Raw genomic sequence first — 288,358 nt, forward strand, 5'->3', positions numbered from 1 at the left:
GAGAAAATAGTTTCCAAACTATTGCTATTAAAAAAAAAATAGGCCTAATAAGTAGGGAATCTTTTCTACTTCAAACGTCTTTGTGTTATTTGCCATTTAAACATGAATGAGAAATAATCTTCTTTTTTTTTTTTTGGAATTTGCAAAAGACTTCATTGTTGATATGGTTGGTGTCAGACCATTTATTGGCTTATAGATGAGTAGAATGTTTGGAAAAACTGTACGTATCTATTTCATCTTTTTTAACCTGAGAAAGTTATAGCACTAAATAAATCACTCTTGATTATTCCTATTAGGAAGAAACTGGTAAAACAGCTTATCTAGGGGCAGTTGTTATGCAGTGAGCTAAGCCTCTATTTGGGACGCCTGCAACATCCCATTCTACCAGTACCTACCTGGGAACAAGAGTCATCTCCATCTCTACTTCCAGTCCAGTTCCCTAGATCCTCTGGTTTCATTTGTTCACCTGCTAGATCTAGGAAACAGCAGATGATGGCTCCCAGTCATGGCTCCTTTGTGGTCCCTGCCTTTGGCCTGACCTAGCCAAGGTGGTTGTGGTCACTGGTGGAATTAGGATGGAAGGTCTCTCTCTCGCTTTCACAATCTGCATTTCTCCCTCTCTGTGTCACTCTGCCTTTCAAATAAGTAAAAAAAAAAAATTTAAAGAAAACAGCTTGCATAAGGACACACAGCTAGAAGGGACATTCCAATATACAAACATGTTCAGTTGCGTTATTTCCAAAAAGGAGAGCTATTCCTCCCCCGCAAGTTATCATTCACTTTGTTCCAAAACTAGGGTTCTGAAAAATACTTTCACATATCTTAGGACATTTAAACCATATCCCAGAAGCAAAGGTTAAACGCTTCCAGGACTGAAGCGCTCTGGAGTCATCTAACCCAAGGCATTTCTTGTAACCTGAATATTCTTCCATTTACATCATTTGATCACTTACTGATCAACTCGGGTGACTGGGGACTCAGCTATTACCTCCACTGTAGGCTTGGCTACAGCTCTCCTTGTAAGCATAGTTTACTTATTTTGGGGTAAATTATTGATCTGACTTTTGAGTTATGGTGTTCAGAGTCATGGTATGTTTAGTTTGTCAGAAACATTCTCTCACCTGCTCTTTGGAGCATAGGATCAGAACACAATACCATAAAAACCTCACTCTACAGTATCTTGTGGGTTCAACACATTCTAATATTTACAATGCAAATGAATCAAACAATTTGAATATTTTAAATGCAGGTGGGATACTGTCAAGTAGATTAAATAACTATGTTAAGCCTGGAGTTCAAAGGTCTGTCCTGGATTCAAACCCACCCTGATCCCTGCTGTGCTTTGGTGCCACCTGCTGGTGGTTTCTGTGAAATGACCAATGTAGTTTAAAGTGCAGCAAACATTAAAACACTGACACACTACATATAATCAATCCACTGTAATATTTCTGAAAAAAACTAGAAGCAGTAAAAAAGAGAGAACAGGAGAAAACACTTCTTTGAGAATGGGACATGAGGGACCACCTCTTAAAGAAAACGTCATTGAAGACCTAGAGGATTCTAGAAGTTAGGCCAACTGTAGGTAAAAGGAGAGGGAAAGAGCAGGCAGGTGCAGAGTCCCCTGGAGCACAGAAATGCCGTGGTCAGGCGCTGCAAGGTGCTCTCCGAGCATGGGGAGTGTGGGAGGAAAGTGAGATGGGAGATTTTAAGGGCCTTGAAAAGATCTGAGATTCTCAGACCCATGGGAAGCCATTAAGACAGGAATTGTGTTATTGGAGAAACAGTAAAAGCAAATTAAGAGAATGATTTAGTTGAGTGGTGCTTTTGGTAACAAACACAGTGGCTGGCTAATTCAGAGGAATTTATCTTGTTCTTCATTGATCTTCATTCTTTCTTTCCCTCTTTTACAAATTCACCTCACTTATTTTAAAGGGCAAAGTTACACACACACAGAGAGAGAGAGAGAGAGAGAGAGAGAGAGAGAAAGAGAGAGAGGCAGAGAGGTCATCTGCTCACTGGTTCACTCCCCCACATGGCTACAGCGGCTAGGGCTGGGCCAAGCTGGAGCCAGGAGCCAAGAGCTTCTTCCACATCTACTACGCAGCTGTAGGGGCAAGTCCTTAGACCATCTTCCACTGTTTTCCCAGGCACACAAACAGGGAGCTGATTCACAGTGGAGCCACCAGGGACTTGAACTGGCACCCATATAGAATGGCAGTGCTGCAGGCAGTATCGTAAACCACAATACCACAATGCCAGCCCCTTCATTTTCTCTTTTTATTCCTATGTGATTATCACACATGCTCTGATGTTATCAGAGAAAAAGATGAAAGAATCACCACAGGGGCTTGGGAATTAGGCATGGCAGTTAGGCACTTGCTTGTGATAGCTGCATCCCACATTGGGGTGTCTGGGTTCAACTCTGCTCCATTCATCTTTGCAGCTTTGTACTGAGATGTACTCCGGAAGGACACAGGTGACAGCACAAGCTATAGAGTCCCTCCCAAACACGTGGGAGACATGGGTCGTGTTGTGGGCTCCTGGCTTCAGCTCAGCCCAGCCTTAACTGCTGACAGTCTTTAGGGGGAGTGAACCAATGGATAGTTCTCTCTGTCTCTGATTTATTCTCTCTCATTCTCTCTTTGTCTTTCAAAAATAGGTTAACAGTTTTAAAAATACATCATAGCTTGAACCAAAACATTTTAAAAAATAACTTATATATTTTTTAAGCAGTCTGAGATAGCTGAGAATTCCAGAACTCCTCGTGCTGTCCTAGCAAACGACAGGAAACACTTTAAGGCTTGTAGCATTAGGACGGCCATCTGACCTCCATGCAGATGGCAAAGAAATTGGAAAAAAAGGCAAAAGAAAGAAATCCTTTTTTTTCCCTCCACTCTCTCAGCATGTTTATCTCAACTTCTGATGTGAACAGGAAAAGACTACACAGAAACAGTTTAGTTTAATGGTTTTGACACAAAAGTGCCTGATACTCATCCCAGCTTTATCACTGATTTGGATAAGTTATATAATCTTTTTGTATCCCTATTATACAGCTCTAAGGAAGACAAAAATAGCACCCATTGCATAGAGTTGTTGAAATGATGAACTGAATTAGCATATGTAGGTGTTTAGAAAAGTGGTGTACAGACAATGTTAAAAAATATCATTTAAGTTTGTAAAAGATCAGTATGTCGATGTCAGTTAAATGCCTTGATCATGAAATGCCACAGAAAGAATGCTACAGGAAAAAAGAGAATGCTACAGGATGGAAATAAAAGTACAGCCTTTCCACATTTCCTATCAGCTACCTGGAGATGAGTCATGTACTGGAAATACTTTCTCTAACTTGAACAACCAAAAACTCAAGCTCAGCAAAAATGATAAAATGAAAAACAGGGAAAAGTAAATGAACTAGGAATTCTTTTCCGCCAGGACTTTTAGGAGAGGCTCTTGGTGAATGGTATTTCTCCAAGATAAAGAGCCATTAGAAGGACCTTTCATAAGGGCATTGTGATGCCTCTCATCTTGTAAGTATGGAAGAAAATAAACAAAGACAGCGCTCTCAGGACAGGCTGTGCGTTCTGCAGTCACTCGCCTCACATGCAAAGAGATATATGCTCTCCACTGTGCTTTCCCCTACCGAATTTTATGCACTATGTTAAAAAATAGTCTTGTCAGGAAATCTGAATTGGATTATAAACAACAGTCTGCAAGAGTAATTTTTTCCCAAGATGGCACTCTGATTTAAGGAAAAAAAAAAAAAAAAACTAGGCAGACTGCTTTGGCAATAGCCAAAACATTCAGGAACAACTGCTAACGACTTAACCAGATGTGTCTTAGAAAATCAAGTGTCTGGCCAAACCACCAAACCCCACAAGAAAAAAAAAATAAAAAAGGTGAACTCAGCAGGTAGAAAAAATTCCATCAAGTATGACGTGTGCCGGGAATAAGAGTGTGAGACAATTAATAGCATGGGCTTTATTTCCAATTGGGTTTTAAAACTCTAACTGAAGCCAGTCCTCATGCAAGACAACAAACGTACCTTTCCTTAGTCATATCGTCATTTTCTGAAGTATTCATGTGTGCCCAACAGTGCCCAATTCATTCAGAGGCATCCTGTACTCAGTAGGTGATTCTGGCTTATTATTATAGAAAAGCTGTCTGCATCCATCATTAAAATATATTAATACCTGGTGAGCCATTTTCCTATGGCTTATTTATTAACAAGTAATTTTCAAAAAATACGTGCTATGTGAAGATGTTACTTTCAAGATAAACAAGCATATGCAGATATTAATGATGACCATTTCTCTCTCACTTGTCTCCATCTACTGAACCTCATTCCATTCCAGGGTCTCCAAGGATGATTTTCTTGATTTCTCTCATTCCCCCCAGGGGAGGAGGAAGCGTCATCTGATTAGAAAGTTTGGAAGCTCTTTCCACCCTTCTCTCTTCCCATCCTTTCCTCTTTCTTGTCTGTCTCCTGCATGCTCGCTCGTTCTCTCTTTCATCCCCCTTTCTCTCTTCTTGCCTCTCTTCACCCCCATCTCTTTCTCTCCCTGCTAGCTCTCCCTGTAACTACTGACAGGAACAGGAATTCTCAGCTGCTCCTTACTCCACAAGAGTTTTTCCCACTTATGGATGTTTTGCAATCCAGTGTGATTTCTGTCACACAATGACCTATCAGTTTAGGTAGTCAGATGACCTATCAGTGTAGGTGGCCCGATGAGACTGGGAAAGAAGAGTGAGTGGTCTGGAGGTCTCTGAGTTCAACTGAGAGGCACGTGAAGAAACCCACCTCAACAGGCGGCCTGCAAACATGTAATCCTATTAGCTTCGTGTACAATAAAGAAAGCTCTGCCTCAGTTGTTCAGATGCTGGAACAAGGAGGAAGTGGTTTTTGTTGTTGTTGTTTACACTAACCCCTTCAATTGCCATACCATGGTATTAGAAAACAAAACTCAAAACATTTTTGACAGAAATGACTATGAACATGTTGAAAATTTACATTTCAGGCTTTCCATGGAGGGAAAAGGTTCTCTTATAAACTTTTTATATATTTTTAATTTTATCTGAAAGCTAGAGAGACACAGAGACAAGGAAAGAGAGTGAAAGCAAAAGCACACGATAGAGAAGCAACGTCATTTTGAAGTTCACTTTCAAAACGCTCATAATATGCAAGATTGGGCTAGGTGAAAGCCAGGATCTTGGATCTCAATCCAGGTCTCCGACACAGCTGGCAGGGAACCAACTACTTGAGCCATCACTGTTGCTTCCCAGGGTGCTGGGACAGGAAGTGGAACCAGGAACTGTATCCATGCCCTCTGATGTGGGCTGCCGGCACCCCATGTAGCATTTAACTACCATCACAAACACCTGCCATAGGAAAAAAGATTCTGCAGAAGCCATGTCAAAGGTTGTCTCTTGGTAGCAGAATTCCATAGAAAAAGAACAGATAAAAGTTTCTAAAAAAAGAGTCTGGCTCATGATCATTAGACTCTTGAATGACAGTCTTTTTTAGAGAGAGCTGCTGACTTAATCTTTAAATCTCATCCAAGATCATTGTAACTTTGCTTAGACATTTTATGAGAAATTATCTTAAAGGAAGAGAATGTGAATTGCTCACTGTGTGTCCCAGATATAAATGCCAAGAATTTTTCCTTTATCACTTCCTATGTTAAAAATAACAATGATTAGATTTTCATATGAACCCTTCAACATTGCATATATGCCCATATCAAAGTATACTTCAAGTACAATATAACATCATAGATAAGAAGTAATCATAAAGATTTATTATGTACCATATATATTTATGAGTACTCGATATTTTTCAACTTACATAAGTCTTGCAACTATGATATCTGTGAATTAAAGCAGAAAGTTCTGGGGTCCAACTTGAGATATTACCAACATAGCACGTGTAAGTTGGATGCCTTCCAGGTTTAGCATATGTGCTTCTTTTCCTGGAACTTATTCAGGATGCTTGAGACTGTTCTGCCTGCGTGCACTGAAGTGTCAAAGAATTAAGACTTCCTACAGGGCTTTCAAACAAGTACTGATGGGATTTGATCTATAAATACCCCAGCCCCTTCAAACCATGGGTGGGATACCTCAGAGGCCATGAAGTTTACACTGGGTTTCAGCAGAAGTAAGCCCCAGTTAGTTACAGTGGCAACTTGTTTAATAACACACCCATTATCGGTTACTTTTACTTCTTTTTCTCACTTCCATAACTTTACTTTCTGCATCATCTCCAAAATCAACCACTTAAACTTGCATCCTTATCTTAGAATTGGTTTCTACAGGAACCCAAGGTACAATAATTGGTGCCAGAAGTAGTCCTAAGACACAGGCTCTTGGAATTGGATTCTGCAGTTGGATTCTAAACTGGCCAGATGGCAATAAATACCTAGTTGCTGATGGAGTGGGACAGGACTCTTGACATCCTGAGGAATGCAAGCATGAGATCCATATACAGGATGATATTGGATTGAGTCACAGATGCTGGCGATGAATTGCTGCTGCAGTGCCTCTAGCATAGCATTTCAGTAAGACAGAGCAAGGATGATCCTAAACGTCACAAAGTTGGTAAGGAATTGTTGTGCCCTTTATGCATCAATTCAGATGAATTAACCATCAACCCAGATAAATCTGTGTAAGCCAGAAGGCTTCCATGATAACATTCAAAGATTGCCTTATCCCCTGCTATCATGTGGCAGGACTATTTTAAAGTTCAGGCTTAGGATCTGATTTTGACAGAGGTATATAAATATATATATATATGCATGCATATTTTGCCGAGCTTTCATCCATGACGACTCTTCAAGGCCAATGTCAGGGACACTTTAATGGAAAAGTAAAATTCTGAGATGAAGGATCTGATACGTCTTTGAGTGCTAAACTCCCAGACTTACCCTGAACCTTCCAAGCCTGCAGGAGTATCTCCCTCCTATTAATAAAGCAGAATATCTCCTTACTTGGAGACCATCAAACAGGCTCAGACTAGGTATACACCTTTAAAAATGCTAATTTCCCTCATTGACTGCCCCCAACTAATGATATTCAGTTTCCTCATGTTCTGCTCAGAAAAGAATTCTTCTTTCGGTAAAATGGATTATTCATCAAAAGCATTTCAGAACTTGGCTCATGTGTACTGGCGGGGACCAACAGAGCATGCTAAGAATGGATGAAACATCATCCTGTGATTTAAGATTTAATGTTGTAGCATTGACACCTACAGTCATTACTAATTGGCTGTTAACATAATTCCTTCAAGTTGGAAAAAATGATGGCTGGGCAAACTGGAACATATGAATGGGTATTGAAGAAAGGGTCAAACAACTACTCAGTTAAAAATGAATTTTTTAAATACATGACACCAAAGAATAACAGACTGTTTTCCTGAAGTCCTAGAGGAAATTATCCTACAGTGTGGCTAAAGGGAAGTGCTAATTAAGGAAAAGCAACATGGTTAAGCAGCTCATTTTCTTTAGGGATAGGTGGGAATAAGACAAAGTTTCATAGAATTGAAACAGGATTCCAACAAGTTAAAGCCAGATGGAAGCACTGAAGTATCAGATTCAAAATGGATGTGATTGCTATAATTCATAGCCTGGTCAGAGATAGGCAGAAAACCCTGACCCACCAGAACTGATGGTAATCACTTCCAGCCAACAATGATCCCAGGGTTAAAGTAGATAGGAAGATTAACTATCGTACTGTATCATACCTGTAATGAAACGAACCAGGGTGCAAAATTCAAAGGCTTTGTTAGCCACAAAAAAGAAAGTCATGTTCCACTGCCCAAATTCCAGACCTAAAACTGTTCTCAAATCTGAAACTACTACATTTAGGAAATAACAAGTCCCCTGAAAGAAGGACCCTGAGATGGCCATAAAGTATTTGTAACGTTGATTCTCCCAGTCTTTCCATGAAGGAACTTTTGATTACTTCCTCAGACAGTGGAGAAAAGGGAATCTTCACATCTCGAGGGCAGTTTATAAGCTGACTCCAAGGAGAGTAGAAACCTCATTATCATGGATTTCATCCAAAATTCAGAGACTGGTGAAAAGTGGTGTCTTGGCTCAAAAGCTGTGAGACAAATAGGTCAAGTCCCTGGTTCCTGGGCACGCAATGAGGATGACTACACTTAGTAGCTAGCAGTACCCATACATTGGTTCACTGGCATGTGCTGTAAGAGACAGAAGGGGAAGAAAGGCCAAGTGAGAGCCACGAACTAGCTTGTCTGGCCAATATAATAAGTCAAAAGCAATATATCATCCTGCGCAAAACAGCCAGATTTAGTGCCATCCTTAAAAATGTAAAAGGATTCTACTTCTCATTCTCTCCCCAATTAACTTACTACTTTGGTCACTGTGAAAAAAAATGAGATGAATTTTGGCAAATTATATGAACCCATTTGTTGAATAACATGGAAGGCTGCCACCTCTGAGTTTATTTTCCTGATCTACCTGGTCCATCACAGGATTCAGCATGGTTAATACTTCTCTGAAACAGCTTTGAGAAATACATATTTTCATGGGCTTTGTATGACCCCCCCTTCATTTAAAGATGTATTTATTTTGCCTACTATCAAAAGGCAGTTTGGTATATATGACAGAGAGATAAAAATAAAGAGAACAAAAAATGAGTAAAAAATATATTCTGTGATCACAGGGAGAGGAACCAATGATATCAGAGAGTATAGAATTAAAACTGAACTACTAAAGCATACATAACTAAATGGTTTGTGAAAAAGATGTCAAGCAATTTAACGAAAAAAAAAGATCACCTTTTTCACAAGTGGTGCAGACACAGTTGGGAGCTGACATAAAGTGAGTGAAAGTAGAGACACAGAAATGCATTCAGAAGAACAGAGAAAGCAGTAAGGGAAGACAACGGAGAAAGAAGAGAAAAAAAAACAAGACAAAAAGAAACTTTATTCCTTTCCTTGCCCAGATATAACACAAATCAATGACCTAAATGAAAGTGAACACATAAGCCCTCTCAAAGAAAAAAGGAAAAAGTTGTAGGGACTCGGATTCAGCAAATATTTCCTAAGTAACTTGGCTACACTTTCGTGAAGTGTGAATTATAAAAAAGAAATAAATTAGATGGACTTCTTCAAGATTGAAAATCCTTACTCTTCAGAACCACAACACAAAAACAATTAAGCAAGCCAAAAATCAGGAGAAAATTTTATGTATACATACATTTTGAATATAGAGACTCTCTTTGCCCAATAAAGAAATCCATTAGAATATGCACAAAACATTTAACCTCATTTGCCATAAAAAAGATATATCAGAAGATAAAAATTCACAAAAAAATACTTAACAACATAGCAATTTTGCAAATACAAATTACAACTTCATCTACTTACCACTTTATGGTTAATCCTACAACACTGACTGTATCTTTATTAACAAGGATGTAGAAAGTAAAGCCCTCACATGCCCCTGATGGTGTGCTCTGGGCATACAACATAGTATTCCCTCGGTAGTATGTGAGAATTATATTGCTTCATGTACCAAGAGTACGTAGTAAAACCCTACATGCTCCTAGTACATGAAATGGTATATTTTTGAAAACTGTTTGAAACTTTTAAAAGTTAAATGTAAATTCATCATGTAACCCAACCATTCTAATTTCTTACTCAAAAGAAGCAGAAGCCCAATTCCCACACAAAGACTTCCACACGGATGTATAAGACAGCATTATACATAATGACAAAAACCCAGAAACATATATGTCCATCAAGCCAAAAGGAAAAAAAAGTGTGGCAAACTAATATAGAATATTATTCAGCGATAAAAGAATGACCTACTGAAATATACACCAGTATGTAGGCCTCAGAATAATCATGAGCGAAAGTGGCCAGACAAAAGTGACTAACATTTAAATGTTTGAATTATATGAAATTCTGGAACATGAAAGCACAACAGAGCCTAAGGATGAGTGTGTCATAGGAAAAGACCTATGACAACAGGACACCAGAAAATTTTTGGAGAGATAGATGGATTTATAATCATGACTTAGGAATGGTTTCATGGTATATACTTATGTGTAACCTTTTCAAACATTCACTGTTTATTTATGTCAGCTAAAATCCAACAAAATTGTCAAATATCAAGCTATACCTCACTATAGTTGATCAGAATGAGCTAAATAACAGGAAAGCTACCCTATTCAAAAAGGAAAACAAACCTGGTACAATGGCTCAATTGGCTAATCCTCTACTTCCAATTGCTGGGATCCTAAATGGGTGTCAGGTCATGCCCCAGCTGCTCTACTTTCTATTCAGCTCTCTGAGGCCTGGGGAAGCAGCAGAGGAAGTCCCAAAGCCTTAGGACCCTGTGCCCATGCAGGAGACCTGGAAGAAGCTCCTGGCTCCTAGCTCCTGGCTTCGAATTGGCTCAGCTTCAGCCATTGTGACCATTTGGGGAGTGACCAGCAAATGGAAGATCTTTCTGTCTTTCCTTCTCTCCATAAATCAGTCTTTCCAATAAAAATAAATAAATCTTCTTTTTTAAAAGAAAGAAAACAAACATATGAAAATGAAGTATGTAGTAACTCAAAGACAACACAACACATGGATAACCTGCCTATCTCTTTCATTTGCATATACAAAGTTGCCCAGAGAGGATCTGGGTTTACAATACAGACTGTAAGTGAGGCAGGGGAAGAGAACATGAATTGCTGAAAGGCCGATTCAAAGTGATTTGTCTGCACACTTAGAAGCTTCTGAAACTCCTATATGCAAAATTTCCCATAGACTATGATCAAACTGCAGTAAACACAAAGCTCATGGCTTATATATCTGCACTGTTAACTTATCAGCTCTCTAACAACACAAGCATGAAGGGAACCTCTGCTTGGGAGACAGCAACCCATTCCTCCCTCTCTGCCCTCTGTCAAACAGTCCAGGTCAGAACACCAAGGCTGCCTAGAGTGCTGCCTCAGACCCCGAGAGGAGCAAGGTCATGATGGACTCTTGTGCTCATCTCAGCTAAGTTCCAGAACCGCTCTCCTGGTCAAATGCACACATCATTAAACTCTGAGTGAGCCTGATCCTGCTTTTATGGAATTGTGCTTTCTAGAATGAACTTCAGTTCAACTTCCCTTTGCCGGTAGACCATTGGCGAAGCGTAACAATACAGAAAAGCATGTGAAATTCGGCTCCAGTATCTCCATGATGAGAAAAGAGAATGACAATTAAGTTAGTTTCTGTATATTGGACACAGTTAATATTAAAGTGGATGTAATTAGCCTTACAGAAAACAAAGGAAAGGAAGAGGAGGGGATAAGGAGTCCTCAGGTGCCACAGGAAGGAAGGAAAGTAATTACAACCTGGGAGTCTGTGTGTGGTGCTGTTCTAACGTAAGCTGCCCACTGCAGCGCACAGTAGAATGTAATTTTTGTTTCCCAAATTTAGTCTGCTTTTCTTACTCTGATAGCCTTTTCTTTCCTCAATTTGTGGAACCTAACTGGTCTATTTTTTTGGATTCAGTGTCCAATGATTTCTTTTTAAATTTTTAAAAATGTTTTCCATGATATATTTTTGTAAATATGGAGATTTCCCCCTCTGCACTTGCCTTTCTCTCCATTTTCTCTTCCCCCCATATTATTACTGCAGTATAGTCCTTTAGTAACAGTTACAAGTTTAACATTCTGTTATTTAAGTGCATCGCGGCATTGCAGGGATAGACAATGACAGAAGTCAAGCATGATATTGTCAAGGTATATTTAACTGTTTCACTGGGAGTCCTATTATTAGGGGGTAGAGATGCCTATTGTGATGTATCTTCACTTTCTGATATACTAGTCTTTATTATCAGAATATATGTGCATGTTTTTGTTCGCCTAGGTTGTCTTATATCAGAGAGAACATATGATGTTTGTCCTTTTGGGACTGGCTTATTTCGCTGAACATAATGGTCTCTGGTTGTGACCATTTTGGTACAAATGGCAAGATTTAATTCTTTTTAATGGCTGTGTAATATTCCATGGAACAGTTGTGCCGCAGTTTCTTTATCTATTCCTCTTTCAGTGGGTATCCTGGTTGCTTCTCTGTCTTTGCTACTGTAGATAGTGCTGCCATAAATGCAGGGCTGCTTTCTCATTTGCAGACATCACCTCATTTATATATATTCCCAGGAGTGAGATAAATGAGTCATGAAGTAGTGTGTAATAGATCAATTATAGAAACCATGTAATTCCCAACCATGATTTGGATTAATGCAAACAGAACACAAACATTTAAAAAAAATTTACTTAGAAACATTTACTACTGTAAGATACATCCAAGGGAAAGATACATGTCATATGACTTCTTGCACTTTTTTCATCTTTCTGCCCATTTTTCCTATGCTTTGACATACAAGCAAGTAGGTTCTGTCCACCACAAGCGACCTTCTTTCAGTCTTGTTTCCTGCGTCGGCATAATTCACTTCGCTCTCATTTTCATCCTAGCCATTGCTGTGCAAAGCATGTTGCATCTCAGTGTGTGTTTTACCCAGTTTTTCACCACCCACTGCTCCTTCTCATTAACTGAAGGAGAAAATAGAAGCTCACAGGAACCAACGTTGATGTGGCAAACCAAGTTAATGAAGTGAAGGCAATATGAAGATTCAAGCGGCGAAGGAAGATTCACCTCAAGGATTACAGAAATAATCAGCCTGAATTGAACAATTTTCCAATATTCTTATATGCATGTCCTTAAAACATGCAGGGCTGTGAGTAAAGCCAAAAAGGAATGGGAAGCTGGAAAAAGTAATGGATTCCACAGAAAGAACAGAATCAGAAGTATGAAAATATTTGTAATGATACTGTGAATATTAGAAAAGTATTCAGTTGTAAAGCAAAATAAATCTAATCTCAAAAAGCAACTATTACTATAGAAGATCGATAACATTGTATAACTAGCAGACATCCATCTGCGGAGAGCCATAAACCTATACAAGCTATCTATGCTGCTTTTAAAGTTTGTATGTTTATTTTCTTAGCAGCTAGCACAATTAAAGAGTATAGGGAACAGAAGTTCAATCAATAGAGTATCTTCATAAATTTATTTAGAAGAACAGAAGCACCTCAGGTCTGTTCACACACTCATATTCAAAAGGGGAAGCAACTATGAAAAAAATAAAATGTGGTAGGAGGGAATTGCAGGGATGATAAGTGTGGCTCTAAGGGTCTAGAGAATGGTTAGCTAGACTAAACAAAGTGTGTAATAAAACCCACATACAACTAATGAGAATTTAACAAAATATAAGTTTGATTTCCTTCATATCATCTATAAAACTTCCAGCAAGTTCTTAATTGCTCCCTAATGCTTCTTGTAAGCATATTTTTTTGATGGGAAATTTAAAGTATCATGTAAAGCAATGTAACTTATAAAGAAATGCCTTGCCCAAATCAAACCTTACAACCTCTTCCCACCCTACCATGGAAATTCAGGAAAACTCGATAAACATTCCTTTCATTTAGAAATGGATATAAACCACCTAGTCCTATCTATTGTGTTACTTTAAAAAAATCATCCAGCCAGGAATTATTGACTTTCTACCTTTTGTGAAGTCGTTAGGCACAACAAAATAATTAGAGTTAGGAAAAAGGGAGAGAAGAGAGCAGTATAAGCAAGCACTGAAGTATTTTAATGGACAGTAAGTATAATGGATGTTAAGTGTAAGCACAAACATAGATTACTCTAAAGAGAAAATTGAGGACACAGGAGGACAGATCCTTGAATGGCCTTGGCCAAGCTCTTTCCACCTCCTGTTTCTAGTTATTGGAACAACGGTAGAATGTGCCAAGAACGCAGCAACCTCTTGAGATAAGGAGGAACTGTCTGGAATGGTCCAAACTTTGTCTCTATCCCCCTTTGAAGCAAGAGATCCTACAATCACATAATTCAGGGTCAGTCACAGTTGTCCCTCCAATATTAAACACAGAGTCAAAAGCTCTTAGGATCCTTTACCTGTGCTGTGTCATAGATTCACCCCAATGAGGCACCAGCCATCCCAGGTAGTTTTCATGAGTCTTGGTGGAATGGCTTTCAATGAACCCTAGGCTTCTATTGCCTATCTGTGGCAGATAAAGTTGCTTCACGTTATTCATGCAAGAGATGGAGTAACTGATGGATGATGAGCCCACTTCACAGAAGAAAAAAACTCATAAAGAAAACCGTTTTAAAGACAGGTGAAATGTGGTGAAATAGAGACTGAAATCCACATGATAAACAAGGGGAAGATGGATACTCCTGACTAACAGTGTGATGAAGGGAAGTGAGAACACTTGCACGAGATGGGAGATCCAGATCCCGGTGGCATCTGAAAATGTTTGGATAGCATGCAAAGCCAGACAGATTCTTACCCTACTGTGAAGAATTACTTAGGATCTGAGGACTTCTGGAAATTATGCAGACTGGCTGAAGAGCAATGGCTTCCCCGAAATTGGAATGTTGGGATGAGGCTCAAGTAAAACAAAAGTAAAGCTCTCAAACCGACGAACTTTATAGATGAACCCCCCATCATCAGGGATGTCTTTTCTCTCTATGATGAGCTGGTCCAGCTTTGCTTTAAGATCTAATAACAACCTCTTTCAAGTAACTATGTACGATGGATTTTAAAAGTACTAGATGAAAGAGGAAGTTTCTTGAATCATATTTCATCTCCTAGTTTTCTCTTTATAACTTAGTAAGATTTTGCAACTCTTTGGAATGCAAGCTGTCTTCTCTGGGGTCTTCACACTTGTTACTTGGTGTATCAGTTTCTTATTGTTGGTCTAAGAAATCACTGGGGACTGAGTGTTTAAAAATGATTGAACAGGGCCCGGAGCCATGGCCTAGCGGCTAAAGTCCTCACCTTGAACAAGCCAGGATCCCATATGGGCGCCGGTTCTAATCTTGACAGCTCCACTTCCCATCCAGCTCCCTGCTGGTGGCCCGGGAAAGCAGTTGAGGATGGCCCAAAGCCTTGGGATCCTGCACTCGTGTGGGAGACCTGGAGGAAGTTCCTGGCTCCTGGCTTTGGATCGGCGCAGTGCCGGCCATTGCGCTCACTTGGGGAGTGAACCATCAGACAGAAGATCTTCCTCTCTGTTTCTCCTCCTCTCTGTATATCTGACTTTGTAATAAAAATAAATAAATCTTTACAAAAATAAAATAAAAATGATTGAACAAGTTCTAAAACCATCAGTGAGTCTGCATGCCTTCTCTGGCTTCAAGTGAGAATCTGCTGCCTTGCCTTTACTAGCTTCTAGAGGCCCCCCTGCACTCCTTGACTCATGGTCCCGTTCCTTACCTTTAAACCCAGCACGATAACATCTTCTACTGCCTCTCACCTGTAAATATCCCTAAGATTATGGTGAGCTCAGCCAGATAAGTGAGGATATTTCACACAATGTTAAGTACAATAGAGATTTATCTTCAAAGTCCAATCTCTCATGTAAGGTAATGCATATTCATGGAAATTGGTTGTGGATAAATCTTTGGGGAAAAACCATTATCCAGCCAACCATGCCTGGAAAATGCAGGGATTTGATGTTTGTTGTGACTCTAGAGTTAACACAAATTGGAAAGAAGGAGTGCATAGTATTAGTATCCTACTAGCACTATCTGGCTCTGAGTAGCTATATCAATAACAGTGATGGAGCGAAGGCAGCGTTTTCCCATTATTAGGAATGATAGCAGTAGTTTTCTGAATTTTGGATTATACTGTCAGGGCATTATTGTTAATTCAAACACTGAGTGATACAGCTAAACCTCTAATTCATCCAATGGATTTCAAAGAACCCGAATCCCGTTAGTAACTCTTACTGTTGGAAATATCTAGGTGAGGTTCTGCTTTGTCCCTTAATAAATAAACCTACATAGGGCACTTTAAAAAGTGCCTGAAAATGCATATTATGAGAAATTATGCATGGATTTCAAGAATTTTGCACAAATTAAATTTAGCTTTTAATTGTATTTCCCATGAAGATTTTTCATGGACTCTATATGACACTGCAGTAGCTAAAAGTTTTTCTGATGTATTCAAATTTGAAATACTGGCTTTAACATTTAATGGATACATGTCTTGGGTACGTTATTTATTTTTACTGTGCTTCAGTTCTCTGGCCTATAAATGGGGGTTGTACCAAACTGCTTCCCTTCAAGAATTTGCTTTCTTAATGAATTATGAATGTGTTTAAAGTTTTCAGAAGATATATGAAACATACTGCTACATAAAACACCATGCCCCAATATACAGTAAATTGAATTTTAAGTATTTTGTGCTTATATTGTAAAATAAAGGATTTATATTTTGAAACAGATAATTTATGTATTTTTATCTAGTTAACTAAAAAGGTTTAAAAAGGAATACTAAGGTATAACAGGAATGTCAACTGCACAAAGCAGCTGTGGCTCCTAGCTTGGCAAAACACACAGATTTTAAAACTTACAAGCTTGAAAGAGAGGCTCCAAGGAGCCAAATCCCATGACTGCACAAGTCAGAATTTATCTGCTGTTAGGGTCTTTGGGGAAAGCACAAGGCTACTGTTAAGTATTGGGAAAATATAAAACTGATTCAAACACTGCTTCAGAAAACTACCACAGAATCTTTTGTGGGAGATACTTATTAAAAGCTTTGATAAGGTCAAGAAAATATGGGGCCAACAGGTAGGAATAAGTCTCCCTTCCCTCTCATAGCCTCCAATCTTGGTCTATAGGGTCTGAAATAAGCGAAATCAATATGGAATCAACATAGATCACTGAAGTGATCTGTAGACTCAGTGACAAACTCTCAAGAGGGGAAGATGGGTTTGAAAGAGAAGAGCCTAACTAGTAAAGCCTCCTCTGAGTACCCAGCATTTATACAGATTCACAAAACCACGAGATCCCTCATCGCCACTCAAAGGCAGCCATTCTTGATACAAATGAAGGAAGATACTCTTGTCCTCAAAACGAGAAGGGGTGTTGAAGGTGTGAGGAAGACGTGTAGTGTAACCTATCAGGAACATGACAGGTAACCTATAGACAATAAACTCAAAACAGAATTAGACAATAGTAAAAACACAAAGTCACACAGGGGGAGTCAAGGGAGATCCTAGCAACCTATTAACAGGCGGTCACTTGCACAGAGCAGGGGAGGCACCCAGAGTGGAGCAGGTGAACAGCAGGAGGCTTGTGTCCCAACCCTGGAGACTCCCGGACCCCCACCAAGGACTGACGTAGGGCACCAAGGAATGCATCCCAACTGCCAAAGAGACCACGGGGAACTGGAATGCCTTCGGAGGCCGAGAACTCAGAGAACATCCCCACTCCTCACCTACCATACGGGATGGAAGAAGCCCGACCCCTTCATCGTGGGACGGAGGGCCATCGGAACAACCCTAAGCGGTCCTCAGAACCAGAACAGTAAACCTCCTTCGGAATTGGGGAGAGGAGCTTTCTCTGGCCCTTGCTTGGTTCCAACTTTGGGTCCTCACCCTCTCTGCAATGACCATTGGGGTTGCTCCAGAGCTCCCCTCCAAACACACACACACGTTAGAATAGACAGGCAGAGAACAAAAAGGAAAGCCTGATCAGCATAAACTCATACACACTTCACTAGGGAGGACACGAAGATTAAGCACTCCTCAGCAAGGTATTGAGAATTTCTCTGCACACCCCTCCTAAACTGTTTCGCACCTCAATTATTGAAATGTCATCGAAGTAGTCACAGGATGTGGTTAAGAACTGGCTTACTCGACACTATGTCAGTTAGTTCCACAAAATTGTATATTGTTGCTGATGTTATGTTTGGGCTTGTAACTGACAGGGATTTTACTTTGTTGGCTCTAACTTTGGACCAGAGAGGGTCTCCCCAAGAAGCTGTTGAACTTATCTGGACGATGAGATGCTGGACTCTATGCTAGGTATATGCTCACAGGGAAGGAATATCAACCGAACTTGAACTGTGGACATGCAACAAGGTGGAGGAATCCACCATCAGGGGAGGATTGGGGGAGGAGAGGGGGGAGTTCCAGTACCTAAAAAGCTGTATCACATAATGCAACGTAATAAACTTTTATAAAAAAAAAGAACAAGAAGGGATGGTTCATCAGCCATTGCATTCATCTCTGAGGTCAGTCACACTATTACTCTGCCATGCTAACCACTTTTGAAATTCTGCCATGGCTCTAACCAATTTTTTGTTTGACTTAAAAAATCTCAGAAATTTTTACTATAACACATTAAAGTTAAGGACAAGATTCTTCAGTTGTTCCATCTCATCCCACTTGTCACAAAACAGTCATATGCTTAGGGCACTTTTAATTTAACAAGCAAAGTACACCACACTGACACACTTTCCTGGACTTACTCATTGAGTAAAACTGTTTTATGTTTAATCCATTCTTTGTTTTTTCAAATATACTTCTTACATATGCTTAATTTGATTTTTTTTAAATTAAAAATGGGTTCCAACTCAGTCTATTTTATCTAATATTTTCTACACTATAAAGAAGCCGTTACAATGCTGAAAACTACAGATGATTACCTGAGTGCCTCATGTATTCTTGAAATATACGCACTTTCCTTTCTTCCTATTTTCATGTGGTTAGGCTTGCATTACAATCTTCAGTGTTTTTCTCATCTAACTGTAAGCCTGCCTGACATCAACATACATTTAATTGGATGTTGATATTGATCCTCAAAATGCATGTGTGGACTTTTCTCTGCTTGTAAATAAATGAAACACTGACTCCTAATGTAAAAGTGAATAACATTTTGAAATGCATTGGTATGTTTTAACTTTTTTAAAAAAACTTTTTGTGTGACTCTTTCTACATTATTCTACAGGAATTATTTTTTCTCAGGATGCATTCTGTTTGTTACAGGAAAGATGCCAAAAGGAAGAAAAGGTCAACATTTAGTATGGATGGATATTCAGAATGGAATTTTTGAGCTAATAACAGAAAACAGGCTTTAAAACTTGGGGCTTTTTTGAGAAGAGAATGGCATGAACATATATTGGGCCAGGACTTATTGACCAGATCATGGAATTGCATCATAAATCAGAAATAAAATAAAATTTTGTTTTGAATAATGCATGGGTAGTCTGTGCTCCAGAGAAAGCAGAAGGAGACCGAGTCTGTCCTATTAACCTTGTAGAGCTGGAAGGAGAGGGCAAGAACAAGCATCGAAGTCAGATGTTTATGTCCTAACTTCTTTCTCTGGGCAAGTGATGTGTGTTTGACATGTGGAAATGAAAGTGGAAAACAGTAGCTCTTCCCTTGATCTCTATTTGGAGCCCCAGGCAATCCTGGACAAGGCTGATCCCTTGCCAGCTTGAGGTAGGTAAAGCATTGATGGAGAAATGAGTAAATAGAACTATGGTAACTTTACTGGCTGCCCTTGGCAAAGGCTGATTAAAGTACCACAGGGCTGGGGAAACTGTTGTTCTATGCCTTAAAAACTACAAAATCCCGACTATGCGCTTAACCAGAAAAGGAATAAAGTTAAAGGATAAAAGATTCCTCTAGAGTTTACCTTTGTGTAGCAGAGACACAACGTATAAAAAGCTGTTGTGTATAAAAAAACATAATGAGTGAGTGATTATCCCAGAGCTAAAGATGCCAGGTCCCACAGTCCAATATCTGGGTTCAGTTTCTGGCTCTGGTTCCTGGCGCCAGCTTGTTGTTCATACAGCCTCTGGGAGGCAGAGGTGGTAGCACAAGTAACTGGATTCCAGCCACGTGAATGGGAGGCTCTGGGTCCTGACTTCATCTTGTTCAGCCCAGGCTGCTGTGGGCATTTGGAGAGAGAGGCAGCAGTCGGGAGTCCTCTGTCTTTGTCTCCATTTCTGTGTATGTCTCCTTCACCCCCACCTTACCAAAAAAAAAAAAAGATAATGCTCTATTGTTCCAAGTTCCCTCTAATCCCAGGGCCTGTCTCTCTTCACAGGAGTTTAGAAGAGCTGTACAAAACAAGGATGCTTTCATTCTGTGAACATCTGTGTAGTGTGCATGTTGGAATTTAATACCGTGATAATTATCTAGTGATTTTAAAAAGCGTGGTGATAGTGGCTGTATGCACATAATTATATATAATCTAAGTTTGGCATTTTTTGAGACAGACTTCTAAATAGCAGAAAAATATAGGGATTGTGCTATTTAAGTATCCCCTTAAATTATTTGGTTATGCTGATATTACATAGTAAGACATGATTAGTTACAATAATATTCAACTGAAGTTCACTCATTTATTTTATTCACACACATTTATTGTAAAATCGTGCAATTTGCAGTTTTTATGTAATTTGTTATCTTTCCATTCCAAAGGATACTTACTGTGATTCATTTTAGAGAAAAAAAAATAACAGAAATTACCTTACGATTTATCAAGAGCTGATATTTATAGAATAGGGTGGTATATTTACAATTAGCAAAGAAAAACTATCATTCAATGATTTGATGATCAGTTCTGATGCCTACATTGCATTGTGTTTATTCCAGCTAATATTCTTTCATTTTGAATTAAGTCTAGCAATCGAGTTGCCATATTTAAAATGAAGCAAGAAATTTTAATACAAATTATCTTTTGATATAATAATTGCCCCCCATGTAATTTATTTTCCTGTTTTATTAAAGATAATTTGATTTTAATGTGTTATCATTTTCACACACTAATTAAAAGCCCTAGACTGGAACCACATTCCATTAAATATTTGTTACACCATGTCTGCAGAAAGGGCTGCCCAATGTGTATAAAATTCTCAGAAAACTGGAAACTTAATATTGAAGCTTTATATAATTCTGTTACCACAATACTAAGAAAAATTTAAGGAAAATTTATGAGTAAGCACTGAAATAGTTAACAAAAACACTGCTAATTTAGAATATCTGTCGGTTTGATGCTATGCATAGAGTTTTTGTTCCACTTTTAGAATCAAAGATTCCATTTAAAAAGTAAAATAAATAACATGTCTGGGCCACTGGCTGGCACTTTTGATTCATAGATTTTGTCCTGCTTGTGTCATCAACTAAAAGAATTTATGCCTTTACTTTTTTATGTTGCTATTTTTCACTAAGAATGTCATCACCTTTCTTTGAGCTCTGTTTAATGTCTGTGTCCTTTATTTTCTCTATGTTCCTACTTTTTTACATTTATCATCTTTGCTTACAAACTTTAAAACAAATTTCTACTACTGCTTAGTTCTTTTAGATGTATATGTGTGCATATGATTTGGTGCTATAATAATAATTTTTATGTATTGACCATTTACCATGAGCCAGACTTTGTACAATCACACAAATACTTCACAATCACGGTTTGATTATGCGTCTCAGTAAAGAAGGCTGGTAGTGGCAGCAAACCTTTTAGCAGGCAGAGCCAAGTCACAAAATCTTAACTTGTCCACGATCACACAGCCAGCAAATGAAAGAGCTGGGATTTGATTATATGTGGCCCAGCTTTAAAATACACTTAATGGTGTCTGAGTGAAAGTTCCCTTACTTGTGAAGTCACAGCAGAACTGGAGGAGAGAAGCTGGCAGGCCTCAAAACAAACCAAAGTCCCGGAGGGGGATTCTGGTTGCCTTGATCACTTTGTGCTATAAGCCTTTGTTGAAATATTTGTTGTGGCCCATAAAGTGTCTAGTATTATAGATTTTTAAGCACCTATATGTTTATTTGAATGATAGAACAGCAGATAGAGAGGAAGAAAGAAAGACAGATTTTCCATCTGCTGGTTCACTTCCTAAATGACCACCACAGTCAGGTCTGAACCAGGCCGAAGCCTGGGCAAAGAACTCTCTCCTGGTCTCCCACAAAGCTGCCAAGATCCAAACACTTAATCCAACATTTGCTGCCTCCCCGACACATCGGCAGGAAAGCTGGATTTGAAGCAGAGCAGCTGGGAGTTGAGCCAGCACTCCAATGTGGCATGTGAGTGATACAAACTTAACCAACTGCCTCACAATGGCAGACCCAATTTACAAACCCTGGGTTAATAAAAAAATGTCATCAACTCCCTCACATAACTTATGGATTTTAGGAACAAGTCTTGTCCCGGCGGCTTTACTCTATTCATTGTTCACTCTCTCCGCCTCCACACAACTAAAATGATGCCCCCCGTACACCTCTAGACTTCCTTAAGTCACTACAGCCAGAGACTATGCAGAAGTAATAGCACCTTTCCTAATATCTCCCAGGACCAGGGAAGTGTTGGAGTAATACTCCTAAAGTTCAGTAACAATCGCAGCATGATAAAGCTGTGTGCAATAACCAGCCCCTCTACACCACAAAAACAGAGCAGGATTGCTACAGGAGAGAGATCAGGTAATTCCCCAAAACAAGCAGAAGACAAAATAAAAAGACCATTAAAAATCCATTAATACCCACTGACATTACACCTTTGCCAATTGTTAAACTTATTTGAGAAACAAAAACACCATATAAAAGTTACAAAAACAGCATGAGGTGAATTTTATTTTCATTTTTTTTCAGCTAACAGAAGCAACTCACCCAAGCTTACATTATGTGGAAGTCATCAGACATCCTAAAGAGAAATTGTAAATCCCACTACATTACCGTTAGACAAATGATGTGAAAACAATTTACATGCAACATGGCATCAAATCTAAGTGTCAAGTTTTTTAAGGATTAAAGCTATTTAAACTCATGAAATTAGATGTTAATTTAATTTAGTAATTAAGTGTATGGTAATAATTAATCTTTTAAAAATAATCTAACATTCCATGCATCTTAACTCTTACTTGCAGTCTCTCGTGACTATAAAATCAGAGTGCAAAATCTCTGTAGCATTAATGTTCATCTGGAGTCACATTTTTCTAGTTGAATGAATGTGATTCCTAAGAACTGTGTTTAATGAAATGAATTGAGAAGTAACAAGAACTTGAAGCCAGAGCAAACACTTCTCTGACATTCTATGTAAAAAGGGAATGTCATTGGGAAAATGAACTTTTTAAAACAACATGGATCTTTTCTTCCACAACAAAGAGGGGGTTAGTATAGTATAGATCTTGATTTGTAAGGTCAATATATACATTATGTCACATTTATTTACTTATGCTTTTTGAAATATTTGTTTACTTATGTGAAAGTCACAGTTACAGACACGGAGGGACACACCGAGAGAAAGATCTTCCATCCATTGATTCACTCTCTAGATGGTTGCAATGGCCATGGCTGGTCAGGCAGAAGCCAGGAGCCAAGAGCAAGGAAACACTGAACATAAACTATTATCTCAAAAGATCAGTCTTGTTAATGGGCAGGTAAGATTCCTGAAAGCTAAGATTCCTGTGTCCTATATCAGAGGACCTGATTTTGGGAACTAGCACCAGCTCCTGACTAGCTTCCTACAAACGCAGACCAAGGGAGAAAACGGTGCTAGATCAGTTAATTGGGCTCCTGTTCCTGTCATGAGTATGAGAGATGTGGATTGTCTTACAGTTTGTGGGTCAGCCTGGGCAATGTGAACATTCAGGAAGTGAACCAGGTTATAAGTTTCATTCTCTCCTTCTCTCCTGCTCTCGCTTTCTCTCTTTCCATGTGTATGTTCAAACGTATTAAAAATAAATTATCCTGTGACATATATATATATATATACATATATATGTAAGCAAGATCTACAGCTTGAGTCATTCCTAATTTCATTAACATTACCTCTAAATAATACAACTAAAAATAAGAAAATCTCACTTCCAGCCATTTTGACATACAGTCGATAAAATAAATCTCAGATCCACTGAGTTGGAGAGAATATCCATGATGGATGCCAGACTGCTCCTGAGACAGTAGCTAGCTAAAGGGATGACAAGATACTATTAGGAAAAACAACAGAATAAATAAAATAGCCAGGGAATAAATAAAAACAGGTCAGGCATAACTATCTTCAAATAGAAAATAAAATCAAGCCAATTTGTTCTGCACCCTGAGACTGAGGGGATTCCAAATGTTGAAACTCAATGTTTATCCTCATTTAACTTAGAGAACACTAGTCTATGTTACGTTGGTCCTTGGAGGAACTTGGGGGCCATCTGGAAATGTATGATTAGTATTTCATAATAAAAGAATGTCTTCAGCTACTCTTAACAATGTAACGAAATGCACCAAAAAGGTTTACATGGTAAAGGGATACCAAATGTGTAACTCAGTAACCTGAGGCATGTAAGATGGGACTCCATGAGGACTGTGCTAAAGAAAAGCATGTTCAAAGCCAGGGGGCTTGGTCCTAGCAATTGTGGTATGGGGATAAAGCCACCACCTAGGATGCCAACATGCCATATGCACATCAGTTCAAGACCTGATTGTGCCATTTTGCATCCAACTCCCCTGCTAACAGCCTGGGAAAGCAGCAGAAGATGGCCTAGATGCTTGGGTTTCTGTACCCATGTGGAAGACTTGTAAGAATCTCTGCGTACCTGGCTTCAGTCTAGCACAGCCCTAGCCATTGAGGAGTGAACCAGTGGATGAAAGATCTCTCTCCCTCTAACTGACTGAGAAGAGAAGAGAAGAGAAGAGAAGAGAAGAGAAGAGAAGAGAAGAGAAGAGAAGAGAAGAGAAGAGAAGAGAAGAGAAGAGAAGAGAAGAGAAGAGAAGAGAAGAGAAGAGAAGAGAAGAGAAGAGAAGAGAAGAGAAGAGAAGAGAAGAGAAGAGGGAAAAAATAAATCCAAAAACAAGGAAAAGCAGACAACTCTGTTGAAACTTCTGCAATGGGTTTCCATCTGTCTCCAGGTGAAAGCCTTCCTCTAGCCACCAGGTTGCTGCTTCCAGGTGTGGCCCTTGTCTTGCTAACCTCCTCTCTTGTATTCCCTTTACTCACATCCTTACATCATTGCTGCTCTTGGCACATACACCTGTTCCTTGCTGCCTCCACAGATCACTGAATTTTGCTTCCTGAACTCCTTCCAGTGTTTGATCTTACACCATTCCTCTGAACAAAGACCTCTCCTGACCACCATATCTAAAATGTTTCCTCATCTGTGAATCCTAACCCCTTTCCTATATGTTTTTCTAATTACCTCAGCATCTTTTATGTACTATCCCTTGGAATGACGTGTTTCGTTTTGCCTGCTACTACTAAATGGTTGTGTAAGCTCCTCAAGACAAGGGAAAGGCAATTTAGTACTTAGAAGATAAACACAAAGGAACTGCTGAGTAATTCTTCCTTGAGTGATTTGAATAGGGGACTAAATGATCAGCCAAAGAGTAAATATCCTCTCAGGCAGACCACACCAAGTGATTAACTCTTTCTAAATAAATTTCTATGCACTTGCTTATATATATATATATATAAGAAAAACTTGTCAGGCACGTTTTGTGTTTTCCTTATGCTAGAAATGGCCTTGTTTAAGTCACTTATTCCTTAACCTTGATGTTAGTAGTATTATTCCAGTAGAAGCTAAATCCTGAAAGCCAGGAGCTTTTTAGAATTCACCATCCATCTTCTGCTTGATGCAAGAGTTTGACAGGTTATGTCGAAGGCCAGATATCCACACCTCTGAATAAATTATTTAAGTTATCTTTGTTCAACAGTCCTCAAATTTTAGTGGCCTAAAATATACAGGGGTGTATATGCAAGATTACGCTTAAGTTACTCGATGGAAAGACAAGCAATTTTCACAGATTATTTTTACTTAACCTATTTTGAGCTTGTTTTCTAATCTGATGTCTCACAAAAACTCCAATTAATAGTCCTCTTGTGAGTTCAGGTTGCCTTGCTTCAGCATGGCCTTTAGAATACAGCTCCAACTGCCATATTTTCCTTGAACATTCTATTAAAGAGCCCTGATCCTTCATCATTCTCCTTAAAATTCAGGCTTCTTCATACCCACTCACAGAAAACTGCAGCAGCGAACATCCGCTCAGTGCTACTCCTCACTGCATCGTTGACAGTGGTGCAATCCCCAAACAAACAACAACAACAGAACAAAACTAAAAAACCAAAGTGCTAAAATATAGGCAACATTATCTCTTATTCCAAATTTTTGTTGCTTCTTGTCTGAGTGCAGTATTTTGATTATGAGGGCATTTTTTTTAGATGTTATAAGTAGAACTGAATTTTTCTATTTCTCTTTTAAGAATCTGACTCAGTTTAATTTTGCAATGTCCTGATATTATAAGGTGAGCTGTTAAAAAATTGTTACTATTTATAATCACTTATCTGCTGGAAACCAGATTTTATTTTTGAAATAGTACAACAAAAATATCCATAAGAATAAATCATAAGCTGAATCTCCCATGAGATGGCAATTGTCATCTATAATGCCCAATGTCAAACCCGGTGTCCTACCTTTGGTTGATGGTATTCAGCAGAGTGGCTGCATTGTTTCTGATTGAATTTCTGGAGAAAAAAAAACATTAAATTATAAATTAACTTGAAATAGACAGTGAGAAATTTAAAACTGTTTTCTACCTGATTTTTTCTTTTTTTTTTTTTTAAGTTCTGTTACTGAAAATAATTTGGAAATCACTGCTATGTTCTATTGGCAGGTGGTTTTTCTGAAAGAACAAAATGTTAAGTATTTGGAGCTTCATAGACTGTCAAAGCACACTTGCATCTATAATGTAGATACACGTGTAGTATCAAAAATATGTCATTTCAAAAACATAAAATCATTTTCAAATGATATAAAATCATTTTAATTCACAGCCTATACAAAACAGGTCCTAGTCCAAATGGGCCTTTGGGGCTAGGACTGATCAACCTCTGCTCTAGCCCAGAGTTTCTGTATTTACATGGAAGTAATTCTTTCAGGGTCCTGGATGCTGAAATAAAAGCACATACTAGGGCCAACACAATGACTCAACTGGCTAACCACCACCTGTATGTGCAGGTATCCCATTGGCCTCCGGTTCATGTTCCAACTGCTTCACTTTTGACCCAGCTCCCTGTTTATGTCCTGGAAAGTAGCAGAAGATGGCCCAAAGCACCCACATGCGGGACCTGTAAGCTTCTGGCTCCTGGCTTTGCTCAGCTCTGACTATTGTAACCATTTGGGGAGTGAGTTAGTGGTTGGAAGATCTTTCTCTCTTTATCTCTCCTTCTTTCTGTAGATTTGTCTTTCCAATAAAATTTTTAAAATAAATTTAAAAAGAACAGAGGCTGTAGTATAGGATTCTTGGTGTCTAACATCCCTGGATCATTACCGAACAGACAGCAAAAGATGCCAGACCAGAGCTGAAGCCAAAACCCCAGAGAAAGCTCACTGTGTAACAGAAGCATGTGTGTCAGAGTTTTTTCCCTTATCCCAGTGTAACCTTTCTGAACTCTTTGGATGCAAAGCAAGTTGTCCTATAATTCATAAATAACTCATCTATAATACCTCAAAAATTCCAGACGGATGGAGACTGTGTATACACACAGTTCTAACATACATACCTCTCCAATTCATTATCTTGCCTTTCTAGCCTATTTGTTTTCAGATTTTGGAAATTTGATTAAATACAACTTGATAAATGAAATTATAAAAAAAAGACTGATTTTTCTTTTCAAATTTGTAACTTTTAAACCCAATATAGAAGCTACTATATTAGTTAGCTAATTAGCTATTACGCAGCACAAAAATAAGTTTGCTTTTGGAAAGAAGGACTTAATCACTTTTGGATTATTTCAAATTCTTTTTCTCAGGAAAGACTTCTAAGGACCATCAATAATGCTGCAATATCTTTCAAATTTTCTAGATCACCTAAAATTAAGGATAAAAGGATGGAACCCTCTATTTTATTTTTATGCAGACTGTACTACAAAAGAACACAATGACAAATTTCCTTCCATTGAAATATTCCAATTAGTAAAGAAAATACAATGGCAGAGTTACAACATTGCCAACTGTAATTTCTGTGGAACTAATGAATCTAAGAGTTTACTAACAACAGCTGCTTGTGCTGGAAACAGACAAATATGTGTGTTACCACCTATGAGGATACTTCTGTTCAAAATGCAAAGTTGAATATTCATTGCCAATTCTCTAGATTTCGTTTCTAACTCACAGAAAACACTGAACATAGAGAAATGTATTCCGTGACACCAGGGGTTGGTGAAAATTGCATAGGGAAAATTATCTAATTACTTGAATGACAGAATGACAGAATTATACAGAGATTCCCTTTTCCCTACTTCCTGTCTCCCACTCCCCACACCCAGGGGGAAACAAAACATTTTACATTCAATGCTTTGTTCTCCAAATAACTGCAGGAGTCAGGCCTGAGCCAGCACGAAGCCAGGAGTCAAGAATATCACCATTTTGTCCCACATGGGCTCGTCCATTGATTCCGCAGGCACAGTAGCAGGAAGCTGGATGGGAACTGGAGCAGCCAGGATTCAAAACGAAACCTTAAATGAGGTGCCAGTGTTATAGGCTGCCACTCAATCTGATGAGTGACAACAATTCGCCACTGATAGCTTTTTTTTATAAATATAATATGCACAAAATAAGAGATGGGGCAGAACTTACTTAAAAATTTCAAAAGACAAATAACATAATTCTGCTAAGGAATCATTGAAGCTAGTGGACATTTGACTATTTGATAATATTAATAAATCATTATTGAATTTTATAAGCAAATAATATTTACTTTTATTGTCTTTATCTTTCTGAATTATACACTGAGTTGTTTATGGGTAAATGATCCTGTGTTTGTAACTATTGTAATCGATATCAGTTAAGTGGGTGATGATACAGATAAAATAAGATTGACCAGATGCTGAGACGTGTTGAAGCTCTATGAGGAGTGCAAGAATTCTTGTCCATTTATTTTGTATATCTTTGCAATTTTGCACAGCAAAATGTTTTTATTAAGTAGCCAAAAGGAATATTCCAGACCAAAACAGGGTAAGATGGCCATAGTGGTCAGGTTAACTACTGAGAATTCTAGTATTTTAAAAATTGGTGGCAAAAGGAAAATATTAACAGCCCCAATATCTCCATAAAGAATGTTGCTTATAGAAGATACATTTTTCAAGTGAATCTGAATCTTCAAAGAACCTGAATTTGCAAGACACACACTGGAGAACATGACTTGGTATGTTAAGGGCTACTTACTCACATGGTTTCTATCTATAGTAGCACAAAAATCCCGAAATTTTGGCTATGAGAGTAAACACTACTTTCATTTGTGGGTTAGAACAGAGGCTGACAGAGTCCCACCCATATCTTTTGCTCTATCCATTTCTAGCCCTTGCCAGAGGTCTACCTTTCAACCACTGCCCCTTTTTAACTGTTTCCTGACAGCTGGGGTGCTCTTGCTCTGTATGAGGCGAAGGCTAAAGGTGTTACCGAGTGAATGCTTCCTGGACGCAGCCCTTAATCAATGACTTACAGAAATTTGTGTGTAAGTAACCCAACCATTTTTCATCTCCACTGGCGTAATCTAAAGGAAATGTCTCCACTTCCCAGTTGGAATTAGTCTTCAGATGTCTATAATAGTAACTGGTTCCAGAATCCACCCTTCTTTGGTTAGTATACTATATTGTTTTGAGCTGGATTATCTTGAATTTTAGCAAAGTATCCATGTTTTTTAAAACAGGTAGATGTCAGAAGAATATAACCATTTTACTTTTTATGTTAGTTTTTGCTTAATTTTGAGTGTACCATTAAGACTTCTAATATTTCAGTTATCAAGGGAGATTTAAATAACATTTCACAATCTTTAGCATGCTTGATAGTCATTTGGAAGTTGTTTTCTCAATGTGGATTCCTAGTCCCTACTCTCAGGGATTCTTACTAGAAATTCAATTAGCATGAATAGTCATGCCACAATAAAGCGTTAGAGATACTAAACATTTAGAAATAATGTAGACATTTTGAGGATCCCACATTGAGAAACACTGTCCCACTACCAACATTTTAATTACTTGTAGGCTACCACAGCCAGTTGGGTATGCTATGCGTACAAGAAGGTTTGAGCTGACTCTGATGATTATTCCATGTCCTAGATTTTCCAATTTTCTGCTGTTAGTACTAGAACCTAAATTTAATTTTAATTTGATTCAGATGGCACTGTTACTATTCCTGTCTGCTTTTCTATAAAGGTAGACATAGGAAGTACAGCCTGGAAAAAAAAAAAAGTGTGGTGTAGAATGGGAGGGTGTGGTGAGGAGAGAACTCTAGCAGAAAGATGAGGAATGTGGCGCTCCACCCCGCACTTTTTTCTTGAGTGTGTTCCTTTTGACTTCCCTCTGCCCAGCAGGGAGATCAAAGCAGAATGCACTGCTGAAAAATCACTTTGAAGTTAACATTCCCTCTTATTCCTTGTTTGAAGGGATTTTCCCCTGCTGTCTTTCTACCCAATGAAGAGTCAGATGTAAGGCCACCAAGGCACAAACCCAGTATCATCAGTACAGGTGCCATATGTTTGCACCCTGCACAGTTTCATGAAGCAGTTTTCAAACGATATCATTTGTCCATTCTTTGGAATACCATTTATCAAAGCCAATTTATCTTTTTATTGAGCTCAAAACTTGCACTTGATTTCACATCCTAGAGCATTGCTAAGAACTCAAACTGGCATTAAAAGACAAACATGTATTCCTTCAAATTTATTGGGATAGCGATGTCATCTTTCCTCACAACATTTTATGTCTCTCCAACTTCAGAATTAAGCCACAGAAGCATTTCTTTTTTTCCCTTAACAGAATCATACAAGATGTGTTGAAGAAAAATTACCATTTTAGAATCACGTATTGTCCTATGGTTTACTTTTTTAGAAATAGGAAATATATCCCTATATTTATTAAAGCCATTTATGCTACTCTGCTGCTGAGGCAGCTTCCAGCTAATACTCCTGGGAAGGCAGTACAAGCTGGCCCAAATACTTGGATCTCTGCTATCCATGTGGAAGAACCAGATGGAGTTGTTGATTTCCTGGCTTAGGCCTGGTCCAGCCATGGATGTTGCCATCATTTGAGGTCTGTCTGTCTCTGTGCCTTCTGTTACCAGAAATGCCCAGTGGGTTCTTTCCTCAGCTTGGTATAGAAAAAAAAAAAAAAGCCGGGAATCTGTTGCAGACAGAAACGTTTATTTGTGAAGGGACCAGGTGAAGGGAAAGCACCTCCGGAGAGAAAGACGGGAGGTGAGGCACCTCTGAGGGAGAGAGAGAGACACCAAAGATGTGGGGTAGGGTCTTGGGATTTTAAGCATTCGCTGACCCCTCCTTGTTGGGTGGAGAACCTACAGGCAAGATGTTCCCCATTGGTGGTCTCTTAATCATTAAGAAATGGGTGGGCAATGCTGGTGCCACCCACCTGAAGGTGTGGCCAAGACCTCAGCTGGCCTGGATGGTGTCACCTTCCAAATAAGTAAATAAATGAATTTTTTTAGTGTGTGAAAAATAATTTCTTACTGTATACAAATTAGGCTTCTAAAAATCTTGGATGATCTGCACCATATTTGTTCCAGAATATAAATTCTTATTACTGTTTGCTCTATATGCAAGCAAAAAATTAAGCTACTGGATTTCTAGAATGCATCTAAAGACAACAGATACTTGTGGACTTAAAGAACAGTTCAGGACTTAAAAAAAAGTAATTTACTCTGAAGTCCTGCCAGACCACAAGAGTAATATGTCATCAACAGCAAGAATTTATCGTGGTAATTAAGGGAGAAGAAAAAGACAAATAAAGCAACTTCCTTAGACTTTGTTATCTCAAAGCTTGTTGTTAAGACATCTTTATGTCATTAAAAAGCAATGAAGCACTCAAATATTTATCATATGAGAAAGTATAACTGAAAGACTAAATATTAATTTACTAACTCATACAAAACTACATGTCATACATAAAAATAAAATATTTTTGAAAATAAATATCTTTTCCAAAGCCAAAAGAATCTGTTTATCAAGAATAGCAGGAGAAATATCTCTTGGCTGTCCATATGCTAGCATTGTTGATAGCCGTAAAGTCTGACCACCAAGATGACTGAAGGACTTGTGTCATTATTTCACTTTGGACTTCAATAAAATTCCACTACTCCTTGCAGCAGCCACAAAATAAATTATAAACTATGTCTGCCTCACTCACTCGCTGACAGAATCTTTATTTATCAAGCCTAAACCATAACAATGAGAGGTGGTATTTAACCTCTACTACATTCTAGCAAAATATCCTGAAATTTGGTAAGAATAGCCATTATAGAAAATGAAGAATCTCTTCTATTTACTTTGTTCTGATAGTGTGGCTCTGAAGAATTACACATGCACCAACATGACAAATACACACACCTGCATTATATTTGTATGCATGAGTGATCAGACTATACTGACGCTTCAGAAAGCAGCAAAATAAATGTTCTGAAGTCCAATCGTCTGTTATTTAAAAGTGTGCTTTGAGGCTTAATATTAGACTGGATATTCAAAACAATTGTTAATATAACAAATAGAACAAAATACATATACGTATAAATATATACAACAAATATAAAACAAAATATAGTGTGGAGAGTAGTTCTACCTCTGTTTCAAAGAGTGTTCTACAAAAGCATAAGTTACACACATGAATAACTTATTTCCACTCAACAGCACTGATCTTTAAGACAGGAAAGAACAAGAATTAAAAATGAAGGAAACTGCAGAAAGATGTTATAGGGATTTAAGTTTTCTAATGAAATATCAAATTGGAGTTTATCAATATTGTAAGAAAGTGGTGAAAGGAGAAGATTGAAATAAAATCTTATCTAGAGGAAATTCATTCAGATGATTGGGAGCACTGGAGGTTTCGTAAGCCATGACCTAATCACACGCAATGACTTTCTTAAAAGAGAGAAAAGGTTCTCAGATTGTAAACAGTACGTCTTTCTTTGTAAAGGCTTGATCGGGCAGTTTGCTTGTGTCTGAAATTATCACAGGGAAGAGGAGGGGCCAGGAGAAGTGAGAATATTCTGATATGGTTACCACTGACCTTTTCTTACAGAACAGCAAGAGTCCCATTCTCTGCTTGTCGTATCAGCTTCTTCTTGTGGATTGTTTGGGCAACTGGGCCACTTTTGGTCAGATAAATCTACAAAAAATGAGCATTGAATGTACGTGTATCTCATACCAACTGTTTTGTTAAAAATATTTTATTATAGAGAATTATAAATTTGCCTAAAGGTATTCATTCACCCAAGAGCGATCAATAAGTGGTCAATCAGGCTCTACCTACGCCAACATACACGCAGCATCTCACATTATTTAAATTCCAGACATTTAATCACCATATCTACATTTTCCTGTCTATGTCAGAAAATAAGGATACTTTTAGAAAACAGCCACAATAATACTATTTTCTCTAAAATAATTAACAATTAAAAATCTCTTTTTGGCATCAAACATGCAGCCAGTGTAAATTAAAAAAACCTAAATGCAACATTTTTATAATGATTACTTAAACGACTCTTACAGTGTTTCATAATCTGCTCTAAATATTCACCTTTTGTTTTTTCAGTATATAAACCTTGATCATTCCTTTGCAGTGATTTCTGAGGAAATAAAAACATTATCAAATGGTTATCTTACATTGTTTAGACTATAATATTATTTGATGATACCAAAAATATTTTAAGATGTAAGTTATTCCTTAGAACAACCTGAATTACCATTATGATTCTTAACCACTAGATGCCATAGTTGCTTCACACAAATGAAATCAACTCAGCATTGATCTGTCAAGGAAAACACAATATTCAAAACAACTCGGTAAAATCCTATCGGAAGTGTGCTCAGCAATCTAAACTTGATTACATCCTGAATAGGAGCACCTGCTTTGAAAAACTATTTAACTAGGTTAGCCTTCAGAAATGAACAAACTGTGCATACCCCTTTAAACTTACTGGTATATTTTACTGTGATTTTAAGATACTACACTTTCCAGTTGTTTCTACTACATAGAGCAGTATACTACATACAGCAGTGTCCTCAGAGCAGTAGGTAATTATGGGCAAGCTTGAACTGTTAAAGCTTTTAGGGAGGATAAGGAATCAGCTTTAAAATTTTCTCTATAAAAAAGTGCTTTTAGGATTTGAGTTTTACATTTCTCAAAATCTTCTGTCAAGGTGTTTCACAGAATCTTTTATAAGGTTGTTCACAGGTATATTTATCAACATGTTTTCTATGATAAGAGCAGCTGCAATAACGAGGTATTGGAATACTGACATGTGTGTAGCCTCTTAGGATATAGTATAGGTCTTGCTGTATGCCAATAAGCAAAACACTCATCTTTAATAATAATAAACTTATGCGAATATTTGTTCTTCCACACCCCTCTTACCCAGATGATTTTTCTTTAACTCTTCTTAGAAGATATGTCTTTTTAAATGTAAAACTTCATCCTTGGGTTTGTGGGGCGGGGCAGGGGGAGGGGCAAAGGCAATCTTTATCTTGGATAAGAGATTTCCCAGAAAACTCTATTTTAAAAAGTGATGTATCTTCAAAATTAAAATGAATATGAGAAAATTACTTCACCGACTTTGGGAAATACTAAATAAGTAACTACCAAAATCTGAATAAGCATAAAATTAATTTGTATAAAAATTTTTACCAAAGCTTTTTCTTACCACAAATGAGGAATGGGTGTAGACACTGTGGAATTAAAAAAAAAAAAAAAAAAGTGTTTTTTTTTTTTATTCCAAGGTGGTGAAGGTCAGTTAAGCAGTGATTTAAATGCTTTCCCTATTTCTACCTTTATGACCCTTTAGTTTTTTTCTAATGGGAGCTACAGTGGTCCATGTAAAAATGCAACTAAAAACTGTATGACCCCTCCAGGTAATACCATTACTGTCATTTGGTGCAAAAGCCAACATTCTTACAGATGCAATGCTCCAAACATACACTGTCCGTTGTGGTGGCACCATTCACATGTGTCCACTGAGTATCTGAAATGTTGCTAGTCTGAACTGAGACTGCACATTGTTTTGGGGGAAAAAAATAGCACCAATTGAAAGAATGTAAAATATCTCACTACAATTTTAAATTGATAATTTAAAGTGATATCAAGTAAAAAGTGTTATAAAAATTAATTTTACCTGCTAGTTTCTAAAGTGTGGCTGCTAAAAAAAAGTTAAGTCATATATTTTGCATTTGTATAACTCTATGAAACTATAATATCCCGAATCTTGAGCAATTCAGCAGTTCCCTCCCAGTTGCAAACTACCTCAGCATCTAACATCACTCAGCACGCCATATTGGTCTCAGAGACTGTTTTGCCTGTGCCTTCTTCTGGGGAAGGAGAAGTCTTGTCTATCAGATTTTCAGATATCCTTATGATTAGTTCACGTATATTTTTCTGTTCCCAGCTAAAATAAAAAACTTCTCTGACAAACCCACTATACATGGCTTGACTTAAAACATTAATACTTCCAGTAGACATTTTTCAAAACACTTGCTACCCAACATGCTTAAAGGAAGTGCATTACAGACACACACACATGCATACATATGTGTACATGGGTAATCTCCTTGTAGTGGAATATGAGTCTAAGTCAGGTGCTTTATTTGTTTTATTTTCTGCTCTTTAAATATTTGTTAAATAAGTGAAAGTAAGAAAGATAAAAATAAGATGATACCTAATAGATTTTATTGTGAAAGACTGGAAAATAAGAGCAGTTCTCAAATGTCATAGAGAACTAGAGACTATGGATAAAATATCAACAAACCCTTACTGAAGGTATTTATAGATGGAGTATCTGAAGTTTGGGGAATTGATATAACTTGTCCAAGGTCGATTAGCTGGTTGGTATTGAACATTACTTCACTACTGTTCACTGTAAGTCAATGTCCCTGCTACCTTTTCTAACTCCCAGCTTAAATTATGTGCTTGGTAAACACTCAGATGTTTCTGCCTCTTTGCATCACGCATCACCAATGTGCCCATCTTGTAGTGTGGCGCTTACAGTCATACACTACACTGCAAGCTTCATGATGGAAAACCTTATCTACAATTTAATCCCTAATACATATTTGCCAATAAATGGGGTTGACTGGCTCCTCAAGTAGTCTAAATAGTTATTTGTAGCCAATGAGATTTAGTAGTTTCGCAGGCCAATTGCATGAAGGGAACCTAAAGAATTAAAACTCAGCCGAAGCCTGCAGGGAGACTGAGTATGTGGGTGCGTATCTGGACAATTTATCCTTCACTGCGGACCATACCATAGCGTGCAGCTTCCAGAAAAAATTCTGCCCAACATGTTTGTTTCTTGGTACAAAATAACTAAAATAACGTTGGAATGCATTTTGTCAGTAACACTGCCCATGTCTCAGGCGATCCATCATTACATGTGGTTAATGGCTGCCTTCTAAGAGCACAGACAATGAGTATTTCCATTATGGGGAAAGTTCTGTTGAATAGCACCACTATAAAAATGTCAAGCTGTCTTTGGAAAGATGTAATTTTTTTTTTTAAGTCAGAAGGGGTTGCCTGGTAGGATGAGCTTTGTATTCGAAAATTCAGCTTTGAGAAAGACTCCAGTCAACTTTATTCCCAAGTGCCTGTGGGCAAGACCCAGATGGGGGAAAAAGGAGCGTCACTGCCTGCAGATGAATGTCCGGTGAGACGTGTCTCTGCTGGCTAGCGCCCGGTGTGGAAAGAGCCACTCCTCCGACGGCTCCGGGCAGGCCGACTGTTCCGGCCACGCTGCCAGCCCTTGCTGGACGGAGCCCTGCTGTCTAGCCATTCCATAGCGTCCCTTGGAGTTTGATGGGTAAACCAGAAGACCGAAATCGAAAAGACATGGGCCCGGGTTGCCAAGTGGACCGGACTGCGGGCGGATGCACAACCTTTGGAGAGGCATTTTACAATGCGGCCTTCCTCCAGAGCTCACACACCTTCGGGCAACCGCATCCGCTGGGACCAATATCATACACCTGTTACTGAAAAGGAACCCACCTCATGGGGTTGGGAGGTGGGGGTACAGTCTCTTGCTGTGGCCAGAGACAAGCCTTAAAAGGCACGAGTAAACAACCTATCTTCTATTTCATTTTCACAAGAAGTTGGAGTTGACTGCTTTCTGGTGGCTAAGCCTTTCCTCAGTTCGGATTTTCCGGGTCATGGCGCCTTCGCTTTAGCTACCCAGAATGAAGCCCCCTCCTGGCGACTCTCCTCAGGAGACGAGGCCGCCGCCCCGAGGACGGCTGAGGGGACCAGTCCCGGCCAGCCCGGGTTTCCTCCACTCCACAGGTGGAGGACGCGAGGTTCCCAGCTTCCCGGGGGGCCGGACACCCACTCACCCGCCAACTCCCGCAGCCTGTCAGGACAGGGGGTTCCGATCCCTCTGAGAGACAGCAGGTGCCGGCGGGACTCGGGGCGACCGAGCGGGGAGAGCGCGGAAGGAGCGGGGCGGGCCCGTCGGCCGCCCGAGCCGCGCGCGGGACGGGGCGTGGGGCGGGGAGGCGCGCAGCTCCCGCGAGCGCAGGCTGAGGAGAACGCGCGTCCAGCGAGGGGCGGGGTGAGAGGTCACGCCGGGCCGCCACGGGCAGGGTCTCGGGCCGCCGCCCTGAGGGACGGGAAGCGGCGGCGCGTGGAGGGTCAGCGGAGCCCAGGGACGCGGTGCGTGAGGCCGGCGGAGGGCAGGACGACAGGGCCGGGCGATGGGGCCGGAGAGCCGAGCCCGGGGGAGGCGAGCCAAGGGGGGCGTCGGCGCTGGAAGCCGGAGGCGGCCCGACATAGGATCGTTTCCTTCCGGAGAGGAGGCCGGCGCTGCACCGAGGCGTTAGCGAGGGGCGCGCGAGGGCGGAGACAGGCGGGAGGGGAAAGCACCGCTGCCCGAGCTTCCCGGCGGGCGGCACCGGTGCTCGCCACCCCTCCTCCGGGCGGGTCCTGAGGCGGCGGCGGCGGCGTGGAGCAGCGGGAGGCGGGGAGCGAGGGCGGGCGCTCGCGGAGGAGGGAGGGCCCAGGCGCGCCAGTGACAGGGTGGCAGCCGAGGAGCGGACGCGTTGCCACCGCCGCCGCTCCTCCTCCTGCAGCTCCGCTCGCCGCCGCCGCCGCCGCCGGGAGAAGTTTGACTCCCGATCCTATAGCGCCGAGCCCAGCCCGGCAGCGACAGCCCGGGGCGGCCGAGGCGCCTGAGCGTGCGACCCCCGAGCCCACGGCGGCGTCAGGGCGGTGGGCTGCGGCCGGGGCTTGGAGGGGGGGCTCGAAGGCGGAGGAGGGGCGGCTGTGAGTCGGGGGGTTACCCCCGCGCTGCGCCCGGGGCCGTTCGCGATGGCCGTACGCTCCCGCCGCCCGTGGATGAGCGTGGCGCTGGGGCTCGTTCTGGGTTTCACCGCCGCGTCCTGGCTCATCGCTCCCAGGGTGGCCGAGCTGAGCGAGAGGAAGAGACGAGGCTCCAACCTCTGCTCCTACTACGGCCGCTTGGCCGCCGGCCTCGGCGCGCAGCAGCCGCTCCCCCAGCCCCAGTCGTGGCCGCGGCAGGAGCCGTCGCCGCCCCCCGCGCGCCGGGAGCTCCAGGGCCCGCAGCTGCCCCAGGCAGCGCCCGGAGTGACCAGTTTTCGAAGCAGCCCCTGGCTTCGGCCACCTCCGCTGCAGCAGCAGAAGCAGCAGCAGCAGCAGCAGCAGCAGCAGCGGCGACGGCGGCGGGGACGCGATCCCCAGGGCGCGACCCGGCTTCCCGGAGCCCCAGCGGCCGAGGGGGAGCCGGAGGAGGAGGAGGAAAGGGGCGCGGCTGGGCAGCGGGGACGCAGCCACAACGGCAGCGGGGACGGGGGTGCCACCGCCCCGAGCGCACGACCCCGGGACTTCCTGTACGTGGGGGTGATGACCGCGCAGAAGTACCTGGGCAGCCGCGCGCTGGCGGCGCAGCGGACCTGGGCGCGCTTCATCCCCGGCCGCGTGGAGTTCTTCTCCAGCCAGCAGCCCCCCAACGCCGGCCTCGGGCAGCCCCCGCCACCCCTACCTGTCATCGCACTGCCGGGGGTGGACGACTCCTACCCTCCTCAGAAAAAGTCCTTCATGATGATCAAGTATATGCACGACCACTACCTGGACAAGTACGAGTGGTTCATGCGCGCCGACGACGATGTCTACATCAAAGGTGACCTCCCAGCGCCGCCGTCCCGCTTGCTCTCCCCTGGACCGTTCTCTGCGCCCGTGCTGCCCCTGCCCAGCCTGGGCACTGCTTCTCTGCCCGGGTGGGCTGCGGGCTCCCGCTGCGCCCGGCCCGCCGCACCCCTCGCAGACGCCCCTCTCACCCTCCCGGCTTTATCTGCCTACCTCCTCCGCACTGTTCTTTCTGCCCAGCGCTTGCCCCCTGCTCCTTATTGTGTGCGAGAGAGGTGAGGAACCCGGGAGTTGGACCCAGCCCGCCCTTCTCGGACAGCACCCGGTGGCCAGAGTTTGCAAAGCCGTCCGGAGGGGCGTGTCCGCAAACAGTGGCGGAAGGGAAGTCTGAGGATGCTGGTGGGGCGAGTGTGTGGCTCCGGCGCTCTAGATTTCTGCTCCCACTCTTTCTTTCAAACCGGCCCTGGCGCTGGCTCGGCACAGCGGAGTTGGGAAGATGGTCTGGGCGGTCTGGGACACTGCCGCGTGCGCATCCTTCCCTAGATCGCCACTCGCTGCACGTGTGGGGACCTGGAGCAGAGCGGCCGGGGTGCAGCGGCAGTCCCGCACCCCGACCCTGATCCCTCAGGGCTGGGTTCATTACCAGGCATGGGTGTTGGGGCGGAAGGGAGAGGCGCGCGGGAGCTGCAAGCCGTGGGAGCTGCAAGCCGTGGGAGCAGGACTGTGAGCTCGGGTCCCGGTAGGAGCCTGTGGGTGGCTGCAGCGGCGATAAGAGGAGGCTCGAGGTCCTGCCCCGAACCGCAGGCAGCCACAGCACAAGAAACTTTCTTGTCAGTTTTGGAAGAAAGGCGGTCCTTTCCCTGTGTGTGGGCGGCCCTGGCCAGAGAATTTCTAAACTCAGCACATCGGGAGTTGCTTCCAGCCCGCCCGGGAGTCAATCTTTCCGGTCCAGTCAGCTGCTGGGACTTAGGAGGGACTCCAGGCAGGCACCAAGGTTGCACAGGGAGAAGCTTTCTGTTCCTCTTCCTGGGCTGGGAGCGCAGCCCTGCCTTCTTTGAATTGTGGCTCCAGTCCTCCTTTCCCCTGATCCAGGTGGCATCTTTTGTGCACTAAATGGCAGATGAACGCCCCTTCTGCCCCGCCCCCCAACTGCCCTGTTTTGGCACAGGGGACCCTGTTGGTCTGTAGCTGGAGATTCTGAATGGGATGAGGGAGACTGCTGGAGGGCTGGTCCATATAGGCCACACTGATCACAAGGGACAAATCGGAAATGCTAATAATTGAATAAAACAAAAATAAGCTTGCCTGCAGTTTGCCTTGCTGAAACACCCTGTTTAGAACTGGCTGCAAGATCTTCCACTGTCTCCCACGAGTCTCCCATGACTCATGGAAAAACGCAGGGGTTTCCTGGCGGAAGTTGGCCACACTTTGCAGAGAACTTGTAGACTCCCTTCCAGTGGGTTCGTGTCCTTCAGAACCTTGGATGCCATTTCCATTTCTGTTAAGAGCGGAATGCGTTTTTGTGTTCAGAATTCAATAGCAGCTAGCCGAGGCCCGCTGGGGCCCAGGGGTTGGGACTGCTGTCCTGTTCACCACAAATGACAGTGAACAGGGCGGGTGATCGGAGATATGGCGAAGGTAACCCGACCTGCTCTCGAGGATCGCCTTCTGGGGTGCCCGTGCATTCCAAGTGTTTTTAATTGTTTTTCCTGATGAATTTTCAAACTATAAGCAAGATCAAGTGCATTATTGAATTCTTAACAAATGTTCCTCCCCCCTCCCCCCCGTTTTTTCCTCTAAAACAATGCTTTTCCCAATTAAGTGTCAACACAGTTTGATTCAGATCCTCTCCCCTACTGTATGGCTTACTTGTGATACTAGTTAAAAGCAAAACATTGAACTAAATAAATTATCAGGAAAAAATAGTGTGTCAAAATGTTGTTAAATGTAAATGTTTGATGTTCCAAGAACGTTTTGCTACTTAAAATGTATGAAGAGCCCTATCATTATTCTCCATGGTTAGTTCACATTTCCCCAAAACATGATTACTGTTAGGCTTAAGGTTTTGCAGTACCTTTGATAAAGAGAACATTTAATTATGATGTAATTAGCAACTATCCCATGATGTTTTAAAATGCTAGACTACTGCAAGTTCTCTTCTTTTCACTTGCATAAGACTTAAGGGTGCCTTAGCACAGCACTGTAAGGTGCGTGCGTTTACCTTGTGTGTTATGAATGACTGTGGAATAAGCACAAGTGGTCACTGTATCCCTCTCTTTGTAGGTGATAAGTTAGAAGAGTTTCTTAGATCTCTGAACAGCAGCAAACCTCTCTACTTGGGACAGACCGGCCTGGGCAGCATCGCAGAGCTTGGCAAGCTGGGCCTGGAGCCAGGGGAGAACTTCTGCATGGGCGGCCCGGGCATGATCTTCAGCCGCGAAGTGCTCCGGAGGATGGTGCCGCACATTGGCCAGTGCCTCAGGGAGATGTACACGACGCACGAGGACGTGGAAGTCGGGAGGTGCGTTCGCCGCTTCGGTGGAACTCAGTGTGTCTGGTCTTACGAGGTAAGCCTGGAGCGGTGATGGCAGTGTTCACTTGCTACAGGTGCACTCCATCTCGCGATCTGGGGACATTATTTATTTCTAGAATGTATAATTTTTATATCTTTGTGTTTGTTTGAAAATGCAAATAGTAGCTGTTTATGGAGGTAAGAGTGATTGTGGCAGATTCTTAAGTCTTAGGCCTAACTACACAGTAGCCTGTTTGCTGTCGCTCTTTAGAAAGTACTATTTCTCATTGGATATTTTGTTTTTAGTGTACGGAAAGTGGATCCCTTTCCTATCTCTAACGGGACCAATTTTATGACCTTCAGCTATGGTCTTTAGCATTTGGAGTTATGTATTCTTTTCTTTTTACAATAGATATGCAATGACATCTCTTTATGTAATCAAAATATCAAGTTTTTTTTTAAGATTTTCAAGTGAAAGTGTAGTTTTAAAAATCATAAAAAGTTAGCTAATAGTATGTTACTTATGACAGATGTATTCACAAAGTTTTAACAACTTTGATAATTTCTTAGACCTCTAAAATGAATGATTTATCTGGGAAAGTACAGGTGTTCTGCAGGTGTTAAGTCACTGGTTAATATTTTGACTCATCCCCTAGAGTTTTTTTGTGTATGTCCTTAGGTCTTTTTCTTCTTAAATCTGACTTGTGAACTGTTGCTTTATTTTAGTTATTAGTTTTATGAAATACTCTGGGTTTTTTTTTCCTTTAAAAATTGGTTTTAAAATGAAATAGAACTCAAGTTAAAATAGGTTTCCATAGTAAAATTTGATTAACATTTCAGTAGTGTATTACAGTTTATAGTGTAATTTAGTTTTTAAGTGGTTGAAGTTAAAAATTATTTTAGTTACCCAGTTGTACTCCTTTGTAAATTGTGCCTTAAATCACTTAGCTTTCCACATTTTCATGCTACTTAATATGGAAGAAAGATCTTATGAGAATGTATTTCCTGTGAAGTCATTTTACTTCAGAATTAGCAATCCCATTTATTTTCTTTTAGAAATATTATTTCACTTTCATTATTTCAATTTTTGAAACTTTGTGGTGCTTATACTTTAAGACAATATTTTGTATACTTTTTCCAGAAAGTGAAAATTACCATAAGTCGTTATTTAGAGTATGGATAAAGTACTATAAATTAGATTTGTAATGTAAATTTAAATGACATAACTAATTTATTTTGAGACTAATACAGTATTTTAGAATAAGACTAGGCTGCAATAACCTTTTAGAATAAAAAAGATAATCAAAATATTATGGTACAAAGCTTGACAGTTTATGGATAAACTAAACAGAAAAAGAGTTCTTATTTAGTATAAAACTAACAAAGACAAAAGTAAGCATTAAATACAGAACAATTTTATTAACTTGAAAGTATTATACACACGATAATTGTGAATGGGTGAGTTGCAAAGAAACTCTGCTGTGATTAAGAATAAAGAGTAAAAAAAGAATAAAGAAAAGTTATTATTTCGTATCTTCTGGCCTTACCATCCCACAAAATGTTTGAAGCAGGCTATGGTTCAGTGTCTTTTCTATCAAGTTTTCGTTAAATATATTGGGAAAGTATATACTTTACCAAGAAGTCCACCCATTCCTGGTCCGTGAGTTTAAAATATGTTCCAGCGACGTACAAACTTGAGAATTGGTTTAATGTTTTATTTATAATCTATGCATTTGGTTACAATATTATTGTAGTTGCATGCTCTTAGAATAAGTGGAATCTTAGAGCCTTTTCTTAATGACATAAGAGAAATGTGAGATTCTTACATGTTGCCGGTTGTAACGTGGTGAGCATGTCTTCAGTTCTTCACACACATTTTGATTGAGACTGATACTTATGACCACCAACTTCAGAATCTTTATAAGCAAATCATTTCAGTGTTGTTTTCTGGAGGCTTTCCAGGCTTTGGAATTTCAGTCTCTGCGGAGCTATTTCAATATTCAGTTTTTGGAAGGAACCATTGATCACTCCTGTTAAAGATTCTCAGAGTTTTATTTAAAGCAATGATCACAGATTTGAACCAGGGTGTAACATCCACAAATCCCAGACATCACTTCCTAGTTTGGGTTTTATGTTTAGGAATGGTGTCTGTTTGTGATGCTGTTTATGTTATGTAGAAAGGTCGATCTGTTCTTCTCTTGGTCGTCACGCTCAGTGGAGGTGTCATTTCATATCTACTCATAGAAAAAGCTTCGAAGTTGATAATTACATTAGCTTTTATATTTCTCCTAGAACAACTCTCTGGGGCATTTTTTTCTTAATATTTTAAATTTTCTTTATGCCTTTCCAGGTTTTAGAAGTTCACTTCAATTTCTTTCTTGTGAAGGTTCTTGAGAGTTGAGAGCACCATTATGGAGGCATGTTTTTGATTTTTGAGTGTGAATAGATGATATGTCTGGGATGGAATCTGGACTTTAAAAGTGGTGATCAGGTTTGCACTGTAATAGGAGAACTAGACAAATTGTGAAATAGATTGGATGGTTTTCCTTAAAAATGAGTTGTATTTTTTACAGATCATAGAATTTCTCTAGTGTTCTTTGTTGCCAGGTTGAAGTTTGCTTTTTCTTTTATGTATGAAATTAAAATTATATTATGAAACATGAGGGAAGCATAGTGAGGAGCAGGGTTAATGAGAAGACTGATGGGGTTAAACCAGCTCCCCGCCATTTATTGATTTCATTTTCTTTGGCATGTTGCTTGCTTCTTTAAGTCGGGCTCAGTTCACTGAAAATGGAGATTGTAGCTGTAACTCATTAATCTATGGGGAAGGTTAAGCAGAATACTAGGAAAATGACCCCTACAAAGCCTTTGATGTACTGTTTAGCACGTGACAAATATATCAGTAAATAAAATAATAGATATGATTATCCTGATTCTGCAGAGATAATGTCTTTTGTTAAACTTGTATAACATGGATTCATACATTTCACTTAATTATTAGTAGTGGTTCATCTATTTTTTTTTCTTTTTTTATTTTTTAAAGATTTATTATTTATTGGAAAGTCAGAATTACAGAGAGGAGGAGAGATAGAGAGGAAGATCTTCCGTCCGATGATTCACTCTCCAAGTGAGTGCAATGGCCGATGCTATGCTGATCTGAAGCCAGGAGGCAGGAACCTCTTCCGGGTCTCCCACATAGGTGCAGGGTCCCAAAGCTTTGGGCGATCCTCGACTGCTTTCCCAGGCCACATGCAGGGAGCTGGATGGGAAGTGGAGCTGCCGGGATTAGAAGTGGTGCCCATATGGGATCCCGGCATGTTCAAGGCGAGGACTTTAGCCACTAGGCCACACCGCCAGGCCCCAGTAGTGGTTCATCTATATCAAAAGGTTCACACTAAACCTTTTCATTTAGAAGAGCCAAGTTTATTATTTTTAGGAAAGGAATAAGGAGACAGTGTGTTGTAGCATTTTAAAAAGAGGAAGGGCCTGGTGTGATAGCCTAGCAGCAGCAGTTCTCACCTTGTGCACTCTGGGTTCCCAAATGGGCACCAGTTATGATCCTGGCAGCCCCGCTTCCCATCCAGCTCCCTGTTTGTGGCCTGGGAAAGCAGTGGAGGACAGCCCAGTGCTTTGGGGCCCTGTACTTAGTTGGGAGACCTGGAAGAGGCTCCAGGCTCCTGGCTTTGGATTGGCTCAGCTCTGGCTGTTGTGGTCACTTGGGGAGTGAACCAATGTAGTGAAGCTCTTCCTCTCTGTCGCTCTTCCTCTCTGTATATCTGACTCTAAAAGTACAAAACAAACAACAAAACAAAAACAAAAACAGGCAGGACCCAATATTAGTAAATGTCACTGTGGGACATGGCGTCAGAGTGTGCCCTTTGTAGGAAATGGCTGATCTTAAGGAGATCCTGTGGGAAATGCTATTTCAGAAGTCTTCTGTTTATATACAGATTTCAAGAAACAGATTGGGCTCTATGTACATAAAGTAAAAATACTGCAGATATGGCTGTGTTGGTTGCCAGACAATGAGCCCTTTTCCTGGGTTTTACTGGAGTTTGCACTAAGGAAGGAAGTCCGTAGTGTCCCAGCCTGTGGTCACCCAGGGGCTTGTCCTCACGGCCCTGGAACTTCGTCCCCGGTGCCTCAGGCCTTGGGGTGATAGCCTGTAGATTCAGTCCTCCATGACAGTGAAGACAGTGAAGCCCTGGTGGTCTGGGAATGGAGGACTTGCCTTTTCTGGCTCTCGCATGCGGATTTTCTTTGTCTCTCTCTCTTGCTCCGTGGACTGTTTGTTTTGTCCATTCTGCCTTGAATGGTAATGAAGTGTTTTGGTATGCCCTGCTAGCACCTCTCCAGGTTCTCAGTAAATCCCTGTGCTCTTGACTGAGAACCCTGATGGCTGAACCAGGAGATGGCCAGATGTGAGTTTACATCATGGCAAGGGCTAGGGGTGCCCTGACCTCTCCTGGATAGAGACCTTAGCCTGGTGGATCTCCAGACTGACTGGTTCTCCCTGTCTCGATTCAGAGGTTCCCTTGCCCACCTGGGGTGGCATATGGCAGGTGGCAGTGCTCAGCCAGCTCAGGGTTGCTGCTGTTGTGCTCATTTACACATCATATTTTGTAATTAAAGATTACTAACTAGTGCCTGTTTTGTTCGCGTCACCGTGAATGCTAAGATTTATTTGGCATCCCTTGTGGGCTAAGATTGTATTTTTGGTTGAGCTCTATCTTGGCTACTGTTTTTCTAGAGCTACAATCTGGCAGTTTGGAAGGCTGCATATGGCCCTTAAATATTGTTTGGCACATGAGGGTATGTTAGTTTCTTCTTTTTTTTTTCTTTCTTTTTCTTTCTCTCTCTCTCTCTCCCTCCCTCCTCTCTTCCTTCCTTTTTTCCTTCCTTTTAGCAGAGACAGGCAATCTTCAGTTGCCTTAAGGTTCTACTATACCCCAGACCTACTTGCTTAGTTAACTGCCTGGGCCAGTGGATGTAAAGATTTTGATCTCTTGAACCAGATAAATCCACTTGTTGCTCTCTTCATGAAACAAAGTCATTTCCCCAGTGGTTATGTGATATATATTTTAGATACCATGATTACTAGAAAATTCATCTTTTTATTATTTGTCAGTTAAAATAACATGACATGACAATGTTTTAGAGTTTTGCTATATCACAAAAACATTCTTATAGTTAAAATTCATGTATATATTCCGTCCTATTGTGCATCATCAGACTTGGGAGTTTTTATTTTGAACAAGATCATTGACACACAGGTTGTGCAATAATTTGAATTCCATTGCTTTTTCTCACTCCGATGGATTCTTTTAGTTCATCTAAGAGTCATTTTAAGAACGGTTTATATTGAACTTTAATGTTTTCAATAAAATGGTGCCAATTAATATATATCGTTATTTCTATAATTGTTGTTTCAAAATAAACAGAATTCCATTTTAGTGAAAATGGTTCTCTATAAATTAAAAAATATTTCATCTAAGTAGAGTTTTACTAGACACTTTAAGTAGTAACTTTATACTAGATTGTTCTATGTTAAATCTTGGCCCATTAAAGACTTAAAAAATTTCATCATTTCACAAGAAGATATGTCCTGGAAGTGTTTTGAAATCCTCAGTTGCTACACCCTAAGAAATTGAACTCTACAGAATCTTCCTAGCATGTTCCTTGGAGTTAAGTACCTGTGCTATTTTTACAGGGGTTTTGAACCTCTCTCAGTGTCTTCCTGTTCTTTATCACTTCGCTCTTTTCTTACATTAGTTTTGCAGTATCATAAATGTGATTTTTGACCTGCAAGTCCATTCATTTATATTTGGAAAAGTGAAAGACTGAGATTATGATCTAAAATTCAGTCTGTCAAAAATCTTTTCTAGGCTTGATTTAGTCACAATTTGGGTTTGTTTTTTTTAACTTTACTAAAAGCAGTGAGCTTCTCACACCTATGCTTCCCACTGCATTCTGCTTGTCAGATGAAACCATCATGCATGAATTTTATAAAATTTCTTTGCTTCCATGGTGTTTTCTTTCTTGTATAAAATAAAATTGCATTTTCAAATGCTGGAGAAGAGAGGCTTTTTGCCTATTTTGTAGCCAGAGCTAGTTCACTGTCATTGCTCATGTCTTATCACCTGAATTGTGACCATTTGTGCTTTCCAAAGTGATGATTTCCAGCAATCGTGAATAATGTTACATTTGGCAGATGCTTTCAGGAAATTGGAAATAAGTTCTATGACAACATAGCTACTCGCTGTTGTTTAAAACCTGAAAAGTCTTCCTCTCTAACCGATCACACATGTGCTAAATTCCTGAAGAAACTGTATTTAGAGTCAGCACATTTATAGTACCATGTTAAAAAGCTTCTGGATTATTTGGATCAAAATAATATTTAAAGCGCTCTTGAAAGTAGCAGATGAATGAAATGAATTTATCAATTTTCTGAGATTTTGAAATATTTACTCTTATTTATAGTGGGGGGGTGTCTTTCAGTGGTATCTAAATTTTCATTATCCCTGTCATTTTTATTTATTTTAAACAGTTTTTTTTCTAATATTACTGCATCTCAATAAGAGGTATTCCAAAGTAATATTCTGATAAAAATCATACATTGATACAATCAAAATTTAAAGAAAACAGAAAATGTACAGAAATTATGATGAAACCATAGAACACACGTCTGCCTCATGTTCTGACATTAAGAAAGTGGGGCCTAAGAAGAATCTCCCTACAAATGGGAGGATGCATGGGTTGGTTTCTTTCTCCTTTGGCAGAGGCAGGGATCCTCAGCTCCCTTCCTGCTCTATTGTATCCCAGTAGAGTACAAAGTACAAAGTCAATATCTTTACAGTGATAACAGAGTCCATCTTTCAAGAAGAAAATACAGCAGAACCCCTTCCAATCCCATGAGGGAAAGTTGAAAATACCCAAACCTGGTAAATACTAACAGGAAAAAACACGTATATGGGGCTTATTATGAAACAGACATTATACTATCTATTTCTAATACACTGAATTTTTTATTCCCAAGGTGAAAATGGCATGGAAGAGCTGGTGAGGAGAGGGAAATGAGAGACCCCATAGTAAGAGATGTAGAGGGAGTGGAGGGAAATTTTAATAGAAGTCTGAGGTTTTGGCTTGGATGTTAATCCTACAGATAAAGGACTGAGAGGAGGAGTAAGTTTGGATACTTTGAAGCAGTGATGAGGATGAGGAGTGCTGAGTTCTGCTTTGGGTTCATGGGGTTCATTGGGTGACAGTTTATTTAACAGATGCGTGCAGAGTTTCTGATATGCCAGGGCTGTTCTCCAAGTGCCGGAGCTACGGCAGCCCAGATAGACAGAGCCCCTGCTATCGCTGCTCAGTGGAAAAGACAGTAAATCAGCAGGGAAGGGAGGGACTTCAGACTGGACGGTGTGCAGTGGATGGCTGGACCTCCCCGAGAATGTAGTAGTGGAGCCCTGCAGGTTCCTGAGGCAGAAACTTTCCAAACTATGTCAGAGGGTGAACTTGTCTGTAGGGAAGTTCACTTGGCAAGTTAGCAACTATGCAGAAAGCAAAGGAAATGAGAGTTGAATGAGGAGTGACTGAGAGAGCAGCGCAGTGTGAGAACGGAGAGACATAGTGATGGCAGATGGAGACAGAACCAGGAATGGCTTTCCAGCTTTTTGTAACAGCTTTTCAGTAGCAACGTCGGGTGGGAATCACTTTCTCACAAAGCGGATCATTTTCTCTGCTGAGGTAGCAGGCATACGAGTGCACTCTGTTAGTATTCCACACCTAAGTATTGTTTTAAGTAAAGTTCATTCATAGGTAAAACTAGGAAAAATGCAATCTGTCATAAGCCTAAAACCAAAAGTTTAATCACTAAATTTTGTTTTAAACTTTTTTGAAGTTTAAGTGATTCAAACCAATAACATAAAATGTCTCAAAAACTAAATGCATGATAATGTGTGTAGTAAAGTCTTCCAGTTTCTGTCTTCCATGTGTGTAGAGGGCTCACTTCCACTCCTCACTAACTCAGCGCTCTTATATTTCTATTTTTTTCCAAATGTCAGTTTAACTTTTGGATTTACACTCTCCCTTACTCCAGTATTTATCACAAGAGGTGCCAGATTATACATGCAGTTTTGAGTGCTGATTTTGCAAATAAGATTATTTTTGGAGGTATTCTTACATCAGCATTTGTTTTATTCAAATCATTGTCTAGCATTTCAAAAACAGGGAGGTGATGATGTTGAATGAAGTGCATCCATTTATGGCAGAGATGAAAAAGAAAATGGTGTGCACAACAAGTTGTCCAGACTCACCTGATACCTGCTTTGCTGGTAATAGTTCAGGCGAGTTCTTTGTCCTTGTGGAATTTATAGCCTCACGGCGCGAGATAAGGAAACAAGTGAGAAAATTCGTGGGCACCAACTTGATAAGAAGCAAGCAGGATAATGCTGGAGGCCACCACTTTAGCTAACTTCACCAGGAGAGCTTCTACACCGGGTGCAGAGCATAAGGATGAACCTGGAAGGAACCTGGGAGGAATTGGTTTTCCATACAAAGAGCGAGCCGGTCCAAGGGTGTGTATTCTACTGGAAGGCAGCCATTGGGCGTGGAGTATAAACAAAAACGGAAACAGTGGTAGCAGAATGAGGTTCTGCACAGGCAGGAGCCAGATGGTGGAAGACATGTTTAATTAGAGAAATGGAAATTCTTGAAAGAATTTGAAACGCAGGATGGTAGGCCTCTTTTATAACTTTAAATTTTTCTTAAAAAGAAAACATAATTTTTGTATTGACAATTAGCATAAATGTATTTATGATATATAGGATTAGGGCATACAATATGGCATGGCAAATTAATACGCATCACCTCACACACATAAGAGTATGTACTGTGGTGACAATACTTAAAATTTACAATTTTGAAAATTCTTTTAGCAAATGAAATATTGTTATTAAGTATAGATCATCATGATGATCACAGTATGAGGGTACTCTAAAAAGTTTATGGAAAAATGAAATTTAGAAATATATTTTGGTGCACAACATTTTGAAATCCAGATATAGGGCTTTTTTTTTCATAATATGTATTTTACTTGGTCTTATTTGAACAGCAAAGAGACAAAGACAGACATTTCCCATCCCCTGGTTCACTCCCCAGATTCTTGTAGCGGTCAAAGCTGCAACCAGGAGCCAGAATCTCAGTCTGACCTCTCACAGGGGAGGAACCATGTCCAAGTTCCTTGAGCTTCCCAGGGTGTGCATTAGCTGGGCGCTGGAATCAGGACTGAAGGCAGAATTGAAATGCAAGCACTCTGATAGGGGATGTGGCTGTGCCAAGTGGTACTCTGACCACTACAAAAGATCCTGCCCCTTCTGCAAACGTTCTGAAACACCTAAGACACTAGAATCTGATATCCGTCAGTGTTTCTGCCATCCTCTTACTCTGACACTTGTGCTAACTGCTGCTCTACTCTGCTTCTGTGAATTCAACTTAGGTTTAGACACATAAAATTTGATTGAAAAGGTATCTTTGTAAAAAGTGTGGTATAAAAAAACTCTTGAGTATTTACACTCATACACCTGAGGTATAAAATGTTAATCAATGTATGAGCTTATGAGAGAAGATATAATAGTGAGTCACAGAGGAACTTTGTTAGTATATGGCCAGTAAGAGGTTATGGGCTTGAAGCATTACAGCTGTACAGTCATAAATTCAGTTGCGTGTGTATTTTAGGTAATGTATCAAAGTTTGAATGCCCTATATTCTGTCAATGCAATATGTTCTGAATTAGGCTCACAAGAAAAGTTCTAGATAGTTAAAGCATGTAATGAAGAACTTTTATTTGTTCATGAAGCAAAGTGCTTTGAAAATATAGTTGGTATTTTTAGATAGGCAATGTATCAAATATTTAAATATTATTTGTTAAACCTTTATATATATAATCCCCAGAATCATTTTCTGAAATTTCTATCTAAAACACATCTGGTTTAGTGTTCCAACATTCTTAACATGCAAGCGTTCTCTTTTGAAAGTGGAATTTTTACTTTATAATCAGATAATGCTTTTTGTGGCATAATTGTTTTTAAGGTGTTTCTCATAATAATTACTTGAATCAGTAACCTGTATTTCCTACTAATGTAATTGTTTATATTATGTCTCTTAAGATTCCCTCATTCTGATTAAAAGTTTGCATTTCTCATATTTGATTGTCCTGATTTTGTATTTTATTAAATAACTGTAAAACTGTGTGAAGTTGTGGTAAATCACATCTCAGCAAGAATACCTTCTGCTTTAGAAAGTCAAAGAGCCACCATAATCAAATAATCTTTGCTTCCAGCAGCATATTTTATAATAGTGCTTTTTCAGAAAAATTGTTTATTTACTGGTAAGGCAGATTTACAGAGAGAAGGAGACAGAGAACAATCCTCCATTTATTGCTTCATTCCCCAAATGGCTGCAACAACCAGAGCTGAGCCAGTCTGAAGCCAGCAGCCAGGGGCATCTTTCTGACCTCCTACGTGGGTTCAGGGTCCAAAGGCTTTGAGTCATCCTCTACTACTTCCCCAGGCTGTAAGCAGGGAGCTGGAAGGGAAGTGGGGTAGTCAGGACATGATTTGGCACCTATTTGGGATTCTGGCACTTTGTAAGAGGAGGATTAACCAATGGAGCCACTGTGCTGGACCCCAGAAAATTTTCTTGATACAAAGCCTACAAATGTAGAAGCTTTCATGATTTTCTATAATGCCTTGATTTAAATGCTTTTAAAAAGATTCTCCCTTTTTATTACTGGAACTAAGTTCTGATTTCCTGCCATTTATGCCCCTGGTAATTGTTTCCTACTGTTCATAGTATTCAGTGCTTCTTATTTTGCTTTTATCAGTTTTTTGAAATGAGGCATCAGCTGTTAGAAATAGCTGTGTTGCCCTGATGCTCTGGATGCATTACAAATTTTTATTATACTTTTCTAGACTTTTAACCATTTTAACAATTGGTCACACTAGGTTTTGCATTCATGATACTAGTTTCACCAGTTCAAAAATTAGCCTACTATAAACTATAGAAAGAGTGTAAAATTTCAATCTCATTGGTGTACACTGAAGGTCATATTATCTGTCATTTGCAGAATTGCTTGACATAGTTGATAGTGAGAATGATTGTATCAGCCTGTTTTTCATGTTATAAATAAACACCTGAGGCAAATAACTTTATAAACAGAAAAGGTTTATGTAGCTCATAGTTTTGGAGGTTCTAGTCCAACTTAGAACACTACTATTGGCTTCTAATGAGAGTAGTGAATGGCAATGTGAGAGCTCTTGCAAGAGCAGAAATTAAATGGTGATTATATCACCAGCCAGGAAACATGGAGGGAGAGGCTGGCCCAAGCTCAAGTTTTTACAAACCACCACATGAAAACTATGTTCTCATTGACATGACTGCAGTGACCCAAGGACTCCTTACCAGGCCACATCTTCCAAACACCATAATTGGATTAATTTTCCACCCGTTTAGTACCATTATCATAGGTCTTTTCTGTTTAAACATCTGCTTCAGTTCCAGGGCCAAATCATATTCAAAGCTTAGTACTGATTTTATCAAATTTGGCAGACAGTTGTTGAAATGTCTCTGAGAATAATTGAAAGAAGATGCATTTCACTGCTTTCCAAGCTGCAGTGTTTAACAGCAATTACCAGCTTTCTGTATAAATTTGTAATTTGTGTTTTTTTAAACCTCTGTTTTTAATCATTTCCTCAAAGAATATTTATGACTGAATAAAAAATAAATTTTGAGACTTAGAACAGTTACTTCTTGGTCTTTAAGAAAGGAGGGATAGACAAAGATTTTATATCTTATGGTTCATTCCCCAGTTGGCTGTACTGGCCACAGCTGGACCAGGGCAAAGCCAGAAGCCAGCAGCCTTATCTGGGTCACCCGCATGGGTGGTCAGGGTCCAGAAGTTTGGGCCACCTTGCACTGCTTTTTCCAGACCATTTGAAGGGAATTAAGTCTGAAATGGAGCAGTTGGTACTTGAACCAGCACCTGTATTTGATGCTGGTCGTGGTGGCAGCTTTACCTGCCACACCATAGTACCAGCCCCTTAATATTTTATTTTTTCATACTAGTATTAAATGCTAGCTTACATACATGAATTTATGAAATATCTTAATATACCAGTCAGCTCCTGCAGTTCCTAGCCAAATAAATCATGAATAATATTAATAACATCCTGTTGACTAGTTTATGTAAGTTATTAGTCACAGATTTTAGAATGTTTGAAAATTATGTAATTTTTATTTGCATATAATTTTGATAAAACAAAATGAATGTGAATTGGACAAGACACTCTTGATCTAGATATATTCTAATGGATTTTCTTTTATTTTGAACATTATTGAGTACTTCAGCATCTTTTGATGAACTGATAACAATTAGCTGTGCTTAGAATGCTGTAATTACTATTGAAATAAATGTTGAAGAGTTTCTGCATGATTTTAGCACTTGAGGTATTATGTAACTTGTGAAGGAAATGGAAGCCAGAACAATGACTAATTATAGCACAAAAATCAGTATAGACAACATGAGAAAATGCTGATCTGTAGCTCAGATGGTTATATTAATTTTCTCTTCTCTTTTATAAATTGCTTATGCTAGAAAATGTGTGATATCTTATGCTATGATGAACAATAACCTAACCTTTTGCATATTTCTGATTATGGAAAATAATAGTAGGCAGAACTATAAAATTGATTTTTTCTAACATATAGCTGTAAGAGTAAACTAGCCATTAGTTGCATGCTTTTATGTGCCGTGAGGGAAATTGAAATGACATTTCCTTTGCTTTTCACTATAAATGAGCAAACTGGCTCAGGCAAGTGTAATAACTTGCCCAAGGTTGCACAGCTAGAGTTGTTCAGCTTTTACTTCGATCTCTGGCTTATTGATTCCAAAAACTGTATTCTTCCCTCAACAGTAAATTGACATTCTGCCTAGGAACCCAAGAAATGATGTGCCTTTATTTATTTTTAAACTGTGGAGTTAGTTTGTAATAGACACATTCAAGACTATCAACTATAAGACTGGAAGTCAAAGAAGCTGGTGACAAAGATGAGACAGTGAAGACCAGAATGGAGAACTTTTGCTATAGGTTTTAGCGTTCTGTCCACTAGGCATCTTTAGCTGGTAGCAGCCGAGTCTTTACTTTCCCAAGAAGGATCTGTGGGGAGCTGAATAAGATAGTTCAAAATTGCTACAGTGCTTCTAATACTTAGCCTATTTACAGGAAAATACATAAGACTGAAGATTTTATTTTCAGTAGAAATAGAACATTAAATCTTTTACTGTGTTTTAGGGTAAAAATAAAAATATAGGCTGTCATTTTTATCTAAAGCAACTGTTATTTTCTCACCTGTGTTGTTGAGCAAATTGCACGTGAGCATGCCTCATCACACCAGAATTTGACTTACTGGGATACATTCCGAGAACTGCTTTATTTGGAGATTATTCCTTGATCTTGTAATTAGATTAGATTGAAAGATTTGTTTATTGCTCAGAGGTACATATGTCTAAAAGAAATTTCTTAGTAATAGTAGTATTCAAAAAGCTGCGGTTTTGTAGAAATCCTTATTTTATCAGGTATTTCTAATGTAAGTCTATCATAATTATTTCTATGAGTGACTTTTACATCGATTTCTACTATTAATAAATCCTGATGAATGTGTTCCTTTGTAAACTCCTGCAAATGGATGTTTTTAAAATATTTATTAAAATAATCATAGTAACTGGAGTTATATTGTGTGTCAGATACATGCTCACCTGTTTCTGAAGTTTAAACAAAATGTAGGCATACAGAAATGCTGGAACATCAGACATTATCTGAATGAGTGTATGGGTTGCAATTACCAAAGATACAAACCCTTGCCTTTTTCTAAACTCATAGCCTCCTTCCTGGACGAGTACAAAAAGAAGAAAAAGATAGCCAGATAATAGAATAACATAAATGTGAATAACATAATAGATAATATGAATAACATAGAGGCAAGCCTAAATTCATAAGAGCTATCATTGGAGCTATGGAATTTGCTAGGGAGGCTTCAAGGAGAAATTGATCTTAACTTAGAATAGTAGGTTGCTTGAGGTCCCAGTATTGAGAAGGAGTGAAACAAAAGAGACTACACAGCTCACCCAAGACAGTGCTGTGGGTCACAGCACTGAAGATCCCAGCCACATGAGATTGTTTCAGGGACTTACCTAAGCTCCTTCCTTGGCAGAAAGCAGTGAAAAGACTCCAGTGGAGATGACAGCCACAATAGGACTGTGGCGAGTATGAATGATAATCCTTCTGCCACTGTGATGGAGCGTCTCTTACAGCTTCCCAGCCAAGGAAGGTCTGAGAATTCTGATTAATTTGTATGGGAGACAGATTCATTCATATTCTCATCCAGCTTACATTAGCCATTACAATCCACCTGCTTTTAAGTTGGCTGTATTTCAGTCTCCCTGATTTTATTGTAACTTGTCTATGTTAGTGTTTGTAGGCTCATCTGTCATGCCTATGTGGAAGATTTTCATTTTGAATAATCTGTTGAAAGCATCTCAAATAGTGTGGCATCATCCATAATTCCAGACATGTGTATTTGTAGACGTCTGGTGTACAATGCGCCTCTATTCTGACTTGTTTGTGTTCTGCGAGTGTTGTATCTATGGACAGACCCGTTTCCTCATTGTGCCTTGTGAGCCTCATCTGATTGTGGGAGACCGATTTCTTCCATAGTTCTCCATGAAAACCTTTCAACAGAAGCCAACAACTAATGGTTGTTCTGTCTTTTAATTAAGGAAGTTACATCTGGAGGTCTAAAAATATTCTTTTCTCTTTTTCTTATTTATATAAAGTGAGCAAATTTTACATATTTCACAGTTCAGATTTAGAACATAATGTTGCTTCCCATCTTACCCTCACTGCTGTCCAGGGTTCCTGTCTACTCTTCTTCCTTCTTTATTCTTTTTTTTTTTTTACAATGGCATACTTATATTTCACTTCACAATCAGGCTTAATACTCCAATAGGTAAATATTTCAACACATAACAAATAGAAAAAAGAATCTGCTATTCAAGAGTTTGTTTATAAAGGCTGTGACTTCTGTAAGGAAAGAAATATTTTCTGACTGACATGTAGAAATTGTATCTGAGATATTTGAATAGATGTGTATAAAGTCATTTCATAAGTTATGTCATTTCAGAATTGGTTTGACTAAATAAACCAGAAAATGTGACCAGAGAGTTTTGTTTTTCACTTTTCCAGATATGTAGATAAATAGCCATGCTGGATGATATGAGGCTACATGATGCTGCCATCATGTCACACTTCTGTTGCTTTACCTCTGCCTTTGCTTTGCATGCTAACTTTAGCCTTAATGATTGTGGATTTCAGACACTCAAATATCTGATCCTGGGGCCTGGAACAATTACTTAACCTTGCTAGTCCTCCTGTAATGCGCCAGGATCCTATATGGGTTCCTGGTTCATGTTTCAGCTGCCTCATTTCCCATCCAGCTCCCTGCTTATGACCTGGAAAAGCAGCAGAGGATGGTTGAAAATCTTGGGACCCTGCACCTGTGTGGGAGACCCGGAAGAACCTCCTGGCTTCAGATTGGCTCAGCTCTGGCAGCTGCAGCCATTTGGGGAATGAATCAATGGACGAAAGATATTTCTGTCTCTCCTTCTCTTTGTAAATTTGCCTTTCCAATAAAAAGAAATACATCTTTTAAAATGTATATATATGTATAATTCTGGTTCCAGGTAGGAAGAAAAAGACTTTATACTTCTGTAGGTTAAGCTTCTTTTTCATGGGAAATTTATCTCCACAGACTTCTATCTGCATATCGTGAGATATGAGATATGAGCTATACAAAATAGCCACCCATAATTGCTAAAGAAAAAGGAAAATTAGACTTACATTCTTTCATCCATTGCAGAAGGATAAGCTTTGCAATAGGTGTTAAATGTGCAAAACTACTTGTTTGTCTACTTCAGAGAAACAAATTGGATATGATGCAAAATGTAAATATAAAATGTAAAAATGAACACATAGTCCCCCTTCATATATACATCTCTCTCACACATATCTGTGTGTGTGCGTGTGAGAGAGAGAGACAGTGTGTGAATGGAGGTGTTGAAAAGGAGAGACTTTTTTTAAAGATTTATTTTATTTTTATTGGAAAGGCGGATATACAGAGAGGAGAGACAGAGAGGAAGATCTTCTGTCCGATGATTCACTCCCCAAGTGGCCGCAATGGCTGGAGCTGAGCCAATCCGAAGCCAGGAGCTAGGAGCTCTTCCGGGTCTCCCACGCGGGTGCAGGGTCCCAAAGCCTTGGGCTGTCCTCCACTGCCTTCCCAGGCCACAAGCAGGGAGCTGTATGGGAAGCAGGGCTGCCAGGATTAGAACTGGTGCCCATATGGGATCCTGGGCGTGCAAGGCGAGGACCTTAACCACTGTGCCATCGCGCCGGGCACAACCTTTTGTTTTTGTTTTAAGGAGTTTAAATTTGTTCACGCCATTGTGGGGCTGTGAAGTTTGAAATCAGCAGAGAAGAGTGACAGACTATAAATTCTAGCATGATTAATGTGACTTAAGTCATGGAAGCAGAACTGCTTTGTTGTAACTGAGAGGGTTGGGTCCAACCACATAAATGGAAGCTAATATACTTTATTGGAAATCTGATGATTTTATAGTTAATCACTTCTAAAAGCAAATACCTTCCCAAGAAATTCTGGACTAGTATGTAACTAGACTGTACACCATGACTTAGGCAAACTGACACAGAACATAAGCTAGCACACTTAGTCTACCAGGGGTAGTTAACAGGCTTTGATTTAGAACTTCAGGTTGCTAAAGTCTGTCTCACCTTCTTTGAGTTGATGTCTTTCTTTTTCATGTAGTAATTTATATATTTTAAATAGACATTTCTGTGCATCTCAAAAATATGAATTTTGTGATACTGGCTTGTATCTATTTAAAAAGAGAACTTTCTACAGGCATATTTAGATTTCTTAGGATTATACTTAGTTCTAAGTTGGAAATTATTTAAAACATTTTGACTAATAAAATTAATTCTATCCAAATGGTTTAGAAAATGTTGGGGTGAATGGATAGTAGGATGTGAACTAGTTTGGTAATGAAGACACCAGAGCTTTTTTGTTATTGCTGTCAAGAGCTAGTTCATCAACTCAATTTTTTGAACATAGAATTTATAATAAATTTTCTACATTTCCAGTCAGAATGTGGCAGTTATATGAAACAGTAGGTGTAGAAATGTTTTTTTAAAGCACATTTATTTTTAAAAAGCACTACAATATAAAAGTCCTGATGACTTCTGTGTTATTGTGGGATGCCATGAATGAACTGTCAAATGCAGGTTAGGGTTGAATGCAGACTCGGAAATGATATGATCCAAACTGATAACCCAAATGGCCTCAAGGAACATCCATCATCCTTTCTATAGAATCATGACTCTGTGGAAAGAAGGGCCTTTTCCTGGCAGAATGAGGAAAAATGTTGAAATTAGGATCAGGCTCTCAAGTTTGGTCAGTTTAACAGCAGTTCCAACCCATGTTTTAACCCCTTCCTTTGGATAACACAGGCAGCCTTTGGATAACACAGGCAGCCATTTGTCTAATAGCAGTATAAATCCAATTTGAAACAGTATTTCATGTTAAGAACAAAAGTTTGAAGCTGAAATATTTTTAAGCTACCAAGTAAAGTGGAAAGTAGTAGGAATGTTTACTTTGTATATTTTTAAGAGCATCCTTTCAACAGTTGAAAGTGAGAGGTTAAGCTTCTATGTAGAATAATAGGCACAAGAAATCTTTGATAATTTTATAATTGTCAGCCATAATTTTAAACATGTTTAAACCAGAAAATCTTCCAAAAGTACTTATGAAATAACATATATGTAACCCAAAATACATTTGATATTATTTTAATTGCTTGAATTGATTCCTGTAATAATCGGCATCTTAGGACAGTTATTTAGAAGCTATTCTTGGCAGTTTAATTTCTATTAATGCTTCTTTTTTTTTTCTTTAAAGATTTATTTGTTGTTTTATTTGAAATGTAGAGCAACAGCAGAGAGAAGTAGAAACAGTGAGAGGATCTTTTGTCTGCTGGTTCACTTCCCAAATGGCTGAAATGATTGGCGCTGAACCCATCTGAAGCCATTAGCCAGGAGCTTCCTCTTTGTCTCCCACATGGGCACAGGGGCTCAAGGACTCTCTTCCAAGGCTCCAACAGGGCGTCAGGTTCATAGTGGTGTAGCCAGGACTAGAACTGGTACTCATATGGGATGCCAGTACTGGGAGGTAGATGATTAGCCTCTTCCACCGCTGTGCCAGGCCCAGTACTTCCTCTTGCCGTTTTTGTGAAGTAGACACTACCTTTCAATATTGGTTTCAAGTTTTCAGTTTGTTTTATTTATAATCTATCCTGTGATCTAGCATTTTCACTGCTCATCATTTATCCCAAGGAGACTAAGATCACTATAGATTTGTGTGTAATGTTGTTTATTGTCGGAGACAACCTAAATTATAGAGGGAAATGCTTAAACTACTGTATGTAGCTCTGTATGCAGGCTTGCAGACAAGCACTACAAATGATTTCCCAGTTTTTGATATGAAATAGAAAAATGTGTATGACAGTGTTATTTGAAAAATAGTATAGAATGTACATCACCATCTGAGAGTGTTACAGGCAGCTCTTTGCCATGTTTTCCTGTTAATTATATGTAAATATTTATAATATGTGGGTACTCTGTTTATTCAAATTTGAAATATTTTTCTTAATGTTAGAAAATTTAAAAAAAATAATGACAGGCAAACAGTAAGTAGAGGACTTACTTGAAGTCAGTCCAGTAGACCCTGCTATCAGCCTTGTAGGAAGATAACTAAAGCAGCAGTGAGTAGAAAACTCTGGAGAAGTCACTCGGAATTCAAAAAGTTGAGCAGGAAGCTTTGTTGTGTCTGACAGTGTGTGTTGTTCATTGATACAGGGATGAGAGGTACAAACCTGATGTTAACCTTCAACAGGACTGATAATTAAAAGCAAATGCTTTAGGAGCACTCACGCTGATGTTGGCATGTCAGAATGCAGGAAGTTCCCACTCATAATCACAGTTGAATCCACATGTTCAGTGACTCATACTGAGAGCTGTGCTATACAAAGAAACTACTAGAAAGTGGCCTTTTAGTTTGCTAAGAATTGGGTTTGTTTTTTTTTTTTGTGAAAGTGGTTTTCCTTAATTAAAGCATGTTTTGTTCTTCATGCAGTTACATTATTTTATTGTTGTGAGAAAATTTTATTTTGGTATTCAGATTTGTATTTCTGAGTCGAATCTCCTAAAATACTAGTTTTGAGAAAGTAGCCCCGTTAATGTTTGGTGATCTTCTGGTTACAGCCATGAAGATTACGTCGTTATATACTGCCCTTCCTTTGGCTGGTCATGTTTAGTCATATATGAATTATGACAAAGATTAAAGGAGTATTTGATTTGGCAGCCCATATTTTATTTTGTGTTCCTAAATTGGACACATTACACAACTGTACCTCAGAACACTAATTTTCTTGTGTCATTTAAGGAAAGTCAGACCTCACTCTTGTGGCTACTACATTAGTCATTGAATTGAAAGGTTGGTTCTTGACAGCATGTTATTGAGACAAGACATCCATTTTGCACAGCTTGTGTTTTGAGAATTCATTCATGAACAACAAGGATAACATTACGTGAGGGAATTATTTGTAAATGAAATTGCTTCAATACAAAGAATGAATGGGTGGAAAAGTAGACGCTTAGAAATGTTACAGTAAAACTTTTAAAATATTTATTTTTTGGTTTTCTTGCAATACAGAGTTAGAGATGCGGGGGAGACAGAGAGAGAGAAAGATCATCCATCTGCTGGCTCACTCCACAAACAGGCATAACGCCTAGGACAGGGCCAGATTTAAACAAGGAGCCAGGTTCTCAAGGCTCTTCCAGATCTCCTATGAGTGCAGTGGCCAAGAACATGGGCCATGTTCAACTGTTTTCCCAGGCACGTTAACAGGGAGTTGGGTTGGATGTAGAGCAGCCACGAGTTGAACTGGCAACCATATGGGATACTGATATCATGGGCAGCAGCTCAACCCAATCCACTGGCCCTGATGTCTATACTTCTGATGTTTACATTCTTTATGTGTTTATCATATGCCTTACTGAATAAGTCACATGGAAACCTTAACTACCTCTTGTAAATGTCTACAAAAGAGGATTTATTGGAAGATCTTAGGCAGTCACTCGAGTCCTAGAATGGCCTAAAAACCTGACTGAGTCTAGCTTTCCAGGAATAGGACCTCAAATGATGCCCCTGACCCTGTCTTGAGCCGTGCCAGATGCTCTGCTGAGTATCCTCCTGGGTCACCAGACATTAAACCAGGAAAATTGTCCCACCACTGACAGAAATGAGAAGTCACCTCAGGCCACCCATCTAGCAGGAAAGCTGTGTGCACTGTGTTGGTTTCTCTGTCAAAGCTTCCTATTCAGGTGTTTTAGATAGTGGGATCCCTGGTTGGTTTTCTGCACTCTACCCATAAGAAATCTGCTGGATGACTGTGTTCCACATTTTTCTTGTTTGACAGTCACAACAGGGTGATTTTTCAAACATGATGGAATATCGATGATGAGAGTTCAGACAGAAATGAAAAATGTATACAGCATCCATTGTCTTAAACTGTCATCACCACAGCTTATTCTGTTCCATCTGGATGTTGCCCATATACCCTCTGTTGTAACCATATGCTCTTCATCATTTCTACAGTATCCTTCATGCTTTTCGGCTGCTGTGGTTTTGCTCACATTGTTCCGCTGGCCTACGATTGTCTTCTTTTATGTGGCGTATGCTTCAAGAGCCACCTCAAAATGCCAGCCTCACTTTTATCCTCAGAAGAAATTAATCTTCATTTGAGTTCCCTGTATCCCTCCTTCTCCTGTTTGGTTCCCTCTTACTTCCACTTGATTCTGATCTCATAAAGATGGCATCGTGTGTCTAACATTGTACAGTGCTGCCAGTCAAACTGTCCGCTAGGCTGTACTCACTGGTGTGTCCTCTTGTCCAAGGAGTTTTTTAACCTTGAGTCTTGAAGAAGAATCTAGCTCTGTAATATTTGAATGGGCATTTATCCTTCTGTTTATTTCTTCTAAGCAAGACCTTACATGCAGCCTTAGGTACTAACTCTGTACATGTAATTTCCCAAATGAAAAAAGTAAAACAATAAACTTTCCTGTCCAAATAATAAAATATAATTATTAATACATGTTGTTATGAAGTAAAAACTAAGCATACTGCTTACCTGTCTGAATGTACATTTAATTCTTTATGTTCAGTTATAATACAAGTAATTTTCCAGATTAAAAGACAAAACTCAAATGAAGATTCTGGCTAAATGAAGATTTAAAATATAGAAAGGTTTTATCCTAATAGTAATGTGAACATATGTTATTTAGTAAATTTTATTTCAGAATAATCTGAATTTGCATTTGGGACGAATATTCAATGGAATTGAAGTTGATGGGCTGAAAATAAAATTGCTCATAGATTTTTATGCAGAGTCTAATTTCAATTAACTTGGGAAATCTTTTTATATGTACTGCCTCAAGATAAGATGGTAATTTAAAGCCTTAGAATATGAAGACATAAAGATCAAATACATCTGAAAGTATGGTTATTATACTTTGTATCAGAATGGAAGACATTCCTGTTCACTAGGGACTATTACATTTTATCTGAGTTAGGGAACTATTAGAGGGGATAGCAAGACAGTATGGTAGGTTGTCATTAGTCATTATGATAATCAAATTATGTAGTCATTAGAAGAGTTCTTTAGAGATTTGACATTATATAGATGTTCTAAATCCTTTTTTCCAGTTTGGATTATCTTTGGGAACATGGGAGGATATATTCCCTTTGCATTTTAGCAGGGTCTATTCTCTTTGCTTATTGTGTACCACACAGTGTCAAAAAGATTTAAAATTGTTTTCTAGATCTGAGTGCATTTGTGTAGATTCATGGCCAACGTTAAGCAGACACAATTCTTTTACTACAAATGTTAGATGAATTTCTGATCAGTGAATTATTTAAGATTTGATGAATCCTGTTTTCTCTCTTGCTGACTTGAATAAAGGTTTTAAGAAGTAATTGCCTAAAATGTAGCATATTTTAGTTCAAGTATCATTTTTAGGAATATAATCTTTAGTCATTATGTTAACCTTTTAAAATATGATGAGAACAAATCCATATATTAATAATTCAGTGTTGATTTCAAAATATGTGATAGTATACACTTTTGGGAAAATGATATACAATTGACATTCTTCTTTGTCCAAACTCTGTGTTTAAAATTTCACTATGCTAAAAATACTGCAATATGTATCTTTGTGTGCATATATATATATTACATATATATGTTAATATTTTGTTTATTAGTATATGTCAGTGTGCAGATCTGTGTGACACTGTATATATTTATGTTGCATATATCATGTATAAATTTCCACACATCTACTTTTATATATGCGTATACATTTGCCTAAATGATAATTTAATTGTGTGTGTGTGTGTGTGTATATATATATATATATATATATATATATAGTCTTGGAGATATATCTATATATATGTATTTATTATTTGTTTTTATTTGAAAGACATAGTTACACATACACAGAGGATGGTTGAGAGAGAGAGTGTGTGCTTTCATCTGCTGGTTCACCCCTAGTAAATGTGACCATCTGGGTGTGGGCCAGGCTGAAGCCAGGAACCTGGACCACCACCTGGTTCTCCCTCATGTGTGACAGAGGCTCAGGTACTTTGGTCATCTTCTCCTGCTTGCTCAGTTTCATTAATATGGAACTAGATTGGACCTGAAGTAGCCAGGACTTGAACTGATGGTCATTGAGATACTAGTGTTTGAGGTGGTAGCTTAAGATGCTATGCTATACCACCAGCTCCCATATGCAATATTTATGTAAATAAGTATCTTGATATCTATTCCACTGACATAAAAATGAGCATATTGAAATCTATATACAAGTTACTTTTCTGGCAGGTAGATTTATAATACCCTTATTAATGATTTATGTCATGTTTATTGGCATAAGCAACAATTTTACAAAACTGAGATACATTTAGGAAAAGCCCGCTTGAATTGTCCTGATAGAAATAGCTGCTCAGGGCCTGGCGTGATAGTGGCTAAGGTCCTCACCTTGAGCACGCCGGGATCCCATATGGGCGCCGGTTCTAGCCCAGCAGCCCTGCTTTCCATCCAGCTCCCTGCTTGTGGCCTGGGAAAGCAGTCAAGGACGGCCCAAAGCTTTGGGACCCTGCACCCGCGTGAGAGACCTGGAAGAGCTCCTGGCTCCTGGCTTCGGATTGGCTCAGCTCCAGCCATTGCGGCCACTTGGGGAGTGAATCATCGGATGGAAGATCTGTGTATCTGCCTTTCCAATAAAAATAAATAAATCTTAAAAAAAAAAAAGAAATAGCTGCTCATGAAATCCATCTATCTCGTGAAGATCACCAGTGAGTGGTAATCACTGACACAGATTGTTGCTAATCTATTCTTTGTTGAGCCCATTATTTATTTACAGATGTCATTTCCTAAATTTCCATTATATATTTGCAAAATTACATTTTTCAACTAATGGTAACTTTCACAAAATTATATAAATGTATTTTATAATGTTAAATGTAGATTTTATTCAAGTATAACAATTACTTCTAAAATTTTATTACAAAGATGATTCTGTTTAAATGATGGAGATCACTTCTCTTCTGCTGGTTATGATGTATAACATTATCTGTGGTTTTTTTTTTTTTTTTCCAAAGCGACACTCCATCTGTTTTATTCATTTTATAGGTAAAAAAATGGTGCCCAGGGTGGGTTCAATAATCTTGCCAAACTCTGAGTTCAAATTCTGTGATCTTTTTTCCTTTGCCATACCAGGTTAGGGAAGCAGTCTACACTTTGCATTGAGTGCTTAACTCCCTCCTTTATTTGATCATGGATTGGGATGTTAACTTATATTTAATGTTTTCTTCTTGTATGACATTTTAGCTGGAGTACTTAGAGTTTAATGAGACTAGCTTCAGTTGATCCTACTATTTCTTCAGTTTCCAGTGGAAAGTCTCCAGTAGAGTGTTTTCTTGATCTTGAAGGAGTTGGTACTTGCGTTCCTAGGGTTCTGACATTTTCCTGTGTTTTTATCTTGGTGATAATTAGATGGGACACTTGAGTATTGATGCCTGAATAGATTCTGAGTTATGTGGATGATTCCATTGTAACTGTCTTTCCATGAGAAGTTGGTATCCCCATTTATGCCCATTTTACTTTCCAAGGAGGCCAATTATAACTTTTCATTTTCATGAGCTCCAGGGTGGCTGAAGAGACCCAAATAGAAAGAATGTAACTTGTTATCACTTAACAAACACTACAGTATTGCTGCATAATATGCATATAGTTTTACAGTAGCTAATATAGAGAAAACTGTTGGATGAATTGCTTCATCAAAGGGAGATGACAAATAAATTGTCAGTAAATCAAAAAGAACTTGTGGCATTGTAGCCAGTACTATAAACAAATTGCACAATCAGATTAATAATAAAATTAATGCTAACTCAAACTTTAAGGGTTTATCATGTTGGGATTCAATCTGCAATTTAAAAATATAAAACTATTAATAGGCATGATATAACTACAAATTTTATACCTGCAGATAGATTTAAATACATTTAGATACTGTAATAATGAACAAATCAACAAGATATTTGAAATTTTTTCCCTTTTTTTCACAAGTGGTTTGTTTGCTTTAAAGTCAGGAAGAGACAGACAGATCTATATACTGGCTCCCTCTGCTGCGGTCTGAAGGACCTGGGACTGTGCCAGGGAGCATCCAGGAGCATGACACTTCATTCTGGGTCCCTGTGAACAGCAGGGACCTTGGGTACTTGGTCCATTACCTGCTGCTTGCCAAGTTGAACACTAGCAGGACTCTGCATCAGGAGTGGAGCTAGGACTGAAGCCCCAGACACTTTGTGGTGTGCAGGTATCCCACACAGTGTATCTCTGAGCAAGAGGCCTTCTTTCTTGGACTAAGTAACTCATCTGAGTACCCATTAGCATTTCCTAGTGCGGGAGGACAGGAGGGAGAACACTAGTTGTTCTTCACTACTGTGTCAACACAGAACTCATTCTTCATTTGCTAAAACAGAATTATAAGCTGTGTGTGAAGATGGTCTTATACTTTGCTTATGGTAAAAGGCCTTCAAGTCATTCATTTATGTCAATGAAATTGTTTCAGTACTTTGAACTGTTGACTACAGCATTCTCTATTTGATCTAATTTTTAGAGATTCTTTTCTTTTAAAAATTATTTATTTTATGATTTTATGATACAGTTCCATAGTCTCTGGGATTTCCCTTACCCTCTCCCCAAATTCTGCCTCCCAACACACACTGATTTTCCCCATGTCATTACAATAGTGTAGGCCTTCATAATCATCTATAAGTCCATCATTCTGCTATTTAGATGTATCCTGAGATTGTAGGCATGGACAAGGGTGGAGTTCCGCATTGTATTGCCAAGATATATTTAGTAGTTTCATTGGGAGTCCATCTTTGATTTGGAAGTAGAGATGCACATTGCATTGTATCTTCACAACTGGATGTGATAGTCTCTACTACACAGTTACTATACATCCCTTTAAATGAAAAGCCATAAAACAAAATCAGCAACACAGAGAAAAATAGAACATTTACAACCAAATGAAGTTAAATAACATGCTACTGAATCACCAATGTGTCACTAAAGAAATGAAAATGAAAACCTAGTAACTTCCTGAAGCAAATGCTATTATGTGGCCTGAGTCAGTGGGGAAATTAATAAGGAATAAACACTTTTTTGAATGAATGAAGCAAAAATATCAACCCCCTGAGATGTAGCAAAAACAGTCTTGAAAGGGCTATTATCTTGCATTTTGCATGAAGGTTGCCTTATATCAGAGAGAACATATGTGTTACCATGCAAATTGGGTGCTTACAAGATGAAAATTCTACATTTTTCAGTATGTTTACATTTTTCTTAAAATTACGAAAGTGATGCATGCTTGTTACAGACAGATATGGGGTGCAAAGTAAAATCTGAAGCATCTCTGTCCCCTTCATGCTGTGTGCGTGCTGTAACTGAGTTTGAAGATTGAACCCTTTTTGTCTTACTAAAAGCAGATGTTGCTGTTAAGTATTTGGATTCTCCAATCTTGAAAGTCTAGGGGAATTTTCTGAATCCTTCTGTTAACCTTTTTCCTGATGTTGTGTGTAGGTAAAGGTGGGCATTGAGAAAGTGGAATAGGGTGCGTGGTTCTCCTTGGAAGAAACAAAAACAAATTGCTCATCTTTGCTGTTCAGATTGCCTGGCACCTCAAGGAAAACCAAAATGAACATGGCCCAACTTCCTCCACTATCGTCTTTGCTTGAAGTTCAGAGAGGAAAATTACAAAGAAATAAATAAGGTTGTGTTAGTGAAGAAAATTAAATGTCAAGTTTTAGGAGTTTTTAATCTTATTCTTAATACTTTGCAGATGGGTAGGGCAAGGCATGGGGATGGTGGGTTTTTTTCTTCAATTCAGTTTCCCTTGTTATTAAGGAAGAACCCTGCTGTGTGGAATACCAGCTCCCAAACTGTGCCACTAAGTTTTTTTTTTGTTGTTGTTGTTGTTGGTTTTTTTTACTTTCCAAATGTCTGATGCTTTCTTATTTCTTAAATACTGTAGCTGTGAGTTCTGACTCTCAGAGAAAAAAAAGAGCAAGACTTTGGGAGAAGTGAACCTATAAAAATATTATTCTAGCCACAAATTTTACTTTTAGCAGTCTTCCCACACTGCGTAGTGATTTTAATAGCTGCACGGCTTGGTGAGGTGGAGCACAATGAGGGTGGTTAGTTCCATGCTTCACCTCTATGAATATTCCTGTTGTGCTCACTGGCTGCCTCTTTTGTCTCTAGGAGTGTGGGCTGATGTTCAGTAGCATGGTTGAAGGCATTTTTTTTTTCTTTTCAGAAGTGAGACATTTGTTGTAATTTTAATTTTTTGTTTCATAAAAAATAATTCTGAGATCAGATTGTTGGATATTGTAATGAAGCACATTTTAAAAATATTTCTCCTCTCCATAAATAAGATTATAATCCAAAGTTAGGTTAGGTCTAATTAGGTTACTTCAGAAGTATATGTTTTTAGCATAATAATGTAAATGTAATTTCACATTTCAGAGGGCTTTTTGTTCCATTTGAAATTGTGTCATTCATTCTTTGTGCTTTTTAAGAACTACTGTCACCATGCTGTTTGTTAGGTGTCTGGAATTTATAACCCAGAGCTTGTACCCTGTGACCAGAATCTCTCCTTTCCCCACTGGTATAACCTTGGTTATTACCCTTCTGCTTGTTTCTGTGAGTTTTATTCTTTTGGATTCCGTATGTAAATGAGATCATGAAACATTTGTACTTTTTTTTTTTTTTGCCTGACTCCATTTCTCTTAGCATAATATCCTTCAAGTCTATTCATGCTGTAAGTGGCAGAATTATTATTTTTTTTAAGATTTATTTTTATTATGTTTTATTGGAAAGGCAGATATACAGAGAGGAGAGACAGAGGGGAAGATCTTCCGTCCGATGATTCACTCCCCAAGTGAGCGCAACGGCCTATGCTATGCTGATCCGAAGCCAGGAGCCTCTTCTGGGTCTCCCACATGGGTGCAGGGTCCCAAAGCTTTGGGCCGTCCTCGACTGCTTTCCCGGGCCACAGGCAGGGAGCTGGAAGGGAAGCGGGGCTGCTGGGATAGAACCGGCGCCCATATGGGATCCCGGGCGTGCAAGGCGAGGACCTTAACCACTTGCGCCACCGCGCCAGGCCCCAGAATTATTTTTAAGACTAAATAAAATTTTGTAACTAGCACATGCCACATTTTCCTTATGCATCCATCCCTTGATATCTAGTTCATTTCCATTTCTATCATGACTAGTACTAAAGTGAACATGATGGAGTTGGCATCTCTAGAGCTTTTGTTTCTTCTGGATATATACCTAGACGTGGGGTTACTGAATTATATGGTACCTCTGTGTTTTATGGTGGACTTTCTTTCACCCCCCTCCCCTTTTAAAATTATTTTTACCTGAAAAACAAGGAGAGATACAAAGGAAAAATCTTCCACTGGCTTACTATCCAAATGCCCATAACAGCCAACACGTAAAATCTACACCATGGGTGGCAGTCCCAAATGGTTGAGCTTTTGTTTCGTGCTTCCAGTGGCATACTTGCTTGGAGAGGTGGAATTAGAAATGGAGCTGAGACTCAAACCCAGGTGGTTCCGTATGGAATACAGGCATCCCAAGGGTATCTTACCGCCGTGACCCATTCCCAACTAATAATTCCCTTCTAATATTTGTTATATTTTGACTATTTAGTCACAACATCCTTAGCAGGTATGATGTAAGATTTCATTATTCTTTTTAGTTGCATTTCCCTAATTCACACATTGAACACATTTTCATATACCTGTTAGCTGTTTATGTATCCTTTTTTGGGAAACATACATATTCAGTTTTAATGCTTGTATTTAGATAAGATTGTTTGCTTTTCTGTGTTATGTATTATCTATCTCCTTAGGTATTTTTGGATACTAACTTCTTTAGGAAATTGCAAGAATTTCTTTCATTCTATAGATTGCCTTTTCTTTGTTTTGATTGCTTCCTCTGCTGTGCACAATGATATCCATGGCCATTTCTGCCTATCAGCAGAGCATGGACATATTCTCTCCAAATGCATGCAGAACATTCTGCATAAATCATGTGTTATACTAAAAAAACAATTCCCAAGAAATCTAAACAGATTAGAATTATATCATTCCTATTTTGGGGATACAGAGATATGAAACTAGAACTCAGTTAACATGCAAAAATGGAAAATTTCACAAATTTGGAAATTTCAAAAATTATAACCCTTAGGTCAAAGAAGAAGCCAAATGGGGAGTTTAAAAATCTGAAAACAAATGAAAAGGAAACTGCTACTACTTACAGATGTTGCAAAAGCAGCTTTAAAGGAAAAGTTTATGACTGTTAGCAGCTATATTAAGAAAAAGGACATCAACTGAACAGGCTAGCTTTATACCTCAGAAAAATATAAAAAGAAAAAACTAACCCCAAAGTTAGTAGAAAGAAGGAAGTAGCAAAGACTAGAGCAAAACTAAATGAAAAAGACAAGAAAAATGTTTTAAAAAATCATGATAGCTAAGAGTTTTTCTAAGTGATAAACATATGGAAAATCCTTTGGACAAAAGGAGGGAAGAAAGACTTAAATATAATAAGAAAATATGAAGTGACACAATTGAAATACAAATTGGATAGTCAAGAACAGATGGATAAAGCTAATAGAAACATACCACTACAATCTGAATTGTGAAGAAGAAAATTTTTACAGATAATAATGAGTATAGAGATTGATTCCATAGTAAACGATTTCCTAAGAATGAAGAGCCCAAAACCCAAATCATTATTTCACTGATAAGTTCTATCTGTTATTTAAATGAGAAGTAATGTGAATCCTTCTCAGTTTCTTCCAAAATATTGAAGAAGAGGAAATTTTCTTAAACTAATTTTCCCAGGCTAACAAATGACAAAGTGTCTTACCAAAAGTAAGACAAGGACACTACAGGAAAAGAAAATTGCATCTTTGATGAAAATACATGCAAAAATCCTCATGGAAACATCAGCAAACCAAGCTCTGCAGCTATGCATTAGCAGGTTTATTCACCATTTTCAAGTATGATATGTCCCTGGGTTGCAAGCTTGCATGCAGTTCAACATATGCAAGTCAGTAAATAAGACATACTATGTTAACTGAGTGAAGGAAGAAGAATAAAAATATCAAATGAATGTATTTGCAATTGAAAAAATTAACCTTCTCTTCATTATGCATATTTTAAACAATTAGGAATAGAGGGATTATACTTCCAGACAATTAAGAGCACATATACAAGCCTTCATCTAATCTAAAATACCCTGTGATTAAATAGAGAAAGCTATTTTTTCTGAACTTAGAGATGAGAAAGTAATGCCTACTCTCAGCACCTGCAAATGGTGTATCTTAGAAAAAGGTTTACATAAATTGTTAACGCTAATAAGTGAGATCAATAAAATGACAGGATATAAAATCAGTGTGTAAAACCCAGTTGTATTTCTAAATACTAGTCATGAACTACCTGGAAAATAAGTTAAGAAAAAAACATCTGTGCCTCGTGCAGTAGCCTAGTGGCTGAAGTCCTCACCTTGCATGCCCTAGGATCCCCTAGCGGCACTGGTTTCTATCTCCACTTCCCTTCCAAGCTCCCTGATTGTGACCTGGGAGAGTGGTCGAGGATGGCTCAAAGCCTTGGGACCCTGCACCAGCGTGGGAGACCTGGAGGAAGCTCCTTGTTCCTGGCTTTAGATTGACTGAACTCTGGCTGTGGCAGCCACTTGGGGAGTAAACCAGTGGAGGGAGGATCTTTATGCCTCTCCTTTTCTCTGTGAATCTGACTTTCCAATGATAATAATAGTAATAAACAACTCACATTCTGTACTATTACAGAAATAGTTATGGGGCAGCTGGGACGCAGCTTGAGACAGCACGTTTGATCTTGCAGCACTGACTGGCTCCAGCTTCCTGCTGATACAGAGCCACGGAAGCATTTGTGATGGCCCGGGTGCTTAGGTTCCTGTAACCCTTTTGGGATGCCTGGACGGAATTACCATCTCCCAGCTTTGACTCATGATTCTGTCCAGGGCCTTATAGACATGGGCAGAGTGAACTAGCAAACAGGAATTCTGTCTCCCTTTTTCTGTCTATTGGATTCTTGGATTCTCTTTTTCATAAATTAAAAAAAAAGCGCGTAAGAATAAATTTAACCAGACAGTTGAATTTCTGTACACTAGAAAACCACTCAGAGTCATTGATGAAGTGCATTAAAGATGTAAATGGAGATGCATACTGTATTTCTAGATTGAAGGAACTGCCGTGTGAAAACATCCACAGAACCCAAGGAAATGCACAGATTGAATGCAATCCGTTGATTGTGGTTCCAATGGAAATTTTCAAATATGTGAAAAATTTTAATCTCAAAATGTATGGGGAACTGCAGAAGACCCCCAAATAACAGATATGACTCTGAGAAAAGTTGGGGACATAACTCTTCTGAATTCCATAAAAATATTCTGACGTTTTAGCAGTCAGAACACTGTAGACAGTCATAAGAACAGGTGCCAAGAATAATGTGGCCGAGTAGAAAGCCCAGGAATATAACCAGGCATCGCAGCCCATTAATCTTTGACAAAGGCACCCAGTGCACACTATGGAGAAAACAATCTCTTCAATACATATTCTTGAGAAAACTGAGAATCCATCTTCAAGAAAATGAAATTGGATCCTTGCACCGCACACAGGCATTAGCTGAAAATGGAGTAAAGATCTTAAGTGGACAAATGCTAGAAGAAAACATAATGCAAAAGTACCTTCACAGTGGTCTTGATTTTTTATATATGACACCAGAATCATGGGCAATCAAAGCATTAAATGGACAAGTAATTCTATATCAAACTACAACATTTCTGCAGTCTTAATTTAAAAAGTGTATTTATAAATATGAAAATTTCCATTTGACATTTTACAAGGCTATACTAAATATCAACACAGCTTATATAATAAATTGCCTTATGCTTTAATAATGAGTAACAATACAAGCAGTTACGTTTAAGCCACATGGGTCTACATAAATCAGTATGGTTAGGTACAAAAGGTACTATGAAAGTAAATATGGTGTATTTATTTTTGCTTTTTCTGTAATGTCTTCTCAGTATTTTAAGAATTCCAAATATTTCTCCAGTGTTTGTCAGATTTCTTATAAACTGATATGTCCAGCTTAATACATGAAATAATGTATATTTTCTCTAGTGCTAGCATTTTAAAAATAAATCTGAAAGGAGATAGGCAAAAATCAGAGAAAACTTAGACATTTTAATAAATATTCAGCTTTGTTAGAGTACCATGAAAACTTTATGTCTGATTTTTAGAATATGTCTTCATGAAAGAATGGTTGAGTTAGTACATAATACACTTATAAACATATCCTAAGAATATTCTTTTAATCTTTATGTTTTAAAAGCCACATTGTCTTATGGTTTTTGACTGAAGATATACAGTAAGCAGTAAGCCGTTCTTTTTAAAGCACAGTAGCCTAGGAGGGACCCTCACCTTGTGTGATGGACTGAGCTCTCCAGCATCTTTCCACAGGAGGACCGTGTGCTTCGGACACAATTAGACTATCCTCCTGAGTCATCTACACATGTGCTTGGTTTTCTAATTTGAGTTTTCTTCAAATATGACATATAAAGATACATTGAAAGGAAGCCCCCCTGAGTGGTAAATTTTGTTTTTAAATTGGTGTTTTTTAAAATAAAAGTGTAATTATTATTTATAGATTAGCTTTTGGCTTGTCACTGATGTGTTTGGCTTTCCATTACTAGCACACACATCTGTTTAACATCCACTAAGTGCTTGGTACACTGGAGGGAATAACCCTGCCATTTTGTACAGGATATAGAGAGGACAATAGCAGAATAAGCTTCAAACTAAGTACTTCATGTGGGTAATAATAACTTAAGCATTTGAGGAGAGGACAAAGGACAGAAAGCTGAGGCAACTGGGCAGGTTTAAAAGAACCTAGTTGAAAAAAAGAACTTGATTGATGTTGCAGGCCTAGTGGAGTCTGGGATAATTTCACTAAGCCAAAGTGGGGAAATATGCATGGAGCTCTTGGAACAATACTCAGAACCCTTATTCTGCTAGAGGGGTGGGTTTGATAGAGATAGAGCAAGATATTGAAATCCTATATAACACAAATACCGTTGATCTTTGAAGAACCCTTGAAAATGTTTTCAGATTTGATCAGGTCTGAAGATGCATGCTTTCTTTTTTGCAGTTTGATTTATTTTTATTGGAAAGGCAAATTAGATTTACAGAGAGAAGACGAGACAGGGAGAAAGATTTTCCATCCACTGATTCATTCCCCAAGTGGCTACAACAGCCAGAACTGAGCCCAACCGTAGTAGGAGCCAGGAGTTTCTTCTGGATCTTCTTCTGAGTCCCAAGGCTTTGAGCCATCCTCTATGGCTCTTCTAGATCATGAACAAGGAGTTGAATGAAGGGACATAGACTGGGGCCCATATGGGATATCAGCTCTTGCAAGGTGAGGATTTAGCCACTGAGCCATTGTACCAGATCCAGAGGCATACATTAGCATATTAATGTAAGTAATGCTGTTTTAAAAGCAAATGGTATTAATTTTGCTTCAAACTATTTTACCTGAACATGTAACTTAGGGTATTTGTGTTGGTGGCGTGCTCCTAATTACTCTTCTTCTATTTGGCAAATTCCGATCTTGTATGTATGTTCTAGATTTTTGTTTCCCCTTTCTTGAATGCTGTTAGAATCACTGTCACTTTCTAACTTGCCTTGCTGCTTGCTCTTTTCCCCCTTACATGTTAGCATCTTTCTGTGAACACATATGATGAAGTGTTTTCAATACCTGATGCCTATAAAGAAAATGCCCACTGTGTCCTTTAAATTCTGCACTTTCTTCTTTATAGGATTTGCCTTGTTTGTTTCCCGAGAGAGCATTTTATTTCCACTTTTGTTCTGATTGTGAGATATCTTTCACGTCCTTTGGGAAAGCAGTTTGGCATGTTGTGCCAGTTGCCTTGGAAACACAAATAAAGGTAGCACAAGTACTGAGACAGGAAGGAAGAAAAAGTAGCTCTTAATGTTTACTATATGTCAGGCCCTGTGTGTATATATACATTTTGTTTCATTAATAAACAAAACCCTGCAAGGTTAATATTAATGACATTTGACTACTGTGGACATGAGGCTTACTGACATTAAACTACTTGTATGTTGCAAAAGAGCTGGAAGGCAGAAATCACACTAGTGTCTCAAAAATCAAAAGCTTAGTTATTTTTCAACTACAAAGCAATGACAATTATTGTGTATTTCAGGAATTGTGCTCAGAAGTATTTTTAAAAGTTGTTTTGGTATTCATTTTTTTCTTTTTATTCTTTGATTTGTTTGGCATGTTACTATTAGATGTAACAGCCCATCATGGTGCCATTACCTTGTATGTAAAATTAAAATTATGAAGGATAATAAAAATGAAACAATTCTCCGGGGCAAATTATATAGAATATTGAATAGGATGTTGGTATGCATAGTATTAAACTATGCATTGGAGAATATAGACTTGCGAGAAATTAAGAAATTGAGATCTTCATTTTTATTTTAATTAGTGTTTATAATTGAAAGTTTCATCAACAGTCATTCAGTTTCCTGATGAATGTATTCCTCCTGTTAATTCGCAGTTATGTTGGGCTTTTCTGAGCTTCTCGACTTTGCAGTTTTTCTGTTTAATTCTCACATTTTTCTGGTTTAGATTCACAAAAATTTTTCATACTTAGGGATTTTAGTGAATGAACAAATAAGAGGGATTGAATTTTTATGATATTCTTTCATCTTAAATGTTTTAAAATACTAAGGTTTGGAATTGCAATTTTTCTTTTTAGAATTTTAATTTTCTTTTTTGTTGGAGACAAAGTGAGAGAGAGCCCTTCTGTCTATTCATTGACTGTGCAAATACTGGCAACAGTCAGAGCTGGGCCAGGCAAGAGCCAAGTGATTTGAACTCAGTCTGTCATACCACCTGGGTGGCAGGGACTTAAGTACTGGAGTACTTGGCTGCTGCATGTGCATTAGCAGGGAGCTGAAGTTGGGAGTGGAACCAAGACTCAAACTCGCTCTGATTGTCAGCTGTAGGCGTCTCAACTGGCATCTGAGGTCTGTCTGTTGCCTTCCCTGGGAGCTGTAATTTACACACAGTTTAGGCAGAGTTTAACTAAATGATATCAACGTCGATCCCATTTTGTTTGGACACCTGTTTATTGAGCCTCCACCTTTTAGTTGTATCGGGATCTGTTGCCCTCTGAGCTGGCTTTTCATTCTTCCTGGATAATCTGATCTTTATTTTACTTGAATTTCATTTCCTTTAACTTTTTTTTTTTAAATCTCCCTGTGTTTCTCCCTTTGTCTTTGCCTCATTAAACTTAAAAAAATTTGAAAGTAAGAGATCAATCTTCCATCTGCTGGTCCACTCCCTGGGGACCACAATGGCTAGCTCTAGGTTGGAGCCACGTCCAGGTCTCTCACAGGAGTGGCAGGGGTCCAAGGACTTGGGTCATTGTTTGCTGCATTCCTAGAGCATCAACAGAGAGCTGGATTGGAAGTGGAGCAGTCAGGACACAAACTGACACCCATATAGGATTCTGGAGGTATCTTTACCTATTTCAGTACAATATTGGTCCCCACGTGCAAATATTTGATGTGAAAGGAATGCTGCAGATATACTGCAACTATGTAAATAGCTTCATTCTTTCTGCATTCAATTCATATTTTACCATAGAATTCTAGATTCAAAATCAATGTTGTAAATTGTTGTTGATGTTATATTGGGGCTTTTAATTGATTGGGATGATATTTTGCTGGCTTTACCTTCGGACCAGAGATGGTCTCACCAAGAAATCATTGAACTCACTGGGATAATAAGATGCTGGACTTTATGCTTGGTGAATACTTCCAATGAAAGAACCTCAACTGAATTTGAACTGTGGTAATGCAACAAGGTGGAGAAATGCACCATGGGGAGAGGGTTCGAGGGGGGGGGGATTTCCAGTGCCTATGACACTGTGCCACATAATGCAATGCAATTAATTTAAAAAAAAGAAACAAAAACAAAGTAGGTTAATTACAATAAAAAAAGACTTTCAGCTAAAATGAATAAAAAAAGTATTTATTTTTACTTGAAAGTCAAGAGTTACAGAGGCGGAGAAAGGGACAGAGAGTTTTCCATCTCCTGGTTTGCTCCCTAAATGGTAGCATCCACCAGACTTGAGCAGACCTGAAGCCAGTAGAGTCAAGAACTGCTGGGTTTCTTACAAGACTATAGGGGCTGAAGGTATTGGGCTCTTACTCACTGCTTTCCTGGGCCACAGTCAGGGAGCTGAATTGGAAGTGGAGCAGCCAAGACTAGAACCATTGCCTATATTGGATTCCAGAACCACAATCAGAGGATTAGTGTACTATGCCACTACACTGCCCCAGTTCAAAATATTTCTTTCTTCAAAATTCGAAGATTTGTTTACCTGTTTTGTTATCTACCATTGACGATAATCTGATTATCTGAAAATCATTAATTCCCTGCTGCTTACCCAGAGGGCATTCTGTTTATGCTGAGTGCTCTAAAATTTCAAGGTTTCAGCAGCAGCATTCGACCTAGCAGTCCAGTGCACTTGGGATGCGTGTTTTTCATATACTAGTGTCTGAGTTCAAAACCCAGCTCCCATTCCAGTTCCAACTGCCTGCTAATGTGCTCCTAGGGAGGGTGCAGGTAATGGTGCAAGCATTGTCCTCCTGCTACCCATATGGGAGATGTGGGTAGGACTCTTGGCGCATCCTCGGCTGGTGCAGGTGTTTGAAGGGTGATCAGACAGACGGGGGGAGCCCTCTCCTTCTCTCTCTGTCTCTGTCTCTCTCCTTCTCTCTCATTTACCCTTCCTTCCTCTCTCTCCTTTTTCCCTCCCTCTCTACTTTGCTCCTCTCCCTCTGTTTCTCTTTCTCCCTGGTTTTATTTTTCTTGCTCATCAGCACCCCTCTTTTTTTCTGGCTCTCAAATTTTAAAGTAAATGAAGATTCATAGAATTTCATGATTCATATTTGTGTGCTTTGGGTTTGTAAACATTTATGCCCTTTAGATTCGGGATTTTATTCCTGTTATTTCCTTCATAAGTTCTTCCCCTCCATAATTTTTTTTTCTTTTTTTACCTTTTCTTCTTTGAAATAAATACCCATTGGTCAGATCTTTTTGCTTCTGTATGGATTCTCTCCTTTTCATCTGTCATTATTTTAATTTTTTCCCTTTAATTTTTTCTTCCTTCTCTGGTTTATGCCCTAACTGATGTTTTCAAATTTGTGTGCATGCCTTCTACAATATATTTACTTTTGGAGCATTTCTGATGTTCTCTGATGACTTCTTCTCTGACCATCCAGTGACTGGATGCGTGTGATACTCTTCCTGCACATCAGAGTGTGATCAGTTTCTGTTTGAACTGTCTTCCTTGCCAGTTCTTGATGCTCACGTGTCCTTGGAACTCTGGTGATCCTTAGCCATCTGCTCCTATCTGAGCCAAAGCTGTGGTTGATGACTCTGTACTCAATGTAGACTTCTTCTCGTGGCACAGAACTCTCCTGGCTTCCTCCCAGGCCTTTCTCTGGAGAAAAACATGTGGGATGAAAATGAGCAAACTGAAAAAATACTGGTTAGAGTACGCTGGACAGAAAGCCTCTGTCAAGCTACCCACCTCGACTCTGCCAGGGGAAAGCTGTTCACCAGAGCAGATTAAAGTTCTCACAACTTGTAGACTTTTGTTGAATTAATTTTCCATCCATTAAATGTCATGTTTGCTGGTTCTTTTGTGAAACTCCACTTGTTGACAAGAGATGCTTCTTTTCAATCTATAAAGCCAGGATCGACCACTGTGATTCCCAAGTACTGGTGTTAAACACCTTAGTGTGTAAGTGTGAACTTCATTTTTTATCCTCTGTATCAGAATTTGTTGATTCTTCAGTTACCCTGTTGATTTCTTATTTCTTTACCTATGGTGAATAGCTGGGGAAATGGAAAAGAGGTATATTTAAGAGTAGGTGATCTATAGGAAATCAGAAGGAAATGGAACCACAACAATGAGAATGGCAGTCTCATTATCTCCAACTTTAGCAGTTCCCTGCCATGTCTTTTTTTTTTTTTAAATTAAGACGGAAAAGCAGTTTCTTCAGAGAGATTATTCAGAATGCCAAAAAGTTTATGAAAATTAATCCAGACAGAATAAAAAGCGAGACTTGGGATTTTCCTACCAGCTTAAACAACTTGCTACACTGGCGTTTTAACTCAACTGAAGAGAGTCCTACTCCATTGTTCAAGTTTCAGCTCCAGTCTTGCCCTTCATGAGGAAGTGTTCTTGGAGAAACTGCAACTGAATAAGCTTTTCCTAGTGCATCTGCATACTCATATTTCTTTTGTATTAGTTACCATATTATCCTCCATATACTAATTTGTGCTGATGTTGTGGTTATTGGTAGATGTTAATCTACTTGTGTACTGCATGTTAAATTTTGTTTATTTTTAATTTCTAAAATACTTTTGTATGGTAGTTGTGGAAATAATATTGGTCAAATGACTAAAATGATACTGATTTCATCATCTTATTTTGGTATTAATAATTTGTTACTTGTTTTCTGATCACACAGTCTTATATATCCAGCACCTTGTTGTCTTTCAATGTTTCATTTCCATATTTCTTAAAGGTACCACTGGGATTACAATTTGTATTTCAGTTTGTAGCTTACAACTTAAAGTTTGATGCCATTAACAAAAATGTTTCACACAGGTTCTTCTATTTTGTATATTCATTTATGTGATAGCTCAGAACAAAGAAAATTTTCATTTTTGTGTGAAAGTGTAAGATATGTCGATTTCAATACTTGTTTGAAAGATTATTTTTTGTTGCAAAGGCAGACTTACAGAGAGGAAAGATAGGGAGAAAGGTCTTGCAACTGGTAGTTCACTCACTAATTGGCTGCAACAGCTGGAGCTGAGCTTCGTCCGCTGCTTCCCAGCCCAAAAACAGGGAGCTGAATGGGAAGTTGAACAGCCAGGACATGAACCAGCACCCATAAGGTATGTTGGTGCTTGAAGGTGAAGGATTAGCTGGCCCCAATTTTGATATTTTCAAATCAAGAAGAATAACAATGAAATACATTTATGTGCTGAAATAGTTTCATTGTTATTCAATTTGAATATGCAGCTAGACTGTAATATTATACATGTAAGTGGTTTCTGTGGATAGTGTTTTCAGATTTGTTTGCATTAATATCTCTATGTCACCAGAAAATGGGAACGATCCTGAGAACTGTAATAAATTTGAAATAATTCTTTAGTGTCAGTTTTTACTTTAAAGGTATATTTTGCTGTATTATATGGTGTTGGGTTTTTTTTGCTGTTACAGTTGATGTACATATTTCTTAAACTTTGTATTAGCAGTTTAATTTCTCTGACACTGTATTTGATTATTGTATTACCACAGTGTTACATGGCATTGAATTTAAGCATTACTGCTGCTAAATGTACTGTTCTAGCAAACCTTATAAAATCTCTAATCCTGAAAACTCTGAAGAGACAGTTTTATGACAGTAGATGACCTTTTAATAAAGTTGGCAATGACTTCTTGAAAACCAACATTGGTATAATTTTCTCACCCACCAATTAGAGATAGTGCCTCTGTGTGTTTGAAAATCATGTCACACATCTTCCCGACATTGCTTTATTTGTTGGTTCCATAGACTCTTCCTCAATTTTGCTTTATCCACAGAAAGATGCCTAGGATTTAGAACATAGTGAATATTTACTAAAAACTATTACAATGAGTGAATGAAGTTTGATCTTTTCAACTTCAGAGAGACTTTGAAGGCATTTGGTTAGAAGTAGTATGCTGGAAACAATGATACTCTTTAAAATGGTCATTGATGGTGGGATTTGGTAGTTTTTTTAATGAATTTTTAAAAATTCACAAATTGATGTGAATTTCTTATGTTTTATTATGAAAAGTTTCAGCTCATCTATTTGTATAATCATTTATAAAAATACAAACGTATCGCTTCTTGATCTTTTGGCTAAAATCAAGTGTAGTAAAAATACAACTGTAGTTAAATATCCAAGGATTTGGATATGCTAGTTGAGTATATGAGAATTTGCAAAGTTTAAAAGAAGTAATTTAAACTCCAACTCTGGTTTTGATTAGGCTTATTTGTTTTAAAGATTTGCAGTCCTCAAGGTAATAATGCCTAAACATTGAAAATCAAGGAACTTCATATCTGCACTGTTTTAGTATGGTAATAATAGTAACAGCTGCTGTCATTTTACTGTTTAAGAGAGTCAACATTTCCTGCAAACTATTTAAAATACTTTTGTGTAGCACTTTTATAGTCACCCTACTGTAAACCTTAATGTAAGCAGGAATTAATATTATAAAGGAGTTTCCTTGTAATGATTTGACTTGGTGGCCTAGTCTTGTGAGTTATTGTAATTCGTTTTTTAAACTGCTTTGAATGCTGCGTCCACCAGTGGGTATGACCAAAGCAGCAGAACATTTCCGCAGTGTGTTCTGAGCTGAAATTCTTCCCAGAGTGACTTGATTTGGAATGTTTGGTTGATTGTGGCAAGTCTGACTGGCTTTTCACCATAAATGGTGCAGACATGAGTTTTCAGAAAATGGGCAATGGAAATTACAGCTAATGCATGGAATACACCAGAAGGGGAAATTGCTTCTTTTTCTTCTCCCTTTAGTATTTCTAGCATTGCTAAAGTTGCCTGGAATGCTTGCATATAGTCAGTAAAAACAGAGGAGGTATGTAATTGTGATAAAAGAGTTGAACAAGGCTATTTGTTCACACTGGACTATCATCTCTTGAAATAGTTCTCGAGGAGCATGGCAATATAGAGAAAATTATTTTGTAAGAATTTTATTTGAACCCCTTCACTTGAGAATGTAATTTCTGGTCAGTCACTGCCCGTTTTTAGGAGTGGCATTCGAATCAACAGTCACAGCTCCCTCAACTTTTCCTTTTCTCAAATCAACTATAGCAGGCCTTTCTCACCCTGAAGTGTTCCCATTTTAAATACTACCTTGGCTCACCATTCTTCTGATATAAATTCTTTCCTTTAGCATAAGAAAACATTTCTGCTTTTGTTCTGCACCTAAGTATAATACAAAGACTTGGATCACTTCCTCCAGGTGGGAAACCTGGAAGAGACTCCTGGTTCCTTGCTTTGGATTGGCGCAGCTCCGGCTGTTGCAGCTGCTTGGGAAGTGAATCATTGGATAGAAGATCTTCTTCTCTGCCTCTCCTCCTCTCTGTATATCTGCCTTTCCAATAAAAATACATAAATCTTAAAAAACATTATTTTTATATAGACACAAGTCGATATAAACTTGTACAACTACTATACTTCTTTCTTCTTGTCGGTATAGACATAAAAGTTTTAATGTCCTTTAAAACTTTTTAATAACTTTTGATAAAACTTATAATAACTTTTCATACTTTTTCTATTCTCCTACAATATTTTTCAACCTTTTCCCTATGAAACACACTGTTACCATATAAAATAAAATTGAAATTGAAATTGAAATCCTGTTTTGAAAATTCTTACCATCACTCAATCCTACCCAGAAAGCTTTCTGTATCTGCATCCTGCCTTGAAACCTTTCCCTGAAAATGCATTAAGGCAGATCCCTTTCCTATTATATTATTTTAACTTTCTAAAAATAGATACTATTATGTATTCTTATAGTGTATAACATTGTGTTTTGAAGTAAATACACATTATGGTATTGTAAGTTGTAGGTATTTCCTCACATAGTTTTTTCCTCACATAGTTAACTTTTTTGTGGTAAAACCACTTAGCATCCGCTCTTTACACTTTTGGAGTATATCATCTTTAACAGCAGTCACCTTGCTGTAAAATAGATGTCTTAAAATGTGCTCCTCCTGTCTGACATCAATTAGGTATCCTTTGGTCTTCCCAAAGTCTCTCTCGCACTTGACGATGTCACCTGTTGGAAACCACTATTCTTTCTACTGCTTCGAGATTAATAGTTTCAAATTCCACATAGGAGTTAGATCATGTAATATTTGTGTTTCTGTTCCTGTCTTGCTTCACTTTACATGAAGTCCCCTAATTCTATCCTTTTAGTCACAAAGGGAAGGACTTCATCCTTTTTTTGAGTGCAGGGTATCCCAATGTACAGATATGTCATATGTTCTTTATCCATTTATCCATTGGTGGACATTTAGGTTGGTTCCATATAATGGTTGTGCATATTGTTATGGTCAGAGTACTAGCACTGGTCCTTTATAGCAATCTCTACTACTGAATTTGATTTCCTATATCTCCAACCCTATGCATTATTCTGTCTTCCATGCCAAATATGTTTCTTAAATGAATCAGACTAGAAGTCAATACTATCATGATTAAGTGCATTAACTTCAAGAACCACTTTGCCCCAATAATCTCAGCAAATGACACTAGCACAAATTTCACTGGAAATTTGAACTCATGACACATCTTCAACTCTCACATACCGAATGCAACTTTTTTCCAAATGTTAGTACCTTTTCATAAATGTCTCTAGTAAATCCACTTGTTTTTTGTTTTGTCTTCTTTTGTTTTTATCCCCTCTAAACACCCCAATGCAGGTTATCATCGTAAGAAAGGAGAGAGAATTCAAAAGCTTCCTCATCTACCGAGACTATTCTCTGACTTGCACTGTGTTTATTTTTTTCTGAATGTAAATATGATCTATCATTTTCTTACTTAAAATTTTTTAGTTGGATAAAGTCCAAGTTCATTGCTGCAGCTTGTGAGATCCTATACAGTCTGACTCCTGTGTATTTCTTCCTCTCTTCAGTTTGGCTCCAATTCTGCAGCTACACCAGCCTTTCCTCTTTAGACACGTGAAGAAACTCTGCTTTGCCTCAGATAATGATATCAAGTGTCCGAGCTCTGGCTCTTTTGTACATAGGAACCTGATGACAGAATTCTGGCTTGAAAGATTGCATTTCAATAATAATTACAATAGAGTGAGAGAAATGATCTAGAATAGTTAAATGATTCTTTTAAGAGGTTGAGAGCACATGATCTGGGATGCACCTGTCTTGGGTGTTGGTATTCTGTTCTGAGGCAGCTACTTTCAGGATGGGAGTGGGTTTGTGTTGTGTGCTGTGTTGCCAGAGTTCTGCTAATTTCAGGATTATTGCCAGAAATCTCAACATGGCTTCTGGATTTCATCCCTAGTGGTGAGGATAGAATGGTAGAATTGGCCACTACTTAAAATCAGTCTAGCAAAATCATGGTCTGATGAAGAGAGCAAAGCCATCTATGATGAGCTGGGGGCTGATTCCTATTATCTGTTAAAATAAATAAGTTCCTCTCACCCCAGGCTATGGAAGTGAGTAATAGCTATTAAAAACAAAACGAAATTTAAAAACCCCTTCTATCTTCTTAGTCCATTAATGCTGTGAAGCTGTCTTAGTCTGTGTCCTTGGTTGGTAGTGCATTTAGTTCAGAAGGCAAGCATAACAACAGTTTTTAGTTTTTTGAATAAATGAAAAGTTATTACTTGGCCATAATGTTTGATTAACAAAGCCAGAATGAGCATTCCCATGTCCTCATTTCTTTTCTGTCCTTCTTGGGGTTGGTGTAATATTTACCACTGCCAGGTTACAATGTGGCTGTTAACACATGAGTGCAATGGGGCGGAGTGGCAAAAACTAGCAGATGACACTGGCAAGTCAGTCTTCAGGTGCTGTTCACAGTATGCCCTCTATTCTTCAGTTCAGTTGACCTTATCTAGTTATATTTGGGGAAAAGTCCAGTGCAGGGTTGTCTGGTGTCTATAGCCTTCTCTTGGGTATTATTTGCCCTGATTCATTGTTTGTGAGTGTTTTGATGTTATCTGACTCAGAGCATACAGATTTTCATTTTGTTCCACAATACTGATTCAGCTGATCCTTTGTCCTATATAATACCTAATGTTTTTTTCTGTTGTTGGTTTGAAAAAAAAATCCTTATGTTCTGTAATTTACTTGTGATAAAAATTTCTGACAAATGGCTATATTCACTGTCTCCGTTTCTGTCTTTTAGAAGTATGTGTGCTGGCAGTAGGTGACACCTTCTTAAAGCCCACTTCATGAACTTCGAATGCAGTCTGTGCTGAGTGGAAACAGGATATCGGTTCATTTTCTTTCTCAGGAATCAGGCTTTCTGGGTGGGCTGGACACATTACAGAGAAGGAACTCTTCAGGGCCTGCTGGTCTGTCATCTTAAAGTATCTGGCTACACATGTTTGTTGACCTTGAAATGCACATTTGTCATAGGGGTGCAGATGTTCCTGTTGATAACATGGGTAGCATGTACTTGCTGTACCATTCCTTCCACTACACCTTCTGTTCAAGTAATTGTGGTCTGGGAAGGTAGGAGAGGGTGATTTTTATCCAGAAAAAGCAAAGATGGAAGTCTAACTTTTCCTGGAGCTAAAGGCCAAGAATGCATTCAGGCATAGGACTGTGGTAGCCCCGGATTCATCCCAGCCAGAAATATGTATCTTCCTTCTGTGTAGGCTTCCCACCTGGAAACAGTCAAAGTCACATGTTTCCTCATGTGAACAGCCAGCCACTGTTTAACAGTCTAGAATTGAATTATTCAGACTGATGTGTTTCCCATGTGAATAGCAAATGGTATGTACAGAAACTTAATCATTTTAGAAATAATCTTTAATTACTGACAAAGGAAAGGTTATTAGTAGTCCTGATGCCTCTAAAACTCAAATTAGCATAGTATAATATGGCTCTGTGGAGCTGCTCACACATTAAATCATTGTTTTCCCCCTTCAAATAGTGTATGTCTTTTTCTTCCTTCATTTCTTTTCTGTCATTCAAACATAAATTTCACTGAAATTTGGTTAAGAGCCTCATGTGCCTGCTGTGTTGATGTGTGTGGCATTACCTGTCTCAGCCCCATGAGCTGTTCTGTCTCCATCTTCACGGGCTTGGTCAGTCAGTACTTGCGGAGGTTTGTTATGTTTTTGTTTTTTAGCTGTGATATTTAAGATAGTTGCCCCTGCTGGTGGTTACAGGGTGGCCAGAGGAGTTAAGAATATGTGAGAGCATGAATGCATATGAAAATGTGCATGTGCGACTGCGTGTATGAGTGCATACAAATGTATCAGGGGCATGGAAGATGGCTTGTGGATTGTAGAAATGGTAAGATTGCAGCTGTGCACCTGTTAAGGCCTAGCCTTACTGATATGTATTTTCATTGCCACTGTGTTTTTTACTTAAAAGTAACAGCTCCTGTGTGTACTGCCCCTTCCCCGCCTGGCCCTTCTCCCATTCTCATTCATCTTGCCCCCTCCATCCCCTGCCCTTGCAGCCTCCTCCTGCCCCTTTTCTCTTCTCTCTCCCTCCCTCTGCCTCCACTCCTGTCCCTACCCTGCTGGAATAAAGGACATTCTAGGTTAAAAAAAAAGTAAAAGCTCTCATTTTGCTGAAGATATAAGTGACTGGGATTGTGACTATTCTTGAAACATCTTCATGGAATGTAAACTCATGATTGGAAAGAATTTTCTAAAATCATCTTGTTTATAGCTGTGTATACTGCACCTGTATTTATGTGTCTCTCATTTCTAACAGGTGCACAAATAACTTTTGAATAAACAAATGAGGAAGTGACTTAAGTACTTTGAGGGAGAGAGGAATACCCAGGAATGAATTTCTCTGCACCCACAGCACTAATGGATGTATTATTTTTCTCTACAATTTAATTTCAGTGTGATGTTTTCATGTATGTATTAAGATCATGAACAGCAGCTTTGTATGTTATAGTGATTTGTTCGATATGTGCCATTTTAAGCCAAAATATTATGTAACTTGGATCATAGATATTCCGAGATTAACAATACCAGATCTCAGCTTGTATGAGTTTACATTTCAAGATTTTTTTTGTTTATTTTTTGATTCAGAAGTCAGATTTACAGAGAGAAGGAAAGACAGAGAGAAAGATCTTCTGTCTACTTATTCACTCCCCAAGTGGCCTCAGACTGACCCAGTCTGAAGCCAGGAGCCAGGAGCTTCTTCCAGGTGTTTGGGCCATCCTTGACTGTGGTCCCGGGCCATAAGCAGGGAACTGGATGGGAAGTGGGATAGCCAGGATACGAACCAGTGCACATAAAGGTCCCACTGTGTGCCAGGTGAGAACTTCAGCCACTAGGCTATCATGTTGGGGCCAGTTTACATTTTGATTGCAGAAGACTTGGCAACAGACCAACAAATGCATTATTCCCAGCATCTGCTACAAGGAGAAGGCAAGAACATCCTCTCTGGGGTGGCATATAAGCAAGGATCAGAAGGAAATACACTAATGATCTTTGCAACAGTTGAAGAATGTTTAATGCAGGAGAGTAGAAAGCCTTTGGATAGCAAGAGGCTTAGTGTAGTCAGAGTTTCACAAGAGGTTCAGTGAGGCTCACATGCACTCAGCAAGACCAAGGAAGTAGTATGGGATACAGATCTATTGAGATGAGGTAGGTCATCATTGACTTGGAATCCACTGTGAGGATGTTGCCCTTTCCTAATGAGCTAAGAAGCCATTGGAGGCTTTTGGAATGAGTTGGTGCTGAAGTCATCAAGAGTAAGCAGGGCCCTCTTGGTAACCTCTTGGGTTTGAGGCTAGTGAATCAGTTCTGTCCTTGTTCCCATTGTAGGCATGTGTAATGTGTTATAGTTGCCAGAATAATACACTTCCAATGAGAGCAGCTCAGCAGAGACATAGCTAAGGCAGACGGTACTGAACACGTGGCTTTTCTGAACATTCCCTTTCAATGTTTAATTATTCCAAACTATGGAATCAATTGCACTTTTCTTTGAATGTGTGTCAGCAAGGTTTGGCATTTTCCTTCCAGGAATAAGAATCAAATATTGGTTAGTGGTACATGAACTCTGAGACAGATGTCAGAAATATTTTTTTCAGGTAAACACTACTGTATGACCTTGGGCAAAATGCTTTACAACTAAAAGTGGCAGAATTTGTCTTTATGAATTCTAAAGACTTTGCTGTCTTTAATATTGACACATGACCATGTGTTGTTTCATTTTAATGCAGAATTTTCAAATTACACTGATAAGTTACACAGCTTTAGGAGATGGATCTGGTGAGGGTTTTGCTTTAGCTGTCAGTAGTGGCAGTTCTGGGAATATTGCAGGTGGTTTGCATTGTGAACTCTTGGCTTTAGGAGTCAGATGCTGTTGTGCTGTAGTGCAGCTCGAGAGTACTGTATTTAGATACACTAGTCTAAATTAATACAGTGCTTCTGTGAGTCATTGAAGAACAGTTTTCATTACAGAGTTTTCATTGTGGTGAGGTAATCGACAGGTTTCAAAAAGAAACCAGAATAGTGGGGAGGTTAGTGATTCAGTTGCATTGAGATATTTGCCAAACATTTTCTTATTCAGTGATTATCCCTTGTGGCATCAAGGAAAGATATTTTAGGTATGTCTTATTGTGGGTCATCAGTGATTTATTTTTATATTATAAAACTATCAGTTCATTCATATGCCTTTAGATATATTTACCAATAGAGAAAACTTTCCAGTCTGCGAGAGCAGAGTTTTCAATTTGCATTTTAAAGATTTGTTTTTTGTTTTTTATTAGAGAAGCAGATTCACAGAGAGAAGGAGAAAGAATGATCTTCCATCCATTGGCTCACTCCACAAATGGCTACAACGGCCAGAGCTGAGCCCATCCAAAACTAAGAACCTCTTTTGGGTTTCCCACGTGGGTGCAGGGTCCAAGCCTTTGAGCCATCACCATTGCTTTTCCAGGCCCAGGCAGAGAGCTGCTTTGGAAGTGGAGCAGCTGAGATGTGGACCATGCTAAAAATGGGAAGCCAGTGCTTGCAGGTGCAGGGTTAGCCAACTGAGCCATTACACTGGCCCCAGAGTTTTCAATTCTTTTTGTAAAAATCCCTTAGGTGAGCAATAGTTGACTGAACAACTCTTTCCATATTCTGTGTGTTCTGGATTCTGTCCCACAGAAATATATTCTGAGGAGAGATTCATACGCTGCTGCAAGATGGAAAGATTTCCTCCTAACATTTCTGGCAATATGATTTGGTCTGGATGATACTTTGTATTTGTGTGCTAGTCTGCATAGAAAAAAAACATTGAATTATTGGAAATACCAAATGACTGAAGAATAGCAGCTGCTAAAATGTCAAGGAATGTTTATGTGGTGGAAGTAGAAGTGTGGAATATTTAATCTGCAAGTCCAAATGAATATATCTTTGAAAACAGTCCAATGCCTTGTGCACAACAGGAACTCGGTCAATGATTAGAGAATGAAAATAGTCTGTATCACATTTCTCAGTGTACGATTCCACAGGTCAGCAATTCCTGCTGTGGAAGTTGCCGCGCTGCACATGTGTGCATCCTGGCTCAGCAGTGTGCTTATCTCTCTTGACTTCCCTGTGCTCAGCTGGAATTGGAGCACTGGAAGACCCATGTCATATTGCCACTATTAGCATTAAGTTGGTTAATAATTTTGTAAGAAAAGTTCTATAAGAATAATAATTTCATTGTTGGCTTACCTGCCATAGAGTATGAAAATTACAGTTCCCAGAATACATCCATCACATCCCAGTGTGTAGCCTTTAGAGCTGGTGCTTTCAGCAGGAATTCTTGACTAAACATTTCCAGTTGCTACCCAGCAAGTACTTGAGAGGATTCTATAGCATACTACAGAGGAACATCACAAAAGTTCCTGGAAAGAAGAAATCAAATGATAAGTATCTTTCAGTGTAAAAACTTTAAAATCCATGCATAAATTTTCCATGAACTTTTTGCAAAGCCCTCATACTAAGATGAGTTTCTTGATTGAGTTTTCTCTGGCATTGAAAGAAAATAAGAGCCACCTGCAATACCAGCATCCCATACTGGCAGCTGTTCAAATCCAGGCTGCTCCACTTTGATCCAGTGCCTTGCTGATGTGACTGAGAAAGCAGAAACAGAGGGCCTTGCCCCTAGTTTGGGAAACAGAATTATAGACTGTGGCTTCTGCTTGGCACAGCCTTTCTGCTTGAGGCCACTGGGTGGAAGATCTCCTTGTTTCTCCAATTCTCCCACACAAATCAATAAATAAACCTTAAGAATAAAAAGAAAAAAGTTAGTTGAAAAAGACACCAGGAGGTAACAATAAGAAAGGAGTTAGTCTCTAACTTCATTTTTGTTTCTCTGTGACTGAGTTGCCACTGTTGCCCTGGGGTACTGTAAGTAACTTTATAAAGTCAAAGAGCTCCTTGTGTAGGGTCTCAACATGTCCACTGTTAGTTTTTTTTTTTTTCTGCAGCAATTTAAGAAGGCAATAAATGAGTGATTCTGACCATCTTCTATTTATGTAACCAGTTAAGAGTGACAGGGTTGTAGGTACTAGAAACACTCCTCTCAATCAAAGGTCCTTGTGTCTAAAGTCTGACTTCACTCCTCAGCCAACCTTGGTATATTCAACTGTGAAGTGAAACAATTACTTATCTCATGGACTCTGGGCTCATATATACATGCCACATTTTCACAGGGAGAGAAGGAGTTTGAATGGAATGAGACAGAGTCCAATCATGGTGATTGTTTTTATATCAGACTGAAGTTTTAACATTTAATCCAGGAGGAATTAGGTAATGTGAATGAATATTCTTTTGAAAATCATTTACATGCTATATAGATACATACATATATCTGTGTGGCTTGTTTATTTTAAAATATCCTGTGAATATATTAAAGAGGATAGAATAAATTTATTTCTTTTTAAATGGGAAAGTCACTTCTGTTCTTTTTGTGGCTAAATATGATATTTATTTAAAATCTAACATTTAGCAGTCAGTGTTACTGTTTGGTTCCATAACAACCCTCCTAATTATCTGAGAAAGCCAAATGTGATCTGGGTTCTCCTGGCAAAAAGGATATTGACTTTCATTAAGACTGAATTGCAGTACAGAACTTTAAGCCTTTCTGTGCAACTCATTAATTGGCATGTGGTTTGGGAGAGTGGCTATTAATTATACAGAAGACGGTGAGAGAATAGAGAGGATCATTCAAAGGGGAGCCCGTGCTTAAACCTGACTACGTCCTCAAGCATTATGCACTTCATCTGGTAGCCGTCAATTTGCCTGAGTGTTTGGAATCAGCCATAGAAAGAGTTTCTAAAAGGAACAATGGAAGTAACGCTAATGTCCAGCTTTTTTTCAATTTATTTCATTTACTGCTAAGTCATTCTTATTAAGCTTGCATGATTGCTCAGAAGTGGCAAGAAAGGAGCATGTATCATGTAACAGATACAAATCCTGAGAAAGTGCAGATCTGAAGTTCTGAATCGTTTTCCTCTCCCACTGCAAACTCTGATTACATTATATGTTACGAACTACAAGTTAAAACATTTCCTTGCTATAAAGGTAGCAGAGGAGAAGGCAATCCTTACCTATTGCTAACATGTCAACAGACGGAGTGCCTCTTGGTAAACACGCTGTAGGGGAATCAACAGTCTATTTTCCCAAAACATTTTGATAAATCCATTCATAAGTAAAGAACAAAGTGACTATGCAGCAAATTCTGAGAAAACTCTATGTTTTCAGGTTTATCTGTTGTGGCAAATGTCTTTGAAATTTGGTCATGTATTTTTGAAAGTCAAATGCTTGCATCTAAATGTGTCTTTTAATGCAATTTGGCAACCTTGGATTCAATATAAAGTAAAAAAAAAATGTGTTGTACTACATTAGAACCTTTAGATGGGGAAGTTGAAACATAGTTCTCCAACATTCACTATGGAAGAAACTGGGTAAAGAATTTTTGACTCCACTTTTGGGGTGAACAATTTTGAGTCATCTGACATGACTGGTTTCTCAGTGGTTTCGTATGAGCTGTAGTCTGGCTGTGTCTGCAAAGGACAGATGTTTCTCATACTGTGATACATTAGAAGCAAAGTTTTGAATGCCAGTTTTGAATGTAGGCTTTTATAAAATAAGCATTTGGTGATGAGATATCCAAAAGCACAGGATGGTGTATATTTAAAACACTGTCAAGATTTTCCAGGTCCTAAATAGTAAAGTTTCCTGAAATCCAGCCCACCAATAATCCACCTGCATCTGAAAGGTAAGCAATATTTGCTAATGCAGAATTCATTTAGAAAAAATATTTATCTGCTAAGAAAAAAAATTTTTTTTTAATCTGCTGTTTCACTGTGCAAATGCCTTCAAAAGCAGCTTGAGTTGGGAGCTCAGGCCTTGTGGTGGATCTGCCACATGGATGGTAGGAACCCCAAATACTTGAGCCATCATGTGTGATGCCTCCCTGGGTGAGATGGAATTGGAGGTGAAGTGGGGAATCCAACAGCAGGCATGCTGGTCCAAGTGTCCCAGCCGCATGTTAACTACTGTGTCACATGCTCTGCTGCAGACGTAACTGGATCAGAATCAGCAGAGGGAAGTGAGGAAATCTGCATAGAGTCGGCGTTTGGAGGTGATTTTCAGTCAGTGATGTGAATTCTCATTCTGGCATTTTAGGCAGAGTAATTTCTTTCTATAAAAAATATACCTTAATAGTTAAATTTTTGCTGCATGTATTAATCATGTATTTTATGGCATTAGTGCAAGTTTCAAAAAGGTAACTGTGGAAGTAAACTCTAGATGTAAAAGGAAATATTTTCTTTTTAAAAATGTACTTTTCTCACACACATGGAGAAGTAGCTAAGCCAGGATTAAATAAGTTGGTGTATGCTTGGGGCCATATTTCTGGGACCATTATAAATACCACTGTTTAAATAGCTTATACCACTTCCTCCTGAATATAATGATTTACTGATTCATGTTTAATGATTAAACATTACCTAATGTAATTAAATGGATCATATCTTATAATGTGTACTTTCTCCAGCTAAGCATTAGCTGATTGTCTCTAAATATACTGATTGCATGCTAAAAATATTTTCTTGATCTTACAAACATTCAATGGTAAATACTATATCAATATTAGTTATATTTCTCTGCATCTGACTGACCTTAAGCCTAAAAGGAGTGTAGAATTTGCTTTTATACAAAGGGTACACAAAAGCACAATGTAAATGGTTTTGCAAGATTCTTTGAAGAAATGGATACAAACTGTGCTCTCCTCCCCCATCTTAAATTTTTTTTTTTTAAATCTGCTCTTCAGCAATGGGATGGTTTTGGTAAGGTACCCATCAGTTCTATTTCTACCGTAGCTGAAGGTCAGCCAGAAATACAAGCTTGTAAAATGTTCCACTTTAATTAATTAATGCATCAGGGCTGTTTCTCTCTATTAAAATTGGAAGGAAAAAGGAACTTTTTAAGGTAGAGCAGGGTGAGATGTTGCATACCCACCTGTTGAGTTAATAAATAGATAAGTAAGTACTTTTTGGTTTCTCCAACACTCAAGCCGTGTGTTGCTCGCGAGTTCTTGCCACATACTCTGTCTGTCAGAGGACCCCTAAGTGTACACAACTAGCTTTCTTCTCATTCTTGAGGTTTCCATTTGAAAGAGGTCCTCTCAAGTCAGTCTTGCCTCACTACTCTGTTTAATGTATGACTCTACTTAGAACTTATGATTGCCTCGTTCTTAAGACTTACTGTAACTTGTGTTTAATTTGAGTTATTTGTTTATTTTCTGCCTTTCCCACTAGACTGTAAGCAACTTGAGATCACATATTTGTTTTGCAAACATTTGTGTCACCAGAGCCTGATGAAATTCCTGGCACACAGTAGGCACCCAATGTATATATTTATTTGACTTCAAGGATAAGTAGACAGATAAGATAGACATATATAAAAAATGCTGCCTGGTTGAAAATGATCACGAGTAAGAAGGATCTAAAATAGCATGCCAGCGTGAAATAAGGCTTTCATTTGATTAGTGGAGAGGGATGGTTGAATCCTCAGAGTAATTTTCTATTTATCTAAAGCATTTGGGTTGAATTAGACTAATCAGACTGAGAATCTTGTGGTTTGCATTGTTTTTCTGAGATGTTGTATTATACTTCAACTATTGTATGTGATTTGGTTGATACTGGAGAGGTTATTTTTAAAAACTGTGGGTATACTTTTTCTCCTTTTTTCTGAAAAAGATGTAATTTGTGGTATACTCTGATTAACAATGCCAACAAGTACTGTTAGGGCATAAAAGCATGCCAGAATCCATTCTGATTTGAAACTGGTAAATGTGCAAAATGATTAATATATAGGGGGAAGGAGAGATCTTGTGTGAATATCTAACATTATATTTAGGCTATAGTTAAATATCAGTGCAAATGTCTGGACTTAGCTATGTAAATGTAAGGTCATAGCAGCTCTTTGTCATAAAGTTAGCAAATGAATTTTTATTGAAGAATGCACCAATCCATGTATGCTTAGCATATTCTGTGATGTTTTACTTAAAAATACATGAGACATTAATAAGAAAATGGGATGTAAAGTGCGTGTTAACTAGATCAAGAAGATTGAGAGTGAGAAGTTTTTCAGGATCATTCTTTTCTGTAATTTATAAAAAGATGGAAGTAACTGCATGCATTTTTATTTTCATAATAATGTAGAGTGTACATTTTACATTTACTATAATTGATAGTAAGAGACAGTAGATATTCAACCCTTCAATTAGTCAAAATACAGTGAATTATTTAATGACATGTTGTTTTACAGATATGAAATATAGTAATTTTAAAAGTATAAGGTCAATTCCTGATTTTATTTTCACATACTACTCCTTTAGCTTTCTAATTATTAACATGGTAGGTAATTATTTTAAATTGATTAAGCTATTTTCTAGGAACCATATTGTATAAAATATAGAATTTGATGTTCAAAGTAGATAAATTTGACTAGGAGTTTTAGCAATATGGTTTTAGATGCACTTAAAAAAGTGGATCTAGAGTGCCAAGACACTGAAATACCAACAAAAACTAATATATATTAATAAATGTTCTATATACTGTGTGATGAATTGTTCACTATTTTACAAGGTCATAAACTGGATAGTTTTTTTAATATACTTATTTTCATAGCAACTCTGCAGTTCAGTGTTATTATTACTTCTGTTTTAGAAGTGAGAAAAGTGTGACTTAAGGAGATGACTAGCCTACAGCTGTATTATTCCAAAGTGGCTGAGTCAAGTTGATCTGTTTACAAACCTCAGATTCTTCATGCTACATCATGCTGCTTCTAGAAAATAGCTCCAGTGATTTAAAATATTCAGAAATATTTTTAGTGTAAGTTATAGCTTCCATTTAATTAATCAACATGCATGTACCAGGAGTGACCAAGCACCAAAAGGAGAAGTAGCAATAGTACAACGTTAGCCTTTAGAATTGCTGCCCAGGAACTTACTGTAAATCACAATGGTTACTGCTAAGTCTCTGCACATGCTCAGGATTCCGCTGGGTACTCAGTTTTGATGCTTCACACATTTCATTGTGTAGCTAATCCAGAAACCTGAAAACACTGCTTCTGGAGAGTATTGTCTAGTGAAAGAAACCCTCAATCATTCTGGCAGGAGACAAATTTCCCTTGTAAAACAGAAAGGTTTTTGGCAGAATTAAAATGGGTGATTTGCATCAAAAATAGTAAAATTATTTGATGGCATAAAAATATGTCAAGTTAAGTTTCCCAGTTTAAAAACATCCCATATTATCTCTATATTTGCTGCTCTCAACCCTTTAAATCCCCAGAAGATGTGTCTGTCTCTACATTTACCCTAGTGGTTCCTGGCAATACCTGTTGCTGCAGGATTCTCTCTGTTTAGAGTGTTTTTGCTGCTTTGGCAAGCGTTGCTTGTATTTCATGCCTGACTCGAGTCACCTTCCCTGGCACAGGCATCCTCACCTCTTACCATCTCTGTTAATCATCCCTCCCTAGAACTCTTCAGGTCCATCTTATTTCACAAAGCTTTGTTCCCTGACCCTTTGTGTCGCTATCCCGCAGCGTGGACTTGGTGCACGGAGCTGATAATAACACATGTGGACTCTGATGGTCAAAAGCAGAAGTTTATTAGTGACATCAGACTTTATACACCAAGGGTCATATGGGGATAAGGGAGGAGGTATTGAGCTTATCAATAAAACCCATCAACTGTTTCTCTACTTTTGTTTGGAACTCCTTTTGTTTTGTATATTCTACCAAGTGTTCTCCATCACATGCGGTCCACTCAACTGTTCTCATACAAATGATATCCAGTCAGTTATACAAAAGGTATCCATCCATTGGGCTGTTATCATACAAATATTATCCAATCAACTGTAATCCTGTGCTCACTGACCTTCTAGGGTCACAATGTCGTCCTACACTTTGTGCTCATTCAGCTCTATCCTCAACATGTGATTCTGTTTTAAAATGGTTTATAAGCATCTAATGTTCAGTGATTCTATCATGTATTCAGTTTATTCTTGTAACACGTAGCTGAAGGTATAAATAAAATTAACATCAAATTCCTATATGTTCAATTATTACCCAAGTGAGAGCTTATAATTTCTAGAAACCATTAGCTGAAGTTACTTGTTTAACTTCTTTCAAGTTAAGGCCTCATTATACTAAAACTCAGTCTTTGGCATTGAGTATTTCAATAAGGAGAGTTTTGCCTATGAGAATAATGAAGAAATTCTGGGCAGACATTTCTGTTTGCTGCCATTGTGAGTCATATAAGGCCGAGGGCCAAGGGTACAAAGAATTGAGTTGAACAGCTCAACAGTGATACAATTTGCAATTATATTTGGTTTGATACTTTAATTTTGAAAAATCCATAAAAGTTTAATTGATTCCATTTAAAAGGAATCCTCATGTTGAAATCCATTAAAAGCTTAATTGAACATAAAATGTGCATACAACATCATCGCTACAAACATGTGAACTGTCATCCTACTTCATTTAGCCCAATCATCTTTCTGAGAGCGTCATCATGGTATGTTTTTTGTTGTTGTTATTTTGCCTTTCACTAGACAATAAAGCTTAAATGTGCCTAAATTTTCTTAATAAATCGCCATCAGGATGCTGTCTGTAAATGTGTATAAATATGCTTTCATCTTTTTGCAGCCTTTTTAGTTTCTGATACACAAAATCCACATACAGTGTTCATACAAAGTAGTAGCTCTTCCCTTTATGTAACTCAAAACTTACCTTCATGGATTTCCCTTAAAACTAGGGGAAGGGGGATCGGTGACCCATTTCTGCATATCTGAGGTAGTCTACTACTCTAACGATGACCTCACCTGGCACTAGAGGAAGCCTTTAACCACCCAGTACAGTGCAACACACTGAAACTCTTCTAACAGAACTTTTCCCTGTATTTACTTCAGAAAAGCAATGTTTCTCACTTAAGAATTTGGTAAAAACCCTAGCCAGACTAATATCAAAATATTCCAGAAAATCCCAGTCTCTAAACAGATTTCAGGATCCCATATCTATTAAAAGATGAAAGGCCTTAGAGGAAAAAGGGGGACAGTTGAAGACACTTAACCTCTGCTTCTGGGACGTTTCCCATCCTACCTGCTATTTGCAATATTCTGAGATGTGATGAAACATGCCCAGTTTAGTCTTCTCAGAGTGCATATGTAGAGAGAGGCAACCTGATATTTTTTGTGTAATTTAAAATTCCTGATGGTAGCAGGACCTTCTTATTAAGTAAAACTAACTCTTTTTAAAAAGATTTAATTTTAAATTTATATTTATTAGAAAAATTTACAGAGAGAAGGAGAAACAGAGAGAAAGATCATCCATCCTCTGGTTCACTGCCCAAGTGGCCACAACGGCCAAGGGCTGAGCTGATCTGATGCCAGGATCAGCTTCTTTTTGGTCTCCCACGTGGGTTCAGGGCCCCAAGGCTTTGGGCTGTCCTCTACTGCTTTCCAGGCCATAAGCAGGGAGCTGGCTAGGAAGTGAAGCAGCCAGGATACAAACTGGCACCCATATGGTATCCCGGTGCGTGCAAGGTGAGGACTTCAGCCACTAGCTGGGCTCAGTAAAACTACTCTTAAAGTTCATTTGAGGAGTTCCCAACTGAGAAATCTGAGTCATGAAAGGAGCTAACGCCTCAGTTCTGTTCTCTCTCTCTCTCTCTCTCTCTCTCTCTCTCTCTCTCTGTCTCTCTCCTGCAATCTCAAAGAAATCTCCCAGAAAGTTACACACCTAAAATATCCTCAGAAAACAGACCTGTGATAGACAGCTAAGGGAAAAACCACTGTCCTTTCTGTTCCTTCCCAAATGGTCAGTTACTGTGCACTGCCTTCCAGAAGGCTGCCTGCTCTTAGCTGCCCGGGTTTTCATCCTACACCTGGCGTCCTCTCATGCCTGGCATCTCTGCTTTCTAGGCCTACCTTGCCTGCTCTGCCCTTTTCTCCCATGTTCTTTTCCATTGCTTCTAGCTTTCTCATCTCATGAAGAAGCTCATGCCTTCAGTTGTGGTCACGCTGTGGCTGCAGCTCTCACATGGTACTCCTTGTTCTACTGTGCCCTCAAATGGGCTGTCCCCTCCACACTTTTCTCAGAAGTCATCATTCAGCTGTGGTGTTTATGTAGAGTTTATGTCATTGATCTTGTCTACATTCGTCAAGTATTATCAGGAATATTTAGTCTGATGAACAGTGATTGTTCATTTGCATTCCATTTTCAATGAAAGATCATATGCTTGCCAAAAAAGAACTCCTTCCTGTTTTGTATCTTCTCTTTTAATTACAGATTTGGTGAAATGTTTTTAGAAACTCCAGAGTTCCATGTATAATGCCAGCTTAGTTATCTCTAACCACATGTCCAAGTGAACTGAGGAAATTGTGCTTGTCTTTATGTTTTCAAATTATGTTCCATTATTGCTGAATAATTTCTGCACATGAAACTCTTGCTGTTGTTCTAATGAATATAACATGTTTCTGAATTGTTACCAAATTTTCCAAATAATCCTAAATTCTCTTTAGTTTCTTCAATATTTCAAAAGCATTATATGTATTCTTTTTTTCTGTCTCTGAGTCCCAGTACTATTTAGTGTGATTTCCATTAACAATTTCCAGTATTCTATATTGCCATTTTGTGAAATGCTCTTTCCTCAATTTTTACAGGCAGTGCATTGATTAAAAGCCTCATTACCTCTCCTGGAGGAACGATGAGCCGAATCCTCATGCCTGTCCAAGTGATTGCTTTCACAGTCATATTTTTAAAACATGTCATTCTGAATGAGGCGCTTTTATGTTTACAGTCCTTCAGTGACTTGACAAAAACCAGACTGTGTAGCAAGATGTTCCCCTGCTTACTTGCTCAATAAAAATTACTGTACTGTAGAAGACACAAAGTACTTACATTTTTTTCCCCAAGAATGACATGCTCTTCCACAGCACCATGACTTTTAGGTCACTGGATCTTTGGTCCAGAATGATATTATTTTTGTGTTTGGCAAAATTCTCCATGTTTTTAATAGGCTGACAGCCCCCAAAACCATCCATAATAGTAAAAACATTAATTAACTCAGATAACTGAAGGTGAGAGCTAGAATTTCATCACATGTATTTTGGGAGCAAATAGGACTTTCTGAGACATTATATCCTTAAATAGCCTCTACTTGGAAGTTGCTTTTGAACCGTTTAGGTCCTTTACACTCTACCTGGCCCTCATTGTGAATCCAGTACTGGGATTGGAATCCTCTGATCTGACTTGGTGGATTATCATCATAGAAAGGAGTGTGAACTGGCCCTCACATGGATTGACAGTGCCCTCATGATGCTCTGACCTTTCATGAGCTGGATTGGTCAGGAAATAGTAATTCTGTTTGAAATGTTTAAAATATGCTTTAGCACACCCTTCTCCAAATCCTTGATATAACTGTAGTTGCCAATGTTTGAACCAGGATGTAATACTCCAGAATTTCTCAAATTTTGTCTGCAGAAGTAGAAGTATTGTGGTTGAAATAGGAACCATAGGCACCTATATACTTACGGCTTCTCAGTGCTATTAGATGTTCTTGGGTATTGGTGTACTGCACAAGGTGGGAAAAAATGCATTGTGAATCCTCAGAGTGTGTGGAGAACTGGAGTGTGTGGGGAGTAGAGAGCTGAGCATAGACTTCTGTCGCTGGGAGTCAGGGTAGCAGCACCACAGGCAGGAGAGAGTCATGGACACTGTGATAGATTTCAGGGAGTCCTCTGCAGTTTCTGTAGGAAAAAATGGGTATTTCTTCCTGAAAAATTATCATTGATAATTCATACTGTAGCATATATTATAGGCATAACTGATGAGTATAGTGTAGGGAAATAATGTTAGGTATGATATTTAAAATCTGATATGATTTTGTTTCATTATTTTTGAATATAGTTCCTTGTACTCAGAACATTAGTTTTCAAACTTCCTAAATTGTAAGTTTTTTTTTTTAAAAAAAGATGGATTGATTCATTTATATATTTCAAAATCATAGCAACAGAGAAAGAGGAAAGACAGAGATCTTCTATCTGGTAGCCAACTCCCCAAGTGCATACAGTAGTCAGGTCTGAGCCAGGGATTCCATTGTGAGTCTTCACAATGAGGGCAAATATGACAGTGGTCCAAATATGTGAGCCATCTCCAGCTGCCTCTCCAGGCACACCAGAAGCACATTGGATTGGAAACGGAGTGGCCAGGACTCTATAACTAGCCCTCTCATTTGGGGTGCTTGTCTTGCAAGTGGAAACTAAACCTGTTGTACCTCTAATTACCTTTAAATAGCTACTCCATAATTTGTGATGGCAAAATGGCTTTTCTTTGACACTTACCTTTTAAATGAAGTAGCAGGTTTTGAAAAATACAAACCATTGATTGTAAAATGATTGTTGAGGTATTTAATTAATGTACTTTGATATAGTAGTAAGTGATTAATAACATGTGTATCTACATTATTTCATTTAAAATTTAACTATGATTATCAAATATAAGACATAAGTATTTTGCCTAATTTTATTTTTTCATGTTATGAGCCATTTTGGCAATCAGTAGAATAGTTGGATAATATTCTCCCTTGAAGTGTTTGAGGTATCCTGCATATCTTTACTATGGGCTTCCTGTCTAGTGACAATGATAATGACAGTGATAACACTGAGGGTGGGATAGTTCTGTATGAAATTTGACATGATGTTGTGGGCAAATCAGTTTTCTAAATATTTTTGAAAGAATTGTTTTACAGATTAAACTAGGTATCTTATGAGGTTGGTGTCTTTTTCTTTTTTTATCTTTATGTGTGCATTGAGCTTGATGCACGTGTAGTTGAAGGAACATGCCCAAATTAGTGGTTGTGTTCAGAGTTGCACCTTGCCTAATCTGACTATACATTCTTGCTTCTTAACTTTAATTTTTTTAAAAAAAAAGGAAAGAAAAAATTATCTAACCAGTCTTTTTCGAGAAGATTGGCTGTTTCACTTGCAGTCTTGTTTGTGCAGTAATGGATTTGACAGTGGTCCCATCTGTTCGTTCAATTGTTGGAAATGAATAGTGGAGGGCTCACAAAGAAAGCAAGATATGGTCCCATGTATAAGAACTACAGTCATTCTTTTATGAACTAGAAATGACATGAATAGAAATATCTTGAGGAGGAAGCCCTGAACCTGACCACACAGGGTGTCCCTGGTTATTTAAACAGGTGGATGTACCCTTTTTCCTTTACAGTCAAAAAATCTGATACCAAGGCATGATTCCATGATTTAGAGTCAGTTTATAATTCATGGTCACCTGCGTGTTGTAGCCGCATCATAGCCAGTGAACGTTGCAGATTCTTACTATGTTTGGGTGCAAAAACACTGTTTTAGCATACCTATGATCTGTAGGTTCAAAAGCTGTCACAATCAGCCTCCTTACTTGCCACAACAACTTGTTTCAAGAAATCATGGCTTTTGGGTCTGTATTTGCAACACTCGATCAATGCATTCAGATACTTTTATGTGACAGAATGCCCACATAAAAATAAAGTGAATTGTTTGGGATACTAGAATCAAATGTTATAAAAGGAGATGTATGAAGAAAGGTTATCTGGCTACCCCTCCTCATTTAGAAGTTATATTCCTTTAGCTGTGTTTAATAAAGTTCTTTCCTGAACAGAAGACTTATGGATACCTGAAAAATTCTTCAAATATGAGATAGACAGTTCCTTAAATGATAGAATGTCAGGCAGTGTATATAATGGCTGATGGAGAGAAGATGGTAACAGCTGATTTTTTTTTAATAACTTGTTGCTCTGGCATGTGTACATATGAGGAATACTTAGGATGACTTGAAAAGGATTGTTAAGAGAGTTAAATGCAACACACTTTCCGAAGGGAGTCTCTTCCTGGGTGTGGTCCCCTGAAACAGTTTTTAAGAGCATTTCTAATAATTCAGTCTTTCATTTTTTAGTGAAAGCAACCTTTTTAGGTGTTTATATAGACAACAATTGGCAACTTAGTAAGATTTTCTTGTTTATTTTAGTTTTCTTTTTTTATTTCAAATCTTAGTCTAAAATTTTCATTTAATTGCTGTCATTTCACTTCCTTCAGTGTTTCTTGTGTAAGGCTTGTGATTCCACCTAGCGAGGCCTTCCAGATAGGTTTTATATAACACCTCTGATCTTCAATTGAACTACAAACAGTAAAATTATTTATTACGCCTATTTTAAGAAAGCTATAGTTCAGATAATTTCACACAAATCAGTGCATTCTAAAGATCATGCAGTAAGCGACACCTTGGTCTTCCAATTCCAGGCTTATTTGCCCAAACAGCCACGTGCTCTTAGTCTTGCCATACTGACCTCCTTGGAAAAATGAATTCAAAATATCCCAAGGATAGGTTATGTTTTCAGTTACTGATAAGCAGCAAGATGATAAAGTTTAAGCAATCTTTGAAGGACAGTGCTTATTTAGACACAAATTAAGTGAGACTAGCAATAATCTCATGAGTCCTTACGGCTCACCAGTTATTGCTCGAACCAGAGCAGGGCTTTGTCTGCGTGGAAATGTCTTCATTGAGTATATTGAATGTACACGTGTCTGATGTCACACAAAGCTGCTTTCAGTGATCTGTGTGGCAATTTTAACAGAAAGTACATAACAATATGTGACACATTAAAGTAGTTTAAAACGGATACAATAATATTAGCCTTTAACCAGAAGCTCACATTTCAGTAGTGATTCTTTTCCCTAAAGTAAATTAGGTGTTCTCTTATTATGATGGAAAATAACATTGAAAAAATAAATTTATACCATGATCATAGAACAGTCAGAAGTCTAATAGTGAGATTATCCATACTATTGTTTTAAAATGAAACATACAATTTTAACAGACATATGAAAATATTCTGGTTTGCTAAATATGCTCAGTAGAAGTATGGTTCAGTAGATTTTAAGAAAATGACTTCAGTATAGACTAGCGGTATGGGAGCTCTGTGTTTCTTGATCTCTATAACTGTAACTCTGACTTTTAAGTAAAATAAATAAACCTTTAAAAAAGAAAAAGAAGAAGAAAATGACCCAGAAGAGCCCACTTGGAAATAGCTGCTTCATTTCTGATCTAGCTCCCTGCTTATGACAAAATCAGTGGAGTAGGCCTCAAGTTCTTAGGCCCCTGCAGCAAAGTAAGGGAGACCCAGAAAGACTCCAGGCTCCTGGCTTTGGATCAGCTCAGCTCGGGCTGGTGCAGCCTTTTGGAAAGCAAACCAGCAGACAATCTCTGTCTCTCCTTCTCTCTAAAAATCTGTCTTTCAAATTAAAAACAAATAAATATTTTACAAAAATGAAGTTTATTATCTGGTAGAATAAAAAAAATTAAAAATAGAATAAAAAAATAAAAATAGCTACTTCTTAGAGTGAGTTTTGACAGGTAAGTGTGCTAAGATAGATTTAAAAAGTTTAACTTGGTCCATGGTTAGGCCTTCAGTATTAAGTTGTAATTCTCTTAATTTTTTTTAAACAAAATCTGTTTTAAAAAATTTATATAAAGTAAGTTGATTTATTTGTGCAATACAGACTAAGAACTAAGCATTCTCTTAAATTTATGCTCACAAAAACAGTAAGTTATTTTGTCTTTCACTTAGTAACTACCTTTGTCCATATTATAAAAGCAAACACTATAATATATTACTTCATTTATAGAAACTTAAGTGTGTTAGTTTTTCCACTGTATACACTTAGGTTAGGCTCAAATATTTTTTGATGTCTGAGAAGTGAGGAAAGTTGGCTACCATGTTACATTCTTCTGTGACATGAAGTATGAATGATTCAGTTCAACACGTAGTTATTGAATTCTTAACTATGTAGGGTGGATGCTAACCACGAAACTATGAGAACCGCCTCTCAGATCCCCAGAAAAATCTTTTCAGTATGTTCAAAACTCCCATTTCAATTTATTTTTGTTAAAGTTGAGACTAACACATGCTTAAAAATGAAAGGAAAATAAAGTTTCAAAGGAACAGCTCTCAGCTTGCAGGAGGTGAACTCTGCCCAGATAACTCTTCCGTGGTAGACACGTGATCACATTTGTGTCTCAGTTATCACCAACTCCCAATCGTCAGTGAAGATTCAGTTATGCTTGTGATAATTTCCTGGATATTACAGAAAACATCCTGATACATTTTAGTAAAGAAATTTAAGCAAAGTCCATAAGGAACATTCTCTACTTGACCATTAATAAGAAGATATATTAACTGGAAGCCTCATTTCTTTTACATTTTTTAAAATTTATTTTTTATTGGGAAGTCAGATATATACAGAGTAGGAGAGACAGAGAGGAAAATCCACATTATGATGGTTCTCTCCCCAAGTGGCCGCAGTGGCTGGAACTGAGCCGATCCAAAGCCAGGAACTAGGAGCTTCTTCTTGGTCTCCCACACGGGTTCAGGGTCCCAAGGCTTTGGGCCATGCTCGACTGCTTTCTCAGGTCACAAGCAGGGAGCTGGAAGGAAAGTGGGGCAGCTGGGCTTAGAACCAGCACCCAGAAGGGATCCTGGTACATGCAAGGCGAGGACTTTAACTTCTAGGTTACTGCGCTGGGCCCGAAACCTCATTTCTTAAATATTAATCAAGGATTCACACTTTGAGAAAACTTTGTGATTTTTAATGTATTATTGATTTTGTAAAAATATCAGCATAAAATTATGGAAATAGTTTTGATCTATGATTATTTAAATTCCTAATAATTTGTTTTTTTAAATTGTATTTTCCCCAAGTTTACTGACAATTTTAGAATTTTATATTAAACCAAATGGAACTGTTAGAATGAGAGGATAAACACCCAGATTTCATCATTATCCTAGAATCTAGTTTAATGATGGAAAGAATTATACCAATTAGCCTGTTTAAAAAAAAAAAAAAAAAACACTCTCTGAATCATTTTTGGGAGGTTCACCTTGTGAACAGGTAAAGTTTGTAAAAATGAAAGAGGAACTTTAATATGCAGCTGTTATTAAGTACTTGTCCCTGTTAATGTGCTAGACAGTGTCAAGTGTCCTCATCGTATGGACTGAGTGCATGTTGTTTTTATTACAACAGATTCTTAAGGAAGTTAATTCGATCTTAGGATAGGATATGTATGTGAATATGGGAAGATGTTTCTTAAGTCATTATATCAACTTTCTTTTTACCCTACTTTTGAGGTTATCTCATACTTATAATCTGTTGGAGTGCTTGCATAGATGCAGATTACTCCTATGTTTGAAAGAATGACTCCTCAAAGGTAACAAGAATTCCTTCGAAGGTATTAAAGATGCGATGGTGATCTCCAGCTTGGCTTCATTCACTTCCTTTTAAAGTAAACCTGTTGTAGTGACTTTTATTCCCATCTTCGCCATATGTAGCATGGCCTAATTGTGTTATTTGTCATTTGACTATGAATTGTTTTTAAATAATAGTTAGCTGGTAGAAAAATAAAACTGCCAAATCTAGAATGAATGAGTGTCCATTTGAACCATGTATCTTTTTGTTTCTTTTTTGCTGGGGACGGGGGGGGGGATGGGGGGTGGAATAAATATGTTACATGAGTCTGTAACTCTTCTAGCTGCACTTGGGGCTCTTAAGTAGTTTCCCTTGATTTAACATGAACTGAAGATGTTGTGACTGCTTATTTCATATCATTTCAGATTTTCCTTTCATACCTGTATTAATCTGTGATATTTATAAGCAGTAAAAATTTTAGTGGCTAGAATAATCTATACATGTGTTTGGTTAGTGAACCAAAAAGTGGCAATAAAATAAATTTATAGAGCACTTACCAACAAAAAAAAATGACATTTGTTTCAAAATAAGCTTTAGATTCAGGGTTAAAAACAGGCTGAGACCCGTTCCCATAGAATTTACTTTTATTTTACTTGTACTTTATATTATATTTACATGTATATGCTTATATTATACATTATATCATCCTGCCCTAATTTTGAATGAGTGTAAGTATCAGGGCTGCTTTGCATGTAAGTAAATCAAGACCTTTCTTAAAAACTTTTAATTTTATTGATTCCTTTGGCAGTGAGTACACAGGATGAAAATGTCATTGATGAAAGAGTTGCTTTAATCGTTCTCCCAGAATTGTATTGTCATTCTCTTCCCACCTTCCTCACTATGTGCCGTCCAGCAGCAGACCTGTTTATGAACACTGGAAGAATCAGATCGTGGTTAGGCCTGCCTTGAAAACTCACTGACTTCTCTGTTTGGGGATGTTCCAAATAGGCCTTTGGCATGCCTAGCACTTAAGTCTATGTATATTTTAAGATAGTGAGGACTGTTGTAGATTCTTTTTCCTGTGTCACTGTGTGTTGTATTTTCCCTACTGTGTCTCAGAGTATGTATGAAAGCTTGCCAGATGGATCATAAGCTAGTAATGACTCCACTTTCATGGAATTGTGCAAAAATTACCTCATCTTTTCCTTTGTTCCCCCAAGTTATAACTCCCATCTGAAAGAGTACTTTCCTGACAAGAGGGAAAAAATTAAATATTAGCATTTTCAGAACATATGTAAAACTACTAAGGAAACATTTATCAAGAGAGAGCAAATAAAACCAGAATGAATAGTAGAACTATTTGAAGAAATTTTCCAACATATCAGCCTGAGTAATAAGACTCTACTGTATTTTTTGGGTGTTTTTTTTTTTTAAGAGAAAATACATAATTGTTTTAATTTTTATTTTTCTTCAGACTATAGTAGACCTCTAGAGTATAGAGTCTAGAATAGAACCTAGCACATCATAACTGCTAAATAAGTATTTATGAAAGAGTAAATACATGGCATGCTAATACTCTGCTATTAGCATGAGTATTAGCTCATACTTGCTATTTGTATGAGTTAGTCAACTTGCTCATCCTGTCAAAGATGTGGCCATATCAGGCCACTGCCTTTTCAAGAGAAAATTGTGATCTTTTGTGGTTATTATTTTAGTTCCTGCTCAAGAGTTTTGGAAACATGATTCTGTCAAAAGAGTTGATATATACATTCTTGCTTCCGGATTAAAATCTGGAAAGGACTTAAAAACCTGTGCATCTGTGCTGGCATATTCAGAGGCTCTTATTGGCCTTCCCTAAAGGGCAGCTTAGGACATGTCCCTGCTAGTGTACACATGGCACACTTCTTCACATAGCTGCATGCCAGCAAAGGACACTTCTAGAATGAAAGGAGACTCACAGTTAGACATTTTGAAAGGTGTTCTTTGCTTAGATGCTGTTGTAGTCTGTGTGCATTCATGTAATGGAACAGCACAGACTGCGCAATTTGTATAAACAGGAATTTATAGGTGCACAGTTTGGAAGCTGGGAAAGTTCAAGATCAAGAGGCAGGCACCTGTCAAGAGCCTCCTTGCTGTTTTCTAACATCACAGGAGAGCAAGAGCAAGTGAGAGAGCAAGACTGGGCAGGACTCGTACTTTTATAAGGAAGCTACTTCAGCAACAATGGCATTAATCCATTCGTGAGAGAGGCATCTGCATAAGCCAAACACCTGCCATTAGATCCAACCTCCTAACACTGCCACATTGAAGATCAAGTTTCCAGCACTTGAACTTTGGAGCACAGACTCAAGTTATAGTAGTTCCTTTCTCCTAAATTAGCTTAATGGATGCTGATCCAGGATGCAGCTTGCAATCACAGTGCCTTTGTCCCAGCTCTGCCATTTGCTGTCTTTGTGATATGGGACAAATTACTCAACTTCTTGGTTTCACAGTATATCATCCATGAAATGAGGATAATTATATTTCAATAAGTTACTTTTGTGATTTAATGATAATATTTTATAAATTTGTCTATAAATAGAATGATTTGTTTCAAGTCAAGTAAATGGGAAGCATCATGAATAAGGATGGTGATGATTGTGTGCATGGCTATGTTCCTGCTGCTTTCCATTTTGTGGTCCTTGCATTGCATTATAAAGATTCTGTAAGTGTGACTAAATTCAGAAACTGAATTGGCCATATAGGAATTGACTGTGAAGTAGTACACATACCTGCAAATGGCTAGTCAATGTAATAGTGAATTACAATTTTGAGTTTATAGAACCCAGTTTCACTGGTTATATGTAAGTTAATATTAGAAAAATACCATACATTCAAGGTTGGATTAATACAATCAAATTCTGCTTGTTTTTGCAGGGGTGATTTTTACTTAGGTTCATGTATTTTATTATTATTATTATTATTATTTGCTGATTCACCCATGAATGTGCCATTTAATTACCTTCTCTGGGTTAGGTTCTGAGCGGGAAAATAAAAAGAAAGGAAAGGAAAGCTTGGACTCAGTACTCAAGAAGACCAATAGGCAAGCAGTAAATTGATAACATTGTGGTTGACAAAATACCATAGAAGGAGACTTAGGAGGTTGTGAGTATAAAAAACATATAACCCAGCCTTCCCAAAGAGGAAATATTCAAGGTAAGTTTTAGTGGATAAGTTGTGGGCGTGTTTAAGAATGCCAGGAAGGGCATTTCAGACAGAACACCACAGGGAGGATTCACATGGGTATGATTAGGAAAATGAAAGGGGCCGGAGAGATAGAAGAGATGATGACTAAAGAATGAAAGCTGAGGAACAATGTGGGTGATTTGCTCTTGAAGAAGAATAATTGCATGGTGGGATAGGAAGAAGAATTAGAAGAAAATGTTGGGATTCAGTGACCCTAGTGGGGGAACATGGGAAACTCCCCTGGTGGATCATAGCTCCCACTGATGAGCACGTGGTCCAGGTCTGGGTGTTGGGAAGGCTGGGCAGGGTAGCTCCATTCATCAGCAAGTGTATGAATTGGTTTTGGGAGGGTGTGACTGGGCAGAGCCGAGCAAACCATAGCCCACTGGCAAGTGCAGAAACCAGGATAGAATGCAGGTCATGCCAAGCTAGGCTGCCATACCTAATGGTTTGCATGAGCCAGGGTGAGAGCAAACTGAGCAGGGCCAGGTTGCCTCTCCTGCTAGTGAGAGTTAGGACTGGGGGCTGGCATAGAAGAAAGAGGTGGAGAGAGCTGACTCAGCAATTGCAACTAACTGCACGTAGGGCAATTTGGACAATGGATTGTGCTGGACCCTGTATTGGTATACATACAGAAGAACCAGGTCTGGGATCACCTCAGATGAAGTTTCTTTGGGAATCCCTCCAACTGAACTGCTGGACTCAGAATTCCAATCATGGAGAAAATGGCAGGTTCCATGGTCTGACCATGAAATGCATGTATCAGAGCGGGGCTTCCTCAGTGGCTTAGATAGAGCGGTGGACAGCATATCCAGATGCACATGGGGGATATTGCAATACACTGGAGCCTGCATAAGACACCTGGTACCATAACAGAGGACAGAACAAATCAATCAATTACTCTAGCCAAGTGTTGGCAGTGAATACCTCTCCCTCCATCCTTTTCTATCATCTCAAACAGAAGAAGTAATGCCTTCCTAAGGATTATTAGAGTTGAAGTTACTTGTTACAACTCTAGGCTGCAGCATTCTTGCAGGGACCCTCTCTCTGTTTAGGGTACACGGATGGACCCTCATTTAGTATAGGCTACTGTGCTTCTTCACTCAGTTCTGTCCAAAGAACACTGGAAACAACCAAAGATGGAGAAAGATTCTTTGCATTAGTCTAAGTGGTCTTGCAGCTTTTCTTTCGAAAAAAAAATTTTTGGAGGGGGAACTCCTCAGCATGTATACCAGCCACTTGCCTGTGGAAATCAGCTTGCCATGTGTCACTATTAGTAAGGTACTTACTCTCTTTGTGTCCTGATCACAGCAGCATGAAAAGCAAATTAAAATCTAACTGGAGTTCAGTGGTGCATTACTTCAGCATCTCCACTGAGTATTTCCTTGGTTAAACCAACATTGTTTTCAGAAGGAGGGAGAGTAATTCCCCTGCTTTATTTATTTTCTGAAAACATTTTATTTCACATAAATTTTCTAGTTAGAAATCCTAATACATTAAGTTATTGCTCTTATAATTACTAAAAAATGCTGATGCAAACCATAACTACAGGAGAATCTAAAGAATGAAATGAAATGACATTCTTTAATGCCTGCATATTTTTAAGACCTTGAACATCTTCCACGGTCTTCAGTATTTGCAACAGGGTATAATATTTTTATATCACCCTGATAAAGCTGGAAAGAAATATTGATGTGTGTTGCTGGCAGCATTGTAAAAGAGAAATATCTTTGCCAGCAGATCTACTCAGTCCGTATCATCCATGTTTTATGGCTAGAAATACTTTTTGTAATTTTGGCTGTTTAACCTATGATCTTCCTAGAGATTTGTTCCAAAGACCCTTTCTACTTGCAGTAAGTTCATTTCTTTGAAGGCAGTTGCATAGTAAATTCACAGTGATGTCATGTTTTATCAATTGGTTTTCTTTATGATGGTTCTTATAAATTCTCACATGTTGCTATTGTCTTCACAGCTAACTGAGTAACAAAGTTTGGTTCAGTGCTTTGTGTGTTTGAGTGTTTTCAGTTCAGTGTTCAGAATGCCAAGCTTTTCTTTTGTGGTTTGGCACTAAAACCACTACTATAAATTCTTTACAAACTTATTGCTTAGCTTTTGTTCTAACTCTAGTACACGGGTACAATTCAGATGCTATTCCAGATGAGAAAATTGAGTTCTGTAAGCACTAGTGTCTTGGTCAAGTTTGTATGGCAAATTAACACATGTTAGATAATTCTAGTTGTGGTATTTCATTCTGACTCCAGCAACTATGGATAATCTACCATAATCTATAAAGGATGATATGTTTCCAAAACATCTATATATTTTTTATTAAAATCAGAATATATGTAAAGCCTCTTACTTCTCTCCTTTCATTTCCTTCCTCCACTCTCTCCTTCTGCCCCTTTGTGTTCTCTATCTGTCTTTTTTCTGCCCCCATCTCTCTTTCAAATTTTAGATATAGATCATAAAGCTTCAGAGCTTTAGTCTGTCGTTCACCACCCACCCTATTTTGAGAAAGTTTGGTGAACCTCACCAAGACTGTTTTCTATTCTAAATAAGGAATAATGACACCCTTGTCAGAGTGATTTTTGTTTAGGTTGCTTTGTTTCTGAGAAGTGCCTAACCATAATAGCTGTTGTTATTCTGATGATTACATTTGGTTGTTAATTACATATTATTACTTTAGGTCACCTGGGAGAATCTCTTTCAGTGCTGCTCTCATTGATATATCCTGCTGATAAAATTTAGTTGAATACTTTGTCATGCACCTGATGGAATAGCTAGCAGACAAGATCATTGGAAATCCTGTAAGAGACTTAACACAATGCACAGGGCACCCAGTGGATCCTATGGCCATTGTTCTCTGGGAACCTAGAGTTCTTTGAACATGTGGATTTGTTTGTTTTAATATCTTGCTACAATGTTTTTATTAGAAAGACAGATTCATAGAGAAAAGAGAGACAAAGATCTTCCATCTGCTGGTTCACTCCCAAGTGGCCATAACAGCCAGAGATGAGCCAATCTGAAGCCTGAAGCCAGGAGTTTCCTCTAGGTCTGCACACAGGTGCAGGGATCCAAGGCTTTGGGCCATCGTCTACTGCTTTCCTAAGCCACAAGCAGGGAGCTGGATGGGAAGTGGAGCCGCCAGGACACAAATATGGATAAGCCCATATGGGATCCCAGTGCAGGCAAGGCAAGGAATTGAGCCACTAGACTACCTCGCCAGGCCTGGAGAGTCTTTTTCAAGACTTGTCTGAACAATTGCAAAAGTGGTGTGAAAGTTGTACATTTTTGTGTTTAACGTGCTTAATTAAAAAAAAAAATTTTATTTTCTGTGTATGAAATTTATTCAAGAGATTCGTGGTGATTATCTTTTTTTTTTTTTTTTTTTTTTGGAAAGGCGGATATACAGAGAGGAGAGATAGAGAGGAAGATCTTTAGTCTGATGATTCACTCCCCAGGCGGCTGCAACGGCTGGAGCTGAGCCAATCCGAAGCCAGGAGCCTCTTCCAGGTCTCCTGGGCCACAGGCAGGGAGCTGGATGGGAAGCGGGGCTGCCGGCATTAGAACCGGTGCCCATATGGGATTCCGGGCTTGCAAGGCGAGGACCTTAACCACTGCGCCACCAAGTGGCGATTATCTTAATTAAAAAGAAAACACCTCTGAGACAGGAACTGGAACCCACTTGGGATGCCGGCACTTATAACGTGAGAATTTAGCCTCTGAGCCATTGCACTGGGCCCTGTAATATTTTGTAAGTGTCACAGAGCTTACTGCCTAAAACAATGCTGTCTCCCAACAAACCTGCTGGATATCTCTTGATTTTTTTTTTGTTAGAATTTACTGGATTTCCTGATTTTTTTTTTTTGTTAGAATAATTCACAACTATACAGCAAAGTACTATCTTGGTGAGTGTCACATAAATTTCATGTGGTCCATTTTTCGAGAAGGAAACCTTCTAAACTAGGCTGAATACTTTGTAGAATTTCTTACTATATTAATGACAAACATAGCCATGTTGATGTTTGCCGGCTCTAATACATAGATTCATTCTCTCTTTCCTTTTTCCTTCCTTTCCACTCTCTCCCTGCCTTCCTTCCTCCTTTCCTTTCTCTCTCCCTGTCTCTCTTCACACACAAACATATCTTTGCCATTATTTTATTTTATTTCTCTCATTTGTTATATCTGTACAGCCTATTTGTACACTTGTTTTTTATGTCTCCTTCCATCATACTCAACATCCAATAAAATCAGAGTTGTTGTCTAACATGATTGAAATAACACAATATCTGGATTCCTAAAGGTTTTTTTGTTTATTTGTTTGTGTTATCTAATGAAGGAACCATTTAAAGTGCCAATGTTAGACTAATCGCTATAACTTCTATAAGTGTATGTTAGTTTTTTTCTTGGATCATCTTTGTAGCAACTTTTGTGATTTTATACAAACAGTGGGCACATATCTTTATTGATGCAAAGCAGGTTTAAAAACAAACAAACAAACAACACACACACACACACAAATATTCTACAGCTCTCCTGTTTCATTTTCAGGATGGCTTTATCAAACAGATTGAAGAAAGAGCAGTTAATTGTATGTACCTACCTTCTCAAAACCAATATATGACAACATATATCATCTCTTATGAGTAGCCTTTTAGAAAGGTCATAAAAATTAATATTGTGGAAAAAACTATACTTGAATTTCTTTTTTTTTTGAAGATTTATTTATTTTTATTGGAAAGTCAGATATACAGAGAAGCAGAGACAGAGAGGAAGATCTTCTGTCCAATAATTCACTTCCCAAGTGACCACAAAGACCCATGTTGTGCCGATCCGAAGCCAGGAGCCAGGAACCTCCTCCAGGTCTCCCACGCGGGTGCAGGATCCCAAGGTTTTGGGCTGTCCTCCACTGCTTTCCCAGGCCACAAGCAGGCAGCTGGATGGAAAGTGGAGCTGCCAGGATTAGAACCAGTGCCGATATGGGATCCCAGCGTATTCAAGACAAGGACTTTAGCAGCTAGGCCACGTGCTTGAATTTCAAAAGTCTTTTGCTTTCAAATAAACTGGATTTAATTCCATTTTCTGTGAACTTCTATCAGTACCTGTATGACTAATATATAACCCCAACCTCGTTTTACCTCAAGTGGTGAAGTTACAGCAGCAGTATTCTCCAGAGTTAAAGTCTGATTCTTTTTCGTTTGGCTTTCTAATTGAAAAATTAGCTATGCATCTAATTTTTGGAACTCAAACCAAAACAATGTGTGCAATACATGCAAGTGACCTGGAGGCAGCAAGCGAGGGCTCTTGCTCATCTCTGGACATTGTAGCCATTTGGGGAGTGCACTAGAGAATGGAAGAGCTGTCTCTGTCACTCCTCCTCTTAGTAAATCTGCCTTTCAAATAAAAGTTTATATATTATATATACCAAAGATTTGTGCCTTCTACATGAAATCTCCACACCTGTTAAGGCCTGGCCATTCACAGCTCAGGCCAGGTACAAAGAGCCACTGCTGGGCCTGGGGTACAAGTCAAAATAAGCAGAATGTCACCAAAATGGACTCCTTTTTGAGTCATGACCTCAGTTCTAGAAGATGAAATTCTGTTACCTGTATGTGAACATTGTGCCTCCTGGGCTCCTTCTGTGCCTCCTATATATTGTCCTTGGAATCTATACCTTTAAAGAATTGGGCTATTGGGGAAAACAGACATAACCAAGGATCAGCACGAGAGGAGAGGGTTGGAGTGACCCTGACCCTCCCGTTATGCAGAGCACGGGATGCAGGGACATTACATGAGCTCATCTGTGCCAAGCAGCTTGCATTGAGGATGCCAGCTACTTGAAAGACTTTTCAGGAAATTCCAACTTTTCAGCACTTCTAGATTTTGTAACCTATGGGTTATTGCAGTCACTTCTGTAGTACGTGAGTGTGAGCCTCAGGAATCAGCTTAGCAGGACTTTCCTGCCAGGGGACAGAGGAGACCACATCCTTGCTAGTTTATTGTCCAGGCCATGAAATCTCACCAGAGTCCTTTTTCATGAACCATTCAGGGCAAATTGGATTCCACAGAGTCTCAGAATCAAAATATATATAGAAAACATTCCTAATGCTTAGATTAAAAGCATTAAGTTTTTGTAGGGGTTCAGGGAAATAGGGAGCTTACTGCTTTAAATCACATGGCTGTACTTCCAAACCAGTTCTCATGCTCCCAAATAGCTTTATAAATGTTTTCATTTCTTATGAGATTTCTACTTCTGTTTTTCTTAAGGAAGCTGCCTGTGTCCAGCCCCAGTCCATTTCCTTGGCTTGCTTTGACATCAGTGTTATCAGAACTTCTCAGGTGACTTTCCTGCTCAAACTGATTTCTTCTAAGCTGTCCTTTAACAGCTGCAGATCAGATATACTCACTGTTAGAAAGGTTGTTCCGTTTTTGATGTTGCTGATGGAGTTGTTGTTAGATTGTCAGCGATCTTGATGACATTCCGGTTCTTGTCATCCAAGACGTATTGTGGTCTGGTGATGAATTTTTCAGGTGGTTCAGTGTTGTGCCGCATGGAATTTGTTGGTATATAGAATGGATACTTAGTGTTTTCGCTTTTGTTAAGAAGGTTTCAAATGAGAGACAGTGTGAGTTCTTTGTGAGAGTGCCCTGGAGGCAGAGCAGACAGGGGTAATTAAACTGGATATGATAAAAACAGTGAGAAGAGTATCTGTTAGAGTTGTTCAAACTGTTCTGTAGTACACAGATTTTTATTCAGATAGGTTTGGTGGGATAGCCATTTTTTTTTTTTGTCTTTATTTTTCCTTGAAAATGTACTTTTTGAAAATCACATCTGGAATATGTTTTGAAGCCTTCAAAGCCACCAATGAACTGAATGCTTTTCGGGATTTATGCAACTTTTAAGCTTTGCTTTAATAGGTTCATACTGTAGTTCTTGAAATGTATTCCAAGTGTAACTCTTAAAAATCGAAAGAATAAGATTGTCTTTAGGTTCTTCATATAATTTCCACTTAACCCACTTTTTAAAATTAAACCACATTTTTTTCTTAACCATACGACATGACATTAACTACTAATGTTACATAATATATATTTTATTTCAGTAAGCATGGTTTTATTTTTATGTGTGCATGTGGCATAGTTCAATAGGCTTTAGGGCTTCCCTTCCACCTCCATGCCCCATTGTTCCCCGCTCCAGTCTTGCACTGGGTGTCTTCCGAGTGCCCTCAGGAGTCCATCATACTGCCATTGAGGTGTCTCCCAAAATGTAGGGGCTTATCTGCTGTTTCACTTGTATTGTAAGTATAGGGATATACTTCTCTGTGCTTCTGCTTATGGACATAATTATTCCCACTGTACTTCCATTACACCTCCCCTTAGGTACAGTCCACCTCAGGCTGAAAGGGAAAAAAGAAGGAGAAAAAAAATTAAGTAAAATGAAATAGTGAGCCTTCATCTCCATGGTGTTGTCGAACTTGTAGCAGGGGGATCCATGTGATGGTAGAGTGGCACAAAAGAGTGTCCAATATCTCCCTTTAGAAATTAATGCTAGCATATGACCTGTGTGGTTCAACTGGGAGTACAGTATGGACTAGATCATTACCCCTGGGTAGTAGTACTAACATGATAAGAGGGATATTAACAATCTCAGGTGATCATAAGCATGTTTGTATTTCATAGTATTCAGTATTTCTGTGCATTTGATTATCATTGGTGTAGTTCTGTTAAGTATGAATTTTTAAACCTCCTGGAGTAGAATGTAACATGGTCTTTATAGATTATAACTTAAAGAAGTAAAGTAAGCCCATAATAGCTACAGTTACTCATATATGTGCCTAAGTGTTCCATTTTTATTATTTATTAAATCTACTAAAGTAAGGAAAGGGAGAAGATGAGGCCAGCATGTGATATTTGAGTAGGTCTAGTTACTTTAAATTTAGTTGTGTTTATACATGTGTTCTTTTATATTCCTTACCTAATATCCTCATTATAATCTATTTTATTTTGCATGTGACTTTTTAAATTCTGTATAAGTACTTACACCACTACACAAATCTAAATGATTAATTCAGTGGATATATTATTCAAGCATTAGCAAACATAATGGTTTTTATGTATGTTTGTGTATGATTTTGGGATTCTATTTCAATATCACAAGTTTAAATTCTCCATATTATAAGTTTTGAGATATTATAAAGTCTACTTTGGCAAAACATTCTATTGATTTTAACTTACACTTAATTCAGTGCCAGTGATATTGTGAAGTTTTAGAGATTTCAGAAGTCACTTCTTCATTTTTGTTTTTATACAACTAAGTAATTCCAATAAGATTTCACATAGACAAAATTGAAAAAGATCATTATACTGTGTGTTCAGATCTACAGAAAACAGTAAACTTAAGATTTACTTTACTAAGCAACCATAATATGCTCAGTTGCAAATTTTAAATATGGTGAACTCTAAAATATGCAATTGAAAGCAAGTGACACTGGGCCGGGTGGCATGGCCTAATGGCTAAAGTCCTTGCCTTGAACACACCGGAATCCCATATGATCGCCAGTTCTAATCCCAGCAGCTCCACTTCCCATCCAGCTCCCTGCTTGTGGCCTGGGAAGGCAGTCGAGGACGGCCCAAAGCACCCGAGTGGGATACCTGGAGGAGGTTCCTGGTTCCCGGCCATTGCATTCACTTGGGGAGTAAATCATAGAATGGAAGATCTTCCTGTCTTATCTCTCCTCCTCTCTATATATCTGACTTTGTAATAAAAATAAATAAATCTTAAAAAAAAAGAAAGCGGGTGACATTAACACGTAATCCCCAAATACCTAATTTCTGTTTGAATATAGAACACATCCATTCATGTCTTTGTTCACTTTATCTTGACTGTGATTTCAACAACAAATACTTAATTCTTTGATAATCTAGATAAAACATTGCTGTTGATAATGGGAATTAGAGGTAGAAGACACTGAATTTATGGTAATGACAAATTGTATATGAAAAGATTAACAAGCCATAGAAACATAATCTAATGTGTGTCAAATGTGTCACACATTTAAGATGTGGGAAGGCATTTGGGTCATTTGAGGCTGAGGATAGTTAGTGAACTTGCTGGTATACAAACTTGTTTCAACAGAAACAAGGAAGAACATTTTCAGAAATTTGGGTAAAGTTGTGGAGCTAGGAATATGCCTGGAATTCTTAGAATGTCACTGGAATGTTAGGACAGAGTTAAGAGGCCAGCCTGGTATGGAAGCAGATGGTCATGTAATATGACAGTGGGAAATTCAGATGAAGTGTTTGCACTAGTGGTTCCTGAAAGTCCTGCAGCTGAGGGTGACAAACTGTGAGCTCAGTAAGGACCTAGTGTGGGTAAGATGTTTAAATTTATTCTCAAACTAACAGTTGAAGCTACATATTTTCATTGCTAGAACTCATAATATTTAAACTGTGAATGCAATTTTCTAATTTCTAAATGTTGTATTGGGTTGCCCAACAGGCAGACAGGAAAGAGGTATAGCACACCAGGCAATGTAAGTATTGTTCAACAAAATCTTGTGGAAGAATTTGTTCTTTTTAAGAAAGGCATTGAAGTAACCAATAAAGGAAAAAGAACTTTGGTAATTTTCAAACTTAACGCTTTTATTTTCAATTGTAAAAAATGAAAAATGGATGTTTTCATTCCTTGGAGCTTAGTAAGAATTTCTCTAATGCTATATAGTGTGTAAGGTCAGTGTCCCTAGCCTACACTGTGCCTGATGACCAAGAAAACCAGTGAACTCCTGGGAGAGTGATGATATCAGATCAGTAATGCCACTGTGGCTGAGTATTTTAAGTGCATATTCTGGGACCAGTTGGTTTGGAGTTGAACCAGATATTTTGCATTTCTAATAAACTCTCATGTGTTACCAGTACACGTTGAGGAATATAATGCAGTTAGCAGCAAATTGGCCTCTTACTGTTCAAGTACAGCTTATACAGTGTTTTTTATGTTGGTTTCCATTTAAAATCTTGTCCTAAACTTGTGTCCAACATCTTGAAATGTTAGGAATGGTTCAACATCGTCTCAGCCTTTTCATGATGATGTTATTGTCCTGACTGTAAGGGATAGATAATTGTAGAAGATACTACCTTTGCCCTCAAGAAATTTTCATTTGAAAGGATGAATGATACGTACAATTAGAATGCATTGCTTTGCTGAAATTGTATGATCATGTCCAAAGCGATCTAATAAAGCCTTGTGGCACAGTTAATGCTCATATTTGGTCACTAATTTAGAATATGTAAAGTCTGAAGTGTAGAAATCATATTTACTGTCAAGTAGAATGAGACTGAAGTAACACACTAGGCTGAGAGTTTCAACTTGGATTTCCTTGAAGAAGGAATGAGCACCATCCTAGCGTGGAAGGGTAACCCTTTTTTTCTGCCAAGGGTTGTTTGGATCTTTATCATCTTATTTGCAGAACATAGAAGATTAGCCACTTAAAAATTAACCAGCCATGGATTCATTCAGCTTTGATTCTGCCTATGGTTGGTTGCCCTGTCAGATCCAGAGCAAAGGATTTGGGGGAGCCTGCGAGTCAGACACCGTCATCCCAGCAAGACTTCTGAGATGCTAGCAGGCTTAGGGAGGAGGTGCTAGTGGAAAGACAGAGATCAAGAACTGCACTAGGAAGATGGATTCCACATGAGGCAGCTGTAGGTGACGCTACTGAGAGTTTGCAGAGAGCAGAGGCTTTGAAGAGACTCCTACAATCATCCAGCCGGTACAGAAGGGCTAGGAAGAAGTTAACAACCAAGAGATGGAAAGACATTGATAGAACCTAGATTTATGAACTTTTAAAAAATTTCTTTGAAGTCTTGAGGAAAGAGATAGTGTTGGCAGTTCTTCATTTTTCTACTGTTTTCAGTAGAAAACATTCATGCCATGCAGATGTAGAGGTACAGATACTAAGGTTGGTGTTTAAGGCACTACCTATTTCTAGATATTCTATAGCTTAGGACTGCTTTTCTTTTCTCAGGATTTCTGCTTTTCCCTTCTCTGAATGTGAGATCCGCTTACAAGCAGTCTCTCCAGTGCCCGTGGCTCTATCAAGGCATTAAGTTTCCCACTGCCTCTCTTGTAGGTCTTTAACAACCTGCAGGCCTCAGGAAGGGAAACTTTATAATCTGGATGGTAGCAGAAAACCATGAAATTATGGAACTGAAATTGCCATCCATTTCCCTCTCTCCCATGAGCTCTGGAGTCTGGGAACTTGCACTGGGAACTGTCAGAGCAGGCATGAGATCCCGCACGGGTTTTGTGTTTCAGTCTGAAGGGCGGTGTGGAGGTAGGAGGGCAAGGCTTCAGGCTAGTGTGGAGTGTCAGGGGGGATGGGGGAGCAAATACCTGAGGTCTCATGCACACACTTATGTCCCAGGCAGTGGAGGGGTAAGGTCCCAGACATGCACATGTGCCAGAGGACCAGGTCTAGGAACCTGCCTATGCTCTTGGGTCTCTGATGGGCAGGCAGAGCTCCAGGACAGCATGCCACCCCACAGGAAGACTAAGCTTGGGAAGACTGGCCTGGGGAATCCATATACTAATAGGCACAGGATGGGTGACATTAGGCTGGGCCATGACACTCACCAACATATGAAAGAATTAGGTCTGGGGACAGATTATATAAGGGATATGCGGGTCCAACTCTGTGGAACTACAATTTCTGCTGGTTTGCTTAAGAGATGGGGCTGAGTTAGACATGACCATGGAACCCTCTGATAGTCATGGGTAGTGAGGTTGAGAACAGGCTGGATTGGTCCAGGTTGCAGCACCCATAAGTGTATCCAAGAATACAGATGGAGTACAACATCCGCCAGGTCATACAAATGCTGGATGGAGGTGGCAGACTATGCTAGGTAAAGGCCTAATTCCCCTGGCACATGTGAGATATGGGTCTGAGAGTGGGCCGGGTGGAAAACTTGGGAAACTCCCCTGGTTGGTCATAACTCCTGCTGTGAGTATATGATTAGGCCTGGATGTTGGTCAGGCCATGAAAGGTAGCTGCACCCATTGGCAAGTGTGTGGGTTCTGGAGGTGGATGGACCGGGCAGGGCTGGGCCAACCTCAGCTCACTGGCATGTTCAGGAGCCAGGCTGGTGTGTGGGTTATATGGGATTAGGCTATTATACCTACTGGTTTGCATGAGCCAGGGGTGAGAACAGACTGGACAGGGCTAGGCTGCAGCACCTGCCAGCAAGAGTTAGGACTGGGGGCAGGCAGGGTTAGACTGGGCTAAGCTAGACTAGGCTGTAGCACCCACCAGTATGAGCTGAAACTGGGGGCAGACTGGGCTGGACCAGGCTACAGCACTTGCTGGCAAATGTCAGAGTGAGGCAGGCCATGCCAGACTGGGTCACAGCACCCACCAGCACACATGAGATCTAGTGTGTGTGTGGGAGTGCAAGTCTGATGAGGCGAGGTGCAGGGCCTCCTGCTGTGCAACTGCTCCCACTGGCAAGCTTAAGAACTGGGACTGGGGGCAGACCAGGTCGGGCAGTGCTATAACATCTCTTGGGCTGCCTGTGAGCTAAGTTAAGAAACAATGGTCTCACCCACTTCCCCCTAACCCTCAACCTTTCCCATGCTAATCAGCTATGTAAACACCATCACAATTTTTTAAAAAATGAAACACATGAAATAAACATGATGTCCTTGCTTTCCTGTTTTCTCCAGTTAGAGGACCTGACAGACTTTAAAAAGTTAAGAGCTCTGTTAGGTGCCAGTGTTTGGCTCAGCAGTTAACACAGCCTGCAATACCTGCACGCCATATCAACACCTGGCTTCTAGTCCCCACTTTGTTTCTGATTGCAGCATCTGTTAATATGCATTGCAGGAGGCAGCTGCTGAGGGCTGAAATAGAGCATTGTCACTCATGTGGATCTGGATTATGTTCCTGGCTTCTGGTTTTGGCCTGGTCTAGCCAGCCCTGCTTATTGCAGGCATCTGGAGAAGGAACTCGTAACTCACGGGTGTAAGATTCTCTCTCTCGCTGTCTCTCTCTCTGTTCTGTCTTTCACATAATAAGTCAGTTAGTATAATTTTAAAATATTTCCTTTTGAGGAAATCTCACTTGATATTCTTCCTCTTGAATAATGATTACATTTACATTTTTATTCCTTTAGGTAAGTTGAACGGTTTACGTGCCATCAAAATTTAAAAAAAAAAAAATTCTAGTGTATAAACCCCACAAAAACATAACATTTAAACATACAAATGTAGCATGATGAGCAGTGATGTTACATCGCTTTCACACAGGAACTCCAGAAAGTAACAAAAGCAGCTTTGTTTTTACCCCCCTTTATGATAATATGCGGAGATGAGAAAGCCAGCATGGCCCTCCTGAAGCACAGAGGCCTGCTCTTGGGTAAATGAGGCTAATCTGAGAGGTGTATTTCTTTGTTGTGGCTGCTGTGTTTGCTCTGCTCTGCCCTTGGTCTCTGATGGTTGCGCACTGCCTGGCAGAGTTCAGTGGCAGTTGTCACTGAAGAGAGAGTACTGCAGAGTACACCTTCAAGTCTTAGTTTTGTGATAGACAAGCTTCTCCATTCTCAGCTATTTTAGTTTTCTCTTTAAAGTTTTCTCTTTAAATAAGAAGTTTATTTGGCTTAATATTTCTATTTGCATAAAAAAGGTATATTTAAGTCTTCATGCCAAGTAGGTCACAGTCTCTTGCCCATGTAGACATCAACTGCTATCTTAGCCAGTGTCCAGAACTATTATTGTATATAAAAAAAAAACTCATACATCATAAAAAGTAAATAGGATTGATGACAGTGAATACTTTTGTGGCCTTTGATTGTATTTCAGTCTTGCTTTGTGGCTCTTAACATTGACTGCTAATGCAGATAGGTTTCTTGGAATCTTTATTAAGTGGTTTGATATCTTAAACATTGACCAAGCTTGATATTTTATGATTCCATCTCAGGACATTGTGTAGAATTTTGTTTTCAAATATATTATAGTCACATTTTAATAACTTCTAATGTTTGTTAAAAAACAATTACTTTCATAGCATGGCAACATCATTATACATTGGCCATATTTTTTACAACCGATTTTTCATTGTATTTTCTCTTTTCCAGTATATCTTTTAAAAAGCATATCTTTATTTTGTTTTTATTTGACAGTATGTTCTTAAGTCACAGCATTGACTGGGCTGTTAAGTCCCTGTTGATGTTTTAATTATGTCAATGCATAATTAATATGATAATACATAAAATTATGTTTCATATTTCTTCATTTGTTATTTGTGTTTTGTTTGAAATTAAGGGAGAGAGACATCTATCTTTTATCCTCTAGTTTACACCCCGGTGTCCATAATAACCCATGAACCAGGAGGTTACTTCAGGTTTCCCATGTAGGTGACAGGCAACCAAGCCTTTATGGTTTCCTTCCAGATTTGCATATTTGTGGGAACCTGGACTTGGAACTGGAGCCAGGACTTCAATCCAATTGTTTTGATATGGGGTGTGAGTTTCCTGAATGGTGACTTCTTTGCCAAACTCCCATCCCTGTGTATTCTTTCATTATTGAGCATATTTCCTAACCCATGTTTCAGTTCCATATTGATCTGATTGGTCTACCTTATCAGTGTCTCAGTGTCATCACTGCCTCTCCACCTCTGACTCCATACTTGGTTCCCCTGTTCCCTAGTTCAGTTCCTTTTTCCTCACTGCCTCAATCATTACACTTCCCATGTAAATAGTTTACAGTATCCAGCCTGGCTGGCTGGCTGTCTCTCAGGGTTACCCCACAAAATAACAACCTTGTTCATTTTTCTCTTGGAGAGTATTTCGTGGTTTTTACAACTAAAACATAATAGGCCTTTTTTTCACTTGATATTTATACTGGAAATCTTATAAAATTTTTATATAATGTAATTGCAGCAGCTTGGGCATCAGTTAAATGTCTTTGTGTCTCTGATCCCACCGGCATTGCAAGAGGTCCTGTTGCTGTGCAATTATATTGTTAAATCAGGAAATGACAGTGAGAAAAATATTAGAATACCTTAGCTTTGTGGAATATTGGAACTAAACATTGATTACATATATTTACTTCACACTGTTGTCTTACAGATTTTATTAAAATACAGACATCATCCTCTTACTATTCAAATTGATTTTTTTCTGCCTTTCCTCATCCTTTTGATTCAAGTTCAAACTCCACATCACATCACATTTCACATTGAACTTTATGTTGTCTTTTTCTATCTACCACTGTAAGAATCCGCATCACCCGAGAGGCATATTAAAATGAAAATCTCCAGACTTTCTCTCAAACAGAGCATTCCAGGGTAAAACCTGAAAATATGTATCCCTCACCACAACTCATGAACAATCTGGTGACCCTTATGCTAAGTAGTGGTGAGTCTTTAACTACTCAAGTGGTTTTGTCATTCCTTCGGGAAACATATTTCCTCTTCCCTGCCAGAAATCTTCAATTCTGTGTTCATACAAGTGGCCATCTTTTTCTAACCTCACTCCATACCAAAGTAAAGATGAATACTATGCAAATCCCCATATATGGTAAAAATTTAGAAAAGGGAGCAAATGTATTATATTTTCTGAATATACAACTCCTGTCAAGGTTGTGATTTTCACTTTTCAAATTTCTAGGTTTTCAATAAAATTAGAAAATAGTTAGGCTTTACTCTTACTGCTTATCCTTCCAGTATAGAATAATTGGGTACTACCTATTGAAAAGATTCAGATATGCAGAACAAAAGAGCAATTAACTGACCACATTATTACTTGTTTGTGTAAATGAATTAGAGCATTTCCTGAGAAAGTAGATTACATTTTTTTTCTGTCCATTGAAAGGATGACTTTCCTTTTAAGAATATTCCCTGGGCACAGTTGGATGAATTTGACAATTTGATTTATAGTTTTAATGCAGGAAATAATTTGCTCTACACCCATGAGGTTAGTGAAAATGTGTTTCCACCTTTGCAAGCTTGTTATTTTCAGTAATTGGGATTTAGTATGGCCATTATTTAACTTTGATTTTCATGTGAACCACACAAAAGTTCTTCAGAATTTCTGAGAATTTAAAAAATATCTTCTGGCATATCCAAGGTTGTTTTATTGGTGCTCTGTTAGGAAAGATAATGATTGTACCTCTAAATGGAGTTAGGGATCTTTTCTCAAAGTATCTTCAAATTAGGCTATAGTTTTTAATCTCTGCTTTTAAATGTTTATTTTCTTCCACTGTTTGCAAAAAGGGGGCGGGGGTGGGCGGGGCTTCATTTGCCATAGATACTGGTAAGCTGAATGCTAAAGAATTTAATAAATAATAAGTTTTGTGTGAGTGTGTATACAGTTTTGTACAAAAATTATCCAAGAAAGAGATTAGCTTTGTGTGCTAGTATCCCATTTTGGCCCCAGTTTTTGTCCTGGCTGATCCAGTTTTATGTTCCTGTGCTGAGGAAAGAATGGAAGTTGACCTGATTGCTTGGCTTTCTGAAACCCATGTTGGTGACCCAGATGGAGCTGCTGGCTTCAGACTGGCCCATTTCTAGCCATTTTGACAATTCGGGGAATGATCCTGTAATTCCAAGACCTGTTTCTTTCTCCTTCTGTGTATCTCTGTCTTTCAAATGCATAGATAAATCCTAGGAGAAAAAGAAAGAGAGAAATTAACCAGGTAAGAAGAGCAAGTTAAGATCTAGGTAAAGGTAACCATTGGGTCTTCAGATTGATAGAACCAGGGGACTACCGGTATGCAGTGAATAAATGATCCTGGAATTTAAAATAGTTGTGACAGGGTGTTAAAGATTGGTTGAGAGCACCCTAATTTACATGTAGCTCTCTCATTCATTTTCTTTCTTTAGTCTCATGCAAACACATCTAACAGTTTAGCCTCACATAAGAGAAAACCTAACTCTGTAAGCATAACAGTACAAAATCCTTCTTTCTTCCCAAAATAGTTCCTTTAAAAGAAGAGCAAATTTTCTCAAATGAAATGTTAAATATTTTTTTTTCCCTGAGATCAGGTATGACTAACATCTTTTCAAGGTTTGAACAGTTTACTTAAAATATACAACCAATATAGGCATTCTTCTCAATGCTTGGTCAAGCATCTTGGTTTATGATCCACTACTGTCCTCAAGCTTTCTGTGAGAGGTGGCCAAAAGGCATCTAGCACCTGTCTTGCTCTGGGTAGGATTTTTTTTCCTTGCCTATTTTCAATCCTCCACCAACCAAGGGGCACTAAATTTTTCTTTATTAGCAATAAAATATCTTCAAGTTTTTCTCCAAGCTTTCCCAGTATGGATAGACTCTAAATGAATTGATGAGCTTTCAGCATGGCACTAACACTTGTATATGTTTAGTGTGCAATCTCATTCTGCATTTCAAAGCCCTCTCCTCTGTTAATATTAAGAAAATTTCTTGTGTGTTTTGAATTTGCCAACCTTAATTGGGATAGGTTTATTTATTTGTTAGGGAAAAAAATAATATGCAGACTCTGAAACAGGTGCTTTGCATTGGGAAGCATTCTGATGTAATTCCTGTTTTAAGCCTTCTTAGGGATACATGATCTTCATCAAATTGGGTTTTTCAAAATGTTCTTTTGCTTATTTCTTCTTTTTGACAATGTGAGACTCAGTTTTCTTCTGCCTGCTTGAACAGTGAGAAATTAATTCTTGGGAACCATGGATAGCATGGGAAGAAAATTAGACAAAACATTGTGACAGTGTTCATGGAGAATCTGTAATTTGAGCCAGGCACATTCTGACTGGTGCCTAACATTGCTTTGTAATTGTATTAACTGTATATAAACCCAAGTTGGCAATAGGACATTCAAAAAGAACAGTTAATGTTATTGGACCCAGAGCTGCCATTTCCAGTCTGAGTTATAAATCCTCACTACCACATAAAATGTAGGAGACCTAAGTGGGAATTAACTGAATAGGTAAATGATGTTGACAAATGTTTGAAAGTGCTTTAGAATTAAGATAGCTTTTCTCATTTAAAATCTCATTTAATCTTTTTGGGAAAAAATTAAAGAGGCTAGGCAGCTATTATTTTCATTTCACTTCTACAAACAAGTTACCTGGGTTTCAGGGGATCAAAACTAGGAGTGGCAACACTGGGATTGGGTTTGGTTTCATTACTCTGTTTTCATCGACTCAGCAAATGTTTGACGAATGATTAATTGATTACCTAGCGCAGGTTATACAGGAGGAAATAATACAGAGATTTAATCCCTTGAGAAGAATTTTGACAAATGGATTTTTTTTCCACCATAAGCAGTCATTTCCAGTATCATATTTAGGGTACCTTATGAATTTAGAGTTTTAAACATCTTTATAGCTGTTCATGAGTTAAAATATAAAATGGTCCTAATTTAAATTTGGTGTAAGGATCAGTGACAAGGTCTCAAGGGAAGTAGCCTTTAAGTTGATACCTATTAAAGTCAGCCTGATAGAGAATTCAACAAAGGGTGCTGGTTAAAATCAAGAGGAAGAAAAATGTGTGAAAGGCAGAGTGCTAGGGGCCAGCTTAAGAAGGATGCCTAATGTGGCCAGAGAGAAGGGAACAAGGAAAAGCTGGACCCAGAAGTAGATCAGGTAGACAGAACCTTGTTTGGTCCAAAAAAAAGATCGCCATTTAATAAAATGCCAAAGAAGCAAAAGAAGAAAAGTGATGTTTTTGGTTTGTTTTGCTAGTGTAATGAAGTACCATAAACAGTGACTTTTAAGCAACACAAATTTATTCCTCACTGTTCTGGGAACTGGGTATCTAAGACCAAGTTGCCAGCATAGTCTGTGTCTGCTTGTTACAGGACAAGCAGTTGGAGTTGGTTCTTTGTCTTATGATGAAGAATTAATTATAACATAGGCAATAAAGGAGGGTGAGCAAAGGAGGCAAAAGTAGGATTTATTGAGAACTCCTACTTGCTAGGAAGGGCCCCCACAGAAGGCTCATCAGGATCTGGGTATTGGAAGCTTACATAAGGAGTGCTATCAGTTGATCAGTTCTTCCACATAGTTGTTTTTCCCCCATATCTGTTGTGTTGTAATCATGGTTCCTCACCAGTTAACAACGCCATAATGATGATCACTTGGGAGATGTGACAATTTGGAAGTATTGTTGACCTGACCAATTAAGGAGTGTTCTGCCTCCTTGTTCGGTCTGTTCAGTTTCTAAGTCCTTGAGACATGCTGCTTTGTGGTGTGCTCTGGCGTGATACAAGAGTGTAGTTTCATTACCAATGGCTGTGGGACTCATGTTGTTCTCTATTAATCTTTTCGTTTTCTTGGGGAAATACTTTATTCTATAAGCAGATGTCAGATTTCATATAGATACCTGTAGGAGGACATTGTGAATCTTTTGCCATGCAAAACCAGAGCTAGCAGCAATTCCTCCCGAAGGCACCAAGAGCAGTTGATGAATGAAACCAGTTCACAGGTTTAGATAAAGTACCTGCTATTGGGAGACTGTCCCTTGCTGTTGAAATGTAAATGGCTCAAGGCCCTCCTCCCTGGATGTCTACTTGACAACCTTCTCTTAAAAGTCTGATGCTATTAATAAACCTTTGCTATTGACCATCAGTTAATGGTCCACACATGTCATTATCGTCTCCCTGTGCCAAGTCATTTGCTGCAGGACAGTGAACAGATACCTTGTTCCTTATTCCTACACATATATGCCTCTCCTATGTTCTATTAATCCTTTTGACTGCTCACTAGGAGAGGCCTTAATCTTCCTTTGTTAGCAACCATCTTTGGGCCATGTCTTTATGAAGCAAAACAGAATCTCTTGGGTCTTTTTTGTAAGGGTACTAATTGTACTCTTGACACAGAATCCTGTCATTTGATCTCTCCTAAAGACCCTGCCTCCAAATAATGTAACTGACAGAATATTAGGATTTGATCTTTGTATTTGGGGAAGTTGTAAACATTCTGTCTGTGGCAGATTCATCAGGGTTACTCAGGTCATGCTGAGAATGAGTTGAGAAACCAATAGGAATTAAGGAGACTGGTTTCACTGTGGCAGCATCTGGATGCCATCTACATAAGCAGTGTTGGCCACAATGAAGACCTGGACAGTGAAGAAGGGAAGTGACCGGGTGTGAGAGAACTCTCACAGGGCTTTGTTGCGTTAGACCAAGGATGGTTATTAATTCATCTTTTTTCCTGTCCTTACCGACCTGTGCAGTTCAGTCATGCTTTGTTGGAATTCCTGTATGACCATTAATCCCTTCACAAATAGAAATCAATGTTTGTCCACAGCCTCTTTATTATCAAGCTGGCCTTTTAAAAAGATTTAATTTTATTTATCATGTTTAATAATCATAGCCGAACCAATTATCTGAAAGTGCCATTTTGCTGCCCTTGAAATTATATAGAGGGATTTTTCTTTTTGGCATTTCATATTAGGGTGTATTTTTAAAATTAATTTGTTTTAAACAAATTACAACAATGTTTGCATTCTTTCTGACAATTAGGTGGGTTAATCTATTTAAACCTTAATTAAATAATAACATGTAGTAAATTAAAATGTATATACTGTTTTATTCTATTAACATGTTTTTTAAAATCCTGGCTAGTTCTTTTTTGGTAATTTGAGGTAATAAGACATTGTTTTGCCAAGGTCTGTGTATGTGTGTATATCTATATACAGTGTATATATGTGAGTATGTCATACATGTATATGTAACATACATATTACATATATATATATATTTAGTTTTATAGGGAATGGAATGGCAGTTGATCTGCTTTTCTGTGTTTTTGGCCCTCATAACTGGAGTACTATTGCTTCACATGATATTCCCTAGCAGCACCTCAAGAAATAGTAGAAAAATGTGTTCCCCAAGCTCAGTGCAAAATGCAGCCTATCAAGTTGTCTAACACCTTGCAACATCCTGAGAGATAAAGAGGGACTTTATGCTATCATTAGGAAGCTCTGCTTTAGTGTTGAACTTAGTAAGTCTTGTAACCTGATTTAGCAAATCCAACAGCAAATAAAAGATCTACTCTTGATATCTAATAACAATTTCTAGTCCCTGGGTTAGTATTTCTTTAAATAATTTACTTATTGTTATTTGAAAGGTACAGTTGCACAGAGAAGATTTAGAGAGAGAAGGAGAGCTTTTATCTGCTGGTTTACTCCCCAGATAGCCACAGCAGCCGGAATTGAGTCGATCCAAAGCCAGGAGATAGGGGCTTCTTTCCAGGTCTCCTACAAGGATGCAGGGGCCCAAGGAATTGAACCATCATCTGATGCTTTTCCAGGTCATAAGCAGAGAGCTGGATCAGAAACAGAGTAACCAGAGCACAAACCAGCTCCCATATGGGATCCAGCATTGTAGGTGGAAGATTTAGTCTGGTAGGCCTTTGCACCAATCCCCAAACTCCAGACAGCTTTGTAAATGGACACTGTAGAGAGGAGAAAGAAGATCCATGGCGGTGCTGTCAATTAGCTGGTCATTAAAATGAATAGGATCCTAGAGAAGTGTCTCCACTTCCCTAATTGGTTATTAACTGTAAAATAAATGGGATACTGGTCCATCGCAGGGCTGAATTACACAAGGCTTGCAACAGAATGCAAGAGGCATAGTGCTTTTCAATAATTAGGAACTATTACTCTTTTAGTTAGCCTTTGTCACTATAACAAAATACCTGAGGCAGGCTCATTTTGTAAAGAAGAGACTTATTTTGGCTCTCTTTCCTGGGATCCAAGTTCTAGGAGCCTTACGTGGCCTTCGTGCTGGAAGAATTCCAAAACAGTATAGAGCATAACATGGCAAGAGAAAGAGAACATGTTTGTCTGCTACAGAAGCTAACTCTATCTCTCCCAACCCCTCACCTTAAAAATCCACAGTGCTTCAATCATGGAGACTCCCTTCATTTTTTTTTAAGGTTTATTAGTTTTTTTTTTTTTTATTGGAAAGGCAAATTTACAGCGAGAAAGAGAGTCAGAAAGATCTTCCATCTGTGCTGGTTCACTCCCCAAGTGGCTGCAACAGCCAGAGCTGAGCTGATCCAAAGCCAGGGGCCAGGAGATTCTTCAGGGTCTCCCAGATGGGTGCTGGGTCCCAAGGCTTTGGGCCAACTTCCACTGTTTTCCCAGGCCCACAAGCAGAGAGCGGGAAGGGACGTGGAGCAACCAAGGCATGATCAGGCATCCATATGAGAGTCTGGTGCTTGCAAGGTGAGGGTTTAGCCATTGCATCATCACAGGAGGCCATGGAGATGACTCTCTAATCATTTTTAAAGCCCCTGTTTCTGGACTGTGCTTGGATTAAACTACCAAAACCCTGCTGGAGTTCAGCTGTTAAGTCATTTTCAAATCATAGAAACTGTTATTGTTGTTGTGATTAGACATCCAATGCATTTCCTAGTATTTGATAGGTGTTTTATTGAAAATTTGTTATGTCATGTGACTGGGACATACATGAATGGTCTTAGCTCATGACTCATCTACAGAGGGTGCTGGAAAAATCAAAGTAATCTACTTTGATTACTTTCTAGTTTTGTCTACCATTTGCTTTGATTTTTTTTGTCTCTCTTTTTGTCTCTGTAATTTTGTCAGTCTTTAAAACATTTTTCCTATTTTTTATATCTTTGTCTCTGTCTCTCTTTACCAATTTGTTTCCTCTCTCTTTCATCCTCCTTCCCTCTCCTTCTACCTTATCACTATGTCTCTCCCATCTTGTCCTTCTCTGGTTTTGTTCCTATGTGTTTATTTCTTCCTCTCTTGTTCCTATTTGCTTTTGTGATCATTCTCAACCCTCTATGACATCAGTTCTATTAACCCCATGAGATTATTCCATAGCAAAAACTCCCCAGCAAATTATTGATTATTGCCATTCTTGCACAAGCAGGCAGATTTGCCCAGGTGTGGAGATTAGAAATTTGAGTCCAAATCTTTTGGACTCAAAGTGGATTTTTACACTCCTATGGAATCTTTTTACCATCATTGAGTAATAAGAATTATATTATCCTTTGTCAACAAATGAGAAAATTGAGGTTAGAAAAAATTAAGTGCATTTTCTTAGATTGTTATTTCATATGAGGATCTGAGCTGGCATTAGGATACAGGCTGTCTTACCCAAGCCCAGTTCAGTCTGGTTTAATTTGAAAGATGGACACATACAGACAGTATTGTAGGGAGGAGAGAGCATCCATCTACTGTTACACTCTTCTAATGGCATGCAGTAGATTAGAATTGGGAACATAAAACTCAGTCCTCATCTGATCTGTGGGTGGCAGGAAGCCAAGTAGGTGAGCCCTTATCTGATAACACCCTTGGTGTTCAGTAGGAAAACAGAATGGGAAGTAGAACTGGAATGTGAACTCAGGCACTTGGATACATGATGTGAGTATCCTAAGCAGTCTCTTAACCTCTGCATCTATTATCTGTACCAGCCCAGTGCTCTTATTTGCAATGCATACCACTACCTCAGAAGGAGCTTAAATTCTCAGGATCTTCATCTGTCAAATAAGATGAATGATTTAGGCATCTCTAGTGTTTAGTCATTAATCATATTAATTTTGCCATTGATCTGCAATATTTAATAAGCATATTTAAATTCCCCACTCCTTTTTCAACAGCTCTCAGCTGTCTCGAGTGTATTTCTTATATAAGACTATGTGGGGTCTTCACTATGTTGTTACATATCTTTAGTGTTTGGGTGCTTAGCCATTGGTTAGTCAACCTCTGTTGGGCACTGCAAGCACAGATGCAGCACTGCCCCTTATAGTCAACAACCAGCCAGTCTCCTTCCTTCAAAAATGGGAGTTGAAATCCGTAGACTTTTTATAGGTAAGAACATGCCAAATTTCATCATAATAATATTGAATAGCTGAACCATAAAAAGTGGTGGATTATTCTTATTTCCTTGGGTTGTTACAAATGAAAGTTACTATATGCAGAGATAATGGCATTTATTGAACATCTAATTTTTTCTTAAGTAAGCTTCTTAGTTTCTTTTCATTTTTCTATTTGCTCTCAAGATATTCTCTCATTTATCTTATGGGTTTGTTTATTACTTTGTGTATCTTAGCTGTAAGTTGAATTTCCTAACCTAATCATATCATCTCTAACTTGTTGTTCTAATGAAGTGTAAGAGGAAACCCATGTTTCTGGGGGATGGATGTGCAGGGTAGATTGCTCCTGACCCAGGGTTGTCTTGGACCACAACTGTTGGAGCTTCAGCGTTATTCCCTGTAGCTCTTGTCTCAGAGCACTTATGAGCCTAGTCTCTTGCTCTTCATTTACCTCTGAAGGCTTGAAGAGGGCCTGGAGGTTAGCTTCTTTAGCGGGTTAGCTCTTTCAGGGGCTTTTGCATAATTATATGGCCATACTAAAACAAAACAAGAAATAATTTTTAATTTCTTAGCTTTCTTAGTATGACCATGTCAGGCTTATTTTGGGTACACAGGACTGATTGGGCTGTGTAAGACAACTGACGGCCTATCCATCCATCCTCTCCACTCCACTCCTCATCCTCCCCTCAAGCTGTGCTACACTCCAGATTTGAACCAATTCTCTGTGAATCAACAAATAAAAAGAATAAAAACCTATTTATTCAAAAGGCAGAAAGACAGAAGGAGACAGAATTTCCATCAGCTGGCGGACTCCCTGTATGCTGACAACAGTCAGGGTTGGGTTTGAAGCTGAGCCAGAGCTGACTCTGGGATCTGGAAATTAAACCCACACCTCCCTTATCTTTGGCAGGAAACAAAGTACGTGAGCCATTACTGCTACCTCCCAGGGTCTACACTGGTGGGAAAATGGATTCAAGAGTCAAAGCTGGGAATCAAATCTGTGTACTCAGTGTGGGTGATTATGCCTTGATCACCGTACCAAAGGCCCGCATCTCAGTAATTGTTTTGAATGCAACTTGTATGAGATGATTTGACAAAGATCTCTACATTTTTAATACATCCTCTACTTAGAATTTGCACCATGTAGGTAGGACCCACTATATCTGTGGCAGTGTTATAAATATAGATTTTTATTTTCATACTGTGGTACTTTATGATATATGGGGATATAGTTTCTTAATATATCAGTTAATAACAGTATAAAATTTTCCCTGGCAAGCTGAGATTCTCATTAATTTAGAAACAAGTCTTGGGGATCAATTGGAAAACATCTAAACTCCTCAGCTCTTTTGTACTGATGAGACATTAGAACAGGCATGGGTGTTTCTTCACCTATTAGATGAACTGTCCTGAGTATTTAGTGAATCAAATGATGCCTTTCAGGGCACAAAAGGTGAAGACACAGATACTACAGAGGTGTACAGTCAACATTTTATAACAATGAATCCCATGCCTAGGGATTCAACCAAGTACAGATCAAAAATATTTGGGGAAAAATTTCATCTGAACTGACCACATAAGACCCTCTTTGTCCTTACCAACATTCCATAAATAAAATCAATGTGACAAATATTACCCAATATTTAGGAGTTTACTTGCTCTAAAGTAATCTAGAGATGATTTACAGCATAAACGAAGATATGAATAGCTTCTGTGTGCACACTGTGCCATATTTTAAAAAAGGAACTTGAATATCCATAAAGTTTTTTTTTTTTTTTCCCAAGGGGAAACTAGGATCCATCTCCTGGGGATGATGTGGGACAGCTGTGTGTCCCACATTTGTTTATGTATGTTCTGTGCATCCCAAAGTAGGATTTGAGTAGGAAAGTGGGAGCATAGCAGCAGCCACAGCCACCAGAAGCATTGTAGTGCAAAAGGACTCAATTTTTCAGGCAGAGTGCCTTTGAGGCCTGGGCCCTCTGGACAAGATGATATGTTCAGTGTCTGAGACCCTGTAGGGCAAAGGCTGTGGTGCCTTCATCCCTCTGGCTGCAGAGCTGTCATTGTGGCAACTGGTCACCAACACCAAGGACCAATCTGGCAGAAAGATTTGGATGGTGGGCAAAAACGGTCGCCATTTCTCTTTCTGTTTTCGCCATCGGTTTAGAGTTGCCTAGAGTTAGCTTTGTCCATGTTGGAAGCAGAGAACTGAAAAGTTGGTGTGACATGCCTTGAAGACCTCACACTGTCATTTCTTTCCTTTGTATGTCCTGACTTCTTTGAGTTGGATGCAATTCTTTGACCCAGAAAATATCTGATGGCATAGGGTTTGACACTTAAACAGCTCTCTGACTCGGCTGGTTAAACAAAGTTCAGCTTCATCAGAAATGAAAGTTTTAGGAGAAACTGGGTAATTCATCTGATGGCTCACTTTTTGCTTTCATTTAGAATGTGCCGTCTTTTTGTTAAAATGATACTGGTGCATTTGTCTGTTTTCTTTTGTTTAAAAAGCTTTGATAGAGTTCTGTTACAGCACTCTGGACGGCTAAATGTAACAGATTTATAAGAAAGGAAATCTAAAATGAACGAGAGATGAGTCTTCACTGAGCTTAGAAAAGCAAAAGATAAATGAAAATTTGAATTTTACAATTGTTCTTTTTATCTGAAGCTTGTTTCCACTTAAAAAAAAAAAAACCACTAGATCTACATACCTGCCACATAATCCTAATAAATATAAGCTTTGTTTATAGCATGTAGTGCCTGGTATAGTGTAGCTTAGCAAATTGAATAATAGGTAAAATCCTGGGTTAGCCATTAGTAACTGCATTGTCTTAGGCAAGATTTTAACCACATTTTGACTCAGTGTCTTTATATGGAGAGAGGGGATAAAACCATCTGCTCTGTATAAGTTATTATTCAGAAAGCACATGAAAGGATGCCTACTATAGGGAAGTGCTATATATGTGATCCTTTTGTCTAATCATTATTTTCTTTGAAAGAAACTACTTGAAATGATGAGAAAGCTGAAGTTGTTGGTCTATGTAAAATACAAATATTTCTAAAGCTGTTTCTGAAAGTATCTTATGATTCTGACATGGTAGAAAGTTATTATCACTATGTGTTTTCCCTAATCATTACTGACAGCAGCACCTGTTCTTACAGTTACAGGTGTTGTTTTCTGAAATGAATCTTTTTTTTTTTTCCCTTCGGATGGGTCAGTATAAAATGTATAGCAAACAAGACGTTGTACGTTTAGATGGAAAATGTCATCAGTGATCCTGTAATATTAATGCTTGTTATTAATAACAGAGCTCATTATGTCATGGTTGTTTACAGTTTTTTTTTCTTTCAGTTTAGAGCTAGTAATAAAAATGCACTCAGCATTTTAATTCGTTGAATTAAAAACTGATCATGGAACTGTCTGTCCTCTTCAGCAACTTTCTTGAAAAAATTCAGGCTATGACATTTAACCAACTCCTCAAATTCAACTTAACTCCACATTTAGGACTTCATCATTCTTTCTTTCTTCTCTAAATGCCTATTTCCTCCTCCTTCTGTTAATCCTCCTTATGGTGCCCAGATCATCATTCAGAAACACATAGTGCCTCTGGTCAACTTCTTGTTTCCTAATCACTCAATCCAAAGGATTTAGTTGTACTTGATTGAGCATTCCCCTCCAGTGCTTTCAGCAGACACCTAAATTGTCATGAGTCTTCCTTTTGTTTATATATCTTCTTTTTAGCACTATCATGAGTGAAGATAAAGCCTTCTATTTCTAATTTCCTTCTTCGGTTATCATCACTGTATTTAGCCACTTTATTTACTGGCCAACTTAACTTTTTATTAGTAATTCTAAATGTAAACTACTTGTTGCTTTCAATATGTTACATTTAGTAATTTATCCTTTGTAGATGCAAATGAATATGGAATAGTAAACATTACAGCATAATAGAAAATAAGTTTGGATTTTGATCAACTAAAAGTAATTATATGTGATGAGGTAGATTTTTTTTTTTTACAGTTGTATTGGTTTCCTGTGGCTGTGGTAATGCATTACCACAGACTGGCTGCTTTAGAACAACGAAGACTTGTTCTGGAGGCCAGATGTCTGGAAGGAAGGTGTCAGCAGGACTGCACACTCCAGGGAACTCTCAGGCTGCCAGCTTCCTTCTCTTGGGAACACATCTTTCTGTTGGATCTTGTCTTTTCTGTCTCTGGCAAGATATTGTCTTTGGATTTATGGCCCATTGAGGTGAATTTTAGTGTACTACTCAGTTGTTTAGTCAAACACTGGCCTAGGTGTTTTAGTGAGATTACTTTATAGGTGTGATTTAATATTTATCATAAAACAGACTGCACTGCCCTCCCCCCCAACAAAAACAAAATGCAAAAAACACTATGAGCCTCATGAAATCACCTGGAGAGCACCGTGAGCAAAAGCTGACATTTCCTGGAAAAGAAAGCATAGCCTTGAGGCTATTAAGGGAAAAAAAAGAAAATCTGCCCAAGTTTCCAGACCTCTACACTACCTACAAATTTCACACTTCAGATTGCAACATACAATTAAACCCAAATTTCCAGCCTACCCGTCTGCCCTATGATCTCCCTCTCCCTCTCTCTGTCTCACCGCCTGTTTCCATCCCTCAGGCCCACCATCCCACCCTCCCTGCCTCCAGTGACGCTAGAGAATTCTAATCCAGAACAGATGGAATTTATGAGAGAAGAATATCTTAAGGTATACTACAAATAGAATAATTAATTGTAACTGAAATCCTTTCATGCATCAGTAATTGTTAAATGTAACTTGGAGTCTGAACCACACTTTTAAAAGATGAAATGAAATAAAAGCAATCTGGAAGAAATCCTTCCACAAACTGAACATTTACTTAGGTCTAGAGGTTAACACATATTATATTTGCTGTATTGAGTTTGAGGGGCTTTTACCAACTAACAATCCGTTCGAACCCTTTATGTGTCAGACTGAAAATGTGATTATATTTTCCTAATATGTAGTAACTTTCTGGGTGTTCACTTTTTAAAATCATGTCAAGAAGATACAGAATCTGGGCCTGGCGCGATAGCTTCGTAGTTAAAGTCCTCACCTTGAACTCACCGGGATCCCATATGGGCACTGGTTCTAGAACCAGCCATGAGTCCGGAGCTTCATACGAGTCTGCCACTTAAGTGCAGGGGCCCAAACACTTAGACTGCCTTCTGCTGCCTTTCCAAGGCCATTCACCGGGAACTGAAGGGAAAGTAAAGTAGTGGGACTCAAACTGATGCCCTTACAGGATGCCAGTCTCTCAGACAGCAGCTTCACTCACTGTGCCACAAGGCCAGTCCCTGTCTAACACTTGAGCTAAAGACAATATGATATTTGAAAGCATTTTCATCATTAACCCATAGAATGAGATATTTTCTTACTTAATAATTTTATAAAGGATTCTTTTAAGCAGAAATCCTACATCAGAAACATGGCAGGTGTTTTACATAATATATTCTTTTCTGTTCCTCAGGACAGTAGGATAGACCCATGCCAGGATAGTTCCATAGAGAAATTCAGCCTTGGAGAGGGTTAGGGAATTTTTACAGAATTATGTACCAGTTAATGCAGGACTAGGGACTAGGGTCTGTTTATAGCTACAGTTCTTCATTGACCATTGATTTTGTGTTTGGGATAGGAAAGGTGGTTTTAAAGTGATTTTTACATGCTCCAGGCAAGTTTCACAAGCAAACTTGCTTCTGTGGCACATGTTAAGAATTCAGAGAACTGCTCAAATAATTCCACTTAATTTAGGAAGCAGATGAAATTCTTGTCTGCCGTTCATTGACTTCACATTTTGCATAATGAATGTAGGATGTTTAAATCTGCATATACTTGAATCTAAAGCCAAATCTGAGACAGTTCCCAAGGGCAAGGGTTATTTCCAGTGTTCTTCCAAGTATTACACAGGCTCTATGAAGTCCAGACAAACTCACTCACTATGAGGAAGGAGAAAAGCCAGATAGGTTACCACATGATCAGATGAATTCCCATTTCCCCTTCTTCTGGTGCTGCCTCCCTTTAAAATTTAAGGAATTACCTCTTTGAATAGCTGCCCGGGGGAATATTTTTCCTGGGAGCAGTTGAGGATCCATGTATAGTTTCTACTTTGCATGCATCAGTTTGCTGGAGCAGCTTCTTCATTTTACCCGGTGCACAGTGATTTCCTGCGTATGCTGTGAATAGAACTCGCTTTCTGTAACTTCAGCTGGAAAAAGTCCATGATTTAATTACTACTGAGTCAACTGATGCAAATGCCTCAGAACAATTGATTGTATTTAAAAATCTGTTGCTTTTTGTGGTGGTTGTTTAGATTTTGCCTTTCAAATGTGAACTCAATAATAAATAAATAAATCTTTAATATTTATTTTCAAAGAGAATTCACTTAAAGCAAAAACATTTTTGCTGACTAATAGCAACTTTGACATTTAAAAGTAGCTTGGAGAAGTCCTGTTTTCATAATATTTGAATATTCATTAGTAGTTGTCCTCAGCCTTTACATAGTGTATGTCAAAAAAATAAATAAATAAACCCAAAACATGAACAGTAAAGGGAACAGGTCAAGCCACCACTACCCCTCGGGATGTCCATATCCGTTATTGTGATGCCTACGTCCTGCATCAGAGTGCCGTGGGTCCCAGCTTCTTCCCTTCCAAGGCAATATTCTGCTAAAGTACCAAGGAATGCAGCAGATAATTATCCAAGTGCTTGGGTGCCTTTTACCCAGTGGGAGAATCAGTGGAGTTGCTAGCCTCTGGCTCCAGCCTGGCTCAGGGCTTGCTGCTGTGAGCGTTTTATTTCTCTCTTGCGCCCCCTTTCAATACACTATTTAACAATTTAAGCAAGGGCCAGCGCTATGGCTTAGAAAGAGGATAAGCCCACCAACGCACACTCCAGCATCCCATAATGGTATCAGTTCCAGTCCTAACCGCTCTCTGCTAATGTACATGGGAGAGCAGAGGAGGGCTCAACTGCTTCGGCACAGAACCCATGAGGGATACCTGAAAGAAGCTCCTGGCTCCAAATCAGCCAGCTCTGACCATTCTAGCCATTTGGGGAGTAAACTGATGGATAGATGATTCTGTCTCTCTCTCTCTTTCTGTGTCACTCTGCCTTTGAAGTAAATACGTGCATCTTAAAAAAGAATAACAAAGCAAAATGAAAGAAAAATTCTGCAAATCAATGGCCTTTGTTCCTTTCCTTAGAAAATTCTGAAGCTTTAAGACTTCATGTAAAGTGAGGATTCTGAAGGTTGTTGTGTAGAATCCACTAAGGTCTATCCTTCATGTGACTGTGTCCCCAGGAACAGCTGCATGATCTTGGTTCCATTTGAGAGATTAGTGAGGGATCTCCCAAAGGATATCTCAGAATCAAAGATGTATTTCTGGCTTCTTATTTATTGCACTTTGTTCTTAACTGCACTGTGTAGCCTCATTGTCGAGTCCTAGCTATTCACTGCCTTTTCCAGCATGGTGAGATTCCAGTATATCCCCCTGAAAGTATCTGTTTCAATCTCCTCCTAGTCACTTTCATGGAGGACTCAACATTTTCTAATTCTGAACAATGGCCCTAGTCAATGCTGCTTTTATTTTGTGAAGGAAATTTGTGACAATTTCTCATTGCTCTTGATTTCACAGGTAGTAATGATGTTGATTAGCCCATAATCCCCAGAGCATGTTTTTTATTGCAACCAAAATGGTTGAGCAGACAGAACCAGAAAAGTTGCCTAGTCAACCACTCTAATTTGAAAACTCATAGAAGAGGCAGCATAAAAAGTTAAGCAACTTGTTCCAAGGCCTGCAATTGATTAGTAACAGAGATAAGATTTGAATTAGGACCTCTTACTGTAACTCTGATGGTATTTTTAGACTGTGTCATTCTGAAAATAAAATGAAACTGGCGTGTTTAGTGTGACAATACTTCATTCCTCCAAAAGTGAGGAAAAATTGAAGTATAGCATCTTAATTATACCAAATTGTCTTGTCAGTAAAGCTTTACTTCATTCTCCTTTTTTCTTATTATTTGCTTTTATTTTACATAGCGCTTTGGCATGAGGTAGTTTTCAATGTATAATCTACCTTTTTATGAAGAATATGGGAAATCACAGTCTGTGAGTAATCAGACTTACCCTCAGTCCAAGAACAAAGCTAAAATGTAAAACTAGCCAGCAAACTCGGGAGCAACCCTCACTGTTTAGCCTCTGGGGTCTGTGAGGAGCATATGAGACGTACCAAATACACTAAGGGTATTGTTTTATTTGAGAGTGCTAGACTCATGTTCAGTGTCCTGATATTAATGTGTTATGTAACAGTGCTTTTGAATTTTGTGAATTCACACCTCAGTGTCTCTCCCTGCCACATTTCATTTTGCATATTTCTCAAATATACATCAGATAAGTTGAGATGACTTTAGATGAGAAATGGTTCTTTAGTGAAGTTTTCACATCATGGTGTGCTGAAGCTCATAGGTAGGATTTTATAGGGATAACCAAATAACCCTCTTCCTGACTGGGTGTGAAAGTTCATGTAAAGGAATTAAAGCTCTTTGTATCATGCTGCCAGGAGGCAATGGGAAACAAACCCATGTCTTTGAATCTAGTGATGGAATAATTTTGATATACTGATGCACAATTTGAAATGATGTATGTTCTTTAGATTTGATCTCCTCCTCAATCTTGTTATTTTCCAAGACAAATGCTGTCACATTGCTCATAAGACTAAATGTATTTCTGCAAAGTGCCATTTTGCTGTTGGTCATAAAATTAGTAGTGTGCCATCTGCCATTCCATGATGAGTGTAGAAACTCATGGAGATTTTTTCTCATACGCATTGTGATTTCAAAATAAGAATGCATCACAGAGAAAGGTGAGCAGGCTGGCTATTCAGGAACCTATTCAAGTCACCCTACTGTGGGTAACCATGTTAGTTAGTTGATATGAATATTCAGTTAGTCCACCAATGGAGAATAGTTTCTTGAACCAAATAAATTAACTTGGGCTAATGCCAAAATGTCAGTTCATTAATTATATGTCATATGTACAGTGTCAAGCCCAATATATTTACATAAATGTTCAATACTTATAATTTTTTTGCCTATGAGCTAATGCCTGGGATGCTGAGATATAACAATAATGATTTACTAAATAATAAATAAAAACAACATTTAATAGAAGGGTGCTGACATTTATTTAACTAGTCCTTTCTGTATCAGAATGGAAAGCTTTTTGGGAATCCAGCTTTTATAAACTTTTATGCAGAATGTCTAATAGGAGGGTAAAAAACTGTAATTGAAATATATACAGCCATCAACATCTGCCTGTGAAAACCTGCCCTTTCTTTATATGTTTTAAGGCCAAATCTATCAGAAAGAGTCTTACAGGGGCATGATAGGACATTTTTTTCTTCCTTGAGTTGTTTTTGTTTTACTTTTTCCAAGGCTGCTTACCTCATGTTTGATTCTTTTGGCTTTATTTTCCATTTAAATGGAACTTCCCACATTGCTGTCGGCTTTTCTGTAAACAGTTTATTGGACCATGTTTTCTACATGTTGATCCTGTAAACAGCCGGCCTGAGGGAATGAGCCTTGTGCCTGAGTGCAGGAAGAGCATTACAAAGGGAAGACTCAAAGCAAAGCTCCTGGATTGCTCTAATAAAGTTAGTGCAGCCAGGCCAGGAGTAAGAAACACAGTAGGAAGTGCTGAGGTATTGGAAACAGATTAGAGTGAAGTTAAGGAGGAAGTAGGGGATTTCCATCTGCTATTTCATGATAGAGATGATGATGACTTAGATCCTGTGGTCACAATACAATTGGTGTTGATTCAATGTTGGATATATTTAAGTACAGCAAGTATAATTTGCTGCTGGGTTGGATGTGGAGTGTGAGAGAAGGAAAGGAGTCTGAAGTGACTCCGTATATTTTGTCATGACCAACTTAAAAGGGTTACCCCTTAGATGAAAAGGGGGATTGCAGAAATCATGCTTTATTTTATTTTGCCTGTGTAGTAAGAGTAAATAGAATTCACAGATACATATAATGATATAATGACCCAAGAGAACTAAAGTGGTTGAGGACAGATTCAAGAGAAAGATTAGAGCATCAGACCATGAATTTTAAGTAAGAAATGAAAATATGAGTAAAGTATTGATTAGATCAATTGTTGTTAGTTCTTTCAGGCCTGAATGTCTGTGGAGCTCCTAAAAGAGTGCATTGAAATGACAGCAGATAATGTCATACAAAGAAACACTGGGGACCGGGGTTATGGTTGGGTTGTATATTTAAGGGTTGTGAGCAAGAGAGAATGCTTGCAGGAACTGAGATGTAGTCCCTCATTTTACATCATGATAGGCAAACAGCATAGGGATGTAAAAGTCCAAATGTTGATAAAGTGGTGGCTTTGAATGTTTGATATTTAAATAAATTATGACAACCTTGAAGACACTTAGAGGAATGTAGAGTCTGAATTTTTACAAACTGGGAGAGAGTGATCCAGGGTTGCCGCCTTTTGATTGTGAGAAGGAGGGATATTAGGCATCATCTGAGGATAAGAAATTGAAAATATACTGTATTATGGAAGAGGGCAAGGAAGTATCTGTAAATATCAATGAAGATGCTTGTACCTATTTGACTTCTGTACTCTAGGAGATGCTTTGCTAGGAGATAGACACTCCTAGAGGAGGTTCCAAGGAAATCAGTGCCCTCAGCAAATGTGGCTGGAGCCAGAAGGTGAAGCCTGAAGGAACGAGATGGGAGGAAGGTTCAAGGGAGACTGGGAGTAATGCTGGCTGTTTGCATATCTGCCTTTCAAAATCCCAGTTGCAACTTATTCATCTTTGGGTTGCCATAGTTTCAGCCATAGTTTTTCCATGTAAGTTTAAAGATTATCAGTCTATAAAAAAAGTGTTCTGATAAATAACAGTTCTATCCAAGAAATCATTATTCATATCAAAAATCATAAAGCTTTCCCCCATTTTGTTTTCCTCTAGAATTTTATTTCTTATATTTAAGTCTCCATTTTGATGTGTTTTTTTTTCTGAATAGTGTGAATTAATGGTCCAATTTAATGTTTATGCCTATGGATATACAGTTTTCTTGATACCATTTTATGAAGATACTGTCATTTTCCCAGTGAATGCTCTTGATAACTTTTTCGACCATCGATGTGTAGATTTATTTGTGGCTGTCCAGAAATAACTATATCTTGTTGATTTGTATGTGTTTGTATGCCAATATCATGTTGTCTCAACTGTAATAAATTACATATGTTTGTGTGTGTGTATAGATAAATATATATATACATATATATAATTTATTTGCATTTGAAATTCAGAGTGATAAAGGCAGTGATAGAAAGAGGCAGAGATCTTTCTTGCATGAATTCACTCCTGAAGTTCCTACAACAATCAGGTTTGGGCCAGAACTGTCTAGGATTCCGGCATGAGTATTGGTAATGACCCAAGTATTTGAAATCCCTTCTGCCACCTGCTTTCCCAGCTGCACGTCAGCAGGAAACTGGAACTGGAAGCAAAGCAGGAACTCTAGTGTGGGCTACAGACACCCCAAGCAAGAGCTTACCTGCTGTGCCAAGTGCTTAGCTCTGCACTATATTTTGTGACCCGGGAGTGAGCTGCCTCTAGCTTTTTTTTTTTTTTTTCAGTATTGCTTTGACTACAAGATTTGTTTTGTAGTTTACCATGAATTTTCAGAGTTTTTTTTTTCTATTTCAGTGAAAAGAATCTGTAATTTTCGATAGGGATTCCATTGAATATGTAGATAACATAAGTACTATATATATATATTTTTTACAATATTCATTCTTTAAATCAACAAACATGAACTTTATGCAACCCGAAAGATATTTTTGATAGCATTGTTGGAATTGGATGATAATAACTTGAGTGAAAATAAGGTAGGCACAAAATGACAGATATATTTTATTTATGTGTGGGATCTAAAAAGTTCATCTCCTAAAATCAAGGTAAAGGGGTGATTACCAATCCCTTTGCTTGGGAAGGGAAAAGACAGGGACAGGCAGGCACTGACAATATGTTAGAAAGTCTCAGGTAATGCTAGAGCAGAATGCTTACCTGTCTGTTGCTCTAACTTGTGACCACAGTTAGTACATATTTCAGGATAAATCAAAGAGTTGACTTTTAATGTTTCACCACAAAATTCTAATTAACCTGATTGACTCTACAATGTATCATTGATGAAAATATGAATTTTTACTCCATTAATATACATAAAATTTGTCAATTAAAAATAATTTTTAGAAAGTAAAATATCCACCATTGACAGGACTTAATTGGAACCAGCTCTGATAATGTTCTCCTAAATTTCCATTTCAGAGAAAGTATTTTATGTAGTTTGCAAAGCGTTTTCACGGCTGTTTTTTTTTTTTAATCTTTTTTCTGATGTCAGTAATGAGTGAAGTAGAAACCATCGCCCTGTGCCGCTTGGCTTCCAAGGGCAGAGAAGTAAGATACAGAGTTTACATAATCAGAGACAATTCCAAGCTGACAGAACAATGAAGGAAAGAGCAGTATTCCTCCAAATAATAAGCAGACTTTTTTTTTACTTCAACTGATTTTTTTTGTTTTCATTTTTTTTGTTCCCCAGAAAAATTATATCAGATTTGCCAATGTAGCAGTTTTCTTTCAGCTACACTTAAGGTATCCATAATGTCAGGTTTAGCACTGTTCTTTAATAGCATACTGCCTCCTGAAGATGTAGTAAATCCTCTTAAAAGACAGGATAACACAATATGAGAAAACTGTCATAGCAAAAGGACTTAGCTCTCTTAATATCTACGAACTGCTGAAAACAAATCTTTACATGAAATGCTATTTCTACACAGTTTAAACAATATTTATATATAAAGTGTATTTCCATCATCCTATACATGATTAAATACTCTTCTTAATGGGTTCTGAGAATAGGTAACAGATTTCTCTAATGAACGGTATTGGGAGAAAAACTACTTTATTGTAGTTCATCCCTTTTTATATTAATCTAGTATCATTAAAATGCTCAATATTTCCACACATAGATGTTGTTACTGTATTTAAGATTCACTATTTACTGACTGCAGTGGGAAGACTTCCATTTATATGAAATACAGGAAAATTACATTTCTCAAGATGAATAGCTGGTATTAAACAAATGCATCATGATCATTATTATAAGGAGGTTTTTGTTTTTTTTTGTTGTTGTTTTTTTAATAGCTGTGTGACTTAGGCAAGTTACCACTGAACTTTCAAAACAATTTGTGTTATTTTTTATTAGGCAGTCAGATTTACAGAGAGAAGCAGGGAAGAGAGAAAGGTCTTTTGTCCACTGATTCACTCCCCAAGTGACCACAATGGCCAGAAATGAGCCATGCAGAAGCCAGTAGCCTCTTCCAGGTCTCTCATGCAGGTGCAGGGTCCCAAGGCTTTGGGCCATCCTAGACTGCTTTCCCAGGTCACAAGCAGAGAGCTGGGAGGGAAGTGGGGCAGCCAGGACAGGAGCTGGCACCCATATGGGATCCCAGTGCATGCAAGGTGAGGATTTAGCCTCTGGGCTACTGTACCAGGCCTACTACTGAACTTTAGTTTAGTCATTTATAAATAAGATAAGAATTTTTTTTTACTGTAATGTTTTCAGGATTAAATGGAGTAAAGAGCTTGGAGACTACATAGTCTCATATTTAGGGTACTGTGTCATCTGCTTTATAGCTACTGTTCCTTTGTACAGAAAAAAAAGATTGCTGTGAGACACCTACTTCTAATGTGAAGAAAATATTTCCAGATTAGTGATATTTCCAAGTCATTATTTTCTCCTTCCTCTATAGGAAAATATAAATCACTTTCCTTTTTATGATATTAGACTAAATTTTTAAGAAAAGAAAGACATCTTGACATATTGCTTTTTAGAATATTATGCTGTTCAGAATGTATTTAAACTGCTGAAATATAGATAATATTATGGATCAATGTGAAATTGAAAATATTGATATATTATTATGTTATATACTTTAATAACTTCAGCTAGTGCAGTATATTCACTCTACCTAAAATAGACCCATTTAAAAATTAAATCAGTATGTGGAGGAGACATCTGCAACCCCATATTCTTTGCAGTTCTTTCAACAACAGCCAAGAAATGAAAGCAGCCTAAGTGTCCAACAGCTGATGAATGGATGAAGCAAGTATGCTATAATACAACATGAAATACTCTCCATTCATTAGTTAAATAGAATTTTTGTATTTGCAAAAAAAAAAAAAAAGATCAAACCTGGGATGGAGTTAAATGTTACTGTGTTTGTTGAACCAAGACAGGCACATAAGACACACCTAATGATGTCACTCACATATGAAATATAAAAATGTTGATGTCATTGAAGTTGAAAAATAGAGTGATAGTTACCGGAGCTGGGGAGGAGAGAAAGCATAAGTGATAAGGAAAAGTTGCTTAACGATTACAGAGTTATAGTTAGGAAAGATTAAGGCAACTTGTAGGTACCGGAAATATGTATTTTTTTAAAGAATAAAAATTCCAGTACTTTTTTACAAATCAGTGAAGTGTTTGAGATGAGTATGTTTTCCTGATTTGGACATTTCACGGTGACCATATGTATCAAATATCACATGGCACCTCATAAATAGGGTACAATTTTATGCTAGTTAAAAACACATTAAAAGAGTTCTATGTCATTTTTGGAATACTGCCCCAACTCAGTAAGATGATCACTGCAGAGCTAAAGGGGAGTTCATTAGAAGACAGCTGTTGCTGGTGCAGTGTATGCATAAAGTAGTGAAGGGTAAAGTGGTGTCTCCTGGCACATCACCCAGCCCCGGCTCTTGGACCCAGATGTTCTCTAATCACCCATCCCTCTGTGCTCACCTGTCCAATATGCTGTCATCATCAAAGCAGAGCATGAAGTGCTGAGATGTCTTCTCCAGAGGTTATTACGAGGATAGATGAGATTACATTTGTGAAAGATCTCAACAAACTTCAAACGAAAGGCGCTGTGTGCCTGTCGAGAGCTGCTTTGTTTGAAGCCCATCATTGTTGGATGGTGTTTTCTCTCACCTGCCTCAGAGACCAGGGACCACATCCATCCTTCTTTTTCCCAGCCTGCCTATAGATCCTAAAGAGGACAAATCTCAAAGCATAGGTCAGAGCTGCTTTCCTAAGATGTGTGAGTCTGAATCGTATCTCTATCACCTCTTCCAAGAACAACTTTTTTTTTCAAATAGATTTAATACACACATAGAGTATATCCATGGAATTTTCTTTTTTCCAAAGAATTGAAGCCAAGTCTTACAAGGAAAACATTTCATTTGCTATGATATCATTGTTTATTTTCATTCTGCTTTGAAAAGGAAGGTGGATTGAGGGGCAGGAGGATAAAGACAGACAGACAAACACACACACACACACACACACACACACACACACACACACACACGATCTCTCTTGTGTGTTACAGGAACTGTAGTACTTGAGCCATCACCTGCTGCCTCCCAGGATCCACATTTGCAGGAAGCTGGAATCTGGACTGTAACTAAGGGCCTTATTCTAATATGGGTTGTGAGTGTCCCACTTTGTGTCTGAACTGCTGTGACATGTCCATACTGACTGCAAGGCTGGTTTGTGACTGAGGGCTGATGGCTGAGTTTTCAGATGAAGCCCCATGGAACCTCTTTCTTCTCACAATCTATTTCTGCATAATATTTTGTGAGAAGATTTTTTTTCCTAATTTATAATTCATTGCCCTGTTCTTTGTATACTAAGCTTGAAACTGTAAACAAAAATTTTAGCAGTTATTCAATCTGATCCTTGGAAAGCAGTCAAGACTATAAGTCAGGGTGTGCTCAGCTGAACACATTGGCTCCTGCTTTAAGATCATCTATAGTCTTTCACTAGTTTCATACCTAAAAAACTGGATAACATTTATGAAGAAAAGAGTGGAGTAGGACCAACATGCTTCCCTTAATTTTGTGACTTGTTTTGTCTTTCACACTCTGCTAGTCTCTGTTTCTGAGCTGAAAATTATATCCCGTGAATATGGTGTAGTGGTTAAATTAGGCATATATTCTAATACCTCAAAGCAGCACCTGATGCCCACAAATATTTTTAAAACATTTTACAGATTCATTTATCTGTAAGGAAGAGTGACAGGGGGTGAGATGGAAGATCTTCCATCGTTTAGATGACTCAACAAATGACCTCAACAAGAGGAATGGGGCCAGGCCAAAAGCAGGAACCTGGTACTCAGTCTGGAACTCCCCCAAAGTGGCAGGGATCCAAGGATGTGCGGCATCTTCTGTTGCTTCTCCAGGGTGCATTAGCAGGCAGCTGAATTAGAAGTGCCATAGCTAAGACTTGAACCTGCGCTTTTATGGGATGCTGATGTTGCGGGTAGTAACTTAATCATTGCGCTACAATGCCAATCTTTCCTCTCTTTTTAAGTATTTGTTGAGAAGAATTACCACAGGAATTAAGGAATATTTTCCCATGTTATTGCTTACTCTGAGTTTTTCTCATGTGTCTTAAATCTCGAATACTTTCAGCATGGAACATAATCTTTCTCCTAGGAATACCCTCGGACTGGTGATTGGAGAATGCAGTGGAAAACCATATTTCCCACCTTAGTTCAGAATGCCCAGATCTCAAATATGAACATTTGTCATTTTTCATTGGCAGTTCATACAATTTTATTTCCGTGCTCTTTAATATAAAAGCTCAGTGTCACTGACAGATTGCTGAGTTTTTGTTAAGTAAAAAAGAGATTGTATTTAAAAGAGCAACAAATTATTGACAATTGCAGTGTGATTAATAATATTTTCAAACATGAATTCTCTGTGCAAAAATTAGTACAAAGGAATCTGGATATGAAAAAATCTAGAAACAGCTACTAGGGTGTTATGTTCAAAGGTAAGACATGCAGATCACAATGTAATTATGTCAAGTGAAATGTTTAATCCAATTAAACGTTGTCTCTTCCTGACTTAATGTTTTCTCTTCAGTGATGAATGCTCTCCTGTTGTTATGAGAACTTGTCTGAATAAATCTCATTATTTGTAATCCCTGCATTGAAGAATCTGGCAAACTCCTTGTCTAGTGACTTTCTGAAACTTTTATTCTCTTGATTTGGAAGACATAATGGCAGAAACAGACAAAGAGAAATCTCCCATGTTCTTGTTCACATACCAGTTGTCCAGACAGCCGGTTACAACACAGATGAAACCAGGGACCAGAAGCTCCAGTTAGACCTCCCACACAGGGAGAAGTACTTGAGCTGTCTGCTGGCTTCCCAGGTGCAGTATCGCAGTAATAGGGGGCTGGATTGGGAGCAGAGTAGCTCGGACTAGAACCAGTAGTCCAATAGGCCTGTTGAAATGTACTTAACAGTGCTTGTAAAAATATTTTTAACAATACATCATAAACACTAGTTTGCCAAATACAAAAAGGGAGTGCATTTAATTATTCACACATGTTTTAGGTGGCAGAAGCTCTTATAAAATGCTGCGTACCCCTCTTAATGGAACTATGTTAGCAATAGACACATAGGTGACAGGTATAAATAGCTTCAATTATTTTCAATGCTGTTAGCTCCCATTGAAGGCAGTATAAAGAAAATTACCTTCCCTAAGACCTGAAGGTTTGTCTCCTTGGTTTTTCACTTGACGAGTGACTGCTGTGAATAAAAACACTCTTTGGTGTCCTTTCAGTAATATTAGTGTACATGTTCAGGTTTTATTTTTGGTCATTAGCAAAACAATTCATTTCTTAATTCATTATTCTAGATTCGTATGTGTGAAGGAGCAAATTCTGAATTGGTAATGATTCTTCATTCATCAGTTTTCTTCTGTTATTTCTCAAAAATATCTCTGTGTTAGAATTTCATGATAGTGTGTGCATAAAATTCTTCCCATCTTTATTTCCTCTTGAAATTTATTTCTGCTGCCCTACAGCTAAAAATTCCATGTTACAAACAGGTTTCATTACTTAGTCATAAATAAGACAAGAAAAATGTTAAAACCAATTGGAATCTTCATCATGACAACATATAGTTTATCTGAGATTATTAAGGAAATAGATGTTAAATATAAATGAATGATGTTATAAAAAGTTTAATTTCTTACTGCTTTTTTTTTCCCATTTTCATGACTTTACCCCAAAGAATCTTCCAAAGTGCATTCATATTGTGATGAATTCTTGAAATATACCATTCTAAATACCAGCATGCATTTCCATAATGACTCAAGGATCATTATCATAAATAAGTTCTATTTTATGGCTTTTGGTCTTTTTTTCTATATTGAAATATCTCTGAAGCCTTGAGAAGTATACGTTTTTGACCTTTTTATAAATAGATTTATGCTGGTCTTTCAGTTTTGTTTTTTACATTAGAGATTTTATGCCAATATTTTTTCCTTGAAAATATTAATATGTGCATTTTATCAATCACATAAGCACTACTTCCTACCACTCACAGTTCTCTGCCTTGCAATCTAACCAAATAACTAATCATGTCAAAACAATTAAGTCACAACTAAAGTTTCCTGAAGTCTGAGGAATTTTTGTTGCCTCTTTAGGGTAAAATATGTTAGCTCCATCTACTTTTGGGTTTTCTGTTTTCAGATATCTGAAACTGCTGAAAATACACTGTCTCCAATAAATGGAGCATTTATTTGATATTTTATATTTGAGTTGATAATATGCTAATTAAACTGCTTGAATCATTACACTGTGCACAAATGTACTGAAAACCATTACATCGGACACCATAATGTGCATAGTTATTATTTGTCAATTAAAAACAAAATAAGGAGCAAGCATTTGTCATTATCACATCCCCAAATTCCTGGGTTAGAATTGCAGTTCTACTCCCAAGAACAGCTTCCTGCTGAGGCACATCCTGGGAAACGACAATGATGCAATGATGTCTCAAATAGTTGAGTCCCTCTGCCCCCCAACTCTCCCATGGGTGGCCAGATTGAATTCCAGGCTCCTGGTTGGGGTTTGGTAGCCCTAGCCAGTCTGGCCATTTGGAAAGTAAACCGGCAGATGCAACACTCCTTCTTAGCTTCTGTCTCTCTCTACCATCCCCTCCTGCTCTTCTCCATCCTTGAAGTTGAAAAATAATAAAACTTATTTGTTGGATCATATGGTGATATGTGATATGAAAAAGCTGCTTTCAAAATATCATGAACAGATTAAAATGAGTCAGCTTAATGTCAGGAAAAAACTAGTCTGTAATTATGATGACTTAAATGAGACTATTTTCTATCTTGGTTGACATGAAGTTATTTTATTTGGCTTCAAAATCTCATTTTTAGTAGGCTCATCAAGCGTCAACTGGCAAAAATAAGAAATGCTGCCTTCACATAGGTATTAAATTTTTGCTTATCAGTAGTTTCAATTTGTCACTTGTATAAAATACATTAATTTGCATGCCCTGAACTTGACATTTTCAACATTTGATCTGTTTGTGGTAGTGGAGACACCAGTGTGAGTTGAAAACATAAATAGTCACTGAACTTGGGGAAATGGGCATTGCATGAATTAACTTTGGATATTTTCTTACATATTTGCAAGGATGGGTTTCTTGTATTTATTTCTCTGTGTGTCATTGTGTGTGTTTCTCTCTGTGGATACAGATAGGCAGGTTGGCAGGGCAAATGCAGAGCTCTGTAAATTGGGATCCATGATGTCGCAAGGCAAAGGGAAGTGTATTGCTATCAGCATGGATCCAGATGACAGCCACAGCTTGTTCATCCAGTATTTACATTTAAATTTGAAAATGCAATTGCAGCTGATTTCATGAACTTGCTGAGCATTGTAGGGGGCACGTATCTCAGTTCCTCTTCTTCTGGCTAAAATCTCACGGTCTTTTCCTTCATGGCAGGTGCTAATGTCGACACTTCAATCTTACAGAATCCATCCTCCTGTCTTCCCCACTGCAGCTTGCCTTGGGTTCTTTACCATTTGGTTTTACGTTCCACTCACTTGACTGTCTCTGATTTGAAGAGTTGGGAAAGGAGACATAAAGAGGCAGGAAAAGATCTGGGATGGGGCTGGTACTGTGGGAGAGGCCTCAGAGTGCAAATTCAGATTCTGTTCCTGGTGAGGTTCGCTATGACTGTTAGCAGAGACAACCACCAGGTTCTTCTAATTTGCTGGTTTGCCAAAGCACTTCCCAGAAAACTCCTACAAGTAACTATGGTGCCAGATGCCAGCTCACTCCAGGGTCGCTTCTGCATCCACTGGCTCTTCCTGGATAGAATCACATTCCAGAGAACAAGGATGGCTTCTGAACTCGAGTCCCCTGCTGGCCTTGAGTCTCTGTTCTGTCACCATGCTTGTTCTCCACTCATCGTGTAGCCAGATGGACTCCTGAGCATGTAAATATTGTCAGTTCCGAACAGATACCTCTCCTACTCTCCCCAAACACTGTACTCTTGTCCCATCTTAGTATTCACATACTCCTCTCCCCAGTGGCTAAAGTTGGGACCATAGATTTTATTAAATTTTAGTTTTATTTATTTATGATATACGCAAATAGCATACAGTTGTTTCTGTATAAGAGTGCTGTGCTCATTCTGTGTGACGGCACCATTGAAAGAGATGATGATTAAATACCCCCTCTTTTCAGATTAATGTCTTTCAACATGGAAACGTTGTAAATCTTTTCTTATATTAGAACAAAAGTCACAGTCACTTTGCTTTTGGGTTTGAAACAGGTAAATTAAGTAATTTATTGTTTATTGCTACCTGACACATGCATGCTTTCGTCCATTTCTGCTTCTTTCTTTCTTTAATTTGGTGTGTTCTGTTGTGAAGTTTTTTACAGTTTTTGTCTATCACAAATGAATTTGAACTACCGCCAAAAACACCAGGTTTGTGCTTTCTGACTGAACTTTAAAAGAAAAAAAAAAAAGAAATCTTTGCTTTTGCTCTTCTAATTATGTGAGCTTTTGCTTTCTTCTTATCAGAACTGTGATTCAGTCCTTTTAATGTATAATTATCCCAAGTGTCCTCACATTATAAAAGTGAGGATCTCTGTATTTTTCTCAGGAAACAGAAATGTTATTCAGCTTTGGAAATCTTTTGCAGTATTTTGTCTTCAGTGAGCCTTTGTGGTCCTGATTGTAAAAACATGCATTTGAATTCCTGTTTGGTAAAGAAAATTCCTATTAAAATCCATTCACAGCAACAGAAAGTAGAGGGACATGGACAGCATCCATTGCCTTATCTGCAGAGCAGCTGGGCATGCTCAGTGTGGATGGCTGCACTAAGACAGTTACCTTTGAGCAAGAACCCATGGGTCTGAAAATGTGATGAAGGACAAACTCAGCGACTGCTCAAAAAAAAAAAAGGTGAATTCTTTCCTTTCCAGATTCTTTATCTGTAGGATTAAGGTAATTACAATTCACACAGTTCACAGGAGCATTATACGATATAGTAGTGCCTGAAAAACAGGCTGTATAACACAGATGTTCCAACAGTAGTCTCAGCAAAGTTGCATTTTGGGCACTACTCTTTAAGAAAGACACCAGTTATTGCCATTAGAGTTTGACCTCCATTTCTGGTCCTGTTCACCCCTCCTTGGCCAGCCTGGTGGTCCCTGCTCCTGCTATGTTACTGTATCATTTTAATGAGCTTAGTGCAGACACTTGATCAGGATAGGGCACAAAAGTGCAGAAGTCCTGGGCACATATGATCATCAAACCTCCTGAGTAGCTGTAAGGTATGCTGTATGTAGCACTCCTAGTGAAAACGCAAACTGTTACAACCATTATGGAAAATATTATGGAGTTTCCTAACAAAACTAAAAGTAAATCTACCATGTAACCCAGCTGTGCCACTCCTGTGAATATATCCAAGGCAATGAAATGAGCCTGCGTCAGCGTTACTTGAATTCCCATGTTAATAGGAGCTCAGTTCATAAGAGCTGTGACGTACAGTCAACCTGGACATTCATCAGTTGATGATTGGGTAAAGAACATATTGTATACATACATAATGTAATGTTATAAAAAAGAATGTAATCCTGTTATTTGCAACAAAGTGGATGGCAACTTTAATATTGGAAGTGAAAAAAGCCAAACTGAGGTAGACAAACATCACACGATTTCTCGTCTGTAGTATTTAATATATACAATATAACAACGTGGCAGGTGTCATATTATTTGATATGTAGTTCTAACTATTAGTTCACTGAATCATACCTTTGTAAATTACAATGCATTATTATCTCCCATGCCCAAAAAAAAGAGCCACGGGGAGGGAAGAAAGGAGAATAAATGAAGGGGTTGAGGGAGGGAAGATCAAAATGGAGAGGCAGGAAAGAGTGAGGATTCAGAATACTTGGTTTAATGTATGTGTTGAATATAAGTGTGAACAGAGGAACAACATTTTATTCAGCATTGTTCTTACGTGTATTTCTTAGTATGTATAGTGCATTTGATTAAATCTTTTTTTAAAAGACACCATCAGCAAATTGTTGCTATTTTCCAGTGTTATTCACTTCCTTATGGAGTTAAATGTCATGAATATTTCTGAGTATTCCATGCTTCATAAGATGAGCTACACCAGTGTTTAAAAGGAGATCTCCTTATAGTGAAGGTCCCTCCTATATTGGCTCCTGGTCAGCTTAATCACCAGCAGGTGTACTGAGGGGCCATCTCACTTTTCCATAGGACAAATCCAACTGGTGACTCCTTGGCATTTGTGTCTTCCCTTCTCCTCCTGGTATTTTGAAGCAGGTCACTACTGAGCCTCATTATGTCCATTCTGTTACTGAGTGACCATGATGTCCTGCAGTAGATGCCCCAGAGAAGCAGGGCGAGGGTACTCGAGGAGGCTACAATTTTCAACAGCCTTAACATGTGGAACTGCCTCTTAATTCCTGATATGTGCTATGGGAGACTGCTTTTCTTCTACCACATTTTATCACACTGCAGAGAACAGGTTAATTTAAGGGAAGAATCAGAGCTGAATCCCAGGGTGTACAATAGCAGAAAGTGGAGACAGGAATCAAACCTAGACACTCCAGTAGGGGATGTGATATCCCACAATCAGCATCTTAACTTCTATGTCAAACCCTTCCCCCTTAGCATGGAAATCAGAAATTCATCTATACTGGGGGTGAACAAATAGTTAACATATAACAGATAAACAGAGCCAGGATTATCACACAAGAGGAAGGCTAGAATGAGGCCAGTGGTCCTAGATTAAAGACAAGTATCAATTCAGATGCATCAAAATGTGTATGTGTGTGTGAATAAATAGATACATTTATACATGTATGAGATAATACGTATACCCATACAGAGGAATCTTTAGAACGTTAATGGAAAACTTGTATGGTGAAAAGCATGTGTGCTTTTGAAACTGTGTTGCCCCAAATTAGAATATAAACTTATATTCTAATTCAGCTTTTCCATGAACTCTGAAAGAGCTTCATATTTCTTAGTTCTTTGCTTTTTTTCTGAGAATTTTAGAAGCAATGATTTCCCAGAAGCAATAAGCACCTTTAGTGTTTATGTCTTACTTTCTAAATATCATTTTGCAATTAAGGAACTAGGATTCCTTGGAGAACTGTTTTGATTCTAAGAAATTACTAGTTGAGTTTAGAGCATCTTACAATAACAGAAAGTGCTAAAATAATAATACCAACGTTGCTCAAAGTAAGGGAACAAGGGATGTATGTAGTAAAGGGACCACCTGAGAGCTGGAACAACAGAATTCTATTCTGAAAAACAGAATAGATATGAATGAGCCAGTGTGGTTTAAATAATGAGGTGAAAGAACATCTCTTTGTTGTAGAAGAATTTTTATTATAATGTACAGGGAAAGACTACATTAGAAGAAAAAAATTATAAGTTAAGAAATCGCTGTTAGAATAGTGCAGGAGTCATTGCAGGAAGGCATGATACACCAGTCACTACTAAAATGAGTGGGCAAAAGCATAAGCAAAACCAGGATTTTTCTGTCATCTCAAAGTTTCTCCTTCAAAAATATTTAATAATTAAAACTGGAGATATAATAACTTAGCAATAGTCTTGGCAGAGACCATCTCACAGCTAATGATACCATGTACATGTAGCTGTTACAAGCTCTGGGTACCACACACTGAAAAAGATGCACCATCTTTGTGTTAATGCCCCAGATAATGCATACTCTCCATATAATCACAAGAAAACACTGGACAAAGTAGAATTGAGGAAGAGTCTACAAAAAAACAAAAACTGACCAGTAGTATTCCTAGTTCTCCAGGTCATCAAAACCATGGAAAGTTGGGGGGCTGTTACAAAATTAGAGTGACTAATGGACAGGACAACTAAATGCCCAGTGGGAACTTGGAACAGAGAAGCTACAATCCTGGAGACTCTGAAATCTACTCCATATTTTAATGAATCTTTTATCAGAGCTGTTTAGTTTTGTTTCATCTACACTGCCATCTGTAGTGCCAGCATACCTTTTGGGCGCAGGTTCAAGTTCTGATCCAGTTCCCTGCCACTGCACCTGGGAAAGCAGCAGGCAACGGCTCAAGTGCTAGGGTCCGTGGACTCCCAGGGGAGACCCAGATGAAGTCCCTGACTGCTGACTTCAGCCTGGCCAGCCTTATCCATTGAAGCCATTTGGAGAGTGAACCAATAGGTGAAAGACCTCTGTCAGTGTAGTTCTGCCTTTCAAATAAAGTAAAATCTTAAAAATAACCTACACTTCTCGAACATAGTGATGTGAAGAGTATGTAAGGATTCTCTGTGTTATTTCGGCAACTCTTCTGTAAGTCTAAGACCATGTGCAAAGGAAGAAGTTTTTTAAGAGTTTACATTAACCTGTTTCTCTACCAAGTAATGTTTCCTTAACATGATTTAATTTTTTTGCCAATTGTTGGAGTATTGTTAAATGCTACCTGCAAGGTGACAGTAACTATGCCATTTTTCATTTACAGCAAAATTCAGGTTATCCATCCCAAATGTAGAGCTGGATACTGCCAAATGGTTTTTTTTTTTAAGATTTATTTTTATTATTTTTTTTTATTGGAAAGGTGGATATACAGAGAGGAGAGACAGAGAGGAAGATCTTCCATCTGATGATTCACTCCCCAAGTGAGCGCAATGGCCGATGCTATGCCGATCTGAAGCCAGGAGCCTCTTCCAGGTCTCCCACATGGGCGCAGGGTCCCAAAGCTTTGGGCCGTCCTCAACTGCTTTTCCAGGCCACAGGCAGGGAGCTGGATGGGAAGCGGGGCTGCTGGGATTAGAACCGGCGCCCATATGGGATCCCGGGGGTGCAAGGCGAGGACCTTAACCACTGCACCACTGCGCCAGGCCCTGCCAAATGGTTTTAAAGGGGAGAAATCTCTGACGAAAGTGCTATGACTAGGATGCTGAGCTTCCCACAAATTAAAATATTCATATTTTCTTCCTTACTGTTTATTGCTGTTTCTCTCATTTCTTATCAGTGATGTAGAAATACTTTGATATTTACATACAGTGTTTTAGTTGTCATGTACTGCTTTCAAGGGCTCAGTCTGACTTCTCGTGCCCCATTTAGGTAAACACACATGCAAATGCAGAAAGTAGAGAAAACTTCCTCAGTAACATTTGGCTTAGGTATAAATTTGCTAAGAGATTTGAAGTTATTGATGATGCGAACTTCAGGATGATATGTGAGTTACAGTAAAATAGAAGATGAGTGCTTGGAGCAGGCTCTTTAGAGCCCCTAAGCCACCCAGGATGTCATTCATTTTCTGAATGACACTTCTTATCCTCAACATCAACTATATTAGATTGGCCTAATATTAGGTTGGAAGGAGCAGCCAAGCGACCAATTCGTCCAGACAAACTTGGAGAAAGACTCTTCTCTCTTTCTGTAAGCAGCCCCATAGGAAGAGCCCAACACTGCCTGCTCATGCTTGCTTTTGTCCTGCCAATGTGGCACTGAGAAAGCTCTGGGAGAGATTTTCCTGCCATCCATGAAAATGACTCCATTGGGAAAGTGTACCCTCAGCACTCCTTGACCTATTCCTGGCTGCCTTCTGGCTGTTCTTGGGATGGAGCGTATGTCCAGTCCCTGCGGGATACTTCCTCATGTTGCCTTCCCACCCCTCTCTAATCTCTGGAAACTGCTAGTCTTTCTCCTAATGTTACATGCTTTGTTTATTTGTTTATTGGAAGGCATAATGACAAGGAGTGAAGGTAGGAGGAACAAGGTGAGAAAGAAAATGAATGAGAGATATCTTCCATCCTCTCACCAAATGCCTGAAACTGTAGTTCTGAGCCAGATGCAGTCCAGGAGCCACAAACTCCATCTACCTTGTGCATGAGAGGAAGAGACCAGCCGTTCAGACCATCATCCACTGCTTCCCAGACACGATAGCCTGAGAAGCACTAGGAAGGAGATGCTGGCGCTTGAACAGGCACTCCAATAAGGAATGCTAGTCAGGGATGCCAGCATTTCACATGGTCTCATTTGTACTAGTTAGGAGACTGAGACTAATTCGTCCTTTTCCCAATGAAAGGCAGTCCTTTATGACTGAGAAGGCAAATGCCAACATGTCTTCTAACTGTTTCTGGAGCTTCACCTGTCCAGGTGAGTGTCTGCGGCGGGGCACTCCAGCGTATTGGTACATCCGCAGCCGCACCTCCGTGCTGCCCTGGATCTGGTCCTCACCGTCTCTGTGTTGTATTGGAACAGAAAGAAGACTTCTGCAAAACAAGGTTCCTTATCACCAATAAAACATGTAAGGAAGCTCACGGTGTTGATTTCATACTGCTTGAGGAAGAAAGAGGTGAAGTGATGTAATTGCCCTGTGTGGCAGCTGGCACACATGAGAAAACTTCAGAAATTTAATTGAAAATGAAATGCTAAGTTTATTTTGGTGTAAAAAAATTGAAACTGGTTAATGCTAGAAATATTAAAAAACTTAATGGAAACTTTATTTTGAAAAAACTATGTATTTTTTATGTTTTCTTGCACCAAAATAAAATCATCTTTTTTTTTTTAAGATTTATTTATTTATTAGAAAGTCAGATATACAGAGGTATGGAGAGACAGAGAGGAAGATCTTCCATCTGATGATTCACTCCCCAAGTGAGCACAACGGCCGATGCTATGCCGATCCAAAGCCAGGAGCCTATTCCGGGTCTCCCACACGCGGGTGCAGGGTCCCAAAGCTTTGGGCCGTCCTCGACTGCTTTCCCGGGCCGCAGGCAGAGAACTGGATGGGAAGTGGAGCTGCCGGGATTAGAACCAGTGCCCATATGGGATCCCGGGCTTTTAAGGTGAGGACTTTAGCCGCTAGGCCACGCTGTCGGGCCCTATAAAATTATCTTTTAATCTTTTTTTTTTTTTTAACATTCTAAAGTAATGTGGTGTTAATTCTTCTAAAGCTATAACCTGATGGTAGCAGGTCTGACAAAGTTCAGAGTGTGAGGAAAACACACAGCTAGTATCAGAAGTCCCAATTTATAGCTTTACTTTTCTCAAGAAAAATCTCAAGCAAGTTTTAGAGTGTGATGAAAAAGTAGCTACTCCCAGAAGTCCCAAATTAATAGCTCCTTTTTTTCTCAAGAAAAATCAGATTTGTTCAAGGTTGTACACCAAATGGAATCATTAGGAGTTATTAAGATAGTCAGACAATATCCATGGTCTGTGCTTTAACTTCGATTCACGGTGAGTTGTGGCATGTGTTTATCATTATTACTACTTTTAAAAAATTATTTAACTGCATTGATATTTTCTCCTCCAAAGTACCTTTATTTTTACTGTGTATGGCTGTCTTACAGCAATACCTGGACAGATATAAATTCTTTCTCTACTAAATGTGCAGATCCCAGGAGCAGTTGGGCAGAGCAGTGTCTGCAGTTGTTGTAACATATTGTTAAATCAACACATTTATTTTTCCCCTGGTGAGTCATGCAGCTGTATACATCTAAAATAAACAGTAATTCTGCCTCCCACCACCTGGTCTGAGGACTATCTGCTAATGCATGTTTGGAGGCTGATAAAAATGGAATAATTATATTTTCTTTTTCTTTCTTCTGACATTTGGAGTGCCACTTTCCACTCAAGTCTTTGATAGAATTTATAGAAGGTGAGGCTTTCTGTCTCTCCCATACACCAGTGAGCATGCCAGAGACAAGTAAATGTGTTCCTGGTTAGTAACATTTCCGATTACCAGAGAGACACCATATTTGAGCAGATATTGACATTATGGCTTTGTGGAGCCATTCTTAAAAATCACATGGTTTAGCAATGACAATGAAACACAAACTTCCCCTGATTTTTTAAGTGAATTAGCACATTTTTGGTTATTGCGTGCTTATCTGAGAATGATTCTATTTGAATGCCACCTACTTATTTACATATAAACCATTGCCTTTAAAATTTACGTTGCAAATTCGGTCTGCTCATGTCTGTTAAAAGACAGACATCTGTTATCTTTGCATTTGTGAATCTAGATTTGTGCAGCGGCCCGTTATGGGACACTTCCATGGGGTCTTCTCTCCCCAAGTTTTCGGGCTAAAATCATGAAGACAGCACAACACATAAGATCTTGTCAATCCCCTGACACCATTCCATGCCAGACTTTCAACCAGTAAGTGGAGCAGAATCTCTGGCACAGTTGGTTCTAAACCACTTTCAATCTTAATACAGAGCCCACAGTAATGAGTGTATCTTACTCTGGTAGGTGCTTTTGGCACCTGCCATATATTCTGCACATTGTTTAAATTGTGGTGATACCAAGAAGTTTAGAAAATACTGTAGGGAGAAACTTAGAAAATTTATGCTGTATTTGGGAAAGCACCAAGGACGGAGGAGAGAAGTTTTTATGAGCACAAGGCTAAGACGTGGAGATATTCCTGGAAGGAAAAACATTACAAAAGAAACCTTTCAGTATACTCCATTTAAAGATTTAAACTTGTGATGCATTTATGTGTTTAATTCTTATCAAAATATCTAACAGTTGACATTGAATTTTCTCTAGATTTGACCTACCTTTTCAATTTAAAGTTAAGTTTAGTTCTTTTGGCTACAATAGTTAAACAATGCAACTACCTCTAGTTGAGTGTTTATGGCAAACTAAAGTTTAGTTTACTGTAAACTAAAGTTACACTTTAAATATTACTGTAAAGGTGTATTACTGTAAAATATTACAGAAATTAGCTGACTTACCTAACTTACAAATACTCTGCAAATGTATTCATTGTGAATTTGTGATTACTATCTCTTATATCCCTTAAACACAACAACAACAGCAAAACACAGTTTGCTGACAATTTAAAAAATGTATTTAATGACATCTCAATGTTTTACTTATCTGGTCTGACTTTTTCTACTCGGGCTGCCTGAGAAGTATCTCCTGTCTGTTCGATATTCACACACACACACACACACACACACCCCTAACATGCTATTCAGTTGAAAACGCAAATTGATGATTGTCCCACAGCTGGGGACCTCCACACAGCTTTCTGCTGCAAAGTCTCCCTCGGTGCATACATGATACACTTGCGGCTTGGCTTTCAATTTAACATCCAGGAAGAGCAGTTGCCTTCAGATTAGTGACTAAGCAAATGTTGTCCCAGCAATGTCACTACTAGATATACATCCAAATGAAATCAGTATTATCAAAGATGTAATTGTACTACCATACTCACTGCAGTCTTATCTACAGTAGATGAAACATGGATACAAATACTCTATTAATGAATGGATGGGTAAAGAGAACAGTGTTGTATGTTCCCATTTCTTGCCTATAACATGAAGGAAATTTTATCATTTGTGATAGGATTTAGAGGATATTATGTCAAATAAAATAAACCAGGCATGTAAAAACAAATACCACATAAGCTCATTGAAAGGCAGAATAAGAAAAGTTCAACTTCATGTAGCCAGAGGAAAATCATAGTTACCAGAGATTAATGGGGGTATGCATGTGAAAATAGGAAACTGTTTGCTAAAGATCACAAAATTCATTCAGGAGGAATATATTCAAGACATATACTTGATGGTGACTATTGTTACATATGTATATATTTATAGAGGAATCTTCATACTGTTTTCCCTAATGACTTACACTACTTTATATTCCTGCTAATAGAATACAAGACTCTTTCTTTTGTCTTGTTGATATTCATTGCCGTAGGTAGGAAGTGATAGCTCAAAAGTTTTTATTGGTCTTGCCGTTTCCATATATCTGTAGAATCTTTTCATGTCTTATTTGGAAAAATGTGCGTCCAGCTCCTTTCCCGTTTTTTTAAAGAGTGTTTTTTGCTTAGTATTGGATTGTTTAAATATTTTGGATGTTAACTGCTTATTGGATTCATGGTTCATAAGTATGTTCCCCGATTCTTTATGTGGTCCTTTCACTCTGATGATGGTTTCCTTTGCTGCAAAGATTCGCCATATTTCAATGCAGCATTGTTTGGCTATTTCTGCTTCTTTTTCCTGTGCTTTTGGTGTCATGTCCTAAATATCATTACCCAGACCAAAATGATGGAGCTTTGCCTGATATTTTCTATCATTTCTATTAGGACTTCAGGTCTTGTTTCAAAGGTTATAATCCATTTTGATTTGCTTTTATTGTTTTATTTATTAGGTGAGAGGGTGAGTGGGAGAAAGGTAAAGAGAGAGCGGCGTGGTTTTTGTGGGGAGTGTGTGTATGAGAGGGAAAGAGAGAGAGAATCTTTCCACTAGTGCAGTGCCCAAATGTCTGCAACTGCCGGACCTGTGCCAGACTGGAGACAAGACCCAGCAATGCATCCAGTTCCCCACCAGGGTGGCAGGAGGCCAAACACTTAGGCTGTCATCTGCTGCCTTTCAGGTGCAGTCACAGGAAACTGAATCAGCAGCGCAGACATCCAGGAATCTAACAAAGCACTCCAACACAGGATGCAGGTGTTCCACCCATCAACCTCCTCTTTGGTTTGGTTTTTATATATAGTATGAAATACAGATCCATTTTCATTAGAGCTTGCCTAATGCCCGTTAGTGAAGAGACTATGCTTTCCTGGTCTGTGTTCTCAGCATCTTTGTCAAAATTCAATTGATCATAAAGGTATAAATTCTTTTCGGAACTCTTTACTCTGTTCCATTGGTCTTTGTGCCTGTTTCATTTCGTTTCGTTTCGTTTCGTTTCATTTTTTCCTCAAGATTGTTTTGGATTTTAAGGATTTTTTTTTCTGGATATACAAATTTTACACTCCTTTTTATTCTTCTTTTTAAAATTTTATTAAAATTTTTGTAGACAATTCATTGGATCCCTTTAGATTACTATAGGCAGAATAGCTATTTTGAACATATTATTTCTTCCCTTCTGTGACTACAGGATTTTTTTTTTTAATTTATTTGTATCATCTTACATTTCTCTTTGAATTTTTTGTATATTAAGCATACAGCTTTTTCATTTCCTTGGTTATAGTTATTTCTGTGTTTATGATTTTTGTAGCTACTGTGAATGAAACAATTTTTTTTTGCTGCCTTGCTACTAGTGCATAAAACATTACTATACCAACAGCTAAATATTCTTTTTTTTTTTTTTAAAGATTTATTTTTATTATTTTTTCATTGGAAAGGCGGATATACAGAGAGGAGAGACAGAGAGGAAGATCTTCCATCCGATGATTCACTCCCCAAGTGAGCGCAACGGGCCGATACTGTGCCGATCCGAAGCCAGGAGCCTCCTCTGGGTCTCCCACGCGGGTGCAGGGTCCCAAAGCCTTGGGCCGTCCTCGACTGCTTTCCCAGGCCACAGGCAGGGAGCTGGAAGGGAAGCGGGGCTGCCGGGATTAGAACCGGCGCCCATATGGGATCCCGGGCGTGCAAGGCGAGGACCTTTAACCACTTGCGCCACCGCGCCGGGCCCCTAAATATTCTTAAATGAGATACTGGATCTGTGCTGTAGTAAGCAGTCATGTGGAAATCCACATATGCATAGATGTTTATGTCATGATATCATGAAAATGAATTTTGAAATCATTTAAGTGCAGTGGCCTAAAGTACTTTGATTTAGAAAGTATTTAAAAATTTTAAATGGTTAAGAGCAAAGGTGTAATCTTGCATCCTAAATTTTTTCAAAATTCTTCCTTTGACATAATGAAGTAGACTGTTTCCAAGCATAGTTTTACTTTTTAGCTCACAGGAGGTGTTGAGGCTATTGTGCATGAACTGCCTTGTTTCCACTAAGTTACTTCTTTCTGGAAGATTTTAGTTACGGTTTTTCTACAAGAATTAAACTATATATTATCACAAATTTAAATCTCAATGCATTGAACTTGTATATTTACTTACTATCATGTTTAAAATTTTTCAAAATCCAAGTAAAAAGTCCACATTCTGTTAGTAAGATATTGGAATAGTTATTAAACTCTATCAAAAGGATTCATGTAGCCATAAAACAAACAAGACATCCTGAGGGTAGACTTTTAATTGCTTTATGAATTGTCATTCTTAAGAGATACGTTAGATAGATTCTTGGTGATGACAGTGAATGAGATTAGGATGATAGTTCTCTTACCGGATGGTGTGAGAGAAGGATTGATGGATACCACTAAGTCTAGTAAGGAAAACATTTCCCCAGAGTCCCTGCTGGCATCTTGATTTAACAATTCTAATTTCCAGAAATGTGACAGAAGAAATTATTTTAAGTTGTCTAGTTTGTAGCACTTTGTTTCAGAAGCCTGAAGAAATTCATATACCGTAGCAAATAGTAATTGCTCAGTAACTAATGGAAGAATGATAACTCTTGTGTAAGAAAAGTGAATTTAATGTCATAATTCTAGCTAAGTACCTGACATGGAAGAGTCCTTGGTGAATGTCGTTTAGGTTTTGTTTCACAACCCCAATGATTCGAAGTCTCTGAACGGCAAGGACTTAATCCTCTTCCTCTTGATGTCTCTTCTCATTACCTGGTACAGAGCAATAGAAAACACTGGGGCTGCCCAACCAACCATGTATTCCTTTACTTTGTACTTCCTGGGCATTTAGAGTTAGGGTTGTATACAGGTACTGGTCAGCATGGTAGGGATAACACTAATTTAGCCAAATGAGTCTACCAGGGCAGCTTTGGATGCCCTAAAACAAAAACTGAGTAGCCATAGATGGAGGATGCTGACCCAAACTGCCATAGCATTCTACATGGGTGAGCACTAAACTTTTACTCTGTTAGCCAGTAAGCCTTGGAAGGTTATTTATGGCTGCAGGAGAACAGATCCTCTCTTGAGTAGGATAGAAAGCAATATGGACACATGGGAGTTGCTGAAAAATGTCTGTTGATTGTTAATTAGATCAACACAACAGCAGCAAGAACAACAAATTGTCATTCTGTAGTCATAATATTGAATGACAAATTCAACATAAAAATGTTTATTGTTGCACATGTTGGTACAGTTTGTAAACTTTACTAGGTTTTAACTATTGAGAAAGATACTCTTTTGAGTTTGTGACCACTGAATTCCAACCAAAAGTAAAAAAATAAATAACTTGTTGAGCAATGGAACCTTTAGTTATTTCTTGTATTAGTAACTGTCTTTGCATTTTTGTGTAAAGCAGGATCAAACCAAGAGTTTGTTTCAGATGGGACTGGTGACTTTTCCTCTGTCTCAGCACATATGTGGCAATTCATGTGCTGGATACAAGAGCATGTTGGACAGAATTAGAAATGTTCATAATAATAGGTAATCCTTGAACCCAAACCCAAGCCACAAATTTCTAACATGGTTTAGGAAGAACTTAAGTTCCTATGTGTTAATGTAATGGTGGAAAAGAATGTGGGGTTGGGATAACAAGCATCTTCTTGCCTAAGATATTTTACAACTTTCTTCTGCTGCTTTATAGCTTTTTTCATACATGCTTTCCTATCTTATTTGCTGAGTAAGGACTAAATAATGAATCTATCCAAGTGTCCCATTTAAAGGAGAAAGTGTTTACCAAGGAAATCTCAAAGGACAACAGAAGGGTCATTTATTTGCCTAACAATAACAAAATGAATCACAGACCCTGATAGAAAAATCGGACCTCCTCTCCTTTTTTCTAGAGGCCTTGGAGCTCGCTGAGATCCAGCTATGGATTCAGTCAGACGAACATATGGTGGAGACTAATTAAAAGACTCCTACTGGGAATAAGCTGTGTGCTTTTGAAAACCATTTCTAGAATGTAGGAATTGTCTAGCAACAACATACTCTGTAGTCTTGCTTGGTTATCCTTCTGACCAAATTTGCGAGTCATGTGCTGTAGAAGCTTGGCTTACACAGTCCAGGAGTGAAATAATTTGTGAAATTCTAGAATTAATATACTATTAAACTCGTATTAGAGTTACTCCAATTAAATGTTTTGTTGTTTACTTTTCTGGCATTGTACCACACTGAGAGCACAGAGTAAGATAGGTAGATGAGTGCTAAGTGTGACTGTTATTTTTTTTTTAAAGATTTATTTATTTTTATTTGAAAGGAAGAGTTATAGAAAGAAGAGAGATGTTCCATCCACTGAGTCACTCCCCAGATGGCTGCAACAGCTGTAACTGGCTCTATTTGAATTCAGGAGCCTGAAGCTTCTTCCAGGAGTCTGGAGCTTCTTACCATGGAGGTGGCTCAGAAGTAGAATAGCCAGGACTCGAACCAGTGACCATGTGGGATGCCAGTGCTGCAGAACCAGTCTGAGACTTCATATTTAAGCATTCCTTTTTCATAAAGAGCTAATAGTGTCCTCTGCTATTTTGGCTGCTAAACCTGAAAGCTTTTTTTTTGGGGGGGAGGAGGTGTTGGTTACTCTGAGTGTATGGTTTTGTTTTGTTTTTAAGTAGATTTTTGCTTTTCTAATTCTTCCCTCTTGTTGTTTATATCAACATCTATATGTTCACCAGAAATCTTGATAGTCAGATTATCACATTAGAAAAAAAATGCTTCTATGATATTTTCCAGTGGATTACAATTGAGCTGTTTAAACATGTTTCAGCCTATCCTTGTTTCTGTGTTTCCACATGGGACTCCATTCTCACTGAAGAGCTTTCTCACTCATACACGTGTGGCTTCAGGAAGGAATTAACATTGTGGATTCAAACAGAGTAAATCTGTTATCCTGTACTTCCTTCCATCATTGTAACATACGTTTGTCATTGACACATAAGGAGACTTGGAAACAAACAATGGAAAGTCAAAGGTCTGGGGACAGAGATCACCTCTTTTATAAAGGAGAGAATTCACACCAGAAGCTTAAAGATCCCGAGCTCCTGGCCTCATAGTATGAGACATCTCATAAGCAGAGGCAAAGAAGGGCTTTACATGCAAAAGTGGTGCCATAAGCGAAGGTGTGGGGACTTTGTTTTCAAAACATTGTGATAGGTGCTCCTGGGAGAGGCATTGGGTGAGTGCCTGCTGTGAGGGACCCGGTGGATAGACAGGGAAGTTTGAATCTGAATCATCACCACAAGGAAACCATTCTGGACATTCGGGCAGTCCTGAGGGGTGCTGATGAATTAGAGATAAAACAGGACTCTGATACTAAGAAAGCCAAAATGGGAGATCTCTTGGCAGTAATGCCCTGTTCATATTCTTCCCTTGGGACTCATATTTTCCCGTTTCTCTTATTCCTAGGAAGGAATTTGAACCCGAGGTTTTTAGAATTCAAGGTACTGTTTCATATATGTATTTGTTTCAGATTATTTCATTTGAAATAATTTCAAATATGGAATATCGTTTCAAACATGTAACATTTAGAGAAACAGTTCAGTCTCACTAACTGGAGAGGCTAACTGGGACAGCAATGGCTTCTGGATAAGCAGAGCTTGTTTTTTCATTTAACACTTTACATGGACATTTGCTCTCTGACATGGTTTATAATTCTGAGTCAATCCGGATCCAACTGGCAGACTTGGAAACTTATGACTCACTGCAGGAAGGTCCCGCATGAGGTAACACACTGTGAGAATGCAATGGCATGGAGTTTAGCATGACTCTTCATCATGTACACTGTTTCATTCTGAAAATAGTATGTGGTTATGCTGCTATATTACATATATTTCTGTACAGAATCCACTAACCAGATTCTTCAAGCCTGTGTTTATAGCAATTTGACTAGTTGTAATTCTTGCTGAATTGACTATAGTAGCATTCTTAATCTTTACTTTTTCAGTTACATTAGCTCCATTGTCATGAGCTTTGGATGGTTTCTACAGTATTTAGTGGAAAGTTCAAATGTAGAAAATAGTTACCAAATTAGATGTGAACATCAAATTACTCTTGAAAGAGTGGCAGGTAATAAGTTAGATATTCTGTTCTCAGTGTCCCAATAATTGACCTACACATTCCCAGCGACATTTGTGTCAAGACTATTTTGCTCTGACATTCTCCAGAGAACCAGGATGCTGTGTTTTCCCTAGTAAACAGGGCTTTAAAAAGATTTTTTTCTGATGTATCTCATTGTGAATATGTGGTTATATTTCACTCGGATTGGGGTTCATGTTCACTTTCTCAAAGCAAAGAAGCCCCAGTGGATTTACATTTGAAAATACATGCTTCAGGCTCCTTTCCGAAAATAACTGCCAATTATATCATTTTACAACACCACATGGTGCATCTAATCAGCTATATAAATTGCAGGAGAACTTTATTTTGTTAGTGGTATGCCAATGCTTAGCTCAGCAGTGGCTTAAGTCAGTGGATTATACTCTGTCTTGTACACTTAGGCATTTTTGTTAATTCATGTAACTTCACTGCTGCTGAACAGTACAAATAGTCAACCTTATATCCAAATCCTTTCATCCATGTTTGGTAACCTCTCACCTCCAGCAGTATAGAGGCAGCGTCTACCTTGCACAAGCAAGAACTTAAAACACTTGGTTTCATGTGTCCGGCATTGTTTAAACTGTTTAAAGCACCAAGGATATAGTAGAGACTAAGATGGATAAGTCCCTGTCTTCAAGCACCTTTTATTCTACTAATGGGTTATACCTGGCAAGACCATAGACAGATATGCTTATTTCAGATGGAGATAAAGTTTTATGAAGAAAAATAACGTGAAGTAGAAGTGAGAAGGCATCAATGGCAGGAAGGTATTAAACATAATTTAATCTGTCCTTGATGTGTCTTAGCAACACCTATTGTTAAAATCATATTTTCCTGACTCACTGCCATAGTTAAGTTTGCTTGCCTCTAAATATAGATTTACAATTTCAGCTGTCACTACTGTGGGAGTCACGACATCTACCTCTCACTGCATCACTTACAATATTTATTTATTACTTGTATGGCAAGAAAACCTGGAAATTAACCTGGCTAGAATTTACATCACCAGTCAACCCAGTTGCTTGTGATTGGGCCTAGTTTTAGAGGGTTTTGTGTGTTATGCACTCCACAATCTCAGTGACCTCTTTTGTTTATAGTTTGAATCTGAGACCCACAACATTTAGTATTTGTCACTTTCTTCCTATAAAGATCCATTTCTTTCATTGTTCCTAATTCATTTAAAGATTTTAGGTTGTTTATAAAAATGAAGGTAACTACGTTTATTAATATGATAAATTTACATTATAATGATTATTTTGATTCAATATCTAATAATTTTCATGCTCTTTGAAACAAATAATGTGCATTATTTGAATTAGAGCCTTGATTCTTTATACTTCATCTGTAAAAATAAAGAGAACTGATCTGAATTATGTTTTGCCATCCAAGCATTATGTAAAGGTACATTATCCTGACCTTCTTCACAATGTTACTACAGCTAATGTTAATAATAGTAATGTAGAGTTCCCACTAGCTCAGCAAAATGAATAACATTTATATAGATTTAAAAGTGAAGGTGACTTGCTCTGAGTCCCTTCACTGAATAATTAAGCATTCTTTAGAGTGCTGCCACATATTCATACAAAGGAAATGATAGTGATATTAAAATAAATTCAAAACAAATTGGTTTTCACACACAACCTTAGCCAAAAGGCCAAGAAGTGATAATGTATTGATGTTTTACTCTTATATATATAGTATGTGTGTATTTTTATTATATAGAAAATAATGCATTTATCATATACATGTGTGTATGTGCAATGTATATATTGCTGATGTGTTGTGCACTTCCATAGCCTTAACTTCACTGTTTTTGGTATCTCATACTTTTTGCCAAAATTCATTTTGCCAACATATACTATAGACTCTGGCAGGATTCAAAGACTGTACTGATATGGATACAGTGTGGGATGTAGTGATATTTGCTCATTTCAGTCATTTCCTTTTGATAATTAGGACTAATCATTGGTACTAAGCTGCAAAGCAACTTCCGTCTTCTCCACTGCTTCCCACAATTGCACAAAGTAATTGATTGCTTAACTTGCTTCTCTCCCAACTGACTTTCCTCCGCCAGGAACAGAATGCCCAAGAGTTGTATTTATTTCAGTGTTTAGCACACTCTCCCATAAGGCTGATAGAATCCTCCAGAACATTACAAGGAGAAATGTTTCTCTAATCAAAACAATTCATCATCTGACTAGAAGTCTCAGACAATCTGACAATTTTATAATTACCATTTATAAAGGACTTTCAGATACATTGCTCCCAATAGTCTTGTAGGGTTAGGCGGGCCCAGAATTAATAGTCTAGCCTAATTTTACAATCTATGAAGCCTAGTTGATGCCATCTTGTTTTTAAAATGCCTGCAAAATAATTTACATATGAACATACAAACTTTTATATAAATGCATTAGTGCCATGTTTGAAATCATCGGTAAACATTGTGGTTATATTAGAATCTTTATTCATAATTCTGGAGAGCCCTTTTGGAAATGTACCCTCACATGTGGCTTTACGTAATAGGAAATTTTATATGTGCTATATTTTTATGACAGTTCAAGAATCAATTTAAGTTAGACTAATTCTAGAAAATAATTTTCCTTTAGCTGTTTATTTTAAGAGGTAATTTCTTATTTACTTAATATTGTATTATTTTAAGGATGCTACACATAGTATTTCATGGGATGATAAAACTAATAATCTGGTTATAATGTATTATTCAAATTATATTGTCAAGAAAATATAAATATATGCAGCTGTGATATGTTAAAGGAAGACTTCATTAAAAATGGGATAAAATTTATTTATCTTGTTTTGTAAATGTGATTAACCTTTTTAAAAATGGCTGTCTTTTCATTGTCATTTGCCATCTTATCATCTTAAATGGATCCTCAAAGACAATAATTATTCATCTTTTATCCATAATATCTTTTTAGGTTCATTAATAGAATAACATATTGAACACATAGAACAGTGCTGATCTATAGCATCTGAGAAATATAAGGAAAATGAGAAAGCTAATATTTTGTGGTCTGTTTCTTAGACAAACGGGCCTGAAGAATCATCACCTGATGATGCATTTGTCCTCAGGCTTCTCGAGTAGGAAGATGAAAAATCCACTTCAGTTAGAGTCTGTAATTTACACATCATTCTTTGAAAACAACATGAGAGACATTTGTGTGTAAATTAGGTATAAGAAACCTTAAAAGTATTCATGTTTTATTCACTACATGAGGACTCACTATAACTCAGCATTATGCAATACTTACAAATTGCCCTTTTAGTCACTGCTTAAGGGAATGATCATAATTTTAAGAATCATAGATTTCCTTTCAATTTTCATTAGGGGAAACACAGAAATACCAAAATATTTACTGCATTTCCACTAGGGGGTGATCTCCTATTGAAAGTGGTTAAGTAGAGATTTGAAGCATTCTGTGCCCTATAAATGTAAAATGGAAATTTTGGGCAGGTTGAACATCTCAACGCTCCCAACTAAAATGTTTTAGGTAAACTAGGAGAGAGTTAAATTAATATCTTTGAAGCTGTCTCCTGTAAGGAGAACTCCAAAACATTTTTCCACAAGTATGAAATAAACAATTGTAATAGTTAAAGATACAGGTCACATTATTTTTCCTACATTTCCATATTTCTGCAGTTCAAGATATCTTCTCATTCATATGTACCCAAAGAGTATATTTGTGAACAAGAATTTCACTTTTACTTTAAGGAAGTTTTCTACTCTGCAGAGAGTAGTTTTCAAAAAATACATATATTAATACTGCGTTAAACTGCAAATAGCTAAACATTGGAAGATAGGAAGTGAGGACTTAAGAAGATGTGGAATTTGACAATCAAGAGCCTGTTAAAACCCACTTAGAGATAGACATTGTCCTAAGTAGAGTGCATGCATCTCCTTTATTCTTCACAATGCTCTTTAAACCATGAGTGACTCATAAACTCTACAGACTTCAGAAACAGAGGAAAGTTGGTGGTTGGGTGTCAAGCAGTGGAAATACAGAAGATCAAGAATCGGTGATTCCAAATTGCTTGGGAAACTCCCACTACTAATTTACTAAAGGGAAGTTCTCATAACAACTGAAATGGGAGAATCCAAACCAATTTTGACTGGGTTGATTAAAAAAAAAATGAATGGTAAAGCCTCACGTATCAATAGCAGCATTGTGTGCTCTTGAAATGTTTGCTGTTTGTCTAAAAAATATGCTGTAGAGCCTTCTATGGATTCAGAAATGGACTTTGCCCCCAGTGAACTCAAGGTTAATATGATCACCAGTGTTGCGGATTTAATTTAATTTTCTGGAAAAATTTTGACTTAAGTTGCCTTTAGTCAAAACTGGATTATATAAAGATCTGTTTTCAATCCAGTGGATATATAACTGGTTTAGGCAAAATATATGCTCCCACATGATTTTATTCAATTTGCCCTTATGTATATGGCAGAGAGAGAGAGAGAGACACTATTGAGAACTGTAGCTTTTTAGTACTTTAATTCCTATGAAATATGCAATAACATTTCTTGAGGGAGAATCCACATAAACCACAATCTAACCTTCTGGGCGACTTGCACTCGCCCAGAAGGTTAGATACTGATGAGACTTGAAGCCCCTACCTCCTAAGATGAGCCCTGAGACTCAGGGAAGTCTCAGAGGGCATGGACATCTCCATGCAGTTTGTTCCAACTTTGATCAAAGCAGCTTCTCATTTGCTTTATATTTCATGTAAGAAGCACATAGAATACTAAGGATGGTGTAAAAGCGTGTTTCTTTACATTTTGCTACCTTGGAATTTTATAAAATCAAAACAAAATATAGGAGTGAAATTTGAACATGTCCTTGATTTCTTCTAAAGAAATACTGGTAAAATCTTTCGAGATTTCCAAGTTTGAGAAATTAAAAATGTTTGGATCATCTTTTCCTTTTGGTTGGAATTAAATTTTGCCGTCAAGTCTTTATTACTATGCTTTTAACATTCACTGATGCAGTATTTTTACTGTGTTTGCCATTTTTCACCTACAAATCAACCGTGATTGTTAACCTTTGAAATGTGCTTTGTGGCAGTATGAAAGCCTGCTGCCTGTTGGGCAGACTCAGCATCACAGTGGCTCAATTCCAGTTCACCACCCTCAGTGTGAATTCAATTCTGTGTTTTAGGGAGGTGCAAATCCCACAGCCAGGAAGTTGTAGGATGAAAAGTGATAACATTACATTCCCAACGCCAAGCATCTGGTTAACAGTCTTGCTTGGATTGATGTATCACCTCCTTCATTAGCCAATTTTTGAAATTTCTGAACACACTGACAGTATATTGAATGAAAGTGTACGTGATTTATTTGATCCTAAGTCCTCCACTGTGCTAGATTCAACTGTTACTATGTTTATAATCCTGCCATGCAATCAGACTGTTTTTTATTTCCCAGGCAGCTCTGATATTCTTCTAGGATTATAACCCAGTGGATTAAAGTGACTTTTTCCGCAGCCATCTGGAAATAAAATGCAGGCAGATACACATGGATGTAGTGAGATGTCTGTGAGTAGATACAATGTACCATTGATTTCACATGTTTAAATTTGACAAACACATTTTACAGGACTCACTGGATGGCAAGCAAAGTTTGACTCATTTAACACTAAGCAATTTTAGGAGATTGGCCCTAACTCTTCCTTTTTTACAGATTAACTGAAGTAAGGCAATCCTTCTTACCCATTCACACTGCTAAGGGGCTAAGCCTCACATCAGAATCTGTTCAAATCCATCGGTTCTCAAAGTGTGATCTCTGAGTCTCCTGCTCCTGGCTGCTCTAAAACCATCCCTTACTAGTCACTAAGCAAAGACATTTGTAAACACTAGAATTAGAGATACCAAACAACTTATATGACTGCCTGAGAAACAGAATATTACAAGGTCATGGCTATCAGCACACCTGGCAGCCTCTGGATAGTTCCTGAGGTCTACCTGGGTAGAATACTCAAGAAAGATGTGTTTATAAGGACTTCACAAATGAACTTTGGCTTCTAACGGATTTTAACAAGTTCTCAGCTGGGAAACCGTTGGAATTTCAAATCTCAGATCTGCTTCATTCCTAGTGTGTGGTCTTGAATTGGCATTTTTAAGGTTCAAGGCTATCTCTGTGTAGATGCTGCTCGTCTGGTAGCCACTATACTGCCTTGCTCAGCTGCCCAATCAGTGTTGCTCAAGAGTCTAGCTTTATCCCATACCCCATACATAGCATAGTCAGGCACATACATTACCATTGAGTTATTGATTAGACACCGAGGCCAGGAGTTTAAACCCAAAAATTGATGAAAATGAAATAATACTGTGAATATAAAATATTCCCCATCACTGTTCATCTGTTCATTTGACCACAATCCAACTCAAGCCCCTTTAAAGTCTTTGGTTTTTTGTTGGTTGGTTGGTTGTTGTTTAGGCAGCCTTACTATCTTGTTCTGGTTTTGTTTGTGTGAATTTTGGTTTTATTTTGTCTTTGCTAATTAGATGTATAGTGTCATGGAATCATTTGTGGTTGATATGTAGAGGCATCTGAAATCATATTTTAGGCAATAGTATTAGTCATTTGTGTTGCTGTGTTGGGATGAGAAAAATATTTGGAGTTTTGTTATCATGAATCATGCTATAGAGGTGATACAATAAATGATACAGTAGGAATATATATGTGTACGTATGTGTATATCTGTGAGATTCTGATGTGGAATATTAGTTAATGTTCATGACAGGGGAAATAAATGTTTATGTAAATTAAGCATTACATCCGTATATATGTGTGTGTGTATATATATACATATGTATATATGTTTATCAGTACTTGGTTCTGTATAGCTTATGATCTCCAAGTCAGTAAATGTCACACTAAGCATCCATAGTTGCTTTACCAACCACATCAATCACCAATCAGCTTTACAATGGTTCTTCACAAGTACATAAAAATAGACTATTTTCTATTAAAATATGCTTCAGTCAGAGATACTGCTTTACAGAAGGAAAGTACTAAAAATTCTGTTAGCAGAACCATTGCAAAGCAGATAAATAATTCCTGAAACTGTACTCTAGTTTTTTGCATTGCCACATAAGTGTTTTTAGATATAGGAAAATGAGAACATCCCTTGGGGTTATACTCAGTCATTTTATGAGACTCAGTTTTCTCTCTGTCCTTTTTCTCCAAGTGCTCCTATTAATGGTCTGTATAAAACAAAGTGAACGTATTACTGTTTAAGTTTGCATATGCTTTTTCTGCCTTTGTTTTTCTGTTGTTTTAGTTGTTGGGCTGTTGATATCAGCATATAGTGATGTCACTCCAATAGTAGAAGGTTAGAGTATTTCCCAGAGACTTTCGAAAATCAGGCTGTTCATCATGAAATAATGGTAGATACAGAACAGAAGGCCTGGGAAATCTAGTGTAATGGATAATGTAGTGATGACTTGTGGGGTATTATTCTTCTGCCTTGTTTAGAGCTCTAACTCCCTAAGGGAAATTTGAAGAGTGGAAAAATACAATAACTTCTAAATCTCTGCATACTAAGAATAATAAAGCATCCACTTCATAAAAATGTTATGAGATGAATGAGTTAATATTTAAAGTGTTAGTACTATTCCTAGCAGCTCACACCGCAAAAGTGTCTGACCAGTGCACTTAATGAATCATTTAATGCTTCTTCATGTGTTCCTGAAACCAAAGATGCCATGCTCTGAATTGCCCTGGCACTTTAAAAATGTCTGCATTTGCTCTTCGAATTGTCCCCCAGACTGCATGACGTTTTCTTTCCTGATCAGTTTCCTGGTACCTCTAATTCCAACAGGAACATCTGTCCTTAGCCAGCTCTTGAAGATAACCCTGTGCTATGAAATCCTGTTTAAATCAGCCACAGGTCTATTAATGACCTCTGGGATTTCTAGCTATGACTTAGGAACGTGCAAACCAAACAAAGGAAGCAATGTATTATGTAGAGGACAATGGCACCTAAGCAAAGGGTAAAATAGAAAAAAATCATCAAGCTAGTATTTACACATGGTTTCTTTAACCGTAAGTGATTTTAAATAATTTTCTTTACTTATTACAAATTTTCTTGAATGAAATTGGAAAGTTACAATATAAAAGGTTATGGAAAGATTTTTTTTTCTTCAAATCACATCTTCCTCAATTCAAAAAGGAAAGATTGTTTTTCTTTTTCTTCCTTATGCTTGTCTTCATAAATGCAAAAATCATAATAACGTTGTGAGAAAATAATAAATCTTCCTGAGAATGTATTTCTAATTTCCAATATTGGACTTAAAAAAACAGTGAAAAACAATATGTGAATTCTCATTTCTCCATAGTCATCCTCATGTTGCCAACAGTTTTTGACTTTTCACTTATCAGCAGATTATCACAGTTAGCTCCAAACCTTCCTGAAAGTGAATGCTCTGACCATTATACTAGAGCCAGTATTTGACACTTTCCTGTTCTTTTTTCCCCCTCATATTTGTTAAACTGAACGTTTGACATTCTCTGGTTGCTGCATTATCCTTTACTTCTACAAGATGTGTCTGGATCTGTTGACATTTTTACTGATTTAGAGGCCAATTATCCCTTTCCACCTGGGTTCTGCTCTGTGCCCAGCTATGCTAGCATGTATCAAATGACCAAGCACAAGTACACAGAACCATTAGCACTGAATCACATTCAGTCTGAGCTCAGCCATATGCTGTAACAGTTGCTGCCAAAGGGCCACTTTGGGGAAAGTTTCCAGATTCTTGCTCTAGATTCTTCCCAGAATGGCCATGCAAGGAAGCATGCAATGGCACAGCTTTGCTGACATCCTTCTGAGCCTCAAGTCAGCTTTATCTTTTGATAGCTCAAAGATTGGTCTCCAGTTTCTGGATTTTCTCCCTAACATCACAGTGAGTTCTGGCTTCTTATCTAGGCAAGGCTTTAATCCTCCATTCATTATCCATCTCCTAGTGACTTCCTAGAGCTGTACCAGTACTTCTTTGTCCTTCATTTGCCTCCTGGATTAATTTCTGAAAATCTGGGGAAGTTTTAAGATACTTGACCCAAGTAGCAATAACATTTCCAACAGACAAAAGAGGACAGTTGTACTCCCACAGCCTTAACAATCACACGAATGATCTTGGAGGCATATACAAAGATGTGGCAAGAATGAAGTACTGATAATTAACTCTGATATCATCAGGGCATGGAGAGTCTTCCCTATCAGAGGACGTACCTTATTTTTTAAATGTTATTAAAGTAAAATTGACTCTTTTTTGTATCCAATATCTAATTATTTTTCCATGTTTGCCCTTAACTACTACATGAGAGTTTGTATGTGAAACAAATGACCAGGGAACGTGCAGGGAATTTTCTGCTTTAAGAACCTGAGCAAGAAGCCTGCTTGGTACATACCTTTCTTGCTTACCGATGAAACAGTTTCTGTGATTGGCTGGGGTTATTTATTGCAGCTCTATGGGAAGTTGCTTGGTGCTAAGTGGAGAAATTCTGATTTCATTAGTTCATTGCTCTTCCTGAAATAGATGTTTTGCTTCTTGTTTGGATCACCTTCTGTCAGACAGAGCCTATTATAAGGTGTGTCTGAGGCACACTAGCACGTGAAGCTCTCCAAGCTGAGAAGTAGTTCTGGAAGTTTGGTCAACAGTCTACCAACTCTTAATTAATTTGCTCTAGCTGAAAAATCATCCTAAACTTTAACCTAAATCATTTGCGTTTTAATGAAGTTGTTGCGGTAAGGCAGCATTGGTTATTGGTTATTGGTTATTTTGTGTTTAATTGTTGCACCTTGTGCAGAGCATCAGCATAATTTCAAGGGGAGCTAGGTAACATTTGCGGGGTTAAGGATTTGTCAAAAGAGCTCTTTGACATAGCTCTTTCAAGATGTGTTTCCAATGCCTGCTGGCCTCTTGTTGCTTAAGAGAAATTGGATGGGAACAAGTTAAAAAGAAAAGGCGGGAATGCACAAACCCTTCATAGTATTTTGAGGCTGCAGTGTGATGCCTGTAGTTGCACCAGGACTGTCTTACAAACCCAAGAGTGATGGTGGAGCAGAAGAAATTGACAGGAATCGATAAGTGTGTTGGTGTGTGCAAGAATGCCTGAAGGATGTGTGAGTCTCTGTAGTAACAAACTGTGCAGTGTTGCACTGTTGGTGATAGAGAAGTGTTGAAAATAGAGGATCTCAGTCTATGTGGTTTGCATCCAGTAAAACTAAATTCCAAAGCAGTCCCTGAAAATCTCATGGCAAGGCATTGGCAAAGCTCAGGAAACAGGACAGATCTGATTTTCAATCCATTGCCCTCATTTCTAACGCCCTCTCACCTTTCCTCCAAAACCTTGCGTCACTGTGGCACTGTGTCTGTTCTCTTAGTGGCTGCTTACTGCTTTCTTTCGTAAGACGTTATCTCAGCACATAATAAGCAAAAAGCTAGCTTTTCCTTTGCATTCTCCATATGACAATTTCATAAAGATACTAGGTTTTCTAAATGTCACCCAAGTCTCTTGGAGATTACATATATCTGGCATCCTATCTTGAATCATTTGCCATTTATCTGATGATGACTAAGTTGTCCATATCTGTTTTTTTGCTGTTGAGAGAAACATTGTTGCATTTCTGTGGAATTCTCAGCATTAAAAATGAATCATATGTTTAGTTGTTTTTAACATAAATGAATTAGGACATTGATAGTGTGCTAAGTATAGATAAGCTACCAAAACAACTGGAATCTGTCATATCATTAGATTATTCTAAGTAGACCCTGACTGCATATGTATAATCACTATTCAGAATAACAAGAATGTCCACCTTGATCTCAATTTACTCATCTGCATGTACAGAGGGTAGACTAGAGTGTGTGCTGTGGAGTATGACATGTGTAGTAGTGTTCTTTGAAATTGCCATCAGTTTCCGTTCTTTACATATAGTCTTGGAATACAGAATTGTGCCTCTTCTTTTAATGGAGATAAGCTGTTCTCTGAATCACCCTGGGTAAAGCACTTCGCTCAAGTGGTTCTAGAGCTAAGTGTCCATTGAAGTAGGAGTGTGCCGATGCTTTGCTTCAGGTGTGCTGTGAGGCGAGTGTAGGCTTGTGATGATCCTGCAGCATTTCTCTTCCTCTGTAGGGGGAGAGACAATAGTAACCAGAACACCAGTGCTGCTTTTACCGACCAAGTGTTTAATATCCTGTGGAAAGGAGGGCATACGCAACCTTCTGTCAAACTGGAAGCGTCTCAGAGAGGAAAGGGACACAGAAGAAAGAATACATACAGAAACCTTCATGGGAGTGCTAGATTGGATCCCGTTAGTGTACTGTTAGGAAAACTGAGTCTTTGAGAGGGTTGATAATCTGAGCAAGCATGTTTTTAGAAAGTGGGCATCTAGGACTCCAACGCAGGACTGTCTGAATCCAACACAGGCATTCCTCCCTATGTGTTTTCTTTTGTGCAGCTCAGCAGTAGTCAGACTGTTTGCAGAAAATGCCACTTTGTGGTCATGATTCCAAGAGTAAAAAGTGGATGATGGGAACTGGAGCTATGCTAATTACTGTTGTTTCTTTATGCAGTTGATTTGTTGCAGAGGTGTTTAGTGAGTGCATAGCCTTTGAGCCGGCCTCAGTAACCTGAAGGAGGAGCCCTCTCGCGGCCATCTGTGTCCTTTCTCACCTACAGAAACATTAGCTCATGTTTTCTCACTGTTATCCCAGCCTTCTGTTTCATTGGGTCGGCCTGAACTCTTAGCTTAAGTGACTATCTTCCCCTGCCAAAGGCTCATTCCTTCTATTTCTGACTCAACCTTTATGTTGATTCCTAAATGAGAAAGGACCACCCCTCCCCTTCATTCCCACACTTCTCGAGTTACATGGAATTTCTTTCAGCCAAGTTTTGTATTGCCTGCCACTTTCTCCTCCAGGGCCTCATTTCCTCTGCTCTACATAATTTTAATATTATTCCATTAATGTTCCTCCACTGCCTTTCATAAAGAATATGTTAGATTGCTGCCAGGCTCCTATTGCTGAGAATCAACCCTACCATACTACAATCTGGACTGTTCCTATAGTATTATTCCCTGTGGCCTATAGAATAACACTAATATCTTACAGAAGTGTGTACAGTCTGTTCCTTAAGACAAAAAAAGTAAGTGTCTCTTTGCTGAGAGGAGGAAAAGGGAGGAGGAAGGGAAGGAAAGAGGGAGACAGATGGAAGAAGAGGGAAGGGAAGAGCATGTGATTGAAGGACCAGCCATGAAAATCTGCAGCAAATGTTAGACTCCTAACATAGGACACTTCATGCTGCTTTCAGTCCTGGCATCAAATGAGAGACTCCTAGAAGAAGAAGCTTCTGTTTTTAATTTGCTTGCACACACACACACACACACACACACACACACACACACACACACACACACACATAGAGCCACTACTTGCCAAAACTTGTACTTACATGGCTTCTTCCATCCAGACATCAGCATGTTTCAAAATTATGCCCAACTGTTCTGTTTGGGCAGGTTGTTTCCTCTGAGAGACAGACTGTGTCGTCATAGTGTTCCCTGATTTTGGGGTGCACAAAAGTCTGATGGAGGAGACTTGTTATAAGGCAGTTTGTAATTCCATCGTGCTTGTGGTGGTGATTCACATTTTGAATCAAGCCCTACACTCTCATGGTGTTCTTAGCATATAGTGAAGCTCATAAATAAATGTGGTCTGGGTTTGTAAATGGAAGCAAGGGAGGGAGGCATATTTCATACCTAGCAGAGGACTAGAGATCCATTTTTCTAACACATTTAGAGGAAAGATGCCAAGGAGAGGGAAAATGATGAAGGTGAGTTGTGAAAAACGCTTTCTGTACATAAGCATTTGTGACAATTTAGGGCCAGACTATAAATCTTTAGTGGAGTTCTCAGCACTTTTTCCCAGAGCCTCTCTGTCTCCCCGTTAATGAAGTGTGACCTTCAGGGCAGCACAGGCCCCCAGGAACTTTGCTTGTTAAACAGCAACTGGAGGATATTTGTGTATTCTGAGGTTTATGCAATTTTCAAAGAATTTATGACAGCAGTCTTGTTGGACAAACTTAAAACTGTGCATTTCAGTGTGGGCTTTCTGCTAAGAAGTGAAAAGGACTGGTCGCATACTCTGTAGCCGGTAGTGGACAAACAGCAAGAGCCAGCATATTGTTGCTTTCGTGGGCCCTGTGTGTCTCCATCTGTCCACACTGCTTATCCTAATTTAGAATGAAGAAAATGAGGATGCTGAGGGGCTGAAAATGAGACCAGCCCTGCTGCCAAGTGGCTCAGAGATCCTGAACAACTGTCTCAGTGCCCTCCATTAGACTGAATATATCTGTAGTGCAGAGACCCTGTGTATGAAGAAATACAAATGAGCACATTGAATTAGTTCATCCAAGTAGTTTCTTTTAGCCTAAAGGTCTGTGACTTGCCAAAATACACACCAGTACATGAATGGATAAGTAAATAGCTTAGACAAAGAATAGAAGAATGAGTGTATGCCTATGTACGTGTGCACATGCTGAAAACCAGTCTGATAGCAGTGGATTTTGGCATTCAGTTTGTCAGTATATTTGGCACTCTTTATTATCACTATGTGTTTTTCGTGGAGAAAACTTAGATTTTTTTTCAGACTTTATGAGAATTTTTGGTCAAAGCCAAAATCTAAGCTTTTTGTGTGAGGAATGGGTGAGGGGAGGAGAAGATAGGGAGAGAGAGTCCTTCCAGAAATGCTCACAACACCAGGTAGACCTGGAAGGACAGGAAGAAGTCAAAAGGCAGGAACAGCATCCAGGTCTTCCACTTGGGTGGCAGAAACCCAGCTCCGTGAGCCATCATCTGTGGCCTGCCAGGGTCTACTCTAACAAGAGACTGGAATCAGAAGCCAAGAGTAGAGCCCAGGTGCTGTGATGTGGGATGCAGGCATCCTAACCGCAGTTTTAACGGCTAGGCCAAATGCCTGCCCCCTGACATTTTACTTCTCATGGGTGGACATCACTTCACACTTAGGCTTTCTCTTAAAGCTTTTCTGGAAAGAAAAAGAAGAAGAGTGTGTTTTCATTTAATACAAAATAGCAAACAGCACAAAGGCAGCATTCAGCTTCCTAACATCATTTTGAAGAAAACCTACGTGTTGTTTTCAAACAGAGGCTCTCTCAGACAGTTCCCCAGCCATGGACATGCAAACAAAGCTAGTATTAGCTGGCAGATTGGCAGGGGGTGTGACTGTCACCCACAAAACTCAAGAGTGTTTTTCTGAGGCTAGTGATAGCTACCTTGGCCTGCCTAAATATTTTACAGTTTAAAAAATTATTGACAGCCAACAAGTTTATTTAAAATGTTACTATTCATAAATGTTCTTTCAGACCAACTCATCCTAGCAGTAGGATGGAAGAGAGTGCATTGCTGCTGTCTACCTGCCCTTGCACCTGTAATCCATAGTTCCATAGCAGTGACACTGAACAACCATGTGGCAGTATTGCCATGGTTATGATGCTGTCTCACCCTCTTGAAGCCAACATCTTGCTGAACTTACCTTCCATTGGTAGCCAGGATCTCTGTCCCTATGACATGCGGAGATCAAAAAAAGTAAAATGTCTAACAACGAGGGCAGTTAGCTAAGAATATTTCCATCTTACTTATTAAATGACAGATTGATTTTATACAGTAGCTGCTATGTTTTAAAAAATATCATGAACATGCATGTTTACTTTATTCATCAAAAAATGCAGATCTATAATGTTACCCAATCTTAAACACAATTACTCTGCCTCGATAATTTATTTCCAGAAAAATTACAGTGAAATTTTCTCTCTATTCCTTCCTACCTGGGCATCCTTTAGTTCTTTCAGAATGACATGCTTTCTGGTCGTGGAAGTTCTGTCTCTTCTTAAGTTTTTTTTTAAACTTATAAGGCAGAATTGCTTAAAAGGAAAAGGAGAGACAGGTGGGGTTGAGGGGGTTCTTTCAACCACTGGTTTACTCCCCAAATGGCTACAGTGGTCAGAACTGGATCAAACCTAAGCCAGGAGCTCCTTCGGGGTCTCCTATGCAGGTGCAGGGTCCTATGAACTTGGGCATTCTCTACTATTTTTCAGGCTGTAATCTGGGATCTGAATTCAAAGTGGAGCAGCCAGCACTCAAACCGGAGCCTGTATAGGATGTTAACACTTACAGATGGAGGGTTAGCCTGTACGCCACTGCACTGGCCCTATAATTTTTTTTTTTTTTTAAGTTTCCTAAAACCTGTGCTGCTAGCACTTTGCAATCACAGCACGAAACACATCCTTGGTTAATCCCTTGCATTAAGAATCAGCACAATATTTCCAGCAAGATAATCTTGTGACTGGAGAAACAAGATAAAACTTATCCAACAAATAAAGATTGAAAACAGTAGATACAGTAAACAAGAAATAAAATCAGAATTAACAGTGGCTATTCAGCTTGAACACTTAAGGAAGAACACTTGTGTACACACATGTGAACTAGAGAAACTGTGGAACATGGATGTTCTAGATGGTTTGGAAAAGAAAGGAAGGATTGACCTGTTGACTGCTCCATCACCCAACTCTGGTCACAGTGACCCTGGTGAAACTCTTCCCAGGTGAACCAGAGTCCTGCAGACACCATGGACACATGACATTTTTTTGTCTGAGATATCCTACAGAAGGGGTTTGAGGCATGCCTTCCTCTGCCTTACTCCAGAAGGGAAACCCAGTTTACCTTGAACTTTCCCCACTTGTGCTGCTGGTCCACCTTCCATTTAGAAACCAAATCCAGTCGTGACCCCACTACCCAGCTGTGTAATAAAATAAAAACTCTATAAAAAACAGTAGATTCTTTTTCTAAAATATTGGCATGCTTTTAGTTAGACTAACCAAGAAAAAGAGAAGACCCAAATAAAGAAAAATCAGGGATGCAAATGGAGGGCTTGCAATGAATGCCACAGAGGTACAAAGCATTGTGAACAATTTTATGCCAGAAAATGGAAAACCCAAAATAAAAAGATAAAGTTTTTGTTCATGTGTAACCTACAAAAATTGAACCAGGAAAGCACAGAAAACTTAAACAGACTAAGAGTAAGTAAAAAGATTGATTTAGTAATAAAACATCATGCAACTAAAAAAAATAAGCCAGAAATGGATGGCTTTATTGCCAGATTCTATAAAACTTTTAAAGGATAATGGCAAAAAAAATCCTTTAGATATAACTAAATAAAATTTTAAATTCAGTGCTTTAAATTTGACTGTAAGTGGAATTTATCTCTATATTATTAAATCTTCTTTTACGTTTTTCTTCTCAATGCCAGTAACAATTTTGGCAGAGGATATTATAGCTAAGAAGTAAGCAGAATCAGTAATGCAGTACAAAAGACAGAGTTAGAAATGAAATACTTAGCTACAAAAGGAAAATGTTGAAGCTCCAGTGAGCTCCATGTTAACATCGAAATGAAGATAAGAATAATGAGTTGGATATTTAGCTTCTAATCCCCAGTTGGATACTAAGGTTATGCACCCCTGGGATGGCCACCTGGAAATAGGAATGCTCCCCTTTAAATCTTTTGCACTGATAGCAGCAAAACTGAAAGAGGAATAAGTGATCCCAGAAAACTGCTCTTACTAGAGTGCAACGCTGGCTAAAATCCTGAACTTTGTGTTTTATAAATCCAGATTATGCAAACCAATTCCAAAAATGTCATCACTCCCTCTTGATGGCTAATAAAATGGGCACAATTAATTACAACTTTTAAACTGTGGACAGCTTCTCAGCATTCAGAATGCTTCCCTAACACATGTTGTGTTTTTTGTTTGTTTTGTTTTTTGACACAGCTGAAAATGGACCTTGTAATAATGGATTTAGATTTTTGCAGCATTTTTGTGTATTTTTTATCATTGTGCTTTTTTGATTATTGCTATTTTAGTTTGTCATAGTTTGTAATTGTGTAAGAACTGATTTCATGTCTACCTTTGGTGTAGTTTCTTACCCGTACAGAGTCTCTGACACATTGTAAGTACTTGCTACCTAGGTGTGTATTGATTCTCCACTGAATGGGATCCTCTGGGTTCACTGGCCTTACTCCGAAGGAAAGGTCACTGACTGTGGCTTAGATAGGTTGCGGGAGAAGGTGCAGAGCGTGAGCTGGAGCTCTAGAGAATCTGCCTATGCTCCGCTTCCTCATCCTCATGTAATGCATTGGGATTGCGTTTATTGTCAGCAACATATGAACTTTAAATCAATAAAAATATTATTATACTTGCAGTATTAGGTGGAACCTCCTGGTAAGAACAGTGTCCATCTCTCTCTTTTCCTGTTTGTGATTTTGTTATCAGGGTGGAGGGAATGGCGAGAGGGAAAGAGATACAAAGAGAGAAAGGTCTCACTTTCAGCTGAAGAATACACATTGATTTTACAATTTCATAATTTTATATTTTTCTCTGCAAGGTCACATTTTCCAGTAGGACAAAATCTGGATAATTGGAACTCTTTTCACTTTATCCCTTATTTTTTATCATATAATTTCATGCAACTTGACTACATAATATATCATACAAAGCAGGACACTTTGATGAAAGGGGCATATTTGTAATTATCCAGGTATGAAAAGTATAAACCAAGACGATGTGGCCACGATGTCATTTGTTTTCCTCTAAGTCCTTACCTTCCTGCTGAGCCCCCCCCCCCCATCTGACTCTGAGTAGACACAGACAAAGCCTTGCTTTGGTTCTGTTGCTCACAGCCCTTGTGGATCTTCTAATGAGTTTTTGCTTGACCTTGACTGAAACATCTTTCAAAAGGACAAAAGAGATGCTGGCATCTTCCAGAAAAGGCTATAGCTGCTTTTCTCTGATGCTGTTATGAAATCTGATCTGATTCAGGCAGCACATTCATTTCACAAGTATTTGTCATCAAACCTTCTGATAAGTAAAAAGCTATGCCACAAATCCATATAATGCATGCCTGTTTTCTGTTGAGCCAGTCATCAGGACCTTAGTTTTCCCTCTGCCCCAAGTCTTAGTCCATGGCTGGTTACAATAATGTAAATACTTGAAAACTGAATTCCTATTCTATCCTATATTGTGCTAGCCACTTCCCTATATCATCTTTGCTTGTTAAAACATCCCTGAAAGTGAAATGGCATATGGCTACCTAAAATGTGTAGGAAATGTGGAGCAAAGAGGTTTAAAAAATTGTTTCCTAGTCAGTAAGCTGTGGATTCTGAGTTCCATCTTAAATCTGTGTTCCTTTAATATACTGATATATTTAATGAATAATTGTCCTCCATCCTCTAGAACATAAATCTTGCTCTCAGTTATCTAATGTTTATGTATGTGAATAAAAGCACTGCTTTATTTGTATTTTTGTTAGACCATTGCTATGGCGTAACTGGAAAAAAACCTACACCATTTCAAAAATTAATGCACAGTCTTAATTTAGGTAAATGAGAAATGGCTGATGTTGACACTTAATATAGCACCAACTGCTTAAGAGTTAACCTGCTGCTGTGTTTGCTTCTCGATGAAGATGATCTAACAAGGTTTTGTTCTGTTCTGAAGAAGGTTATTTCATAGCGTGGGATGTATTGTGATTATGTACTATTACTGTTCTCACTTCTATAAATATATGCGTTAAAATAATGGCAGTGAGGTACAATTTCATCACCTTATCAACCAAGTAGGGAAGTATGTGCCTAAATTGTTACCACCTCACTGGCATCTAGTAACGGTGAAAGAAACATATCTCAATGCTATTTTTTATGGAGATTTGAATACAAAAAGTGACATCTTTAGCTTATGCTAAGAAAATCTTTGCCTGTGTGACAAGGTACATATATGAAGAATGCAAATAGCAAAATCCCACAGAGCAGGGCGGGGGTGGGGAAGATATAGCTCTTTGAAAAATTCTGTTCTCTAGAGATAAATAAGATAAAAGATATTTTTAATAACCAAGATACAGATACAGCTAAACTGCCTATTCACAGATAAATGGATAAAGGATAAATATAATTTTATTTGAGAAGAAAAAAAAATCCTACCATCAGAGACAGTGCTGATAACCTGGATAACACGATGCTAAGCACAATAAGGCAGGCACAGAAAGACAGATACTGCATGATTGGCATTGTCTGTAGAGTACACAACCCTGAAACTCAGAAGCATGGAGAAGAATGGGTGTTTGGAGGACTTAGAGCTGGAAAGGTGAAGGTAACGGTCAAGTGGTGCAGTTTCAGCTGTGCAAGATTCGTATGTTCTAGAGATGCGTTCCGCAGCACAGTGCATATAGCTAACCGTCTCATGCATGCTTTCAGTTTTCTAAGCACAGATCTTAGTTAAAGCATTCTTACCTCACACAAAAATAATAAGGAGTATTGGAAGAAGCTTTGGGAGCAAGAGATATGTGTCAGAATTGATAGAGGTGACAATTTCACAGATGCAGGTCTTTGCATTTCATTAATTTCCTCAGTAGGCATTATGACTCGCATTTCTAAAACAAAATGTATTTCTTGTGAAAGGCAGCCCACAAACGTGTATGGTGATGAATATATGTTTTTAGCACATTTCCTTAAATGTACTAAGAGTTGTGGCTCTCCTAGGTAGCCAAGACAGTGGGGAAAGATGCACAGGCCTACACACATTTGCTCCCTTCTAGTGATGGGCATCTGCAAGGACACAAGACAATCAGCACCAATGCTGTCCATCAAAGGGCTCTGGTCAGGGCAGTGTTGTCCCAGCCTGAAAGGTGGGAGCTCTCTGAAAGACACAGTGTCACATGGAGCTCCTTTCGTGAAGATCACTGGTGTCGCCCAGATCTACACTTATGGTACATATTAACTTGCAAATGAATAAGGTTCCCAGGTTTTAGGAAAATGACTTAATCAGTTGGCTTTGATGGAAATCATTCCCGTTTATGTAGCACACAATCATTTATTGCAGAGTACTTTGTTATCCTGTTTCTCTGTCTTAGTAGCAAGACTAACTGCTCATCTTACTACATATGGCCATAGACATGTTATGTTTTGTGAAACTAAGAAAAAGTAGAGCCTTATCCCACATTAGAGACAATATGAGTTTTCACATAGAAATTTAGAAACATGACTATTAAAATAATTAAACTTTGTCATTAAAAAAACACAAAGTAATTGGAAGACTGACAGATGGTCTTTTAGACCCTCTTCACTCCGTCAGATGATTCACTCCCCAAGTGACCGCAATGGCCGGAGCTGTGCCCATCTAAAGCCAGGAGCCAGGAACTTCCCTCAAGTCTCCACGTGGGTACAGGGTCCCAAAGCCTTTGGCTGTCCTTAACTTCCCTCCCAGGCCTCTTCACTCAGGTCTGTCATCAGTGTTTCCTAGTCTGTGGTCTAAATAAGCCACCGAATCTGAGCCTCTTTCTCCTTTGCAGTGTGGGTGACAGAATAACGCTTAGGAGGACCCCTTGAAAGAAAGGCCCCAGAAGTCCCTCAGATGCCGCAGGCACTGTGTACATCGAAGTGCATTGTTGAAACAAATAGTTAACTTGGTACCTTTCTTAAATCTCAAGCAAAGCAAAATTGACTTTTGATGGGGAAAGTACTATGACACTGATAAGAAAACTGAATTTCAAAAATTTCCATGCAGAAGAATTTTCCAGGAGGATAGAAAGATAGATTATCTTTAATACAATCTGACTTTTATAAGATGTCTATTCTATGTGGATGTCAGAGGTTGTACATAAATGGGCAAGCACATATTTTCACTTGTGTAATTTGATTTTAAATCCTACTAGTAGTGTACATCTCTCATTGATTTTTCTTTTCTTTTTCTTTTCTGCCTGCTCCCTTATTCCCCTCCCTTCCTGACTCTCAAGCTCCTAGTTTGCTTTCATGAGCGCAGACCCCAATATGATGAAGGGGGTATGACCTCTACCTGGTCTGTGCATTTCTGTCTCCCCAGTGCCTCTGAGCCATCCTCTGCTGGAATCCCATACTATGTAATCCTTCTGAAATCCATTATCTTGGATCTGTGTCTGAGATTCTGTGCCAGTATTCTCTTGCTGCCTTCCATAATCTTTCAGGCACCACCATCACTTTTTCAAATGTTCGCTTTACTTCCACCATGCTATTCCCAATCATTAGGCAGAATTATGTTTGCAAGATCCAGTCATCCAATCATCCAGTCATTGCTCCTTGGGAGATGAGGACTTCTGCTATGCTTCAACAGATTCAAAAAGTTCCCTACTGTCACTTAAGAAAAGATTTAAGTTATACTTCAGTCCTGTCAGCCCAGGCAGTTATAACTTGTTCTTGCAGTGTTCATAATTTTTTTTTAAGATTTATGTTATTTTAAAGGCAAGGTGACAGAAAAATAAAACAATAGAAGTATGTCTTCCATCTTGTGGTTTACTTCTCAAAGGGCTGTAACAGCTAGAACTTGTCTTGCCTTTTCCACACAAACCCAAGAAAAATCCTTTGTTCCCATTGGCTGTAGAGCCCACTACCACCCATTATTTGCTCATTTTCCTCAGGCACTAGAAAGCCAATACACTTAAGATTACATTCTATGCCACCTCTCCCAATCCTGTTTCTTCACAATCTTCTTTTCACTGAATAGATGAAGTAAAAAACAATTCTAAGGTCTATTTACATCTAGAAACAGTAACATGTTCTGAGTTTTACATTTCCTTAATCTCAGAGACAACCTCTCCAAAAGTATCCCCTCTGGTTGTTCCTGATGCATGCATAGATTCAATAAAAATAAAATCTATCACAAGACTCATTCAGTGCCTGTAACTGCAGATTCCACTATGAACAAGTTAAAATATCCTGAACCTTGCAGAGTTCACAGTCTAGGACAAGAAGAGATCATAGTAATAACAGCAGGAACACATGATTATACCATATTATATGTAAGTTACTGTAGAACACTCCATTATTCACAATCCCTTAGTGTTATATTACGCCACAGTGATAAAAATCCCGGTTGATATATGTGTTTCCAACAGAGAGATGCAAAATCTTGGAAAATCAATATGATTTGGATAACAGGAAATCCCTTTGTTGTCCATATATCCCAGTGGTTCTCAGCCCAGAGAAGTTTGCCTATCACCCCAAGAGAAGTTTGGCAATGTCTGGAATCATTTATGATTGTCACACCTGAGGGACACATAGTAGAAGCCATCAAACTGGCAGATGCCATACTATGAGTAGTAGTGTATTAAGTTGCTGCCTGTAATGCTGGCATACTATATAGACACTAGCTTGTGTCAGCTACATCACTTCCTATCCAGTTCACTGCTAATGTTCCTGGGAAAGCATTTAGGGATGGTTCAGCTGCTTAGAGTTATACCCACCTGAGTGACCTGGAAGAAGCTCCTGGCTCGTGGTTTTGGCCCAGCCCCAATCTGACTTTTACAATCACTTTATGGAATGAATCAGTATACAGAAGATTTCTCGCTCCCTCCCTCCCCCTCCCTGTTTATGTAACGTTGCCGTTCACATAAATAAATCTTTTCTGAAGAGAATTTTTTTGAAAAAATTATGCTACTATACTATCAGTGTGTAAGCACAGTGATGCCTCTTATCAACTCTTTGTTCAAGAGAGCTGTATGCTGGTATTTTTTGTAAAAGATTTTATAACCACTTCCCAATTCGCTGAAAGTTCCATTTGGTGGACATAAGAACTCACACTCTTAGCACTGTGACAAGGGTCAGAAAATTTTAATAATTTTCCCTCCATTAAACTCTCAATCATCTGTGAGGTAATTGTTCAAAATAGTTGTAATCTCTATTTTCCTTTTCCTATACAGACTTGGAATTGACCCCTTGTCATTCGTAGACATGCAAGACAGCTAGGTGGCCTAGGGAGTCATCTGGAACACATAATTCAGACTTTAGCTGTCAGAATCTTGGGATTCACAGAACATTATGATTTTACCATCACCTCAAAGGTAGTTTTCACAAGATTAGCACAGAGGTAAGTCTCTGGATAAGAAGATAGTGAGCAAGCCTCTTAGTTTGGTTTGTCAGGTAAGAGGGAGAACAGCCAAAGAGAATGCTGGGTTGGGTGTGTTGCATAGAAATATGTGGTCTCTTGTCTTCTTTTTTGACTATAAATGCATTCACTATTCCATACTGTATTTTCTTTCACTCAGTCACCTCTCTTTAAACTTACCACACACTACCAAATAGAAATTTATTTCAATCCTCTTAGGACTATAGAAATGAATTGCTGAATAGATACTGAGTTTTGTCTCAGCAAAATCAGAGGAAGAAGTACTTTAGCCTCCTGAAAAAAAAAAAAAAACTTTAATTTCTTTTTTGTATATTTTCATTTGTCTAGCTTTGGACCATTCCAGTCATCTTCTTTTATGCTTTTTCAGACTTTCAAATTCAATGTTGTTTCTTGTTTGTTATCATCTTCTCCACCTCTCCATATCACATGTCAAACTCTCACCGAGACACTCTCCGGAAAGCTCTCCCGGGCTTTGCAAGCAGTGTTGAACTCATTAGTCATCTCACTGGAAGTAAGCTGACATTTCTCAAGAGAAACCATGTCATGACTATATATTTCCTAATAAAGATTAAAGACACAGAAATTGTTTCAAAATCCTCATTAATCTTCAGATACTAAAGAAATTAGAAAAATCACAGCTATTTCGCTTGTACAAATGTTTAGATCTAACTGGTAGGTCAGCCTGAAGAGTTTAAGTTTTTCCTTTGTCCTTTTGAATATTTACTGAGGGTTCTCTGTTCTTTCAGCTTTGTACTAGGTGCTCATGATTCATTAAGAACAATCCCAGACCCTTGTATTCAGATTGAGCTGATATTTTAGAATCCCTGACTTTGCTGGCTATTCACTCAGATTTTGTGGTTTGGTAGATCTGGAATATACATTTTATTTTATGTTTCACAGTACAGTTCCATAATTTCAAGGATTTTCCCTGCCACTCTTCCCATTTGCCTCCACCGATTTTCCCTCTATTATAATAATATATCCTTCAATGATGGGCAGAAGTCCATTGTTCTGCTATTTAAGTGTGTCCTGACATAGTAGGTATAGAAAATGGTAGAAAGTCCGGCATCCTGTTGTCAATGTATTTGGGGGAAAAAGAAAAGGTCTCTGGAGATCTGGGAGCCAGGATCCAAGTGTGCTGAGTGTTTGTCACACAGCAGAGGCTTAAATCATTGACTGTAAGGGAGCTTCCTTCCCCAGCAGTCCCACAGCTTACAGAAGTTAGGAAGGACAGACAGACTGGAACTCACTGCCCTTCATTCAGTCCTTTCTGCAAGAGTCTATTGAGCATCTACTGGGGACCTAACACCACAAAATATGGGGACACGATGGCGAGTAAAATGTAGACTCTACCCCTGTGATGTGGAGCTCACGGTCATGTAGGGGACCCTCTCATATGAAATTCAAGCATGTGTGGTTCAAAATTAGATATTTTCCTTGAACTTTTTAAAGACACACCAGGTAAGTGGAGTGTACTTCCCAGGTGATAGCTACAAAGAATTAAGAACTTTAAACAACTGATTCTTTAGGTAGGGAATTGTATGAATGGATATTAGTTCTAGCAGTTTTATGGCAGTTCAGGAAGATGGCAGTAAACCATCCTTGAAACTATTAAAATAATCCACACAAAAGCTCAGAAAGCTGAGACAGGGGTGATGGAAAGAAAAAAAAAATAGTTTGAGATTTACCTGGAACTTAAAAACACAGGTTTTAATTCCATCCTGATTCATTCATCAAAGATATTCAGGACCCACTGACCAGTAAGTAAAACTGTGCCCTAAGTACTGAGTTACATGACAGCTGTGAAGACAACAGACTAATTCCCAGTGTAGTGCCAAAACTCCATGCCACAATAGAGATTTGCAGGAGGTCCAGGGAGGACCAGAGGACAGCTATCCCTTGCGCCAGGGAGCTGTCAGAATCAACTGTGCAGGAACCCTGCATGTAAACAGCGTACAAGAGTCAGAGAACACATTCTGGAGGCCTCGTTTGCTCATAGCCAAAAGGCAAGGAAAACAGCTGGCAAGGTTTAATGTTTCCATTGTGAAGATCATGTGGGAGAAATACTGGGTTGTAGAGCATGATCTAAAGATAAAGAATTGTCATTCTAGAAATATAGATGAAGGGCCCAGAGCAGGGGCCTAGCTGCTAAAGTCCTCACCTTGAACGTGGCAGGATCCCATATGGGCCCTGATTCTAATCCTGGCAGCCCTGCTTCCCATCCAGCTCCCTGGTTGTGGAATGGGAAAGCAGTCGAGGACAGCCCAAAGCCTTGGGATCCTGCGACCACATGGGAGACCTGAAGGAAGTTCCTAGCTCCTGGCTTCAGATTGGCACAGCTTCGAGTGTTGCGATCACCAAAATAATGGTTTAAATGAAATACTGCTTGTATGTATGAGACATCGTCAATGATATCGTGTCACGATATCGTGTGTATTTGTTGGCAGTTGTACTTATGAAACCGTGTCAGAATGTGCAGGACAAGTGTATTTATCAATAGGGGAAGAGTTCATTGAAGAGAATTCTGGGAAGTTCTTCCTTGTGGTGGATGAGGAAGGTTACATGATGATTCACTGAGCCCCTTTTCACCGTCAAGACTCCATCTGATCTTTTCACACTCACACCTCATTTCCAGTGTCTTCTGCAGGTGGTGTTTTCTCATTGGTCATTTTCCCAGAGGGGACATTTCTGACCACCTGTGTTAGACACTTCTCCCCTCGCATCCCTGACACCTCTGTCACCCTTTCAGCATTTCAGCAGCGTCTTAGTGCATAGCCCATTGGATTTATTTTGTCCCTCACTTATTTAGTGGCCTACTGCCTCTCTTGATTCTGTCTTGGAACTCCATAAATAGACTCTGGCCTAATTTTCCACTATATTTCCCCCTCAGATTTGTGCCTCAGATGTACTAGACTTGTGTTTGAAAAATCGTAAATATGTAGGGTTTGACAGGAAAATCAGAGGCCCTAGCATTCCTGTAGATTCTGTTTGCACATATCCACGGATATGCAATTTCATATACCACAGTATCTTTCATCAGTCCTATACGACCACATAGAAGAGTTCATTCTTTATCTAATAGCTTACTAGTTATATGAAGATCTTATGATCCTCTTATGTTTTCTGTTTTCCAACTAAATATGCCAGAATTTTCAGTGTTTTTTTTTTTTTATTTGTTTCAAATCCTCTGCCACCCGAGTCATTGTCATTTGGCCACAGTTAGGAAAACAGTCACTTCTTGCAGCAAGAAGAGGAGAGGACTCATGCTGAATTTAAAGCAGGATCATTGCATGTGACAGCATGAGCCCTATAGTGTTTAGTTTCCACCTTCAAGCCAGCCTGGAAATCCTGTTTCTTTCTTTTTTTTTTTTTTTAACTCTCTAATGTGAATTTTCTGATTTTCTAAAACTAAGTCACCAATTGAATGAAGGAAGGAGGGAAGGGAAAACAAATTCTGTGTCAATAATGTGCCAGCCAAACAAAATGTGTAAATGGAGTCCAGGCTTAGCCAACTTGTCATTGCTGCAGATGTTGTTTTCAAAGTTGAAGCCCCTTTGGCAGAAGAGTAGAGCGCAAGAGGCACAGCTGAGCTCAGAAGCTGTGCATGGGCTAGGCCAGCACCAGATGCTGAGCTGCTTTGGCCGGAGGTAGGCAGAGGCCATCAGCAAGGGTGGTCTCCAGTAGGTAGGAAGGCTTTCACCTTAAAAGGAAGCCCAGGAGGCCTGGGGTGTTCTCAAGTTCACAGAGGCATTGGTGGTTGGCAGAGCTCAGAGATGGAGAGTTCTGTGGCAAGTAGGTAGATTGTAAATCTGCAACTAGAACTAGGCACATGGCAAAAGGCAGAAACAAAAAATGAGACAGAAAGCAAAGACACGTAACAGCAGACAGCAAAAGCTGACTGATGCTGAGTAACTAACTGAGAATCCCGCATGTACTTTCTGGACAGAAGCAGGTTTGGGCTTCATAATCGAAAGGAGGTGGGACCTGTGAGAGGTTGGAGTTGTGGGATAGACAAATGGTCACCTGGTGGGAGGGACGAATGGGGAAGCAGGAGGATAGTGTCAAAAAGACACTGTAAAGGCAGGTGCTTTTTTGGGCATGAAAATCATGAGATATAAACATTTGAAATGTATAAACAGTAATATATATGTATATATTTATATACACAGAGATGCATGCACACAGAGAGAGCAAGGTGTTTTTAAACATTTGTAGAACATGGGCTTAAAAAATAAGTGCAGTTTGCTGCAAAAAATGCGAAGTTTATTGTATTTTCCTGATAATGTACACTTGATAAACTTTTCAAGACTTCTCATCTGTGTATTCATATGTGGTGTGTGTAAACACGCATCATAAATACTTCAGTATTACTCCTGGAGTGGTATTTACAGAGAAGTGGTGAGTGTTTTGTGTCCTTTCTTATTCTTTGTCCCTAGACTAGTCTTTAAAAAAAAAAATTCAGTGAGACTTCAGCAAACCAGGAACCCTGGAAAGAGGTGAACATTTAGCACAATGAAACTAGAACAAAACCCTTTCAAAAGCTCTGTAATTGCAATTTTTTTCTTATGCACCTATCAACTATTTCCACGGGAGGTCAACTTGGCACAGCTTTCCTTGTATCCATTTTTTATTGTTTAAAAGGTTTTTATTAATACGTGAGATTCTCAGGATCCCATGAATGATAATTACTGCTGCACAGCTCTCAGTTATCATGTGGATGTCCTGTTAATACAAAGAGAACCGATAAAAGGCAGTTCATAAATACAATTCTAAGAAAATAATGATCCTGTAGCCTTTTTTAAATGGAAAAAACTGGGCCAAAAATTATACGGGACTGATTATGTACAGTAATGTTTTCCAGAAATAGATAAAAGAAGGGTCTTCAGGTTGTTGTAGTGTATACAGATCACCATCTGCCCAAACTAGAACAGGAAATGAAGTTAATAGACTTTATAATTTCAGTATTAATAATGCTCATGAGATTCTGAAGTCAAATGTATTAAAAGAAACAGTATATATCCTCGTGGAAGTTCTGGAGGACAGGTACTACATCATTGCATTTGCTTCTGTATCCCTGTTCTGGTTTAGTTCTGGAGGTATATTGCTGTTTCATTGTTATTTGTTGAATGAATGAGAGTTTCACAACCCTGACAACATCTTTAAGAAAGTGGTTTATAAGAAAGTCTTCTCTGAATTTGGCTTACGCAGTGTGTGCTTCTCAGGAGGATTCTGATAAAGAGCAAGTTTAGCAGATTTTGTTTACTGGGGGAAAAAATTCTTCTAAGGCAAGGGTTTGTTAATCTAACTTGCAAATCCAAAAATCTAGACAAACCCATTTGAAAGTATAATCCAGGGCTGGCACTGTGGCACAGCAAGTTAAGCTGGCCCTGCATGTCGGAGCTGTTCAAATCCCTTCTAGTCTGTCTCTGACCCAACTCCCTACCTGGAAAAGCAGCAGCAGATATCCAAAGTCCTTGTCTCCCCACCCCCACCTATGTGGGAGAACTGAATGAAGTCTTGAGCTTCAGTGTGGATCAGCCCTGGCTGCTGCAGCCATTTGGGAAGTGAAACAGCAGTAGTGAGATTTCTTTTGCCTGTACTAATCTGGCTTTCAAATACCTACATTTTTAAAAAGCCTTGAATTTTAGTAATAAATACTACCTTCTCTTTTAAATAAATTGTCTTTAAGGAAGTAATATTTTATAGATGCATATATATATATATATACATGTATATATGGATTGCTATGTTCAATTTGGTGCCATTTCATAGCCCTTGGCAGTGATAATATAGAGATAATAGGAGCCACATGGAGAATAAGCCCTTAATCTTATTTAACAATCAGCAAGATATTGCTAAAATGATGATGAATTATGAGATAAGAATATTTTAACCTAAGGTCTCATATAATTCCAATAGGTTGAACTCAAATCCCTTCTTTTAAAGTGGAGCAGTGATGAGGCTATTAAAACACACACACACACACACACACACACAACCTCAGTTGCAAGGCTAGAAATTGATTGGTCCAATAAGCCCCATACTGGAGGGAAACTAGAAGAACAAAGTATAACTAACGGAAGGTGGTGGCTGCACCCATAGGAAGTTCGGGAGCTCGAAGGAGGCTTTGTCAGCTGTTATCATACTTCAGCAGACCAGCAGACATGGGGTGAGCTCCAGATTAGAATGAATGCGATAACCTTGCATCCTGAAATTTGAGTTTATGCAGCTGGTTAGGCAAAAAGTCATTTGTAATAGATGGCAGCACCGCTTTGTTAGAAGATCACACAAGAATATTTTTCACTTTAGAATAGAATCTACTTTAAGTTCAACAGTTTGTCCTCTGTGCTAATAATGGGAACATAGGGCTGCCCCTGATTTTTACAGTGAAATGTTAAGGCCAGGGATTTTCACTCTGAAAATTCTGCATTTGAAATACTACAAAGAAACATTGACAATAGACAGAGAAACTGGAAGTAAAAGCTAGTTTTTCATATTATTAGATTGTTTAACTAGATGACTTTAAAACAAGATCTTAGGGGCCACCGCAATGGTTTACCTTGGTAATCCTCCATCTCTAAGTGCCAGCAACCTTTATGGTGCCAGTTTGTGTCCTTGGCTCCTCCACTTCCCTCCAACCCCCTGCTTGTGGCCTGGGAAAGCAGCAGAGGGTGACCCAAAGCCTGGGGTCCTGAGCCTGAATCTGAGACCCCGAAATCAAATCAGCTCAGATTGGCCATTCTGGTCATCAGGGGACTGAACCAGTGGGTGAAAATTCTTTCTTTGTCTCCCCTTCTCTCTCTGAAATAATCTACCTTTACAATAAAAAAAAAAATAGATCTTTTTTTTAAAAAATAAATTGAAACAAAATTTTAGTCAATGATTTTAACTACTGTCATTACCTCAAAAATATGACTACATCCTCAAAAGTATGTCTACTTTTTAGCTGAAGCTAAATTAGTCAACTTAGGTGCAAATACTGTTATTAAGGCTTTTAAAAAAAATCCAACGTTAATGTGGCTTTTCTGTAACGATATTAGCCATCAATATCTTCTGAGCATTATCTAAATTCCAGACCATATAGCCAGTTGTTAATGCCACAATTGGTAATGATAATCTTAACAGAACACATTGAAACTCACAGATATATATATATATTTTTTAAAAATGATAAGTTCTTTATGAGCAAAAAGTCTAGTGGGAGTACTATCAGCCATACTTTTCAGAAATGGGAAAAGTTTTTATTATGCATTCTTTATTGCTAAAATATCAGTGTCCAAGTTTCCTCGGTGAGGTATAACATTACAGTGATTTTTTAAAACACAAAAATTATTTTTGGAGCTTTCCTGCAACCATTTAAATGATGTTTGTGAACTATTGGAAATGACCAGCATTAAAATTAGATCATGGCAAATGGTTGTCAAAACACAGCTGTGTATAAATATATAAAGAGTAAAATGTAAATATATAAAATATTAATGATAAAAATTGATATATTTTAACAACAGCGTGAGTTTATTTTAGCACCATTTTGTGTTTGTTACTTTAAGGTAAAGAAATGTTAATAGAAAAAAATGTGCTAAGAAAATCGTTGGCAAATACAATTATTAACACAGAATTGTTCAATCCATCCATTAGTGAGTCATAAAAATATGAGTACATTTGAATGTGTTCTATTGCAATGATTATATGATATTTAAAGCCAAAGCCAGCTCTGAAAGAAAACGTTTAGTTATGATGCCAAGAATATGGTGAACTTTCATGTGAAGTTGCATGATGAATGAGAACTCAATCAGAGCTCTGCTACCCATTAGTGTATATATCCTTACTGATGAAAGACGCATTTAATGGAGTACTGGATCTGCTCCAATGATTAATTCCATGGGTTCTCCATCTTGTCTCAGTCTCTACAAAGGTGTGATTGACACCTTAGTACAATGTCAGTTTTGTAGGAGGACAGAGATGAAAACTCTTACCAATACGAGAGTTTCAACACTGCTATAACTTTGTAGAACCCCCGCCCTCCTGTTCGGCCCCAAGATGGTCCTTTTGATGACTCTGTGGCAAGGTTGGTACAGGTCCTTTCCTTCATGGTTAGTGTGGCACAAAACCCAGAAAGTAAAGTGCTGACATACTCAATTCATCCTTTGCTGGATAAGTACTTACCAACCGCCTGTTCCAGGCGCTGATCTCAGCACTGGGAGCATGGCTATGAACAAAAAGACATCCTTCATCACTCATTTAGTTTGCATCCATTGGGCTTTTCTCAGGGGGTTTTAGTTTCTCTGAAAACTTGGCTATCCTGAGTGCTTTTCAGCCAACCCAGGATCCCTCCAATTACAATCCTGAGACCACCTGGTTTGGGCTTACTTGATACATCTGTAAAAATCAGAGTAAGGGCTAAACATTGGGGCTAGTAATCAAGGGGCTAGTTAATAGGCCCACATTTCCTGTCAGAGCTCACAGGTTCAGTACTTGGGCCTGGCTGCAGCTCCTGACTCTAGCTTGCTGCTGAAATGGTCCCTGGGAGATAATAAAGATGGGTTAATCACTAATTTTCTGTCACCCATTCGAGAGACATGATTGAAGCTCCTGGCTTCTCATCACATCTTGGTCTAAAGTTAGCCAGAGAATGGCTCACATGCTCTCTCACTGTTTCTTTCAAATAAATAAATTAGTAAAAATTCTACACACTTTAGTATTGCAGATAACAAAGACATCAGAATTAAATAAATAGACTCCATTAATGAAAAGCATGGGAATATACACAGACCTGCTTCTTTACATAAATATTAAAAACTCCAGGTTTAGGTATTTGTGTTTAATATTTATTATGATAACATAATGGAGAAAATGTATTTGAAACAGGAATAACCTGCAAAGCTTGTCACCATAGCCAAAATTATTGACTTGCTGTGAAAGCTGTGGTCTTCTCTTTCTGATACTTTGCATTTAGGAAGAAACAGCTGCAAACTGTCTATATTAATAAATCAGAACTCAGATTGAAAAATTAAGTAAAATATGCCTAACAGCATATTTAATACTCTACTAAGTTTCATCATTTCTCTTCTTCCTGTAATTTTCATAGATATTTTTGTGTTGGCTTTTTTACTCACCAAAGTGCACTTAAAATTTTTTCTGTAACTTCTCTAATGCTAAGAGGAGGGAAGTTAATTTCCTAATCAATGCTCTTTTCCTAAAATTGGAGGTAAATAAATAATTAAAATATTGCAGATGGAATACCTATAATTAAAACTATAGATATAGCAATAGACATGAAAGTGTCCTTTAAAACTAGCAGATAAAAGAATCACAGCTGTTGTTAAGAGCTGTCTTGCCAAGAAGTATGAAGTTGGCTTGATTGATCATGTTTAATGCCCTTTGAGCATCTGCTAAAAGACCTTCTTTCATTTTTTTTATAATTTCTGAAAACTGGAGAGATTATTGCAAGCTACTTGCTAGTGTAAGCAATACCAGTTATATCATCTGGTGAAATATTGTAAAGCTTTTATAATATTTCTAGATCCATTACCTCAATCAAAAAGGCATATCATGGGGGGCATGCATTGTGTTAGAGCACATTAAACTGCCTGTAGTAGTCAGCATTCCATAACACAGTGAAGCCAAATTCAAGTTTAAGTTGCTCAGTTGCTCCACTTCTGATCCAACTCCCTGCTGGTGCACCTGGGAAAGCAGCAGAAGATGGTCCATTTACTCGGCTCACACCGTGATCCACTTGGAACTCACAATTAGAATTTAGGCTCCTTGCTTGAGCCTGAATTGTCCCTGGACATTGTAATCTTGACCATTAAGGCCATTTGGGGAGGAAACAGAGCTTCTCTTTCTGCCTCTCTCCTTTCCCTCTCTTCCTGCATTCTTTATGTGACTCTGCCCCTCAAACACACACACACACACACACACACACACACACACACACACACGCGACTGGCATAAAAACATTAAAATAAATCTTCTGAAAAGGGGAAGTTTCTTATTTCTCTCATTTCAATCTGGTAAATGGTAAGAGGCAACGGTTTGAGAGTAATCACTAAGTGTTCAAAACTCAGTAAATGTGTTTTCTTTGTATACTTTGTTCTAGCCACTCTGAAATCTGATGTATCATCAAGAATTCATTCTCTCAAGCCTTAAATTCTGACAGTTAAATTTTCTCACCTGCGATACTTTCTCCTATTATCTCTGTTTCCTTTCTTGGATCTCATGAGCCTTGGCTTCTGCTCGTAATTCCAAATGGCCATCCTGCCCACAGTGCCTCCCGTAGTCATTTGCTTTTCTTATGCAGCTCTCTGAACATAGAGCTGCATTTGAGCACATACCCGCCTGTGCTCCTCTGAACTGTTGGTCTCCAGGGGTGCCCTAGCTGACCCTGGTCATCCTAGGGCCCCCGTTGTGAAAATAACACCCATGTCCTTGCCACTGCCTTGCCCTTGGTGTGTCAAAGAACATTCAAACACAAAGCAGAAGCTGTGAATTACTGGCTAATAGCAAACCTTAACCTGCTGAGATTTGTTAGTTGTTTGTTTTGGTGGAGGACTAGGACAGGACAAGCCCTCCATCCTTTGTGTTGTTTTGTCACTTAAAACCAGCATCTAAGCAAATAGGATATTACACATACCATACAAATCTGGATTTATACCTGGCTTGAAAAATCAGAAGCTATAATAACATCAGACCCAAACAGATTTAACAGAATGAAAAAACCTGTTGATCTAATACCCTCCATCCATTTGCTCTGGGCCTCTTTAAGGCTTTATTTTCCTTTTCTGCATTGCAATTTCTTTGCTCTGCAATAAAGTACAAAATGTCATCATATCTAAACTAAGATATCATAAGGCATAACTCTCCCATACTCCTGGTTTTGCCATTCAGAAATTCTTGGTTCTTTCCTAAATCTTGTGGCCTCAATATTTACCTGTTGAGCCTATGATGATTGCTGTGTCTTGACATTATGAGACTTTTGGAGTGACAGTTTGTTCACTTCTTAATGTTATCATGGTAAATAGTATATGTTTAGTAAGTAGTAATGTGTTACTTATGTTTTATGAAAATGTTAGTATTCATTAAATTAAATTCTCTTATTCCAGAAGAGAAATTAAGGTTATTGTTAAGAGTAAGACAATTTAGGGAGTTAGAGATCTTCCTAAAGAGAGAGAACTGGATTGAGGCAAGCTATTTCTCTGCTGCTAAAATTTTAACCTACTCCAAAGAATCCTGTTGTTAAACTGCACCTTCTGATGGCACAGATCAGAGTCTGCACTTCTGATAAGCTCCAAGGTTGTGTTCAAATGGACAATTTGAATACCAGATGCAAACCATTTCGTTATTGCATAAACAATTCAGCGTTACTTGAGTGGTACAGTGCTTTTCCCTAGACACACTGTAATGTGAACTTGGGCCTAGAGGATACGTTTCAGTGGCTTAACTTAGCTTTTGAATTATTCATTGTGCCAAGAAAAGTGAGTACTGGACTCTGGATACAGACTGTTTTGATAGGCCAGCACATTTCCAGTGTATGATAAAGCATGAAAGCTTTTTTTTCATGTTTAGGAAGATTTCACTTTAAAAAAAAGTGCACATAAAAGAAGTCCCTTTGATTTCCATCTGGTCCTCTGCTTGTGCAGTCAGTAGCCTAATAGTGGCAGTAGCTTCACCAGAGAGAGCGTAGAATGGCTCTTCAAAGTCTGTCCAAGGGCTAGTTTTAGACGGTAGCACAGGAATAGTGCTTATTTCATGTTTAAAGCTACCTTCCACTTCACACCAAAATGTGTGTGTGTTTTTCTCTGTCTGCTTAGTTTCTGTCTCGTCTCCCAAGAAACTCTGTGTTCTCTGTTTAAAATTAAAAAAAAAAAAACTTAAAAATGCATGTCCAAGACATTGACCATCTCAGGTAATTATAAACTATCTCTTACAGATGGTTGATTAATAAATTGCATCACAATGTTCCTTTTATCACTGTTATTGCTACTGCCCATAAATAACAAAGATCTAGTCTTCATTGTACCTTCATTAAGGTGCTGGGGATACAAGAATGGACTCAAAACAAAACGACTGACAATCTCCTGCATTTTTGGAAAAAACTCCAGTGGCAGCATGATGGACTTGTATAAATTAATGAAAAATACCCATTGTGAGACTGGAGGGGAAAAGGAGGAAGGGGAAGGAACTTGGGAGAGGAGGAAGGGCGATCTCAGCGCCAACTAAACGATGTCAAAAAACAGTAAATTTAAAAAGAAAAATGCATGTTGTAACACAGCCCCTGGTGAAGTAAAAAGACAACCCCAAGGTGTCCACAAGGCTTCTGCATTATGTTTTTGCTTTTGGTCCTTAAGGCAAAGAAGATCCCCAACCAGGACCAGTAAGTCAGAAAACCCATTGAGGAATCTGTAGCAGCTTTCTTTTCTGAAGCCATGAAGGACGCTGAATACTTTTCTGGAATAGCTTGTTCTAGTGAGAATCTGCCAAGCAGTTGTATACGTACCGCCTTAGCAGAAGGCTTCAGTCGCTGTGTGTCCCCTGGTTTTTAATCATTTTATACTACTAATGTATTTCTGCAGTCTCTGAATGTTTTCATCGCCTGACAGTTCAGAGTGGGAGAGCAGCTGTATCTGCTAAAATAAATCAATGGAGCCTATGGTATGAGAATGCACTGATGCCTTTATTAGGATTATTGAATTTTTACAGAAAAGAACTGTCAGATTTCTTACCATAGCTTATACTGCCTGGAATCATTTTCTTCCCCTTGAGCAACTTAGTCATTTCACTTTCCGACAATCATTTAGAGTATAGCCTCTTGCGTTTTTAAAAGAGAGATATACAAGTTGTGTATTTCTAGATTTCAGTCACAAAATCCATAGAAAGTGTGTTTTTTATCTTCAGAATAGAGTGAGAAGAAGAATATGGATTTGGGGTAGGTGTCAGGCTGTTTGGTTTCCTCTATTTTGTGCAAGGCATTCCCTACACCTAGGACACATTAATCCCACCGTACACAGCCTTCTGTTGAATGCACTGTGTAACATTTAAAAAGCAATTTGCCTTTTTAATTGTGTTTTCTGAACATTGATGGTCATTTCCTCACAACATTCCTGTGAGATGGGTCAATGTCATTATCGCCATTTTATAGATCAGTAAAGTAGGATGACAGAAGCAGTTTTTTGAGCAAAGAAATATAATAATTCCAAGGCTGCCAAGATTGCTTTTGTAGAAATGCCTGAAAGATCAAATATATTGCACTCTGTGAGCATCGGCTCCCCTCCTGTTGGTGCTTAGAGGGAGCTTAGCATTGGTAAATGCAGCAACAGGTTTGCTTAAGCATCAGAGGGATAAATTGTGAAGAGTTTGATTGACTGCCATATAAACTGGACTGACTGTGTGTAAGCAAGCTGCACCTCGCCAGTAGCTACTGTCTGAAACAGAAGATTCAAGTTTTTGGACACTCATTCATAAGATAATCATATGGGAATACTTTAAAGGGAATGATTACACTTTTTTTTAAAAGATTTATTATTTTTTTTATTGGAAAGGCAGATATACAGAGAGGAGAGACAGAGAGGAAGATCTTCCGTCCGATGATTCACTCCCCAAGTGAGCGCAACGGGCCGATACTATGCCGATCCAAAGCCAGGAGCCTCTTCTGGGTCTCCCACGTGGGTGCAGGTTCCCAAAGCTTTGGGCTGTCCTCGACTGCTTTCCCAGGCCACAGGCAGGGAGCTGGAAGGGAAGCGGGGCTGCCAGGATTAGAACAGGCACCCATATGGGATCCCAGGCGTGCAAGGCGAGGACCTTTAACCGATTACACTTTTTATAGTGTCTTTTGTGTGAAGACTATCTTGGAATCTGCAAAATTCATTTACCATGGTGACTGTAAGGATGTATCATCACTTGTGATTCTCAGATTAAAAACTGAGATTTATGGATTAAAATCCTTATCCCAACCACTTGACTGGTGTGAGGTAAGGCTGAAATTGAGACACAAGTTCGTGAATGACCTGCGGTTGTACCCAAATGTGCAGAAGATGAGGTTCAGATTGGGCCAGTGAACCAGTATCTGTCTGCCTTTTCTCTCTCTCATTAGCAAGAACTCAGAGAAAGCAACACACAACAAGCACTTTATGTTTAAAAGCGTTCTGAAGTGAATAGTGCAAGTGTTCGTTGAGAAAACATAGATTAATTTTGTATTTTCAAAATCCCAGAAGAATCAGCCAAATATGATGCTAGTCTGACCAGGGCATACATGGTGTGCTGTTGAGTGTTTAGTGTTGGTCATCACAGTCTATGAAGACTAAACTCCAATAGAGTTTAAACGCTAATCTTTACAGGAGACAGATTTGCACGTTAACAGGAGTAATTTAGGGGGCCAGCATGGCATTGTGGTGTAGCAAGTAAAACTACCACCTACAATGCTGACATCCCATATGGGCAACAGTTCAGGGCCAAGCTGTACCACTTCTAATCTATCTTCCTACTAATGGTGTAGGAAAAGCCACCAAGAATGTCCCAAGTATTCAGGGTCCCTGTTACTCATTTCATACATCTACATGAAACTCCAGACTCCTAATTTTGGCCTGTTCAGCCATGGCTGTTGCAGCCATCTGGGGAGTGAACCAATGGATGGAAGATTGTGTGTCTGTGTATGTGTCTACTTCTTTTAAATAGATAAATAAACCTTTATAAGACAAGAACAATTTTAACACAAAGCAGTGACTATGTATGAAAGGATATTGCTTGAAATAAATAATCAAATTTTAAATTTAGAAGTGGCCATTTCACACAGTACTTAAAATTACACACTGAAGAACTATACTATTGTAATAATACAGGGGCAAGTAGGGGAGGGAGAAATTAGGGCAGGGAAGGACAAATCCCTCAGTCTGTGCAACTATGTCATGAAAAATAAATTAAAAAAAAAAGAAAAGGTCGGGGAGGAAGACTACCCTTTGGATGTGCACATTTCTTATTTAGTCATTGGATTTGAGTCCTAACATATCCAGTTAATCCCAGCTCCCTATTAATGACCACCTGGGAGGCAAAGGTGATGGCTCAAGGGCTTGGATCCCTGCCACCCACAAGGAAGACCATACACCTGCCAAGATCTCATATGGGTGCCAATTCATGTCCCATTCAGCTCCTTGATTATGGCCTGGGAAAGCAGTGAAAGACTTGGGATCCTGCGTTTATGTGAGTTACATTTATGTGGCTCCTGGTTTCAGATCAGCTCAGCTTCAGCCATCGTGGCCATTTGGGGAAAGAATCAACAGATGGAAGATCTTTCTCTCTGTCTCTCTTTTTTTTTTTCCATAAATCTTATCTGCTTTTCCAATAAAAATAAAGCAAAGTTGTTTTTTTTTTAATGATGTTTGGCTGGCATACTAAGTGTCGAGGGCATGACTGTAGAACAGGAGCTACCATACTTTGAGTCCCAATCCTACCATGCTGTCTTTATGTTTAAGAAATCCAATTATGTCAGCTTATAATTTAGTTTTCCTAGAATTCAAGAGATAAAAAAAATAATATATGTTTGGAAGGGCAATGATTTTTTTTCTCTCTCTCCATTTAATAGGCAAGCGTATTGATAGAAAAAAAAATGTGTTATCCACTATCACATATCTGACCAATAGATTCCCAATCTAACAGTTATCCTTGTAATATCAACTACTTTCTTGGACAAACCTGCCAATCAGCTTCCTAGGTTCCTTCCTTTGTGTTTTGATTTTGTATGCTATTTCTCTGTCTATATGTCAGGTTGGAGCTGAGTTAAAAGGACATCTTGGGAAGGGAAACACGAGAGGTGACAGAAAAGCACAGACTGATTGTGATATGGACTTTACATTGCAGAATAGATTACATCTCTGCAATCAGCTCACATGTAAACTTGGGTGATGTGAATGTAGCAATATTGTGCCTTCTCTATGTAATTGCAATTACCTTCAAGTTTATTTTATCATCAAACAGGCAATTTTTCAATCAGTGCAACTTGTACAGATCAGTATTCAGGGATACGAATTATTTAACTCACTTATCATGTAAGCCTTGTTGCCCATCCCCATCCCACCCCTTGAAAATGAATGAATGGATTAATTAATTAAGGAAAAATTACATGGAATGCGGGCTTCTAGAGGATCAAAATAGTGTCTGACTTGATTTTTTAAATCTCAAAAAATAGATATAAGAAGAAGAAAATAAGCTGTTAGTGACAAATATGATTTGATTTAATAAAGAAGCAAAATATTATTCAAGTAGGAATATGCAGTGTATTTTATTTTCAGTTTATTTTTCTTTATCTTTAATAAGGAACTTTTAATAACAGTTATAATGAAAATTAAGACAACTTAATTTGTTGAGGAGGTAATTTAGGGAGAAAGACATTTTGCTCCCTTACCCAAGTGCCCAAGTTTCAGAGCCCTGGAATTCAACTACTTCCTCCTCACCAAAATTTTTCGTTTCAACTTCTGGATGTTTGTTAACACAGAGTTCCAATGAACTACTCACATTTCTTCTGAAATCTTCTTGAAGAAGGATATATTTGTTTTTTTTTCTTTCTAAAACGAAATGTCTTTTTCTTACTTGTTCAAATCATGTGCATATAATCAAATTTTTGTCATCCTTAATTATCTCCCAAAGTAAACCACAAGCTAACTGAAAACCTTGATTGTATCCTTGCCAAAATAAACCTTCAATTTAACTGTGAATAGAGAAGGACAGAAAATAACTAGCAACTAATTAGCTATCCAACTAATATAAAAATCAATTATAAAACCAAATGTTACAGTAAACACCAAATGATGTGATACAGTGAACTTGCTACTGCTTTGCAAGGAAGAGTCAGGGGGTGCTGGTTTTGGTGCATCTGTGTAGTGGAAGTCTTGCCAATTTTAGAAAGATGAGTAGCACTGGAATTAGCAGGCCTGTGCAAGAAAGGGCATCCTCGCTGATTGAGAGCACTGATTTCCAAACATAGTGTGTGTGTGTTTTTTTTTTCCTATTCCTTCAAGTAAAATGGTACTTTGAAAAGTCATCATGCAACAGCTTAAAACAGAACGACACTCATTTAAGAAAACGGCAGATTTTCAAGCCCCTTGATGATGGCCTCTTTTTTTTTTTTTTTAAACTGGGCTTCTGATTTAGCACATTCGAAAATTACCCATTTAATGTATATGATTTCTATTTTTATCTGCTATGGTAGGCATTAAAATCAAAATCTCACAATAGAGACATTTGCAATAATGCAGAGCTGAACCAGGGCCTGGGTCATAGGAGGGGGAAAGAAAAAAAGCGGTAATTAGGGACCAGTTATGAGAAATGATTGATTGACCAGAATGCTGGGAAGACAAAGTAGAAACCTGGGATGCTGCGAAAGTACGAAGTTGTACTTCAGAAAGAAAAATAATTGGATGAGGCAGAACACTGGGAAGCCAGGAGAAGGAACTATGATTTTTTTTGGTTTAGTATTTATGTGCTTTATTTGGTGTTTCCTCCCTTTCATTTTATCACTCACTGCACCAGCAGGGGCTTGGTCAGGTCTTTTCATGTATACACAGACGTGTGTTACGCCTTGACGCTCCTTCCCCATACCACACTGTACTATTTACAACACATACTGGAGATGGAGAGGGTGAGAAGAATATATCATCCTAACCGCCAGAAAGCACCCTGATGAGCATAGGTGAATAACCACATGTGAATGAGAATTCAGTATCTCTCTTACTCTTTGATACAGCTGTTGTTAGGATAATACATACACTGTGAAACATATTGGATCTTCATCAGTATTATGAATTTACTCTTTTCTGTTGTGATAGTTTTATCAATGAGATAGATAATCAATACTCAAAATCCAATAAGGCTATATCAGTCAAATCTGAATGGTCAAAGAGATTCAAGTCATTATATATTTTTACTTCCAAAGCCTGACTTTAAAAACATTAAGCTTCATTTTTTTTTAAAGATTTATTTTTATTGCAAAGCCAGATATACAGAGAGGAGGAGAGACAGAGAAGATCTTGCATCCAATGATTCACTCCCCTAGTGTCTGCAACAGCTGGAGCTGCGCCAATCCGAAGCCAGGAGCCAGGAAGTTCTTCCAGGTCTTCCATGCAGGTGCAGAGTCACAAGAGTTTGGGTTGTCCTTGACTGCTCTCCCAGGCCACAGGCAGGGAACTAAATGGGAAGCAGGGCTGCTGGGATTAGAACCTGTGCCCAGATGGGATCCTGGTATGTTCAAGGCGAGGACTTTAACCTCTAAGACACCACACAGGGCCCAGGCTTCATTTATTTTTATTTAGTAACATGTTGGAAACACCTCTCTTAATTAGAGCTGGGATTCCCACCCATTCCCATGGCAGCGCTGTGCCCATATAAAAGTCTACAGTACTATTATTAGGACTTTTCTTCTAAGAAAACATAATAGATATTCTGCCAAGCTTATGTTGTTTTAATTGGGTGATAAGCTCTAGGGATCTTCAAAATTTGTCATAAAACTTTAGTGTTAATAAAATTAGCTGCAAGGAAGCATTATGTATCTCCTTGATTATACCATAAGGAGTAAGATGTTCATTTCAGTCATTCCCTTCTTATTTTTCTCAGTTAATGAGAACAAAGAGTTTTAAATGGATCAAGGGATCTGAGTTTGTAACAAAGTGCTTTCCCAAGTATTGCACATGATTTACAAAATATATATATATAGGAGACTAAATTGGACAGGTCAGGAAGACTTTGTTTATGATTGTCCCAATAGAAGAGAAATTTTGAACTTAATCATTACTAAAACTAAAGGCAGGGGTTGGGGGTAAGCTCTTTCTTTTGTTTTTCTATGTTTGCCTGTCTTTTTATCATGTAAAATTAAGATATGCAATGCAATGCTTTGATAAATATTTACACAGTGAGGCGATTACCACTTGCAATGTGTGTAAGCCCTAATATGACCTGATGAAAGTCCTAAGAGGAGTGGTTGATGAGCACAAATAGACTAGCTGTGTATGCCAGCTGGTGCTTGTCAATGCTGGGCTGCTGCCGAGAGCAAGAGAGAGGGTACTGTCCTTGATGACTGCCTGTTACAGGGACAGCTCCTAGGCCCTCCAGAAAGCCATTTCTGAGCTGTAAAACTGGCAAGAAGCTGGAAGATTTACATCTCTAAGGGGCAGAGGAAGATTTTACAGTTGTATGTTTTATAACATAACTGTTGTAAGAAAGTTGAGGTCAGGGGCCTGCAGTCAGGAATAAAACTGTCCAGAGTGTACTCAAGCTGAGGGTGTGTCAAAGCCATTCCATCCACCTGATACAAATAGATAAGCCCCATCTTGTAGATGGACAAAATAAAATCTTAAAACCTCAAAATTTTCTGTAAATAAAGATCACTCGCAAGTTAATCACTAAATTAGTTATAACGATATAGCAAGGATGTCTTTAGAAGGAAGTCTGCTTTAGAGTGTAAGACATTCCACTATATAAAATTCACTGAAGAATAGCAATAGCAACATCAGTAGTGTTCTAAGCATGTTTCCAAATAGCCTACTGCGAACAACCCAGGAGCTCTTTTGTAGTTCCTTCAAGGTCAGACTAGATGAGCAGACCTCAAAAGAGGACTGAATTCAGAGACGATACTTTGGCCCTGAATAGACATGCAGGAGCACAAGCAACAGAGGGATGTGCAGGAGAGATTCGTTTTTGTTTCTTTTTTAAACTATTGAAATATCCGTGAAAAGTCAGACCTAACTCCAGCCAGTTTAACAATACCCAGTAAGCCCAGGTTTTGTCCTGCATTTTACATGTGGTAATACATTATCTTCAGACAGGTGTCAAAGACATTCTTCAGGCTTTACTTTCATAATCATTTACTGTGGTCTGTCTGCAGCACTTTATTTATTTGTGCAGAAATTATTAATGCGATAAAGCCCAGCCTGACTTAGAATGAGTTTAGACTCCAGCAATCTTTTCACATTCCGGTGACACAAAGCAGGAATGATAATGGCTGTCCTCAACCTTTCTCCCTGGTTGGATGACTACATCAATTACAAATGTCCAAAGGAGATGAATGACTCCCATCAGTCACAGTACAATAATACCAGCTTGTGAGTTACCACTTAAATGAGATATAAGAGCTTTACGATACATGCCAAGGGTTTTACAACACAAATGTATAAAGTCCTAAGCTACATTTTATTAATTAATAAAGCATGTTAGGTCCAGTCTTTTAGAGGATTAAAGCTATGGCAATATTTTTTGATACCTGCTTTAGTTATTAGATACTTTGGGGGGATGTATGTTAATTTATTAAAAATTAATTATAAATATTTTATTAAACATCAGGCCTACAGTTCCCTCTGAGTGCTGTCTATCTAGAAAGGCATGTAGTCAGAGTAGAGTGTGCTTTGTTAAATATGGTGAGAACTTGTCAAAATTAAACAACTGCTTGTGAATTTACATATTCAGTGTGTCTTTGCTGTGTACTGCGTGAGGGCAGGGACCAGGATTGGTTATTTTTGCTGTTGCTACTTCCAAAGTCATTGGCACATAGTAGAAACTACAAATGCTGGAAAGTGAATGAGTAAGTGTAAGTGCAAGTTAAAGGAGCAGTGAAAATGTTGGGAGAGATGGAGTCCGGAAGGGTTCGTTTAGACCAAGTTGCTGAAATGAACTGTTCCCTTTAGAAAACCTAGTATGTTGTCATTTTCATGTCTTCGATGTGTGTGGTAATGAGAGCCCAGGACACTTCCTGAGTATCTGCCAGCCTCATGGTGCTGTGCTGTGTTCTCCTGCCTTCCTAATATGACTGCACTGCGAACATTGAGGTGCATTTCCTATCTCATGGGGAAGAAACTCTCACTCTTAAGTCTGGAGAATATGAAGAATACTTCAAAAAGTTCATGAAAAGGGCATGTTTACAAAAAAAAGGCGTGAAAATGTGGGCCTAAATGATCTTACATTTTAATTCTATTTTCATAAACTTTTAAAATATACTTGTATAATATTTTACTTGCATTTTGAAGAATATCTCAGCATATGGTGTGTCCTGACATAAGGCACTCGACATAAGCCAGCCATCGCGTACACACTGCCTAGTGGCTCATGCCTATTAGTTGAAAGCTGAGCATATTTCATTTAGCTGCATACAAGGGCTGTTCAAATGTCCTTGATGGTTACAATAAGATCATTAATGATCTTTGCTAAATATTGATCACAGCTAAATGATTGCTAAATAATTAGGGGAGCCAGCGCTCCTAATTATGCAGGGATGTATCATCCTTAAACAAAATTCATATTTATTCCAGTCTTTATCTAATTCTTTTCAGAATTAGCAAAAGCATAATGTGCTTACAGAATAAATAAGCCATGTTGTGTGTTTAATAAGGACAAGTGGCTAGCTACTTGAGTTTGGAAAGAATGCAAATATAAGAAAAAAAAAGAGGAAAAAGGAAGAAAAAAGAAGAAAAAGTAGTGATGGCAATGCCATTTGGTTCTGCCTTTAGCGCCTTAGTTAAGAATTAGGAAGCTTTGATCATGGAATAAAACCCATGCATTAGAAATGTCCTTTGTTTTTCTCTCTGGAAAGAGAGGTAACTTCCTCCTGTTGGTGGCTTCATGTGGTCACTGCATTTCCTGCATTGGATGCAGTGTATTAACTGTGCATATGTCTTCAGAAACTTTGTGCCAACTAGTGCCTTGACATTTTCGTTTTCCACGGTCTTCAGTCTAGTTGGGGCCTGACAGCCTGTGTCGTTTAGGCTGTCTACTGTTATTAACGGTGTGACCTAAGCGTCTATAGGGGAATGAAGTCACCAATGAAGGAAGTAGTAGTGTCATGATGGGATAACATGAATTAAAAAAACTGCTCATACTTTGCTGCCTCTTTCTTGTAGGAAGTTTTAAGTAGATAAATGGTTTAAAGAAATAGTGAATGTAATTTTTTTTTGTTTCACAGTTTACCAAAAAAACTTTAAGGTCTGTAGGAGAAGTGAATTATGTGGATTTCAACAATCATCCCATGTCATTTTAACTGTCTCAGAAAGAATATGGTTACTGGCGGGCCTGGTGCAGTAGCTTAGTGGCTAAAGTTCTTGCCCTGTATGTTCTGGGATCCCATATGGGCACCAGTTCTAGTCCAAGCAGCCCCGTTTTCCATCCAACTCCCTGCTTATAGCCTAGGAAAGCACTCAAGGACAGCCCAAAACCTTGGGATCCTGCACCTGCCTGGGAGTCTGGGAAGAGACTCTGGGCTCCTGGCTTTGGATTGGCTCACCTCTGACCGTTGTGGCCACTTAGGGAGTGAATCATTGGATTGAAGATCTTCTTCTCTGTCTCTCCTCCTTTCTGAATATCTGACTTTCCAATAAAATAAATAAATATTTTTTTAAAGGAATATGGTTACCGCTTGAGCGTGTATATGTCAAGCTAGAATACGGAAATAAATGGACAGTCAAAGTCAGTTAACCCTAGGGTGCTTTATAACTAATGTAAGAATATTTCATATTAATAAAATAATTTTCTTAAGGCCTGTTTGTTTAGGCTTACAAATGATTACAGTAGTCCAAAATGCTGGGCAAATACCCCAACTCATATATAGTATCAAAACCCATGATTTAATGTTTTTTTCCCACCTCAGCTAAGCACTTATCACACACTGTGACTTTGACTTTTGCAGTTTGAGCTCCAACAGGAAAACTAGCACAAGTTTCTCTTACTTTCCTTACACTTTCATGGATCACATGTAACTGTGATATTAGCAACATTGACATACTAATATTTTTCTTTCTCTATAATCTCAGAAACTGAACATCTCACTGCAAGGAGCTGTTTTGCAGTTTTGCTTTGGCACAGCTTAATTGCTGCCATCTCTACCCTTACAATTTGGGTCAGTTGTTCAGTACAAGAAAGGTTACTTGATCACAGGCACTGCAATAGCGCATCATTGCATGTGATAACCAAGACAACCGCTGCTTGATTAGGAGGTGGGTGCTGTGAATAGGTGGTAGATACAGCTCGGGGACATGGAACAAAGAGGTGGTTCACATCCCAAGTAAAATGGAATGGGACTGCACGAGGTTTCATCCTATCATAAGAACAACATGTGATGCAAAACTTCTGGGCAATATTTCTGGAGTTTTATTTTCATTTTGTGCTGTATTTGCCAATGTGTAACTAAAACTGCACAGATAAGAGGGAACAACTGTATGTGCATTATACTGTTATAAACTGCAATCCGGTGAGCTTGGAGATACCTCTTTGATTTTAGTCCTGTTTATATTTAATAACATATCAGATGTTCTCTCTGCCCTAATGTGTCCATAATTAAGAACTAGGGGTGGGTATTTGGCACAACAGTTAAGACAACACTTAGAACATCTGTATCCCACATCGAAGTGCTTTGGGTTTATGTTCCAACTCTGCTTCTAATTCCTGCTGGAGTGTACCCTGGGAAAACAGCAGTTAATGGCTTGAATCCTTGGCTCCCTGCCACCCACATGGCAGAGTTGAGTTATGTTTCAGTCTCCTGGCTTTGGCATGGCCCAGCCCCAGCTGATGCAGGCATTCAGATGGTGAAGTCGTGGATGGTAGGCCTCCTAATGTGTCTGTCTCTTTGAGTGCCCATCTCTCTGATAAATGAATCAATAAGCAAGTTTTTAAGAAGTTAGTATCTAGGGGCTTGTGTTGTGCTCCAGTACGTTAAGCTACCAGTTGCAATATTGAAATTCCACATCCAGGTGTCAGTATCACACCCAGATGCTCTGCTTCCTAACCAGCTTCCTGCTAATACTCCTGGAAATGCAGCAGTGTCTGTATGGCCGAGATGCTTGGACCCCTGCCACCAACATTAAAGACTCAAATACCAGTCCTGGCTCCTGGTTTTGACCTCCCAAATCCAAATAATTAGGACCATTTGTGGATGAAAAAAATAGTTAGAAGATCTCTCTCTCTCTTTCTCTTTTTCTCCCTTTCCCCTCCTCCTTCTCTCTCTCTTTCTTTCTCACTAACCCTGCTTTTCGTATAAGTAAATGAAGGATCTATCCTTATCTGTCTCTTTTTATCACTCTGCCTTATAAATAAGACTTTGTCAATAAAAACATTAATATCATTGAATGATTTTCCCTGTTGCCTGGAAGTACTTTTTAAATCTTCAAAATATATGAATAAGTAATATCCCCCACATAATAGAGTAAGTATCAATTAGCTATTTTCTGTGTTGTCTGACAGTAAACAAGTAACAAAATGAAAAGAAACAAGAAAGCAAGTTATCAGATCAAATGAGATTAGATTTTAGTGAAGACTGAGCTAACCTGAATAGAAGACTTTGCAGTCAAGCAGTGTTAGTACAAAGTTGAAATTAACATTTATCAACTTGGATCACTTTATACAGCAATGTTTTAGATGCAAATGCCAGATCACAACTAAACTGGTTACAACAAAGGCAAACCCAAGGCTGTGAGTGTCTGGTCTGAGTGATAGCCCTGGGCTCTGTTCAGTGCTCTGGGGAACAGCTCATGTTTCTTGTGTGATATCTCTTCCCTGGATGACAGATCTGCTTTTCGTTTTATAAGTTTAAAGATACATTCATGAGAGAAATCTCTCCCATGAGTGCAGCTGACTGAGGAAACCATTGATAACAAAGGATATGGATTAGCCAAAGTGACAAACACTCCATCATCTGAAATAAACAGAAAAGAAAACACGGTTTTGTCATGGAACTGCTAAGTGTGTAGTTCAAGCATGTCACCCATGACAGTGCCATTAACAGCAAATCTCTGTATCTTGTTCATATTGTGAGACTGAAACTTTGTATCCAGTGCACACTAACCCAGTTGCCTCCTTTTACTGTGGGCAGCCATCTTCCTACTTTCACGTTGAGTTGGTGATGCAGTAAAAGCATGTGGGTGGAGCCATGAAGTGCTTATCTTTTGTGCCTGGCTTATTTCACCTGATATAATATCCTTGGAGTTCATCCATGTTGAAGCACGTGATGGGGTTTGACATAAAAAAATACATTTTCATATTTTTGAAATGTTTTTGAAAACAGTTATCTACAAACACAAATTCCTGCAAGCAAATTTAAATATATAAACCTATCAGAAAAAGTTTATGTAATTGAAAATAACTACAAAACACAAACTTAAATTTATTCAGAATGTTAGGTGCTGACACCTCTCAAATAGAGTACCAGTTGGAATCCTAGCTGTTTGGCTTTCAGTTCAGCTCACCTCCAATGTGCCTGGGAAGAAAGCAGATGATGGATGGTCATGTAGTCACACACCTGCCACCCAACTGGGAGGTTCTAACAGGTTTCCTGGTTCATGGCTCCAGCCTTGCCCAACCTTGATTGTTCTGGTCATTTGGACATTGAGCCAGCAGATGAAAAGTCTTTGTCTCTACCTCTCTTTCATTCTGCCTTTCAAATAAATAAATCCTAGTTACTTTAAAAATATTTACTTTTATTTCAAAGGCAGAATTACAGAGATATGGAGAGAAAGAGAGATCTTCTGATTTACTTCCCAAATAGTCACAATACCCAGAACTGGGCTGATATGAAGCCAGAAGCCTGGGCCTTTCTCTAGGTCTCAAAGCAGTTTTAGAGGCCCAAGGTTGAACCATCTTCCACTACTTTCCCAGGCCATAAACAGGAAGTAGAATTGAAAGTGGAGCATCCAGAACACAAACCAGCACCCATATGGGATTCCAGAGCAACAGGAGTAGGCTTAGTCAAATCATCATAGCACTGCCTCCCCCCCATAAATAAATTCTTTTAAATTAAAGATGCCAACAAAACTGCTTTGGGCTAGAAGTTTCAATACTTGCTCTTAATGTATTTTGGAATGATTTCCTTTAACCAGAGGGAATAAAACAGAATATTTAATGTCAATATTTTTGAGTCATAGTTTTTAATTTAACCTGTTATAATTATTAATTCTGAAAAATATGAAAAAAAAAATACAAAGACATTCCATATATTTCTTTGCAGTGTCCTCCAATGATAACATTTGAAAATCTTTAAAGTATTATAACTAGAACACTGATATAGTCTTGGTTTTGTCTGTGGGTATATGTGTGTGAGTATATGTATTCACACATGCATGTTTAGTTTTATCACATGTTATACATTAAATGCTAAAAGTAGAGTTTGGCAATTCGGTGTGCCTATTTCCAAGGTTCTTACATTTTAAGTATCTGTGTAGAATGGTGAAAAATATCTATGCATGCAATAAGTGAGGGCTTATATTAATGCATCAGATCATCACAGTCAATAGTTTGTTCAAGTTTACCTTTAATATTTTTATCTTCTACAGTTATATAATTATGTGTATTATCCCACAAAATTATTTCTTTTTGCTATTATTTAGGAATAGGCTTTGTTTCACTGTATCGTTACAACCTAGGGAAGTAGGACACACTCTAAGAATCATCAATATTTAAAGATTCACTATTAGATTTAGAACTATTATATTCACTACTCTTACAAAATTAAAGATCATTAGGCATTTGCATTAAGGCCAATAAGACTCCCAATTTAGTTATAGTATTACACACATAAATAAAGTGAGCTTAAATATCTGCAAGGCAAATTGCATAGCCATTAGGTACATATCTGCATTATATTCTGTAGCCTGTTGATGATCAGTTGTTTCCTTTGTAGCTTCATAAATGCTCCACTTTGAAGACTTTCCCTTCCTAGAACAAGACTGCCTCCCTTTCTCAAATGCCTTTTCTGTGTCTTACGTAAGATTCAAATACAGTTCTCCAAGTTACAGGATCCTTTCTCTGTAGGGGCATAAGGAGGTATAATGAAAACAAATGAACTTACGCCAGATTGAAATAGTTTTGTCACACATATAAATTAATTTTTTCTTTAGCAGAAAAAAATGCAATTATTTTGCTTAATAGGGTACATCAGAAATCTCACAGCTTTCTCAGTAGCAGCATGATCTCTGGTTTTAATCCAGCTTCTATATTTTCGGATAATCTAAGGTCAAATTATGGCTATGGTCATAGGGCACTGTCGTTATGTCTACCATTTTCACTTAGCAGTGGACTTGAACTTTTTGTCTACTTCTCAAGAGGGGTTGTTCTTTAACTAAATACTCTAGATCAATTTTACCAATCTTTACTCAACTTCTTTTCAGAACATTTTCTTGATTCATACAGTGAAATATGTCTCCTTTTATTTAGTTTAGGCACTCCAGGATTTTTTTTCTTTGCATCATACTATCATTATACTCTCTGATCCAGTATAACTCATTATTTCTATGTCACTTTTTTCTACCTTTTTTTCTTTCCTTTGTCAAAAGCTCCCTGCAGTACTTGCATTTGTCCTGATACTGTTGGCATTTCCATAATAATTTATCTCTCTCTTTTTTTAATATTGTGGGCTGACATTGTATCTTACCATCCCATCCCTGAAATCTTATATTTCTGTGTTGCTGTTTTAAACACGTTTTCTGTGTGTTTAAAAAGTTTCTCACAGTTTTCCTCGGTGCCAAGGTTTCTCTACGAGAGGGAGTCAATTTTTAATCTAATTTTTGTTGCATTTTGACTTTGTGTTTGCTATAATATTGTTGTTTTTTAGAAAAATGATTAATCTCTGAAAAATTACTTTTTTTCCTGCAAAAGCTATGCGTCATAAGATTTGTTTTGGCGAGAATACTTGTAGTAGTTCTGAGCTTGCTAATGTCTGCAACAAAAGAGCATCCAATTTCTCTGCTGCCTCAGATTAAATCTGCCCCAGGAAAACGTGCCCTAAGTGTTCCGTTCTCTTTGAAGCTCTGAAGCGAAGTGTTGTCATCCAGATTTCTTTCAGCAGCCACGCTCCAGACTGTAAACTTAGGCCCAGTTAGATGTCTTGTGTTTTCAGAGATGGGCTGTTTTCCTACTACATTCTGAGATCTGCCTTTGAAGCCCGATACCCCTGAGATAGCAGTGCCTGCCCTTTTGTCATCATGTGCTTCCAGAGACTTCTGCTCACCCTCATCAGCTTTGGAGAATCCTGCATGTATTTTGGTAACATTGTAATATTTAGTCTCTTCATTTTGAAGGTCAGAGTTGGCTATCTTTTCCTTCAAGTATGCCCTATTATTTTATAAATGGTCTTATGGAAGTGTAATTTATATCGACAGAATTCTTCTAGCTATACATTTTATTAATATCTAGTTCATTTGTACCTGTATATATAATAATTCTACATTCTGCAAGCTTCTCAAAGCTCCAGAAGTTACCCTGTGGCTTATTACAGTCAACTCCTTACTGTTAAAAAATGTATATTGTAAAATTTTCCATGAATGTATCTTTAGCCATTGTAGAAATTGCTTTTGCTATTTTTCATTGTTAATAAACTCCAGAAGCAATGAAAATTTAATGTGAATGAAGGTTAATAATGATTTAACATATAACTATCTTTTTTGGGGGGAAACTAGCAAGTTTCACTCTTTATGTATTTAAGATTTATTGATTTATTTATGTAGAAGTCTTAGTTACAGAGAGAACGAGAGCGATCTACCATCTGCTAGGTCACTCCTTAAGAAGTCACAGTGGCCAGGGTTAGACAAGACAGAAGTTGGGAACCCGGCACTTCATCCAGGTCTCCCACATGGATATCAAGAGCCCAAGCACTTGTTCCATTTTCTGCTACTTTTTCCTAGGCCATTCTTGAGGAGCTGGGTGGAGAATATAGAAACCTAGACACGAATCAGCACCCACATGGAATGCTGGCGTTACAAGAAGTGTCCCTCACATAAGAACCATCTTTAAATCTGTTCTTCCTTTGTCTGCTTTTTCACAATGCATTTTTTTGTAACATCTCAGATAATATTCTTGCCAAAGGTTGAGATTATGAGTGATATGCTTAAAGCTTTGTGATCAGTTGAAATGTGTTGGTGTTAATTCCTGATACAATTTTGTTATTATGAAATGAGTCTCAATTTCCATGGAAGGTTGTGGAAGTCAAAAGCTAATTCTCTGAAGAAAAGAACCCAAATTAAACTAGAGGTTTTGAATTATTTCAAATGAGACATTATGGGATTAAAAGTAACCTTTTTCCTTTTCCTAAGAAAAGTTTTTTCTGTATTCGAAATATATCATGGTATACGGGGGTTGGGGGTGGATAAAAAGACTAGCAATCACAGTTGTTTTGCGCCTCGCTGCGATACCATTGCTCCCGGCAGAGTACTGGTTAACAGCACAACCCTTGTGAGGTCTGATTTTCTGAAGCCTCCATGAGAATCTGTCTTTTCTTGCAGTAAGGTGGCTCTAAATCATGTTAGATACATTGAAGTGCTCAGAGTGTGGGGCCAGATTTATGATATTGTTCCCAAGCGGCTTCAGACAGCCAATGATAAAGCAGTGTAACTGAAGGGTACAACTCCCATTCTGTGAGAGCTCTTACTAGAGAACAGTCTGCTGAGAAAATTGGCACACTTGAACTGTGCTTTACACACAGCCATCGTTAAGAGTACATTCTGTGCCCAGGAAACAATGCTAAGAAGCCCTTTGTATGTGTCTTTGCATGTGTTGAAATCTTTAATATGCATTGTTAGTTGACATTTGCCCATTTTATAGAAAGATTTAGATAGATTGACTTAAAAGTGGCTTAGAAATTGTGCAGCTAGCACTCAAATCCAAACCAGGCAGATGCTAGAGAAAGATGTTAAACCATTTCTGTCTACCCTGCATAGCTTGAGTCTTCATATTTATAGAGATTGGAAAGTTGTACTTTCTCTGTTCCTACTATAAAATAAGGCATGGTTCAACATTCTCTGATCATTAATCTCCACCCAGTGATGCATATTCATATGGGTGTGCTACTTTTAACAATTTTTCCACAACTGTCTTTCCTCTGATTTCCTTTAAAGAAATATGTTTAAAGATAAGCATCATACAGGCAGATTGGACTGAAATGGTGTGAGTGATTTAAACATTGCAATATTAAGAATTATTTATACTATAGAAATGTTTCCTTTACTTCATTGTGTGATATTAATGACTTGTATATCACTGAAAGGGACAGATAAGGCTGCAAATTAACAGCCGTCTGACCAATGTTTCTTACTCACCTTTAGTGTATTTCATTTTCTTAAAGCATTACTTAAGGAAAAAAAAAATAGCTCCAGGTAGCCAATGCTGTTTGCTGACAGATTTTTTTTTTTTACTTTCTTGCATATAAGAAAACAATACATTGAAAAATAAATAAAGCAGAGAAACAATTCTAGGTTCAAAAATGAATACTATACTAATGCAGATATACAGGGCCACTGAAAATTATAGATTTATTTTCTATGTTGATTAGTGTTTCAAATAAATATGAGCCTTTTTTTCAGAGGAAGAATACTAAATGCATGTGAGCTTATAAATTTTGGATCAATTTCAGAATCTTTCTTCAAACGTCCATTATTATGTTCTTCAAGGTCAAATAGTGGTGATTTAAGAGTTTGAGTATATAAAGAGAACTAGGTGAAACATTGGCTGTAAATAATTTATCATGACATCAATCCACTATGTTTTAGGTCAGCTTCTCTGGGAGAACTCTGATATACTGTTTCTCTCTCTCTCAGTTCATGTATCTATATGTGTTTGTGGGCGTGCATATAAAAAGCATATGTGATTCCACATGCATTTGTATATATATGTATACATATATATCTTTAAATAGAGTTCTTTATTAATTACAATATCATAAGCAAACATATCTAAACACCTCAGTGAATGTTCGCAAATTGAATTTATATAACCACCACCACGAAAGACTTATAAAATATTGCCAGGACTTTCCAGTCACCCTCCTTGATTTCTTTTATTACTTTTCTGACAGCTAACAACATATGTTAATTTTACCTATTTCATATTTACATATAAATGGAGCCATACAAAATCATGTTCTCTCACTGAAGAGATCTGATTCATAACAACCACAAAAAAAAAAAAATCTGGGAATAATTTAACCAAAGAAGTGAAAGATCTCTATAATGAAAATTATTTAACACTGATGGAATAAATCATCAAAGACACACAAAGCATAAAGATATCTCTTGCTCATGGATTGGAAGAATCAATGTCATTAAAACATCTGCACTACTTAAAGGGATCTAGAGATTCAATTCATTGCCTTTCAAAATACTGCTGATTCTACAATTATAAAAGGAAAAAAAAAAAGACCCTAAAGTTCATTTGGATCACCAAAGACTGAGAATAGCCAAAGCAACTTGAGCAAGAAAGATCAAACTGAGGGCATCACAATGCCTGGTTTCAAAGCATATTATGAAGCTATAGCAATTAAAAGAACATGGTCCTAGCACAAAAAGTAGATCCATACCTCTCACCATACCAAAACTCAATTCATGATGAATCAAAGACCTACATGTATGATCTGAGACTGTGAGGTTGCTGCAAGAAAACCTACAGGAAGCACTGCAAGTCATTGGTGTAGGGGATAACTTCTTGGACAAGATCTCCCAAACCACAGGCAATAATAACAAAACTAAAACAGATGGGACTATGTCAAACTCAGAAGCTCTTGTCACAGCAAAGGAAATGATCAAGAGAGTGAAGAGACATATAACAAAATAAAAATTCCAAATCATATTTCCAAAAAGGATTAATTTCCAGTATATATCAGAGAGCTTTTTCAGGTAATATTATCATGTTCTTAAAATTGCATCTATGAACTATATTGAATATGATAGAAACTAATTTTAATTTAAGAAATTAAAGTTTTCACAAATATATAAATATGCCCAGAATAACTTTACTCCAATTACAGGATATTTTTTTTCATAAAGTGCTTTGTCAAAACAAAAAAAAATTATGTAGCTTTATACTTGTAGTGTCCTGGAGAGTAGATAGTGTAGGGCAGCAGGTTGAGCCAATGCTTTGGATACCTCTGGATCCTGGCTTCAACCTGACATAACCCCAGCTATTCCCAGTATTTTGGAGTCTCATCTCTCCCCTACTCTCCCCTCCTCTCCCCTCCTTTCCCACCCCTCCCCTCCTCTCCTCTCCTCTCCTCTCCCTACCTTTGAGATAATTGTTATCTATATATCTATGTCTGTGGCTCATGATTAATTTTTAATATTAGAGCCCATAAACTTGATATTTGTTTCCCCCCATAAGGCAGCATCTTTATAGATTGATAAATAGAAGCAGAAGGTAAAATGCAGCTTACTAAGGATTAGAGAATTTAGGGCTAGAGGCAGATTGTGGAGGTGTTGGTCTAAGGATAAAAAATTATAGTTGGAAAGAATGAGTTCAAGAGCTCTATTGCACAATATGTTAACTACAGTAATATTATACTGTATTCTTGAAAACCAGTAACAGTTGGAATGTAAAGTGCCCTTACCACAAATCTGATAACCCTATGAGATAATGGATGTGTACGTTAGCTGGAGTTGACAAGCCCACATTCCATGTGTATGTATGTATATGTATATATGTATATAAACAACATATATACTGCAAATACTGTTGAACACAAATATATTCAGTTTTATCTGTCAATGTATAAAGTTTTAAGACATAAAGTTTCTCTCAAATATCAATTTTACAAGCAAATTTTGTCACAACATGCCAAGTAATTACTTCTTAAATTTTTCATGTTATTTCTGGACTTCTTTTTCATTTAGGCTAACATCGTGATTTACTTTCTTCTTTTCAGATGCAACAACTGTTCCATGAAAATTACGAACACAACAGGAAGGGTTACATCCAAGACCTTCACAATAGCAAAATCCATGCAGCCATTACACTTCACCCCAACAAAAGACCTGCCTACCAATACCGGCTACACAATTACATGCTCAGCCGCAAAATTTCTGAACTTCGCTATCGTACCATTCAGCTCCACAGGGAGAGCGCCCTGATGAGCAAGCTAAGTAACGCCGAAGTGAGCAAAGAGGACCGGCAGCTAGGCGTGATGCCCTCATTCAACCACTTTCAGCCTCGGGAGAGAGATGAAGTGATAGAATGGGAGTTCCTCACCGGGAAGCTCCTGTACTCAGCTGCCGAGACCCAGCCTCCTAGACAGAGCATCAGCAGCATCCTAAGAACAGCATTGGATGACACGGTCCTGCAGGTCATGGAGATGATCAACGAGAACGCCAAGAGCCGGGGGCGGCTCATTGACTTCAAGGAGATTCAATATGGCTACCGCAGGGTAGATCCTTTGCATGGGGTGGAGTACATCTTGGATTTGCTCCTTTTATACAAAAGACACAAGGGAAGGAAGCTGACCGTGCCAGTGAGGCGTCATGCCTATCTTCAGCAGCTATTCAGCAAGCCTTTCTTCCGAGAAATGGAAGAGCTAGATGTCAACAGTCTTGTGGAGAGCATCAACAGTGACACTCAGTCCTTCTCCTTCATATCTAACTCTTTAAAAATATTATCTTCGTTCCAAGGTGCCAAAGAAACAAGAGGGCACGAGGAAAAGAAAATACACATTCTTGTTCCGCTCATCGGAAGATATGACATTTTCATGAGATTTATGGAAAACTTTGAAAGTACTTGTCTTATCCCAAAGCAGAACGTGAAGCTGGTCATCATCCTCTTCAGTCAGGATTCCAACCAAGAGTCCAGCAACCATGTCGAGCTGATAAACGAGTATCAGAACAAGTACCCTAAAGCAGACATGGCCCTGATTCCTATGAAAGGAGCATTTTCCAGAGGCCTTGGTCTAGAAATGGCTTCTTCCCAGTTTGACAATGACACTTTGCTGCTATTTTGTGACGTCGACTTGATGTTCAGGGGAGATTTCCTCCAACGATGTAGAGACAATACAATTCAGGGACAACAGGTGTACTATCCCATCATCTTTAGTCAGTATGATCCAAAGGTAACCAACGGAGGAAATCCTCTCCCCGACGATGACTTTGCGTTCTCCAAAAAGACGGGATTTTGGAGAGACTATGGCTACGGCATCACCTGTATATACAAAAGCGATCTTCTTGGTGCAGGTGGATTTGATACCTCAATACAAGGCTGGGGGCTGGAAGATGTAGATCTCTATAATAAAGTTATTCTATCTGGCTTAAGGCCTTTCAGAAGTCAAGAAGTTGGAGTGGTGCATATTTTCCATCCAGTTCATTGTGATCCTAACTTGGACCCTAAGCAATATAAAATGTGCTTAGGATCCAAGGCAAGTACTTTTGCCTCAACCATGCAACTGGCTGAACTCTGGTTAGAAAAACATTTGGGTGTCAGGTACAATCGAACTCTCTCCTGACAGTCCTGGCAACACGTTTTTCCATTGCCTTTTTATAGGGGAGTTTACCTCATTGTCTTCCTGTTATTTTAATTTTATTGTTATTATTATTTTTATTGTTATAATTTTATTTTGTCGTCCTTGGTCATCTTCCAAAGGGTGTTGACCTGAAGCAAGAAGAGTCTACAGTTCACTGATATTTCAGATTTCTACTGAAGTCAATATATGTATTACTTTTATATGTCTTTATTTGAAATCAAGTCAAATCATGGCAATTAAATGACTTTTGAAGCTCATTCATCATGAGAGACACCTTAGAAGAACATTCTCTTGGAGCTTAAAGATGCAATATCGACTTTTATTTTGTTTGTCAAATTCAATGTGATACAAATATTTACTGGTGAAAGGTACCACAAAAGTGCTTTATGCTTCCTGTGAGGAAGGGACTCTGTAACATAAAGTTGAGTTTTGTAATTTATACAAGGACTTAAATATATAGACAATAATTTTCTTCATCTTTAGAATTTTTAAAGTAAATGAACACCTATGATTGTATGTTTATTTTTTAAGAAAAAAGTTTTAAAATTTGAGGAGTTTTGTTCCACAAGCAACCGGTACTGGCTACCCTGACCTTATGACAATTATGAACTCCTCACAGTGTCTGCTATATAAATGCGAATGAACTTTATTTTCTCAAGGAAATATGATTTAATTAAATATTCATGTACATTTTAGAAGCTTTATGAAACAGTGTCCTTCATTTGCTGGCAAGAAGATAAAATATGACAGAACCTGTTTATTTATAATAAAACACAGGTATAACAGTATTCTTTTTCAAAAACACTGAGAAAGTTTTGTTGTTTTCTTTTGGTCGTATTTGATATGTTCCTCTTTTGTAAGATTTATTTATTTTTATTGGAATGTCAGATTTAACAGCGAGTGGAAAAAGGAAGATCTTCAATCTGCTGATTCACTCCCCAAATACCAACAATCTTTTGAGCTGAGCCAGCTCAGAGCCAGGAACCAGGAATCTCCTCCCAGTCTCCCACATGGGTGCGGGGTCTAAAGCACTTTTGCCAGCACCCGCCTGCCTTTCCAAGCCACAAACAGGGAACTGTATGGGAGGTGGAGCAGCTGAGACATGAACTGGCACCCATACGGGATGCTGGTGCTTGCAGGTAGAAGATTAACTTGTCGAGACACAGTGCCAGCCCCTGATGTATGTGTTAATAACTATATTCACCAAAACACACTTTGAAGGATAAAGCCTGGAAAACTTAACAAGGGATTGCAGATATGCTGTATTTATTATTATGCTTTTAAACTCAACCTTCATAAGTAATTAAAATGAGCAATTTCTTTATTGAATAATTTACAATCTGGAAAAAGCATTCCTCCTTGAACTGTTCAGCTTTGAGATCAGGATGACCCAACAGAAGTCAGAAACTGCTTCACAACAGTTCAGAAACTGCCTTTGATATAGGTTGGTAGGTGTTCTGAAGATAAAACTATCATTGGAAAAATTGTGAATATAAAATCAATTTTATAATGATAGAAATACAGAGAAGTATTTTATTTCATCTGTCTCTCTGTTTTGGAACCTAAGCATTGATACCTAGTGTGTAGAATGGAATAATCTTGTTTAAGAAATGAAAGAGGAAATGAATACCCAGGCAGCAAAGGTAATGAATTTTCCTGATTCTAATTAAAACAAAAATTTGAAATGTGTCATCTGTCCAGATCTGACCTCATGCTTATGAGACCACTATTTTGAGTATTTTGTGTTTGTGGGATGACATTTTGGCTTCTGGAGTATAAAACTGAATGCATTTTTACCTTTAATACATGAAGCTTAGTACTCTGGTGTCCTTTTTTACATAATGAAGAAACAATTTACATCAAAATCAATTTGAAAGTTACTGCCTCTTAATTGTTGCCATTATTTCTAGCTGGTTGTCTTTCAAGCCCCAAACTTTTACTTTCGTGATCACTTCCTTCCTTTTATTTTTACTGATGACATTTTAGGGGACTCAGAAATACCAGGTTTCATATTGAAACAAACCACATAGAAGTCTCCTTGATCAGAACATATAATCTTAATGTCAAATTCACTAGAAAGACATTAATGGCATTTTGAGATGTTGAAGTACTCATGACAAGGCCAGCACTTCCAAGTTCATCTCTGCTACAAGGTTGCCCCTGGCCTCAACAAACCCTTTATTCCATGGCCTGGTTTCCTATCTTACATGACTCAGCTCTTTTTCAGGCTTAATTTTTTTTTTAAAGATTTATTTTTATTATTTTTTCATTGGAAAGGCGGATATACAGAGAGGAGAGACAGAGAGGAAGATCTTCCGTCCGATGATTCACTCCCCAAGTGAGCGCAACGGGCTGATACTATGCCGATCCGAAGCCAGGAGCCTCTTCCGGGTCTCCCACGCAGGTGTAGGTTCCCAAAGCTTTGGGCTGTCCTCGACTGCTTTCCCAGGCCACAGGCAGGGAGCTGGAAGGGAAGCGGGGCTGCTGGGATTAGAACCGGCACCCATATGGGATCCTGGGCGTGCAAGGCGAGGACCTTTAACCACTTGCGCCACCGCGCCGGGCCCTTCAGGCTTAATTTTTAACACAGTAAATATACTAGCACTCAGTCCTGACAGGCATTTGAGATGATTGGTTACCAAATAATGATTGTTAATGATTTTGTTGATAAATAGTATGCTCCTCATAGATGAAATAAGAAAGTTTTACTGAGGGATACAAATAAAGGACTGTTTTAAGAGATTCAACATCTGAGAGAATTGTGAAACAATTATAAAGAGGCAACATGGCACTCTGTTTTGTATTGTTGAAACCTTACCAGGGGATACAGACATCTCATTTGAACTTAATTATGCACGCAATGGTGACAAATACATACAATGCTTCTAATTCTGTGACTTAATTTTGCATTAAGCTTTCCTGTGATTTTTAACATTATTTTTATTAATATAAAAAGAACAGATTTTATGTGTTCCATTGGTGCAGATCCAAGAAGGCATTCATACTTTCCCCCGTTCCCTCAACACCGCACCCTTCTCATTGGCAGTGTTTTCACAGATACAATTCTTTTTTTTAAGATTTATTTTTATTCTTATTGGAAAGTTGGATATACAGAGAGGAAGAGAGTCAGAGAGGAAGATCTTCCATTCATTGATTCATTCCCCAAGCAGCCTCAACAGCTGGAGCCATGAGAATCTGAAGTCAGCAGCCAGGAGACTCTTCCAGGTCTCCCACACGGGTGCAGGATCCTAAGGGTTTGGGTTGTCCCTGACTGCTTTCCCAGGCCACAAACAGGGAGCTGAATGGGAAGCGGGGCCACTGGGACACAAACCGGTGCCCATGTGGGATCCCAGCACATGCAAGGCAAACACTTTAGCGGCTAGGCTACTGTGCTGAGCTCCACAGGTGTAAATCGAATCCATTTTATTTCGCAGTCTTGATTTGCCACTAATCATAGTACTCAACATTTAAAAGTAATAAACCGACATGGCCACATTTCCAGTAAAATGGGCTAAAAACAATTTTATTCCAAAATGACCATTTCATTCCTACACATAGATGTTTACTTCTATGTCAACTGCCACATATTAGAGAAAACTTATATTTGTCTTTTTGAGACTGACTTGTTTGCTAAGCATAATGATTTGTAGTTGCATCCATTTGTTGCAAAAGACAGGATTTCCTTTTTATGGTTGAGTAGTATTTTATAGTGTATATATATCACATTTTCCTTATCCAGTCATTCATGGATGGACATCTAGGTTAATTCCATATCTTAGTTTTTGTAAATTGCACTGCAGTAAACTGGAGGCTATAAATGACTCTCATGTGGTTTCATTTCTTTAGGGTAAATTCGCAGGATTGCGATGGCTGTGTCATATGACAGATCTATTTTTAGGTCTCTGAGAAATCTCCATACTGTCTTCTGTGATTTTATATTGATTTACATTCATGACAACAGTAGATTGTAGAAAATATGCACTTCCCCATGCATTTTTTCAGATGATGGTTATTCTATTTAGGATGAAGTGAAACCTCATTGTGGTTTTCATTTGCATTTCCCTAATGGATAGTGAACCTGAGCAGTTTTTCATATGTCTGTTGGCCATTTCTGTTGCTTTCTTTAAATATTGTTTAGTCGTATCCTTTGTGTATTTATTAATTGTATTCTTCCATTTTGTTCGTTGCCTCTTCACTTTGTTGATTTCTTAGCTTGATATAATCCCATTTGTTTCTTTTTTCTTTAATTGCTTTTACTCGTAGGGTCTGCTCCAAAATGTCTTTGCCTATGCCTGTGTCTTGCAGAATTGTCCTGATGTTTTCCTCAAATTATTTGATGGTATCAGGTTGTGGATTAATATCCTTGATCCATCTCGAGTTGGTTTTTCTTTGAGGTATAAGATAGGCAATCTCATTTCAATGCTTCTCAGTTAAAAATCCGATTTCCCCAGCACCATTTGTTGGAGAGACTGACTTTTCTCCCGGGGTTGACATCAGATCACTTGTCAAACGATTGATGACTGTATATGTTTGGGTTAATTTCTAAATCTCTATTCTGTTACATCAATCTGTATATCTTTTTATGCAGTACCGACGATTCTGGAGTACATCTTAAAGTCTGATCTTGTGATGCCTCCAAGCTGGTTTTTCTTGGTATGATTACTTTAATTAGAGAGCTCCTGTGTTTCTGTGTAAATTTCAGCATCATTATGTTTCCTAACTTTTGACGTGAAGGAAGGTTACTATATGCTAGTAAGTTTAGTTTTTCCCTCTGTGTAGTTTTGATTGCTTAAGGACCTTTGAGGTTGAAGGCAGCACACTCTGACTGTAAGACGTAGCGCAACAGAGGTGGGGATGACTCTGTATGTTGTTGGTGACACCTTACGTAGATACCCATAGGTGTTCTTTTTAAGTATCCCCCAATTACAGTTTCATCATCCTTCCATGTCATTGAATATCTGCTGTCCACTGCATGCTGTACTGTGCATTTTACTTTTGAATTTAATCCTCACAACAGATCCCAAGATATGTTTTATTCATTTAACATACATGGAAACTGAGGCCATAATTGATTAAATAACACATCCTTTTTTTTTAAATAACATCCTAATTTCATGCAGTGGCACACCATAAAGATTTAAGCTAAAGGCTGATTCAGAAACACCTGTCTTTATACACTACCTCTTGGTTTCTCAGATGTTGAAAGGATGTAGAAAACGATGGTGGGAGGCAAAACAGTGAGAAGCCAACTCCATGGGTGTTTTTAATCCTCTATTTGGTTCGCTTCTGCTGAATGCTCGCTCTGCAGGGCTGCATTTTATGAATTTTCTCAGAGCATCCTCAGGCTTTAATCTCGGGTTTCTATCACTTTTCTTGATCTTTCTGTTTTCTGTACAGCACTTTATCTGGAAAGAAAAGGGCTTTTCCTCTCTACTAACCTACAAGTCACTAGACATCAAGCTGGATAAAGCTTTTCAGAATTCCTGGTGTGCTTAGGAAGCCTTCTGTGTCTTCTCAGCCGTTTAAGCGCAGACGCTGTCCGCTCTGATGAACATCACCTCATAACTGCTTCACTCTGTCCAGTTTAGCCATACAGACTTGCTAGAATATTTGGGGATTTAAAAAATGAAATCCTGTATAGTCCAACCAAGAAAATAAATGTTCATGGAAAAGGTAAATTAGTAAGTCTCTCTACTTTTAGTGTAAGAAAGTTGCAGGCCTTGTCTAGGCGCAACCCTTTAGTAAGGCCACTCTGGTTTCATTTTCAGATTAGCCCTGAGCAGTTCCTAGAAGACCAATCCCAAACAGTCTGCATTGCCCAGATAGGGCTGTGTGGGACTGCCAACCCTACTGAGTCTTCAAGTAGAGTTTCTGTACACTGGACATACAGCCTCACATGGATCTGGTCACAAAGAGGCTTGTTGTATTTTCTTGTTCTCTTCCCACCCAACAAAAGATGTATTTATGCAAACAAAATGGACCAAAATGAGTCTCAACTAGCCAATGCAATGTTTTTAGATCCCGTACTGGCCTCGACAATGACATTTTTATAGATAAAATGCAGCAGATTTTCAGCAGGTGGCAAATATGCCCTTATTTCCTGCGAAGAATCTGCCCCTGCAGCCCCGCACGTCATAGGAAGTTAAGTGCCTACCCTAATGTTAGCAGTCATTTGGAGAATTGCCTACTTAATCTCTCATTTGTGCTTGGTAATTGAAGTCATTGCTCTCCAGGAAACAGCCTGTGATCATGATTATTGCAAGGTGAATGGACAAAATGATGCCCTTAGTTCTAAAGACTGCTGCCTTCCCTACCTCCCCATCCCCACTCTTAGCAGCGTCTGAATCACTGTCCATCACGGTGCAGTACCACAGAATTCTGTGTTGAAACCAAAAGCCCCGAACCTTTAGTTTTCTAGCACGGGCTAAGGGGGAGCCAGGTTGCAGCTTCTGAATAATTGGTGAGGGTCCTGCCTCTGTCTGCATCACAGCCTCATTCATAGTGCCAGCTGCACTGCAAGTTTGAAATGACAGATGGTGAGGATATGTGAGACACAAGCAATGATTCATGCCCCCAGGTGGCCACACTGTCAGGATCTACATCAAGCAGCAGACCACATGGCAGTAACACGAAAATGCCTGCTACTATAGTGTCAACTTGAGTTTGCCATCCAGTTGCCTGAGGGCCCCAAGACTGAGTCGTATTTGAGATTCTACTCCATAAAGGGTTCTATTGCAATAAAATATCTATTATGTCAATAGGTTGGCATTAAAGCTGAGATTATTGATGTTTGATTATGCATTGGTATACGCATATTTTACAACTTTTTGTTGTAGTCATTTTGGGCTATTATGACATCTTGATGTATGTATACAATATGTAATGATCAAAGCAGAATAATCTATTTCCTTTTCTTTGCATTTCCTTCATGATTGGAGTTTTGGAACTCCTTTTTCATAAGACAGATACTAGATTATCAGATTTATTCTTGAGGTGCAGGGAATTAAGCTACCATTTGCAATGGAATGTTCTGTTCCAACTTCTGGTTAATACAACTGGGAAAACAACTGATTGCCCAAGTACTTGGGCCCCTACCACCAGTGTGGGAAATGAAGATGTACTTCCTGACTGCTGTATTCAGCCTGCCTCAGACTTGCCTGCTATAGTCATTTGAGTAATGAATCAGTGGACAGAAAAATCTCTCTCCCTCTTCCTCCTTCCTTCCCTCTCCCTCATCTCCCTCCCCCATATATATATGTGTGTGTATATATATGTATGTATATGTATTCATATGTATATATGTATATATCTACATCCATCTCCTTCTACTACCTCTCCTTGTCCGCTCTCTGCCTTTTAAATACATAAACTTTTATTTAAAAAAAAAAGGCAAAGTGAACTCACTTCATTGTGCTTTAAAACACTAGGAATGCATTCCTACAATCCAACACTGACCTGGTATCCATCTGGATAATTTATTTATATATATATATATATATTTTGTTTGTTTTTCCGCCTCCACTCAATATCAAACTTTATAGGATCACTTGTAAAAGAATTTTTATAGAGTGTGAAATTAGAATTATAAATTTTATGTGAAATGGTCCTGTTATAAAGAATTTTCCGACAGAGAGGAGAGCACAACCCTGAAGAAGCTATGGTTCTCTCCTATTTGTACTATCAGTTGGCAAACATTACTGAGAACTTGTTTGGGAACAATATGCTCAAATAGAGACTTGACTGAAAGCATCATACAAAAGCAAACATTTCAGAGCCATCAACACCTTCTTCAAGGAGACTTTTCTGTTTCCTTATTGCTGTCCCCAGAACTCCCACAAACACTTATTTTCTTATTTTATTCAAATAGTGAAAACTGTGTATATATACCATGAAAAATCTAAGATCTACAATACAGCTGAATTTCTGATGTAAGAATGTGAATCTTCCCTCACTTCTTACAGTGTGATTGTTACATCAAAGGTTCAACTTGACATGATCAAAAATAACTTGGAACCAAAAGTTCAAGGAGGAAAATATTCTTAACCATAGGGTTTACCAGCAGCCTCTATAACTTTGTATAACTAGTTGCTAAGTATTCTGTCACCACAGTCACTCTCAAGTTATATCCCCTTTGCTTTGATATTCACCAAAATAGCTCCAATGCATATTTCTAAAAAGAAAGTCTTTAATTGGAGTTTTAAATGTCAAAGATACAGGAGCAAAAAATGCATTCTTTCTTTTTCTTCTTTTCTTTAACATGCCTCCTGGTTGTCATACTTGCCTAACATCCTGGTGACCTCCTTTTCTTTTAAATGTTTTCTTTTTCTTGACATTGGGCTTTTCCTGAATTTCACAATGGGGAACTAATATACACATATACATATGGCTTATATCACTTAAGTTGTGGTTTAGACCACAATATTTAGCAATGGTTTTGACAAGTTCCTATTATATAATTCATCAGATTGAATAGTGAGGTTAGCATAAGTTTTCAACTCTTCTGTCATTAGCAATCCTGGCCTACTTGAAGTCTGTTCGAATTTTTCTTCTCCTTGTTAGTCAGCTGGAATCACGGAGGCTCTTGCAGCCCCTTTTGAGAATTTAGAAGAGAAGCTGAATGCAGAGATGTTTGGAACTATTTGATACCCTCCAAGTGCTTCTGGTTTCTCAATTAATGTGTTCAACATTAAATTCAGGCTTGCACTCTAATACAAAAAGCCTTTGCATCCAAATATTTACTGATGAAATTAATCATTCATTTAAAAGAAGAGGCTTCATGAATAAATCTTAATGTGAATTTTTAGAAACTACTTTGCTTTTGCAAACTAAATAATTCATAATAGAAGATGTCATGATACATATTTTATAATACTTTTCTGGTAAGCTGTTATTGTTGTACCTAAGAATATCAACTAATTGTGTTTTGTATGGTTGTCACTGTATTTCTAGCATTTATCATGTTCGTATTTTCAGATTGTATGCAAAAAACTAGGCTTTTTATAAAAATGCACCCAAGAATTCAGTAAAGGCTCATGATAAAAAGGGAAGGAAATTCTGTTTTTAAGGTTTGTTTTATTTATTATTGGAAAGATAGATATACAGAGAGAAGGAGACACAGAGGGAAAGATCCTTCATCTGTTGGTTCACTCCCCAAGTGGCCACAATGGCCAGAGTTGGCCAATCTGAAGCCAGGAGCCAGGTCTCACACTTGGATACAGGGTCCCAAGGCTTTGGACCATCTTCTATTGCTTTCCTAGGCCACAAGCAGGAAGCTGGAAAGGAAGTGGAACAGCTAGGACATGGACCATGGCACGCACTTGTTCACTCAGCTGCCAGCACCGCAGGCTCTGGCCTGACTTGTAGCCGACCTTTGCTTCCGCCTGTGAGCCTCTGCCCTGGGTGATCCCTGTTCTGAATGTTCTGATTTTGATGTCTGCTCATGTCTGGCTGTCTTCTCTGTCTAACTGCCATCTTCCTACCATCTATCTATCCGTTGTCTATTTAAACGTGGCTATGTATGAGACATAGCATACACACATATTCAGTGTATGAAGAATGATTAAGTGTTCATCAAAATAAGTTTTTAATGTTTCAGGAGTTGGCTCTCTGTCGCAGCTCAGACCTTCACACATCGGAGAGACTTTTCTGACCTCTCCTCTGAAGCAGTTTCCCATTTTCCCACCCCCTACCCCTCCCAAGTTGTTTCCATTTACTCCTCTATTTCCGTCAGATAATCATGGCCCCTCTGAGATGGCAGCTCCAATGACTCCATCCGGTGCACCCTGGCTGCAGTGAATGGGGTGTGTTCACTGCTAACGTGTTTCCATCTGCCTGATTCCTTGGCTCCCTCCTCTCTACCAGTCATACCCCCTGAAAACAAGGAAATCCACTGTTGATCTTGCTCTGTGCCATGCCCCTGGATGCATACGGTACCAGGACTCGTGTTCCTCAGAGCACCAGCGTGGTTTCAGAAGAAATCTCTGTCTCACTTCATTTTCCTTCCTCTCAATGTTTGTCTTCTTTAGGTCCCACCCTTTGGGATCTCTTTTATTCTTCATCTTTGTCTCTTGTAAAATTCGTCTGCTTACCTCTTTTGCCCATACATCAGCAGATTTTTCATCTTTATTTTAAGAGGCTGGCTATTTATTAATAATAGGGAGTCCAGGACCAAAACATTCTTTTGTTGCCTGGAGTAGGCTTAGGACTTCGCCTTGTCAAGGTATTTGGAAGAGATTTTGAGGTTCATTGATCTACATTAGTAAATATGACCAGGTTCATGATCATAATTTCAACTGAATATGTAAAGCCTTTTAGAAGCAAATCATACTGCAGGGAGGGTGGGGGGGAACCCAGGTGTAGAGCTAACCAAAATTGATAGATTTAAGCCACATTTCCATCAAAACATGTGATGGTCAATAGAGCCTCCATCAATCAGGAAACCAAGTGACTGCTGCCCAAGGGCAAGTTCTGTCTTAGAACATGAGCTTTTATCCTACAAACCAATTCCCATACTTCTGGTGTTGCAGGAAAATCAGGCCCTTCACCCAGTGTGTGTTTCAACTGTAAATGTTATTTAAATAATAGCATTCATGAGGCTGTATCGATTGTTTTGTAGAAAATATTCTGACCTCATTCACCTATACAATTTACTAAATTGTATTTTATAAAATATGTAAGTAGGTGAGTTTAAAAACTTGCATTCTAGGCAAGAAAAAACGTGAAAATCTGTATTATGGATTTGAACCTGCCATTGCAATTTAGGCTAAAAAATGAAAGAAAATAATCAGAACTCTGTGATGGCTTCATCTCACTCTAGTTCCATTTTTTTTTTATTTTAATCCATTATTTGAATAGCTGCAATTGTTCTTACACCTTGAAACTAACCTTGGAAAGTAGTGCATGAAGGTAGAATATTGTAAACAGTCAATTGAAAAAGGGACACACATGGTTAATCACTAAAGGTAACAGTATGTTCAGTCCATGATAAGCATGATATCAGGCTGTAAAAGCAAGGGGTGGATGTTTGACTCTTACCTTTATTGGCTTGTCAGGTCTTTCCTCGTTGCGATGTTTGTAACTAGCTGGCAGCCAGAGTCTCCTGAAGGATGACGTGCATGTCTCGCCCTCTTGCTCATCCCTTAGCTTCCTTCTGTCTCTGTCATGACAGCATGCCTTCCTGGTGGATGTGATGGGAGTGGTTGGGTTACAGATCATTTTTATATGATCTTTATGTTAAAGATGTCAAATCTATAGAAGACGTGAGAAGAGCTCTCTGGTATCAGAAGCCACGTGCTTGTGGATTAATTGTCTCTTACTACTATGATTACCTCTGTTAATGTTTACTGAGAACTGGCTCATCCAGGGCAGTGTACCTTATCCCCAATACCCACTTCAAGAGAAATAATAATCTTCTGTTTCACTTGTGACAACACAGTCCCTGTTCCTAAATTCTGGTGATGTGTAGAGGTTAGCTGTAGTTTTATGCAGTTCTGTTTTGTTTGTTGTTTTTTTTGAATGAATTTTCAACTTGAATGATATTCCTGAACAAATACGAAAAATTTGTTAAAGCTTTTTTTTTCTCATTGTTTCTAGTATTGTGGAAAAATAAGAATGAAAGAAACCATTCAGCAGATCAGGAATTCCCTTCACAGACTTCATTATATTCACTACAAACCAGGGAGAGGTCTCCCCTGTAGAAAACACTCTCAAATTTTACTATTCGTATTTATCTGTCCTGACCAAAAAAAAAAAAAATTAGGTTTCTGGCATACAGAAAATACTATCTTCCTACAGAACATTGTGTATTGATTTTTCACGCCCTAAACCCCACAAGTGATGTAATGAAATCCAGTATCCAGAGTATTCAAAGCTTTCATGGAATAACTGACACAGTTCCCAAACTTCCCCTTAGGAGAAGGAAAGATCTTACTGTTCTGAAAGAACAAATTCTCTTTAGGAAGACATTCTTTGCTATGTAGACAGCTGGTTTCAAAGGAGATCAGTCTGTACATTTTTCCCCAAAGTGACTGAATTAGCATGTACTTGCTCCACATTCATATTAGAGGTTGCTAGAGCTGCTCTCAAAAAACTCAGACCACAAAACGAGAGAAAATATTTAGAGAATGCTCTTTCCCAACTGTACTGTTGAGTCTTTGAGGGTCTCTGTTGACAGTTCGACAGCAGGTGACCTGCTAAGGTATTATCTAGAGGAGAAAAATGGTTTGCTACCCAGGTGGGAGACCAACCAAACCCTCTCAGTCCCTGGTTCAAAATGCTTTATTTCCTTTATTCTGTGGTTACCAGACTATGGTTTTCCTTTCGTCACAATTCTGCCTTTCAGTAACTCGTAAAATTAGACATATGAAGGCAATGTTCATATTGATTCAGAAAACTCAAAGAAGCAATACAATATTTATTTGAAAACTAAAAGTCAAGTCTGGCTCTGGTTTTTGTCTAGAAAACACTGAGAAACTTTCTTCTGATACAATAATCTCAGCTGTCTACATTATTTATCCTTTCTCTTGTATCTCACTTTGTAATTCACAAGCGTTCATTGGAATGTTATTGTTTACAAAATAATGCGACAATCTTATATTAAATACATGTAAGTTCAAAGAAATTGCCCCAGACTAAAGACTTATTTTCATGGAGAGTTGAATTTCAGCTTTAGGATGTTGTTTGAATTAAACTTCAAAAGTTTTCTTCTAATAGAGAAACCGATGTGTTCCTTGAAGACAGACGCATTTGTCATTTCTGTGAACTTGACCTCCTCTTCTTTCATTGCTTTCAGCCAGGTCAAAGAGGCACAAACTGTTTAGTCGAAAATTTTATCTGAATGGAACTGCAGACAGACATTTCACCATTAGTTGCAGATGGATGTGAAGTCTGTCATTTTTTTATCACTATAATTTTTATATTCAAGAATTCTTTTTTAGTTGAACACTTTCTAAATGACCTGAATATATACATACAAATATAATCAGTCTTCTTGTTTCCTGCTTTAGTTATTATTTTATTGTTTATCCAAAGAATCAACTCCAGTTTATTCTTGATGAAAATGCTAAAGTAGAAAGTAAAGCTATAACTACATTTTTAAAAGCTTTCCTTAGGAGCCAGCATTGTGGCTCAACAGAAGCCAATTCCTGCCATGCCCACATTCCATATGAGTGTTGGTTCAGGTCTCAGCAGCTCTACTTCCATCTATCTCCCCAACAGTATGGCTACGAAAGCAGCAGAAGTTGTCCACAGTGTATGTGTACCCATAACTCATTTCCATATCTCTAGTTATCTCAACAAACTCCCCTGCCTCCCCTACCTAAGTTACGCTAATGAATCTTCATTAACTCATAGGAACACCTGTATAAGCTTAATGTCTTGCCAAACCCCCAAAACAAGACTCTTACTCCCACTTATGTGGGAGACCCTGATGGAGTTCCAAGTTGCTGGCCTCTGGTTGGTCAGCCCTGACCATTGCAGCCATCTGGGGAGTGAACCAGCAGATGGAAAATCCCTCTCTCTGTGTCCCTCCACTCTATCCCCACTGTATCCCACTCCATTCCCCTCTCACTCTGTGTTTCTCTTGATCCATTTCTCTCTCTATTTCTCCATTTAACTCAAATGAATAAATCTAAAACTAAAAAAAAAAAATCTTAAAAAAAATCTTTCCCAAAATTCCAATTTCTCCTATATAACTGTTGCTATATAACCTCCTACCCTCAAAATTCATTAGCTAAGAGGCAAGTATTTGGCCTGGTTGTAAATATACTGGTTAGGAAGCCTGTGTGTCATATCAGAATATGTGGCTTTGAGTCGTGCTGCTGCTGCCAATTCCAGCTTCATGCATGGGTCTGGAACCTTGGTGCTGTAAATCCCATCTCTCCCTGTGATATCACATCCTTTTCAAATGATATCACACCTCCAGGAACCCTCCCTATGATGTGAACATTGAGAAACTGGCTACACTGTGACAGGTGGAACAGACGTTCATGCCTGCTTAGATGGCAGTTCAGGGCTCCACAGCGAAAGTTCCCTGAGACTCCATGAGGCTTCTTATAACCTGGGTTCAGAAGTCTGCCCCCAAGGAGGGGAAGTTTCACTCTGCTTTCTTATGAGCATTTTTACAAAAAAGTTATGACCATTTTTAATCAATTCAATATTTGCTGGAGAAAATTTCTAAAAAAGTCTTCAGTCTTCTCTCCCCAAGCGTGGAAATCAGAGAAGGCCAAACAACACTGACTATTTAAAATCTGAAATTTCAATTCCAGATTTAGTCCAAGCTAAAGCAAGCAAAATGATGTACTTAACAATGAAGGAAAGGATCAAGAGTTACTCTTCTTTTTCTCTCAAGAAGAAGGCAGGTAGACTTGTGGAAAGGAGTTTTAAAGGGCACTTCGTGACACAGTTTTTATTAAATACTTGCCAGTCTTTCACAGAAACGAGGGATTCCTGGCATGCAGCAAATGCCATGATATGGGGATGTGTCAGTCAAGAATTTTGGTTAGACAGAGGCATTCAATTGGCAGAAAACTGAAATCTCAAAGAATGCACTGACACTGCTACCCATCCCTCTAGCAGTTATCTGAAATACTCTAAAGCAATTTAAGATTAGCATTTGTGTTTACTGCTCATTCATATATTAACAATAAAGGAGGAAATATTATTTGTATATATGATAGATGTAATACATGTATAGAATTTTCTACAGGTAAAATTCATTGGTGTTTCAATAGGTAACCTATGCATACTACTTATAAATCTAGCAGTATTATCATTGTTTTCTTTTTCTCTGTGTCACCTTTTGGCTTCTACTGTTTTTCACAATTCAGAACTGGTCAAATTCATAAGAATTTCAATGTTTTATATCTACAAATTATGATTTTGGAGAATGAGGGTTTTTTTTTTGCTTTAAAAATTATTTTTAAGGTTTATTTGAAAGACAGACAAGACAGGCAGAGAGAGAAGAGGAAAGGGTTTCCATCCACTGGTTAAGATAGATTGTTCATCCAGTGCTTCACTACCCAAATGCCAGTAACAACTAGAGCTGAGCCAAGGTGAATCCAAGAGCCAAGAACTTCATCCAAGTCGCCACGCAGGTGCCAGGAAAGCAAGCACCTGAGCCGTCACCTGCTGCTTCCTGAGACTGGAAATGGAGGTGCTTCTCTCACGCTTCAATTCAGGTAGGATGTGCATATCTTATGTGGTGGCCCTGTCCACTACACCCAAGTGCCTGCCCCAGGAGAGAAAATTTACACTTATTTTTCATTGCTTCTCTTGATTGTGATAAAGCAATAATAGTAATAGCTTTTTTTTTTTTTGCCCAAAACTCTTCACCTTTTAGCACAATCATGGTTTTTAATCTTCATTAATTTTTGCAAACTGGCTCTAGTCAGTTGCTTATTTCTCTGTAAATAATAGATGAAAACTTGTTGCTATATGTTTTTTAAGATTTATTTATTTACTTATGGAAAGTCAGATATATAGAGAGAAGGAGAGACAGAGAAGAAGATCCTCCATCTGGTGATTCACTCCCTAAGTGGCCACAATGGCTAGAGCTGAGCCAATATGAAGCCGTGAGTTTCTTCCAAGTCTCCCACGTGGGTGTAGGGCCATCCTCTGCTGCTTTCTTGGCCACAAGCAGGGAGCTAGATGAGAAGTGGAGCAACCAGGAAATGAACTGTGCCATAAGGGCAGTTTTTAATCCATCTTTGAATCTGAGAAAGACACAGATTTCAATACTACCACTTTCTATTGCATTGCAATGGATACCTTTTTCATGTACACTAATTGCTTTCCAGAAATTTTATTCTATAATGATCCTCATTCTATGATAATGAGGAGCTATGAATAATAATAGAAGCTCTAGCTTATAAGGTAACAGAGAGATAAATCTAGCTGATTTGGGTCCTTCAGCCAAGAGGAGAGGTACTAGGATTCAAACAAGGGCACCTAGATTTTACAGTTTATAAACATGTCAAATAAGAGATCCCAGCTCTTGGTGCCAGGAAGCCTTCAGCAGACATTGTGTAATAGTCCGATCATTTCCAAGCCCATGACATTTATTTTGTCATTAGTTTTCTTTTTTTGCTGCTGATTTTCATTTACTTGTATAATCCTGAAAACTCCTAAGTATTTTTTTCTGCTCTAAGAAACTCATACTAAATTGTTCCGTCCTTTTCTTGATAGTGACATGATCTGATTCAGTGAAATGCATAAATCTTAGTGCACAACAACCAGATTGACTGAAATTTGCATACTTATTTACTGATGTTACCAAAATACAACCTGACATGTATTTCTTCTGGCCAGTAATTTCTGGATGTTCCCTTTTCAGTAATAATTCCTAAACTCTGTCACCATCAATTAGGATTTTTTTTCTTTCTGAGTTTTGTATAAATAGAATCATGAAGAATGTATATTTCAGGTCTACTTCTATTATTCAATGCAATTTTTAAATTTATTGATGTGATGACATGTAGTAAAAATTTTATTTTTTTAGCCATCTATTACATCCCAGTATGTGAATGTATCACAGTTTTTAAATGAATTATTACATGTTTGATTATGTGAGTTCCTAATATTTCTAATGCATTCTTTGGGGATGCATGTTATCTTTATTTTGCCATCTTTCATATAGCAGAATTGTTAGATCATAGTATAGGTCTAAATTTAAGAATATGCAAAGTGTTATTCAAAGGGTTTATTATACTCTCATTAGCAACATGTCAGAATTATTTTTTTCCAGTATATCCAGCACATGAAAGTATTTCTTTTTTTTTTAATTTTTTACTTTTATTGGAAAGGCAGATATACAGAGAGAAACAGAGAGGAAGATCTTCCATCCAAGACAATCCATTCTCCAAAGTGGCCACAATGGCTGGAGCTAAGCTGATCCGAAGCCATCAGCTTCTTCCGGGTCTCCCACTTGGGTACAGGATCCCAAGTTTTGGGGCCATCCTGGACTGCTTTCCCAGACCACAAACAGGGAGCTGGGAGGGGAGTGGAGCAGCTATGACATGAAGCAGCCTCCATATGGGATCCTGACACATGCAAAGCAAGAATTTAGCTACTGGACCACCATGCCAGGACCATGAAAGTGTTATTAGCATCTCATTTTCTGTCATTTCATTTTTTAAAAGATTTGTTTTTACTATTTTTTTTTTTTGGAAAGTCAGATGTACAGAGGGGAGGAGAGACAGAGAGGAAAAGCTTCCATCCGTTGATCCACTCCCCCAAGTGGCTGCATTAGTCGGAGCTGTACCATTCCGAAGCCAGGAGCCCAGAGCCTCTTTTGCGTCTCCTGTGCGGGTGCAGGGTCCCAAGGCTTTGGCCTGTCCTTGACTACTTTCCCAGGCCACAAGCAGGGAGCTGGATGGAAAGCCAGGCCACCAGGATTATAAGCGTCACCCATGTGGGATCCTGGCGCATGTAAGACAAGGACTTTAGTACTAGGCTACCACACAAAGCCCTGTCATTTCATTTTGATTATAATTTTTCTTTAATGAAATATCACTAAGTCATGGGCACTATGAAGAAAAGGAAGTTATCATGGAAAATTGATTTCACTTGCTGTATTTTTATGAGATTTCTGTCTTTTCTATATTGTTTTTACTAAAGAGTTTCTAATATTCTCAGTTTTTCTCTCTGTTCACCACTTATTTGTATACCTCACTTTAAATCATTAACACACACATGTGGGTGCTGATTACATTAATGTCTTGCCTATTAATTTCGCTAACTTGCCTATCTCCAAGTCTGCTTTTATTTCCTGTTCCTCTGAATTCTGAGTCACATTTCCTGCTTCTTCTCATATTATCTTGTGTGTGTGTTTTTTTAAATTGTACTCTGGGAATTTTGTAGAACAGAACATTGGGGATCGAATACATAAGTTTTGTTTATTCCCCAGAGCCAAGCCTTTTCCCATGTCTACAGTTAGTTGAGAGCTAATCATGCAGATTCCTCCAAGTGTATGTTCTGTTACCAGACCGATTTCACCTGTGGTTAACTCCAACTCAATTCCCTGCAGTGCCCTCTCTTCAAAACATTCATTATTTGTGAAGGAACCCAATTGGCAGAAACTTTATAAATGTCAGATTTAGCTCTCGCTGGGTTGCACCCAAATACCTTGATAATGCACTATGCACATCCTTTCTACTCATCAATCTGCCCATGAACATTATCTGAGCAAACTGAAGGATGGAGCAGAATCACTAATTCAGTCGTTTATGCTTGCCTTTGTCTTTCCACTGGATGCACTCCATCTTGCCATTCCATGCTGTTGTCAGAAACCCAAATAGGCTCTTCCACAAGCAGAGTTTCTCCAAAGTGCAGTGTAGCCCTTACTGAGCCCAACCAGGCGTCCCTCTCCAAGTGGAGTGCCTGTTTGGCTCTGCTCTCTTATGAGCGGCTTGATTCACTCTGGAACTGAATCTGCCACTACTTCCTTGCCGGTTACAAGCATCAGCAGGACTGTTCATACGTGTAAAGACAAAATTTATATCCAGCCAGGTCAGTTGTATAAATCATGCAGTATGGTTTCTCCTAAGGATAGAAAATAGGTATGCCAGCTGAAGCCACTCAGTGTGCTTTAGGGGGCAGTCCTTTCTCATAGTGTCCATTCCATTTCAGGCGCTCACCCTCCTTCTCGTGCTGTCTCCTCAGTTCCTGTACCTAGCAATAATGTGCCAATCTCCATATTGGATCTAGGAGGTGACTGCCACTGTCATGCCTCCCTCTGATCTTACTTTTGGCTCCTCTTCAGGAACAACGTCTTAGCAGTCTAAATCAGCAGATACTGATAACAACATGTAGATGGCTGATCTTTGTCACATGTCTCCTTCTCTTTCTCGTCCTCCTTGCTCTCTGTCACTCATATCTATTTCCTGTTTCTAAAACCTGCACTGGGTCTTAGAAGACTTATCGGAGTATACCCTGTCGACTGCTTGCCTAGACCACAGCCTTTGCTTGCAGAGCGCTTGGATATACACGTCCCCAAGGCACAAAACCCTTGTAAGACTACACAAACGAAGTTTAGATTTTCTGTGGAATTGCTTTCAGCTTGCTTCTGGGATCTCAGTCCAACAAAGCCCAGGAGACAGGGATTTCACACCAGCGTCTGTGCTCGTCTCCATGTCTAGCATCTCTAAGTCCAAAACAGCACCTCTGTCCCCAAAATGTCAGCATAAGTCTCTCTCCTCCATACTGACAACAAAACTGTTCTTACATTATCATAGGGGATTTTTTTCTTTATTTAACGGTTTATGTTGACAGTCACGCCTTTGCTTTAGCCTATGATATGAAGAATAAGCCATTTGTAATTCCATGAACCCTCTTATCTAGCTCTTGAGATTGAACACTGCTTGTTGTTGCTGTCATTGTAATTTTAATGTCCCTTCACAGGGACAAAAAATTGTGATGCACAAGTCAGCCAGGTGAGAAACATGGACATTTTAAAAACCAATTGAGGCATGGTGACCAATTGTAGAAATAACACCAACAAACACTCGTGGTTGTTGTATTTATGATTTGTTTGTTATTTGTGCATTTATATATGATGATCAAATCATACTTGCTTTGCCCTATTGCTCTATCCAAAATGTGTGTGTGGTAGTAATTTACTCCTTAGCTTCCAGTACATCTAAACAGGATTGTGATTATCAGAAAGTAAAAACCAGGTAAATACACATGTAGTTACTGTTCAGACTAAATGTATATTTCAGTATTTAGCAAACTAGTAGATGAATGGAAGATCTGTCTTTCAAATAAATTTAAATAATATTTTAAATTTATAAAATGGCGTGCAGGTATCACAGTTATTTATATATGTTTACTACATGTGTGCATACACTTACCTTGTTAGAGATCTTAAACATCACTATTTTTCGTTCTTTTCTATAATCATTCATTTATTTAAAATTTTAAATAAAAGGCAAAGCAGTAGACAGAGTAGATGACATATACTTAAAGTAAAAATATTAAATAAAAAATGTAGGGGCACAGGAGAGGGTATTTGGTTTAGGAGTTAAGACCCTGTTAACCAGGGCATCCTCTAGTTAAGGCCTCTGCATCCTGCATCAGAGTATTTGTGTTCCATGACCAGATCCAGCTCCTGTTCCAGATTCCTGCTAATGCAGACCATGGAGGACAGTGATGACAGCTCAGGGAGTTGGGTTCCTACCACGCATGTGGGAGAATTGAACTCAATTCCCAGCTCCAACTATTGCACACACATTTGAAAGAGTGAATTGGGGAATGGGACTTCCATCTAGTGATCTCTCTCTCTTCCCTTTCCTCCCCTTCCCCCTCTGTCTCCTTTCTCCCCTCCCAAATAAATAATTTTTAAAAATATTAGGCACCCTTAAATTACTTCTAAGTGATGAATCACACAAACTCAAATAGAATATATTTTTCCAATATTTTTGTTTTTGAATTATCACCTTGCAAAAATACGTAAAGCAAAAATGCTCGTAGAAATTCAAAGTAGTTTCAGGCAAACTTAAATAAACTCTGTCAGTTCATTATTGATGAGTTCAACTGAAGTCTGTAGGAGAGCACGTATTCTAATAAATCATATGGTTGTCCTAATCAATACATTTTAAATACATCTTGATGACCAAAAAAAAACCACACTTTTATTTCTAGATTTCCATGAAACTCTTACAACTGATTATTAGTTAGACCACCAAGTTACTCTCATTAACTCAAAAAGGAGAAATTATGTGGATCATATTGATCTGTTTTTCAGCCTAGACAAACTAAATATTCAAATTCACATAACTTCTCTTTTTCTTTTCACAAACATTTTGCTATTAAAATACTTAATAAGGGACATGGAGAAAAACGAATGGAAATGATTATAAGGAAATTGCTCTGGCTTCTATGTTGGAAAGAGTAGAATAGAATTGCTGCACATTTTCCCCCTAGGGGATAAAAATAATGCATTGCTATTCTTACTTAAAACAAATAGAACCATTTACAAATCTCTCATTTTCTCTTAATAAGCTTTCAGATCAGCTCAGTCTGATACTAACAAGAAGAACTTTCCCTGGGGAAAGCAAAAATTGTTTTGCTTTTGAATTATTTTATTCATTATGAACTAAGTTCAAAGTCCTAAAACAAACTCAACAAGCCTCAGTTATGAAGATGCGGTATCTTGTCACTAGTATGAAACATGAAGAAGAGTTTAAAGAAGCTCCCCGAATCTCAGTATTATCTGAGAAATTATTATTATCAGAATTCTGATTATCGAATGGGGGCATTTTTAATGTCTGTACATTTCTGTACATTTTTAATTTCTTTCTGGAATATTTATTCTTTTTTTTCTTTGGCCATACTCTTTCTTCCCTAGAATATGTCTTTTTTATATGCAACAGCATACATCTGATTCTCCCTTCAATGCAGATATACTTATATTGGGTGATTTTTTTTGTAATTTCATCCCTAAAAGATATGGCAATACAATCTACAAAACAAGTTTAGGTGTGAGTTGAACTTAAGAACCTGTGAGTATGATGAGTGACACAGAGATAGTTCCAAAATAATTTGGGATGTCAGTATTTCAACAGACATTTAACAAGGGCCAACAAAGTGTCAGGTATCAACCCAGGTGTGGGGGATGAAGCAATGGACAAAACCAAGTACCCTATTTGTATTCTAGTAGAAGAAACAGAAAAAGAATGCATACAAATGTAAAATAAAGCAACATGCAGTATGTGCTCTGAAGAGAGGTAAAGCAGTGCAAAGAGAGAAGAGTTCTGATGCCAGAATGAATAGAGGTTGCTATGATATAAATGCTGACCAGGCATAGTCTCTCTAATACTAGGGTGACATTTGTGTTGAGACTTGAGTAAGCAGCGGTAGGTTCGTGTTGATATATGGTTAAGGATGTCTTTGGTAAAGAAGAAAGCAGGTGTAATATTTTACAGCGAGAATGTGCTTGAGGTTGGAGAACTGGCAAAGAGCTGTAGTTGGTTGTGAAGCAATAGGAGGGGGCGGGGCACAGAAAGTGCTCATTCGTAGTGAGGAGTCAGGACATCATAAAAAAGTGTCTTTAAGTCTTAGTGTGCTGGGAAGACTTTTGGAGATCATGTGCAGAACAGAAAAGTGCACTGGTTTCAATAATAAATGGTTACTTCCACCGGAAGGAGGACGAACAGACTCTCCATTTCCTAGAAGCTATCTTTTTAAAAATTATGTGAAAGGTAGAGAGACAGGGAAATAGAGCACTCTTGTCCATTTCTAAATGCCAGCAGGCCAGGGGCCAAAGCCAGAGTCAAGAAACTAAGCTCAGATCTTTGCAATGGGTGTCAGGGACCCAGTGACTTGCTGCTTCCTGGGTGTGCATTAGCAGGAAGCCAGAATCTGATGCAGAGCCAGGACTTGCATCCAGGCACTGAGATAGTTATGCAGGTACCTCAAGCAGCTTATTAATTGCTGCACCAAATGCCAACCTCGAAATTCAGACTTGGTGCTGAAGATTTCCAGCTCACAGCCTCTTGGTGGTTCAATCTGACGTCTCCTGGATGATTTCTTACACCCTTTTGGCATCATTGAAAATCAGTGGTTTCACACTTCGAGCCCAGAGTATACACCTGGCCTGCAGATGTGTTTTTAGTGATTTGTACAGTGTTCATCCGAAGAGGACTTTGCAAACCTGACTTGATTGTCATCAGCTAAAATTGAGGGTTTCACATAAAATCCTGCTTTCCAGTTTTGTTGAAAGACAAATCAGAAACTGTGGCTGTGCCTGGGTCACATTCCAGTATGGCAGCAATTAACCAGAGCCGAATAGCCATGGCCCATTGCAGCTGGACCCTACACTCTCTAACTTCCCCATAGTCTCCGCCAGTTTCTGTTGTGTTTTTAAAACCAAAACCAATCATCATTTATCGCGGTACTTATACTCTGCTTTTCCTATCGCGGCGTGGAAACTTATCATTATCACTCAAAACTGAGATATCAGAGTGAGGAGAATGTTATATATTTTATATGCATCCTGCTGGTGACATTATGCACTTTGTTGGGGACTGGTCACTGCCGATGAATGCCAGTCACTACGAGCTCCTGGACGACTTTGCATTTCTACAAGTTTCTCTTCATTTAGTACAAATGAACTGGAATTCCGTCCCTTTTTCACTCTCTTTAAAAAGACATTGTCTTTACTGCTTCTCTAACAAATATAAGACAATACACTTTTAAAAGAAAAATGAGAGGGAACGCATTTTTTTTTTTGCTAGAACTAAGGGGGTGCTACATATCCCACAAACAGGGGAACATGCCTATGTCAGCAAAATATAGATTAGGTCATTATTAGCAAACACTACGACTCTGGTCAGAATTACGATAAGTGTTTGAAAAGATTCACAACAAAACTATAATGCTCAAGGTTAAAGAAAATACAGTTTTAATAAGTGTTTTCCCATGTGTGGGAAAAAAAACAAAGTGGCAACCGCTGTGGGAAGCATTTCTGTCATAAGTAAAATTATTGTCTTGGTATTTAAAACTTCTGATGGATGAGAGTATCTGTTGAATGCAGCAGAGACAGTGAATGTGAAATCACAAATAGTGTTTTCTAATTGAGTCTCACCAGAACACCACTTATTAGCACACTGAAGATTTATATGAGAATTTGCCAGGCAAATCGCATGAGAAAGTTGAATTATTTGTGATCTGTTTTTTTTTTAACTGCGAGTCTTGAGAATTCAGCCATAAATAATTCCAACTAGATAACTGTATTTATTCTGACAGAATTCTTGCATAATTGTAAAATATGAACATGGCACTCATGACAAACACAGCAGTCAGAACTGATTCAAACTTTGCTTTGAAAGCGTCTTATAAATCTTAACATAAAGTGGCCAAAATTGCTAGAAGTGTCTACAGATGGCATAGCTAAGAGATAGCTCCTCTAACACTGGATGTATTACAGGACTTCAGTGCCAGGGACCAATACTGTGCCACGTTGGTTGGGCCTAGCTCATGGCGTCGCTCCATAGGATGGAGATTTGAAGGTTTGAAATGGAGGCCTCCATGGATAACACAGAATCCTGTCAGCTGCAGGGAACACAAGATTGAAATGCAAATTGGTTTCAAAAACGAGAAAAACAGTAACACCCCATGTAGAATGCCCAGAAGAGGACCTGCTGGATTCGAGAAGAGGAGGAGTGATTTCAGCATTTGGGTGTCTCAGAACATCCAGGGGAACCTCCACGTTGGTTTGGTATTCAGGCTCTGACACCTCACCAGGCTGGGTGAGGTGCTGAACACACTTCTAAAAACACTTCACTATCCACAGGAGAGAGGAGGCGTTCCCTGAAACCAGTCCTCAGAAAGAGGAATTTAGACCCAAGAATCCTGTCCTGGTAGCTGCAAGTTTGCTCATCTTCCTCTGACATATAGGAACCGTTAGAGAAGGATGAAAGAAAACACACATGGTTCCTGTAAGATGCAGAAAAGGGGAACTGCTGCTGGGTGAGGGTAGACCCTGTGGTCCCGGAAGCTTTCTCCTGGCGGCAGCCAGACACCATTCTGTCCTGATGGATGAGCTGTAAGCACCATTTGCTGGCTGGCACTGCCACACTGAGGTTAGGTGGTTTTGTTGTGAATTCCTGCTGAATCCTTTTAATGGAAATTTTTATACCATGAAAAATCAGCTCCCAGATGGAAGGCTACCAAACATTTTCTGATGTGCTTTATTACAACCTTTGAACAATTCTCTGCAAGGCCCTCAAAAAGTTTACACCAATGTAGCTTTAATTTGCATGTTCCTAATGAAAAAAATGTGAAACTGAGAAATTCATTTGGCAGACCATACACTGATCTGCTTTCCTGAGCTGAAGTTAGTTTTCAAAATTAAAGCAATGACATAGCCAAACTCCTTCGTTTTTAAAGACTACACATTTTTTAACTTCAAAGTTTATGAGAAATAGACTACAAATTCCCAGTTCATTTTTCTTTTAAAAATGTGTCAGTGTATTTGTATTTAAGGGGATGTATAATAGAAGTGTAGTGGAGACTGGCATGTCCAGATCTGGAGACATACTGCACTAGTCTCTCTGCATCCAGAAAAAAGATGTGGAAGAAACTCCCAGTGAAATAGTTAAAAATATCCTGACAGTAGGAAGCTGGACTCTCTGACATTGTCCAAGCCCACAATATTGGGAAACACTTCAACAGTGGAATGATGGACTACGACTGTTCATGAAGGACTACCCATTGTAATACTAGAGGAGAAATCAGTAGTTGGGAAACGTCAGAGCCTATGGAACTGTATCACAAAACTAATAATAATAAATTTTGCAGTGTGAGTGAAAAAAAATGCTAATAGATATTATTGAATTCCAGAACTACATAATACTGAAACTAAATAAGGCAATAGTAGAAGCTGGAGTTCTATAATGCAACAGTACTTCAAAAAGTCCCATTTTGAAAATGGAATTAAAAGAGGTGCATATTTTGGTGGGAAAAAGTCCTGAAATATGTGAACCCTTTTTTGTGTGGGCACATTTTTCATGGAATTCCTGAGGAGCCTTCTTATTGTTTTGAAATAAAGCTTCAAAAACTAAAGAAAATTCCTGATTTTCATGTTCTGGTACCATGGAAATAGTTTGACTTCAGATTCCAACTCAAAGCAGCAACATGTCACTAAACAAAAATTTAACAAATTACTATTATTGTAATTAAACTCAATGTCCTGTTCACTGGAGTGCCTGGGTTAGAGTTCTCCATGTCATCTTTCTGCTTACACACAGCCAGGGAGGCAACAGGTGATAACTTAAGCAGATGGGTGCCTGCCACCCTCCCAGGAGAACTAGATTGAATTGGATTTGGCCTCACTCCAGCTGTGGCAGGCATTTGGAAAGTGAACCCAGGGATAAAATCAACAAAAGAACCAAGGCAGGACATCTACGTGGTTTAAATGCCTCAAACAAGTTTGAGGAGTCCCAAGATCGACATTCAGCAAACTGAAGACCCAGAAAAGCATATGGTTTAGTTCTAGTGCAGAAGTTGAAATGTCTCCATTTGAACCCAAGGGCAGGAAAAGGCCAATGCCAAAGCTCTGGGCACTCAGGCAGCACAGAACCCCCTTCCTCGGTGTTCCTCTTCTATGCAGCTCTGTAAGGGATCGAGTAGAAAGGATGGAACCCACATAAGTCAGGGAGGGGAACCTGCACAGGTGCTGATTGGGTTTTGGGGTCCTGAGCTACCCTTTCTGTCTTTCTACCTCTAAAATAAAATAAATTAAAATTATAGAAAAAACCCACACTCCACAATATTTCTCACATTTTATTATACTGAATTCTCATACAGTTCACATGTCCTGATTTTGCATTTGAATTATCTGTAGGTCTATTATTTTGCCTTTCTGTTATGAGTTATTTTTGTCTTGAATTTTATTTATGGGTGCAAGTTGGTTCTGCGTTGACTCCCATAGTATTGCTTTCTGAATCCCAGAACTATGTTAAAGAATATTCCTTTAGTTTTTCAGTTATACTTTTGTGATGGAGATGTCTTCATTTAGTTCTTGTTTGTATAGGATTTAATTTTTAATTTTACATGCTTATTTGACTGGGCCCAGTGTTTCCAGCCATTGGGTTTAATAATATTATGAGTATGTTCATGAAGGTGTTTCTGGATGAATTACTACTTACAGCTGTAGGCTTAGTAAAACAAGTTCCCCTCCCTTGTATTCAACTGTTATTTACATAGCTTTTGTTGTGAAACTTACCTTTGAGTCTTTTGGAAAGTGGAGCTGGATACAGAGGTTGCACTGATAGTAACTCGGGGTGGTAGGATGTTGGAGTGAGGAGGACAGGGCTCCGGCATTGAAAGTGAGAGGGGTCAGAAACAACTGGAAAGCTGTGACATGATACATAGAGCACGCAGGTGGGCAGATTTGCATACTTGGTCTACAGGGAAAAAACAAAAGGCACTCAAATGGAATAGGTTTTTTGTTTTGTAATTTTTTTTTCTTTTTTTGCTTTTAGGAAAAGGGTCTTTTTGTGTCTAGTTTTTTTCCATTTCCAATTTCCCATTTATAAGAATTACCCCCAAAGAAAGGGCTGAGGGTTCTGGATGGTATCAAACAGCCTTTCAACAACTATGCAAAAATAAGGTGCCATACCCTATAGTGTGCTGGTTAATCCAGGCCTGAAAATAGCAGGGTGCAGGTGCAAACCTGGCAGAGAGGGAAAGAGAGATGCATCTGGAGAGAGAAGGAGGCATCTGGAGGAAACCTATCAACAACTTCATATTAAAATAAACATCATAGGCTGTTTTGCACAGCCATATGTGTAGTAACAAATTTTAGAGTAATTTAAAAATCAGCCTTTAATGACAAATCTTAATAACATTTGCTTATCCAATGAAATATTTTTATTGGCACCAATACTTTCATGGATTATTTGTAAGATTTCTGTTGGGTGATTCTAATTAAAATGTGATTGTGCAGAGAAGTTTGTAAGTACACTTTTGTTTTACACTGTATGGCAATTAAAAGTAGTTTATACATCCCTTGTGTAGGGATGCCGAGGCTTCCTTTAGTTGTGGAACTCATTATCTGCTTTGACATCAGTACAGGTCTTGTAGAACCAGAAAGCTGACCTTGTGGCTGAGTGCCATACAGGACCACTCTAACCATGCAGGCAGCTCTCTGTTGTCTCTGCCATTTTAATATCTGAAAGACATGTGGCTGAGCATAATTTTTGCGTGCTCTTTGCGTTCTCACTGAACCAGCCTCACAGTTTTACAAATGTATCTGTGATTTTGAAAGGAAGCTAGATGCCAGAATTGGATATTCACTGTGCTTCTGTAATATTTCCATGATCACAGTCAACAAGAGTTCTTCGAACGTAAAATGGATGATCCACTGCAGTGAAACAGACAATAAGCATCTGTTACCTGATTACAGAAAGAAGCATTGTTGTCAAGAACAAATCAGAACTTTCTGAAAAATGTGTGAAAGAGAGACACAAATCTCTGTGAAATAAACTACGTAGACTTGGAGCTGTTGATAGTACTGTCATATATATTGTTTGGGAGAGTATTTCTGTCAACTTTGGAATTTGGTTAAAAATGAATAGTTCTGCGTGTGATAAAAGAAAGCATAACCATTTGAATTAGTGTCCATAGTGGGTAGAGCAAAGATATGAGTTTTATTCTATCAGGAAAGTATAAAAAAGTAAGCACATGGTCTTCCTCTGTGAACAAAATGGTAGACTTGGTTCTATGAGGAGACTCCTCCACATCATTTCAGCAAGAGGAAAATCTGAAATGTAAAGAATTGGTGGGAAGTAAAATGGAAAATGCACGTAACCTAAAGCAGCAATGTAGAAAACAACAAAGGTGCAAAATGACAAGTAGCAGGGACCCTGGGGAGGGGACACGCTCAGAGCAGAATGGCTGAAGACTCAGTAGATATGTTCATGTATTCTTCAATGTTTTTAAAAAGCTCAAAAATAAAGGCTGAAAAAAAGTATAGGATGCACACTTCTAAAACAGTAATAAAAAAAACAAAGATAATAACATATAAGGTTGGGATAAGCAAAGCACACACTACAAGTAGAGCAAAATGAGTAATACTCCAGTAAACATGAAAAAATTATAATTAAATCAGAAATTGAGGGAAAACATTGTTTTTTTTTTAAAGTTTGTTTGTTTGAAACATTGAATGATAGAGAGAGAAAGACAGAAAAAGATAACCTTCATTTGCTAGTTCATTCCTTTAAGGGTAGGAACCAGAAATTTACCAAGCCAAAGCTGGGATCCAGGAAACCCTATGAGTGACAGAGAGCCAAGTACTCTGGCCATTGTATGCTGCTTTCCCAAAAACCTTAGCAGGAAGTTGGGTGAAAGCAAAGCAGCGGGGATGCAAATCAGCACTATAGCATCACAAAGGGAAACTTAACCTGCTACCATGCTGGCCCCAGAACATCAGTCTTAATAGGTGATAAAAGCATTTTGTAAAATTATTAAGAACCGGGCCTGATGCAACGGCGCAAGTGGTTAAGGTCCTCACCTTGCAAGCCCGGGATCCCATATGGGCGCCGGTTCTAATCCCGGCAGCCCCGCTTCCCATCCAGCTCCCTGCCTGTGGCCCGGGAAAGCAGTTGAGGATGGCCCAAAGCTTTGGGACTCTGCACCCACGTGGGAGACCCAGAAGTTCCTGGCTCCTGGCTTCGGATCGGCATAGCATCGGCCATTGCACTCACTTGGGGAGTGAATCATCAGATGGAAGATCTTCTTCTCTGTCTCTCCTCTCTGTATATACACCTTTCCAATAAAAATAAAAATAAATCTAAAAAAAATTATTAAGAACCCATTTAAGTAAAATCTGTTTGAAAACATGCATACATTTTGAAACATGAAATAAGTTTGAGGTAAATATGTTAAGTATCCCACACTGATGGAAATGATTGAAGTTTCTCCCCAGATGAAAAAATTCAGTCCATTTCTACCAGTACTCCATCGGATTTGAAGACGTATTCTGACATTTGTGCGAAAAAAGCAGTGTGAGAAATTTCCAAGTAAATTATCACAAAATTCTTGTTATAATAATTTAGATTAGTCCAGTCTGAGAGGACATACTAAAATATTTTAGTAATTTGGGGTGGACATTTGGCAAAGTAGTTAACAGTCTTCTGGATATACCTGAATCCCATCTCAAAGTGCATTGGTTTGATCACAGCTCCGTTCCAATGCCAGCTTCCAGATAATGTGCATTGAAGGTGACAGGCGACACCCCAAGTGCTTGGGGCTTCTTGCCATCCAATGGGAAGACTTGGACTGGGTTTTCAACTCCTGACTTCTTAGTTGTTTTGGACATTTAAGGGGTCAACCAGCAGATGGGAGCTGATGTCTGTGCATTCTCCCCAGTTCTTCTCTCCTTTCTACTCTCTCCCACAAATGTATATATAGACACATATATAAGTTGTAAATATATCATAAATGCATAACTTAAAGCAGTATCCACACAGAAGCATTATTGAGAATAGCAATAAGCCAGAAATACCCATGTGTCCATCGCTACATATGACTAGACCTATTATAGTATAAGTGTGCAATGAAATCTTACACAAAGAAGAGCTACAAGAAAGAGCATACAGACATAATTGACATAATTTTGAAACCTTTACAGAGAAATTATGAGTGAGACTATAAGCATTTATTCTATTGTACCATGTGTGGTATGTACATATTTTATAGCACCTTCAAGTGCAGCACAGCATCTGACCATAGCAGAACATAGAAGAACTATTCTAACGGTGAATTGCTTCAGGGATCTCCTTTAGATCTGTGAAAATAGAAGATTTTTTTACCTTCTAATCCATCATGACTGAGTGCAAGAGAAAGATCATACAATCACAGCTACGGACACAGAAGCCTAAAATATTAAGTACAGAAGGATGGACTGGATGAGAGGGTTAGAAGAAGGGATTTTTAGGAGAAAGATGAGACCTCACTTTACATATTTTGGCTTTGTGTTTTTCCCCCTTGATGCATCAAGCAGATAGGAAAAGACAATCCTGCCTCGGTCATCTGCAAGATAAATTCAAAGCAGAATAAGGTTTAATGGTTCCTACTGCCAAAAAAACAGCTCACGATTAGGAGCCAGAAGAACGGAACCTAACTCCTTAGGTCAAAGAACACGTTTACAAGCTCGTGGCAGTCAGTGTGGACCCCTCGTTGGAAACAGCTGAGCATTTAGACGTCATCCCTTGAAAGGAGCGAGAGCATCTTTCTTAATTTACCTTGTAGAATTTATATTATTGTACTTATCCTTCAACACTTCTACGGATGGCTTATATTTTGACTTGCAGTGTGAAACCTGAAGGGATGTTTGGCAAATGTTACCTGGTTGAGCAGGTGGAAATTGATAAATTTCTCTAAAGGTTGACAGTGCTTCTGTCCTTGTTCTGTACATAGCAAGAGGATCTCCTTGCCACTTACTGTCTTTTTTCAGGAAACACTGATTGATACCTTGGAAAATAGCTCTGATGGAAGCCTAGAGGGCAGCGTGCAAAATTAAATTGTTATAGTGCTTTTATTTTTCTATTCCTTTATTGTGTGGTTTCCAGAAAACAATAGGGCAGGAGTGTTACCGTGTCTACTATTCAGTGATGCGTAAGACGGAAAATGTGTCAGTCTAAAAAAATTAGAATTAAAGTACCATCTGTCAAAGATTAAGTTAATATGAAAGTAGCCAAACATTTTGAGCCTTAATAGAAAAATATTTTTTTCATTTATATAGTATATATTGTTTAATTCTAACAATATATATCTAAAATATGTGCACATTTACCAAAAAAAAAAAAAAGAGCTTCTATTTCCAGGAAAGTGGTCAGCAATTAGTATCAAATGTATTGCACTTTGACCTGTACAAAACCATAAACAAACACAAAAGTCACATAAAACAATTTGCTATAGATTTTTTTTGAACAAACAGAAGAGAAGCTCAATCTTCAATCTTAAATTAGTGACAAAGAGTAGGAAGTGCTAATTGCCCTAATTTGAACAGTGCACTTGTACTACATTAATATGTACAATTATTATATTTTAATCAAAATTTTTACAAACATTAAGGAGTTGGAAATGCTGACTAGTCTGCTTTAATTTTCATGCCACGAATACATGTATGGCTTTATTGCACTATACCCCTTAAATAAGTACAACTCCATTTTGAATTTTTTTCAAGTTTTTAATGTTATTATTTTCCATAATACAGTTTTGTAGGTTTAGAGATTCCTCACTCCCCATTTTCCTTTCCCACCCTTTCCCCCCATATTAGCATGATAGTATTGTCACAATTACAAGTTTAACATGCTGCTATTTAAGTAGATCATGGCGCCATATAGGTATAGTCAATGGTAGAAAATCCAGTAGCATACTGTCAAAGTATATTTAACAGATTCATTGAGAATCTTCTTTTTATTAGGGAGTAAAGACGTGTACTTCTTGGTATGGCAGAAGTTTTTAAAACCCACAAGTTGTAAGAAACAATATATTGTTGTCATGAGTTTCACGAAATATTTCCATAATTTGTTGAATGTTTTTAGCTTAAACTTACTAGAATAGTGAAGTCTTTACATTTTAGCTAATCATTCATTTTAGTCAAAGCACATATATAAAACAATATAAGCAAAATATCTCAACAGGAAGGACCCATCTACATTGGTTGGGGAAGCCACATTCTCTCTTGGTATCCCAGGGCTGCCATGATAAATCATCATGTACCACGTGGCTTAACACAGTAGAAAATTATTCTCTCCCAGTTTTGGAAGCAAGAAGTCTCAGAGCAAGGTATCAGATGCCCTGCTCTCTCCGTGAATTGAGAAGATTCTTTCCTGCCTTTTCCTAGGCACACTGGCAAGAAATTTTGGGTGTTCCTTAGCTTGCACCTTGCTCACTCCAATTTCTGCCTCCTTCATATAGCTTTTATCTCCTTGTGTGTGCTTTGGGGTATGTTCACGGGTCTTCTTAAAAGGATGCCACTATCTTATTGGATTAAGGATGGCAACAACCCCATTTCCAAAATCAGGTCACATTCTAAGGTGCTAAGTACACGCATGTTTAGAAGATATTACAAGATTGTGCGTACTCCTAACCCAATACAAACCCTAGATGTACATAGGGGTAGCTATTTGTTGTAGCAATTTAGATACCACTGAAGTTATATTCATCCCTAATCAGAATACTAGGATTCAAGTTATGACTTCTCCATCAGTTAGAGTTAGGATGTGCCCTAGGAGGCAGCAAGTGACAAATCAAATAGCTGGTTTGAGCTACTGGCTCTTGATCCATTCCCAGCTATCTTATTCTTTAAAATTTTAATAATGTGTTCAACAGGGATGTTTGCATTTATTTTGACTTTTAACATAGTTTATAAGGGGCAGACATTTAGTGCAGTGGTTAAGGCATCCTTGAGATACTTACATCTCATAGAAGGGTGCTTGGAACAAGCCCTGCCTCCTTCCGGTTTCAGTTCCTACAAATGCTCACCCTGAGAAGCAGCAGATGAGGGTTCAAGTCGTTAGGCCGTGCCATCCATGTGGGACACCTGAACTGATTTCTGGGATCCTGGATTCAGCCAAGCCCAGGAATGTTGCAGGCATTTGGAAAGTGAACCAAAGAATAAAAGAGTCTCTCTCTCTCTCTCTCTCTGTCAACTCCCTCCCTCCCTCACTCACTGTTTTCCTTACTCCTTCTCTCCCTCCCAAATAAAATTAAAATTTAAATACATCAAAAAAAAAACCACAATGTACTAAAATATCATTTGTCTTGATTAGCATGTTTTTTGACACTTCATTTAATTTTGTGCTGGAACAAATGTTCCAAGGACTTGTGTCTCACTCAGTTCTCAGCCCTGTGCCTGATTTTCTCCAGCTTTTCTGAGCTCTCAGATGGACTCAAGGGCAGATTTATAATGAAGGATGCCCATGTTGGGGGGGGGAGTGATGTCTCCCATGTGGTTGAGGTGGGGGTTGTGAGAAGCAGATTCATGTTAAATTTTGACCTTGCACTTCCAATTATGGTGGGTTCTAGCTGGTCCTCCCCTTCTCCTGTTTCGCTATTCGTTCCCCCTTGTGGCCCTGCTGACCTGTAATAACTTCAAGCCTACCACCAGATGCAGATGCAACAGCTTTTAATAGACTTCTTCACCAGGTCCCATAGTTATGGATAATTTCACATCTAATAAGAATCCCATACTCTCTCTGTATGCTTACTCTAAATGATGCACTTTCAGAGTGCCATGTTGTTTTCTTCTTGAGATATATTCCTCTTGGAGGTAATTCTCTCTCCCTGAATATAAAACTTATTTTTCTTGCCCCACCCTGCCACCCTGTCAGAAATGTACAGAAGTGTTTGAGCTCCAGCTGCAGCTCCTGCTTAAATTTTTCGCCAGGAGAATTCTCAGTTCCCATTTATATAAACATCTGGAGAGCCTCCCAGGCTGGCCACCAGATGTGAGCAGACATGTCTGAATTTGTCTTCCTCCAACTAGAACTTCAATATTCCTGGTATTTTTGTGACCCTTTGAAATGCAGCCGCTGTAGTCTCAGACAATACTGCCAAGGCATTCACATAAGTTGTCTCAATAAGGAAGTGAAACTTAAGTTTTGGTGTTTACCTATAGTCATCCTTATTATTCAAGCAATTCTGTTTTTCTAGGTGAATGAGCAAGGCCAAAAAATTCATTTTTAATGTTTATTTATTTTTATTGGAAAGTCACATATACAGAGAGGAGGAGAGACAGAGAGGAAGATCTTCCATCTTTCCATCAATGATTCACTCCCCAAACAGCCGCAATGGCTGAAGCTGCGCCAATCCGAAGCCAAGAGCCTATTCTGGGTTTCTGACATGGTTCAGGGTCCCAAGGCTTTGGCCCATCCTGGACTGCTTTCCCAGGCCACAAACAGGGCGCTGGATGAGAAGCGGGGCCATTGGAAGGCAAACTGGCACCCATGTGAGATCCTGGCATGTACAAGGCGAGAACTTAAGCCACTAGATTCCATGCCAGTCCCTACATTTTTTTTTAACCTATCACCTGTATTAAGTTAGGGCTGACAATAGCAAAGTGATGCAGAGTCAATGACATAAAACAGAAGAGCAATTTTGTCTCACTGGTTTAGAAACTTTAAGTTCAAAACGAAGGTGTTGGTCAGGGTCATGCTCCTCCTGAGACGTGTGGAGGATCCTCTCTTGCCTCTTCCCAGCTTGCAGTGATTTTCCAGCCATCTTGGTATGCTTTGATATGCAAATGCTAATGTCTGCATTGGTCATCACATGATGTGTGTAGGTGTGTGCAGGCACTCAAGTACATGCATGCCTCTTCACAGCACTGCCTTCCTGAAAGTTGAATTAATGGTCCACCCTTCTCAAGTACAACTTCATGCAATCTTTTTTCAAAGATTTTTTTTTATGTATTTGAAGGACAGTCACAGAGAGCATGACAGTGAAGACATCTTCTGTCAATTGGTTCACTCCCCAGATGACTGCAAAGGCCCTGTGATCTATGTTCACTCTAACATTCCAAATGCTGCTGACCCAGCAGGGAGAGTCTAGCCTTCTGCTTGCCTTCTAATGCATAGCTTCCAACAAGGATCATGATCTATGTGTTGCGGGACTCCTCCAGTGATTCCAAGCCACAATCTTTTCCAATTAAGATTACATTCTGATTTTCTGGGTATCAGGATGTCTTAGAGGTAGGGACGGCCACAACTCAATCAATAACCACATCATTGTTAGTCTCCTCTCAGTTCTACTTTGCTTAGTGTCTTTAAATTGTGATCCTAAGGATTAAACAAAGTACTCTAATAAGGTTTGATCAGAACAGAACATAGTGGGAATATTGCCTCCTTATGTGCTTCACTTCATTATTTACCCAACAAATATTTGTTGAGCTTCTCTTCTGTGCAGGATATTCAGCTTGCCCTAGGGATGTGCTGTACTGGAAATCAGACAATGTGGTTGTTCCAAGCTCATTGTGGTGAGGAAGCCATAAACATAAAGATTTGCTGGTGTTCCAGAGATCTGTGAACTCTATCAGAGAAAAACAGCAGAGTGACTGAGAATAGTTGAGGACGGAAGTTATTTCAGAAAGGATTCTCCCAAAAAAAGCAAATGAAAAGGTTCTAAGGAATTCACAATGGACTGAATGTACTGCCAGGAGGTCAAAATGGCTAGAGGACCTGGAGAAAAATGTCTGTGAAAGTTGGGCAGAGAGAGATGCACAGCCTGGGAGTTAGGGTTGATTGTATATACTAGATGGGTGTGAGTTTAATGAAAGTCTTTGGAGCATCACAGTCACTTCATATCACCATTTTCTCCTGCAAAGGGAAGAGTAGATGCTAGACAATGATGGAGGAAGCTGAAGATTCTTTTCTGAAGCTATTCAAAGTGCTGAGGGTGAGAGATAACAGAGCATAGGCCAATGGAATAGCCAGAATTTTATCAGCGGTACAACTTAGGATACAAATTTGGACAGTAGCCTTCATGATTTGCTGGTGATTTGTATAACAAGCAAGCAAGATACTGAGTCATAAAACACTGATAGAGATGCAGAAGCAAACAGGACTCTCTCAAGGATATTGAGAAATGGTTTGTGATTCAAGAGGAATAAGAGAAAGAGAAACAAGAAGAGGAGGAAGAGGAGGAGGAAAAATGATAGCACTGAGAAGGAGGGGAAGATCCAAAGGCTAAAGAAAGTGTTGCCAAAAAAAAAAAAAATCAAATAGCAAATGCTAGTGACAGGTGAAGTAGGACAAGGACAGAGTGAATGAGCCTTTCATATCAGAGTGTATGGGTTTCAATACAGGTCCAGCTCATTTTATTTTTTCTTTAGTTGTTTTTGCTTGCTTGTTTAATAAGGCTCGTTTAAAAGGCATGGAAATCGCAGACACATGTGAACCATGTTCATGGGTTAGAGTGGGCTGGGAGGGAAAGGTGGAAGAGAAGTGTTTCTACCTTCCATCCTGTGAGTCCTTATGAGCCTACAAGGAAGAGCGATTGCATGATCACTCCCGTGATTGCAGCTTGCTGCTACAGCAGAACCTGGGAGACAGCAGGTGACGGCTGAAGTAGTTGGATCCCTATTACTCATGTGGAAGACTGGCACTGAGTTCCCAGCTTCTAGCTTTGATCTGGCTCCTTCCCACCTATCACAAACATCTGGGGAAACAGCAGATGGGAAGTAGCTTTCTATCAGCCTCATTCTCTTTCTTATTCCTTCTTAAGAAACAAAATTTCAAAAAAGAAAGATAGGAACAGAGAATTGACCATTGGAGATCCTTGGTAAAGCAGCATTAAACAATGTCAGTGACATGTCAGGAAAAAATATTAGCTGTGGTCAAATTGGAAATTCTGAACTCTTACAGCAATCACTATTGCAAACCCAAGTATTACTGAAACACACCCCTGTTGGTTTTACTTCCAGAACTCAGCTCCTTTCAAATTGTCTTACCAGATGTTTCTGAAACTGCCCAGATGGCTGATGGGCATGTTCCCAGAAGCGATTTCCCAACGAGTTGTCCACCCAGGCTTCCTCACTGTTCTCTGCTGACTAAGTTAAAAATACTCATTTTTATAGAAATGAATGCAAACTTCATAGCATTTTTAAAATTGATTTTGATTAAACATTAGATGTATATGAGTTTTGAATTTATACAGTTTGGTTTAGTTTTTGTTTTTCCTTCTCTCTTTTATCTTCCTGTTTCTCAAAATTTTTTGGCAAGATGACCTCATTACTGGTGTTCAGTACTTCGTTTAGACTGTGTGTTATTTGATCGTTTCTCTTTATGATAGTAGCATAAATGTAGTGGAATTAAATCATCATTAAGCTTCAATTCTGTGATGTGAACACAGATACTCATACAAATACATGTAACAGTTTTGCATTCATTTCAACCTTCAAATACCTTTCTGCAAAATGTTGTCCTGTTAGTTTTGATTTGTCACTCTGCTTAAAGCTTTGGACACATCAGTAAGCCACATTTCTCTATGTTGTCCTAAATTCTTAGATGAGTTTTTTTTAATACTTTGATAAATCAACAGAAGGCATTTCAAAAATTCCCCATAATGTAGATACTGTAGTCATAGTGATGCATGGTGGTGTTCACTGATCAAATCTGTACAAAAAGTTTTAGAAACAGTTGATTCCATTTTTAGTTCAAGAGTCCTGCTGGAGGTCAGCTTAACGTGCTCACCAAAGCTTCTCAAAACCCCTTTTCGTCCTTTTTGGAACATTGGACTCATTTTCTGAAACTTCACGTATCTTTGTAAAAATCTAAAGAATGGTTTGTGATTTGTAATCACTTCTGAAAATCTTCCCTCTGGTCTGAATTATGATTCAGGGACAAACCACTTCATGTTTCCTAAGCCACATTCCTCTTTAGAATGTGTTCTCTAGCTTTCCTGAATTTCTGCCATGTCGAAGAAAGAAAAAGGTAATAACTGAGGCATCATCGTCCTTATCCATTTACCCACACTCTGGCGGAGGGAATTATCTCCGTCCAATCTGTTCACCCATACCCTTCCTCCCTGTGCATCCAACAAAAGCATCGGCTGCGTAAGTTTTAGAAGCACTTTTTGAAAGTATTACATATTCAGAAGTAAACAAATACTTTTGTCTAGCCTCTTCAGTTATCATGGCCAAACATAGCCTGGCCCTACCCTGATAACTGCAGCCCTCCCAGAGTGAACCAGGAGACAGAAGACCTCTGTCTCCTCCTGATTTCTTTCTGTGATTTTCAAATAAATGAATCTTTAAACTATATCTTATATCATTAAGATATATATATTTATATATAAGTTATATATGCTATAGGATTATATGTATAAGATGTAATCTACATAGACACGGGTAGATATATCCAGGGACGCAGAGTATAAGGATTTGGTCCAGATAAGGCTGTCATAAGCAAAGCATCTGTGCATTCACCCAGGGTTGAAAAATTTCTCTGGACATTCAGACAAGAATGTCCCCACCAACTGTCTTACATCTCCCTTCTATCTAGTCTGGTCATCCTTAGCATGGCTTTATTTTTATGCCAAATGACTGAATCTAATTTCTGTAACTTCTTTACCATAGCGCTTCTGGACTGTGTCACCATTGACATTTGGGACAAAGTAATTCCTGTTTGTTCTATGGATTAGAGAAGGTCTCCCAACATTCTGGACCTCTAACCACCTAACTCCAGTAGTAGCTACCAATTGTAACATTAGAAACATCTTCAGTGGCCAGTGCGGTGGCTCAACAGACTAATCCTCCCATTGCAGTGCCAACATCCCATATGAGCACTGGTTCTAGTCCCAGCTACTCTGCTTCCTATCCAGCTCCCTACTTGTGGGCTAGGAAAGCATCAAAAGATGGCTCAGATCCTTGGGCCCCTGCAGCCACATGGGAGACCCAGAGGAGGCTCCTGGCTCCTGGATTTGGATCAGCTCAGTTCTGTCTCTGTCTCTCCTTATTTCTGTAAATATTCTTTTCAAATAAAAATAAGCCTTTAAAAAAAAAATGTGCTGACATTGCTTCATGTACCTTTAGAAGCGAATTCTCTCTCTTTTGAGAACCCTTTATCTAGTCTCATTTCATCAAATTCTGTATCATATTGGTTATTCTTTTTACTTGTTGCTAATCAGCTATGTCCATCCTTTTCCCCAGGTTCCACCAATTTTTCTTTTTGTTTAATATGGTAACCTCTCTAATGTTTTCCTTCCATTTGCAGAGGGTAGCTCTCTTACCCTACATTTTATCTCCTCATTTTTTCTATACCTCCAAACTTTTTTTAAAAAATTGATCCTGAATTCCTGGTACCTATTTGCTAAAATACTACTGATCATTATGAAAGTGCAAGTGTAAGCAGACTGTACCCACAACAAGATGTACGTTTTACGGAAATTAGTTTTGCAAGGTTGGCAAAGATCTTCTAATTGACCAAGCCACTGGTTTTCTGTAAGTTCTTGAAAGTAATGATGAGTTATCCAAATCATCATCCCTTCTTTCTTTTCTCAACAAAAATCACTTTTGTTTGGACTCTGCATGGCAACTTTGGTGAAATGGACTAGCAGTAATCACTTAAAGAACACTTTTTGCACAGGGAAGAAATTTGGAGCTTAAACATTTCCAGGAACTTAAGAAGAGGGCTTTACTCTTCCACTGTGGCTGACACTTTTCACCACTAATGCGGCTTCTCATGCTTAGACCGTATGAGAAATACCTGATACCAGACAGGTATGCTGCTTTCTTAGTTTAGCCCTCTATAACCTCTTACAAAAACTATTCCAAACTCCCCTTTCTAGCGGGGTTGTACCTATTCTCCCAGACCTTCTCTTGACAGTGTTATTCTTTAAAAGTAAACATTCAAACCTGTCCTTACCATCAAATAAATAATTAATAAAGTAGTTCCTCCATCTCTTGCTTCATGTTTCAAGCATCATATGCTATCTTGGGGCTTTTCATGGATCTCATCTGTGTTGTGTGTTAGTGTCAGGAGTCTGGCCTGTTGCTTCTAGAAACAGTAGATGCTGTGATAACCCAAACACCTGCTCTCTTTCCAAAAGTTCTAGCCAGCAAAGAAGGTATCTAATACCTCTAAAATACAACAGTTTTTCGAAGACACTAATGGGAGATTTATTTTGATTTTTATGTGGACAGATTTTGGTGTCTTTTTTTTTTTTTTTTTTTTGGACAGGGCTCCATCTAAAGTGGGCTAATTGTTTAAGTAATGGCACCAAGGCGATTAAGACAGATGAGAAAGAGGAATGATTTGCTATCAGCCGCCACCCAGCAAGCTGCTGGACTTGCATACTCTTAATATGTATATAAAATGAGACTCTGCATAAGAGCGTGTCCTCCAGGTAGTGTTGTCCCTGTGTGTGGGAGAGATTGCTCCTGGATCTCTGCCTGCTCAGCCTATCTGAGAGGTCATAGGAATGCGGTACACCATAACCTCAGGGGAACCCCCTGACAATGGTTTCCACTAACCAAGACCTCAACCTGACCTGACAAATGGTCATACAGGCAAGAACAGTGGGCTGTACCCCAGTCTCTCTTCTCTGTCCTTGGACAAGCTGTGCTGGGACTTCCTTGATAAGCAACTCTGAAAAGTCAAGTGCAACCCACAGCCTTACCCACTAGCCACATGTGATGAGCATGCCCTGCTGCAGCATACCTGCCAGCTGGTGTTGTACATGACCTGTGATTTGATTGGAGGCTTCAGGAGATAGACATGCTTTCTAGCCAATTACAGTGTCATTGTTGAGTGGGAGGACTATTGGGAGACGCCCTTCTGCTCCCCCTTTATTAGTCTAAGTCTGTGTTTGCTTTACAATAAATGGACATGCTCCAGTGGTCTGTCTCCACTCATGATTGCTGCTGAGGAGCATCACTGTGGCCTCACCCCCTTGGTGGTTGCGGGACCACCCTGTGTTGGTTGGGCATGTTGTACAGCAAGACAGAAGAAAGCAACCTCCATAAGAGCCTTGACTTGGCCTTCCATCAGCAGAGAGCTGATTATCACCTGCCCACGCATGCAGACAAGCCCTCCCTGGCATCAGAGTGAAAGCAAAATTGCCCAGTCATCTGTCCATGGTCTACGAGAAAATCTGAAATGCTTTTTCCATTTATAGGGAAGTTATATTTTGTTTCTTCTCAAAGAGTAGCACCTTCCCGAAAAAAACTTTTTTGCAATTAATTTTGTCAAATCTTTTTCAAACTTTATTGAGTAGAAGAGTGACAGGTGAAACTGCATATGAGAACTACAACGTAAGGTTTTGATACATGTCGTAGATACATATGACAAATTGATTGCCACAAACGGATTAAGATATTCATCACCTTAGGTAGTAATCTTTTTTTTTTTTAATCTTCAGTCATTTCTGTGAAAGTCAGAATCACATACAGAAAGAGAGAGCCAAAAAAAGAGAGACCTTTCATCTGCTGGTCAGATGCTATGGTGCAGTTTCAGAAACTTTCTTTTGAAAGTTTATGCTGAGAATATTAAAATAAACTCTCCTAAAGTTCTACTTTTAAAATAATGATAAAATTTATAATTTTGTTCTTTTAACGCACTTAACAAACCACCATCTGTCTTATTGACGTGTAGTTACAGCTTTGACTTACTAGCACTTAATTTAAAAATAATAACTTTGTGCATTTTTATGGGTGCACACCAAATGTCTCACAAGCTATTGTTCTTTCTACCTTATAGGTTAAATTGCAATTTTTTTGAAGTGAAAATTCTTTTATGCCTGCTATTGTGAACAGGGAAGTGCTTGGGCAGTTGCCCTACTTATTGAAATTACAGAAATGGGTAACATAGGGTTGTTACATTTTCCATAAGTGTTGATCAAATTAAAAAGAAACTGTTATAGCAGCTTTTAATAAAATGTTATTTTCTTATTGGTTATGATCCATCATTTTAAGCTTTTATGGAGTACGTGTTTTTTTTAAAGGCACTTTTTTTTTCAAAGTTTTTAGTTTTTAGTTGAGATACAGTTCTAACAATAGAACGAGACTCTCCATCCTTTTCCTTCCCCTCCCCAACTTTGTTTTCTCAGGGTTTTTTTAATGTTTTTTTTTTATTAGAAAGGCATATTTACAGATATAAGGAGAGAAAGATCTTTCATCTGATGGTTCATTTGCTAAGTGGCCCCAATAGCCAGAGCTAAGCTGATCCGAAACCAGGAGCCAAGAGCCTCCTCCAGGTCTCCACATGGGTGCAGGGGCCCAAGGCTTCGTGTGGTTCTCTACTGTTTTCCCAGGCAACAAGCAGGGAGCTGCACAGCATTATTTTATTTTATACAACATTTTATACAGTATTATTCTATACAGCATTTCGCCAATTTTTAAAGCTATAGCTGCATTTTTAAAAAGGGGGAAAATATATACATATATTCTATCCAATAAATGTAGTGGAGCTTAATGAAGAGATTAATTGTGCTGGCCTGTGTAGCTTCTCTGGGTATTTAAATCTATCGTCTCTATAGCAAATTCTGGAACCAGAATAGAAAATTAATATCAGGTGTTGTTTTGATCCCCAGGAATGTTAGTTGAGAGTAAATCATATATGTGTTCAATTTGATGACACAGAGTGTGAATTCTCTGCACAATGTCGCTTTTGACAGGCCCGCATTAGAGTGGTGGTTCAGCATGACAATACTGGCTCAACATTCAAGTTGGTTGGAAAGCATTTGTGTCCCTAATTAAATCTCCCAGTGTTTGGCAGTGTTAGTTTATTGCTAAAAAATCCATGCTAACCTACAAGGCAAATAATAGCCTACTGCATGTAACAGGCCCCACACATCCCTATAATTCTCCAAATTAATGGTTTCATGTATTGAGAGAACCCCTGCCATGGTCAAGAGACGCAAATTAGTTGTTTCTGCCTGCCTTTCTGAAACTGAGGTGGCGACACAGAGAAGCATGATGCTGAACTACTAAGAGTACTTATCCCACTGACAACCCTCCAATTTTAAAAGTAATTTGGTACTTTTGATTTGGTTTGCCATGTGGCCGTAGAAGTTCACAGCTCCTTAAATAGCTGGGTGATGCCATTCTTGGGGAGACCTTAAAGAGTTCCTCTCCCTTCTCCCTAAACCCCAGAACCAAACCACAAAGGAAACGGTACAAGAAGGAAGATCTTAAGGATTTTCAGAGTGGCTTCCTTGGGACTGAGGTCAGGAAATGTCCTCATTCATTTTGCCTAGAGGCTATGGTTTTTGACATAACTCACAATTTCCATCTGCTTGGTAATCTCTGTTTTCACTAGCAAATACAGCAGACCCCAAAATAAACCATCACCCCAAGTGGCTGGTTGTTCTCTCATTCTCTTGCATATACTAAACAACTCCCACTTTGGAAGGATCAATTTGTTCAGCTGACTCAGCATGCTTTTTGCATCATGTCTGAAGGGCCTAAGCCCCAACTACACACACACACACACACACACACACACACACACACACACACACACACTCACACACACTCACACACACTTCTCTCTTGGAGATCTGGTGGTTCCTTATGGCTTTGTGTAAGGCAGCATCTTTGATTACTATAATAAATAAATATTGACAGGAAAGTGTGGGGTTAGTACACTTTGTGTTGCCCTTACAAAATTCCCGAGGTTGGGCGCAGACAGAAGGGGGACCCAGAGGAGGTGTCTAAACACTCATTCATCCAGTCCTGTGAGACCTGACCAACTTCCTCCCGACAGCTTTCCTCCTCCACAGGGGTGAGTTTATCATGATCTATGCACTACCCATTGTGCCTCACATCTCAAACTTCCTACTATTTTAACCTCACCATTCTGGGACCAAGCTGCCAGCTCGCAAATCCTCAGAAGACAAACCCCATCTGCATCACAGCCTGAGCATATTGACTGTTTGCTCCATTAAATCCATTTGGGCCTTCTGTCAAGCTAGCGTATAATAAATGAGCAACTGCCTGAGGAATTGGGAAAAGAGCACATATTTTACTGAATCTGTGTAATGACTCAGGTGCTATCATTCAAATGCTCTAAACGTGAGATAATGAAAATCATGTTTTTTTCACAAATGTTTCCAAACATACTACCTTTTCATTAAAAAAAAGATTAAGTAATTAGGCAGAATTAAATACTGCTACTTCTGTATTCCATGAGTGGACTGTGCACAGTATTTTAGTTAGCTGTTACTGTATGGCTTGCCACTCCAAAATGCAGTGGCTCAAAACACTTCATTCCTGTCTGTTACTTTGTGTTTATCTAGGAAGGTTCTACTTGCAGTTCTTCCTGTAGTTGCAGGGAGAGAAAGAGAGGGCTGGAGTCATCTGAAAATGCAGGTGAACTGGAATTGAAAGTGCTGTGTTCTCTCAAGTCTGGAGTTTTCCCAGGGTTGGCAGTGTGTGACTGGGAAAATATATGGAATCTGGAGATAGAGTTTAATCCGTCTTTGGGGTATGTCTTCTTACCTTTCTGCCCCTCACTCCTCGTTTTCTCCATTTGCCAAAACCTGCTTTACAAGGACTGGGATGCCTGTTAAACAAGCTGCAAGACAGGCACTGTGTAAAAGTAACGTGCCAGGTCTTTCCTGGTTGTTTGCAATGGTATATTTGCACAAATTTTGACTAATACCACAAACACAAGTCTTTGGCATAATATCCTCCAGTGTTTTGAAGCTCACATTTCTATCTCCTAAAGAATTAAGAAAATGTCCTTGTGGGTTCCAGATGGGCCTCCCCTTTAAGAGGATCCTAAAAATAAAAATCATGTCCTAAGTTTTCCTTTGCTATATTGCTGGAAAGTAGATTGTAGCTGTGCAGAATTTTTTCCTTTTCGATTTGTCCCCAGTAGTCTCAGGTTTAGCTTGCAAAAGGGGCCATATGTGTATCAAAGTGCTTGTTTTCTCCAGATCTTAAATGCAGGTTATTTGTATTCCTTGAGAATCATCTAATTTTAAAGTATTACTGAAAAGCACCCTGTGGCTTTCTCTGTAATGTTTTCTTCATGTCACAAGACAGTTGCTACCCGAAGGAACTTTTCAAAAATAGATTTATATCTACTGCAGTAGGATACAGTGTAGGCTTAACACTATGGCTTGTTTGGTTCATCTGGAAGGGAGAATTTGTGTATGAATTGAACTACAGGTTTTATCTCTGGGCTGATCCTATCACCTTTGCTGCCATTTGTTTGGATGTAATTTCCAGCATGTTTAATTAGAACACCTGGACGTTTATAGCTCCTCACCAGAAAGAAAAGCAATACTCCATCTGTGTCTATGGTCTTTGTCAGCTGGGGGAGGGAATGTGATAACAAATGTCTACCAAAAAGTGAAAAACTACAAGGACACAAATTAGGCTCTAATGACCACTTTTGCTCTCCATTTCATCTGTGAGATTTTTCCCCAATTCAAGCACATGAGTTAAAAATCAATTTTTAAAAAGCCCGTGTTACTCTGAAAACTTCTTGACTGTTTCATTCTGCAGTCATAATTTGTTGGCTCCTCTGTCAACTTGAGCATGAGTTAGCAGGTGAAAGAGCACCATCGTCAGCCTTCTATGTGTGTGGGTTTTGCATCTGTGGATTCAACCAACTTGCCAACGTTAAATATTTGGAAAAATATCAGCTGGCCTCTGTTGAATGTGTGCCACATCTTTTCTTCTTTTCATTATTCCCTAAACAATATAACATAACGAAGATTTACATAGCCTCTATATTGTATTCAGCTATTGAAAGTAGTCTAGCAATGGTTTAAGGTATCTGGGAAGTACATGGGTTCTCTGCAAATACTATGCCATTTTGTAAAAGTGCAGAAGCACTTGAGGATTTGTACATTCTTTGGGCCCTGGAATTAATCCTGTACAGATTCTAAGCAACAACTTGTTTGATAATAAGACATAAGTAGTTCACCCTGTGGTTTGGAACATAGACTTTGAACACAATTGGAATGCTAGTCTTGTCTCCTTCATTTGACCTTCTGACCTTGATCTAGTTCCTTAATTATTGTAGACATCAAATTCCTCATCTACAAAATGTGAAAAATAAGAGCTCTTGCACAAGTTTTATGAGACAGGCATGTGTGCCAGGTATATTGCCCTGCATCCATACCCCATCCCTCTGATCCCTGGACTTCCTCCCAGGCCAGTGGATGATGGACTGTAAAGGACTTTGTCTCACTTTTTGTCCAAAGTGACCCTAGCAGGAGATAAGAGGCAGGACTAGGAGTGAGGTTGTGAATTTATTCTGAACCTGTACCACTGTATTAGGTCACCTCTGTTCCTCCTTCTGAAGCTTTCTACGAGACTCTCTCTCTAAGCTTGTGTGTTCTGGGAAACTGCTCCCTGTCCCACCCCTTTTAGGTCTGACAGGTACCAGGCCTACCACTTCTAGAGGGGGTTCATCATTGTCCCTACACTCTGGTACACTTTTCCAAAGAGCCTCTTTCTCTTTAACCTTCACTAGAAAAACCCCGACGTTACTGTGTTTCTTGTGGATACTGATTGGTGTCATGTACTCAATATAGTGCCTTACAGTGATATTTATCTTTTGAAGAGATTTAAAGCATGTCATCAATATGACAATATATACACACTGAGTGAAGCTGTGATTAAAAACACAACTTTAATGAAATAATTGCCAATGTGTGTTAAAACTTGGTTTAATGGAGATAACTTCCTTTATTTTCAGAGGACAACTCCAGCCATCCCACCATTTCTTCACCCCCATCACTTTGTGACACACACACACTCACAATTTAGTACTCAGAGTGTCCTGACTGTGGAATCCCCAGGTAGCACCTCTAAGCCGTGGTCTGCCTTTGGAAACCTGGCAAGCTCCTGAATCTTTTCTGCCCCCACCTCCTCCCTTTCTTACTGACTGCTGTTGGGAACTGCTTGGCAAGAAGCCCTCACCGATTCTGGATGATGGGGCTGGAGAAAAACAAAACTACTACATCCCTCACAGTTTTTCCTGGAGCTTCTTGGAGTCATCTTCCCGGGCCTTCTCTCCTGCGGTTTCCTTGAGTCAGGTGGGTTGCCTCCTAGGATGTAGCAAACACTTCTGTGTCTTCCTGCTCCTGCCTGCCCCGGGTAACCTTTTAACTGATTTTTAGTTCCTTTTAAAAAACATTTAGTTTTTAAATTTTTACTTAATTTTGTTTGTAGATGCAGTTAGTTGGTAGATGTAATTCTTTCCTTTCTTTTTCTTCCTTCCTTGCTTTCTCCCTCTCTCCCTCCCTTCTTTTCTTCTTTTTCAAAGGTAGCTCCAACATGTAAGAGAGGACCCCTCACTATCCTCCCTCCATCTTGACGTATATCTGCTGTGAAGCACAGCCACAAAGCTGCAGTCCTCTCTCAATTTCTCCATTCAAGCAGTTGGTGGGCCTCTGGACTTCCAGACCGGAGGCAGACCTAGTCCCCTGATTCTCTGCTGGCAGGAGAACTTTCTCAGGCCAGGGCCAGTACCTACCTTCTGAGTGCACAGCAATGCCAGGGGCCACATTTCCAAGCTCCAAGATTAGAGACAGCTTGCCCAGCTACACTCAAAAGCAGCACATCCTACCTGCCTTCTAAAGTTTTGGGGGTGGGGCCAGGTGAATCCTTGCATCCAACCCTCAGTGCTCCCAGCTTCTCTGTTCCCTTTCACACTTTGGCTGGCCTCAGGACCCAAGAGACAGGAGCAGGCTGTCAAAAAGCTCTTCCCTGGTGACTGCGCTAGATGGATCACAGCAGTTTCATCATAGAATCACCTATTTTAAAATATAGACCAAAGTTAGTGTTCCTTCTTTTTCTGATTGAGAGTTTGATGGAGACATTTACATGATTTTTCTTCTGCCTATCTCTAGATATTTGTCTACAGATTCTGATGCAAAACGGGTAGCTGGAATAAGGGTGGGTTTCTGGATGGATAATGCTGTATATATGTAGAGTGATGGGTGCTGACCACTGGCATTGGATGCTGTAGGGGAATAAGACACTTTGGAATTAATAGTGCAAAGGATGAGGTGAGACTCTTACAGGTAGAAAGGATCAGTGACATGAAAATGAAGACCAAGTAGGAACCAGACGAAGGACTTGGTCCATTTAGTCTGGGGAGTCTGGGACTGTAGCACACCTCTGCTGGGTGAGTCTTTAGGTCACTGAAGGTAAGAAGACAGTTGGCAAATTCTTGATGTAAAACTTGACTCTTGTCATAGGGTCAGAGTTTATCTCGGGTGATAAAAGAGCCTCCCCTCAAACTCCTTGAAGCCAGGAAGCACCACCTCTACCTCTGCATTTTTTTTTTCTCTAGTAGCCCCATCATGACACGGAAAGGCTTGTTTTTCCACATAGCTGGTGTAGCAAGCCTCCATTTCATATCTTGGGCCAGGAAGTGCTGATCTTACAGTGCAGTCCTGATGAGAGCAGAGCCTACATGCAGTTCTGGTCTGCAAGCAGGATCATTGCAGGAGAAGACAGAGGGAGAAAAGCTCCAAGAGCTTGCTGTTCTTTGAAGGGGATGCTCAAGTATTGCAGAAATGTGACCGCTGCATCCGTTAAGGGCTGGAAGTGCAGAGACCTGACTCATCCCTTGCTTACAAGAGGGAGACTGCTTGAAAACCCCAATTATGTAAATCTTCACATATGCACAAACTAGAGCCATGCATCCCTGAATATAGCCATCTCTCAAAGAACTCCAAAGCAGCTGAAATAATCACATTTCATCTTTTTTCCTTTTACTTCACAAAATATACCTGTTCTCAGTGCAAAACGTCAAGACACTGGAACAGAAATGTCATATTGAGTATTCTAAAAGAGGTTCCAACTTAATTTTAAAGATGATGGTAGTATAATTGCTTGTATAAAATTTCTTTTCCTATTCAACATGAAGGCCTATCTTTAATAAATTTGATGAACTTTACTCTCTTTTATGTATTAAAAAATTTTAAGCCCTTGGAATTCAATGTATCATTCTCAATTTTTACACCACTTTGGCTGATTTGTCATTAGAGCAAGAGTTTAATTTTTTCAAAGGGCAAAGAATTATATGCTCAGACTTCTCATTTTCTCAGAGCGTAATATTGCTGCTACCTGATTTAGCAGCGGCTCACCCAGATTCTTTCATTCTTTGCTCTTGCTTCCTCTGAGCTTTTAGCTTCAGTTCATTCCTTCACCAAGGAAGAACTTTAGTCAGGATGGGAATATTTCATTCAAAGTAACCTATTCTGCCACGTTTTTGCCCTTGGTAAAGTACCTGAAAGAGCTTTGCATTAAACCTCCAACGGCATTCATCTATAGCTATATTGTCCCTTGCCTATGGTGGAAATTTGGAGTTGTCCTTGAAATTTTCTCCCTGTAAGCATGGGCGTTCCGCTCAGCGACAGAGGCAGTGCCAGGGTTCTGCAGGGCAAAGGCGGTGGGATTCCTGGGTTTATCCCTTTGACAGCAGAACTCAGGGGAATGTCAGGGGAGGGGGCACAGCTCTTCATCCACTCTGCCAGGTCAGAAACGGGGGTCACGTGGCAAAGTCGAGCCTGAATTGTGTGAAGTCTGGGACACCCTCACAATGAGAGATTCAGGCCTCCACCTGGAAACGGCTGAAGATTTTGCAATGTCGTGGGTGGAGACACTTCTGATTCCTGGGTGGGCAAAACAAGTCTGATTTTATGCTTCCCAGCATACAGAGCCCAAGGCAGGAGGGGCTATCTGGCTCCTTTGAAAAAATGTAGGCAGCATTAAATGTGATGGGACCTATTTTAGGCAAATTAGAAAACCATGTATCAGTTTCTCTGATGAAGTGAAGAAATATCTATTTGTGAAAACACTGTAAGTAAAATTTCTAGTTGACCTAACTATAATAGAGCAGACAGCACCCTTGCTGTTTGGGAAATTTTACAGCTGTCTGAAAAGCAGTATGTTACCCATAGTCATTACTCAACTCCATAGTCTTTTGTAATGAGATTGTGTTTGCAAGTGGATGCCTATTGGGCAATGCCATTCAAGCCCTTATTACAAGGTATAAACAAAAGCGGGAGAAGCTAGAGCTGCCAAGTCCCCTTGATAGGTTCCACAGAATGCCAGGTCTTTTCATTTTTCTTCCTTTTAACACATACACAAAGACACACACACAGTGCAAAGAGATTTCTTCAAAAATAGTAGATCCATCAAATGTGGCTAGAGTCTCTTGAGATTCCAGAGAAATCCCATTTTTTTTTGGATTTATTTATTTTTATTGGAATGTCAGATTTACAGAAAGGAGAGAACACAAAGAAAGATTTCCCATCTGCTAGTTCACTCCCCAAGTGGCCGCAATGGCTGGAGATGAGCTGATCTGAAGCCAGGAGCCAGGAACTTCTGGGTCTCCCTTGCAGATGCAGGGTCCCAAGATTTGGGGCTGTCCTCAGTTAGTTTCCCAGGCCATGAACAGGGAGCTGGAAGGAAGTGGAGCAGCCGAGATACAAACCGGGACCCATACAGGATTCAAGCACATGAAAGCCAAGGAACTTTAGCTACTAGGCTTCTACTCTGGGCCCGAAATCCCATTCTTTATAGAAGTGGAACAAGAGCCATCATCATGTAGCTCCCATTAAATTGCCCGTGTTCTCTTTATGTGGAAATAAAATGGGACACATAGTTGGGGGCATTCTGGAAAAGGTTTTTTTTTTTTATTTTTTTGGTGCTGGAAATGAATATTAGAATCATTCTGCAGTTGCAGATTTGCTCAACAGGAGTCCAATTTTCTTGAAAATACTACTTTGCTTGTAGTTTGTCAGAATGGCACATTTGGAGACTCAATCATAAAACCTTTCCCACTGTTGAAGAAAGGGAAAGAGTCATTGTTGGCTGGCCCTTGAAATGGTTATGTCCTGCCAGGTGTAATTTCCTTCAGAGGAGAATCAGGTTTGCAGGTAGGTCAGAATATCATTTTCCTTTTCCAGGATCATTTCTTTAATACTTAATATTTTTAGAATCAGAAAAAAAGAAATTACAGTCTTCTCTTTCCTATGATTATAGTGGATGACATTTTTTTTTCCTTCCCTATCATATCTTATTTTTAAATTAAAAAAAATTTTTTTTGAGAGGAATGGAGGTAGAGAGGGAAGAAGAATGGAGTGGAGGGGTGGGGGTCGCAGAGAGAAAAATACAGGGAGGTTAGGTTGACTGTGTTGGTTGAGGGCGAGGCCATTCTGAAGGTGGGTGCTTGAAACTCAGCTCTGGTCTCCCACGTGGATGACAGGAACACATCTTCTCAATCCATCATGCTGTATCCCATGGTTCACAGCAGCAGGAAATGGCATCAAGAGTCAGTTTAGGGACTTGAATTTTGACACTCTAGGTGGCTGGTATGACAATTAGTGGGTAAACCGTTAGCCCTTAATGCACTCCCTCTATGATGTTTTAAAGGTATGGGACTTAAAAAGAGAAAATGAAGGGACAAAATGAGTTAAAAATGTATCATTCATTGTTATTTCAAATACAAGCCCTGTCCTGGGGTCATTGTTTTAGTTCACTGATTCCTAGAAATCTATGAAAAAGAGGCACACACCTTCTTGTGGAGTGTCACACGGAGTTTCTTATTACAGTTTTCAAGTCTTGTTAGGACCATACGCAGCCTTTCTGGAATTTTGGAGCAGACATTACAGGTGCATGACATGCTGCCCTGATAGTGTTGGACATCCAGTGAGTCTCATATACAAACAAACTTGATGCGTCCCACTACTCGCCATACAATCCACAACACATTAGATCTTTTCTAGAGTCGTTTGGTATTGAGCTGGGAAATTTTTGAAATAAAATGCGAGAAGGACTGAACTGGAGAGGAGGAAAGAGATATGTTCAGATATTCATGGCTGATTACCATAATGGCAAGAACCACTGCAACCCCTAACCAGATTTTCTGACAGTTCATTTAGCACTAGTTCCCACTGTGTAGCCACAAGTTACTTCTGCTGGCATGTTTTTAATTGTTCTCTCTACCTGGAACTCAGCTGGGCTATCTTATATGACCTTTGTAGGCCCAATGCCCAGCCAAGGCTGCTCCTTAATCCACAGGGTGACAGGAATGACTCTGGAAAACACCTTTCTAGTCTTCCCACCAACTGAAAGCTGTGGGGTTCCTTCTAACTCATTTCAGTCTACCTAATTCTCAGAGCATTGCATTGATTGACATTGGGAGGTAAGAAAGGACCTCTTAACCTCTCCACCTTACGCTACTAACAACCTTGGGCACAAACTCCCCTTTCCTGACACGGGGCACACTGGAGGAACTTCTGCTTGTCTGGTCCTCAGGGCTCTTTGGTACCCAGGAGAAGGGGTAAAAGAATGTACTTATCAGGAAATGTCAGTGGTGAGTGTGAGCCTTATGCCTTGCGGTTGGAAAACTAGAGGCTCTGTCCCAACTCTGGGACCTCGGACACTGAGGGCCCTCTTACATTCTGACTTCTTAGTCGTACTCTTTTAATTGCTGTGTTCCCCAGGGTTCACCCAAGTGGCAGAGTTATCTTTCTGGAAGCTGTCTCAGTAAGATTGGTGTGCTCTACACACTGTTTTGCCCACTGAATGGCTCATGCTCTGGGTAGGGTCATTGGGCACCGAGGTGCAGCCCTGCACTCCATGGTTGGCAGGTGACCTGCACAGAGCAAGTTTTTGGTGCTAGTTTGGCTGTGACTGTAACTGACGCCCAGTTCCTACTTGGGTGCCAGGTTCTTTGTGGAATGTCTCCATTCGTGAGTACTTGAGCTTTCCTGGGGAGATGAGGACGCTTCAGACTCCCAAGGGAGTCCCTTTCTCCAGGATTATCTGTCATCAAAGGAGCTGCCTGCTTCCTATGCAGTTTTTGGTCCATTTTTACCTTTAGTTTCTCTGTTGAAGTTTCATTAAATGGCATATTATTTTGAAAATATTGGCGTGACAGCATGGAAGTATTATTTTCTTGTTACTTTTGTGTGCTTATTTTCATACTAGCTGCTGTGTGTATATTTTGTCTGTTGCCCATAACAACAAAGTGATGGAGAGAGGGAAGCTCATAAATAGTCATTCAGAGCCATTGAAGATCATTCATGTTTGGAGCCTTTTAAGTGCCTGGTGTGTGGACACCGGCACTTTACAGATATTTAACATCCATCCTAGTCATCCTGGCCAAAAAAGAGGAATCTAAGTGGAGACAGCTTTCCAATGTGAGAATTACAAGCCCTTTCTAATATTTCATGCTGCTTTCCTTTTAGAAATGCTCATTTTAAAGCAGATATGTGTACCATTAAAAGGACAATTTTTATTATTCCAAGCACACAGAATTGACAGAGGCCCTTAGACTTCGGTTTCTTTCTCTGCCTTTGCATCACTACTGCCTCATTTCTGGAGCTGGTAAGATAGGATTTAGAATATCTATAGGTGCAGAATGCAGTATTTTGTTTTTTTAGAAAACCCTTAAGAAGATTGAAAGCTCCTTATAGGAACAGTGACTCCACATCCCTGATTTCTGCCTGTTAACAAGATCTCCGGCTGCCTGTGTGCTCTCACCTGGAGGGAGTGCAAGCTGTCTCAGCCCTAGGTTGGGACTTCCTGGTACCATTGGCTAGGTCCTTTGTCATGTCCAGTCCAATGTTAAAAGACAAAGCCACCTCCCAAGAAGTGAATTATTTGCTTAAGCAAATATATACGTAGAATTTGCTGCACACATTCACGAAAAAGACTTGATGTTACGGTCTGCAGTGAATCCATCTCAAACTGGAAGGAGCTAATATGGGTAGCAGCAGGACTGGCATTTGCAGAAATATTTGAGGAGTTTGTATAAAGAGGTGAATTTGAGGGGATGATGTTCCTCCCACTTGTTCACTAAGAGCCAACAAATTTACAGCAAAATTAGCATGTCCTGGGTAGAGCAAAGCTAAAATTGGGGAGCTGCAGGTGAACTTTTGAGTCCCAAGTCAGAGGGGGCAGGGCTTAAGATGAGTTGTCAAAAGCATGATGTGAACCACAGTGTGTTTATAGGAAAGTGACAACTGTATCTGGCTTCTGTAAGATAATGGCAACATAAGTGGTAAGTGGATTGCAGGCATTTTATTAATTGTTCATTTCTACCACAAGCCAGTAGGATCAATACTGAAAATGAAACATAATGTATGGCAACCAAGAGGTGAAAATGCCAATAATGTTCTAACTTTGCTAGAACAGATAGATGACTGCTTCCTCTTAGATTTATAAACCAGGCTTGGTGAGCAGTCTGAACTGGGTGGATGTGTGTCTGTGGTGGGTGATGATTACACTATTTGTAATCTTTTCCCTTTTAAAATATTCTTTCTAGTCTCACTTTTTTGACCTCTTTTAACACCTTGGGAAGAGCCACAGGATTCTAGTTGCACTCACTCTTTGAAAATGCCAATTTAGATCACACAGCGGCCTTGAGCTCCTTCCGTATGACCCCCTTCTACGGCCTGTGAACCTGTGTTGAAGCCCGCGATGCTACCAAGGCTACAAGCAGCCCTTTCTTCTCCCAGGTCTCTGCTTCTTTGATATTTGGGGAATAGGGATGGGCACAAAGGAGCAAAAGCTGTTTTTTTTTACACCAATTTGTATTACTCTGGTCCTTTTCTGACTGGCTAGATACCTTGCACTATATTGCTAGCACATATTCAATTGCTAGGATTAGGAACACCTCTTTGGGGTAGGTAGATGGCCCAGTAGTTAGGATGTGATGTCTGTTCCCAGATCAGAGTGCTTGATTCCCATTCTGATTACAACTTCCTGTAATGTGCCACCATAGGATGTGATTGGATGTCATGGACTGGGCTTCAAACTCCTAGCTTTAGCCTAGCTCAGTCCTAGCTTTGGCACACATGTTGGAGATCTCTGTATTCCTGCAATTCATCAAATAAATAGTAATTATATATTTTATATGCAGGCACATACACGCACATTATATTGTAAAAACAATATAACTTGTTACATGCTAAAATAAATTTTACATGTTATTAAATTTAGTAAGAATTTATATAAAAGGATAGTCATAAAATACATAATGCTGCTTATATTGATGCGGCTAATTGATTCTCACAATGTTTTAGTTGTTGTTTTTTCCAAATTCATACTATGACTAACTTACATCCACAAATGAAGAATGAATATAGTCCTGATACAAATGTTGGCTGCCACTTAAATATGTATTAACAAGCAAAACGGAAGTTAAACAGTGAAGATCTATCTGGAACTTTATCAATGGCTTCAGCGAATTCTTTGCTGAACCAGATGGTAGCTGTGAAACTGACATACAGCTTCCTCAATTTTTAGTGCAAATCACAATGTGACAACTACATTCCAAAGTGTAATGTGCATTGTAAACACTAGTTCCACTGTTCTCCTGTATCTAGATCAAAGATTTTTCAAAGATTTCTAGATACTTTAGCTTCATGAGCTCAGCTGCAAGCACTTTGCTTTGAGTTTGAGACACAAAGTTAGCTGTGGTCAACATATATGTAAGCAAGCAGGGCTGTGTTCCACTGGATTAGGCTCAGGTAACCTTAGAGAAGAAGTAACAGTGAAATGTAGTAAAATCATTAGCAAATGATGAAATTTTAGAGTTTATTATCTTTGTTATCAATAGAATTTATTTAATTGTAAGTTTGTATACTTTAAAATAATTCTGTTTTTATCAACTGGCTTGGAAAATTCTGGGATGTGGAACATGCAGCTTGCATGTCATGTCATGGGCAGATGCCCAGACACCATTGATTCACAGAAAGCAAGTGTCTGATCTTTGTGAAGGTGCAGCAGAAGCCTCTCCACTGCCCCATTTCTTGATATGGGAGAGGCTGGTACGACTTCAGCACACTCTGTGGTCCAGCTCAAAGCCTGCTGTACAACTACTATTCAGAACGGAGTTCTGGGGAATGTCACTTGTACATGTTGCACCGAATTGTGGGAAGAGAGCAGCTATTTCGTCCCTGGCTGCTCTCATAGTCCAAGGCTTTTCTGAGTCCATTCCCACAGCCAAATGTGAACAGAATAAGAAATTATAATGTCATTTAAGTGGGGAATGAGTGATATTCATTATATCCTGTAGGTGCTCCCGAATATTTTGTTGAAACCACCCCAGTTTTATGATAAGTGATGAGGGACACCCTTGCAACTACCAATGGAGAAAGAAGGGGAAAATCCATTTGGGATGTAAGCTAAAAATTTTCTTCATTTACCTATCACCAGGTTTTGAATATTTTTCAGTTGTTTTTGTCTATCTTCTGACAAAATCTGTAGGGATAATGCATTTGGGAAATGCCTGATGATTATTGGTGGCCAGCCTTGCGTTCTTTACAGTAAGTTCCACTTAATTTCATGTCATCAATCACATTGTTATGCACTCATTATGAGGTCTAAAACTTGGCCATGTATTTACATATGACTAAGTTTTAAAGTTTTAAAATATTTAAGATTTACTTGTTTCATTTGAGAGGCTGAATTACAGAGAGGGAGAGACAGAGTAGGAGAGAGATATCTTCCATTCACTAGTTTACTCCCCAAATGATCACAACAGCTCGGGCTGGGCCAGGGCCAAGCCAGAAGCCAAGAATTTCATACAGATCTCCCACATGGGTGGCAGAGACCAAAACACTTGTGCCACCTTCTGCTTTCCCAGGCACATTACCAGGAAGCTAGGTCAGAAATGGAGCATCAGGTACCCATATGGGATGCTGACATGCATGGCAGAGGATTAGCCTAATGGAAAGTGGAGAACCCAGGACTTGAACAGACATCTTGATTCTGACATCACAGGTGACTTAACTTATTATGCCACAAATCTGGACCCTAAAAGTTTTGTTTTTCTTTCTTCCCCAAGATAAGTTGGGTATAACTGTATGGTCTTACTCCTTAGGTTTCTTCTCTGTGCCTCTGGCCTAAGTGTATTTTTATGCCAGTAGCATTCTATTTAGATTATAATAGTTCTAGAGTATTTCTTGAAAGCTGGTATTGTAATAATTCTGCCTTTCTTACTGTTCAATATTGCCTTGAGTGTATTGGATTTTTTTGTGTTTCTGCATGAGTGTTAAGATTTTTTTCTTCTATTTCTGTGAATAACATCCTTGGTATTTTGATGGGGTTTGCATTTAATTCATAAATTACTTTGAATAACATGGAAATTTTAACATTTATTTTTTCAGTCCATGAACTTAATGAGGCTTCCTATTTCTTTGTTTGTCCTATTTAGTTTCCTTTATAGCTGTTCTGCAATTTTTATTGTGAACACATTTAGCATATCTGGCTAAATTATTCAGAGGTATTTAATTTTTGATAGTTACTGTGAATGGCATTGCTCTTACAATTTCCTTCTCAGTGAGTTTGTAATTGGTATAATCAAATGTGTTGATTTTTGTGTGTTGATTTTGTGTCTTATACCTGTATTGAACTCAGCAAACTGGTGTTGTTAAGACAGGATATCCGTATGCAAAATATTGTATAGGTAATGACAGGTGTAGAATCAGAACCTGGAAATTTGTTTTTTGCTAGAACTAGAATGAAGCAGCCCAGTCTGTAGTAAATGCAATAGTTTTTTTTAGAACATTGTCCTCCTGTCCCAAAGGAAACTGCTTGAGTAGACAAAGGCAATTCTAAGGGAATACAAGAAACTTACTACAGTGCTTGTTCTGTTGAAGGTGAGGCATTGGATTTGAGGGATGTTAAATACCACAGTGTTTCTGTTTTGTGACTTTTGAATTTCTTACTCTATATGCATTATGTACCAAAAATAATAGTGTCAAAATTTCTGTGGAAAATTCCAAAAACTGGGTGAACAAAATATAAATCATCCAAGATCCAGCTCCCCAGGGCTCTCCATTGTTCCTATTCTGTATCATAGCTCTTTAATGCTGCAGTGACTCTTAAATGTTTTTAAACTCACGGACCATGGACAGTATTTGGCTAAACTTTGATGGCTCTGCTTGAGACACCTGCAATTGCCTCTGTTACTTCTGGCTCCACTCTCAATTCCAACATCCTGCCAATGTGTACTTCAAGAGGCAACGATGCTGCCACCCAGATGGGAAACCTGGACTGTGGCTCCTGGCTCCTGCCTTTGTCTTAGTCCAGCCCTAGCTATTATGGGCATATGGAAAGAGTGAATATCAGCTGCAAGATCTTCCAATTGGCCTATTTGTCTGTCTGCCTGAAATCATTTTAAAAACCTTACATGCTCAGAGTTTATTTATAGAAAAAAGTATGTGAAAAATTGAAATACAAATAATCTTGCCAACTTTAGTCTCAGGGAGAAGGAAATTGGCAATTTTATCATTTCCTGAATTTTTCCCACTAAAGAAAATGAATACAAGCAGACAGAACTGTTTGGACTGATTCTATGTCTTGAAATGTCACCCTGGACTCCTTAAGTTGGTGTAATTATGATTAATTTGAAAGCTTTAAAAAGTTTAGAAATATGGCAAATATATTTGAAAATTTAAAAAGAAACTGTAAGAAAATTATATTCTAAAAATTAGTTCAGAAGAGATTTTGAGTTTATCATATAAATATATATTTGTGATACACAGCAAAAATGTTGAATTTTTTTGTCTCTGTATTTAACTGAAGTATAATCAAAATGTTAACAATACAATTTGTTCAAAATATGCTTCTTAAAACTATTTTACTTAGGGGCTAGTGTCATGGGCTAAAGCTCTGTCTGTGGGGCCAGCATCCCATATGGGCGCTGGTTCAAGTCTTGGCTGCGCCACATTTCTGATCTAGCTCCCAGCTTACGGCATGGGAAAACAGCAGAGGATGATTCAAGTCCTGGAGCCACTGAGGGAGACCAAAGGAAGCTCCTGGTTCCTGGCTTTGGCTCAGCTCAGCTGTGTGATTGCAGCTATCTGGGGGGATGAAAATGAAAATAGAAGATTTTTCTGTCTCTCCTTCTGTTTGAAACTCTGTCTCTCAAATTTAAAGAAAATTAAAAATGTATTTTACTTAGCATATCTGTTCACTGCATTTTAAATTCTATTAATGAAGCATGTATGACCTTATTTCAGGTGTCATTCAGGTGTATTTCAGGTATATTCAGTTCTAGGTAACAACCTAGCATGCATTAATAATGCATTAATGCATTAATGCACCATGAAGCATTAATAAATATGTGCTTCCCATCAATGGAGGAATAGGGCCCCATAAGAAACTAGGAGTGGATGGAAAGAAACTTAATGAATTTGTCTTCAAAGAGTAACTCAGAGAGTAAGGTTGTGGCTTCAGATTCTGAGTATTTAAAAAGAATCATTGAATGTGTAAATTGGGTAAGTATGATTATAGATGATCTGTCATTGCTTTATAGCTGAAAGTTCCACTGGAGGGGAAAAAGTAGTGAGAGAGAAATATGATCAGGTATATTAATAATTATGCAAAGGATCAGCACAATGTCCCCATCCAATCTGGACGTACCATTTGCAATGCTTTCACGTAAGTGTTGAATGAGAACACTCTGGTTAATTGCTTCGTGAATTCCCTTTTAATTGCCTTGATGGCTTTGGTGTTTACAGCACTTACTAAGATTAAGTGAGGTCACATAATCAGGGACTCAATTGAGTTTCCTGAAGCAACTTGAATAAAGCCTGTGAGTGACTGGTCAACTGGACAGTTCCAGAGAGGCAGGAAGAACCATTTCCTGGAAATCTTGCCTGTTATTATCTGCAATTCCTACGCTGTGATCCTCATCTACTGCTTATTAAAGTCACATTATTAATGTTGAAAGTAAAAATTTACTTTTGTAAGATTTTACTTTCTTTGAAAGGCAGGGTTACAGAGAGAAGGAGAAACAGAGCAAGCAAATCTGTCTGCTAGTTCCCCATAGAGCACCGATAGCAGAGCTGAGCCCATCCGAAGCCAGGAACCAGGAGCTTCTTCCAGGTCTCCCCAAGGAGGGCGAGAGCCCAAGGATTTGAGCCATCCTCTGCTGCTTTCCCAAGTCGTTAGCAGGGAGCTAGAATTGGAAGCAAACAGCTGAGACATGAGCTGGCAACCATGAGATGCCAGCATTTCACATAGGATTAGTGTGCTGCTTCACCATGCTAACCCTTGGAGTGTACTTTTCCAAATTCTTAGAAGATGTCCAAGCAGGTACATGAAGTAGGAGACAGATAAACAGATGTCTGACCTGGAGCTGCATTTCAGCCTGTGTATGTATGCAAAGGAACCGAAGGCAAGGAGTCTGATACATACCAATGGTCGTAGCAGTTCTATTCAGAACAGCTAAAAGGTAGAAGCAACCCAAGTACTCGGTGATGCATGAGTGAATAAACAAAACATGACCTTAACAAGCACTGGAATAGCATTCAGCCTTAAGGAATAAAATTCTGAAGCTTGCTGCAGCGTGAGGATGTTCTGCGAGGGAAAAAGCTGGCCACAAAAGGATAATATTGTCCTCACACATAGCTATTTAAAGTGGTCCTCTACATGGACAGAAATAAAGGATAGTAGCTGTATAGGCTGTGGAGGGAAACAGGGAGTTGTTTTAGTTTGGGATAATGAAGGAATTCTGTGGATAGTCATGGTGATGCGACAGGAGTGTGAATATGCTTAATGCCACTGAACTATATACTAAAAATGGTCAGAGTGATAAATTTTACTTTGTGTATACTTTGCCACAAGAAAAGTACCTGAACTTGTAAATGAAGAAGTACAGAAAACCTATAATTTTTCTATCTAGCCATTCCTTTCATATCATCTATCTTTACCCCTACCCAATCATGGGGTCCCTGAGTGCCTTGAAGGTACAGGTAGAGTTAGTGTGCATTTCCTACATGGAAACTGACAGTTCCAGGTATAGCCTGTTCCGCTGTTTACCAGTTGTTCAATCTAAGGTTACTTTACCTTTCAGGTTCTTTTTCTACAGCTGTAGAGTAAGAGATAATGAGAATAATTCTCTAATCTCATGGCACTGCTGTGAAAATTGAATGAAGTGATGGAAGGACTTAGAACAGCGTCTGTGTATAGTGATATTCTGTAAGTTAATTGTCATCAACAGCATCATCATCATCCTTGTATTCCAAGAAACTAACTCTGTTAGTATTTGAAAATTTAAATTAAAGATAGATTGAATGTATAAGGGTCATTGGTGGTTGCAAATAAATGTAATTACATCTGAATTAAATACCATTTTTGCAATGACGAAGGCACAAACAAAATTTTGAGATATATGCAATAACAACCAAATGGCTCAGCACAAAAAAGCAGACACTGTGTAACATAAGTACAAAATCTGTCCTAGACACTGTCCTTGTGATATTCTCTCTTTACTCTGATATGAAAGACACAAATGGTTGACCCAGATTGGGGAATGATGTCAATTGCTGCCCATCCATAGGCTGGCATTTACTTATAACTTATGATCACTTAGGAAAGGATTACTGGAGTGAATAAAATACTTCTTTCAAAGTCTCTATTGAGACAATGGCAAAAGATAGAAATGAAATGCAAGAAATCTTATCAAGCCCCAAGTCACAGATAGTTTAAATCTCTAATGAGTACACATGATATTTACAGTGACAATAATAGTTCATTTTTTTTTCATTTTTTAGTGCACCAGGGGAATATACTGCATTTTTCATAAGACATAACTCCGTGAACCTCTACCCTGCCACATAAGGTAAGTTATAGAAAGTTTGCATTCAGGCAGCTCAGTTCTCCAAAATCTGGGGTACCTTTTCTACTATTTGTTCTCTGTGATCCCAAAATCTGAGGACATTCCTCAGGAAAAGAACTTAGGGATGTTCCCTGCAATCAACATCATGAGTTACAGACTAACTCTGTGAGATGCAGTGGCGGGTTGAGTTTCAAACTCAG

At 38.6% G+C, this 288,358-nt stretch overlaps 1 protein-coding gene across 1 annotated transcript; it reads left to right on the forward strand.

Annotated features, from left to right (window-relative positions):
* Positions 1–38,155: 38,155 nt before the first annotated feature.
* Positions 38,156–227,410, forward strand: CHSY3 (chondroitin sulfate synthase 3). Its single transcript, XM_040970689.1, has 3 exons — positions 38,156–38,984; positions 41,234–41,517; positions 225,022–227,410. Exons 1-3 carry the CDS (start codon positions 38,156–38,158, stop codon positions 226,582–226,584), a joined length of 2,676 nt encoding a protein of 891 aa, XP_040826623.1. The 3' UTR covers positions 226,585–227,410.
* Positions 227,411–288,358: the final 60,948 nt, after the last annotated feature.

Source organism: Ochotona curzoniae, unplaced genomic scaffold (genome assembly GCF_017591425.1).
Source record: "Ochotona curzoniae isolate NIBS_2020 unplaced genomic scaffold, NIBS_Ocur_1.0 contig_1, whole genome shotgun sequence".
Classification (NCBI taxonomy): domain Eukaryota; kingdom Metazoa; phylum Chordata; class Mammalia; order Lagomorpha; family Ochotonidae; genus Ochotona; species Ochotona curzoniae.

Bases quoted from the DNA above. Each gene is read 5' to 3' on its own strand.
- CHSY3 (XM_040970689.1), top strand. From the start codon at position 38,156: ATGGCCGTACGCTCCCGCCGCCCGTGGATGAGCGTGGCGCTGGGGCTC. The intron at 38,985-41,233 runs GTGACCTCCCAG...CTCTCTTTGTAG, and splicing joins CGACGATGTCTACATCAAAG to GTGATAAGTTAGAAGAGTTT. The intron at 41,518-225,021 runs GTAAGCCTGGAG...TCTTCTTTTCAG, and splicing joins AGTGTGTCTGGTCTTACGAG to ATGCAACAACTGTTCCATGA.